The 288,358-nt window shown below is 43.6% G+C and overlaps 2 protein-coding genes across 2 annotated transcripts; both read right to left on the reverse strand.

Moving 5' to 3' along the window:
- Positions 1 to 13,636: 13,636 nt before the first annotated feature.
- On the reverse strand, positions 13,637 to 93,318 carry LOC124718846 (juvenile hormone epoxide hydrolase 1-like). Its single transcript, XM_047244470.1, has 6 exons — positions 93,261 to 93,318; positions 52,190 to 52,404; positions 41,907 to 42,451; positions 30,801 to 31,003; positions 21,558 to 21,792; positions 13,637 to 14,018 (listed from the first exon to the last, which is right to left on the reverse strand). Exons 2-6 carry the CDS (start codon positions 52,379 to 52,381, stop codon positions 13,823 to 13,825), a joined length of 1,371 nt encoding a protein of 456 aa, XP_047100426.1. The 5' UTR covers positions 52,382 to 52,404; positions 93,261 to 93,318; the 3' UTR covers positions 13,637 to 13,822.
- A 12,471-nt stretch (positions 93,319 to 105,789) lies between these two features.
- On the reverse strand, positions 105,790 to 201,213 carry LOC124718847 (juvenile hormone epoxide hydrolase 1-like). The gene is made up of 6 exons (XM_047244471.1): positions 201,144 to 201,213; positions 169,619 to 169,833; positions 136,481 to 137,025; positions 117,870 to 118,072; positions 113,662 to 113,896; positions 105,790 to 106,329 (listed from the first exon to the last, which is right to left on the reverse strand). The coding sequence occupies exons 2-6, from the start codon at positions 169,793 to 169,795 to the stop codon at positions 106,131 to 106,133; spliced, it is 1,359 nt and encodes a 452-aa protein (XP_047100427.1). The 5' UTR covers positions 169,796 to 169,833; positions 201,144 to 201,213; the 3' UTR covers positions 105,790 to 106,130.
- Positions 201,214 to 288,358: the final 87,145 nt, after the last annotated feature.

Below are 288,358 nucleotides of genomic sequence, written 5' to 3' on the forward strand. Positions count from 1 at the left end.
ACTAACCTTTTACTAAGCTCAACCAATAGCAAGTGTGACCGAGTGGAGTGCAATGTTCGACAGATTAATTGAATAAAGTCAAATACCGTGGCAAGTCTCGTAACTACGTCTTCGCAAGAAAGCAAAAAGTCGGCAGGGGTGGTTCCAAAACTCAAGTAAACTCTCGTAGTTCACAGAATTTTCGCAAGGCGAATTAGTGAAAACTTAAGCAGGTAATGCAAGTAGCTCTTGCATGATTAACGAAGAAATATTTCAGATATGTACTTCCTACGGACAACCAAATGACATGAATGATCTCACAAACAGCAGTTCAGTGATGGGCCACATTCAACACAAAAAGCACATGTCCCCCCCCCCCCCCCGACCCCCCGTAGCACACGCCAGAGCATGGTATTCGAAAGACAACGCCATGCCTGTTTTCCTGAGCGGGCAGCGCGTCATTGGCCAGGGTACCCGGAAATGCTAATTGCACTTCCCGTAAAAGTCTCAGAGAAAAGACTCCGAAGATTACCAGGGTTTTTACACGATCACCTGCAGTAACGCTACATTAACAACGGAGGGCGTTCGATAAGTGATGCAACACATTTATTTTCTCTGCCATTTTCAGTTGAAAAAAAGAGTGAATTTGTTTTTTTTTTTTTTATTTTGTTTTACACTTCTTCTTCCGTAGGAGCAAACTGAGGAGCAAATTTCCAAGGTCACGGAATGTATCAGTACATGAAATTACAACCTAAAAGTAGTAACAGATAAAATAAAATGTTTATCAAGTCAAAAAAAGACAAGCCATAAGTTTAAATAAACGCAGTCAACAATACAACGTAGGAGTCAGCTTAATTTTTCAAGGAACTCCGCGACAGAATACGAGTGACAAATGAGGACACTCTTCAGTCTCGATTTGAAAGCGCGTGGATAACTGCTAAGATTTTTGGATTCTTGTGGTAGCTTACTGAAAATGGACAGTATACTGCATACCTTTCTTCACAAGTCAAGGAAGTGCAATCTAAATGCGGATTGGATTTCCGCCTAATATTAACTGAGTGAAAACTGCTTATTCTTGGGAATAAGCTAATACTGTTAACCAGAAATGACAGTAAGGAATATATATATTGAGAGGCCAATGTCAAAATACCCAGACTCGTGAACAGGAGTCGACAAGAGGTTCGTTAACTTACAGCAATTACCCGAACCATCCGTTCCTGAGTCAAAAATATCCTTTTACAATGCGAAGAGTTACCCCAAAATATACCATACGGTATAAGCGAATGAAAAGAAGCGAAGTAGACTAATTTTCGTGTCGAACGATCACTCAAAAATGTGTGTGTACGTGAAATCTTATGGGACTTAACTGCTAAGGTCATCACTCCCTAAGCTCACACACTACTTAACCTAAATTATCCTAAAGACAAACACACACACACACACACACACACACACACACACACACACCCATGCCCGAGCGAGGACTTCGAACCTCCGCCGCGACGAGCCGCACGGTCCATGACTGCAGGGCCTGAGACCGCTCGGCTAATCCCGCGCGGCGAACGATTACTCACTTAGGACCCCCCTGCGGGTTCGGGGGTTAGAATAGGCCCGCGGTATTCCTGCCTGTCGTAAGAGGCGACTAAAAGGAGTCTCAAACGTTTTGGCCTTAATGTGATGGTCCCCATTAGGGTTTGACCTCCATTTTTCAAAATTCCACAGAAGTACGAGCCTTTTGGGGAAGGACACCTTACATGGTGTACCACTGGTCCTAAGTGCACTAAGACCTTGGCACTCAGCATTGCACTGGCGTTGTAACCATACCCACTATTCCTCAAATTGGGCCTCAACGAGTGATGGGTTGTCCAAGTTACGCCCATAGTGCGTCTCCATCTGCACCAGCGATCATGATGGACTTTCCATGGCACCAGAAATCCAGCACGGTAGCCAGCCCGTTGTGGTGGGGTCGTCATGTACCCTCTAGGTTGTAGCCCCCTGACAACACAGGGATCGTACTGCCGATACCTGAGCTGCACCCTCCCCACGTCGGCCAAGGAGTAGATGCCCGTCTCCTTGGGGCATCAGGACTCCCGGCAATGGTCATCCTGCCAGGTGGCCCTTGCTGCGGCTGGGTGGCGCCCGTGGGGAGATCCCCTGGTCGGAGTGGGTGGTATCGGGGCGGACGTTTCGCAGATGAAACGTCAACATGTATCAGGTTGCTCTGCGGCCGAGTCTTTCAAAAGAAAAGGTACCGTTTCTAGTCCTGGTTCTCCTGCCCTTTCCCCCTTGGCCACTCCCTGGGAGGAGGGACAGGCCCGCCGGCTTGGGGCGAAGTACTTCCCCCGCTATTTGGTCTGTTCTCGAACCGATGGGGGGACGTTCGCCACCTCCAAGCCCATGTTCTTTGTTCAGCACATTGAGGACGTCTTCGGGGAAATCGAGGCTCTCAGCAAGATGCGTTCAGGGTCCGTTCTTCTCAAGACCACCTCCGCCACACAGTCGGCGGCGCTCCAGGCGTGCGACCGCCTAGGGGACATCCCAGTATCCATTGTCCCACATCTGGCACTAAATAGGACGCAGGGGGTTATTTTTCATCGTGACCTCCTGCTACAATCTGATGAGGAGCTCAGGGCCAACCTGGAGCGCCGAGGCGTGCATTTCGTCCGGCGAATCCAGCGCGGCCCCAAAGACCGTCGCATCGACACCGGGGCCTTTACCCTTGCCTTCGAGGGGGACGTTCTCCCGGAGAAGGTAAAGGTGATGTGCTACCGGTGTGACGTGCGACCTTACGTCCCGCCTCCTATGCGCTGTTTTAGGTGTTTGCGCTTTGGGCACGTGTCGTCACGGTGTGAGGCTGAGCCCCTTTGTGGCGATTGTGGACGTCCTCTTCGTGAGGAACATACATGCACCCCACCACCTCGGTGCGTTAATTGTCCTGGCATCCACTCCCCTAGATCCTTAGACTGCCCCGCCTATCAGAAGGAGAAGAAGATACAAGAAATCAAAACTTTGGATCGGCTCTCTTATTCTGAGGCCCGGAAGAAGTACGACCGCCTCCATCCCGTGTCATTGACCACTTCGTTCGCCTCAGTTGTGTCCACTCCTTCCGCGGTATCTTCACCCCTCTCCTGTCCCCCCTCCGCCTCCTCTGCCCATCAGGGGACTCTGCCTCCGCCTCCCGAATCCCTCCCTTCCAAACACTCCTCCCCCGTGGCCCCCATCCCCTCTGCCCCAGGGGCCACCCTTCCTCCTCCTCCTCCTCCTCCCCCTCCCCCCACGCCACCTGAGAAGCGATCCTCTTCTCAGGCGTCCATCGGGGCAACGTTCCGGACCCCAGCTTCCGAGGTCCGGCGTTCCAAAACGGACCCCGCGCGTGAGGACCTTCTTCGGGTCCAGCCCACCATCCCTGTGCCTCCTCGGCCTTCCAAGAAGGCCTCCAAGCAGAAATCTCTATCCCCCTCTCCACCCCGGCGCGTTTCGTCTGACGCTCCATCCGTGAGTCGCTGCTCCCGGCCGTCCTCAGTTTCGCCGGGACGCTCTGCTGCCAGGCGCTCCGCCGGCCTTTCGTCGGCCAATGATGCGGCCCCTCCTACACAACCAGGGACAGCGGCCGCGGCTGGCGACGAGTCGATGGAACCGGATCCGCCTCCCGTCGGTTGTAGCGTTGTTCCCTCGCAACCTGGCCCTCCGCGGCCGTCGAGGTGACCAGCTCTTCCCCCGTCTCGTTCCCCCAACCTTTTGACTAGCGATGGCGTTGTTTCATTGGAACATAAGAGGTATTCGATCTAATCGGGAGGAATTACAACTGCTCCTCCGCCTGCACTGTCCGCTCGTCCTTGGTCTCCAGGAAACCAAGTTGCGCCCGACTGACCGTATCGCCTTTACCCACTATACCTCGGAGCGGTACGACCTCACCCCTGTGGACGGTATCCCAGCTCATGGTGGGGTCATGTTGCTCGTTCGGGACGATGTTTATTACCATCCCATCCCATTGACCACCCCACTCCAAGCAATAGCTGTCCGCATTACTCTTTCTGCTTTTACTTTTTCAGTTTGTACCATCTACACTCCACCGTCATCTGCTGTTAGTCGGGCTGACATGATGCACCTGATCGTTCAGCTTCCCCCGCCGTTCTTATTGTTTGGCGACTTCAATGCCCATCATCCCCTTTGGGGCTCTCCTGCATCCTGTCCAAGAGGCTCACTCTTGGCGGATGTCTTCAACCATCTCAATCTTGTCTGCCTCAATACCGGCGCTCCGACTTTCCTCTCGGACTCTACTCATACCTACTCCCACTTGGACCTCTCGATCTGTTCTACCACTCTTGCCCGTCGGTTCGAGTGGTATGTCCTTTCGGACACCTATTCGAGCGACCACTTCCCCTGTGTCGTTCGTCTCCTGCACCACACCCCATCCCCACGTCCTTCGAGCTGGAACATACTGAAAGCTGACTGGGGACTTTACTCCTCCCTGGCGACCTTTCCGGACCACGATTTTCTCAGTTGTGACAGTCAGGTCGAATACCTCACGGCTGTTATAATCAATGCTGCCGAACGTTCCATTCCTCGTACTACTTCTTCTTCACGTCGCGTTTCCGTCCCCTGGTGGAACGAGGCTTGTAGGGACGCTATCCGTGCTCGACGACGTGCTTTACGCACCTTTCGCCGCCATCCTACGTTGGCGAATTGTGTTGAATACAAACGACTCCGAGCGCAATGCCGTAGAGTCATCAAAGACAGCAAAAAAGCTTGTTGGGCCTCTTTCACCAGCTCCTTTAACAGTTTTACTCCCTCTTCCGTCGTTTGGGGTAGCCTGCGCCGGCTGTCGGGCATTAAGGCCCACTCCTCAGTACCTGGCCTGACGTCAGGTAATGAGGTCCTTGTTGATCCTGTGGCTGTCTCCAACGCCTTTGGCCGCTTTTTCGCCGAGGTTTCAAGCTCCGCCCATTACCATCCTGCCTTCCTTCCCAGGAAAGAGGCAGAAGAGGCTCGGCGACCTTCCTTCCACTCGCTGAATCTGGAAACTTATAATGCCCCCTTTACTATGCGGGAACTCGAACGTGCGCTTGCACTGTCCCGGTCCTCTGCTCCGGGGCCAGATGCCATTCACGTTCAGATGCTGGCACACCTTTCTCCGGCGGGCAAAAGCTTCCTTCTTCGTACCTACAACCGCGTCTGGACCGAAGGTCACGTCCCCAGGCGTTGGCGTGATGCCGTTGTTGTTCCTATACCCAAACCCGGGAAGGATAGACACCTTCCTTCTAGTTACCGCCCCATTTCTCTTACAAGCTGTGTCTGTAAGGTGATGGAGCGCATGGTTAATGCTCGGTTAGTCTGGATTCTTGAATCTCGACGACTACTTACTAATGTCCAATGCGGCTTTCGTCGCCGCCGCTCCGCTGTTGACCACCTTGTGATCTTGTCGACATTCATCATGAACAACTTTTTGCGAAGGCGCCAAACGGTAGCCGTGTTCTTCGACTTGGAGAAGGCTTATGATACCTGTTGGAGAGGAGGTATCCTCCGCACTATGCACAGGTGGGGCCTACGCGGTCGCCTGCCCCTTTTTATTGATTCCTTTTTAACGGATCGAAAGTTTAGGGTACGTGCGGGTTCCGTATTGTCCGACGTCTTCCTCCAGGAGAACGGCGTGCCTCAGGGCTCCGTCTTGAGTGTAGCCCTTTTTGCCATCGCGATCAATCCAATTATGGATTGCATTCCACCTAATGTCTCGGGCTCTCTCTTCGTCGATGACTTCGCGATCTACTGCAGTGCCCAGAGAACATGCCTCCTGGAGCGCTGCCTTCAGCGTTGTCTAGACAGCCTCTACTCATGGAGCGTGGCAAATGGCTTCCGGTTCTCTGAAGAGAAGACGGTTTGTATCAACTTTTGGCGATATAAAGCGTTCCTTCCGCCATCCTTACATCTCGGTCCCGTTGTTCTCCCATTCGTGGACACAACTAAGTTTCTAGGGCTCACGTTGGACAGGAAACTGTGTTGGTCTCCACATGTCTCTTATTTGGCGGCCCGTTGTACACGTTCCCTTAATGTCCTAAGAGTTCTTAGCGGTTCATCTTGGGGAGCGGATCGCACTGTCCTGCTTCGCTTGTATCGGTCCATAGTCCGATCGAAGCTGGATTATGGGAGCTTCGTCTACTCGTCAGCTCGGCCATCCCTCTTACGCCGGCTCAACTCCATCCACCATCGGAGGATACGTCTTGCGACCGGAGCCTTCTACACTAGTCCTGTCGAGAGTCTTTATGCTGAAGCTGCCGAGTTACCATGGACTTACCGGCGCGACGTACTGCTGTGTCGGTATGCCTGCCGGCTGTTGTCTATGCCCGACCACCCCTCTTACGAGTCCTTCTTCGCCGATTCTCTCGACCGTCAGTACGGGTTGTATGTGTCTGCCCTGCTGCCCCCCGGAGTCCGCTTCCGTCGCCTGCTTCGACAGTTGGATTTTGCCCTCCCTACCACCTTCAGATAGGGTAAGAGCCCGACACCACCTTGGCTCCAGGCTCCGGTCCCTATTTATCTCGACCTCAGCTCGCTCCCGAAGGAGGGTACTCCGGCTGCAGTGTATTGCTCACGGTTTGTCGAACTTCGTGCTCGACTTGCCGGTCACACCTTTATTTACACCGATGGCTCCAAAACTGACGACGGTGTCGGCTGTGCCTTTGTCGTCGGGGCCGCCGCCTTTAAATACCGGCTCCTCGACCAATGTTCCAGCTTTACGGCCGAGCTTTTTGCTCTCCATCAGGCCGTTCATTATGCCCGCCGCCACCGCCATTCATCGTATGTACTCTGCTCTGACTCACTCAGTGCTCTTCAGAGCCTTGTAGCTCCCTATCCGGTCCATTCCTTGATTCAACGGATACAGCAGTCCCTCCATTCTTTCGCTGATAACGGTGGTTCTGTCAGCTTTCTGTGGGTTCCCGGACATGTAGGAGTGCCTGAGAATGAGGCTGCGGATGCTGCAGCCAAGGCTGCAGTCCTCCTGCCTCGGCCAGCCTCCCATTGTGTCCCGTCATCTGACGTTCGTGGGGATGTATGTAAGAGGCTTGTGTCGTTGTGGTGGGATGCTTGGTCATCCCTCCAAGGAAACAAGCTCCGGGCAGTTAAACCGCTCCCAACTGCTTGGACAACATCCTCCCGATCATCTCGGCGCGAGGAGGTCCTTCTGACCAGGTTGCGGATTGGGCATTGCCGGTTTAGCCACCGCTACCTGCTCTCCGGTGACGCAGCCCCGCAGTGCCCTTGTGGTCAGGCATTAACAGTGCGCCATGTTTTATTGTCGTGTCCCCGTTTTAGTCAATTTCGTGTTATCCTGTCCCTGCCATCTACTTTACCGGATGTTTTAGCTGATGACGCTCGAGCAGCTGCTCGTATTCTGCGTTTTATAACTTTAACTAGCTTGTCCAAAGACATTTAACCTTTTTACTTATTTTATCCGCATCTTTGTCAGGTCCTTCTGATGTCCCCCCATCCCCTTGAGTTTTAGCAGATTCCATGTGCTCTAACACCAGTGACTGGGCGCTAATGACCTCAGCAGTTGAGCGCCCTTAAACCCTACCAAAAAAAAAAAAAATACTCACTTAGGATACCGTTCGAATAGTAAAAATAGCACCATTAAGTCTTTGGACGTACTCCTGAACATGAACTTCCCACGACAGTTTACTATCTAACTGAACACCTAGAAATTAGAACGGTTGAGTTTCACTAATCGTATGCCCATTCTGTGAGATTAAAACGTCGGGTTTTGTTGAATTGTGTGTTAGAACCTGTAAAAACTGAGTCTTACTGTGAATTATCGTTGGTTTATTTTCTACAAGTCACGTACGTCATGAACTGCACCAGTTGAAACAGAGCCGATGTTGCACACAACATCCTTACTACCAAGCTAGTGTCATCAGCAAACAGAAATATTTAAGAATTACCCGTAATAGTAGAGGACATATCACTAATATAAATAAGGATCAGGAGTAGCCCCAATACTGATTCGTGGGGGACCCCCATTTTTGTCGTGGGGCATCGTGGAATATTCCAGCTTCCGCTCCTACAGTTTCACGAATTCCGGTAAGCGTCGGCGCTATATGTAGCCTTGAAAATAGCGACTGTAACGGAGCTGTGTTCCAAGGAGAGAGCGGCCATTGAGTTCCTTTCGTAGGAAAATCCAGAGCATCGTAGATATTCGTAGGCACTTGCATAGCGTGTACGAAGGCCTGGCAATCAACAAAAGTACAGTGAGTTGTTTCGTCGAGGCGTCTGCCATCATGGCAACCAGGTCGCACAAACCTGCCTGATATGTGGCGCGCCTGCCAACCGCACACAGCTGCCACTCTTGCATTGTTGGAAACGTCCTCCCGAATGCGAGTCCATCGGAAAGGTTTAAAGCTATGCCATTTAAAAAAAGTACATTTTCTAAGTATTACTGCAATCTGTCTATTGGTCAACAATATGAGCTCCTGACTACCAGTCCATTCTGTGGAAACAGCACATGAATAGCACTTTCCATTTCCGCAACAGCTGCGGCGCAAAATATATATATTAAGGGCGGACGTTGATGAAAAACACATAGTATTTCAAAAATGCACCAAATCCACAGTTTTGGAGATATGGCAATGAAATTTTGGACCACGCTTTACATGAAAGTAACACATTTACATCTAAAATCATTTGATTATATATTTTCAACTTTTTTTGAATGAAATTTGAAGTTTTATTTTCAGAAAATAATGTATGTTATATTGTAACAAATAAGCCCTCGGTCACAAATATTAAGTCCAAATTGGCCTGGTTTCGACGCTACTATGAGCGTCGTCTTCAGAATTAGACTAACTGTACTAAAACATTGGGTATATAGTACATTAATAAAATTAAATCGAAAATTGACATTTTTGCTCAATTTCATCAACGTCCCCCGTACGTCAACATTTTTCTGACTGGTTTGATGCGGCCTGTCACAAATTGCTTGTTATATTGCTAGAGAAGGCCGAAATGCACTCGTTAAACTCACGCAGGCTGGCGTGAGGTCTGAAACAGGATACGTAATGAATGCTATAAAGAAAAGTACGTAGCTGCTGGAATACTTAACTTTAATCCATCATTTGTATACATCGTTCTTGACGGTACGTTATAAAGAATATAAACTGTTAATGGCGCCTTGCTAGGTCGTAGCCATTGACTTAGCTGAAGGCTATTCTATCTATTTCCTCTGCAAATGAGGGAGTCTTCGTCCGTGTAGTCGCTAGCAAAGTCGTCCGTACAACTGGGGCGAGTGCTAGTAAGTCTCTCGAGACCTGCCGTGTGGTGGCGCTCGGTCTGCAATCACTGACAGTGGCGACACGCGGGTCCGACATGTACTAATGGACCGCGGCCGATTTAAAGCTACCACCTAGCAAGTGTGGTGTCTGGCGGTGACACCACATTGCTTCCTCTGCTACACTCTTCATCTGAATATCAGTTGCAACCTACGTCATCAGTTATTTCCGTCACCCTCTACCAGTCCGTCTACCACGGAAGGTATTCCCTGATGTCCTACCATCCTGTCCCTTCTTCTTGACAATATTTTCCACATATTCCTTTCCTTGTCGATTGTACGGAGAACCTCCTCATTTCTCTCATCTTATCAGTCCACCTAATTTTCACATTCGTCTGTGGCACCACATCTCAAATGCTTCGATTCTCTTCTGTTCCGGTTTTCCCAGAGTACATGTTTCACTACCATACAATACTGCTCTTCAAGCGTACATTCTCAGAAATGTTTTCCTGAAATTTTAAGACTCGTGTTTGATACTAGTAGACTTCTCTTGGCCAGGAATGCACTTTTTGGGAGTGGTGGCCTGTTTTTTATGTCCTCCTTGCTCCATCCGTCATGAGTTATTTTGCTGCCTAGGTAGCACAATTCCTTCGTCTAAGCTTCTCGTTGTTCTCATTTCTGCTACTGCTCAGTACTTTCATTTTTCTTCGATTTATTCTCAGTCCATATTCTGTACTCTTTGGTGACATGAAAAGCAACGGTGGTAACATTAAGAGTGCAACGGGAATTCCACTGTTAAATGCAGAGGAGAGAGCAGATAGGTGGAAAGAATACATTGAAAGCCTCTATGAGGGTGAAGTTATGTCTCATGTGATAGAAGAAGAAACAGGAGTCGATTTAGAAGAGATAGGGGATCCAGTATTAGAATCGGAATTGAAAAGAGCTCTGGAGGACTTACGGTCAAATAAGTCAGAATTTCTAAAATCATTGGGGGAGTGGCAACAAAACGACTATTCACGTTGGTGTGTAGAATATATGAGTCTGGCGACATACCATCTGACTTTCGGAAAAGCATCATCCACACAATTCCGAAGACGGCAAGAGCTGACAAGTGCCAGAATTATCGCACAATCAGCTTAACAGCTCATGCATCGAAGCTGCTTACAAGAACAATATACAGAAGAATAGAAAAGAAAATTGAGAATGCGCTAGGTGACGATCAGTTTGGCTTTAGGAAAAGGGACGAGAGAGGCAATTCTGACGTTACGGCCAATAATGGAAGCAAGGCTAAAGAAAAATCAAGACACTTTCATAGGATTTGTCGACCTGGAAAAAGCGTTCGACAATATAAAATGGTGCAAGCCGTTCGAGATTCTGAAAGAAGTAGGGGTAAGCTATAGGGAGAGACGGGTCATATACAATATGTACAACAACCAAGAGGGAATAATAAGAGTGGACGATCAAGAACGAAGTGCTCGTATTAAGAAGGGTGTAAGACAAGGCTGTAGCCTTTCGCCCCTACTCTTCAATCTGTACATCGAGGAAGCAATGATGGAAATAAAAGAAAGGTTCAGGAGTGGAATTAAAATACAAGGTGAAAGGATATCAATGATACGATTCGCTGATGACATTGCTATCCTGAGTGAAAGTGAAGAAGAATTAAATGATCTGCTGAACGGAATGAACATTCTAATGAGTACACAGTATGGTTTGAGAGTAAATCGGAGAAAGACGAAGGTAATGAGAAGTAGTAGAAATGAGAAGATCGAGAGACTTAACATCAGGATTGATGGTCACGAAGTCAATGAAGTTAAGGAATTCTGCTACCTAGGCAGCAAAATAACCAATGACGGACGGAGCAAGGACGACATCAAAAGCAGACTCACTATGGCAAAAAAGGCATTTCTGGCCAAGAGAAGTCTACTAGTATCAAATACCGGCCTTAATTTGAGGAAGAAATTTCTGAGGATGTACGTCTGGAGTACAGCATTGTATGGTAGTGAAACATGTACTGTGGGAAAACCGGAACAGAAGAGAATCGAAGCATTTGAGATGTGGTGATATAGACGAATGTTGAAAATTAGGTGGACTGACAAGGTATGGAATGGGGAGGTTCTATGCAAAATTGGAGAGGACAGGAATATGTGGAAAACACTGATAAGTGGAAGGGACAGGATGATAGGACATCTGCTAAGACATGAGGGAATGACTTCCATGGTACTAGAGAGAGCTGTAGAGGGCAAAAACTGTAGAGGAAGACAGAGATTGGAATACGTCAAGCAAATAATTGAGGACGTAGGTTGCAAGTGCTACTCTGAGATGAAGAGGTTAGCACAGGAAAGGAATTCGTGGCGGGCCGCATCAAACCAGTCAGTAGACTGATGACCAAAAAATAAATAAATAAATAAATAAATTCTATACTCTTTAGACCATTTCACTCAGCGGGCCCAGTAATTCTTCTTCACTTTCACCGAGGACAGTAATGTCGTTAGCGAATCTTATCATTGCTATGTTTTCACCTTAATTTTTAATTCCACTGACCAACCTACCTAGTATTTCCACCTTTGTTTCTTCGATATATACACTCCTGGAAATGGAAAAAAGAACACATTGACACCGGTGTGTCAGACCCACCATACTTGCTCCGGACACTGCGAGAGGGCTGTACAAGCAATGATCACACGCACGGCACAGCGGACACACCAGGAACCGCGGTGTTGGCCGTCGAATGGCGCTAGTTGCGCAGCATTTGTGCACCGCCGCCGTCAGTGTCAGCCAGTTTGCCGTGGCATACGGAGCTCCATCGCAGTCTTTAACACTGGTAGCATGCCGCGACAGCGTGACGTGAACCGTATGTGCAGTTGACGGACTTTGAGCGAGGGCGTATAGTGGGCATGCGGGAGGCCGGGTGGACGTACCGCCGAATTGCTCAACACGTGGGGCGTGAGGTCTCCACAGTACATCGATGTTGTCGCCAGTGGTCGGCGGAAGGTGCACGTGCCCGTCGACCTGGGACCGGACCGCAGCGACGCACGGATGCACGCCAAGACCGTAGGATCCTACGCAGTGCCGTAGGGGACCGCACGGCCACTTCCCAGCAAATTAGGGACACTGTTGCTCCTGGGGTATCGGCGAGGACCATTCGCAACCGTCTCCATGAAGCTGGGCTACGGTCCCACACACCGTTAGGCCGTCTTCCGCTCACGCCCCAACATCGTGCAGCCCGCCTCCAGTGGTGTCGCGACAGGCGTGAATGGAGGGACGAATGGAGACGTGTCGTCTTCAGCGATGAGAGTCGCTTCTGCCTTGGTGCCAATGATGGTCGTATGCGTGTTTGGCGCCGTGCAGGTGAGCGCCACAATCAGGACTGCATACGACCGAGGCATACAGGGCCAACACCCGGCATCATGGTGTGGGGAGCGATCTCCTACACTGGCCGTACACCACTGGTGATCGTCGTGGGGACACTGAATAGTGCACGGTACATCCAAACCGTCATCGAACCCATCGTTCTACCATTCCTAGACCGGCAAGGGAACTTGCTGTTCCAACAGGACAATGCACGTCCGCATGTATCCCGTGCCACCCAACGTGCTCTAGAAGGTGTAAGTCAACTACGCTGGCCAGCAAGATCTCCGGATCTGTCCCCCATTGAGCATGTTTGGGACTGGATGAAGCGTCGTCTCACGCGGTCTGTACGTCCAGCACGAACGCTGGTCCAACTGAGGCGCCAGGTAGAAATGGCATGGCAAGCCGTTCCACAGGACTACATCCAGCATCTCTCCATGAGAGAATAGCAGCCTGCATTGCTGCGAAAGGTGGATATACACTGTACTAGTGCCGACATTGTGCATGCTTTGTTGCCTGTGTCTATGTGCCTGTGGTTCTGTCAGTGTGATCATGTGATGTATCTGACCCCAGGAATGTGTCAATAAAGTTTCCCCTTCGTGGGACAATGAATTCACGGTGTTCTTATTTCAATTTCCAGGAGTGTAGATTGAACAGTAGTGGTGAAGGACTACGTCCCCGTCTTACAAGTTTTCAATCCGAGAAGCTCCGTCTCGGTTCTTGTACAAATTGTACATTACCCATCTTTCCATACAGCTTACCCCTACTTTGTCTCAGAGCGTCGAACATCGTGCATCAACGATCAGTAGAAGCAGAAAACACTAGTACAAAATGGACACGTTAAGAGTTACGAGTACTTGTTTAGAAAAAGCGATGTGTTTTCACAGTAGCGAAAATGAACGAGCGCTTCTGAGGTGTGTATTTTGGACCCCACAATTATTAGATTCTTCTGCTTCGAATAACCGTTGCTGGCAAGTCCCTGAATGCTGACCAATCCTCCTGGGGCACCTTGTATGAGGGTAACAGGGATATAATAAGCAACGAACGCAATGTGGTTAAAAAAAGAAACTATTTTTACTACAATGATTACAATTAATTTTACAGTTTAAATTTGTCCTTAGTGCAACGCATACACTCTAACATTTAATTCTGATGAGTATGTGTACGATTCTCTCTCTCTTCTCTCTCTCTCTCTCTCTCTCTCTCTCTCTCTCTCTCTCTCTCTGACACACACATTTACGCTCGTATAGACTTGACGAAGTCCCAGACGTCGTCGGCCAGCGCTTTGGGCTCCTCGAAGGCCGCAAAGTGTCCCCCCCTGTAGACGCTGTAGCGCACCAGCCCCGGGTGTGCGTCGCGGGCCATGGACTCAGGGGTGAACACCAGGTCGTTCTCGAACTGCGCCACCGCTGTCGGCGGGTACTTCTCGATGCTGCAACACAACATGGACATGGTGTAGATTTTCTCAGCCCCGGACACGAGCTGCGTCGTTTACGGAGGTTATCGGTTATAGGTGAGTCAACTTCAACCTAGATAAATAACGTATCTTATTGCATGGGGAGGTAAATGAAAATCGTGTTCGTAAACATGAAATATTTTCAAAAATTATACATCTATTTATTTAAAAGTTAATTTTCATTACTTCCGCATTATATACCGGGTGATCAAAAGTATAAATTTGAAAACTGAATAAATCTCGGAACAATGTAGATAGAGAGGTACACATTGACACACATGCTTGGAATGACATGGGGTTTTATTAGAATCAAAAAAACACAAAGTTCAAAAAATGTCCGACTGATGGCGCTTTATCTGATCGGAATAGCAACAATTAGCATAACAAAGTAAGACAAAGCAAAGATGATGTTCTTTACAGGAAATGCTCAATATGTCCACCATCATTCCTCAACAATAGCTGTACTCGAGGAATAATGTTGTGAACAGCACTGTAAAGCATGCCCTGAGTTACGGTGAGGCATTGGCGTCGGATGTTGTCTTTCAGCATCCCTAGAGATGTCGGTCGCTCACGATACACTTGCGACTTTAGGTAACCCCAAAGCCAATAATCGCACGAACTGAAGTCTGGGGACCTGGGAGGCCAAGCATGACGAAAGTGGCGGCTGAGCACACGATCATCACCAAACGACGCGCGCAAGAGATCTTTCACGCATGTAGCAATTTTTTTTGGTTGTAATAAAACCCCATGTCATTCCAAGCATGCGTGTCAATTTTTACTTCTCTATCTACATTACTCCCTGGTTTATTAAGTTTTCAAATTTATACTGACTTTTTGATCACCCGGTATATCAATTTACGGTTGATCTTAAGAGTTTAATAACTTAAGTTTTAATTGTTTGGCGGCTCTATCAATAGCTTGCGTCATACTACGGGATTATTTTCCCGTAAATTGTATTTGTCGTCGTCAGTTATTTTTCTTCGGATCCCATCTCATATAGAGCTGAGTTGTTCCGGTCGACACGAACGTCAGGTAAGCTATATTTCCACTGCCTGCCTCTCGGATGACCGAATCCCAGAAGCAGCGCCAACGGTCCAGTAGCTATAAACGAACGTACTGGGCAAGAACTGCGGCAGATGATGACGAGTTGGAAAGCCGTCGAAAAGCTGCGGCAACATGATGCCGTGACCCGGCTGGTAATCCGAGAAGATCACATCAAAACATTAATCTGTTCTCTCGAAGCCACGTACTATGTTCCAGACTACCATAGCAGCGACCTCATTTGTATAACGTTCGACGCCTTCCGCATTAAGACTTGTCATTTTCATAGGGAACTATTTTTGCATCATCACTCACATTTAGTGTCAGATTATCGGCATGTATCAAGAAAACGTATAGAGCCAGAGTAGAACCCCTCGGCATCTCTGACTTTGCCCCCCCCCCCCCCCCCAGTCTGATTCTAACCTCTTCCCTCTTTGTTGACACTGAACACTGACGTCTGAAGTGAACCACTGCTGAAATTTGTCCTAATGCCACGACGTCTCAGTTTACGCAAAAGTATTTGATGATCCGCACTATTAAATGCTATTGTTAAATTACGGAAAATACCTACAGTTGTCAGCCTACCGTCTACTCCTCACAGTACGTCGTACAAAAGGATTTTTTTTTTTCCTGCTGGTACTCTTTTACTGAAGCTAAATTCCGTACCTGACAGCAGATTATCTGCTCCGAGATGCGGCACTTATTTCTTATAAACTGGTTTTTCAAAACTGTCGAACACACTGATAGCAAAGAAACTGGCCGGTAGTCGTCTGTTTCATCTGTCTCTCACATTTTGTAAAGTGAGTTTCACTAGCCAGTATTCCAGTCTGTCAGGAAACCGCCTACACATTCCAAACGTGACTGAGCACGGGACTAATTTGGTGTGCACTAATATCAAGTGTTATGCACCAACTGCACACTGCTCTGACAAACTTGCGGTCGAGGTAGACAGAGTAATGCGACACATTAACGACTCTGTAGTAATTGATATCAGTCCGGCAGTGTGTTACAGAGGGCTCCCAGTCGTCCCCAGAAATCTGAACGTCTCGTGGCGTGAGGTGAACATAGCGCCAAATGGGGCTACACTATGCAGTTGAAGAAAAGGAGTGAAATGAAATGATCGTGTGGCGTTGTTGCGCGGGAAATCCCGTCCGAGGCAGTTCGGCCGCCGGGTTGCAAGTCTTGTTTAAGTCGACGCCACGCTGGGCGACTTGCGCATCGGTCATGATGTGATGGTGATGGTGGTGATGGTGGTGATGGTGGTGGTGGTGGTGGTGGTGGTGGTGATGGTGATGGTGGTGATGATGGTGGCGGTGGCGGTGGTGGTGGTGGTGGTGGTGGTGGTGGTGGTGATGGTGATGGTGGTGACGGCATGATAGGCAACCGCGTAACCACTCAGCTAAGCAGGGCAGTTGAAGGAACTGGAAAAGACTGTGTGTGTCAGTCAGCTAGCGGTTGAGGTACCCTGCGGTGGTGGTGGCATTCATTACAACATGACCCAGAGACAACATTTGGATGAGTTCACATGGGGAAGAATCGCTGGCAAACTTGAAGAATGACGAGTGCAGCCCAGGAGTTTGCTGCTGCTCACAGCATTGCTTCACGTGTGTGGAGAGCGTTCCGAACCAAGGGAGCTGCTGTTCGGAGAGACGAGGTTGTCGACCAAGTGAACTGCAGCGGCAGATGGCCGCTACACAGTGCAACAGGGGAGAAGTAACGTTACACACCTCCACCTAATGGGTCACAATAGCTCGCTAAATTAAGTCACGCAAAATTGGACATACGCTATGTGATCAAAAGTATCCGGCCACCCCCAAAAACATATGTTTTTCATATTAGGTGCATTGTGCTGCCACCTGCTGCCAGTGACTCAGTAGTCATTAGACATTATGAGAAAGCATAATGGGGCTCTCCGCGGAAATCACGGACTTCGAACGTGGTCAGGTGATTGAGTGTCACTTGTGTCATACGTTTGTACGCGAGATTTCCACATTCCTAAACATCCCTAGGTCCTGTGGCTCCGATGTGATAGTGTAGTGGAAACGTGAAGAGACACATACAGCACAAAAGCGTACGGGCCGACCTCGTCTGTGGACTGACAGAGACCGACAACACTTGAAGAGGTTCGTAATGTGTAATAGGCAGACATCTATCCAGACCATCACACAGGAATTCCAAACTGCATCAGGATCCACTGCAAGTACTATGATAGTTAGGCGGAAAGTGAGAAAACTTGGATTTCATGGTCGAGCGGCTGCTCATAAGCCACGCATCGCGCCGGTAAATGCCAAACGCAGCCTCGCTTGGTGTAAGGAGCGTAAACATTGGACGATTGAACAGTGGAGAAACGTATGGAGTGACGAATCGCAATGTCAGGGTGTGTGTATGGTGAATGCCCGGTAAACGTCATCTGCAAGCGTGTGTAGTGCCAACAGTAAAATTCGGAGGCGGTGGTGTTATGGTGCGGTCATGTTTTTCGTGGAGGGGCTTGCACCCCTTGTTGTTTTGCGTGGAACTATCACAGCACAGGCGTACATTGATGTTTTAAGCACCTTCTTGCTTCCCACTGTTGATGAGCAATTCAGGGATGGCGACAGCATCTTTCAACACGATCGAGCACTTGTTCATAATGTACAGCCTGTGGCTGAGTGGTTACACGAAAATAACATCCCTGTAACGGCCTGCTCAGAGTCCTGACCTGAATTCTATAGAACACCTTTGGGATGCTTTGGAAGGCCGACTTGGTGCCAGGCCTCACCGACCGACATCGATACCTCTCCTCAGTGCAGCACTCCGTGAAGAATGGGCTGCCATTCCCCGAGATACCTTCCAGCACCTATTTGAACGTACGCCTGCGACAGTGGAAGCAGTCATCAAGGCTGAGGGTGAGCCAACGCCATACAGAATTCCAGCGTTAGCGATGGAGGCCGCCACGAACTTGTAAGTCATTTTCAGCCAAGTGTCCAGATACTTTTGATCACATAGTGCATACACACAAGAGGCATGTTGCTCACCCCTGTTTGTTCTCTGTTTTTCGTCTGTTTGTTCTCTGTCGCCTATGGATCCATGTATATATAACATGCTGTCTGTACATTAAGGTTACAATATATTGTTAATTCAAAGTATCTTATGTTTCCTTTCAAAAATGCTTCTGCCTTCAAGTGAAATTTATTTAAAGACAATGATAATATTGGTCCATCATATTGCGGGCTTGCAGCCGGATCACGTTGTCATCTTAGCACGATATTTCGGCTAACAAACATGCAGCCATCTTCAGGTGAGTGCGAGACTGAAGATTACTGGTGCGCGTCGTTCTATATATACCGAAAATTGGCTCACACACACAGATCTGTATTTGCAGGCGACCAGCTGCCACCACCCTGCACAAACCATGGGTTTGCTGCGTACTCTGGTGCACCGGGCACATGTGGTATCTGATAAGGACAACCTTCCTAAAGAATTAGAATATTTGCAATCCTTCTTCAGGGAGAATGGATATTCTACACGCCAAATCCGCACAGCTGTAACAAAGAAGAAATGTAAAGAGAAACAAGAAGAAGAAGACAAAGAGGTGGTCAGGTCCAGGGCGTTTCTTCCGTATGTGGGTAACCTCTCCTCTAAAATAGGAAGGATTTTAAAGAAGCAGTGTGTTAAAGTGATCTTCCGACCACCTACGAAAATATCGGCTTTGCTTGGCTCTGTGAAGGACGATCTGGGTCTGAGGAAGGCGGGTATTTATAAGATCCATTGTAAATGTGGCAGATCCTACATTGACCAAACTACTCGCACAGTACGGGAAAGATGCGTGGAGCATGAGCGCCACACACGTTTACCACAGCCCAACAAATCAGCCATAGCAGAACACTGTATTTCGACGGGACACTCCATGGATTACTGTGGAACAAAAATTTTAGCGACAACTAGATCTTTTTGGGAATCCATTATCAAGGAGTCCGTCGAGATACGATTGGCAAAAGATCGTATTAATCGAGACGGCGGCTTTCAGATGGATAAAGCTTGGGATCCTGTAATTTCTTTAATCGCTTCACAGAGACATGGGTCTGCTTCTAGTGCAACGGCTGATGAAAATTTATTTTATACTTTCGACTACTGCGCCTCAGCTGCGCGAAGGCGCTTTACGACGGATAGCGCAAATGTAGGTACACCACTACGCACGCGCGGCCCGCTTCTGCTGCAGAGCGCGCCAAGATGTCAACGTGATCCGGCTGCAAGCCCGAAATATGATGGACCAATCAATACGCCGGGAAAACTTCAAGATACACAATGATAATATTGCTGTCGATTGCAAATCTGGCTTCGACTGTTTCGGTGGCGCTGAGTCAGCCTTTACGTGTGCTAAAAAATATTTCAATGTTTGCGAGCTTCGCTCGCAAAGGAAAATAATTCTACGTGCTTTTATGAATTTTCAATATTAAAGTTAGTTAATATTTTTGGTTACGAAACTTATTCAGAGATTTAACTCGGCATGGCTTAGGTGAGGCTTCACTTGTGGTTTCAAATATTTTTATTTAATTCAAAGGATTAAAAGTTAACTCAATTCTTAAAGATATAAAGGTAAAGAAATTCTTTCCAATTATTTCAATAACACGCAGGTGTTTATACCATTATTTCTTTCTGTGCGACATTAGATTAATTTTCTGGGAAAAGAAATCATTTCATACTCTATATTATCGGTGGGTTAGTTGCAGGTTACGCTCGGTTGTCATTCATTGGAAGAGAGCGTAACATTTCCATTAATAATAAATAACTTTTTGCCTGTGTATTGAGATTAAATCACGCTACGTATATGTAAGATGCATTTACTCGCGCTCAAGATACACGTGGCGTTCCAAAAACAATATTTAGAATTCAAACTGCTACGTTATGTCAGCATCGTTGTAGGTTGCAACTGGCGCCTGCGTGCATATTTCAAACCACACGTAGCAGTCGCCACTGACTTACACGAAATAACTGCATTAATTCTACACCACAACAGTTACGCGGAAACCAGGTAATGGTAGACATCATATGGCAAGAGTTTGTATCACGGTATAAGGGTATATGCTGTGTATGTGGCCACTTATCACGGTTTTATTTTTATAATTATATATTTCATTATTTTGGTTGGGGTGGCTTTAAATATCGTGGGCTAGCATGAGACTTTTAATTAACTTATACCGCTATAACACTCGTACGGACATCGACAGCCCGGAAGTGCGTACGATATAATATTTTTTAAACACAACGCGCCACTCACCGCCTTCTAATAAATAATTTGCGTGAGCGCTGCTATTTAGAAAAGAAGATATGCGTATTCTTACGTAAACTTTAATTATTAACATGGGTCTCAGGGGCTACTGGTTATTTGTGTGCCAAATGTCACAAAGATTGAGATATTGCGGAATGCAATGATCTTCAGTATTTCTTGTTCATTATTTATAAGGCGAAACTGGAGAAAATCTCATCTGCCGTTAGGCGGCCAAAATGAAACGTACTGAAAAGAGAAATTATTAGTTCATCTACTCCTAAATATTCCACATGCATACCATTTTTATTTAAATTTGTTTTTCTGGAGCACACATAGAGCATGTCCTCACACCTCAGGAACCAGCGACAGAGTGCCGAAACGTGGCCTATCATCCGGTCATCCGCAGAAGTGGGGGGGGGGGGGGGGGCTGGGAGGACCTTGCCACCGTATTGGTCAGCCACATTCCAGGCCCTCTGGTGCTCTGGTATACTTCCCCTCTTTGGTTCGGCCAAAGGTGACGAGAGGACTGTCCAAAAGATGATTATAGAATCTACCTTCACTATCTGTGATCAGCAGACGACCAGCCATTCATTCAATTCACAATTACTGGATTCGGGGATCTATTTTAAGGAAGTGCACATCTGAATGATTAAACATACAAATTGGCCTCCTTTCCTATATTGGTATCAGGCTTTCTTGCTGGGATGTGTAACCTTTGGATAAAACATATACCACAGGAAGGAAATGTGGCCTTGCCAGGGTGGAGTGAGTCCATCAGAAATGTGCACTAGCTACTAGTCATATGCGTTATCCATTCCTTTGCATTAAAAAGTAAGGACGAGAATAAATTATAGCCTAACTGATGGGCACTAGGACTCATATTTCAAGTATAGTTGCAGTGGGTATGATAATCATGAAAATATTTCTGATGATAATTGCACTCGTTTGGCAAGCCACTCATCTAGTAGGCCTGTCTGTTAGGTGCCACAGAGTGGGGTAGGAACCTCCCACCTCAACGTCATAAACTATACTTCCAGACACTGTTACTAAAAGAGATGGAGCGTAGTAAGTTCATGTCAGATACCGTGTTCTTATAGCTATACTCGTAGACAGTTCATACACGGGAAATCCCAGTCGAGAGACCGAATGTTTACGTGCGCAACCCAGACAAATGATTTTCTACAGTAGGGTAGGTTACTGTACCCATAGATAACAGCAGTACTCACACTCTCTTGCGGCCGACTTTTGCTGCCTTGCTGAAAGCTTCAGAGTAGAGTCTGACGGAGGTGGTGATGGAGCCGGTGACCCAGTAGATCATGACGTTATCCAGGAGGTCCGCCAGTTCGTACTTTTTGGTTAGACCTCCGTCGGGCAGAGTCTTCCAAGACGGGTCGGTCCAGGTGGAGAACTTCTCCAGGATGTAGGCGGCCAAGCCAACAGGTGTAGTCTGCAGTGCAATCCCTGGACAAACCACGATTATTGAGTGCATACAGCAAAACACAAATAAAAATGTATAAAAAGAATTAACTGCCCTTGAGGAAGACGAAACAAGGATATGTTATTGAGTTTGAAGAGAGGGAGCGAAGGATAGAAAAGGTGAGCAACGGAAAGTCAAGACAGAGCACATAAAGAGACTGCGAAAAGAAAAAAATAAATTAAATAAGTACACTGCCTGACAAAGGATGTGAAGCACCAGGAAGATATGGTCAGACGTCTATGAGCGAGAGGCGCTCAATAACAAACCCAACACATTTTTTTCTCGTCCAGCTTCGGTCGAAAAAATGCGGAGCTCCTATAGTTTCATAAAGTTTAAATGGCTCTGAGCACTATGGGACTTAACATCTGAGGTCATCAGTCCCCTTGACCTGGAACTAATAAAACCTAACTAACCTAAGGACATCACACATCCATGCCCGAATCAGGGTTCGAAGCTGCGACCGTAGCGCGGTTCCGGATTGAAGCGCCCAGAACCGCTCGGCCACAACGGCCGGCAGTTTCATAAAGTCCCAGTTGGTGATGGCTCTATACGTAACCACCAAAATGGGCTGTGTAAAGGAGTTGCCTTCGGTGCAAAGCGAGAGCATCGCAGGTATTCACAGGAGCTTGCGGAATGTCTAAGGTGGTCTGGTAGTGAACAAAAGCACGGTGAGTCGTTGGACGAGGCGTCTGTCATCACCGCAGTCAGGTCTCGCAGAGCTGTCCGATCTTCAGCATACCGGCTGGTCCAGCACAGCTGTGACTCCTGCAATGTTCGAACATCTGTTCACTTTCATTCCAGGTGATCCACAGATCGTAATCAGACACCTCGCTGCACAACCGGACATTCCTGTCGGCCTCACACAAGTCTGCCCACTGGAGAGGAGCTCATAAAATTTCGTTGGACTGTTCTTCCTCATCCATCCTCCAGCCTGGATCTCACACCTCCCGACTTCCATCAGTTTTGCCCAGTGAATGATGCACCCCGCAGGAAGAAATATGTGGATGATTAGGAGGTCATTCATGTAGTAAGACGTTGGCTCTGAGGTCGATCAGTAGAGAGGAACCATCTGGACATACATGCCCTACCAGTAAGGTGGCGTAAGGGCCTCGCACAGAACGGAGATTATGTTGGAAAACAGGGTTTTGTAGACAAAAGAGTGGGAAATAATGTAGTGTAGCGGTTTCCTGTATAAAACCAACCTGCTTTTAAAAAAAATGTGTTGCATTGCTTACTGGACGCCCCTCTTACGATGTAAGATATATAGAACATAATGACATGAGGGGTAGGAAACCCCGGCAGTGCCGAACGTGGTCCAGAAACTAAATTGAATGACTATAATATAATGATAATTCACATCTTATGTTTAATAATTCTTTATTATAAATTTGGTAGCAGAAATAGTGGCAAACAGTTGAGATGTGGAAGCAAACGGAAACTATGGAGACACTCAAAATTTTGAGCATCTGAAAGTAGCAGCAGTGCCTTCTAATAAGTTACAATGTAATAAATGCCGTATTTCGGTAGCTTATCTCTGGAAGGAGCTAATATACTTACGCCGTTCAAAAAATTGAAGCCGCATTTAGAAGCAACAACATGTTACTATGAGAATTAAGAAACAGTTTAAAACTGGAGAAAGACAAATATGATAAATCTGGTATCTACAAAGTTCGGTGCAATAGCTGTAATGTGAACTACATCGCTCAAACTGTCAGGTCTTACAAGTTGAGGTACAAGGAACGCAGACAAGATTATGGGCTTAATACACAACTGGCCATTAAAATTGCTACACCACGAAGATCGTGCTACAGACGCGAAATTTAACCAGCAGGAAGAAGATGCTGTGATATGCTAGTGATTAGCTTTTCAGAGCATTCACACAAGGGTGGCGCCGGTGGCGACACCTACAACGTGCTAACATGAGGAAAGTTTCCAACCGATTTCTCATACACAAACAGCAGTTGACCGGCGTTGCCTGGTGAAACGCCAGTCACTCCTCTTGATGAACTGTGGTACCGTGTTGAAGCTGCATGGGTAGCTGTACCTGTACACGCCATCCAAGCTCTCTTTGACTCAATGCCCAGGCGTATCAAGGCCGTTATTACGGCCAGAGGTGGTTGTTCTGGGTACTGACTTCTCAGGATCTATGCACCCAAATTGCGTGAAAATGTAATCACATGTCAGTTCTAGTATAATATATTTGTCCAACGAATACCCGTTTATCATCTGTATTTCATCTTGGTGTAGCAATTTGAATGGCCAGTAGTGTAATTTCAAAAAGTCGGCCGCAGGCACGCACACCCATCAAAATCACCCTTCGTTGGTTACTGAAAAAGACCTTTTCCTACTATGCACATACAGGAAGGAAAATTGGAGCTAGTGGGACAGTCTGAGATTACGATACATAGCGGGACATTTTTTCATTTGTAGATAGTGAGTAGAGATGTAGGCGCTAGAAAATGGAGCGCCGAGTGCAGAAACCTGAACATTTCCCACATATTCTTCTGTTTGTGTTCAGTTAAGGGGTGATAGCAGCGGGGGGCATCCAGAAACATTACGGGGACGACACCGCTGGACACGGCATGGCAAGAAGATGTTTTTCTCCTTTTAAGAGGATCGCTTTGGCATTAGTGATTCCCCACGTTCAAGAAGACCTTCAGGGTTTGATGAAGTTCACGTAAATCCATTAATCCACAACTATCCACGTAGATATACTCGAGAAGTGGCAAATGTGATGAACTGTGATCATTCCACCATCGTGCGGCATTTGCATGCAGTGGGGAAAGTTCGGAAATCGTGTGTATGGGTACCTCATACTGTAAGCCAAAATCACAAGAAATCAGCGGTGTGCATCTCTCCCTGCTCAGCATCAATTGTCTCGTAAACAACACTCACCATTGTTATGCTGTATCGTTACTAGTGATGAGTAATGGTGTTTTTATGCTAACATAAGAAACAGAAAGGAACAGTCGAGCGCAAACAAATCAGCAGCTCCCCGTACAAAGACCTGCGCGCATCCACAAAAGATAACGCTATGCATCTGGTAGAACAGCGGCGGTGTGGTGTACTGCCAATTGCTTCTCCAAGGTGTCATCGTCACTGCCGACATTTACTGTCAAAAATTTAGACGTCCTGCAGACGCAGTCCAAGAACAACGACCGGGATGACTGCGTGAAGTGATGCTACTCCATGATAATGCCCACCAACATCCTGCTAGACTGGCGAATAACACTATTCATGAGTTGGGTTGGGAAGTCAACGCTGTACCTACCTTATTAACCTCATCTTGCGCCCTCAGATTTTCACCTTTTCCGCTCTCTACCGAACAATCTTCAAGGAACTTCCTTTACGGATGAAAACGCGCTCCGAACATGGATCGCCGAGTCCTTTGCCCCGGAACTACCCGATCTCTACAGTCGCGGAATCGAAAAGTCACCCCAGCGTTGGCAGACAAAACAGTGACGGAGAATACTTTATTGATGTCTAAAGTCTCTGTTACGTGTATCTGTTGTGTTTATTAAGCATATAGAAGAATGCTACGAATTTATGCACCAACCTAATACATCTAAAGCCTTGCATTATGACGATACTAGTTCGTTTTACATATTTTCTTCAAACCAAATACATCAAAATAAGTTCATGGATTTAAAGGCTCTCTGTAGTCTCATAACCCTTTCTTGTTGTATATGTCAAAATAACATCCCAAAATTGCATCCTTCCTTCTGGAATATGAACTAAACTTTTTTAATATAATACATTTTTAAGATATTTATAGATAGTCTGGCTTTGTAGGCAGATTACTAGGGAAGTTCTCCATCGACCTCACTGTTCCTTAAATAACGGGAGACCATTGATGTTTGTTGAAACTAAATTCACGATACATTGATATGGCAAAATAAATGTCTCTATTCCTTGTAACATCTTTTGCATAAGGACCACTTCTAAGTCAATATGTTTTTTTTTTTTTCGTCTCTCTTTCCGTGTAGTATTTTGAATACTATGTGCTGTAATCTGCAATGGAGGAAGCTAATTTTCTCGTTCTTCTGCGAAGGATTCATACAGGGTGCATTATCCCACTATCAGTGTGACACCATTCCTGTTTTCTCAGTTTTCTCGTGCAGATGCCAAAATCCCCGTACGGTTTACAGCGGAAAGGTTGCTTTTCGTTCAGTGAGCTGTAAAATGACCTGTTGCTAAAGGAGCTTTATTGACAGAAGACGAGTTCCATGTCTGCAATAAACTATACGCCTAGCCAGTTGAAGTTCTCTGGTGCAATAAAACGAATTTTGAAAGTTTTGGATATGTTCCCCTTGTGCAGTTAGCCATTCATATGTAAACTAGCTTCGCTCGCTTATATAGTATGATCTGCACAGACTCTTTTTTTTTCCCTTCAATCGAATTTTCATGTTCACAAATCGCAGCACCTTCTGAACCATTACACTCTAATTAAAGCCAAAGAAGCAATGTCTTTTTCCGAATATGTTCGTAACCAAAAAGTTATTCTGTTATCTAAAGTGCAAGGTTTGTGTTAATCATGCCTTTTGCGACCTTGTGGTGAGAGTTCCACATAAACTTTCCTCCCCTAATACATATTTCTTTACGTATAACCGTCCTCCCCCGGTAGCTGAGTGGCCAGCGCGACAGTCTGTCAGTCCTACGTACTCGCGTTCGATTCCCGCCTGCGTCGGAGATTTTCTCCGCTCAGGGACTGGGTATTGTGTTGTCCTAATCATCACTATTTCATCCCCATGGACGCGCAAGTCGACGAAGTGGCGTCAAATCGAAAGACTTGCAAACGGCGAACGGTCTACCCGACGGGAGGTCCTATTCACACGACATTTACATATAACTGAGAGGCGAAACACTAAAAATGTTTATCCTCTCTTTCACTTCCTTAGGTGCTGAATTTCGAAAAAAAGTTAATACAAATTTTTTATTATCTCTGATTGAGAAACCAGACACCAGTTTTAGTACTTCTGGCTAAAAAATTGTCCTGATAAGGACATATTTTCAAAAAGCTTTTCATCCCTCATTTCACGCGCTTAGGAGAGGAATTTCGAACAGTCGGTTCCTAAACTGTGTCTAAAGCGTCAGTTCCACATCCTCTCGGTCAATGAATTAGTCAGACCCGTTTCACCTCCTTAAGGATTGGATTTCCAAAAACGCCGAAACGGATAATATTTTATTTGTAACCGAGAAGTCAAAAACCAAGTGTCAATGACGTAGCTTTAAAAATACTGTATTTGTTCTTTAAAAATAATTTATTTTCAAAAGAAAGAAACACTGTTTCACGCCCGCATGGGTAAAACTTCCAAAAATGCTGGAACATATATATGTTTATTTCTGACGGAGAAACCAATACCAATTTATGTAGACCAAGCTTGAAAACTACCTTAATAACAACATACTTTCAAAAAATCTTTCATCCCTTATTTCACCCTCTCACGGGTGCAATCTTGAAAAATCTCTTCTTAAACGACGCCTGCGTTATAAGGTCAACACCCTCTCCAAATTTCAGGATTCTATCCGTAGCGGTTTGGGCTGGGCGATGGAGAGTCAGTCACTCACAAGGTGTTCAGAAATTCCTGCTCCAAATTCCTGGGTTCTGTAGAGCGGAGCGAGTAAATGATATTTTCAATAGGAACTCATGTCCGTAAACGTACCGTTTCTATTCTACGAAGGTTTCAGTTCAGATGTTTAACCCATCCACTTCTGTTTGAGGAATTGAATTAGGCGAGACACAACGCACTTATTAGGTAACAATTCGAAAGAAAACAACCATTTATCACTTAAGCAGATTTGTTTGTCTTAACACTGAAGCATTACGTATTTACATTATTCCAAAATAAAAAACAACCCAGCACACTGTACGCGTGCACAGAACAGATGCGTTACAACAGGGGCTCGATGAGGCGACCACGCACGTTGTTCCAGACACTGCGATCAACTTATGAGATGAGACCTATTCTTTGAAAGACATTTGTTTTACATAATTTACGTAACTGTAAAGATGCGCATCTGGCGCGGACGCTAATACATCGATTGCGCAGTCAAAGAAACATTTTAACAGAAGCTGAAATGAACGTTCCGCTTCGCTCTAAATAAAAGATGACAGTAAAAACCTTTGTAGGTCTTCAGATTTTATCGTACTTTTGCTTGTAATGTGAAAGCGTAAAGAAGGTCATTTTTAAGCCATAAAAGTGAGCGGTCTTGCCAGCGTGCAGACAACAGTTATTAATTTATAAAATTCAAATAATTTATGTTCGAGACTGTAAACCGGTAAGTTATTGTTATGAAGGTGTTGAACGGTGCAAGAATTGTCTCGAAGGAAGGAGAAAAGTAATGGCTGTAATTTGTGACAAAAACGTGAACCAAGAAGCTAGCACAGGACAGGCTGAAATCTGATCGCACCATACAGTTAGAAAATTACTTGTGTAAGTTATAATGTTTATAAATAAGCCCTAATTGTTTGTCAGAATTATTTGAATATATTTAGTATTCTTTTCCTTTATATTTTTTACCTCCATGTTATATTATTTTTATAAATGTCAAACAGCCTTCACTACAGCAGAGAATACTGCGGCATCCTGGTCGTAGACAGAAAGCCGCTCCTTGTCTTCTATACAACTCATAGCTGCCCCATTTCTACATCTACATCTACATTGATACTCTGCAAGCCACCCAACGGTGTGTGGCGGAGGGCACTTTACGTGCCGCTGTCATTACCTCCCTTTCCTGTTCCAGTCGCGTATGGTTCGCGGGAAGAACGACTGTCTGAAAGCCTCCGTGCGCGCTCGAATCTCTCTAATTTTACATTCGTGATCTCCTCGAGAGGTATAAGTAGGGGGAAGCAATATATTCGATACCTCATCCAGAAACGCACCCTCTCGAAACCTGGACAGCAAGCTACACCGCGATGCAGAGCGCCTCTCTTGCAGAGTCTGCCACTTGAGTTTATTAAACATCTCCGTAACGCTATCACGGTTAGCAAATAACCCTGTGACGAAACGCGCCACTCTTCTTTGGATCTTCTCTATCTCCTCCGTCAGACCGATCTGGTACGGATCCCACACTGATGACCAATACTCAAGTATAGGTCGAACGAGTGTTTTGTAAGCCACCTCCTTTGTTGATGGACTACATTTTCTAAGCACTCTCCCAATGAATCGCAACCTGGTACCCGCCTTACCAACAATTAATTTTATATGATCATTCCACTTCAAATCGTTCGGCACGCATACTCCCAGATATTTTACAGAAGTAACTGCTACCAGTGTTTGTTACGCTATCATATAATCATACAATAAAGGATCCTTCTTTCTACGTATTCGCAATACATTACATTTGTCTATGTTAAGGGTCAGTTGCCACTCCCTGCACCAAGTGCCTATCCGCTGCAGATCTTCCTGCATTTCGCTACAATTTTCTAATGCTGCAACTTCTCTGTATACTACAGCATCATCCGCGAAAAGCCGCATGGAACTTCCGACACTATCTACTAAGTCATTTATATATATTGTGAAAAGCAATGGTCCTATAACACTCCCCTGTGGCACGCCAGAGGTTACTTTAACGTCTGTAGACGTCTCTCCATTGATAACAACATGCTGTGTTCTGTTTGCTAAAAACTCTTCAATCCAGCCACACAGCTGGTCTGATATTCCGTAGGCTCTTACTTTGTTTATCAGGCGACAGTGCGGAACTGTATCAAACGCCTTCCGGAAGTCAAGAAAAATAGCATCCACCTGGGAGCCTGTATGTAATATTTTCTGGGTCTCATGAACAAATAAAGCGAGCTGGGTCTCACACGATCGCTGTTTCCGGAATCCATGTTGATTCCTACATAGTAGATTCTGGGTTTCCAGAAATCACATGATACGCGAGCAAAAAACATGTTCTAAAATTCTACAAGAGATCGACGTAAGAGATATAGGTCTATAGTTTTGCGCATCTGCTCGACGACCCTTCTTGAAGACTGGGACTACTTCTGCTCTTTTCCAATCATTTGGAACCTTCCGTTCCTCTAGAGACTTGTGGTACACACTTGTTAGAAGGGGGGCAAGTTCTTTCGCGTACTCTGTGTAGAATCGAATTGGTATCCCGTCAGGTCCAGTGGACTTTCCTCTATTGAGTGATTCCAGTTGCTTTTCTATTCCTTGGACACTTATTTCGATGTCAGTCATTTTTTCGTTTGTGCGAGGATTTATTAATGATTTCATTTGCAAATGCAATTTTTTTATTGTTCATTGTTAAAGGTTCCTTAGGTAATTATAAAATTCATACTGATTACGTAAAGAAATCCGGGTTGTTCTTTTGCAAATAATAGAAGCCTTTGCGTAATCAAAAAGCTAGTCTCCTTCTGACAACGATCAGGAGCCGACCAGAAGACGGACGTCTTAGACCGCTTTCGTGTTTCCTGTGCCAAAGCTGTGCCAAACTGGGAACACGACATTCTAGTACGAAACACAATATATATAGTATAATTATCAGATTGAAACTGAAAAACTTGAAATACGTTTTTCTCTTTTATCATACTAGAGAGTCTCGTAAAATAAACTTTGCATACGATCGCACAAGCAGTAGTCCAGACGAATTAAAATCGGCGATAGCTGCGGCCACGCGAGTGGACCCCCTCGGCCTAAAATATCTGCTGAGACGCCTCCGAACCGCACGGGAGAAGTGAGACGACGCACCACAAGGCTGAAAACCACACTTCCTGGTGGACAGCCAGAGGCCCAGTTTCCAAGAACGGAGCCAGTACGTTTTCTAGGAAGATCACGTATACAGGACCCGTTAGCTTGAGTGGAGAAGCAGACCTGGATTCGCTACACATCTGATTTCAAACCGTCGTAGTTTCCTGTTCAAAATATTATTCAGCCACTCCCCTGTACAAGTCCTAGAAATTTGTAATAGGAACTTTGGAACACCCTGTCTACAGACGTAGAGAAAGTAGCGAATACTTAGCTGATAGTTGGTAGACCAGTTTCCTTACCTATGGTGTCCGGTTTGGAAGCCTGCAGGTGCATGTAGCCCATCTCCTGCAGTACCAGGTTGAAGAAGTTCTTCCAGTAGGGGAAGGCCTTGCGCGCGTATCGGCGCTCCACGAACAGCGTCGGCCAGAAACCGCCGATGGTGGCCTTGACCCTGGCCTTCAGGCTGTCTGCAGAGCACATGTTCACGTGCAGTCCCAGTATGCTGCAACGCGCGCAGGCGAATCAGTAAATACCACCAAATACTGGCCAATACAAACGTTAGAAGCTATAAATACACGCCATATTTTTAAGACTAATTCTAATAATAACAGGTACAGAAGTTTCGAAAGAAAGCTGGTGTTGACAGGTGTCAATATTACCGAACATCAGTTTAATAAGTTCAAAAATGGTTCAAATGGCTCTGAGCACTATGGGACTTAACATCTGAGGTCAGGAAAAGCTGGTAGAAGCCGACCTGGGCGAAGATCCGTTCCGATTCCGAACACGCGACGCAGTACTAAATCTACGGCTTATCTTGAAAGACAGGTTAAGCAAAGACGAACCTGCTCGTATACCATTTATAGACTAAGAGAAAGCTTTTGACAATGTTGCCTGGAACACTCTCTTCGAAATTCTGAAGGTAGCAGGAGTAAAATCCCTGGAGCGAAAGGCTAACAGAAACCACACTATAGTTCTACGAGTCAAAGGGCATGAAACGGAAGCTGTGGGTGAAGAACGGTGTGAGACAGGGTTGCGACTGGTCCCCGATGTTATTCAATCAGTATTGAGCAAGCAATAAAGGAAACCAAAGAAGCCTTTGGAGTAGGGATTAAAGTTCAGGGAGAAGAAATAAAAACTTCGACGTTTGCAGATAACATGGTAATTCTATCAGACCGAGCGAGGTGGCACAGTGGTTAGACACTGGACTCGCATTCGGGAGGACGACGGTTCAATCCCGCGTCCGGCCATCCTGATTTAGGTTTTCCGTGATTTCCCCAAATCGCTCCAGGCAAATGCCGGGATGGTTCCTTTCAAAGGGCACGGCCGACTTCCTTCCCCGTCCTTCCCTAATCCGATGAGACCGATGACCTCGCTGTCTGGTCTCCTTCCCCGAAACAACCAACCAATTCTATCAGAGAGAGCAAAGGATCTGAAAGAGAAGTTGAACGGAATGGACAGTGCCTTGGAAGGAAGTTACGAGAAAAACATAAACAAAAACGAAATAGGGATAATCGAACGTAGTCGAATTAAATCAGGCGATGCTGAGGGAATTGTATTAAGAAAAGGGACATTTAAGGTAGTAGATGAGCTTTGCTATAGTGCCAGCAAAATAACTCATGATGGCTGAAGTAGGGAAGATATAAAAATGTAGACTGGCGATGGTAAGGAAAGCGATCCTGAAGAAAAGAAATTTTTTAACATAAAGTGCCGATATAAGTATTAGGACGTCTTCTCTTAAAGTATTTGTATGGAGCTTAGTCATGTATGGACGTGAAACATTGACTACACACATTAGAGACAAGATGAAAATAGACGGTTTTGAAATGTGGTGCTACAGAAGAATGCCAAAGATTACATGGGTAGATCATGCAATCAATGGGCAGGTACAGAATAGAATTTACGAAAAAAGAAGTTTGTAGTGCTATCTGGCCAGAAGACTGGATCAATTGGTAGGACACATTCTGAGACATCAAGGGAACGCACATGTACTTTTTAAGGGAAGTGTGTGTGGGGGGGGGCGGGGGGGAGGGGGCAATGGGGGTAAAACTTGTAGAAGGAGACGAAGAAATGAATACAGTAAGAAGATTCAAAATTATGTGTGTTGCCATAGTTATTCGAAGATCAAGAGACTTGCGCAGAATAAGTAGCATGGAGATCCGCATCAAATCAGTGCAAAAAGCTGGTGATTCGTCAAACTGGGGAACAATCAAGAATGGGGTGCCGCAAGGTTCAGTCTTGGGTCCTCTGCTGTTCTTAATATATATTAATGACTTGCCATTCTGTATTCACGAAGATGCAAAGCTGGTACTTTTTGCCGATGATACAAGTATAGCAATCAAACCCAACAGACAAGAATTAACTGGTGAAACTGTAAATGATGTTTTTCAGAAAATTATTAAGTGGTTCTCTGCAAATGGGCTCTTATTAAACTTAGACGAAACACAGTATATACAGTTCCACACAGTAAATGGAATGACACCGTTAATAAATACAGACTTCGATCAGAAATCGGTAGCTAAGGTAGACTATTTAAATTTTCTAGGTGTATGCATTGATGAGGGGTTGAACTGGAAAAAACACACTGAGGATCTGCTGAAACGTTTGAAACGTTAGGGTCATTGCAAATTTTGGAGATATACATCTCAGTAAATTAGCTTACCACGCCTGTTTTCAGTCTCTGCTTTCGTATGGCATCATACTCTGGGGTAAGTCGACATTGAGTAAAAGAGTGTTCACTGTGCAGAAGCGCATAATCAGAATAATTGCTGGAGCTTATCCAAGATCATCCTGCAGACACTTATTTAAAGAGCTAGAGATCTTCATTGTAGCCTCACAAAATAAACAAATATATATATATATATATATATATATATATATATATATATATATATATATTCACTTATGAAATTTGTTATTAACAATGCGAACGAATTCAAAAGCAATAGCAGTGTACATGGCTACAACACTAGGAGAAAGGATGATCTTCACTACTCATGGTTAAATCTAACTTTGGCTCAGAAGGGGGTAAATTATGCTGCCACAAAATTCTTTGGTCACTTACCTAATAGCATCAAAAGTTTGACAGCCTCCTACTCATTAAATGAATTTTTGGATATAGTAAGTGGGTAATTTCCCCAACCTGCACAAAAAAAATTAAAATTATTGCCACATAATATTTCGTGTAATGTAATATCTTGTATAGACACCTTTTATTAACCTGACACGTTCCACATCATTACGAAGTGTTGTATTCATGATCTATGGAACAAGTACTAATCTAATCCAATCGGACTGAAGACCACAGCAATAACAACAGTAATCTCATCTAGAAAATATTACTCGTATCCTTACAATAATACAGTGGTCTCTGTTGAGTCGTCTAGATGGTGCATAACTGGTAGGTCTTGGCTGTGAAGTGATGTGTCTTTATCCAACAGTTGTATCGAAGCAGCGAAGTAAAATGGATCGACATGACAGAATGGCAGAAAGGAGACAAGGCGTTAAGGTGTGCCTACGGCCACACTGTTGATGAACCCCTCAATCTGCTGGTGAACTGATGCGGGCGGTCCTACATGTCTACAAGGAGTGGTGTTCCGCTCGAATCCCATGTAAGAACAGCGCTCGCAAAAAGATCCTATACTCGACGGATTGGAAACGTTTGTCACGCTTTGTTAATGACTATCGGATGCAAACGTAACAGAAATTTCTGCCGTCGGTGAATACTGGTAAATCTCGAACAGTTTCGCAGCGAATATTGTGAAGGGAACTACATGCAATGAACACTGGGGTCGGATACCTACAAAAGGCCATTGTTCACATTGCGACACAAAACTGTACGCCCTGAATGGACAAAAAATGGACGTCAGCCCACTAAACCGTTTAACCCTTCGAGTGTGGAGGGGCAGTTCAAGCGAGGGGTAGTTTTGTGCTGTTTTGGGAGTGTTTTTTCGCATTGTCACCAGGAAACACTCACACTGGTTACAATGAACGCACACCACGATGTTTATTTCAAGGTTCTTGAGTATCTACTGTTATCATTTCGTGTACACGCTTGCGTGGCCGAAGGAGCATTACATCGTACTTCTTAATAACACTGGTACTGCTGTTTCGTATTTAGTCGCCGATACCAGGTCGTGACACATGCATGGCGACATACGGAAGTTCGGATCCGGCCGTGATTCGTGCGCGGTTAGCCAGCGTGGTCAAGCGGTCCTCTCACGTAAAGCGGGAACTCCAGGTTCGATTTCCGGTCAGGTTGTAAAGTCTATGTCATGAAACTGAACGGACTAAAAAGACAAAATACCATCACAAATAGTTGGGAAATCCATAGAGTAAAACAGAACTAAAAGTATATTGGACTGTGGGTCCTCATCTTACCTTACGAGGACCCACAGTCCAATATACTCTTAATTTTGTTTTACTCTATGGATTTCCCAATTATTTATCAGGGTATTTTGTCTTTTTAGTCCGTTCAATTTCATGACATAGCCTTTAAAACCTGATGATGAAAGCATTGTCTCTTGAAACGCGTTGTTAAAATATATGTATAAGAATCGCAGTTGAATGCTAACAGTGATGACCAGTATAACGACAACTGCTACCTCGACTCCATAATGGATTATATTAAAAGCTTACAGACATTGATAAATATCAACGGGGATAGTTGAAAGTATGTGTCCCGACCGGGACTCGAACCCCGTATCTCCTGCTTACATGGAAGATGCTCTATCCGACTGAGATATCGAGGACACAGGGACTTACGTCTGGCACTGCTAGCTGAGTGGTCAGCGTGACAGACTGTCAATCCTAAGGACCCGGGTTCGGTTCCCGGCTGGGTCGGAGATTTTCTCCGCCCAGGGACTGGGTGTTGTGTTGTCCTAATCATCATCATTTCATCCCCATCGACGCGCAGGTCGCCGAAGTGGCATCAAATCGACAGACCTGCACCAGGCGAACGGTCTACCCGACGAGAGGCCCTAGCCACACGACATTTCCACGTCTGGCACACTCTACATAAGACATACATTTCCGACTTACTGTCCACCTACTTTCGGACATGACCGAAAGAACAGATACCATCTTCATATAGGTAAGGCTTACCGGCCAATGATCTTTTTCAGTGTGGATGCACTCACCTTGTTCAAACTCTTACGGGAATCGGTAGATTAACTGCCCCCAGTAATGAGTATAGTGGCCAGGGCCCTACCCATGTAGTGTGTGGACAATAAGTTCGGAATGTGGGTCTCACGGGGAACGTGCCGGAGAAAAGTCCCTGCAGTCACACTATCCTCCGTGTCCTCAGTGGCTCAGTCAGAGAGAGGGTCTGACATGCAAGCAGGAGGCCCCGAGTTTGAGTCCTGGTCGGGGCACACATTTTCACCTGTCCCCGCTGATAATTATCAACGCCTGTGAGCAGCTAAAGGTCTGGATTTCATTGTAATTTCATTCACTGTCCAGAATTTACTTCAAACCAATCGCAAACAATTGTGGCTCGGTGACATGGCGCCATTAAAATGAAGTCCATGAATGGCTGCAAATAGTCTCCAAGTAGCCGGACACAAACATTTACCGTAAATGATCGGTTCATTTGGATCAGAGGACCAACTGTCTTCTACGTAAACACAGCCTACACCATTGTGGAGCTACCACCAGCTTGCAGAGTGCCTTGTTGGCAACCTGGGTCGATGGTTTCGTGGGATCTGCGCCACACTCGAACCCTGCCATCAACTCCTACCAACTGAAATCAGGACTCACGTGACCAGCCCACGGTTCCTCAGCCGATACGGTCACGAGTCCAGAGGCCGCTGTAGTGTTTGGTGGAGGTGGACACAGAGCATGACTTGGCTTTTCATCAGCTGATTTCGATGAAAGGAAATGCTCCACACAGCTTTTTTCATCTTCTCTAAATTGTCACAATTTTCTCTAATACCCTTCCCATAATATTCCTGTAATTCATCAATTTCTTTGCTGTTAGTCTTCCAGCATATTTGTCTTGTCATCAGACAGTTTTGTGTTACTCAGCTTGGTTTCCAGGCTACACAGACGTGTTCCCAACATTTTCTTGTAATGTGCTACACACTCAAGTTTTTGTATAGGAACATTATATGGCTTAATGTTTTGTACTTGCTATCTTCATCACCTAAGTAATTCACATATCTGACACCTCACTCCTTCTGCGAACGCTGGAAAATGTTAACTGCTCCTTTTACTTCCATTCCTCCACTTGTGCCATCATAACTTTTTATACACTGCTGGTTATGAAGTAATCTGTTCTTCTGGTTCACTGTACAACCTTGGCAGTACTTACTAGAACTTAAAAATCCAAAACTTTTCCAGTGTCAATACTTATTGCAGATGTAAAACCATTCTTAGAGCTAAACCCACACTTTTGCCAGGATCCATCCACAGCAATGCTGATGTCTGTGTCACCCTCATTTTGTTCAACAGCTTCTGATGTAGCAGTAACCATTGAATCTTCAGCCACAGCATTTACAGAGTCCCCAATTGCTGTTACATATTTCGTACACCTAGAAGGTGGTTTTGGCAAATTCAACAGAGTGCAAAGAACATTACCAGCCCTTGCACCTTTGTCAATGTATCTAAGGCCATAGAACAGTCTCACGTTAGTTTCATACAATTCATTACCTAAACACTTTGATGAAGCATCAAACGTTTTTTCGTTTTTACACTTCTGGCATTTAATAATTAATTTAGACACAACACCTATTCTAGCTCCAACATCCTATAAAAGTTTACTTCACCACCAAAACGACAGTAAGAGACAGTTTCAGGAAGAACTTGTGCAAGGATTTGTAGATCAATAATGACGTTGTCATTACTTTTACCACTGTCACCCGTTTCTAAAGTTACTTTACTTTTAGATGCACTAGGGGGCGTGGTCACTTCGGAAACACTATCGTGGTTTCCTTCACTGCTAGCACACATGTTCTCAAGTACTTCAGAAGAAAATGTAGGTCTCCCATATGTTACCCGCAAATTTGCATTTGTTGAAGTTACTTTTACGCTTAGTCATTTTATTTACTTATAAAAAGCAATAGAAGTTAGCTTACTACAAAAATAGCCGATAGTCACACTACTTTCAGCGAAAACTAGTATCAGAAACAAAGGACTCATTTGTTTATTCGTAATGTCAACTTCTGAGACGTAGCAGTAGGCACAAAACTAAGCAGTTCACAGCCTTCTAGATTGTGTAGCTCCCAAGATATGACTGCTCAACTGTGGCAGTATATGCGTAGCCGCGAAATTTGACAGCCACACGTCAACATTCAAAATGTTATTTGAAGGTTTCACAATTGTCTGATTTTAATGTATTATATACCATAATGTTCAGGAAAGTCCAAAGTACATTATGGAACAGAAAACAGAAAAATGTCAAACTCCAAAGATTTTCACGTACAATGTCCCCTTAAATCTGCATAGTTGCTTGGTACGATGTTGTTGTGTTTGTTTAAAGTGTGTTTGTGTGTTTGTGTGTTCCTTGCATGCGCTGCACCTTTCTTGTGAGTTAGGGTATGACGGTCCTAGCAGTAGGTCGTGAGTGGACGATGGGGTTTACCAATGCAGAAAAAGCCAACATGCTTATGGTGTATGGAGAGTGTAGGAAGAATGCAATTCGTTCTTGTACGATGTATGCGGAAAGCTATCCCAATAGACATCAGCTATCTAGGCAGTTATTTTTCAACCTCTTCAACCAGTTACCTGAAAGTGATTGTGTAACACATAGACACTGTAACAGAAGGAAACAAGTGGTGAGAGAAGAGGGGGAAATTAACGTTCTTGCTGCTGTTGCAGTTGATCCACATGTTAGCTGCCACACAACCACATGAGGAAGTGGTAAGAGTCAGGCAAGTGCCGTATGCGTTCTCCATTGATATAGGTTCTATCCCTACCACATCACTACAAGAAAATATGAAAATTGTGTTAACTTCCATGGCCATTAAGACAATATGCTTCAGATATATCATGTATCTTGTTTGGTGATGAAAACGCGTTTACCAGTAATGGCCACGTAAACAGCCAAAACATGCACTGTTGGTTTGCCAGCAATCCCTGTGGCTGCATCTGGTTGAATGTCAGCATCCACGGAGTGTAACGTGTGGTGTGGGCTAGTGAATCATCAACTCATGTCTGTGTTTCATGAATGGCACGCTGAACACATGTAAGTATCTCAGCCTCCTAACAGACCATTTTCCGTGGATGCTAGATGATGATCCTCTGCAAATTAGAAGGAACGTGTGGTACTAGCATGACGTCTGTCCAGTCCTTAGTTCACAAAGTACAACTGCATGTCTTCAGGAATTGTTTCCAAATCGTTGGTTTGGAAGCAGAGGACCTGTACCTTGGCAGGCCTGTTTCCCAGATGTGATGCTTGTAGACTTTTTCCTGCGGTGAAAGCTGACAGATGCTGTCTGGAAGAACATAGCAGCTGCACACGACGATATGCAATGACGCATTACTGCAGCCTGCTCACACTGCTGCCGGTGGCCATTTTGAATGCAACCTGTGATGGTCACTTGTCTGGTTCTTAGGATAAATACTGTATACACATGTGGTGTTCTTCAGTGTGTGCTACTACAGGTATGTACAACTCTTGGTATGAGAACTTTTCAAAATACGATATCTCATAAGCGACTCACAGTAGAATCCTACTATAAACACCACTTTCTGTTAAATTTACCCTACTTTTAGTCTGTTAATGTCAATAGCCATTGTTACATTTAAAAAAGTGTATGTTTGCTTTTAAAAATACACTGTCTAGTTATTATTACAATCTATTGTTTGGCTAACAATACGAGCCCCTGACTACCAAGCAATTCTGTGAAGACTGTACTTCAGTAGCACTTTCCATTCCGCAATATCTGCAGTGGACATTTCAAGTGATTCTTCTTGTATATTGATAGTGAACAGCACATTCAGCAGGCAATCGTTGTTGGAAATTACCGTCATCCGGATTCAATGACAACTACACTACCTGTAGCTCTGTGGACTGCATCCGGTCATGATGCCTCTGCAAGACAGCTGGTGTGTCCCGTCTGAGCCTATTGCTAACTGACATCAACAGACTCAGGGGGGACCTAGGTTTGCAGTCCACATTTGGGTACTTCTTGCACCTTGCACTGGAAGCCACTGGCCAGTCTCTACATTTGCACCTAAAGGAGCGACCGTCCTACAAAGCAGGGAGGTTGCCACCACTGCACACTCGGCGTCAGCAGTGCTGACACAGCCCGGCAGTGCTGACTCACTGACTCTGCCTGTGGGTGCTGAGCCGAGCAAGCACTGCCCCCCCCCCCCCCACACACACACACACACACACACACACACACAACGCCCGCTCTGCTGTGCCACTGACTCTCACTGCTAAATGAAACCTGTTATTATTTCCACTATCTTATGGTACCATGACGTCAAAGGAACTGGTTCTTCCTACCTGCTGCCCTGTATATTAACCTGCATCAACAGTGTGGCCTTTTTCAAGGTCAGTAACACTTGGGTTGTTCCTGACCCCACTAAACTATTATCAGCACCAGAGGTGATGTTGCATAGTGTTCGAGCAATGTCTTCTGTGAGGACTGACTTCTTGTCCTGTGTGTTTTTTTTTCTTATATGTGTGACACTTGGGGCGCAAGTTTTGTTTTTCCACAAGTTCAATAATCATGACAGATACACATAGTAGAAAATTTAGTCATCAACAATATATTCTTCTTCACTACTTACAACATTCTTCTAACGTCAGGGTAACTTTTCGTTCCCGCGACTGTAGAAATCGTGTGGTTTTGAGACGAAGAACACGTCAAGCCATGTTTGGTGTGCAATCCTGCATGGAAAGGATGGGCCTCGAATGTTGTTTGACAGAGAGCGGAAAGGTGAAACTCTGAGGTCGCAAGATCAGGTGAATGAAATTGGTATGGAAGGGACACCCCTGCTCAACTCCTGTATAGCCTAGCAGGATACAGTGGAGTCGCATCACTTCACACAGACTTCCTGGTCCTTCTTCTTGCACTGCATCTCTGACTGATTTCTCCCCCTAGATGTAACTATCACTCCTGACATTTATTGTCACCAACTGAGACGTCGAGTAAACACAACAACATCGTTGTTCCACCACATGCATGAGATTATTTTTTGTGTATGTGTGCAGGTTTTTGTATGAGGAGTTGCTGCTTTTGCCTCAGTCACTGTTCTTTTTCATTATCTTAACGTAAAGACACCATTTCTGGTCACCAGTAGCGATGAGAAATAGGAATGGTCGATGTTGTTCATGATCAAATTGAGGAAGAACAAGCAAAGGTACACACCTGGCCACCCACTGATTTTTGTGATTTTGGCTTGGAGCATGTATTACCTGCACACCTGACTTTTGAACGTTCCCCACTGGGTGCAAATGTTGTTATATGGAGGAATTATCACAGTTCATCATATCTGGTTGGTTGATTTGGAGGAAGGAACCAAACAGAGAGGTCATCAGTCCCATTGGATTATGGAAGGATGGGGAACGAAGTCGGCCGTACCCTTTCAAAGGAACTATCCCAGCATTTTCCTGAAGCGATTTATGGAAAGAATGGAAAACCTAAATTAGGGTGGGTAGAAGTGGGTTTGAACTGTTGTCCTCCTGAATGTGAGTTTAGTGTGCTAACCACTGCACCACCTCACTCGGTATAACATCTTCCAGCTCTCGAGTACACTGACGTGGATCATTGTAGATTAATCCTGAATGTTCAGAGTCACAACGAGCGATGTGGCACAGTGTTTAGCCTACTAGCCTCGCATTCGGGAGGACAATGGTTCAAACCTGAGTCCAGCCATCCTGATTTAACTTTTCTGTGATTTCCCTAAATCACTTCCGGCTAATTCTGGGATGGTTCCTTTGAACGGACATGGCCAATTTCCTTCTCCAGCCTTCCCAAACTCGAGCTGGTGCTCCCTCTCTAATGATCTCTTCGTAGATGGGATATTAAACACTAATCTTCTCCTCCCCCATTCAGGGTCGCTAAATTCAAAACGAACCTACTTAAAACGAGGAAAGCATTTTCTTGAGGTGGCCTGTCCAGTGGCATTATTCCCACACAGGGCGCAAATTGTTCTTATTGCATCTGTTTCTGTCTGAATTCAAACAGGAGAATATGTCGGCAGTGTTCCAATTTCTCTACTTGGTGGTGCATTTTCTAGCGACCACAGTTCCACTCACTATCTCCAGATGACAAAATGACAGTATTTAAACTCAGGCACCAACAGATGACAGTCGATAAATAAACCCATAGCAACTGTAAGACCAACATGTATAATATAAACACTCTGAACTTATGCTCAAACCTGAAACCTTGTACGAGAGAGGGATCGAGTTGCACATCTCTATGCATTGGTAAAATATTTGTGGCAGTACTCACTAGCTAGGGAAGTATTTTGCCAGAGCAGTCCCGACGGCAGACCCCCAGTCTCCACCCTGGACATAGAACTTGTTGTGGCCCAGTCGCTCCATGAGCTTCTTCATGACGGCCGCCATCTGCACGGTACCGAAACCGGGTTTGGCCGCCCCCTGCGAGAAGCCGTACCCGGGCAGGGAAGGGGCCACCACCTCGAAGACGAATCCCTCGCCCTTCCTGGGTGTGGTGAGCAGCGGCAACAGCGAGTAGAACTCCCTGACGGAGCCCGGCCAGCCGTGGAGCAGTAGCAGCGGCACCACCACTGTGCCCTGAGGGACCTCGGCTGGCTTCGCATGGATGAAGTGCAGCTCCAGGCCGCTAACCGTCGTCTTGAACTGCGGGAACTGGTTCAGGAACTTCTCGCGCTCCCTCCAGTCATACTGCGTGCGCCAGAACTCCACCACCTCCTTCAGGTACTCAGAGTTGAAGCCGTACTCGAAGCCGACCCCTTCCAATGGCGGTGTCAACTTCGGCGTGGATTTTAGTTTCTCGTGCAAGTCTTGAATCACCTACATACAGAAAGTTATATTATTACAGTAATGCAGCAATCTATACACGAATATCACTGTTACAATGTGTATGTGAAGAACCCAAGGTTTCCAGAATGAAATTTTCACTCTGCAGTGGAGTGCACGTTGTAATGAAACTTATTGGCAAATTAAAACTGTGTGGCGGACTGAGATTCGAAGGCCAGACCCAAGATCCCAAGGTTTGCAGACATTACACGTGCTCCAGAATCATACACTCTAGAATAACCATGCAGTGCATGGCAGCGGGTACATTGCGTCACTGTTACCTGTTGCCTTTCATGTTCCACTCAGAAATGGGGCGAGGGGAAAACGACTGTCTGTATGCTTCTATACAAGCCCCAGTATCTCTTTTCTTCTTTTTTCAGTCCTTGTATGATATGTATATAGATGGCAGTAGAATCTTTCTGCAGATTGTCGCAGTAGCTCGATCCCTAAACTTTCTCAGTAGCTTATGAAAAAGTGTTCCCAGTTCGCAAATCACTAGTAATGTACGAAAAGTTATGCTAGACAGAGACTCGATCCCGGATTTCCAGTTTTACCGCTTCGGCTGTCCGTGCAGGAATCACGGCCAGAGATTAACTTCCATATGTCACAACCTGCACTCATACATTATGTATATACCTGTCCAGGAGGGACATATGTACATTTGAGTCGAGGACCTGTTATCAGCGAATAAATACGAAAAGACAGTACCCGTGTTATTAAGAAGTGCGATGCAATGTTCGTTTGGACTCCCATGAGCGCATACGAAAGGACAACACTTGGCACCAAAGAATTTTTAAAGAAACGTCTTGGAGCGAGTTAATGGTGACCTGTGTGTTTCCTGGTCATGTTCTGATAAACACAAAACATCACAGAATCACCCCTCGCTCGAACCACCCCCGTCACACACTATGGCCACACGCTAACTTTCGTATGTCAGAGCATCCAGGGTATTTCGTTTCTCAGTGGTTTCCCAAAACGAACTTTGTCTTGCAACCAGGGATCCCCACTGGACTTCAACATTCTGGAACAGTATTGCAGGTTTAATCGTCATGTTGATAAAAATTATTCATTGTAAAAAAGAAATTAATTAGAACTAAGTGTGGTCTCCACATTTGTGCATCTTGCAGGTATCAGTTTAAACCATTAAACCACAACGTCAGAGTACATTTATTCACTGATGAAATTAGTTGTCAACAATCCATCGCATTTTGAGTGTAACACACAGCCAACAATATAATGCTAGAAGTAAAAAGATCTTTACAGTCCTCTAGTGAAACTATGGCGCAGAAATAAATGGGGAACAAACTTATAGAGGCTAAAAATTCCATTGCATTATACACAGCTGTATTACTTTATTTCTATTAAAGAGAATCGACTTCGGCCATGAATCTATGTTTGGGTCATCTCTACTAAAAGACAATAACCAGGTAATAGGTACATACAATTATTATACAAAGCACCTATGAACCATTGGTCATCATGTGTACAAACATTACATGCAAAGAGCCACATGTTCATACAAGATAATATTTACAAAAAGTATTTAGCTTTGCATTGCAAAATTGCAGTAAATAATGAAAGTCTCAAAATGTCCCATTCCTATACCAGCTGCCCGTCAGTAACAGTGGTACCTTACAAACATCTAACACGACTTACTCTCTAACTTTCAACTGTGTTCCCCAAAGAACTTCTGACACAGGCTCAAGATGTAAAGATTTATGGCTACAGATGTATTCAGCCTACTGCCATATCAAATATTTCATAATGCTCTAAAATTAGAGCTGTTTATTACTTGAACCACACTTTACATTGATTATTTTTTCGTTATTTAGCGGTAGTTACACAGTGGGATCATTCTAAAATATTCATTAAAACAATTAAACCTTAAAAGTTAAATTCGTACTATAATAATAACACATACAAATGTAGTAAAATTAACAAAAAGACAATGTGTACAAACACACCCTTCATCAAAGCTGTTCAGCAGCTCCTACACAAAATATACCTGGAATTCTCTTTGAGAAACTAAGTTATTTCTTGATAAAAGTCATTGTTGAATAATAATAGTCAGTAAAAAGCTGGAAAATAATCAGCATCCAGCGACAAAGAAAAGGTGTCCATAGTTGCCATACATTTTCCTAACCGGATCTACTATATATAATACAGCTTCTCTCTCTCTCTCTCTCTCTCTCTCTCTCTCTCTCTCTCTCTCTCTTTCTCTCTGTGTGTGTGTGTTGAGCTTCTCACTACACGTTTCTCCGTCTCATAACCCATCCAGTCTCCTTTTTCCTCCATTTTTACATTTACTGTAAGGGTTTCGTGGATGACAACCAAAGGTGTCCTGCTATGAAATGAAATGGTAACCCAGACCGTCACTCTTGCTTGTCGAGCTGAATGGTGGTCCACGGTCAGGTCGGTATCCCAGCGCTGTCTTGGGCGTCGCCAGACACTTGTACTTGTTTTTAACCCCATACCATCTATCTGATCCCCCCTCCCCAGATGAGTAAATACACTCTAAGACTAAAAAAAATGCTGAATGGGACGGAAATCAGTAGACGTACCAGCAAAAAAGTGATTACAGTTTCAGAAAAAACTGATTTATTCAAGAGAAAGTGCTTCACAAATTAAGCATGTCAATAAAGCGTTGGTCCACCTCTGGACCTCATAAGCAGTTATTCGACTTGGCATTGATTGACGGAGTTGTCGGATGTCTTCCTGAGCGACGTAGTGCCAAATTCTGTGCCAACTGGTGCATTGGATCGTCAAAATCACGAGCTAGTTGGACGGGCCTGTCCACAATACTATAAACGTTCTGAATTGGGGAGAGATCACCAAGGTAGGGCTTGGCAAACGCGAAGACAAGCAGTAGAAACTCCCGCTGTGTACGGGTGTGCATTATCTTACTGAAATGTAAGCCCAGGATGGCTTACTACAAAGGCCAACAAGACAGAGCGGACAACATGGTCGAGGAACCGCTCTGCTGTAAGGGTTTCGTGGATGACAACCAAAGGTGTCCTGCTATGAAATGAAATGGTACCCCAGACCGTCACTCTTGCCTGTCGAGCTGAATGGTGGTCTACGGTCAGGTTGGTATCCCAGCGCTGCCTTGGGCGTCGCCAGACACGTCCTGGCTGTTCATCATCAGGTCTCAGTTCCAAGCGCGACTTAAGACGATTGCAGACCGAACGTGGCCAACACCACGGCAAACGTGTTTGTGGGTGTACAGAGGTCAATGGTAATCCGAAAAATGGGCGCTGCGAGGCTCCTCTTAATGGTCGTTGTGGTCACTCAAGCACCAGTTACACGTCGGATCTATGGTAATGACGAATCTGGAGCTCTAAGTACCTGTCTGACGACTCCTCGGTTCTCCCGTCCTGTGGTGTCTCTAGGTCGACTGCTTTCTTCTTGACGCCGTGTTTGGCCGTGGTTCACTTGTCTTCCATGTTCGAGTCGATAACTTCTGATCACCATAAGGGAGGATCGCCGTACTGTGCGCCAAGCACACTGTAGTGCCTCTACATCTGTGCCTGCCACCTGAGACCAAGTAACACGTTCTGTGTCATCCTGAACCATTGGTTGGAGACTAGCAGCGGGCTATGGGATTACCGTCCCACACGTGGGTTGCCGGTGACACAGCACCAGATACGGCTGCGTTGGAAAGCTGTCGTGACCACTGCTGAGGAATGGGGTCACACTGTGTTCAGCGATGAGTCGTGGTTCTACGCCACTCCAAGAGTCGGCGAGTATTTCGGCCACCTGGGGAGAGGGCCCATGGTTACAACGCTTTGGAGAGGCCCAGTGGTGTTAGCAGACATCCTGTATCCTCATGTGCAGCCTCTCATGTGGCAGTACTATGATACCATTTTCCAACAGGACAATGCTCCTCCACACGTCGTACGTGTCTCTATGAAATGTCTGCGCAGTGTTTAGGTATTACTGCTATCAGGAAGGTCCCAGTATCTGTTCCCTGTTCGAGGTGTGTGGGACCGCCTTGGATGTGAACTGTCCCAGTGACATCGAGGACCAGTTACTACAGTTGTGGGGCACCTCGCCTCCGACAGGGATACAAAGGTTTTGTGACACCCTTACTAACCGAATTGGTGTGTGCCTCTGGATCACAGGGGTGGGATATCATGTTGATAAGTCGGCTCATGTTGCCAACTCGTTCTAAATTTGACTCGAGTCTGTAACCAGTGAAGTAGCATGACACTCCATCTCAATCTGTGAGTTTCATTTTGTGGTGTCACCGCCAGACACCACACTTGCTAGGTGGTAGCCTTTAAATAGGCCGCGGTCCGTTAAGTATACTTCGGACCCGCGTATCGCCACTATCAGTGATTGCAGACCGAGCGCCGCCACATGGCAGGTCTAGAGAGACTCCCTAGCACTCGCCCCAGTTGTACAGCCGACTTTGCTACCGATGGTTCACTGTCTACATACGCTCTCATTTGCAGAGACGACAGTTTAGCATAGCCTTCAGCTACGTCATTTGCTACGACCTAGCAAGGCGCCATATTCAGTTACTATGAATGTATTCTGAACAGATATTATTGTGAATCATGTACCGTCAAGAGCGACGTTCATCATTAATGGATTAAAGTTAAGTATCAAACTAATTACGTCCGCTTTCTGAATTCTCATTCCTTGTCATGTTCCAGACCTCACGTCAGTATAGTTCTTCCCTCCTCACGCCAGCCTGCGTGAGCTAAAACGCGTGCATTTCGGTCTCCATTCGTAACACAACACATTTGTTTTCCACCTCACTTTCCCTGTGCTTCACTATTTTTGTCCGGCAGTGTGTCTGCGACTTCATTCACATATGCTCTAATGCAACAAAATCAAATTCGCATTGTAAAATGAATAGTTGCATCCACGGATTAAAATGAAGGAGAGTTACTTTTCATGTTGTTGATACAATATTTCCACCGAGCGAGGCAGCGCAGTGGTTAGCACACGACTCACATTCGAGAGGACGACGGTTCATATCCGCATCTGGCCATCTTGATTTAGGTTTCCCGTGATTTACCTTAATCGCTTCACGCAAGTGCCCGGGATGGTTCCTTTGAAAGGGCACGGCCGACTTCCTTCCCCATCCTTCCCTAATCCGATGGTTTGGTCCGCTCCCGCCAACCAACCAACCAGCAAGCAAGTATATTTTCTTCCTGAATGGCTCAACGGAAGCGCCCGATTCCACCCGTCTGCTTTGACCCATGACGCAAGGGTGTGTGGTGTGTGACGTCAAAACGGAGCGGAGTTCGAGTTGTTTGTGTTTGTAGAAGTTCCCTTGTTGAGTTTCATGCCCCCCCCCCCCCCCTCTCACTCTCACTCTCTTTCTCTCTCTCTCTCTCTCTCTCTCTCTCTCTCTCTGTGTGTGTGTGTGTGTGTGTGTGTGTGTGTGTGTGTGTGTGTGTGTGTGAGGTGGCCGACCGCAGTTCAGCGCCGACATTTGTTGGTGGTAAGTGATTGTTTTTTTGGATCTATTTTTCTCGAGTTGTAATTTTTTGTGTATTGAATGTGTTTTAATTCATCTATGGATATTTAACTTTTGAAATTTTGAGGTGTTGTGGTTTTGGTTTTGTTTTTCTTAGTTGTAGGTGGTGGTTTTTTCGTATCAATAGTTATAGTTGACATATATAGGTCAAAGCATTGGCGGCCGAAGACTCCCGGCATAAGAAGTCAGCCTCATTCTGCCAACGGCCTTGTCAAAGAGGGCGGAGGAGCGGATGAGGTTCAGGGGTGGGAAATTGCCCCTAAAGGCGGAAGAATCAACAATGATCAACGACATGAGGATGCAGAAGGCAATGGAAACCACTGCATTAAAGACACGTAACGTGTATCCACAGGACATGTAGCCTGTAATTGAAGAAGTGTCGTGATGATCTCTCCATTGGTAAAAGATTCCGGAATAGTCCCCCATTCGGATCTCCGGGAGGGGACTGACAAGGGGGAGGTTACCATGAGAAAAAGATTGAATAATCAACGAAAGGATAACGTTCTACGAGTCGGGGCGTGGAATGTCAGAAGCTTGAACGTGGTAGGGAAACTAGAAAATCTGGAAAGGGAAATGCAAAGGCTCAATCTAGATATAGTAGGGGTCAGTGAAGTGAAGTGGAAGGAAGACAAGGATTTCTGGTCAGATGAGTATCGGGTAATATCAACAGCAGCAGAAAATGGTATAACAGATGTAGGATTCGTTATGAATAGGAAGGTAGGGCAGAGGGTGTGTTACTGTGAACAGTTCAGTGACCGGGTTGTTCTAATCAGAATCGACAGCAGATCAACACCGACAACGATAGTTCAGGTATACATGCCGACGTCGCAGGCTGAAGATGAACAGATAGAGAAAGTGTATGAGGATATTGAAAGGGTAATGCAGTATGTAAAGGGGGACGAAGATCTAATAGTCATGGGCGACTGGAATGCAGTTGTAGGGGAAGGAGTAGAAGAAAAGGTTACAGGAGAATATGGGCTTGGGAGTTCTGTAACAAGTTTCAGCTAGTAATAGCGAATACCCTGTTCAAGAATCACAAGAGGAGGAGGTATACTTGGAAAAGGCCGGGAGATACGGGAAGATTTCAATTAGATTACATCATGGTCAGACAGAGATTCCGAAATCAGACACTGGACTGTAAGGCGTACCCAGGAGCAGATATAGCCTCAGATCACAATATAGTAGTGATGAAGAGTAGGCTGAAGTTCAAGACATTAGTCAGGAAGAATCAATACGCAAAGAAGTGGGATACGGCAGTACTAAGGAATGACGAGATACGTTTGAAGTTCTCTAACGCTATAGATACAGCAATAAGGAATAGCGCAGTAAGCAGTACAGTTGAAGAGGAATGGACATCTCTAAAAAGGGCCATCACAAAAGTTGGGAAGGAAAACATAGGTACAAAGAAGGTAGCTGCGAAGAAATCATGGGTAACAGAAGAAATACTTCAGTTGATTGATGAAAGGAGGAAGTACAAACATGTTCCGGGAAAATCAGGAATACAGAAATACAAGTCGCTGAGAAATGAAATAAATAGGAAGTGCAGGGAAGCTAAGACGAAATGGCTGCAGGAAAAATGTGAAGACATCGAAAAAGATATGATTGTCGGAAGGACAGACTCAGCATACAGGAAAGTCAAAACAACCTTTGGTGACATTAAAACCAACGGTGGTAACATTAAGAGTGCAACGGGAATTCCACTGCTAAATGCAGAGGAGAGAGCAGATAGGTGGAAAGAATACATTGAAAGCCTCTATGAGGGTGAAATTTGTCTGATGTGATAGAAGAAGAAACAAGAGTCGATTTAGAAGAGATAGGGTATCCAATATTAGAATCGGAATTTAAAAGAGCTTTGGAGGACTTACGGTCAAATAAGGCAGAAGGGATAGATAACATTCCATCAGAATTTCTAAAATCATTGGGGGAAGTGGCAACAAAACGACTATTCACGTTGGTGTGTAGAATATGTGAGTCTGGCGACATACCATCTGACTTTCGGAAAAGCATCATCCACACAATTCCGAAGACGGCAAGAGCTGACAAGTGCGAGAATTATCGCACAATCAGCTTAACAGCTCATGCATCGAAGCTGCTTACAAGAATAATATACAGAAGAATGGAAAAGAAAATTGAGAATGCGCTAGGTGAAGATCAGTTTGGCTTTAGGAAAAGTAAAGGGACGAGAGAGGCAATTCTGACGTTACGGCTAATAATGGAAGCAAGGCTAAAGAAAAATCAAGACACTTTCATAGGATTTGTCGACCTGAAAAAGCATTCGACAATATAAAATGGTGCAAGCTGTTCGAGATTCTGAAAAAAGTAGGGGTAAGCTATAGGGAGAGACGGGTCATATACAATATGTACAACAACCAAGAGGGAATAATAAGAGTGGACGATCAAGAACGAAGTGCTCGTATTAAGAAGGGTGTAAGACAAGGCTGTAGCCTTTCGTCCCTACTCTTCAATCTGTACATCGAGGAAGCAATGATGGAAATAAAAGAAAGGTTCAGGAGTGGAATTAAAATACAAGGTGAAAGGATATCAATGATACGATTCGCTGATGACATTTCTATCCTGAGTGAAAGTAAAGAAGAAATAAATGATCTACTGAACGGAATGAACAGTCTAATGAGTACACAGTATGGTTTGAGAGTAAATCGGAGAAAGACGAAGGTAATGAGAAGTAGTAGAAATGAGAACAGCGAGACACTTAACATCAGGATTGATGGTCACGGAGTCAGTGAAGTTACGGAATTCTGGTACCTAGGCAGTAAAATAACCAATGACGGACGGTGCAAGGAGGACATCAAAAGCAGACTCGCTATGGCAAAAAAGGCATTTCTGTCCAAAGGAAGTCTACTAATATCAAATACCGGCGTTAATTTGAGGAAGAAATTTCTGAGGATGTACGTCTGGAGTTCAGCATTGTATGGTAGTGTAACATGGACTGTGGGAAAACCGGAACAGAAGAGAATAGAAGCATTTGAGATGTGGTGCTATAGACAAATGTTGAAAATTAGGTGGACTGATAAGGTAAGGAATGAGGGGGTTCTATGCAGAATCGGAGAGGAAAGGAATATGTGGAAAACACTGATAAGGAGAAGGGACAGGATGATAGGACATTGCTAAGACATGAGGGAATGACTTCCATGGTACTAGAGGGAGCTGTAGAGGGCAAAAACTGTAGAGGAAGACAGAGATTGGAATACGTCAAGCAAATAATTGAGGACGTAGGTTGCAAGTGCTACTCTGAGATGAAGAGGTTAGCACAGGAAAGGAATTCGTGGCGGGCCGCATCAAACCAGTCAGTAGACTGATAACCAAAAAAAAAATATATAGGTCAAAGGAAATGACCGATTCCAAGTTTTGTAGTTTTATATGTAGGTACTGGTGGTTTGGTATCGTGAGCTGTGGTCAAGAGTAATGTCTGATTCCAATTTTCGTAGATTTTGCTGTTGGTGTTGGTGTTTTTGTATCGTCAGCAGCAGTTGACCTATATAGGTCAAGGGAAGTGTCAGATTCCTGTAGATTTTGTAATTGTTTTTTTGTTCGTAATTTTGTGTGTTTTGTGATAGTGGTGTCTTTTTTTACTGTTGTCCCCTCCCTAAAACCCCCCAATTTCCCGCGGCTTCCCCATTAGTTCGATTGCATTTTTGGAGGGAGATGCTGTTGTCTTATTTATTCGTATTTTCGTGTTTGTTGCCATGTGTATATAGCGACATCATAGGCGCCATATTACAGACGCTTAGAATAGCCATTTCTCCCATACTGATGACGTCATGGATCAAAGCAGACGGGTGGAATCAGACAATTCCGTAATCCCTCCTGAATATCACCTTGGTGCTAGTACCAGCGGTATTCACTAAATTTTAATGCTCAATTCGAAAAAAAAAACAAGATGGGACCACCAGTCTTGATGGCGATATTGCTCCTTCTCTCCATATTCATCTCTCAGTGCGACGCGATACGTTTTTCCGAACGATACATTACTGACCGTTGACCTTGCTGGTACAAGTCTACATTTTCGCTGTTTGGTAAAACATCCACCTCGAATTAATTACGCAACTTTACCCTTTTCAAGTGATACGTCAAAGTTCATGACTACCCCCTTTTAACTGGATGTGTGACTGGGCAAAGAGTACGCCTTAAGTGCTATTCCTGTTGAAGTACGTGGCAGTTACTTCCAGAACTCCACTGAAACTTCTCCCCTTGCTGCTGACCACCCGCTGCTCGCCACTTACGCTGTCCGGGACGTCGATGGAGAAGGGCCGGACGGACTCATCCACCTCTCTGGGCTCCCCGGGCCCCCACCACGCGTCCTCCAGCTTCCGCTGACTGAACGGCTCCTCTTCTGGAGCCGTCAGCCTCTTCCAGACGAACACCGCCAGAATGGCGGCCAACACCAGCACCAGCACCATCTCGCAGCAGCACATGAGAGCGGGCAGCGGTCGCTCAGCTGCAACGAGTAACAAAGCAATCCACGCGTGAGAGACAGCCATTACATCTACAACTTCATTCGTACACTGCAAGCCAACTTCCTGTGTGCCGTGGAGGGTACTTCGTGTCTCAGTGCCACTCCACCCTATCATGTTCCAGACGCGAAAGGCACGCTATAAGAATGATGGTTGCTAAGGCTCTGGACAATTTGTCAAAGACATTTGATTGTCTGAACCGCAACATCCTTTTAAATAAATTAGAATTCTATGGTGTCACGGGCAGTGCTGCAAAATGGTTCAAGTCATACCTCGCTAACAGGAAAAAAAGGGTGTCAGTGCAAGGGACTAGTGAATTAAATCATCAGTCACCAACAGAATGGGAAGAAATTACATGTGGTGTCCCACAAGGATCCATCTTAGGCCTATTGCTTTTTCTTGTGTACATTAATGATCTCTCATCAGTTACATTGCCAGAAGCAGAGTTCGTTTTGTTTGCAGATGACACATGTATTGCAATAAATAGTATGTCGAGCGTAGCTCTAGAAAGATCTGCTAATGATATTTTCATGGATATTAATAAATGGTTTAAAGCCAACTCACTGACATTAAACTTCGAAAAGACTCACTATATGCAATTGAGAACCTGTAAGAGGTTTCCACCCAGTATATGCATAAAGTATGAAGAAGAGCAGATAGACGCGGTTGACAGTCTTAAATTCTTGGGATTACAACTTGATAATGAATTCAGTTGGGAGGAGCACACCACAGAACTGCAGAAACGCCTTAACAAATCTGTATTTGCAATTCGAGTGTTAGCAAACATAGGCGACATAAAAATGAAAAAGCTTGCATACTTTGCCTACTTCCATTCCATAATGTCATATGGTATAATATTTTGGGGTAACTCTTCAAGTCAAACAGAAGTTTTCAGAGTCAAAATGCGTGTAATACGTATTATTTGTGGAGTAAATTCAGGGAGGTCCTGTAGAAACCTCTTCAAAGAACTGGGCATATTAACTGCGGCCTCTCAGCATATTTACTCCTTAATGAAATTTGTCCTAAGTAATATATCTCTTTTTCCAACAAACAGCTCAGTTCATACATACAATACCAGGAACATAACTGATCTGGACGAGGACTTAAAAGCACTTTAGTTCAAAAAGGGGATCGCTACTCAGGAATACTCATCTTCAATAGTTTGCCAGCAAACAAACAAAAATTAGTTACAAATAAAGATCAGTTTAAAAGGAGCCTGAAAGACTTACTACTGGCCAACTCCTTCTACTCCATTGACGAATTTTTTAATAGAAACAAATGATGTATTTTATATACTCATAATATTAGTATTGTTACTTCAGCTTTAAAAAAATTGGCATGTTCCACATCCACGATGATCTCCTCAGCACGGATATATGGAACGAAAAACTTATCTAATCTAATCTCTAATCCCGATGTTACCTTCATGGTCTTTACGCGAGATAAAAGGTATCGGAAGGTATGTACTGGTTGACTCTCATAGGAACGTATGCTCTCAGAACTTTAACAATAAATCACACCGTGATGCCGAACGCCTCTCTTGCAGCGTTTGCCGCTGGACTTGGCAGAGCACCTCCGTCACGCTTTTCACGCTTACTAAATGACCCTGTAACGAAACGTGCTGCTCTTCTTTGGATGTTCCCTGTTTCTTCTATCAGTTCTATCTTCTCTTGTGTTCCTCCGAGACAAACACACACACACACACATCAGCATTATTATAAAAAACAATTATTATAAAAATAAAAAAGTTGTCAGTGCGGCAGAGAGAAAGTGGTAATGTGTTCTGATGCCGTTCCCGAGCATATTCACATTTCTGTATAAATGCACTAATACTGAAGAGCCAAAGAAACTGGTACACCTCCGTAATATGGTGTACGGCCCCTGTGACCACGCAGAAATGCCGCAAAACGACGTGGCGTGGACTCCACTATTGTCTGAAGCAGTGCTGCAGGGAACTGACAACATGAATCCTGCAGGGCTGTCCGTAAATCCCTAAGATTACGAGGGGGTGGAGATCTTTCCTGAACAGCACGTTGCAAGGCATCCCAGATATGCTCAATAACGTTCATATCTGGGGAGTTTGGTAGCCATCGGAAGTGTTTAAACTTAGAAGAGTTTCCTAGAGCCGCTCTGTAGAAATTCTGGACGTGTAGGGTGTCGCATTGTCCTGCTGGAATTGCCCAAGACCGTCGGAATGCACAATGGACATGAATGGATGCAGTTGATAAGACAGGATGCTTTCGTACGTGTCACCTGTCAGAGTCGTATCTAGATGTATCAGAGGTTCCATATCACTCCAACTGCACACTTCCCCCCCCCCCCCACCAAATTACTGAGCCTCCACCAGCTGGTGACACACGGGCCCATGGATTCATGAGGTTGTCTCCATACCCGTACACGTCCATCCGCTCGATACAATTTGAAACGAGACTCGTCCGACCAGGCAAAATGTTTCCAGTCATCAACAGTCCAATGTCGGTGTTGACAGGCCCAGGCTAGGCATAAAGCTTTGTGTCTTGCAGTCATCAAGGCTACAGGAATGGCCATTCGCCTTCTGAAAGCCCATATCGATGATGTTTAGTTGAATGGTTCACACAATGACACTTGTTGATGGCCCAGCATTGAAACCTGCAGCAATCTGCGGAATGGTTACACTTCTGTCACGATGAACAATTCTCTTCAGTCGTTCTTCGTCCCATTCTTGCAGGGTTTTTTTCCGGGCATAGTTATGTCGTAGATTTGATGTTTTACCTGATTCCCGATATTTACGGTACACACGTGAAATGGTCGTACGGGAAAATCCCCACCTCATCGCTACATCGAAGATGCTGTGTCCTATCGCTATTGCGCCGACTATAGCTCCACATTCAGTCTCACTTAAATCTTAATAACCTGTCATCTTAGCAGCAGTAATCGATCTAATAACTGCGCCAGACAATTGTGTTATATAGGCATTGCCAACCGCAACGCCGTATTCTACCTGTTTGCATCTCTCTGTATTTGAATACACATGCCTATACCAGTTTCTTTGGCGCTTCAGTGTATATTCATGGATATAAAGAGTGTTCCTTTTAACTGAAGACATTGAATCACAAAAAGTTTGTCTCGAGACCCCCAACCTCCACCCTGTGCGTGGGTGGTAGGCCACTTTGAAATCTTCAATGGGAACTCTCGTTTTTTGTTGTAGAATACGATTCTACGTCAAAATCTACAGAAGTTTTGTCTGAGACATTTTCTTCGTTTCACCACAGATGGCGCTGTAATTGGAGGAACAGAAATGCCTATACAATCGTTATTTACAATATACGTGCTGCGAGGGTAGGACAGGCCTGTATTTCATAACTTCTAATTTAAAACCTCATTCGCAACGTTGTATTCCTGTGACATATCCAACAGGAGACTATGGTAAGGAAAGACCTTGCAGCAGAAGAGATCTCTTTCATGGTATCGAAGATGAACAAGTGCTTACACCACTTAAGGTTTCCTTTAGCCCATTTTACTAGACGATTTTTATATATTTCTTGTTCTTCTTAACTACTACTTGCTGATTACTATTAACAATATTATTATTTTTATTATACCACCACTATTCTGATTATTAGTATTAGTGTTCCCACTTTTATACTGTGAAATACGTCTGTAATCAATCAAAACACATAACAGCTTCAAAAAATGTTAAAACATTACCTATTACACACACACATACACTTACACACACACACACACCCACACACACACACACACACACACACACACACACACACACACACACACAGAGAGAGAGAGAGAGAGAGAGAGAGAGAGAGAGAGAGAGAGAGAGAGAGAGAGAGAGAGACAGAGAGAGAGAGAGAGAGAGAGAGAGAGAGAGAGAGAGAACGTCTGACGGAAGCAATAAGTAAATACATACTGATATTCTCTGGTACTGACCGCGTACTGACAATCAGTATTCAAGCATCGGTCGAATGACGGTTGAGTAAGCTGCCTCCTTTGTGGTTGCCTCACACTTTTTGAGGATTCTTGCAATGAATTTTAGTTTGGCATCTGCCTTACCTGCGATTAGTTTTATCTGGCCATTCCAGTTCAGTTTTCTCCTTACGCCGACTACTAGATATTTTATGGACGTCACTGCTTCCAGTGTTCTGGAATCACGTAATCATGAAGTAACGGGCGTGTCCGCCCATTTCTGCGCGTAACACGTTGCATTTGTTCATGCTAAGACTGGACTGCGAATCCTTAGAGCAAGCGTCGAACTTGCACAGGTTGGCCTGCATTTCGCAACAGTTTCCTAGCGTTGCGACTAGTCTGTGTTTTTGGTCTCCAGAAATGTCATAATACGCGAGCAATAAACGTTTTCTAAAATCGTATACCAGACTGAGTTGAGCGATACAGGCCTATAGTGTTGTGCATCTGTGCAACAGGTATGATCTTCACATTTTTCCACCTACTGGAAATGCTTCGCTCCTCCAGCTACCTATGCTGCTAGAAGAGCAGCAAGCTCTTTTGCTTATTGTATGCAGAACATAATATATTTCAGTAAGTCGCGTGTTTCGGCTCTCAAATACTGAATAAAAGGCCTTTTTTTTAAATGGTTAACACCAAAGCTGCAGTGTATTTGCTGCTTTGTTAGTTAAGGGCTTTACTTATTTTAAGATTGCACTTGCTGTGAGTATATGTCTCGAATGCGGACAATAAAGGCATTGGGGTAATATCGTTCGTATGGTAAACACTTACGTACGGCATTTTGTACTTATTGTCCACATACGATACATATACTCATTAGAAATTTTTTTCTTTGCAGTAAGTGGCTTGTGAAAACAGCAAACCTCGAAATTAGTCAGCCAGCAAATAAACAGCAGCATAGGTTTTCAATCTTTAAAAATGCATTTTCTTCAGTCTATGAAGAGTGTAACTCGTATTCCCACCGTGCCACCTTTTCTCTGCTGAGCGATTTTAGTTGACTTCGTACCCCGCTGTAACCTGTTTCGATATCTGTCATGTTCGCGTTCATGCGACGACTACGAGGAGAAACCACAATCTGATCGTCTCTGGCGAAACAGGTTTTTTATAAATAAATTTTGAAACGGCAAAAGCTGGATGAGTTCTGTAAGCTCAGTAACCGTGTCCTCGGAGTCATTCGCGGAGGCGAGCGTGAATAAAATCTTCCGGCTTTACAAGTCGAGTCACTAAACATGAAACGCTCGAGATTTGAATAGGTGGCCAGCCCTGGCAGTCGGTACCTCATTACTCATGACAACGACGGCGGTAACAGATATCGGAAGGTCGAGTATTTTATTCGAAGCGACACGCCTTCTTCGTGTTATTCGTCCTACAGTGGGAAGAAAGTGAAATTTCTGACTAAAATTTTTTGTGTTGCTTTCGAAACATCATCCAGTAAACGTGTCCGCGGCAGTCACTTTCCACGTGACGTAATACGTGCGATTCATATTTGTCTGATTATTTTTGTTCACTTGTAGAATTTTAATAGCGTTACCAGATTCGCTGAGTTCGTACAGAGTGACAATTACTGAACTGTATGAAATAAACGTAAATTAGCCTTAAACTACGGCGTCCACACACTTCATTAAACATGTAATCGTCACTGCAGATATTTGGATTTAGGTTATGACATTTCGATATGCCTGCCATCATTGGCGATGGTGTGGCGCAGACGAATAGCAAAATTCTGCATGACCCGCTTAAGTACCGGAATATCAGTGGTGTCGATGACCTCATGAATGGTTGTTTTCAGTTCAGCAATGGTTTTGGGTTATTGCTGTACACCTTGTCTTTAATATACCTCCATAAAAAGGATTCGCATGTGAGTTTTCATGCTTACCCGACGGATCTGTTGCAAATACACGTCTCGGGTTTGCCACCGGATGGTATTGTGTAGCTCGCACAATATTTCATCAATGGAACTGCTCAACAACATCAGGTGGTGGTAACTGCTCCTTTCACTGCAGCAAGACTACGATGAAATATTGTGCAAGTTACACAATACGATCCGGCCGCAAACCCGAGAAGCGTATGTGCAGGAATTGCATGTTTATAGATCCGAAGAATATGGCGGTCAATGGAAGCCCAAGCCAGTGGCCTCTGGGTACCCCAGAGCCAGAATGTGGTCCCCAAAGTGCTCCTGCAGGACATCACTCTCCTGCTTTGATGCGGCCGATCTCCGTCTTGCACGAACGACATCTTGTCGAAATCAGGATCACTTCGCATAATGAGGATGAAACCATCTTCCAAAATCTTCACGTATCGTTCGGTAGTCACCATGCCATCAAGAAATATCGCACTGATTATTCCGTGCCTGGACATTGCACACCACACAGTCACCCGTTGAGGGTGAGTAGACTTCTTGATGGCGTAATGCGGATTCTCAGTGCCCCAAATGCGACAGTTTCGCTTATTGAGGAACCCATCCAAATGAAAGTGGTCTTCGTCGCTAAACCAAACCGTACAATTCCCATCGTGCCCCGCTGCTAACCATGCAGCTTGAACGCCCTAAATTTCGTTGTCACCCGGTATGCGGTGTGGGTTTCGGCTTCGCCTTCGATGACGCCAACCCGTAGCGCGCCGGTGCTTAGCGGGTTGTCGTCCGCTCGAGGCCTGTGTTGTTGGTTTCCGCGGTATCCGACTAAGCCTGCAGAGGGCCTCCCGGTAATCAGCCAGAGGGCGTAGAAGGTAGCAGCTGGGGTCGCTCCAGACACGAACCTGTCGCTGCATCCACCGCAACTTCGATAGCCGATACGAAAATTCCGTCGTGTTAGTTATTCTGCCCGCGCGGAGTCCGCAAGAGCCAGTTCCGTCTTATCCGACCAGCGGCTGATGTCCCATCACCATTCGGACACTGCCTCGGATCGGATGTCGCCTTCGCCACCTGGACAACTGCACTCCGGCTATCTGTGCTCCTAGTGGATAAGCCGTACTGCTCGTGAGATGATGATGTTGTTGTTGTGGTCTTTAGTTCAAAGGCTGGTTTGATGCAGCTCTCCATGCTACTCTGTCCTGTGCAAGCCTCTTCATCTCCGAGTAACTACTGAAACCTACATCCTTCTGAATCTGCTTGCTGTATTCATCTCTTGGTTACCCTCTACAATTTTTACCACCCATGCTTCCCTCCAGTACTAAATTGGTGATCCCTTGATGTCTCAGAATGTTCTCTACCACCAAATCCCTTCCTCTAGTCCGTTTGTACCACAAATTTCTTTTCTTCACAATTCTATTCAGTACCTAATCATTAGGTACATGATGTACTCACCTAATCTTCAGCACTCTTCTGTAGCACCACATTTCAAAAGCTTCTATTCTCTTCTTGCCTAAACTGTTTATCGTCCACGTTTCACTTCCATACATGGCTATACTGCGTACGAATATTTTATGAAAAGACCTCCTGACATTTTAATCTATACTCCATGTTAACAAATTTCTCTACTTCAGAAACGCTTTTCTTGCTATTTCCTCTGTACTTCGGCCATCATCAGTTGTTGGCTGCCCAAATACAGAAACTCTTTAATTGTCTCATGTTGTAATCTAATTTCCTCAGCATCACGTGATTTAATGCGATTACATTCAGTTATCTTTGTTTTGCTTTTGTTCATGTTCATCTTGTATTCTCCTTTCATGATACTCCCCATTCCGACCCACTGCTCTTGCAAGTGCTTTGCTGTCTCCGACAGAATTACAATGTCATCGTCAAACGTCAAACTTCTTCTCCATGGACTTCAGTTCTTTCTCCAAATTTTTCTTTTATTTTCTTTACAGCTTGCTTAGTGTGCAGACCGAATAACATACGCTACGACCCTGTCTACTCCTTCTCAACTCCTTCCCAACCACTGCTTCCCTTTCGTGCCTCTCGACTTTTATTTAACTATGGAGTAGAGCTCCATGCCCCCCCCCCCCCGCCCCCCTCCCCCTGCTTTCAACCGGTCGCAGTACCAGCGCAGCAAGGCCGTTTTGGTCAATGATACAAGGCCAGATCAGTCAATTATTCATACTGTTGCCCCTGCAACTACTGGAAAGGCTGCTGCCACTCTTCGGGAACCAACAGATACCCCTCCGTTGTGGTTGCATGTACGGTAGGCCTATCTGTATCGGTGAGGCACGCAAGCCTCCCCACCAGCGGCAAGGTCCATGGTTAACCGGGCTCTTGAGATAGTAGTTTGAATACGTACTTCGTTTTGAAGATAGACTTTGCATTAGTCAAGAGAATGTAATCTACGCTCTCAAGAATCTATTTTCGTTTCGTTAAAGGACAGTTGTTTGTGACGAACGTTTCCTTCACATTCACATTTAGTCGTACGTAAAAGCTATAAACGCTACAAATAATTCAACACCTCCTCTTGCTGACACTACGGGTCATGTAACGGATGGTGACAAACAGTAGGGCAAAATTCTAAACCTAGTTTTCAAAAACTCGTTTATGGTAGAGGACTGCAGCACCATTCCGCCTTTAATTATCAAACAAACGCCTTAGACGGCAGGAAGGCATCTGGCCCAGACAGTATCCCCGTAAGATTTTATGTTCACTGTGCTACAAATATAGCACCATTCTTATCCATCATCTACCGGAGATCATTGGAACAGCGGAAACTTCCACGGGACTCTAAGAAGGCCTAGGTCATAGCAATCTATAAAAAGGGTAGAAAATCGGATGCACATACTTACCGGCCAATTTCATTGATATCGATTTGTTGTAGAATCATCGAACATGTTATGTGTTCAGACATAATGACGTTTCTAGACTCTGAGAAGCTCATCTGCAGAAACCAGCACAGTTTTAGGAAACAGCGGTCACGCGAGACACAGCTGGCCCTCTTTGTGCATTATATGCAACAGTCTCTAGATACCGGCTCCCAGGTTCATGCTATATATCTCGACTTTCGATAAGCGTTCGACTCAGTTCCGCCCTGTCGCTTGCTCCAAAAAGTGCGCGCTTACGGCCTATGCGATGACATAAGAAGGGCTTATTTCAACAGTGGTACAATTCCATTACCTCCACTTTACTGATTATAATGCTTCTGATGATCCAAACAAACATAAAGAAAGGTTCATGTCTAGCAAGAAGCCATATGCTTGAATATTTATGGTATCTCAACTGAAGATTTTTCACCGTTCATTCAACTTTAGGAGCAAATATGGACTTGTACCACTATTGAAATAAGCCCTTGATATGCGGTTGGATAGAAAGTTTTCTAACAGACAGAGAGTAGTATGACGACCTGAATGGGGAGACTTCAACAGAAAGAAGCGTAACATCAGCTGTGCCCCAGGGCAGCGTAGTAGGTCCTCTGCTTTTTACGATTTACATAAACGATCTGGTTGATGCTATTGACAGCGGCATTAGACTGTTTGCCAATGATGCTGTAGTCTACAGGAAAGTAGTCTCACACGGAAGTTGTGAACAAATCAATGAGGATTTGCAGAAAATAAATGCGCGGTGTAATGACTGGCAGTCTACAGGAAAGTAGTCTCACACGGAAGTTGTGAACAAATCAATGAGGATTTGCAGAAAATAAATGCGCGGTGTAATGACTGGCAGTTATCTCTTCAAAAAAATGGCTCTTAGCACTATGGGAGTTAACGTCTGAGGTGATCAATCCCCTAGAACTTAGAACTACTTAAACCTAACTAAGGACATCACACACATCCATGTCCGAGGCAGAATTCGGACCTGCGACCGTAGCGGTCTCGCGGTTCTAGACTGCAGCACCTAGAACCGCTCGGTCACTCTGACCGGCCGGCAGTTATCTCTCATTATTAATAAGTGTAATCTACTTCGTATAACAAGGCGAAAATCCCCATTAATGTAAAAGTACAAAATAAATGCCCGGTCTTTGGAAGCGGTAACATCCGTGAAGTATCTGGGTGTGACTATTCGAAATAATCTCAAATGGAACGATCAGATTACACAAGTAAGGGGCAAGGCGAACTCTAGATTGCGGTTTACTGGTAGAGCCCTGAAGCAATGCAGTCCTTAAACAAAGGAAATTGCTTTGGTTCGTCCAGTCTTGGAATATTGTTCGTCTGTATGGCACCCTTACCACTTGGGTCCGATGCAAGAGATTCAGAAGGTCCAAAGAAGAGCGCAAGATTCGCAACTGGTACATTCAGCCATTGCGAGGACGTTACAAATCTCATAGAAATTTTGAAGTGGGACGCACTTGCAGATAGACGACGCGCTAAACGGATGGGGCTGCTTGCTAAGTTCCAGAATCCGATCTTCGCCAAGGATGTAGAGGATATATTATCACCACCAACTTCCAAATCGCGCAATGATCACCATTCAAAGATAAGGGAAATTAGAGCTGCAACTCAGGCGTTCAGACAGTCGTTTTTCCTTCGCGCGACCCACCACGAGTGGAACAGAGGGGGGAAATATGACTTTGGCACGAATAGTACCCTCCGCCAAACACTGCTTAGTGGCTAGCGGAGTATATATGTAGATGTAGATATCAATTCTGGAGAATTCTGCGTTTGAAGTTTACTTGCTCAAATAAACAAAGTTTAATTACATCAATTTGTGGTCTTGTTGAAGTATTCCGAGCGAGGAATACTTTAACATGAACAATTAAAAAACGCGAGGACAATGCTGCAGTATGCTTGAGAGACGGTGATCGTGCTGGGTGGCACGACTAAGAAGGGGAGGCAGCTTCCCATCGCCCCCCCCCCCCCCCCGCTCTCTAGGATTTAGTGGTAGGATGGCCCAATGGATGGCCCGTCGGAAACTGAACCAAATCAAGCAAGAGGACTTGAACGTAGTGTACTGAACTGTGAAGAAATGTAAACAGTAACGGCACCCTGGTTATGCGATCACGGTGTTGGACTGCGAAGAGTGAGAACCGTGTTCAAATCTCTGTCGTGCCCCATATTTTATGAACTGTCCGACCGATCACTGACGTGTCTGTTCGCTGCGTTCAAATTTGTGTCTGTGACTTGGTGTAACGTCCGGGCGGGGGGGTGTAAGGAAGGTGCCTCCAGAGGCATATACACCTTGATCGTTCTACACAAGTAGCACATATTACGATTCTTCGTTGTAACATACTTCACGGCCTTTTATTTGTTGCTAGCATTTTTTTTAAACGTGTGTGCGGCATCTCGTCTGATCTCACTATTCATCACATTGACGACGGTAATATTTTACCACGTGACTCATATTCTATAACCAATGCACAGTATGCCCGCCCGGTTGGCCGTGCGGCCTAACACACGGCTCTCCGGGTGGGAAGGAGCGCCTGGTCCCCGGCACGAATCCGCCCGGCGGATTTGTGCCGAGGTCCGGTGAACCGGTCAGTGTGGATGGCTTTTAGGCTGTTTTCCATCTGCCACGGCGAATGCGCGCTGGTTCCCCTTTTCCGCCTCAGTTACACTATGTCGGCGATTGCTGCGCAAACAAGTTCTCCACGTACGCGTACACCACCATTACTCTACCACGCAAACATAGGGGTTACGCTCGTCTGGTGTGAGACGTTCCCTGCGGGGGATCCACCGGGGGCCGAACCGCACAATAACCTTGGGTTCAGTGTGGGGCGGCGGAGGGGCGAAGGGGACTGCGGTAATCGTCGTGGGGTTGCGGACCACTGCGGCTGCGGCGGGGACGGAGCCTCTCCGTAGTTTCTAGGTCCCCGGTTAACATACAATACAATGTACAGTATGATAACTGCCAAGGCTACGGAAGGTGAACAGATACGTCAGTGACCTGATGGGAAGCTCATAATTTTGTGAAAAAAAAAATAACTGGAAACGACAGTGGTTTGAACACGGATCTTCCAATTCGTACCATGGCCACACAACCGCGACACCGTCATACTTCAACTTCGCTCAGTGTTGTACATCTTCAGCTTGGACAGTTCACTGTTTCTACTCTGCTTCCATTTTCACAGTTCAGTACACCTTCTTCCTTTTCATGCTTTATCTTTTAGTTTCTGACGAGCTATCCGAGGGGTTATTTTACCACTAAATCTGATGGGCGTGCGACGGGGAGTTTCCCTTGTAAGGCTGTGTCATTGACAGTGTTACCAACTGACAACGTACATTGGGGCCATTGAAATTGCAACTCCAAAAAAGATAGAAAATATTTTTATGCTTGTACGGCACAGAAAAGAGATGATTAGATTTGTAGTTCATTTGGGGGTGTACAGGGTGCGAAATTCAGTACGGAGAGCAGCCATTTCTGGGCAGTAACAGCAGAGTTTCGCAAGGCTGAGCATCGAGTAGAACTTAGCTTAAATGAGAGATACGACCACTTGATGCCACGTTGCACTTTAGTATAGTTCGTCAGTAGCAGTTCAAAAATGGTTCAAATGGCTCTGAGCACTATGGGACTTAACATATGAGGTCATCAGTCCCCTAGAACTTAGAACTACTTAAACCTAACTAACCTAAGGACAACACACATATCCATGCCCGAGGCAGGATTCGAACCTGCGACCGTAGCGGTCGCGCGGTTCCAGACGGAAGCGCCTAGAACCGCTCGGCCACCACGGCCGGCTCAGTAGCAGTGCCTGGGGAATGGTATCATGCCAGTCTCTCATCAAACCGCGACGAGATGTTTCCAGATCTGGGGGAAGAGTTGGTGAGGTGAACAGTCCAACAATCTCTGCATCGAGGTTCGAGTCCTCCTGCGGCGCGGCACGTTTCTTTTTTACCGCCCTGCCAATGTCCAGCAATGTTCGTTTGTCTAGCTAAAAGCTGTAGCAGAAAATACTAGAGCACTACTATTGCAGGTTGCAACATACATAGAATTGTGCGGTAAACGGGATGTGGCTAGTACTGAAATAAAAGTTTTAACTTGGCAATGTAAATTTTCAAGTGTATTTTTACGATAAAGATCACAGTTAATACTGCCAAGTCCGTACTAAGTGTCTACACAATGTAAAGCTCCAACGCACACCACAATTACACACGTGGCCAGTTTATGGTATTTACACCCGTTACCCAAGTTAATAGGGTTCACTAGATCGTTTAGTTATGAAAATGCTCGCTCAACTGTTGTGCACTCTGCTCTACACGTAATACCTGTTCCAGTCTTAGATCGCACAACACGCCACGCGGTTTTAACTAACAGTCAAAAGCAATAATTTTGATATTCCGTCCGAAATTCCACACGACTTCCACTATACCGTTCACTTAAATTCGCTTTGTACTACTTCGCGAACTCGTAATTAGCATTTTTCCGCGATTTTACAGTACTTTCGTCGGAGCTGCTTTCAATGAGATGTTACTAGTTCGAACCCTCAGCCCTGACTTACTTAGATCACATCAAAGGCTTTGTTCCCTGCATAGATTGGCGCGAGCCTGCATTTTTCTGATTGGCTGATATCACAAACAGCAAATCAGGTTGCAGCATTATCCGACGCTAACCCGCGCTTTACTTCAATGACCAATCATAGTAAAACATTTCTTTCTATGGCAATTGCCAAATAAATAAATTTAGAAAAGTATCAAATAAAAATTGCTCCTTCCGAAATTACCGATTAATTTGTGTTGTACCCACGATTTATTAGTACCGTAAACTGACTGCACATTTAATTATAGTAATTCCCCTGTATAGTTTAACTGGTACTTCGTGAATAAACAAAACAATTTTCATTTACTTCTGTTCTTCTTCGCTCATACAACACTGACACTGCTAGTTACTACACATATAAAACAATTATAATACATTTAATACATTAAATATTAATCAAACATAACTTTGCACCATTGTTTTGACTACGACTGCTGGCACTGTCCGTCAACTGCTGACCTCTGCCGCCTACTAGTACAACTACGTGCAGCTGTGTAACTCAGGTCCATGTCAGCTGGTGACATCTGTCGATGACTCATGCCTATAACGATATCGTCCTAACAAGTGACAGGAGCGATGCGAAGGCGCTACGCCTCACTCCTCGGGCATGGGTGTGTGTGTTTGTCGTTAGGATAGTTTACATTAAGTAGTGTGTAGGCTTAGGGACTGATGACCTTAGCAGATAAGTCACATAAGCTTTCACACACATTTGAACATTTTTTTTTTTCTGCATCGATGGAGTTCAGGGCAGTACGGGCAACATGTGGTCTCTCGTTATCTTGTTTAAAGTTGCAGTCATAGAGTCCTCGAAGATAGGGCATCGTTCAATCCGAGCTGTGCAACCCCTTCAGTCTCCGCTTAAAGACTGCAAACGAAAAACCTTTGGAACCTGCTTACTGTCTTCAAGTCTTGGCTTGCCTTTACAACTGTTAACCCTTGTCAGTTCCTTCCAGAATGAAATTTTCATTCTGCAGCGGAGTGTATGCTGATACGAAACTTCCTGGCAGTTTAAACCTGTGTGCCGGACCGACACTCCGGGCCTCTGTCTTTTGCCTACCGACTCAGCTACCCGAGCAGTCTTACTTCTGTCAGTGCCTCGTTTCCTACTTTCCAAACTTCACAGTTGCTCTCCTGCTTTCCTTGCGAAGTTTCGTATCAGCGCAAACTCCGCTGAAGAGTGAAAATTTCATTCTGGAAGGAACTGACAAGGGTTAACAGTTGTAAAGGCAAGCCAAGACTTGAAAACAGTAAGCAGGTTCCAAAGGTTTTTCGTTTGCAGTCTTTAAGCCGAGACTGAAGGCTGCGGCTAAGCCATATCTCCGCAGCATCCTTTCTTCCAAGAGTGCTAGCCTTGCAAGTGAGGTTTGGAAGATAGGAGACAAGATACTGGTGGAAGTAAGGCTGTGGGACCGATCCCAGGTCGTGCTTGGGTAGCTGAGTCGGCAGAGCACTCGCCTGCGAAAGGTAAGTCCCGAGTTCCAGACTCCGTCCAGCAGATAGATTTGATCTGCCAGGAAGTTTCGTATTCACGGTTCCTTGATGCCCCTCCAAGTGTTTTTAATCAGCCGAAACGTGCGAGGATGACAAGGAAGAGACGTTTCAGTACTTCCGGGAATCGAGGTCGAATCTGTAGATAACGGGTACTTTGTCCGTACTGATAGTGGTAAGTGTTTCTTCTTGTGCCCGTGTTGCACCAGATTTGCAAGTCACGGGCTGTACGACTCACGCCGATGAGTGATCAGCCGAGCTGAGAGCTGAGATGCGGGCTTGAGATAAGGCGGTGCCGCGTCCGCCGATATCTCGCCTCTGCACGGTACAGCGGCCGGGGCGGGCACGGCTTCTGATGCAATCTCTGCCGCCAGCGGACGGCTGTTGTGGATTTACATCTTCACGGATACTCCGTAATTCACAGGTTTCATACAAACAGGTTCAGACTATTTCCGACCGTCCCAATCTCGAAACGCATGTGATTCGTCGTACTTTATTACTAAGCGACGTTGTTCGGACATGGAGGAGATAGAGAGACAGGAACTGTCGGTGACATGCCAAGCTCAGGCCGCCCAAGGGCTACTACTGCAGTGGATGACCGCTACCTACAAACTATGATTCGGAGGAACCCTGACAGCAACGCCACCATGTTGAATATTGCTTTTCGTGCAGCCAGAGGATGTCGTGTTACCACTCAAACTGTGCGCAATAAGCTCTCACTCCCGACGTCCATAGGGAAGTCCACCTTTACAACCACGACACCCCTGCAGCGCGGTACAGATGGGCCCAACAACATGCCGAATGGACCGCTCAGTACTGGCATCAAGTTCTCTTCACCGATGAGTGTCGCATATGCCTTCAACCAGACATTCGTCGGTGACTTGTTTGGAGGCAACCCGGTCAGGCTGAACGCCTTAGACACACTGTCCAGTGAGTGCAGCAAGGTGGAGGTTCCCCGCTGTTTTGGGATGGCATTATGTGGGGCCGACGTACGCCGCTTGTGGTCACTAAAGCCACCGTAACGCCTGAACGATACGTGAATGCCATCTTCTGACCTATACTGCAACCATATCCGAAGCATATTGGCGAGGCATTCGTCTTCATAGACGACAATTCGCGCCCCCATCGTCCGCATCTTGTGAATGACTTCCTTCAGGATAAAGACATTGCTCGACTAGAGAGGCCAGCATGTTCTCAAGACCCCTATCGAACATGCCTGCGATAGATTCAGTAGGACTGTTTAGGGATGACGTGACCCACCAATCACTCTGAGGGATCTACGCCGAATCGCCGTTGAGGAGTGGGACAATCTGGACCAACAGTGCCTTGATGAACTTGTGGATAGTATGCCACGACGAATACAGGCATGCATCAATGCAAGAGGTATTGCTACTGGGTATTGGAGGGATTGGTGTGTACAGCAATTGGACCACGACATCTGAAGGTCTCGGTGTATGGCGGTACAACATACAATGTGTGGTTTTCATGAGCAATAAAAAGGGCGGAAATGATGTTTATGTTAACCTCTATACCGATTTTATGTACAGGTTCCGGAACTCTCGGAACCGAGGTGCTGCAAAACTTTTTTTGATGTGTGTATATGATTCTGTTCTGTACAGGAATATGTCCTCGTTGAGTGACCGTGCAAGGTGAATTAGACAAAATTTCTAGTTGGTCTGATGACTGGTAGGTAAGTTAATGCGGATGAGTAGGGGAAAAAAACCCGTAATGTTCGGATGCAGCATTAGCAGTGTCGTGCTTGACACAGTAACGTTGACAAGAAATGAAACGAGCATTTAAAGACTTAGTGGGAAAGACGAATGATCCACTATGGTTTATTGGGAAAATTTTGAGGAAAGTGTGGTTCATCTGGAAAGGAGGCTACATAGAGGACAATCTATTCTGGAGTAGTACTCGAATGTTTGGAATCCGCACCAGGTAGGATGAATGGAAGACGTCGAAGCAGTTCAGAGGTGGGCTGCTATATTTGTTGCAGGTAGATTCGAACAACTCGCAAGTATTACGGAGATGCTTCAGGGAACTCTGGTGGGAATCACTGGACGGAAGACGACATTCTTTTGGAGGAACACTGTTGAGAAAATTCAGAGAATCGGCATTTGAAGCTGACCGCAGAACGATTATACTACAGGCAATTTACATTTCGGATGAGGACCACCAAGATAAGATACGAGAAATTAGGGCTCTTACAGAGGCGTATGGACAGTCATTTTTTCCTCGTTCTATTTGCGAGTGGAACAGGACGAGAAATGACTAGAAGTAGTACAGGGTACCCTCAGCCACGTACCCCATGGTGCCTTGTGGAATATGCATGGAAACGTAGATGTAGAGTTCGATGTAGATGGAGAGATAGATGTAGTACATGAGGTCAACAGATGGTGATAGAAATTTCGCCCTGACTGCTACATCTATAGAGTTCATTCCCAGTTTTTCTTTGATTTCCTCATTGTGGACACCCTTCTGCCATTGTTCCCATCTACTAGTACCTGCAATCATCCTACCTATGGCAGGAGGGTGTCCACAATGAGGAAATCAAAGAAAAACTGGGAATGAACTCTATAGATGTAGCAGTCAGGGCGAACAGGCTTAGATGGTGGGGTCATGTTACACGCATGGGAGAAGCAAGGTTACCCAAGAGACTCATGGGTTCAGCAGTAGAGGGTAAGAGGAGTCGGGGCAGACCGAGGAGAAGGTACCTGGATTCGGTTAAGAATGATTTTGAAGTAATAGGTTTAACATCAGAAGAGGCACCAATGTTAGCACTGAATAGGGGATCATGGAGGAACTGTATAAGGGGGGCTATGCTCCAGACTGAACGCTGAAAGGCATAATCAGTCTTCGAATAACAGTCCCTATGTGATGAAATTAGTTTACGTTGTTAAAACTGTAATGTCTAAATATTTTAAAAAGCACTATATTGGTTACTTCCACAGGACTGATTTATTGAGTTGACCGGTTTTCGGCTTACAAGGTCATCATGAACTTTAACCGACTTTCGTCGCCAAAGAAGGCGCATTGCTTGTAAAAACCATCAAAGATTTTGCAGTCTAGACAGAGGCTCAAACGAACAGTAAATGTCATCATCGGCAGTGCCACGATGTTGCGAAGTTAAAGATTAAATAAATATAAAGGAAGGAAACAAGAAAAAATTTAGGCTCTGAACACAAAAACTGAGCTTACATGGTAGTCGACAGTAATAAAGAAACGCCTCCTGAACAGGAATATGAGGGCCCAGCCGTACCAACCGGCCGCCGTGTCATCCTCAGCCCACAAGAGTCACTGGATGCGGATGTGGAGGGACATGTGGTCAGCACACCGCTCTCCCGGCCGTATGTCAGTTTACGAGAGTGGAGCCTCTACTTCTCAGTCAAGTAGCTTCTCAACTTGCGTCATAAGGGCTGGGTGCACCGCTCTTCCCATCAGCACTCGGCAAATCCGACTGTGACTTATCCGAATGCTAGCCCAGCCCGACGGCGCTGGCCGATGTCGTAATAAACAAACCGGATAAAGTAAAATGCAATTCGTATTTGATAAGACTACCTCAAGAAATAGTCTGTATCACTTTCCATGTTCGGTATCCCCCTTAAACCTCACACGAACGTCAGCGCCAATTTTTTTTTTTTTTTTCGAGTGTGTCGACACTCTGCTCTCTGAAGCATCGCTGAACCGGACGTCGACGCCGCAGGGCACCTCGCTTTTGCAGCACTGGAGAGAAAGCTTGTAGGCACCTCTGAGCAAAATTTCAGACTTACCCATCACACAGAGAGACAATTGCGGGGATTGGAAAAAGTGATACTTTTTTGCACAGTGTGTAAAAGGAATTCTATATATCACTAAAGTTTTGATAGTTTGTTCATATGCTACGACATATTTATATTCTTTGGCACAAGAACGAGAAATAAATACGCATAATATAAGGTTCACACAATCCAACGCAAGTGTAATTTACACAAAAACCCACAATAATTTTAGGCTACTCCTAGAGTATACCAAAAAACGTACTATTTAATTTAAAAGTACAGAGAATTTCGTATGACAAAATTATTTTTTTCAAGGTGCTTACGCTGCCATGTGGCACCGTCGAACAATGACAGTATGTACAGGCGTGAAGTGACCATTTGTAAGTAGGCTGTTTAGGTTTTTATGTTGGTAACGCCAAGTATCGCTCTGTATGAAAATCGCTGACTGCGCCGTGTGCAGTCTGTGGCTGGTTGGACTCATTGTTGGAATACTCGCTAGTGTACTGCTGGGCAGCTGGATGTGAACAGCGCGTAGCGTTGGGCAGTTGGAGGTGAGCCGCCAGCAGTAGTGGATGTTGACGGAGAGATGCCAGAGTTTAGAGAGGTTAAGCGGGCGATCTGGAAGAGTATCCGCCAGAAAATGGAAATTTGTAAATATGGATGTCATTAATTGATGTATATGTATATATATAATTACTTTTGAACACTATTAAGGTAAATACATTGTTCTCTATCAAAATGTTTGATTTCCTAACTATGCATATCCGTAGTTAGTGCCTTCAGTAGTTAGAATCTTTTATTTAGCTGGCAGTATTGGCGCTCGTTGTATTGCAGTAGTTCGAGTAACGAAGATTTTTGTAATGTGAGTGATTCTTGAAATATAGATTATTGTTAGTCAGGGCCATTCTTTTGTAGGTATTATTGAAAGTCAGATTGCGTTGCGCTAAAAAATATTGTGTGTCAGTTTAGTGTTGATCAGGATAAGTAAAGAGAGAACTGTCTGACTACGTTCAGTTTTACTCAGCTGTCTTTGTATCAAATAACGTAGAAGTTTACTAGCACAGTCATTCACAGTTTTTCTAACGTGACGTTTCGCATTGTACAGAGGCAGCGTGGAATAAAGCTTTATTGTTGAAAAAAGTGGTAACTAAAACATAGCTTGGTTACCTCACAACTCTTTGGATGAGCCCAGAATCCTCGACATGTGTTCACAACGTCACTTAAAACGACATTTACGTCTCAGACCGGATATTACGTGAATATTTTGGGAGCAGAAGTACAGTAACTTTGAACCTCAGGGAAATGCGTACTGATACCGGTAAAAGCTGCAAGGTTCCCCAATCCTAAGAACCTACGCTAGAAGTTTCGAGTTTTTGCCATGAACAGAAATTACAGAAGTGGTCATCACACAACTGGTACTTTTCGTACCCGAAAACCGTAGCTTTTGGGGATTTTCTCAGGAACTGTAGAACAACAGATGGTGCTTTTACGAGCCATCTGAGGCCCAGTCTGGAGCACACCTAACATAAAACAACCAACCGATTGGCTCAATTTGCAAGGGCTCGAAGAAGTTTACATTTTGACCTTATACTGTAGGATAGATACTGTACGGCTGTTCTTGCGACAGGTATACAAATGGTCGCCAGGCGAAGGGCTATGGAAAACACTCGACCCCTCGGCTCTGTGATCAATACAGGCCGAGATATAACCCCCTGAAAAATCGCGTTTTCGTGTGCGGCTTTTTCGGAACATACCGTGCTGCGCACTGTCATCAAATGTCCGTGGTAGATTTGTTACTCAGGCGCTATCTAACGACCAGTCCACATTCGAAACCACTGAGGTCTCCTGAGCTGCTTCTGCTTCCCTGCTGACAGCACAACACTCTAAGCCTGCGTTACTGGCTTTATGATCTTCAGGCCAGAAGTGAAAATAAATAAGTAAATAAATGAAAGCCTGCTTTTTTTACTGGTGGGCCTGCCTCTTGCGACAGTCTATTGGTCAGTTGTGATTCACATATGAGTGTCCCGGTACTTCTGAACAGACAGTGTTTTAGTTTCACCCTACAGACGAGCATAGTTTTCAGATGTTCAGTGCCCTAACGGAAAAACGTTGAACGTTCAAGTTGAGCTCAACATCAGCTGTGGTGAGGGTGGTGCTGAGAGAAGCCCTCAGTTGGATGAGGAATTCAGACTTACGTAAGACACCTTTGGAGATTTGTTTTAACCACATATGTTTCATCACTTTTCTACTATCTTCAGTGGGTTACTTCATTTCCTTTCTCTAAAACTGTTATAACATATTAACGTTTAGAGAAAACATTTCGAACAAAATATTTGCATTTGTGAATGAAGTGACTATTGTCAAATACTACACATGGCTTACAGTTCACAAGTTCACAGATGAGAGAGATATTTACCGGGCTGATGCACTGTATGTTGTTTATTGCAGTGTGTCTAAAGTTCTAGTTCTATAGCTTATTTCGAAAAAGTGAGAATGTGTGCATTAGTTTACACACCTTACATGCAGGTATTGAATGTTTACGTTGGTAGCTGTGAGTCTTCTACACAATCTACAACTTGTCTTCTGCTACGTTTTGCTGTTTTGCAGGTGACAAGCTGTAGTTATCTTTTCTTTCAGGAGTGCTAGTTCCGCTTGGTTCGCAGAAGAGCTTCTGTGAAGTTTGGAAGTAGGAGACGAGGTACTGGCAGAAGTAAAGCTGTGAAGGCGGGTCGTGAGTCGTGCTTGGGTAGCTCAGACGGTGGAGCACTTGCCCGCGAAAGGCAAAGGTCCCGAGTTCGAGTCTCGGTCCAGCACACAGTTTTAATTTGCTAGAAAGTTTCATATCAGCGCACACTCCGCCGCAGAGTGAAAATCTCATTCTGGAAGTTGTAGATTATCCACCTCCTATGGTCCAGCTACGTCATCGCTTTGCGTCGTTTGTCCATTTCCTTTTCGGCGCTGCTCTAGTTGGCGCATTGGTTCGGGGCTGGACTTTTTAGGCATTTTGAATTCCTTTCGACGAGAGTTCTGCTCTTACTTGTGGTTTGTATCATTCATAGCACATTTACAAGTCATCTGAGATGACATCTTGCCATTATTTTGTAGTTTTCTATTTAATCCCGATTTTCACTTACATTCCGGGGCATATTTTTGCTGCCTGACACGGTGTGCTAGCAGTCTTCTCTTCAAAGTGCCATCCGAACCTGTAGCCTACACAATCGTGTTTCCGTGCTTCGGACGCAAAGAAGACTCATAATAAAGTAGTGCATGCGCCTACACTGGTACTATGACTTCACAGACAAAACAAATACTGCGCGACGAACAGGAACAGACATGATGTACCCGTTATTTGTGCTCAGCCATTGTTTACACATGATCAGTCTCGCAGTTTATCGATTCAAACGTGGCGGTATTTTGTCACACACAGAAGCTCAACCAACGAGCAAGTACAGTGGCGGAAATCAGTATAAAGGCGTGGATAGTTACCGCAAAATTAGCATTGTTGATTGGAATTGTTGTGCACGTTGTATATGCAATAGTGTACACTGACAGACGCAGTCAAATGGTATTGCATTTGATGTCAGTAGTACAGTACGTAACAAGGCATCATCGTCTCAGGTGGTGGAGGGTGGGCTTCTGTATAAAGGCAATGGGCTCTGTGCGGCTTACTGTTTGTGCGTTCGTGCCTTTACTGCAGACACCTTTAGTGACAGTGCGTGTTGTGTGCATAAACCACGATTGTGACAATGCCACGCGGAAAACAGTTATCACGTGACGAAAAAGCAAAAATCAGTGCGTACAAGGAAATGGGATTCTCTAACCATCAGATTGCTAAGAAGTTGAACCGTTCAAGTACAGTGATTGATAATTTCGTAAGATTAGGCTCACGATATGGGCAAAACGGAACATATGGGCAAATTAGAAAACTGTCTGAGCCATAGAACGGGTCAGTTTTGCGCAAAGCAAGGGCAATATGTTATTCGTCTCAACATGTTCCTGATTTCCAGTTGCCAATAACTGTCTGGCGTGTACGACAAATTTTGTCACACGACAAACGTCTTACATTCAAGAAATGACGGCAGAAACCCTCAGTAAAACCCAGGCACAAACAGGCTACACTCAAGCGCCAGAGTATTCACATACAGTGATACGTAAACTGGCAGAATACGGCGCTGCGGTCGACAATACCTGTATAATACAACAAGTGCCTGGCGCAGTTAGATCGGTTACTGCTGCTACAGTGGCAGGTTACCAAGTTTGAACGTAGCGTTAAAGTCGGTGCACGAGCGACGGGACACAGCGTCTCCGAGGAAACGATGAAGTGGGCATGTTCCCGTACGACCATTTCACAAGTACACCGTGATTATCAGGAATCTGGCGAAACATCAAATCTCCGACATCGCTGCGGCCGCAAAAAGATCCTGCAAGATCGGGACCAACGACGACTGAAGAGAACCGTTCAACGTGACAGAAGCGCAACCCTTCCGCAAATTGCAGCAGATTTCAGTGCTCGGCCATCAACAAGTGTCAACGTGTGAGCCATTCAATGAAACATCATCGATATGGGTTTCTTAGCCAAACCCCACTCGTGTACCCTTCATGACAGCACGACACAAAGCTTTACTCCTCGCCTGGAACCGTCAACACCGACATTGAACTGTTGATGACTGGAATCAGGTTGCATGGTCATACGAGGCTCCCTTCAAATTGTATCGAGCGGATGGACGTGTACGGGTATGGAGACTACCTCAAGAATCCATGTATCCATGGACCCTGCATGTCAGCAGGGGACTGTTCAAGCTGGTGGAGGCTGTGTAATGGTGTGGGGCGTGTGCAGTTGGAGTGATATGGGACCTGTATACGTCTAGATACGATTGACAGGTGACACGTACGTAAGCATCCTGTCTGATCACCTCCATCCGTCCACGTCCATTGTGCCTTCCGGCGGACTTGGGCAATTCCAGCAGGACGGTGCGACATCCCACACGTCCAGAATTGGTACAGAGTGGTCCCAGGAACATTCTTTTCAGTTTAAACTCTTCCGCTGCCCACCAAACACCTCAGACATGAACACTATTGAGCAACGTGCTATTCAGATGAGCTCTCCACCCCATCGTACTCTAGCGGATTTATGGTCAGCCATGAAGGATTCAGGGGGTCAGTTCCCTCCAGCCCTGCCTCAGACATTAGTCGAGTCCATGCCACGTCGTACTGAGGCACTTCTGCGTGCTCACGGGATCCTATGCTATACTAGGCAGGTGTACCAGTTTCTTTGGCTCTTTAGTGTACAAACTCTAACAAAACCACTACCGAAGAGAATTTTTGAGATAGTTAGCAAGAGCAGAGGTTGAACAAAGTACTAACAATGTAATAACGCAAGAGGACAATGAGTACCTTTGTACCAGTTTACAGCCAGAAAATGCAAACGCCTTATTTTGTTTCTGGAGTTATGAAAGAAACTACGTGATTTCGTCAAGATTGTTTATGTCTTATATGTATCCATTAGTATCGTAGTAAGTTCGGTACATGTATGAGGTGCCACAAAAAAGTAATGAGACTGAAGTGAAAAAAAAATGTTGCTTACTGTTTTAGTCAAGTGTAATGTTCTCTTCTTCAAAGTAGTTCCCTTATGATTGCACACACTTTTTCCAGCGCTTCTGCCATTGATGGTATCATTTCTGTAATCATCTTCTGTAATATCCTCCAAGACCCTCGTCAAAGCGTTTTGGACAACTTGTGTTGTTTGAAAATGGTGTCACTTGACCACCGTTTTGACTCTTGGAAATAGAAAAAAGTCGCGCGGAGCGATATCTGGTGAATAAGGTGGCTGTGGTAGTACTGAAATTTGATTTGAGGTTAAAAATTGCTGTCCTGACAGAGCAGTATGGAATGGCGCATTATCGTGATGTAGAATCCAATTATCAGCAATGTTGGCACGAACACGAAGAACTCTATTACGAAGTCTTTCTAAAACTTCTTTGTACTGGTATTGGTTAACTGTTCGTCCAGGAGCCACCCACGCTTTAGGAACAATTATGCCAGGTTCACATGCACACGTGAGGTTGATGGTCGTCCACTGAGGTCTTCATCTTCAATATTCGTTCTGCATTCACTAAACATTTTATGCCAATGAAAATCTTCAGCTCTTGGCATAACCTCCTCTCCAAAAGCCTTCTGAAGCTTACCCTAAGTTGTCGTCGCGTTTTCACCCAATTTAACGCAAAAAGAAATGCCACACCGTTGCGCAATATTATGCGGTTCTATTTCTGGGACGAGAGACACAAACAGGGTTTAACTTATTGCAGCACAACTCACGAATGACCAGTTGCATCGATGTGCCACTTGGACTAGAAGCAGCTTATAGACCAAGGTCAAAGATATTGTGCCTATGCAAGCCTGCAGGGTTGCCACATCTTGCAAAGATAATCAGTCTCATTACGAATCAAAGTTAGCGAGATGAATCTTAGGGTGGCGCTGATCTGCCTGTCCATTTATCAGTGGACCTGCATGACATTCCAGTTATCGCTCTACCGGCGTGAGTCACCTGCTGAGAAGAGTAGATTAAGTCGCACAATGGCCCCTCGAAACGACCTGCCGATGACGTCACTGAAGAACTTGTAGAGTCACCCGTAGACAAGTGGTCATCCGTATTTCCCACATTCCAAACCAAACAGCCTGCTCGGCGGAGGACGGACACGGATGACACCGTACAACTACCCTGTTCCAGCTTCGCAGCAGTTTACCTACAGCAAGTAGGTGAGTGCTGCGGCGGTTCCCGTGAAGAACTTGGGGCTCGTTCCATTCAGCATCGTCGTGCAACCGATATAGTGTCGTGTCTCTGACGACCTTTGAAGTCCAAGAGACGTGTTAAGTTTTCTTATCCTTCTTGTCCAAAACATCCGGTAACTCACTTCCAGTGCTGTTAATCAGGGCCGGCCGCGGTGGCCGTGCGGTTCTAGGCGCTACAGTCCAGAACCGCGGGACTGCTGCGGTCGCAGGTTCGAATCCTGCCTCGGGCATGGATGTGTGTGATGTTCTTAGGTTAGTTAGGTTTAAGTAGTTCTTGAAGTTCTAGGGGGCTGATGACCTCCGATGTTAAGTCCCATAGTGCTCAGAGCCATTTGAACCATTTCTTTGTTAATCAGGAATGATCGTCCTTTTAAGCTGCAGTATGACCTGCCTAAGGCTGATAAGTTTCGCAGATGACACTGTCAACCTCACCCAAACTGATGAAGTCTTCCGGGTCCTGTTGACTGAAATGGACATCTCTGTTTAACAAACGTCGTTATCAAGCTAGAAAAAAGACATCTTGCATTGTGCTGCTAATTTTTATCTGAAACGTCAACCATGAAGAGTTATTTAAAGAAATCAAGAATATTTATCGTCAAGGGACGTCAGCCTTGTTAGAGAGCAATTTTATTAGTATTGGTGTTTCTAAATCGATGTGTAAGCTTCTGATAAAATTTATAACACGAGTTTCTTTTATTTTTATTATTTGTACACATTTATAAAAAGTTTGGAATAGGAATTAAAGACCATGGAGAAGAAATAAAAACTTTGAGGTTTGCCGACGACGTTATAATTCTATCAGACTGCAAATGACCTGGAAGAGCAGCTGAATGGAATGGACAGAGTCTTGAAAGGAGGATATAAGATGAACATCAACAAAAACAAAACAAGGATGATGGAATGTAGACGAATTAACTCGGGTGATGCCGAGTGAATTAGATTAGGAAATGAGACAGTTAACGTAGTAGATGAGTTTTGCTATTTGGGGAGCAAAATAACTGATGATGGTCGAAGTAGAGAGAATACAAAATGCAGACTGGCAATGGCAAGGAAAGCGTTTCTGAAGAGCAGAAATTTGTTAACATCGAGTATAGATTTAAATGTCAGGAAGTCATTTCTGAAAGTATTTGTATGGAGTGTAGCCATGTATGGAAGTGAAACATGGACGATAAATAGTTTAGACAAGAAGGGAATAGATGCTTTCGGAATGTGGTGTTACAGAAGAACGCTGAAGATTATATGGGTAGATCACGTAACTCATGAGGACGTACTGAATAGAATTGCGGAGAAGAGGAGAGTTGCATCGCACCAGTCTCTGGACTGAAGACGACAACAAAACAACAACAACAACAACAACAACTGAAAAACTTATGGATTTCATGTATGTTGGGCATACTCAGAATAACTTTTTGTAAAGGTGTATGAGTGTGCTCCATACTTAAGTACTTAAAAGGTTGTTTGTTACAACTTAAAAGTGGAAAAGTGTGAAATTCTTGTAATCCGTATACATTGTTAAAATTGATATATATGTGTGTGTAAATGAATGTATCTATCTTCCATATCTCCTCATAAACCACTGGACCGATTTCAACCAAACTTGGTTCACATTTATTTATTTTTTGAATGATTTCTTGAAGCCTTCATCAGCCATTCTCTTTATTTCTAGTACGATTGTATAATTTCGGCCTTAGGCCATTTGCAAGTATTTTATGGATGATTTTTAGTAACAGATTATGTCATGTACGTAGTTGGTCCTATGACATCATGTTATGCTCATAAATTAGTTCGAGGTGTTTACGTTACTTTAGGAACACGTTACTTTCGAGAAGTTGTTACAACTGCATTGCAGCTGCCGACCCTATCGCATTGAAAATTAGTGGTTCACATATCATTTAGTGTCTGGACAGAATTAACAACCACCCACCCATCGAAGGGGTGGAGATGGGGGTGAAAAATTAGTGTAGCCTGCGACGGGTCGAATACCCATACTTCAATTTTTAAATGAACACACCGCCATTTGACTCTGTTGTTGTTTGTTTAATTACGACCCAAGTTTCCAAGTTTTATGCCATTTTCAAGTCATTGGGTTTCTCATACTTCAGATTTGAGAATAACAGCACTTAGAGGCTTGCAACATTTAGGAAATTTTTCTCGTTGACGACCCCAACAAAATGATGAAAGGAAAAAAGTTTGTTGCTTACCATACTTTCGCTGTTGATGAAGTAACACCACCACTTGAAATATGACGCTTTAATTTATTAGTTCTTTACTACTAACTGTACTCGTAACACTTTTCACAGACAGTATCCAAATGTGCCCGTGAACGTAGCTAGAAAAATATATCTCATTGTAAGACACACAGTTCAGGAAATATGATGTCGTAAACACTGAGATGGGTGAGAAACTGTCGCATCACACAGGACGTCTTAATTTGTTGCTTGTTTACTACCAACTGTAATGACAACACATTTCACAGACACAATAAAGACACACCACTGGGTCTACCTGCAGTACATAGTTAGAGAGAAACATCATCAAACATTCAACTGTAAGACAGTGAAACAGCAGAATGAAATTCGCTAGATATATATAGGTGAAATCTGTAGAATATGTGTGAAGTATATTTTGGTGGGCAAATGCGAGTAAAGCCACAAGTAAAAAACTCATCCTAAGCCCTGGAACGATTTCAAACAAATTTGATACAAACGTTAGTTACAATCTGGAGAGAAAAACTGTAGGGGTAAGAACCACCACCGGTCTATTGGGGTGAGTGTGATAATGTGGAAACAGAAGGGAGGACAACGAGATGGACAGACAGCGAGGGGGAAGGAGGAGATGGGAACAGATAGGAGGAGGACCAGCTGAACAGACGTAGGAAAGGAAGAGATGGACAGACAGAGGTGGAGGTGGAGGTGGACACAGAAAGGGATGGGGAGGAGATGGACCGAGAGGGGGATGGTGTAGATGAACAGAGAAGGGGAGCAGTGGAGTTGGACAGGGACGGGGGGAATGGATAGAGAGAGGAGCAGACGGAAAAAATAGAGGGGATGCGTAGAGAGGTGGGAGAAGGATGTGAATAGAGAGAGGAGGAAGGACGAGACAGCCATGGAGGGGGAAAAGAGGAGATGGACACACAGAGGGAGAATAAGCAGATGGAGTGAGGGAGACGAGGAAGAAGGAAATGGGGTAACAGAAAATTGGAACTAATAATTACCTGGGAAATCACATTGTCGCGAATAAAACAGTACCTACATATACATTAAGTTTCCTTTAAGTTACGACTACGGTCACAAACTTTTGTTAACAGATTACCACTTTCGGTCTATAATGACCATCATCAGCTCTGTTTTATAAAAATAAAGTCCTATGGCTGCAGTAGATTAGGACTTTATTTTTATAAAACAGAGCTGATGATGGTCATTATAGACCGAAACCGGTAATCTGTATAAAAAGTTTGTGACGATAGACATAAATTAAAGGAAACTTACCTGGGAAATGACGGGTTTCTTGGATAGCACGAAGTAAAGCAGCTAACATAAAATGTGTTATGTAAGTGACAAATGAGTCACTTACTGCTCTTGCCCCCTGTCTGGCCATCTCCTTCTTTCTCCTCTCTCCATCCACACTCTCCGCCCGCCTCTCTCTACACATCCCCCTCTGTTGCTTTTTTTCCATCTCCTGTCTATCCATTCTCCCTGTCCCTGTCCATCATCTCCACTGGTCCACCTTCTCTGTTCATCTACACCATCCACCTCTCGGTCCGTCTCCTCCCCTTTCTTTTCTGTGCCCATCCCCTCCCCCCCCCCCTCGCTGTCTGTCCATCTCTTCCTCTCCTACGTCTGTTCATCTCGTCCTCCTCCTATCTGCGGTTTTGGTTTCTTGGCGCCTACAGGATGAAAGTGCACAGGTTGAGCAGCTAAACATTTTTTTAAAGTAGAGTATTGATTTCGTCAAGGCAGTGTCCAGTTTATTATATTTGAGACAGAAAAGAAAATATGTTTTTAAGAGAAAAAAGATACAAAATAATGTGAACTATAGGCTGATAAAACTTAGCCGTATGAAGGCTTATGACAGAAGAAAAATCAGCGGAGATTAACAGAATGTATAATCAGTACTGACATCATGGAAGACTCCATCAGTACATCTACATCTACATTTATACCCCGCAAGCCACCCAGCGGTGTGTGGCGGAGGGCACTTTACGTGCCACTGTCATTACCTCCCTTTCCTGTTCCAGTCGCGTATGGTACGCAGGAAGAACGACTGCCGGAAAGCCTCCGTGCGCGCTCGAATCTCTCTAATTTTACATTCGTCATATCCTCGGGAGGTATAAGTATAGGAGGAACTAATATATTCGATACCTCATCCTGAAACGCACCCTCTCGAAACCTGGACAGCATGCTACACCGCGATGCAGAGCGCCTCTCTTGCAGAGTCTGCCACTTGAGTTTGCTAAACATCTCCGTAACGCTATCACGCTTACCAAACAACCCTCTGACGAAACGCGCCGCCCTTCTTTGGATCTTCTCTATCTCCTCCGTCAAACCAACCTGGTACGGATCCCACACTGATGAACAGTACTCAAGTATAGGACGCACGAGTGTTTTGTAAGCCACCTCCTTTGTTGATGGACTACATTTTCTAAGGACTCTCCCAATGAAACTCAACCTGGTACCCGCCTTACTAACAATTAATTTTATGTGATCATTCCACTTCAAATGGTTCCGCACACATACTCCACAAATATTTTACAGAAGTAACTTCTAACATTCTGCGTGTTTTCTGTTTGTTCTAAGTCGTGTCTCCCTACCACTTTCGCGCAACGACGCTCTGAGCGTGTTTTTTAGGGAATTGACTAATTTGAACCTGGAACCTGTTGCTGGTAAGGAGACGCCAGACCACACATGACATGTAGAGTTCAGAAGAGTTCAGTGAGACTAGAGATGATATAACCAAATACTTAATGATTTCAGCGTCAGCTCCACTGCACTCCCTGTAAAAGAATCTTAATACTAACTAAATTTAGTGGAAGGGGTTCAAGGCTTTCCTATTTTTAGTTAGTTGGTAAAATAACGTCGAAAAAGCAGTTAAGTTTACCATTGGAAATTTTATTCTACTCACAAAACATTGTTTATAAATTGCACTATTGATAAAAGGAAATGTTTTAATACAGGATGATAAAAACCAACTGCGTTCAACAAAAATGTGAACGAATATTCCCTGAATGAGTTTCCAAGTTCTACAATGGATCGAAGGATGACCTATGCCATATCACATCTATCATCTAGGTTTAAATTAAGTTTCACAAAAGAGAAAACTATCAAAATAGTGTACAGTGACCCTCAATTATCTTTAATTACTTATCTAAATTGTCGTAAATTACAGTGGCTGATGTGGCTTCTCAATAATTATATAACAGAAAAATCATCGCGTTTCAGATTTTAACTTACATAGCAAATGTGAATACCATGAGATTCAATTGACGATCGACACTAGTATTACACAAAACGGGGGTGTAACAGATGAGACTTCTGCAGTTCTGAGTGAAGCCTTATGTGCTCAAAAATTCGGCATCGCGTGCGTTCATTACCTTGTCGGTGTTCGTCAGGGGGCAGGGGCTGGCGCAGCTCCATGCATCTCGCCGTCTCGGAAGCAACTCCTCTCCTAACTTCTCCTTACTACCATTTACCGAAGTTGGTTTAAAAAAAAGTATGTGGCCGTGTTTTCATCTGACCAATCAGGGTCTCAATGTTAACCTTAAGCTCCACCTACAAAAATTCTGTCTATCCAATGAGAAACGTTATACTTTTCTTGGTGGGGCAATGTTTTTAACATTTGCAACGTAACAGAGAAGCGAAAAAGTCTCCCGCTAAAACTTGCGGCTGGTGTGGCCCTTTTAGTGTTACCGTAAGATCTATACTGTTCTTCTGGAGGGCTCTAGCCTTTAACATGGGCTGGGGGGTGGTCCTGGTGGTTAGCTGGAACGTGGGTGTCCGTCCCTTATCGTATGGCCTTCTAGCTTAACACGGTTCTGCTCTCAGCTTCTGTTCTCGTTTCTCCCCTCGGAGCTGCGTCTGTTTCACGGTGGGAAGGTATGACACGCATTTAGGCATTCTTGTGTTAGTCTGTGGTATTCCATTTGCTCACTCGTTACTCGTATTACTTTGGTTAATTTAATGTCACGATTTATTTGGAGCTATGTGACATACTACTGGATTTGCTTATCATGTCAGGCTTTTCATGGAAGGTGTTGGATTTGCCGGACACCTTACAAACTGCTACCAGTGTTTGTTCTGCAATCATATAATCGTACAATAAAGGATCCTTCTTTCTATGTATGTATTAGACAAGGAAAGGAAATTCGTTACATTTAATAACTGCGTCCTTCTGTTACTGAGCTGTGGTGGGACTGGCGCCAGTAGTATCTCTGACATGAGTGCGATCGACTTCGTAGTGCAGAGGCTTGGGCCGGCTCGAGATACGAGGGAGCGCCGACCGTGAGAACAGGGAGAGGACGCAACGCTTTGAGAACGTTACGCCGCGGTGCGCGAGTCGGCGATTGGCTGGCCGACAGAAGCGAAGACGGCGTGCCTGAGGCCGGGAGGCTGTTGTCACGTGGTTGTACTGGAGTCGGCGGGAGATGGCCGGCGCTGTGCGTTCTCCGGCAACCTCGTGGGCTGTGGATGTGCCCGCTTCCTTGGAGGAACACGCTGTTAGGGTCTTACGAAGCGATGGTTTGACATCTTCCCTTGGCTAGGAAGTGTCATCTTTGTGCCGACATTTTCGTGCAGTGTTTTACAGTGAGTGTTCTGTGTTGTGTGTCTTTTGGGAAGTGTTGCGAACAGACATCATACTGTCGCTGGGTGTGACAGAAACCAGACTGTCGCCATGGTTTTTTATTTTTTAATGTGTGTCTACTATGTTACTTGTCTGATTCCTGTGTATTTTAATAGCATTGCCAACCCCTTTGCTTTATATTTTAACTTTCGACAATTTTCCGCCGTTTTGCAGTTTAAATCACCGTTTTGTCGTCTGCTTTTATTGTTCTTTTCTTCTTACGTTTTTAAAAAAGTCTGTAGGCTGCAGAGCAGCGTACTAAGCTGCTGCCAGCCCGCCTCCTTCGGGGCGAATCGAAATTCAATAAAGGGAAAAATAAAAAAAAATTGACATCTTCACAAAATCGCCCCAGTATCAAGAAACCAAGTTAAGTACGCTATTTACTGAGAGCGCTTAGTTAACTGTCATTGTGCTCGCTCTTGGTACAGTAAGACGTTGCGAGACGTGTGATGTTACGTTTGTTTTATTTTATTTGAGGCCTCTTACTAATCGTATGCTCTGCTTCCGCATAACGTCGATGTATTTGCAGATGTGTGTCCTTAAGGTATAGTCAGTATCGGTTCTCGTGAGCCAGTTCATTTCCCACTCTTAGTGTTTATCAAGTACTGTTCCACTTGAAGGAGGAGGAGGAGGAGGAGATTAGTGTTTAACGTCCCGTCGACAACGACGTCATTAGAGACGGAGCGCAAGCTCGGGTGATGGAAGGATTGGGAAGGAAATCGGCCGTGCACTTTCAAAGGAACCATCCCGGCATTTGCCTGAAGCGATTTAGGGAAATCACGGAAAACCTAAATCATGATGGCCGGAGACGGGATTGAACCGTCGTCCTCCCGAATGCGAGTCCAGTGTGCTGACCGCTGCGCTCCACTTGAAGGACTTGCGAGTCGAATTAGTTGTTGATTAGCCTTGATTTTATAGGGTTAATTTACTGGTCTATCTAAGATATTGAAGTTAAGAGAAGTTTCCTGCCTCCTGTTGTCGGGTTTGGTCTGTGTTTCAGTGAGCCGAGGCAGCGGCCAACCGAAGCGTAGTTTGGCTTACGGGTGGTGGGCTTGGCCTGAGCTCGTGTGTTCCTCTTCGGTAGCGTTTGCTTGGTTCACATTTTGGTGTCCTACTCGACGTGGGGTTGCAAATGGAGCTACGTCTTGGTTCGAAGTTAAGTGTTACTTCTCTCAGTCAGTTCCACCGTTCGTGCTTAACTTCGCCCTTGGGCCTTGCTTCGATTAGTACACATTTTCTGTTCTGTCTTAACTAGAGTTGCTTTGTTAAAGTTATGGTCATATTTTGCCTGAGTGGCGGTTCTTAATGTTTGGCTAATGGTTTATTACACTACTGGCCACTAAAATTGCTAAACCACGAAGACGACGTGCTACAACGCGAACTTTAACCGACACGGATAAGATGCTGTGATATGCAAATGATTAGCTTTTCAGAGCATTCTCACAAGGGTGGCGCCGGTGGCGACACCTACAACGTGCTGACATCAGGAAAGTTTCCAACCGATTTCTCATACACAAACAGCAGTTAACCGGCGTTGCCTGGTGAAACGTTGTTGTGATGCCTCCTCTAAGGAGAAGAAATGCGTACCATCACGTTTCCGACTTTGATAAAGGTCGGATTGTAGCCTATCCCGATTGCAGTTTATCGTATAGCGACATCGCTGCTCGCGTTGGTCGAGATCCAATGACTATTAGCAGAACATGGAATCGGTGGGTTCAGGAGGGTAATACGGAACGTCGTGCTGGATCCCAACGGCCTCGTATCACTAGCAGTCGAGATGACAGGCATCTTATCCGCATGGATGTAACGGATCGTGCAGCTACGTCTCGATCCCTGAGTCAACAGATAGGCTCGTTTGCAAGACAGCAACCATCTGCACGAACAGTTCGACGACGTTTGCAGCAGCATGGACTATCAGCTTGGAGACCGTGGCTGCGGTTACCCTTGACGCTGCACCACAGACAGGAGCACCTGCGATGGTGTACTCAACAACGAACCTGGGTGCACGAATGGCAAAATGTCATTTTTTTCGGATGAATCCAGGTTCTGTTTGCATCATCATGATGGTCGCATCCGTGTTTGGCGACATCGCGATGAACGCACATTGGAAGCGTGTATTCGTTATCGCCATACTGGCGTGTCACCTGGCTTGATGGTATGGGGTGCCATTGGTTACACGTCTCGGTCACCTCTTGTTCGCATTGACGGCACTTTGAACAGTGGACGTTACATTTCAGATGTGTTACGACCCGTGGCTCTACCCTTCATTCGATTCCTGCGAAACCCTACATTTCAGCAGGGTAATGCACGACCACACGTTGCAGGTCCTGTACGGGCCTTACTGGATACAGAAAATGTTCGACTGCTGCCCTGGCCAGCACATTCTCCAGGTCTCTCACCAATTGCAAACGTCTGGTCAATGGTGGCCGTGCAACTGGCTCGTCTCAATACGCCAGTCACTACTGTTGATGAACTGTGGTATCGTGTTGAAGCGGTATGGGCAGCTGTACCTGTACACGCCATCCAAACTCTGTTTGACTCAATGCCCAGGCGTATCAAGGCCTTTATTACGGCCAGAGGTGGTGGTTCTAGGTACTGATTTCTCAGGATCTATACACCCAAATTGCTTGAAACTGTAATCACATGTCAGTTCTAGTATAATATATTTGTCCAATGAATACCCGTTCATCATCTGCATTTCTTCTTGGTGTAGCAATTTTAATGCCCAGTAGTGTAACTTCGTTATGATTTCATGTAATGTAAGTCTCTTAAAAATAATCTTGTCCGAGTGACGCCTGTCAAACTTTATGTGGTTGTTTTGGGTAGCTAATAAACCAATTGGAATTGAAATGCTCGCTTTATCGGGTCATCCCTCCACTCCCTTTGATTTAAAGATTAAACAAATAGGTGTGAAGTAAAATCCCGTACCAGTTACAGTTAGTCGAAAAACTAATCGATTGTAACGCTCATCACATCTATACAGTCCTTGATAATGGGTGTGTAGCTCCAAAACGCGTTGTACAGTAATTACAAAACAAAAGCTTGTCTATAAAAATATGGTTGTCTCATGCTACAGCCATATATGAATCGAAGAATAGAGAGAGAACGGCTGCTAGTGGAAATTGAAATAAATCAACGGAAAAAGTTGAAAACTTGTGCCGGACCTGGGTTCGAACACGGATTTAGCGCTTCTGACGAGCGGTTGTCTTAATCGCTTCGGGAATCAGGGAACTGCTGAACTACTGAGGCTTATGTGCCGGGGCCGTGTCCGAATGGCCGAAGCGGTTAAGGCAATCGTTCATGCGAAATGCTAAATCAGGGTTCAAACCCAGGTGCGGCAAAAGTCTTCAACTTTTTCCGTTGACTTATTTCAATGTCCACTACCAGCTGTTGTCTCTACTTCGATTCATAAAAAAATTGTTACTGAAGACAGAATATTATTAATTCACAATCCCTACCCTGAATTTTAATCTCACGATCAGTCCACGACTTAACATCTTTTAACAAAAAGCAAATTAAATTGGAACCATTACATAGAAAATGTTCTGCCGAAGGCGAACCAAACACTCCGTTTTATTGGCAGAAGTCTTGGAGGATGGAGTAGGTCGTCCTTGCTGTGCGACGTGAGATCCTCATCAGGTAGGATTGACGGAGGACATCAAAAGAGTTCAAAGAAGGGCAGCGCGTTTCGTATTTTCGCGAAATGGGGATATGATACATGAGATGAGGTGGCGATCAGTGAAACGATGACGTCTGTCGTAGCAGCGAGATCTTTTTACAAAATTTCGGTCACCAACTTCCCTCCTCCGAGAGCGAAAACATTTTGTTGTCGCCCACCAGCGTAGATAGAAATTATTGTTGTGGTCTTCAGTCCTGAGACTGGTTTGATGCAGCTTTCCATACTACTCTATCCTGTGCAAGCTTCTTCATCTCCCAGTGCCTACTGCAACCTACAGCCTTCTGAATCTGCTTAGTGTACTCATCCCTTGGTCTCCCTCTACGATTTTTACCCTCCACGCTGCCCTCCAATGCTAAATTTGTGATCCCTTGATGCCTCAGAACATGTCCTACCAACCGGTCCCTTCTTCTTGTCAAGTTGTGCCACAAACTCCTCTTCTCCCCAATTCTATTCAATACCTCCTCATTAGTTATGTTATCTACCAATCTAATCTTCAGCATTATTCTGTAGCACCACATTTCGAAAGCTTCTATTCTCTTCTTGTCTATACTATTTATCGTCCATGTTTCACTTCCATACATGGCTACACTCCATACAAATACTTTCAGAAACTACTTCCTGACAAATCTATACTCGATGTTAACAAATTTCTCTTCTTCCGAAACGCTTTCGTTGCCATTGCCAGTCTATATTTTATATCCTCTCTACTTCGACCATCATCAGTTATTTTGCTCCCCAAATAGCAAAACTCATTTACTACTTTAAGTGTCTCATTTCCTAATCTAATTCCCTCAGCATCACCCGACTTAATTCGACTACAAGAGAGAAATTATAATCATGATAATCTAAGAGAAACCAGAGCTCGCAATGATAGATTTGGGTGTTCAGTTTTACTCACGCGCTGTTGTACAGTGGACAGGCCGACAAATATTCTGAAAGCAGTTCCACGATACTTGCGCCAAGCACGTAAGTGCGGTTGACAGAGCAGTCATGTAGATGTATTAGGCTGGCGCATAAGTTAGTAGCGTTTCTGTTTTGCATGCTGGTATTTCCATTGCTATGGATTTATTTATCGAGTGTTATTGTTTGTACGTAAAAATGGTTCAAATGGCTCTGAGCACTATGGGACTTGACTTCTGAGGTCATCAGTCCCCTAGAACCTAGAACTACTTAAACCTAACAAACCTAAGAACACCACATACATCAATGCCCGAGGCAGGATTAGAACCTGCGACCATAGCAGTTGCGCGGTTCGAGACTGTAGCGCCTAGAACCGCTCGTCCACTCCGGCCGGCTTTTATACGTAGTTTACTATTGCTGTTTGACTTTGTATGTATCATTTTGACATTTGGAGATAGTGAGTTGACATGTGTAGGCTAGAAGATGAGGTGGAGAAATCGGAACATCATTTAGCTACAATATAGCAGGTCAGCAAGTGGAATCAGTTAATTCCATAAATTATGTGGGAGTAGGCATTAGGACTGATTTAAAATGGAGTGACCATATAAAATTAATCTTCGCTAAAGCAGATGCCAGACTGAGATACATTGGAAGAATCCTAAGGAAATGCAGTCCGAAAACGAAGTAGGTTACAGTACACTTGTTCGCCCACTGCTTCAGTACTGCTCACCGGTGTGGGATCCGTACCAGATAGGGTTGATAGAAGAGATAGAGAAGATCCAACGGAGAGCAGCGCGCTTCTTTACAGGATCGTTTAGTAATCGCGAGAGCGTGACGGAGATGATAGATAAACTCCAGTGGAGGACTCTGCAGGAGAGACGCTCAGTAGCTCGGTACGGGCTTTTGTTGAAGTTTCGAAATGGCTCTGAGCACTATGGGACTTAACATCTATGGTCATCAGTCCCCTAGAACTTAGAACTACTTAAACCTAACTAACCTAAGGACATCACACAACACCCAGCCATCACGAGGCAGAGAAAATCCCTGACCCCGCCGGGAATCGAACCCGGGAACCCGGGCGTGGGAAGCGAGGACGCTACCGCACGACCACGAGATGCGGGCTGAAGTTTCGAGAACATACCTTCACCGAGGAGTCAAGCAGTATATTGCTCCCTCCTACGTATATCTCGCGAAGAGACCACGAGGACAAAATTAGCCCTGACAGAGGCATACCGACAATCCTACTTTCCACGAACAATACGAGACTGGAATAGAAGGGAGAACCGGTAGAGGTACTCAAGGTACCCTCCGCCACACACCGTCAGGTGGCTTGCGGAGTATGGATGTAGCTGTATATGTAGATATTCTTCTGTTTTGAGTTCAACAGAGGGGCGAAAGTAGCGCAAGCAGGGAGTAACATTCGTGCCTTGTCTGGGCACAACGCCATCGGATAGAGCAACGCAAGAACGTAATTTTCTCGTTTTAAGGAAGATCGTTTTGACACTAGTGACTCTCAGCGTTCACGAAGATCTTCGGCGTTTGAAGAAAATCGTGTAAACCCATTAATTCACTATATGACACGTCAGTGTACTGGACAACTGACAGTTGTGATGTGGTGTAATCATTCCACTGCCATGCGACAATTTCGTGCAGTGGGTATGGTTCAAAAATCGGTTGTATGGGTACCGTATGCTCTGAGCCAAAAATCAGAAAAATCTGTGGGTGGTCACGTCAGCTTCTCTGCTTGTTCGTCATCAATTGCCTCGTGAACAGCGCCGGCTGTTTCTATCCTGTACCGTTACTGGTGACGAGAAGTGGTAACGTAAGGAAAACAATCGAATACTTGAGCGCAAATAAAGCAGCAACTCCCCGTACAAATAGCTGCGCGCATGCACAAAAGGTAATTTATGCATCTGGTGGGAGAGCGAGGATGCGGTGTACTACGAATCGCTTCCACGAGATGTAACCATCGCTGCTGACATTTATTGTCAACAGCTGAGACGTCTCACAGACACAGTCCAAGAACAGCGACCAGAGAGACTGCACGAAGCGTTGCTACTCTACGATAGCGCCCTCGCGCTTTCTGCTACACGGTCAAAAAAACCCATGCAGGAGTTCGGCTGGTAAGTGATTCCACACCCATCTTATTCTCCAGATTTTGCGTCCTCAGCTATTCACCTATTACGCTCTCTATCGAACAGCCAGCAGAAAACTTCCTTTCCGAATGAAAATGCCCTCCGAACGTGGCTCCACAAGTACTTCGTCTCAAAACTACGTGGTTTCTACAGTCGCGCAATCAGTGCTGTGGCAGACTGTTGTAAATAGTGAAGGGGAATGTATTGTTGATGACAAAAGTCTCGGTTATGTGTATCTGTTGTGTTCATTAAACTTATGGGAAAAACGCTACGAACGTATGCACTAAGCCAATAGATGCAGGTTGTGTTGGTGTAGCCGAAGTATGTACGGGGTGCTTAAAAAATGATCGGTATGTTTGAAACGGCAATAAAAACTAAACGAGCAGCGATAGAAATACACCGTTTGTTGCAATATGCTTGGGACAACAGTACATTTTCAGGCAGACAAACTTTCGAAATTACAGTAGTTACAATTTTCAACAACAGATGGCGCTGCAGTCTGGGAAACTCTATAGTACGATATTTTCCACATATCCACCATGCGTAGCAATAATATGGCGTAGTCTCTGAATGAAATTACCCGAAACCTTTGACAACGTGTCTGGCGGAATGGCTTCACATGCAGATGAGATGTACTGCTTCAGCTGTTCAATTGTTTCTGGATTCTGGCGGTACACCTGGTCTTTCACGTGTCCCCACAGAAAGAAGTCACAGGGGTTCATGTCTGGCGAATAGGGAGGCCAATCCACGCCGCCTCCTGTATGTTTCGGATAGCCCAAAGCAATCACACGATCATCGAAATATTCATTCAGGAAATTAAAGACGTCGGCCGTGCGATGTGGCCGGGCACCATCTTGCATAAACCACGAGGTGTTCGCAGTGTCGTCTAAGGCAGTTTGTGCCGCCACAAATTCACGAAGAATGTCCAGATAGCGTGATGCAGTAATCGTTTCGGATCTGAAAAATGGGCCAATGATTCCTTTGGAAGAAATGGCGGCCCAGACCAGTACTTTTTGAGGATGCAGGGACGATGGGACTGCAACATGGGGCTTTTCGGTTCCCCATATGCGCCAGTTCTGTTTATTGACGAAGCCGTCCAGGTAAAAATAAGCTTCGTCAGTAAGCCAAATGCTGCCCACATGCATATCGCCGTCATCAATCCTGTGCACTATATCATTAGCGAATGTCTCTCGTGGAGCAATGGTAGTGGCGCTGAGGGGTTGCCGCGTTTGAATTTTGTACGGATAGAGGTGTAAACTCTGGCGCATGAGACGATACGTGGACGTTGGCGTCATTTGGACCGCAGCTGCAACACGGCGAACGGAAACCCGAGGCCGCTGTCGGATCACCTGCTGAACTAGCTGCGCGTTGCCCTCTGTGGTTGTCGTACGCGGTCGCCCTACCTTTCCAGCACGTTCATCCGTCACGTTCCCAGTCCGTTGAAATTTTTCAAACAGATCCTTTATTGTATCGCTTTTCGGTCCTTTGGTTACATTAAACCTCCGTTGAAAACTTCGTCTTGTTGCAACAACACTGTGTTCTAGGCGGTGGAATTCCAACACCAGAAATATCCTCTGTTCTAAGGAATAAACCATGGTGTCTACAGCACACTTGCACGTTGTGAACAGCAGACGCTTACAGCAGAAAGACGACGTACAGAATGGCGCACCCACAGACTGCGTTGTCTTCTATATCTTTCACATCACTTGCAGCGCCATCTGTTGTTGAAAATTGTAACTACTGTAATTTCGAAAGTTTGTCCGCTTGAAAATGTACTGTTGTCCCAAGCATATTGCAACAAACGGTGTATTTATATCGTTGCTCGTTTAGTTTTTATTGCCGTTTCAAATATACCGGTCATTTTTGAAACACCCTGTATGTGGTATGCTGGTTGACAAGCAGATTCCCTGATAATCTTAGAGGCTAGTCACTAGATTGCCCACGAGGAAGTGAGCAACGCACTTACCCGTCAGCAGCAGACGTAGCGGCGTGGCTCTCCGACCTTGCACTGCGCGTGTGACTGTGGTAAGTAGCGGCTCTGTAAGTGCTCGCCCGTTATCGCCCGCTGAGATACGACACGGGACAGATAAAGCGGCCGCCCGCTCCTTGGCGTTCCTCCTGCCTTTGCCTACAACGCAGTCAAACACACACACAGCAGGGAGCTGCTTTATTCCGGAAGACACATGGGTCAGAAACAAGCTTCTGTAATACTTCGTGATCCGAGGACCAGCTCTCCTACGGAGAAGATGAAAGAAAAGACATTTTTATGTGACAGCTCGTTGTAATGACTGTCGAAGTAATGGCCTTCAGAATTCACAAAATACGCTGTCCGATCAAAAGTTCACGGACACCTGTTAGTCCACATTCACGTGCGTTCTATATATGCAGAATGAAGCGAAGAATAAAAATTTGCACCTAGACTGGGATTCGAACCCGGGTCTTCCGCTCAGTGGACAGATGCGCTAAGCAGTACGCGATCCTGGCGCACTGGTTTAGTAGAAATTCACATACCCTAGATGACCTCCCTGCTCAATTCACATTGCTATTCACACGGAGGCCCACTCGGTCGCTTCAGTCTGCACATACGCGTCATAAACGTGTGACACTTAAGAAAAGGTCTCTGGAACCATGTAGTTTGATTTTAAAATGGGTTCTGTCCATCCTTCGCCTGCATGGTGACCTCAAGTCTGCTGTAGACACTTTCAGTAGTGCGGCTGAATGTCTGTGGAGGAATGTCAGACCATATTTCCCGAAGGGGCTGGACCTCGAAAGGTAGTGATGGATGCTGGGGTCTGCAACTCATCTCAAATATACTCCGTTGGGTTCAGTTCAGGACTCTGAACACACCAGCCCACGGAGGAAGATGTGTTACGGTATGGACAAGTTCCTCGTGGTTAGATTGTGGTCCCCTTTTTGCAGTTAGGGAAGGCTAAGGGCAGCAGAATAGGAATACATGTTACAGCATTGCGTGCTAACTAGAGTAGAGGAACAGACCAGAAACGACGATTGTTCTTACCAGTACGGGTGTGCATCCTGTCACCCACTGAGGTGACTGAAGTCGTGGGACAGCGATACGCACGTATACAGATCACGCGAATTCTTTACAGACGAATGGAAAAAGTAGTAGAAGCCGACCTCACGGAAGATGTTTGGATTCCGTAGAAATGTTGGAACACGTGAGGCAATACTGACCCTACGACTTATAGTAGAAGAAAGATTAACGAAAGGCAAACCCACGTTTCCAGCATTTGTAGACTTAGAGAAAGCTTTTGACAATGTTGATTGGAATACTCTCTTTCAAATTCTGAAGGTGGCAGGGGTAAAATACAGGGAGCGAAAGGCTATTTACAATTTGTACAGAAACCAGATGGCAGTTATAAGAGTCGAGGGGGCATGAAAGGGAAGCAGTGGTTAGGAAGGGAGTGAGACAGGGTTGTAGCCTCTCCCCGATGTTATTCAATCTGTATATTGAGCAAGCAATAAAGGAAACAAAAGAAAAGTTCGGAGTGGAAATCCATGGAGAAGAAATAAAATCTTTGAGGTTCGCCGATGACACTGTAATTCGGTCAGAGACAGCAAAGGACTTGGAAGAGCAGTTGAACGGAATGGACAGTGTATTGAAAGGAGGATATAAGATGAACATCAACAAAAGCAAAACGACGATAATGGAATGTAGTCGAATTAAGTCGGGTGATGCTGAGGGAATTAGATTAGGAAATGAAACACTTGAAGTAGTAAAGGAGTTTTGCTATTTGGGGAGCAAAATAACTGATGATGGTCGAAGTAGAGAGGATATAAAATGTAGACTGGCAATGGCAAGGAAAGCGTTTCTGAAGAAGAGAAATTTGTTAACGTCGAGTATAGCTTTAAATGTCAGGAAGTCGTTTCTGAAAGTATTTGTATGGGGTGTAGCCATGAATGGAAGTGAAATGTGGACGATGAATAGTTTGGACAAGAAGAGAATAGAAGCTTTCGAAATGTGGTGCTACAGAAGAATGCTGAAGATTAGATGGGTAGATCACATAACTAATGAGGAGGTATGGAATAGAATTGGGGAAAAGAGGAGCTTGTGGCACAACTTGACTAGAAGAAGGGATCGGTTGGTAGGACACGTTCTGAGACATCGAGGGATCGCCTATTTAGTATTGGAGCGTAGCGTGGAGGGTAAAAATCGTAGAGGGAGACCAAGAGATGAATACACTAAACAGATCCAGAAGGATGTAGGCTGCAGTAGGTACTGGGAGATGAAGAAGCTTGCACAGGATAGAGTAGCATGGAGAGCTGAATCAAACCAGTCTCAGGACTGAAGACCACAACAACAACATATTTAATACATACTCGAGGCAATAGTGTATTTATTTCTGACTGCATATAATTGATTGTAAATATAATGAAAATATTGTGAATTGCTGGGTAATAGCCAAGGGAATTTTCTTTAAATGTATCGATAGCAACGACGAAATGAGAGTAGGTATGCCGTTGTTTATTTTTGCGTATGGAGTCTCTGTCGCGTTGCGAGGCAGGGCAGCTTGAGTTGTAAAAGAGTGCGGAAGTGCGGTGTGCAGCATGTCCCGTAGTTACCCCCGGCTCTGGGGACGACTCGGGGTTCCCACCTGGCAGCAGCAGCAGCTCAACATTGTCATTCCCACAGCTACAACACTGTAAGACTGTCAATAGAAAAATTATAAACTTACGTAGGCATTACTCACCGACATTTCTTCCACAAAGTATGACTAACTTTAATAACAACACGCAATAGTTAAAACTTGTTGGGCACCTCTGTTGACAGTCGTCAGACATTATTACCAGGCAAGGTCCCTTTCCTTTCCATGCAATCACCGAGTGTGGTAACAGTATGAAAACTGATTAACTGTTTACTGCCAGTGTTGTGTGTTTCCTAATGACCAGTTTCAGTCTAAATTTTCTGCCCCAGTAACTGCTCGTTCTTGTATTGTATAACAGAGGCTTAACTAACTTGCACTTTTAAGTATTAATTTCATTCACTTAAAGTAACGTAAAATATCACTGGCAACACTAATAACCACAGGTACAGCACAAATTAAGAGTGCACATTTCATTTATTCTGTATTTTGCTTAGCGAGTGACTTCTGCTGGCTTGGTATGAGTCTTGTTGTTGTTGTACTAAACGTAAAATCAGTTGCTCGTTTGCTTAAAGTAAACTTAATGCAATGTTTCAATAATCGAAAGTGAATTGCTTACCTCTTTCTAAATTTTGGATAAAGTTATACTGAGGTTACTGAAAGTAATTTTCTTTAATAACAAAGTTTTAGTTACCTTTATTTAACCGGTAAATCCAGTCAATTTTACTTCCAAAATTTAGTATCTCAGAATAAGTAACAGCAAACTCAGTGCTTTTTGATTACTTTCTCGTGAACTGGTGTGCTGTGAAAAAGCGTGACAACCTTCTGTTGCCACGCCAGTGATTACTGCCTAAATTTCTTTGCCATTACCTTTATTACGAGTCTGGAATTCATTGTCCTAGCGGCCTGGCGACCGTTTAATTATCCCCTTTTTAGCTAATCAGTGTTTTCTTTCTATTATCAGTAATTTTTTTAAGAAACATTACGTGGTATCCTTTTTCCCCCTGTGTGGTTCGTGAGAGATTGCAGTATATTCAACCCATTTCAAAATTATCATCAGTATTTAGATTCGGTACGGTCTGTTGTACACTATCCTCCAAATAACCGGTGTTATTTTCCTTCTATAACGATAGCCTTACTCACTGTATAATTTCATTAAGCATACGCGATCGCGGTCAGTTATATCGCAATCCAGTAAGCCGATTAGGAAGGGAGAGGTTACAAGTCGATGATGTCAATCGAGAGTGGATGAGGGGAAAGGGCATAGACGAGGAAACGTACAAAACAATTAATGCAAAGTGAGACAAGAGAGTCAGCTAAGGAGATAAAGAAGAGAGACAGCGGCAGTGATGAAATGGATCCGATATGCAGAGGCAGAGAAGAAATTTTTTCAGTATGTGTTCAGTGGTTTTTTAGTGTCTGCTTCACAATATTTACCTGGTCATTAACTAGCTGTGTATGGTATGTCTACTGGAGGATCAGATCGTCGCCCATTTGAGCGTGGGACGTAAGGAACACATTCTGCCACGACCACGCGGAGACAAATCCACCGTATGCTGACGTCTACGTATAGTTTGTTTCAAATGGCGATAATGCAGATTTCCACATCCACAACTCATGTGGTTGTTCGCAGTTGCAGGATCGAGCAACCACTTTCATATTAGGGAAGCAAAAACTTTGTGTAACATTTGTTTATTCGGCTCCTAAAATAACAACAACAGTAGTCAAATGTATCAACTATAGCAATGCATCATTGTTACTAATTTCTTACTGACCAAAAACAGTTCAACGCCATCTTGGAAATACAGGTTTATGAGGTACAAATGTAGATATTTTCTGTGTGGCACCTTAATATGTACACACATCCGTGTGTCGGTTGTTTTTTTTTTCCCTGTATCGAAGAGTCTTCCCACAAACACGTCACAAACTTTACTACGTGAGGTTTTCTGCACAGATGCAACAGCGCCACTAAGACTAACGGTTTGGCATCCACACGTCCACACTTCAACACCTGGGATGCTGCCCAGGGGAAAATAAACATTAATGATCGGCTCTTGCCACATGTACTTGTAGGTACTAATCAGCCTAAAAACATATGACTCGTAATAGATGTAGTAATTAGTCTGCAAACGATGTAAATACTGATGTAATATTGTTCATTACACTGTCCTCAGTCAGCAATAGAAATATCGGCCCTTATGCGCGTTGCGCCCTGTACACGCAGACGTCTAGCTGCCGGTAGCGTGCCAACATTCTCGAGACAAAAAGTGCCCCACACAACTGCCCAGGCGCTACCGCAACCCATAAGCTGACGCTGTTACTTTGATCCTAGTGCTTGGTATAGAGAGTGCCATCTAAAAATGCGTGTGTCATAATTACAATGTGTCTTACGAATCAAATTAAGCAGGACATAAATGTATGTTGATGGCCGTTTGAAAGGTGGTTCAATATATCCAAACGACATTGTGCAAATACTGTTTATAATTTCTTTTTTACTGAAACGGGTGGTAATGACTTCGAAAGGATTAAAATCATACAAAAATCAAAATTATTAGGAAAGTACCAGAACAAAAATCAAACAGAATGCTATTGTGATATACATCAAATTATTGTGTTCAGTCAGAGGATTAGGAAACTGAAATCGGCATCTGTTGAGGTAAAGCATTGCAAAACTCACTGATCTATATTTATCTGTGAGGGGCATTCAGTAACTAATGCAACACAATTCTCTTCTGAAACTAGGTTGGCTTATTCAGGATTCCAATGCACGACATCATTCCCCACTCTTTTCGCTGCAGAACCTACTTCTTCTGCATAATCTCTGGTCAGTGCGACGGACTTAAATCACCTTATTGGGAGGACCTGTATGCCCACGTGGTACCTTTCTACTGGTCGACGTCGGTCCCAGCGTCCTGCTGCACCAACCACCTCCACATCATCCACGTGGAGTGCACTCTTCGTTGGGCAAAACAGACGGAAGTCGGAAGGTGCGAGAGTCAGCCCTTAGGGTGCATAAGGGAGAACAGTCCAGTGGAGTTTTGTGGGCTCTTCTCGGATGTATGAGGCCTTGCGTTGCCATGGAAAAGGAGAAGATCACTAGCATTTTCGTAGTGACGAACAAGCTGCAGTCGTTCCTTCAGTTTCCTGAGGGCAGCACAGCACACCTCTGAGTTGACCGTTGCACCACCAAACACAATAACCCCTTCAGAGTCGCAGAAGGCCGTCGCCGTGACTACACCAGCTGAGGGTGCGACTCTGAACTTTTCCTTCACAGGTGAAATGGTGAGGCGTCACTGCATGGGTTGCCGTTCTGTTTCCGGTTCGAAGTGATGAACGCATCTCCCATCGCCTGTGACGATGTTCGACGAAAAATTCTCACTGTCACCCTCGCAACGACCGAGGAATTCCACACAGATGATTCTTCCTCGCTGTTTATGGTATTCTGTCAGGCAGTCATGTATCCAGTGGGCACACACATTTGAGTACCCCAACTGCTGGGCGAGTGTGTCAGTAGCAGCAACCAAGGTGTCCGAGTGTAATACGTCGATCAGCTCGAATGAGAGTGTCCTCATGTTCCAACACTGCAGGAGTCACAGCTGCTGCGTACTGCTGGGCGACACGTGGGACATCGGACAGGCTTTCGCGACCTTGTTGCGACGATGACAGACGCCTTGCCCAACGACTCGCCGTGCTTTTGTTCACTGCCAGGTCTCCGCAGACATTCTGCAAGCGCCTACGAATATCTGCGACGCTCTGGTTTCCCGCAAAAAGAATCTGTGTAAGCTCTCTGCTTGGAACACGCCTCCTTTACAGACGCCATTTTGAAGGCTACGTATAGAGCTGCCATCTATTGGAACTTCATGAAACTATAGGTGCTGAAGCGGGAATATTCCACGATGTCCCACAATACATTCCTCACTTTTTTAACCAAAATTGGCCGAGAAAAAAGTGTTGCATTACCCATTGAACGCCCTTCGTATGTTGAAATATATCAGCTGCTGTAAACGTCTTTTTTAAAAATAATTGCCAATATTAAGATGTGCAGCGTTATCATATCAGACTTTATAGGATGGATGCTGTCCCCGCCACAAAACCTATTACGTCACAGCGAATAAGGGATGGTTCTGAGTTCCTGTACATCTTGATAATCCTGCGGGTAATTTCTAAAACACAAACCGAATTTGAAAGCTTGAAACAAACGAGAAAAGCTGCAAAGAAAAGTAAGTAATAAGATCAATGTGGAAAGGGATGGATAATTCCAGGCAGTCATGTTACATCAGAACCAACTTTAATTACGCAAAATTAAGGTTATGACGAACAAAGCACTCTCCGTTCGTAATAATCTATTTGGAGCAGATTGATCGCTCACAATCGACCTCAGATTCTTGAAAATCAGGGCTAGTTGAAAGGAATTATTTGACAATACGCTTTAGCAGCCGACGATCGAACCGTATTGTAGTACCTTCCCAGAACTTTTGCCCACTCACTGTATGTGGCGATCCTACCTTGCTTTTTAGGCCCAAGGTTCTTGAACTACAGAGAAACTGTTGTAATTTGTACATAGAATTCTCATGCGTTTTAAGGACTTTTCATTATAACTGGGCAAAATATTTATGGCTGTATCGTATTTCTTCTTCTTCGCAGATGGATAACTTAGGACCACGCCTAATCCACATTTGTTGGTCTTCCTTTCCGCCCAGTATTCCTTCATAAATAACGAATGGGCTAGCTTTCGTTGCGTAGACCACGTATGTCGGTTAATTTTTCTCTCTTCTTCCTCAAAACCCCGGGTGTTTGTGATTTTTCTGATTTCATTTCTATCATGTAGATTTGGAGACCCTAATTCTCTCAGGTCTTTTTCCGTCTCTTTGTACCAGTTCGGTCTTGTAGTTTTGATCTTTAAAAATGTATGGATTTTGTGCGTTAACCTGTTTGACTCCATTCTTTCTAAGTGCCCCATGAATTGGATTCTTTTCATGCATATTGTGTCTGTTATTTTGGAGATATTTTTATATATTTCTGCATTGGGTTTTGGATAATGCACACAATCTTTAGTTCTTGGCCCTAGGATTTTCCTCATTATTTTACGTTCTTTCACATCTAATTCCTCTTTTAGTGTTCTGTGTTGAAGGTTTAGTGTCTCAGATGCGTAGAGAGCTTCGGGTTTAATTACTGTTGTGCAGTGTCGTATTTTGCAGTTCCACGAGACACTCTTTTTGTTGTAAACGTTTTTTGTTAACTGAAGCGCCATCTCCATTGTCTGGACTCTTGATCTGACAGATTTCTTTTCATTGCAATTTTCTGCAATCCATTCACCTAAATATTTAAATTATTTTGCTCGAGAGATGTAGTTATCACCAATTTTGAGATCAGAAGGTGCATCTTTTATGTCAGTCATAAATTTTGTTTTTTTCAAATGAAATTTGTAATCCTATTTTTGCTGCCTGCTCTTGTAATAATTCTAGCTATTTCTGTGCATCGGTAATGTCTTGTGCGATCAGTGCCATGTCATCAGCAAATGCTAAACAGTCTAATTCTATGCCCTTGTGTCTTGGTCCCAGTCTGTGTGCTGGTGCACCTGCTTTTCTCCATTCTCTAACAACTTTTTCAAGAGCACAATTGAAGAGCACTGGGGACAGTACATCCCCTTGTCGTAATCCTGTGTCTATTTCAAATTCTGTGCTCAATTCTCCCATTACTTTTACTTTGGCTTTGCTCTCCGTGAGTGTTTCTTTTATGATATTTGTTGTCTTTTGATCTACTCCAAATTCTGCTAATACTTCAAAAGGGGATTCTCGGTCTATACTGTCATATGCGTTTTTAAAGTCGACAAACGTGATGACATAACTTTTGTTTGAAGTACTATGTAAATATTTCATTGAGTTTTTCAAGTTAAGGCTTTGTTCTATGCATGATCGACCTTTTCTGAATCCACATTGGTATTCGCCTAGTTTTGAATCCAGCTGAGGTTCTGCGCGGTTTAGTAGGGCTTTAAACAGAATTTTGTATGTTATTGACAATAAAGAGATTCCACGATAGTTGTTGGGGTCTGTTTTACTTCCTTTTTTGTACAGAGGATGTATGATTGCTGTCTTCCAATCTGTGCGGATTTTTTCAGTTTTCCAGATTTCATGTATAACTTCTTTGAGTTTTGCAATAAGATTTTCTCCTGCATTTTTCCATAATTCTGCAATGATCTGGTCTTCTCCTGATGCTTTGTTACTTTTCAGTGACTGAATTATCTCTTTAATCTCCTGTAAACTTGGTGGCTTTGAGTCTGGGTTTCGTTGTGTGTGATGGAACTCAGATTTTTCTGCAGGCTTTTCACGGTTCAGTAATTTAGAAAAGTATTTCGCAAGAATTTCACCGTTTTCGGTGTATCTATGGGCAATTTCCCCATGTTCATTTTTGAATTGAAGTCATGGAGGAGAGTACTTTGTTAAATTTTTGTTTGAATACTCTGTAGAAATTTCGGGAATTGTTTTTCTTGAAATCGTTTTCTATGTCTTGCAATTTTTTTGTCTTCGTGTTGTTTACGGACTGTTCGTATTGCTTTTGTGACAGTTTTCCTGGTATCTTTGAGATCTTCCAGGGTCTTTTGATTTTTTTTGCACAACCAGTTTTTCCACGCCTGTTGTCTGAGATTTATCAGTTGGTCACACTCATCTGTCCACCATGGGTGTTTACGTGTTCTTGTTTGCGGTGTTACAGTTTCAGCTGCTTTTAAAAGTCCTGCTTGCAGTTGTTGCCAATTTTGTGGTTTTAAATTTTGTGTTTCTTTTGTAAATTGTTCATTACCATTTATCTTTTGTACATCATATTTACGGTGTGGAGATTTCTTAGTGAATTTTCTTTTTTCTGGAATGACATCTAGGGAGAATTTTGTTGGGTAATGGTCGGAATCTAGGTCTAGTCCATTAAGGACTTAAAGTTTCATGATTTCTACTGTATTTACGAGGGAGATCATTACATGATCCAACTGATATTCACCTAGTAATGGATTAGGTGCGATCCAAGTTTTCGTTTTCGAGGCTCTTTTCTTGAAAAATGTTTCGTAGTTTAATAATTTGGAATTTTTGCAGTGGGATCAGAAAACACCTCAGGTATACAACATGCAATTTTAGATGTTATATTTTGATTGTACATCGAAAACTGAAACTTCACAACTATGCGCTTCCTCAAAGGACATTTATATGTCCACTGTTGTAACGAATTCGTAGAAAATACATACATGTGCATCGTTTGAACAAAGTAAGTTAGGAATTGCTTTTCGTTGAAGCAACGCGTGGTATTATATTTTATTCATAATTAATTATGATACTGTGCATACTTTGAAAGTCGTTACTGGCTGGAGCTATAGTGAATCAATTTTTGGAAATGGGGATGACATGTGAGAGAGGAAGATAGACAGGTCGGAGATGTGGATATGAATGAATGTGAATGAGATGATAATGGTATCCAGGAAGCTACAGTGAGGGGACAAGTCAACCAGACGTGGCAGGACTCAGCCAGTCGTTGGAAGTCTCCTGCAGAAATATTGAGCCATTCTGCATCTGTAGCCGTCCATAATTGCGAAAGTATTGATGGTTCAGGATTTTATGCACGAACTGATCTCTCAGCTGTGTCCCATAGCTCTTCGATGAGATTCATGTTAGCGATCTGAGTAGGCAAATCATTCGCTCTGTTGTTGTTGTGGTCTTCAGTCTTGAGACTGGTTTGATGCAGCTGTCCATGCTACTCTATCCTGTGCAAGCTTATTCATCTCCTAGTACCTACTGCAGCCTACATCCTTCTGAATCATTCATCTCTTGGTCTCCCTCTACGATTTTTACCCTCCACGCTGTTCTCCAATATTAAATTGGTGATCCCTTGATGCCTCAGAACATGTCCTACCAACCGATCCCTTCGTCTAGTCAAGTTGTGCCACAAACTTCTCTTCTCCCCAATCTTCTAATTGTCACGAATGTTCTTCGAACCAATTGTGGTTCGGTGACCTGGGGCATTGTAATCATAAAAATTGCGTTGGTTGCGAACATGAAGTTCACGAATGGACGCTAATGGGATCGAACTAGCCGAACATCCAGATGACCCAAATCATCCCATGTAAAAACAGCCCACACCACTGGGGAGCCACCACCAGGTTGCACAGTGCCTTGTTGGCAACTCGAATCCAGCGCTTCGTGGGGTCTGCGCCACACTCGAACCCTACCATCAGCTCTTACCTATTGAAATCGGGACTCTGCTGACTAGGCCGCCGTTTCCCAATCGTCTAGGGCCGAGCCAAGATGGTCAGAGGTGCTGTATGTGGTGTCGCTGCCATAGCCCATTACCGCCAAATTTCGCCGCACTGTCCTAACAGATACTTTCGTTGTACGTCCCACATTTCACTCAATGTTGCTTGTCTATTAGCACTGACAACTCTAGGCGAACGCCGCTAGTCTCTGTCATTAAGTGAAATCCGTCAGCCACTGGATTGTCTGTGTGTGAGAGACAATGCCTGAAATTTGATATTCTCGGCACATTCTTGACATTGTGGATCTCGGAATACTCAATTCCCTAACGATTTCCGGTGTTACCTGCTCCCGCTCCAACTACCATTCCACATTCAGAGTCTGTTAATTTCAGTCAAGCAGCCATAATCACACGAAACATCTCAGTACTAATGACAGCGCCACCAATACACTGCCCTTTTACCACCGCCATCTGTATATGTGCATATATCTATACCACCGCCATCTGTATATGTGCATATATCTATACCACCGCCATCTGTATATGTGCATATATCTATACCACCGCCATCTGTATATGTGCATATATCTATACCACCGCCATCTGTATATGTGCATATATCTATACCACCGCCATCTGTATATGTGCATATATCTATACCACGCCATCTGTATATGTGCATATATCTATACCACCGCCATCTGTATATGTGCATATATCTATACCACCGCCATCTGTATATGTGCATATCTATATACCACGACTTTCATCACCTCACTGTATTACTCCTACGCTGTAACATAGAAGTGGAGGGATAACACATGGTATAGTACCGACTGATGTGTGGAAGCAGGCTTCAAGTAGTGTAATACGTGAAACTGTATGTGTTCAGCGTCACCTTAGACCACAGTTACAGACAAGGACGGATTGTCTCAGACTTCTTATCACGAATCACGTGCAGAGTGAAATAGTAATGCATACCAACAATCGTACAGATGAAGTAAAATCCTGCACCCATATTTTAAACGCTGGATTGAGCTTGACTCTACAGAACTACAGGCATTCTTCAAGCTACTAATAACAGCTGGTTTACACAAATCACAAGGGAAATCCTTCAGTGAATTTCTGTCACACGAGTGTAGCTTACCTGTTTTTCGAGCTAGAATGAGCCTTGCAATATTTGATGATATTTTGGTGTGCCTACGGCTCGATGGTAAACTTAAAAGAGAAGGAAAGCAGTTTCTGAATCAAAAACTGAACCTATAAGAGCTGTGTTTGAAATGTTCGTTAACACATGCATTCCCCTTGTATCCATGGGCCTTACATTGCACTTGATGAGCACTTATATACAACTCGGGTTGTACATTCCTTCAAAATAAGGAAAGTTCAGGATAAAAGTCTGCGCTGCTGTAGATTCTGAGACCAATCATCTCATAACTTCACAACTGTATACAGGTAAATCTGCTGAAAGATGGGAAATAAATCAAGGGCGACGGACGGGTAGTACATGATTTAGTTGATCACCAGCGGAAAGCGGTAGGAACATTACCACTGATAACTTTTTGTACAGTTTTACAACTTAATTATAGCATGTAGCAATGTAGTTGTAATTTCAACCACGTTCACGAGTATTACAATGAGGAGCTACTATTTTTGTGGAAATATTTTACACTTTATTGCCACTTAGTTGCTAGAATCACTTTGGGGTCAAAAAAGACCTCTTATACATGTTTTTTCCTAGCTGATATCATGCGAGGATTAAAGGAAAATTCATTAACCTAACTGCTGTGACAACTAAAACGCCAGAAAGTAGGCGACAAATGATAAATATAGGTCTGTATGGAAAACAGCAAATTTTAATGTCACTGAAAGAAATCGACCGTACGGTGTGACACTGGTAATTGCCGTGTACTTTGTATTTTACATGCAGCAGCAGGTGAGTTTCAGTCCTGGTAGCTGCCGGTGTAGTTCGCAGACGCTGGACACCCGAGTAGTCGCACACGCTACACGTGTACCGACTTGACAAACTCCCAGATGTCCTCGGCCAGCACTTTGGGTTCCTCGAAGGCGGCGAAGTGTCCTCCGTTGGGGAAGACGTTGTAGCGCACCAGGGTGGGGTGGACGTCCCGGGCCACCCACTCGGGAGTGAAGAAGATGTCGTGCTCGAACTGCGCCACGGCGGTCGGCGGGTACCTCTCGATGCTGCAACACACAAGTACAGCCGGTTACTGGGGGGCACACGCGTATTTGGCGTGACACCAGCCTATAGATGTTTCGTTCCTTGTACCACGGCGCTGACAAGTGTGAGTACTGTTGAACTATCAGTTTAAGAAGTCACGGTTACAAAATACTGACAAGAGTTCTATACAGAAGAATGGAGAAATGGTAGAAGCCGACCTCGCGGAATATCAGTTTGGATTCCAGAGAAATATAGGAGCACGTGATACAATACTGTCCCTGCGACTTCTTGTAGAAGATAGGTTAAGGAAAGGCAAACCTGCGTTTATAGCATTTGTAGACTTAGAGAAAGTTTTTGACAATGTTGACTGGAAAAATCTCTTTCAAATTCTAAAGGTGGCAGGGGTAAAATACAGTGAGCGAAAGGCTATTTACAATTTCTGCAGAAACCAGATGGCAGTTATAAGATTCGAGGGACACGAAAGCAAAGCAGTGGTTGAGAAGGGAATAAGACAAGGTTGCAGCCTATCCCAGATGTTATTCAATCTGTACACTGAACAAGTAGTAAAAGAAACCAAAGAAAAATTTGAATTGGAAATTAAAGTTCAGAGAGAAGTAGCAAAACCTTTGCGGTTTTCCGATGATATTGTGATCCTGTCGGAGACAGCAAAGGACTTGGAAGAGCAGTAGAACAGAATGGGCTGTGTCTCGAGGAAAGGATATAAAATGAAGATGAAGAAAAGCAAAATAAGGATAACGGAATGTAGTCGAATTAAATCAGCTCTTGCTGAGGGAATTACATTAGGCAAGGAGACACTTAAAGTAGTAGATGAGATTTGCTATTTCGGTAGCAAAATAACTGACGATGGGCGAATTATGAGGGACATAAAATGTAGATTGGCAGAGGCAAGACAAACGTTTATGAAGAAGAGAAATTCGTTAACACCGAATATAGATTTAGGTGTTAGGACGTCTTTTCTGAATGTACTTGTCTGGAGTGTAGCCATGAATGGATGATAAACAGTTTAGGCAAGAAGATAATTGTCGATTTTGAAATGTGGTGCTACAGAAGAATGCTGAAGATTCGACAGATATATCTCGTCGGTAATATGGAGGTACTGTATAGAAATTTCTGGCACAACTTGATTACAAGAGGTGATGGGTTGACAGGACACATTCTGGGACATCAAGAACTTGCTGTTTGGTATTGAAGTGTAGTGGAAGAAGGAGGGGGGGGGGGGGGCGTGGGAGGTGTAAAAACCGCAGGAGGAGACCACGAGGAAGAGGCTTGCATAGGATAGAGTAGCATGGACAGCTGCATCAAACCAGTCTTACGACTGAAGACAGCAGCAACAACAATACTGTGGTTCGAAAAATTATCGGCCTGATAGTGGAAATGAGAATTTACGTTTTGAAAAACCGTTTACTTTTCAAGGAACATGGGAACACAGCAATCAGTCGCAGTCACGCTGCTTTTTTAAATTATTCTTGCCTATACAGGTTTCAGCTATAAATAGCCATGTTCCGTGCATTTGGGAGAGTTACCATCTAACAAACTCGAAGCAGTACATGACAACATTTGACTTCACGTCATATGTTGTCATGTACTGCTCCGAGTTTGTTTGATGGTAACTCAGTCAAATTTCCTATCCTTCCTTAATTAAACTACAGTGGCTGTGCCTTATGGAATCAAAATTGGGTCTTAAATTGCAAAAAAATTTTGTTTATCATTAGCACACTTCATCCAGCTGTGTTCCAGTAACAAACATCCCACATGCATAGCGTTGCTCTGGAAGCACTGCAAAATACTCGTCTATAACTGTGATCGCTTCTCAGTTGGACGGAAAACGGGCTGGCAAGGTAGGCTTTGAGTTTTGGACAGATGTGCAGATCTGAGGAGCACACATGCGAGAACATACTGGATGTAGCAACGCGTCACTTTGCTCAGACACTTACGTGGGCAGGTGCCAATGTCTTGACGAATGATCAGTTTTTTTCAGATTGAGTCTGTAGCTGATGAACAAAGTGGCTGCGTTGTTCAAAAGGAGTCTACGGATACCAGTGATTGTATCCCGGCCCCTATTTCGATTGTACTAGAGGTGCGATTCTTCAGGGGGCCTGAAGATGGCGTAGTCTAACGCCGAAACTGGTAGTGAAAATAAAATTGGAAATATAGACGGCTGAAGGTGTTTTTGATTTGATACTTTATACTGAACATCATAGGTGTGAAACGATCCTGTATAAAGACGGCCTTAATGGCTTACAGTCTGTTCGCCCCTATTCTAACATCACATTTGTTTCTAGACATGCTGGAAAATTGGCTGACGTCACAATTGGAGACAGACAGTGTGGACTTCACCCACCACCAGGATGGTGCTCCACCCTACTTCTACAATGATGTCCGCGAATTCTTAACCAGGAAATTGAGAATCCAAATGGTTCAAATGGCTCTGAGTACTATGGGACTTAACATGTGAGGTTATCAGTCCCCTAGAACTTAGAACTACTTAAACCTAACTAACTTAAGGGCATCACACTCATTCATGCCCGAGGCAGGATTCGAACCTGCGACCCTAGCGGTCGCGCGGTACCAGACTGAAGCGCCTAGAACCGCTCGACCACAACGGCCGCCAATAGAGAAACCGATGGATCGTTCACGGTGAGTTCGATGACCCGCACTTCACGTCGTGGACCCCACATTCTGCCAACCTAACGCCAAGTGACTCTTTTTTTTTTCTTTTTTGTGCGATGTTATGTGAAAGATTGTGTTCACCCCTTCTCTGCAACAAACCTACGCGAACTACGACCTGGCATCAACAGTGCTGTGCCAAATGTGAGAAGAAATTAATTATCAGCTTGATATCTGCAGAATCAGTACTGGCGAGACACACATGGAGCATGTATAGTAGTATGTGAAAATGTGTGTGTGTGTGTGTGTGTGTGTGTGTGTGTGTGTGTGTGTGTGTGTGTGTGTGTGTGTGTCAAATAATATAGCAGCAGCAAATATTTGAAATCATTTATAGTAACCTTGTACTCTATTTCAGTGTACAAACATATCGTACAAATTAAATAGACCAACGAAACAAATATTTTCTCTATATTAGAACAACTAAGCCCTCGGTCACAAATATTAAGTCAAAATTGACCAGGTTTCGACGCGACTATGAACGTCGTCTTCAGAATTAAACTAACTGTTCTAAAACATAATAGATATATAAGACATTAATAAACTAAAGTGTGTACTCACTGGAAAGAGATGCAGTACTTGCAAGTCACATTCTAAAAAAAATCTAAGCCGGAAAGGCGACGTCATGAAAATTTGTAAATAAAATAAGATGGCGAGCCGCTAAGGGCTGCTTGTACCTGAGGGAACACGGGTTGCAACAAAACTGTTATTTACAACTTTTCATCACGTCGCCTTTCCGGACTTGTAAGTACTGCATCTCTTTCCAGTGAGTACACACTTTAGTTTATTAATGTCTTATATACCTATTACGTTTTAGAACAGTTACTTTAATTCTAAAGACGACGCTCATAGTAGCGTCGAAACCTGGTCAATTTTGACTTAATATTTGTGACCGAGGGCTTATTTGTTCTAATATAATTCTGACACGGTCACTGAACCTTAGCAGCTATGTCCAAAGTTTTAAATATTTTCTCTCTCTGTCTCTCTCTCTCTGTCATTAAGCACAATACAATATGGTTTAGATTTTAGCCTCTTCAAAGTTTCCACCCTTGGCCCTCAGAAGAGCTGCACATTCTGGAGGTACGATTGTGTAGTGTTTTTGCGGATATTGCTGTCCAACACTTCTCCAAATTGCTGTATAGACCGTCACCATTAGGCGACCTTAGTCTTCTGACCTCTCTGTTAAGTTCATTCCCTAAGATTTCAGTGGGTTTTAAGTCAAGTGACTGACTTGGCGAAACGATATTATTCAGTTCCCCTCATTTCTGTTTTCTGTAATTCTCTCAGAATTTAGGAGCACGTTTGGGATCATTAGCAATCTGCAGAACAAGCCCACAACCAGTAAGTCGACATATGTCATCAACTTCGATTCGAGTCAGGAACCGAAGAACAAATTCAGAACTGTGCTGGGGACGACGAGACTTCAGTTGCTGCACCGTGAGGATCTTGTACGGGTACCAGTGTAAAACATACCCAAAACTTCCCGTACTGTTGACCACGGGACGGGCAATCCTGGTGACACCGCACGACCGCTGTCAAGTGCTGTGTGGCCAGCTACAGCAGCAGCAGCCTCGTCAGTAACTTCCACCGGGACAGGAGACGCCTCCCTCCTACAGGCGCCACACCAAGCTCACCAATGTTTTCGAATTTCATCATCACCTTCTTGAAACCATTTAAAGACATCGGACTTCTCCTCAGACTTTTCAGTCGGCGATACCCTCTAGCCGGCCGCTGTGGCCGAGCGGTTCTAGGCGCTTCTGTCTGGAACCGCGCTGCTGCTACGGTCGCAGGATCGAATCCTGCCTCGGGCATGGATGAGTGTGATGTCCTTAGGTTAGCTAGGTTTAAGTAGTTCTAAGTCTAGGGGACTGATGACCTCAGGTGTTAAGTCCCATAGTGCTCAGAGCCATTTGAACCATTTGAATACGCTCTGAATGCAGCACTGTAATTGCTACTGTTCACGTGAAACAGTTTCACTAATAGTGCACGGTCTCTCCTCTTGTCCACTCACGTTATGGTTTATCAAATGACAGTGTGGATCACATACCGTCATACAAACGGTGTTCAGCGTCAGGTCTGCTCCTGGTGCCCAAAACTGAAACTAATTTGTTTTTTGGCCTTAAATCTGTTCTGCATTTACGCATTAGCATACCTACTATGTTTCACTGGCATACGATAATTGCAGCCCACACTGGACCTTGTAATGGTTCTCTATTTACGTGACTTACGGCACTCCAACCCCAGTTCTCGATACCAGTAATATCGTACTACTTTTCTGCGAAGTGACAGACATATTTTTGTGACAATATTCACATTTGGTTTTATTAATGTATAGGTACTCCGATGTATCGAAATACACTCCTGGAAATGGAAAAAAGAACACATTGACACCGGTGTGTCAGACCCACCATACTTGCTCCGGACACTGCGAGAGGGCTGTACAAGCAATGATCACACGCACGGCACAGCGGACACACCAGGAACCGCGGTGTTGGCCGTCGAATGGCGCTAGCTGCGCAGCATTTGTGCACCGCCGCCGTCAGTGTCAGCCAGTTTGCCGTGGCATACGGAGCTCCATCGCAGTCTTTAACACTGGTAGCATGCCGCGACAGCGTGGACGTGAACCGTATGTGCAGTTGACGGACTTTGAGCGAGGGCGTATAGTGGGCATGCGGGAGGCCAGGTGGACGTACCGCCGAATTGCTCAACACGTGGGGCGTGAGGTCTCCACAGTACATCGATGTTGTCGCCAGTGGTCGGCGGAAGGTGCACGTGCCCGTCGACCTGGGACCGGACCGCAGCGACGCACGGATGCACGCCAAGACCGTAGGATCCTACGCAGTGCCGTAGGGGACCGCACCGCCACTTCCCAGCAAATTAGGGACACTGTTGCTCCTGGGGTATCGGCGAGGACCATTCGCAACCGTCTCCATGAAGCTGGGCTACGGTCCCGCACACCGTTAGGCCGTCTTCCGCTCACGCCCCAACATCGTGCAGCCCGCCTCCAGTGGTGTCGCGACAGGCGTGAATGGAGGGACGAATGGAGACGTGTCGTCTTCAGCGATGAGAGTCGCTTCTGCCTTGGTGCCAATGATGGTCGTATGCGTGTTTGGCGCCGTGCAGGTGAGCGCCACAATCAGGACTGCATACGACCGAGGCACACAGGGCCAACACCCGGCATCATGGTGTGGGGAGCGATCTCCTACACTGGCCGTACACCACTGGTGATCGTCGAGGGGACACTGAATAGTGCACGGTACATCCAAACCGTCATCGAACCCATCGTTCTACCATTCCTAGACCGGCAAGGGAACTTGCTGTTCCAACAGGACAATGCACGTCCGCATGTATCCCGTGCCACCCAACGTGCTCTAGAAGGTGTAAGTCAACTACCCTGGCCAGCAAGATCTCCGGATCTGTCCGCCATTGAGCATGTTTGGGACTGGATGAAGCGTCGTCTCACGCGGTCTGCACGTCCAGCACGAACGCTGGTCCAACTGAGGCGCCAGGTGGAAATGGCATGGCAAGCCGTTCCACAGGACTACATCCAGCATCTCTACGATCGTCTCCATGGGAGAATAGCAGCCTGCATTGCTGCGAAAGGTGGATATACACTGTACTAGTGCCGACATTGTGCATGCTCTGTTGCCTGTGTCTATGTGCCTGTGGTTCTGTCAGTGTGATCATGTGATGTATCTGACCCCAGGAATGTGTCAATAAAGTTTCCCCTTCCTGGGACAATGAATTCACGGTGTTCTTATATCAATTTCCAGGAGTGTATTACAGTGATATGGTTCTTGTGTGTGTTCATTTCTGTGAGACTGTCATAAACTTTGACTTACTTGTAACCGTTTTGGCACGAATGTGCACAGAGCAGTCTTTGTTTCGCTTTGGCAGAAGAAGTTGTTATTTCGCTTTGTAAAAGAACAGTCAAGTCTTGTGTTTGGTGAAAGTGGAAATTAAATATATGAAGATTGATAAAAAACTGTTTTCTTGATGATGTGACAATTAAGAAGTATATGTGAATTTACAAGAAGTTTCATAAAAATGTGGATCGTGAACACCAAGCCAAAAATTATTTCTACCATACCATTGTTCTGACCTGGGATTGTTTGATCATTAAGAATTTCCTGAAAAACGGATTTGTTAGGTCTTCAAATATTGCTAAAGTACAGATCAGGACCTTCTAGCAGTCAAAGTGGAGTCACCCTAGAATCAGCAAGATGAGCCATAACAACTTCGACGAAATGTACGTGGGAATCCATTCAAGATAAGTGCCAAAATTAATGGCTTTTTTACAGTTACTTCATTATTTCCATTCTGACGATACCATCCACAGTCAATAACTTTGTTGTTGCCCGATAAAGCGAACATATGCTGCGTGAGCAACATTATTAACCTGATTCCTAACCTACTTTGCAAGTGGTGGTATTGTTAGAACCTCCACGAGTAGTTTGCACTTTAATTACAATCACCTGCTACGCCATTATAACTGTAATGATGCTTCACATGGTGCGTTATGAATGATGGGGAAAAAATAACGTGTACATCAATACAGGACGGCCATATTACATCTATGGCAAAACATCTTCAGTTGGAAATTACACACGTATGACATGTAAAAACTGTATTTCGTGAAGGTTTGGTAAGAGAAGGGAGCCAGAACTTACACTCGCTTCCGGCCGACCCTGGCCGCTTTGCTGAATTGCTCAGAGTAGAGCCTGACGGAGGTGGTGATGCAGCCGGTGAGCCAGTAGATCATGACATTGTCCAGCAGGTCTGTCATCTCGTACTTCTTGGTCAGACCTCCACACGGGAGGCACTTCCAGGAGGGGTTCGTCCAGGTGGAGAACTTCTCCAGGATGTACGCCGCCAGGCCCACAGGTGTCGTCTGCAGAGCCAGTCCTGCAAACGATGTGAACAGTGAATTGGCGAAAGAATATCGTGGGTGAAAACATCGACCTAGAAGCACACACTGAAAATGCTGGCTCACAGTCTGTGACAATTTCAGTTAACAAAAAAAGGAGCAATTTACAGTTCACATTTTTTACTTATATTCAATTATTAGTAAATAAAGTTGGAGGAAGAAAGAAATAAAACACAAAAAGGGAAGAAATTAGAACAGAGGGGCCTGGTGTGTGTTACATAAGGGATGGGATGACATACATAGAATAGGAAGAAAAGACAGAGACATGGAAGTTGAGAGAGAGAGAGAGAGAGAGAGAGAGAGAGAGAGAGACTGGCAGGGGAGGAAGTCGACGTCATTGTCGTCCTAATAAGTAGTGTCAACAAGAACATGGCACTGACATCAAGGAGGAGATGCATGTCAAACAGGACATGCTAGTGATGTGAAGGACATGTCAGTGACATCAAAGTGGCCATGCAAGCGATGTCAGGTGTACAAGCTGTTGGGGTCAAGGCTGACATGGCAGTGGTTTCAACGAGGACATGCCAGTGATGCTCGCGAGGACATGCCAGTGATGCTCGCGAGGACATGCCAGTGATGCTCGCGAGGACATGCCAGTGATGCTCGCGAGGACATGCCAGTGATGCTCGTGAGGACATGCCAGTGATGCTCGCGAGGACATGCCAGTGATGCTCGCGAGGACATGCCAGTGATGCTCGCGAGGACATGCCAGTGATGCTCGCGAGGACATGCCAGTGATGCTCGCGAGGACATGCCAGTGATGCTCGCGAGGACATGCCAGTGATGCTCGCGAGGACATGCCAGTGATGCTCGCGAGGACATGCCAGTGATGCTCGTGAGGACATGCCAGTGATGTCGGCGAGGACATGCCAGTGATGCTCGCGACGACATGCCAGTGATGCTCGCGAGAACATGCCAGTGATGCTCGGGAGAACATGCCAGTGATGCTCGGGAGAACATGCCAGTGATGCTCACGAGAACATGCCAGTGATGTCGGCGAGGACATGCCAGTGATGACACTATTATATATGTTTAAATGAAAATGTTATTACTAATTGCACAATCACCTAATAGTTACTCTAGTCTCATCCATTATCGATTACAGCTTGGCACCTTAGCTCTCTCATCCATATTTCCAACCTCTAAATATCGTTTCACTCACTTCGCAACGCATGTCTTTGACTTTCTAAGAAATTTAGCGGTAGCTCTATAAATTGCGCCAGCCGAGGTGGCCGAGCGGTTCTAGGCGCTACAGTCTGGAACCGCGCGACCACTACGGTCGCAGGTTCGAATCCTGCCTCGAGCATGGATGTGTGATGTCCTTAGGTTAGTTAGGTTTATGAAGTTCTAAGTTCTAGGGGACTGATGACCTTAGAAGTTAAGTCCCATAGTGCTCAGAGCCATTTGAACCATTTTTTCTATAAATTGCGGCAGCTGGTGATCACGTGCTAATTGGCAACAGCACACTGTAAATATTGCGCTAAAATTATGCTACTTCTCTGCAAATAGGAGCTGAAAATCGCAGTAAATTACGCCATTTCTCTTAGAGTGCGTGCTGATATACAAATAAAGCGGACAAAGACTGATTTGTAGCCAGCCGGTGTGGCCATGCGGTTCTACGCGCTACAGTCTGGTACCGCGCGGCCGCTGCGGTCGCAGGTTCGAATCCTGCCTCGGGCATCGATGTGTGTGATGTCCTTAGGTTAGTTAGGTTTAAGTAGTTCTAAGTTCTAGGGGACTGATGACCTAAGATGTTGAGTCCCATAGTGCTCAGAGCCATTTGAACCATTTGAACTGTTTTGTAGCGCTCTATCCACGATAACTCCAAACCAGTGTCGAGTGCCGAAACGAAGGTCGACCGCTCTGCGATAAGGCCAGCTGTGTTTCCTTCTGCACGTGCGATGCACGTGAACTGCTGGCACCGAGGGTGCTACGTTGCTCGCAGCACCTGGTCCTGATTTTCTTTGTAACTGCGTGTAAAGTACTGTGCACCCAACGTGGTAAATATTGTAGGCGATCTGCTGAAGAGGACCTTTTGCAAAAGATCTCTGGAGGAGAAAGTGAGGGTAGAAGAACTAGGCAGATCCACTCTAAATTTAAATCCAGCAGGAAGAAGGCGTCGGGCGTGCTCACAGATTTAAGAGGTAGGTAGACGCCCTTCCAAGCTACCAGAATACACTACTGGCCATTAAAATTGCTACAGCACGAAGATGACGTGCTACAGACGCGAAATTTAACCGACAGGAAGAATATGCTGTGATATGCAAACGATTAGCTTCTCAGAGCATTCACACAAGGTTGGCGCCGGTGGCGACACCTACAACGTGCTGACATGAGGAAAGTTTCCAACCGATTTCTCATACACAAACAGCAATTGCCCGGCGTTGCCTGGTGAAACGTTGTTGTGATGCCTCGTGTAAGGAGGAGAAATGCGTACCATAACGTTTCCGACTTTGATAAAGGTCGGATTGTAGCCCATCGCGATTGCGGTTTATCGCATCGCGAAATTGCTGCTCGCGTTGGTCGAGATCGAATGACTGTTAGCAGAATAAGGAATCGGTGGGTTCGGGAGGGTAATACAGAACGCCGTGCTGGATCCCAACGGCCTCGTAAAACTAGCAGTCGAGATGACAGGCATCTTTTCCGCATTGCTGTAACGGATCGTGCAGGCACGTCTCGATCCCTGAGTCAACAGATGGGGACGTTTGCAAGACAACAACCAACTGCACGAACAGTTCGACGACGTTTGCAGCAGCATGGACTATCAGCTCGGAGACCGTGGCTGCGGTTACCCTTGACGCTGCATCACAGACAGGAGCGCCTGCGATGTTGTACTCAACGACGAACCTGGGTGCACGAATGGCAAACCATAATTTTTTCGGATGAATCCAGGTTCCGTTTACATCCGCGTTTGGCCACATCGCGATGAACGCACATTGGAAGCGTGTATTCGTCATCGCCATACTGGCATACCCCCCTGCGTGATGGTATGGGGTCCCATTGGTTACACGTTTCGGTCACCTCTTGTTCGCCATTGACGGGACTTTGACCAGTGGAAGTTACATTTTAGATGTGCTGCGGCACGTGGGCTCTGCCCTTCATTCGATCCCTGCGAAACAATACATTTCAGCAGGATAATGCACGACCGCATGTTGAAGGTCCTGTACGGGCCTTTCTGGATACAGAAAATGTTCGACTGCTGCCCTGGCCAGCGCATTCTCCAGATCTCTCACCAATTGAAAACGTCTGGTTAATGGTGGCCGAGCAACTGGCTCGTCACAATACGCCACTCACTACTCTTGATGAACTGTGGTATCGTGTTGAAGCTGCATGAGCATCTTTACCTGTACACGCCATCCAAGCTCTGTTTGAGTCCATGCCTAGGCGTATCAAGGCCGCTATTACGGCCAGAGGTGGTTGTTGTGGGTACTGATTTCTCAGGATCTATGCACCCAAATTGCGTTAAAATGTAATCACATGTCATTTGTAGTATAATATATTTGTCCAATGAATACCCGTTTATCATTTGCATTTCTTCTTGGTGTAGCAACTTTAATGGCCAGTAGTGTAAAATAAGCAAGAATATGCCACAGCAGGTAAAAGTCAGAGAACGAACCTTGTGTAAAGGGTACGACCTACAACGACATATTAGTATCAAAAGTGGTACCCCTTACAAGGCTGACAGCTGTTTATTGAGAAATCACCTCCCGTTCGCTTCTGCTCTACTCATCGAACAATTCTTCATCGCCAGAGAGTTTGTCTTACATTCCTATCCACGTCAAAAAAAAAAAACTGTCGCACTGGTGTGGTGCCTGTTGCAATACATTTCACTGCACATTCTTCTGTTTCTCTAGAGCCTACATCGTGGTGCCCTATACATGAAATACATTTTCAAAATCTTAGGTGACTAGAACCTGACAGCTTATCCAGTCACAAGTACCACTTTCTTACCTATGGTATCCGGTTTCGAAGCCTGAAGGTGGAAGTACCCCATTTCGAGGAGAACGGTGTTGAGCCAGGGCTTCCAGAAAGGGAACGCTTTGTGGACGTAGCGGCGCTCCACGAACAGCGTCGGCCAGAGGGTGCCGATGAGGCCTTTGAGCATCGCCTTGGGCCCGCTGCCGTTGCACATGTTGACGTGGAGTCCCAGTACACTAGAAAGGAGACAGGGAAACAGGTGCAGCTCTTCCGTTAAAGTCACGTGTCTGCTTTACCTGGAACCTTAGCAACATTTTTAAGTCTTTTAAAGATACCACCCAATAAGTAATTCAGAATGTAATTGATTATACGCCGAAGAAACAGGTATAGGCATGCGTATTCAGATTCACAGATTCTAACATTCTGCGTGGTGTCTGTTTCTTCTAAGTCGTGTCTCCCTACCACTTTCGCGCAACGACGCTCTGAGCGTGTTTTTTAGGGAATTGACTAGTTTGAACCTGGGACCTGTTGCTGGTAAGGATACGCCAGACCACACATGACATGTAGAGTTCAGAAGAGTTCAGTGAGACTAGCGATGGTATAATCAAATACTTAATGATTTCAGCGTCAGCTGCACTCCCTGTAAAAGAATGTTAATACTAACTAAATTTAGTGCAAGGGGTTCAAGGCTTTCCTATTTTTAGTTAGCTGGTAAAATAACGTCGAGAAAGTATTTAAGTTTACCATTGGAATTTTTATTCTACTCACAAAACATTGTTTATAAATTGCGCGATTGATAAAAGAAATATATTAATACAGGATGATAAAAACCAACTGCGTTCAACAGAAATGTGAACGAATATTCCCTGAATGCGTTTCCAAGTTCTATAATGGATCGAAGGATGACCTATGCCATACCACATCTATAATCTAGGTTTAAGTTAAGTTTCATAAAGGAGAAAACTATCAAAGTGGTCTACAGTGACCCTCAATTATCTTTAATTACTTGTTTAACTTGTCGTAATTTACAGTGGCTGATGTGGCTTCTCAATACTTATATAACAGAAAAATCATCGCGTTTCAGATTTTAACTTCTCGTAGGAAATGTCAATTCCATGAGCTTTAATTGACGATCGACACTAGTATTACGCAAAAAGGGGATAAACAAATGAGACTTCTGCAGTTCTGAGTGAAGTCTTATGCGCTGTTATGCGGCATTGCGTGCGTTCATTACCTTGTAGGTGTTCGTCAGGGGGGCGGCGGGCAGCACAGCTCCGCTCACCTCGCCGTCTCGGAAGCAACAACTTCCTAACTTCTCCTTACTACAATTTATCGAAGTTGGTTGAAAAAAACTATCTGGCTGTGTTTTCATCTGACCAGTCAGACTCTCAATGCTAACCTTAAGCTCCGCCCACAAAAATTCTGTCTGTCCAATGAGAAACGTTATACTTTTCGTGGTGGGGCAATGTTTTTAAAGTTTGCAACGTAACAGAGACGCGTATAGTCTCACGCTAAAACTTTGAGCTGGTGTGGCCCTTTTAGTGTTATCGTAACATCTATACTGCTCTTATGGAGTGCTCTATCTTTTAACATGGGCTGTGGGTGGTCTTGGCGGTCGGCTGGCGACGTGAGTGTCCGTCCCTTATCGTAGGGCCTCCTAGCCTACACGATTCTGCTCTCGGCTTCTGTTCTCGTTTCTCCCCTCGGAACTGCGTCTGTCTCACGGTGGGAAGGTATGACATTCATTTAGGCATTCTTGTGTTAGTCTGTGGTATTCCATTTGCTCACTCGTTGATCGTATTACTTTGGTTTATTTAATGTGAGGATTTATTCGGAGCTATGTGACATACTGCCGGATTTGCTATAATGTCAGGGTTTTCATGAAAGGTGTTGGATTTGCCTGACACCTTACAAGATATATAAACAGGCTACCCCTATATAAGACAACAAGTATCTGGCGCAGTTATTAGATAGGTTACTGCTGCTACAGTGGCAGCTTACCAAGATTTAAGCGAGTTTGAACGTGGTGTAGGCGTACGAGCGATGGGACACAGCATCTCCGAGGTAGCAATGAAATGTGGATTTTCCCGTACGACCACTTCACAAGTGTACCGTGATTATCAGGAATACGGTAAAACATCAAATCTCAGACATCGCTGCGGCCGGAAAAAGATCCTACAAGAACAGGACCAACGACGAGTGAATAGAATCGTTCAGCGTGACACAAGTGTAATCCTTCTGCAAACAGCTGTAGATTTCAATGCTGGGGCGTCAACATGTGTCAGTGTGCGAACCATTCAACGAAAGATCATCGTTATGGACTTTCGAAGCTTAATGACTGCACGACACAGAGCTTTACGCCTCGCCTGGACCCGTCAACGCCGACATTGGACTGTTGACAACTGGAAATGTGTTGCCTGGTCGGACGAGACTCGTTTCAAATTATATCGAGCGGAAGGACGTGTAGGGGTATGGAGACAACCTCATGGATCCATGGACCCTGCATGTCAGCAGGGGACTGTTCAAGCTGGTGGAGGCTCTGTAATGGTGTGGGGCGTGTGCAGTTGTAGTGATGTGGGACCCCTGCTACGTCTGGATACGATTCTGACAGGTGACAGGTACGTAAGCATCCTGTCTGACCACCTGCATCCATTCGTGTCCATTGTGCATTGCGATGGGCTTGGGTAATTTCAGCAGGACAATGTGACACACCACACGTCCAGAATTGCTACAGGGTGGCTCCAGGAACACTCTTCTGAGTATAAACACTTCCACTGGCAACCAGAATCCCCAGACATGAACATTGGTCAGCATATCTGGGATGAATTGGAATGTGCTATTCACAAGAGATCTCCAACTCCTCACACTCTCGTTGATTTCTGGACAACCCTGCAAGATTCACGGTGTCAGTTCCCTCCAGCACTACTTCAGACATTTGTCTAGTCCATGCCATGTCGTGTTGCGGCACTTGCCGCTTGCTCGCGGGAGCCCTACGCTGTATTATGCAGGCGTACCAGTTACTTTGGCTCTTCAGTGTACGTAACTGTATTGTGTGAGATAGCTGATAATTCTGTGCCTGGACATTAATATACAAGTCCCAACATACTTTCCTGGGCCACATAAGAAGTTATTTCCACATCTTTCGATGACTCTCCACGCAAGATGACATGCTACATCCTCTCTTGAGGATGCTTCACTTGATAATCCATATTACAGTACTTCTGATAACAAGTACCAGTGTGATTTGAGTCAAATGCTTTTTGTAGGCTGAGAAATACTGCATCCACCTGAATGTTGTGATCCGTACCCTCAGTATGCCACGTGAGCTGTCTGCTTTAGTGTGACGCAACAATACAAGGAAATTGTGCACCAAAAAGAACATTTCAAGAGTGGTGGAACATATGGTAAGGTGGGGTAAATCGGATCGGGTGTGTAAACCCGAGCGCCCTCTTTTTGTGAGAAACGGCAAAGCGGAGCGATTTCGCATTAGTGTTACCACATAGAGCATTCGAAATAACGAAAATGATAGCTTGGCCACATTTGACATTTAGACTAACAAAAAACAACAACTGCGTTTTCGATTGTTTCAATTTAATTTTTGTGTAGATTGTATCACTAGATTTACCTTGTTAAATAAAACGATCGGATAACAAACGGTAAGTGATTTTTGTAGTGCATTTAGTGACCTATTCAGTGTATGTATCGTTTTTGTTGGAAATGTCGTATAAATGGTTTCTATGTGTGTCAAATGAAACATAGTATGGTGGGGTAAATCCGACCGCTAAATCATGGGGTAAATCCGATCGCATATTTTTATCGTTTATTTGTATGGAATTATTTATTTATGTAAACAAAGTGAATTTGTGTTTATTTTTAGGAAAATGTTAGGAAATTTCAAACGAAAAACGACAAAACACAGTCAAAACGGTATTCGCTGAGCAGTTGCTGCAATGCAAATGGGAATGTCTTTACGAGCTGTAGATCGTGATTTTAACATTCCAAGATCGACATTGCTGTTGCACCGCCGTGCAATGAAATCATCTTTTTTCAATTAAAATTTACATTCCTTTAACTTTCAGTACATTTAGTACTCTAAACATTGTTTTTTAATACATTTTGTTTATTTATGTAAAAACCATAATTGCTTATAATTATTTCCCAAAAAACCATTCATTTAGAACTATTTCTGTGCAAAATCAGCCAAACAAATAGGGAGTCTGATTTACCCCACCACTTTTGCAAATGGCAGAAATGGACATTTCTTAACATACGGATATCTCAAAAACTATTGATGGTGTAACAAAAATATTTTGCAAACAGTTGCTGTTTTACATTTGCCTATAATTTAACGTATATTACGTTCCGACCTCGGATAAGCTTTTTATAGCCACAAGAAATTACTAGGTCCGATTTACCCCACCTTACCTTATACCTCACTTCCGTTTTACTCGATGACTTTCCGTCAATTACTACGACCTGTGACCTCTCTGACAGGAAATCGCAAATCCAGTCACATAAATGTGACGCTATTACATAAGCATGCAATTTCATTACGAACCGCTTGTGTGGTACCGTGACAAAAGCCTTCCGGAAATCCAGAAATACGGAATCGATCTGAAATTCCTTGTCTATAGCACACAACTCTTCAATTGAATAAAGAGCTAGTTGTATTTAACAAGAACGGTGTGTTCTAAACCCATGTTGACTGTGTGTCAATAGACCGTTTTCTTCGAGGTAATTCATATTGTTCGAACACAATATATGTTCCAAAATCCTGCTGCATATCGGCTTTAACGATATGGGCCTGTAATTTAGTGGATTACTCGTACTACCTTTCTTGAATATTGGTGTGACCTGTGCAACTTTGCAGTTTTTGGGTACGGATCTTTCGTCGAGAGAACGCTTGTATATGATTGTTAAATATGGAGCTAATGCATCAGCATACTTTGAAAGAAACCTTCTTGGTATACAGTCTGGACCAGAAGACTTGCTTTTATAAAGTGATTTAAGTTGCTTCACTACTCCGGGAATATGTTACTCATGTTAGCAGCTGTCCTCGATTCGAATTGTGGAACATTTACTTCGTCCCCTTTTGTGAAGGCATTTCGGAACGCTGTGTTTAGTAACTCTGCTTCGGCAACGCTGTCTTCGATAGTATCCCCTTTGCTATCGCGCAGAGAAGGCATTGATTGTTTTTTACCACCAACATACTTCACATACGACAAGATTCTCTTCGGATTTTCTGCCAGGTTTCGACACAAAGTTTCATTCTGGAAACTGTTATAGGCATCTCGCATTGAAGTCCGCGCTAAATTTCCAGCTTCTGTAAAAGATCGCCAATCTTGAGGATTCTGCGCCTGCTTAAATTTGGCATTTTTGTTTCGTTGTTTCTGCTAGTGTTCTAACCCGTTTTGTGTACCAAGGAGGATCAGCTCCGCCGTTCGTTAATTTATTTAGCATAAATCTCTCAATTGCTACCGATACTGTTTCTTTGAATTCAGTCCACATCTGGTCTACACTTACATTATTAATTTGGAATGAGTGATCTGCTTTTTTGAATAGGTATAATTTTCGCTTATTTTTGAAGGATTTGGGGATTACAATGTTCAGTCTCACTACGACAACTCTGTGTTCACTAATCCCAGAGGTCAAGTGTGTTTTCACAACCGTTTACTATTCGCGTAGGCTCATTAACTAACTGCTCGAAATAATTTTCAGAAAATGCGTTTAGCACAATTTCGGAACTGACATGTATTGTCGCCAACATATCGAGGGTAAATTAAAGTCAACACCAACTATTATCGGGTACGTGTTTGGAATCTAACTCAAGTTTTCTTTGAACCTTTCAGCAACTGTATCATCTGAATTGGGAGGTCGCTAAAAGGATCCAATTGTTGTTGATTGGCAAGACAGCCAACCCACTATGAGGAAGCCGAAAGGCACGCGTTTAAGCTCACGCAGGCTGGCGTGAGGTCTGGTACAGAACAAGGTAATTATAATAGCCAATAAGTACGTAGCTGCTGGAATACTTAACTTTAATCCATAATTGGTGAACATCGCTCTTGACGGTACATGTTTTACAGCATCAATAGTAACTGGTAATGGCGCCTTGCTAGGTCGTAGCAAATGACGTAGCTGAAGGCTATGCTAACTATCGTCTCGACAAATGAGAGCGTAATTTGTCAGTGAACCATCGCTAGCTGTACAACTGGAGCGAGTGCTAGGAAGTCTCTCTAGACCTGCCGTGTGGCGGCGCTCGGTCTGCAATCACTGATAGTGGCGACACGCGGGTCCGACGTATACTAACGGACCGCGGCCGATTTAAAGGCTACCACCTAGCAAGTGTGGTGTCTGGCGGTGACACCACACCAATTATTATTTTATTCCGGTTGCCAACAATGACCTCTGCCCATACTAACTCACAGGAAGTATCTACTTCGCGACAAGTTAAACTACTTCTAACAGCAACAAACAGGCCACCGCCAACCGTGTTTAGCCTATCCTTTCGGAACACCGTTAGGTTCTTCGCAAAAATTTCGGCTGAGCTTATATCCGGCTTTAGCCAGCTTTCAGTGGCTATAACGATTTGAGCATCAGTGTTTTCTATTAGCGCTTGGAGCTCTGGTACTTTCCCAACACAGCTACGACATTTTACAACTGTTATACCAATGGTTCCTATATCTATGTTCTTCCTGTGTTCAGCCTGCACCCTCCTGAAGCCCTTCTTGGGTTTTCCCGAGCCCTCTAACCTAAAATCCGCCCAGTCCACGCCACACAGCCTCTGCTACCCGTGTAGCCGCCTCCTGCGTATAGTGGACACCTGACCTATTCAGCGGAACCCGAAACCCAACTGACCCTTGACGCAAGTCGAGGAATCTGCAGCCTACACCGTCTGAGCCTCTGATTCAGACCCTCCACTCGGCTCTGTACCAGAGGTCCGCAATCGGTCCTGTCGACTATGCTGCAAATGGTCAGCTCTGCTTTCATCTTGCAACCAAGACTGGCAGCCTTTTATCACTTCTGTTAGCCGATTGAAACCAGATAGAATCGCTTCTAATCCAAAGTGAGACACATCATTGGTACCGACATGATCAACGACCTGCAGTTGGCCGCACTCTGTGCTTCTCATGACATCCAGGAGGACCCTTTCCACATCTGGAATGACTCCACCTGATTTGCACACGGAGTGCACATTGGTTTTCTTTCCCTTCTTGTCAGCCATGTTCCCAAGGGGCCCCATAGCGTGCCTAACGTTGGAGCTCCAAACTACCAATAATCCCACCCTCTGCGATTGCCTGGATCTTGCAGGCTGAGTGGTTTCCTCTGAAACAGGACAGGCAACAGCATCCGGCTCAGTGACAGTGTCAGCCACAGGCAGCACCTGGAACCTGTTTGTCAGACAAACCGGGGAGGCCTTATGTGCGGCCACCTGGTAAGTCTTTCGCCGCCTGCTTCGCCTCGGGGCGACCTCCCACTTGACCACAGGTGAGGGGTCAGCCTCAGTGCAGCAGTAACTGTGTTGGCCACCGGTGATGACCGATCGGAGGACCCGGATGAACTGGACGTCCATTGGATCCCCACAGCCGTCCCACAACAGTGGTGCCCATCCACTGCAGCCTCAAGCCGTGTAACCGAGGTCATCACAGCCTGGAGCTGAGAGCGAAGTGTCACCAACTCGGCTCACATCCGCACACAACAATCGCAGTCCCTGTCCTAACTAAAGACCGTGGAAAACTAAGTTATGCAGATAAATGGATTATTGGCACGTCCTGTGCAACTCTGCTGTAGACCCTGAAGAAAATGTAGGAACTGTGTCTAATAATACGCAGATATTTAAAAACCTAAGTTCCAAAGCACTCAGGTGAAACTAAATAATTCGCCCCTGATTAGGAACTTGTGATATGTTACAAAATCGGTTTATTTTCCGACGCAAACGAATCCGCGGGAACTGTGGCTATTAGAGATTGAATTAACATACAGAAACTCAAGTAACTAAACTATTAAAATAGACAGATGATATAATAAAATTCGCTCATGGTTAGAAAGTCGTAAATTTCACAAAAGCAGTTACTTCTCTGTTGCTGCATCTGTCTCGGTCTGCAACTATAAGGAATTAGCAGTATAATGGTGTATATGCGTGCTCTGAATATATTGCGAAAGGTGTCGCAAAACCATTGTATCCTCTCCTGAGGCAAAGGGGCCCACAACTGTACCAACTAGTCATCGATATCCCAAGTATCAACAGTGGCAGTCCAATCTCGTCCCATACATGTTCTATCAGGACAGATGTGGAAGTCTTGCCAACCACAGGAGTAATTCAGCATCACACAGACAATTTCTAGAGATACATGCCAAGCCTGGGCTAGCATTGTCCTGTTGAAAAATGTCCCCAAAATTCGGTTGTATGAGAGTTAACGCATGAGGACACACGACGTCTGTGAGGTACCGTTGTGTCATCAGAATTTACTCAGTCTCTACCAGCCATGACCTGATGTCGTGGCTAATAGCTCCCCATACCGTGACGTCAGCTCTGCTGTGCCCCTCCAAAACAATGGAAGATTGGGACTTCATCCCAGGTCACCACCATCGTTGCTGATGATGGTCATCCAGTGTAGTGCACATCCACTAGACACAATGCGGCACCATTCATCGTCAGTCGCTGCTTCCAATTCGTAGCACCACTGTAACTGCAGTCACTTGGGTTGTGCAGCCTATGTATGGGATTTTAATTCCCTAGTCTGGCCTCCAGCCAATGGAGCAGGATGAGACAGAATCTTGCAGGCAGTGCGTTGTCTGTTCTCAGATGGCAGGTTCAGCTGTGAAGGTGACTGGCATGGTGAGAGTGTTCCATCCCTCCACTCATGTTCCTACACAGGGAACTTTGTCACACCCGAAAGCCCTACAGATGAGGATGTTGCACAACTCGAATGACCAAATGGACGGCCCCCCTCTCAAACTCTTTTCAGGTGCTGATAACGCTGTCTCACATTCATTGACGTGTCTTCCACAATGACCATTCATCTTCTGACGCTATTCACCCCACTTATTCCTCTACCATTTCTGGTAACAATCACAACATGAACAATACAATCTGATGGCTACTGTACCTCTCACAGAGAAGTGCAACTCTAATTGCTTATAAATCCGCCGATGACGTGTATGCTTCGCAAGTCAGTTCGACAGGTGACGATGTCTTCAGGGTGCTTCAGTCTGATGTCAGGCAGTGTACATAATTATTCCAACGTACAGGAGCTGGGCAAAATAATCTGAACACCTGTGCTTACTTGGGAATGCTTTATTAATAAGGGGTTGGACCCACAATTTCCTGTAATACAGCTGCGATTCTTCTTGGAATACTGGCATATAATGTCTACAGTCTCCAGTGAAATGTTATGCCACACGTCAATCAGAACCTCATCTAACTACTATAGCGACGAGGGACTCTGTGCTCCAATACGTCACACAAGAGTTCGATAACGTTCAAGTCCGTGGACTGTGCTGACCACAGAAGACGCTGCAGTTCAGTTGGATGCTCCTCCTACCAAGATGGTACTGTCCTGACTGTGAGAATGGGTGCGTTATCGTCCTGAAATATGGCATCATTGTTTTGGATCATCATTTGAATCGTGGCGTGCACCTGGTTACCTAAAATGTTCACATAATCGTTGGTTGTAACACGGTCTCTGAGGATAATGATGGGACCAGCAGAATACCACGATATGACTGCCCACACCATCACACTTCCACCTCCATGCATAACTTCTGGGAACAGTCTCAATCGCGTTTTTTATTTATTTAGTGCCGACCAGTTTCAGCCCATCGCAGGGGCCATCTTCAGGGCAAACATCCCACTGGTCGACTGCTGGTGGCGTAACGTCTACCGAGGTGTGGCAGGAGACTGACGTCACCAGCAGTCGACCAGTGGGATGTTTGCCCTGAAGATGGCCCCTGCGATGGGCTGAAACTGGTCGGCACTAAATAAATACAAAACGCGATTAAGACTGTTTTCTTAATAGTTAATTTATATTAATCGCTGTTAATCCATAACCATGTTGTTCAAACTTCTAACTGCTGGAATCAGGCAATCAGGATTGTAGGCTTATTTGGCGTTCTCCAAACACAAAGGTGGCCCAGTGTTGGAAATAACGAAAACGTTGACTCGTCGGACCGTATGACATGTTTCCACTGATCAGCAGACCAGCGTTTATGCTCCTGAAACCGTGTTTTACGCTTCTTTCCGTAGGTTCCGTCACTAATGGTATCGGTATAGCAGCTCGCCCACGAATATTCGCTTTACGGAGTTCTCGGGCGGACAGTGTCGATAGATACGGCGTCTCGAAGATGGCTATTGAGCTCTGAAACCACTTTAACCGCCGTAGTCTTCTCTCGTTTGGCGCAATTCGTGTTAGCATACGACGATCTCTGTCATTTAGTTTTGATGTGCATCCACTGTTACGTTTACACGATGATGTCTTTCCATGTTTTGTGTAGGCTGACTGTTGAAACAGTTGCTCTTGAAACGTAAGTTGGCGGTCTTGGTTACTGATGCTCCAACTAATCGGACCCCCACAATCTGCCCTCTCTGGAACTCTGTTATGTCTTTCATTGCACGTCGATCTCGGCCTCGGAATGCAGATACGAAGCGTGCGCTGCTCGTAAACAGCCTGCACTGATTCCCAGTCCATACTGAACTCGCACAGTCCAGCGCGACACAACCGTCCCATTGTCACAATTCTTCACATGAAAGACGTGCACTTCATTCATCATTCAGTGCTCGTATTTCATATTTCTAATCCCAGCATTCTGGTATTCCGTAAAATAATAATTCAGGCAATTATAAAAATTTCTATAGGTTGCCTGATTTATTTGACGATTTTTACAGCTTGTCTCACACTGATCTGTGAGAGGAATGCCGCTAAAGCGGAGTTATTGAACGCAGTTTTCCGAAATTCCTTCACCAGGGAACACGAATGGAATATTCCAGAATTTGAAACACGAATAGCTGCTAGCATGAGTTTCTTAGAAGTAGATACCTTAGGGGTTGCGAAGCAACTCAAATCGCTTGATACGGGCAAGTCTTCAGGTCCAGATTGTATACCGATTAGGTTCCTTTCAGATTACGCTGATACAATAGCTCCCTACTTAGCAATCATATACAGCGGCTTGCTCACCGATAGATCTGTACCTACAGATTGGAAAATTGCGCAGGTCCCAGCAGTGTTTAAGAAGGGTAGTAGGAGTAATCCATCGAACTACAGACCTATATCATTGACGTCGGTTTGCAGTAGGGTTTTGGAGCATATACTGTATTCAAACATTATGAATCACCTCGAAGGGAACGATCTATTGATACGTAATCAGCATGATTTCAGAAAACATCGTTCTTGTGCAACGCAGCTAGCTCTTTATTCGCACGAAGTAATGGCCGCTATCGACAGGGGATCTCAAGTTGATTCCGTATTTCTAAATTTCCGGAAAGCTTTTGACACCGTTCCACACAAGCGACTTCTAATCAAGCTACGGGCCTATGGGGTATCGTCTCAGTTGTGCGACTGGATTCGTGATTTCCTGTCAGGATGGTCGCAGTTCGTAGTAATAGACGGCAAATCATCGAGTAAAACTGAAGTGATATCAGGTGTTCCCCAGGGAAGCGTCCTGGGACCTCTGCTGTTCCTGATCTATATAAATGACCTGGGTGACAATCTGAGCAGTTCTCTCAGGTTGTTCGCAGATGATGCTTTAATTTACCGTCTAGTAAGGTCATCCGAAGACCAGTATCAGTTGCAAAGCGATTTAGAAAAGATTGCTGTATAGTGTGGCAGGTGGCAGTTGACGCTAAATAACGAAACGTGTGAGGTGATCCACATGAATTCCCAAACAAATCCGTTGGAATTCGATTACTCGACAAATAGTACAATTCTCGAGGCTGTCAATTCAACTAAGTACCTGGGTGTTAAAATTACGAACAACTTCACTCGGAAAGACCACATATATAATATCGTGGGGAAGGCGAGCCAAAGGTTGCGTTTCATTGGCAGGACACTTGGAAGATGCAACAAGTCCACTAAAGAGACAGCTTACACTACACTCGTTCGTCCTCTGTTAGAATATTGCTGCGTGGTGTGGGATCCTTACCAGGTGGGATTGACGGAGGACATCGAAAGGGTGCAAAAAAATGGCAGCTCGTTTTGTATTATCACGTAATAGGGGAGAGAGTGTGGCAGATATGATAGGCGAGTTGGGATGGAAGTCATTAAAGCAAAGACGTTTTTCGTCGCGGCGAGATCTATTTACGAAATTTCAGTCACCAACTTTCTCTTCCGAATGCGAAAATATTTTGTTGAGCCCAACCTACATAGGTAGGAATGATCATCAAAATAAAATAAATCAGAGGTCGAACAGAAAGGTTTAGGTGTTCGTTTTTCCCGCGCGCTGTTCGGGAGTGGAATGGTAGAGAGATAGTATGATTGTGGTTCGATGAACCCTCTGCCAAGCACTTAAATGTGAATTGCAGAGTAATCATGTAGATGTAGATGTAGGAGCTTAGCGCTAGAAATTTTCTTTATTTATGGCCGAGGGCAGCAGTTTTCCTAGCAGCGATGATGGCTTCCCGTTTCCTATCCCTTTTCCGATCGCCAGGGTAGCACGTGGTGTCGTTTGAACGTTCAGTAGTGGCCAAAGTTTCTCTTGTTCTCAGTTCTGCATTACCAACATTGTAACCGCTATTTCTGTTCGATTTTAACGTCGCGAGATCGCCTCCCTGTGAGATTCCGGCCCTCTGATTGGCCAGCTTAGGTGCGCGCCCGTTTTTAGCCGGCAGGCGCCAACCGCCTTCCGCAGGTGGATAGTGGACAAATGGTCAGTAGAAGCAGTTCCAGTGTGACCGTGCCGGAGACCGGAGGTGCCGCTTCCAGGAGATGAACTCCGGTAAGTATGAGCGCCGACGTGCACTGTAGATTCGCGCCCTACGGCCCAGAGGGAAACTTACAGGTCATTGTGAATAGTTTCGCGTCTGCCGGGTTTTATTCCTTTAGTACGGGAGGCTACCTAGCGATTCACGCACAGTAGCATCTTTCTTGGCCTTTGGCTGATTCATGGTGGTGGGCGTTGCATGCCTACAACTCCTTCCTTTACTAAATGGGATTCTATTTGGTAATACGGCGATCGTTACTAAAATTCCTTTTCTCCTGCTATCGTGGCTTGCTATGAACGTACGTTGGGGCAGGCTGCTGAACTCTAATCTTTCTTCCCCCACCCCTATTTGGTTGTATTATTGTTTAATTTTCAACTGTTTAATAAATGAGTCCTTTAATCTTGCATTCTGTCTCTTCCATTGCGTGAAATCACCTCTAGTGTCACAGAATAATGGAGAACTATAACGCTTGCTATAAGGTCGTGCAGATCTCGCGCCATTAACGATAGGATAAAGATTCAATATCGCGAGCCTGGCACGACCATTACACGCATGGCACCGATAATAGTAATAATCATTTTCCATTATTCCCCATTGATAAATTGGGAAGTGTTCACGGCTCAGTGTGAGTAAGTGAGCACTAAATCCACTTGATGTGGTGTTACCTGTTACATGAAATGCTCTTCAATGACACTGGCAAGAGGGAGATTGAGTTAATAATTAAAATCACTAAAGACCAAGAACTCTCATGGATATGACGGGGTATCTAGCAGAATACTGAAGTATTGTTCTATGTATGTTAGCCCAGTACTTAGCCATATCTGTAACTTTTCCTTTAGGAGTGGTCGGTTTCCTGACCAATTAAAGTACTCGGTAGTGAAGCCACTTTATAAAAAGGGAGACAGGGATAATGTTGACAACTATAGACCTATTTCTATGCCATCGGTGTCTGCTAAAGTTATCGAGAAGGTTGTATATACAAGGTTACTGGAACATTTAAATTCACATAATTTGCTGTCAAATGTACAGTTTGGTTTTAGAAATGGTTTAAGAACTGAAAATGCTATATTCTCTTTTCTCTGTGAGGTTTTGGACGGATTAAATAAAAGGTTGCGAACGCTAGGTGTTTTCTTTGATTTAACGAAGCTTTTGACTGTGTTGACCACAAGATATTACTGCGGAAGTTGGACCATTATGGAGTAAAGGGAGTAGTTTACAATTGGTTCGCCTCTTACTTTGAGAACAGAAAGCAGAAGTTAATTCTCTGCAATATTGAGAGTGGTAGTGATGTTCAGTCCCAATGGGACACTGTTAAGTGGGGCGTTCCCCAAGGGTCGGTGCTGGGGCCACTGCTGTTTCTTATTTATATAAACGATATGCCTTCTAGTATTACAGGTGATTCAAAAATATTTCTGTTTGCTGATGACACCAGCTTGGTTGTGAAGGATCTTGTGTGTAATATTGAAACATTATCAAATAATGTAGTTCATGAAATAAGTTCGTGGCTTCTGGAAAATAATTTGATGCTAAATCACAGTAAGACTCAGTTTTTACAGTTTCTAACTCACAATACAACAAGAACCGATATTTTGATCAGACAGAATGAGCATATTATAAGCGAGACGGAACAGTTCAAGTTCCTAGGCGTTCGGATAGACAGTAAACTGTTGTGGAAAGCCCATGTTCAGGATCTTGTTCGGAAACTAAATGCTGCTTTATTTACCATTAGAACAGTATCTGAAATAAGTGACAGTTCAACACGAAAAGTACTCTACTTCGCGTATTTTCATACGCTTATGTCATATGGTATTATTTTTTGGGGTAATTCTTCTGATTCAAAAAGGGTATTTTTGGCTCAAAAACGGGCTGTTCGAGCGATATGTGGTGTAAGTTTGAGAACCTCTTGTCGATCCCTATTCAATAGTCTGGGAATTCTGACATTGCCCTCACAGTATATATCTTCTTTAATGTCGTTTGTTGTTAGCAATATTAGCTTATCCCCAAGAGTTAGCAGCTTTCACTCAGTTAATACTAGGCAGAAATCAAATCTGCATGTGGAATGCACTTCCTTGACTCTTGCGCAGAAAGGAGTGCACTATTCTGCTGCATCCATTTTCAATAAGCTACCACAAGAACTCAAAAATCTTAGCAGTAGCCCAAACGCTTTTAAGTCTAAACTGAAGAGTTTCCTCATGGCTCAGTCTTTCTATTCTGTCGAGGAGCTCCTGGAAGAGCAGAATGATTAAGCAAATTCCAGTGTTACATTGTTGATTTTCTTTATTTAAACTTACAAATTGTCGCCTGTATACGTTTCTTGTATTTTATTTTATCTATTTCTACTATTCCTGTTATAATTTCATGTATTGACTCGTTCCATGACAATGGAGACTTCTCCTTAATTTGGTCCCACGGAATAATAAATAAATAAATACATCTACATGATTACTCTGCAATTCACACTTAAGTACTTGGCAGAGGTTTCATCGAACCACAATCATACTATCTCTCTACCATTCCACTCCCGAACAGCGCGCCGGCCGCGGTGGTCTCGCGGTTCTAGGCGCGCAGTCCGGAACCGCGCGACTGCTACGGTCGCAGGTTCGAATCCTGCCCGGGCATGGAGGTGTGTGATGTCCTTAGGTTAGTTAGGTTTAAGTAGTTCTAAGTTCTAGGGGACTGATGACCACAGCTGTTAAGTCCCATAGTGCTCAGAGCCATTTTTTGAACCGAACAGCGCGCGGGAGAAACGAACACCTAAACCTTTCTGTTAGAGCTCTGATTTCTCTTATTTTATTTTGATGATCAGTCCTACCTATGTAGGTTGGGCTCAACAAAATATTTTCGCATTCGGAAGAGAAAGTTGGTGACTGAAATTTCGTAAATAGATCTCGCCGCGACGAAACACGTCTTTGCTTTAATGACTTCCATCCCAACTCCCGTATCATATCTGCCACACTCTCTCCCCTATTACGTGATAATACAAAACGAGCTGCCCTTTTTTGCACCCTTTCGATGTCCTCCGTCAATCCCACCTGGTAAGGATCCCACACTGCGCAGCAATATTCTAACAGAGGACGAACGAGTGTAGTGTAAGGTGTCTATTTAGTGGACTTGTTGCATCTTCTAAGTGTCCTGCCAATGAAACGCAACCTTTGGCTCGCCTTCCCCACAATATTATTTTTGTGGTCTTTCCAACTGCGGTTGTTCGTAATTTTAACACCCAGGTACTTAGTTGAATTGACAGCCTTGAGAATTGTACTATTTATCGAGTAATCGAATTCCAACGGATTTCTTTTGTAACTCATGTGGATCACCTCACACTTATCGTTATTTAGCGTCAACTGCCACCTGCTACACCATACAACAATCTTTTCTAAATCGCTTTGCAACTGATACTGGTCATCGGATGACCTTACTAGACGGTAAATTACAACATCATCTGCGAACAACCTAAGAGAACTGCTCAGATTGTCACCCAGGTCATTTATATAGTTCAGGAACAGCAGAGGTCCCAGGACGCTTCCCTGGGGAACACCTGATATAACTTCAGTTTTACTCGATCATTTGCCGTCTATTACTACGAACTGCGACCATCCTCACAGGAAATCACGAATCCAGTCGCACAACTGAGACGATACCACATAGGCCCGCAGCTTGATTAGAAGTCACTTGTGAGGAACGGTGTCAAAAGCTTTCCGGAAATCCAGAAATACGGAATCAACTTGAGATCCCCTGTCGATAGCGGCCATTACTTCGTGCGAATAAAGAGCTAGCTGCGTTACACAAGAACGATGTTTTCTGAAACCATGCTGATTACGTATCAATAGATAAATAAAAAAATAAATAAATAAAGTAGTGGCCTCTGTTTTACTTTGCTGCTTCTACATCTACATCCATACTCCGCAAGCCACCAGACGGTGTGTGGCGGAGGGTACCTTGAGTACCTCTATCGGCTCTCCCTTCTATTCCAGTCTCGTATTGTTCGTGGAGAGAAGGATTGTCGGTATGCTTCTGTGTGGGCTCTAATCTCTCTGGTTTTATCCTCATGGTCTCTTCGCGAGATGTACGTAGGAGGGAGCAATATACTGCTTGACTATTCGGTGAAGGTATGTTCTCGAAACTTCAACAAAAGCCCGTACCGAGCTACTAAGCGTCTCTCCTGCAGAGTCTTCCACTGGAGTTTATCTATCATCTCCGTAACGGTTTCGCGATTACTAAATGATCCCGTAACGAAGCGCGCTGCTCTCCGTTGGATCTTCTCTATCTCTTCTATCGACCCTATCTGGTACGGATCCCACACTGCTGAGCGGTATTCAAGCAGAGGGCGAACAAGCGTACTGTAACCTACTTCCTTTGTTTTCGGATTGCATTTCCTTAGGATTCTTCCAGTGAATCTCAGTCTGGCATCTGCATTACCAGCGATCAACTTTATATGATCATTCCATTTAAAATCACTCCTAATGCGTACTCCCAGATAATTTATGGAATTAACTGCTTCCAGTTTCTGACCTCCTATATTGTAGCTAAATGATAAGGGGCCTATCTTTCTATGTATTCGCAGCACATTACACTTGTCTACATTGAGATTCAATTGCTATTCCCTGCACCATGCGTCAATTCGCTGCAGATGCTCCTGCATTTCAGTACAATTTTACATTGTTACAACCTCTCGATACACCGCAGCATCATCCGCAAAAACCCTCAGTGAACTTCCGATGTTATCCAAAAGGTCATTTATATATATTGTGAATAGCAACGGTCCTACGACACTCCCCTGCGGCAGACCTGAAATCACTCTTACTTCGGAAGACTTCTCTCCACTGAGAATGACATGCTGCATTCTGTTATCTAGGAACTCTTCAATCCAATCACACAATTGGTCTGATAGTCCATATGCTCTTACTTTGTTCATTAAACAACTGTGGGGAACTGTATCGAACGCCTTGCGGAAGTCAAGAAACACGGCATCTACCTGGGAACCCGTGTCTATGGCCCTCCGAGTCTCGTGGACGAATAGCGCGAGCTGGGTTACACACGACCGTCTTTTTCGAAACCCATGCTGATTCCTACAGAGTATATTTCTAGTCTCCAGGAAAGTCATTATACTCGAACATAATACGCGTTCCAAAATTCAACAACTGATCAACGTTAGAGATATAGGTCTATAGTTCTGCACATCTGTTCGACGTCCCTTCATGAAAACGGGGATGACCTGTGCCCTTTTCCAATCATTTGGAACGCTACGCTCTTCTAGAGATCTACAGTACACCGCTGCAAGAAGGGGGGGCAAGTTCCTTCGCGTACTCTGTGTAAAATCGAACTGGTATCCCATCAGGTCCAGCGGCCTTTCCTCTTTTGAGCGATTTTAATTGTTTCTGTATAGCTATGTCGTCTGTGTCGATATATACTATTTTGTCATCTGTGCGACAATCTAGAGAATGAACTGCAGTGCAGTCTTCCTCTGTGAAACAGCTTTGGAAAAAGACATTTAATATTTCGGCCTTTAGTCTGTCATCCTCTGTTCCAGTACCATTTTGGTCACAGAGCGTGGTTTAGACAAAATATCAAAAATCACAGCCTCTGCAGCAGGGAATAGTAACCTGAAAGGAACGAGCCACCGCTTTTACACATTATTTTCACTAGCCTCTTTACGAAATACCGTTCTCGCTTACGGCTATTGGGACTCTGTGGACGTACTGCACAACTAGAGATGGACTGAGAAACCGCTCACCAGCTGGGAAAGTACTGCGCGAAGGCGGTCCCGATGCCGGAGCCCCAGTCCCCGCCCTGGACGTAGAACTTGCTGTGGCCCAGTCTCTGCATGAGGTTCTTCATGACGGCCGCCATCTGGACGCAGGCGAGCCCAGGCTTGGCCGCGCCCTGCGAGAAGCCGTAACCAGGCAGAGAGGGGGCCACCACCTCGAAGACGAACCACTCGCCCTTCCTGGGTGTGGTGAGCAGCGGCAGCAGCGAGTAGAACTCCCTGACGGAGCCCGGCCAGCCGTGCAGCAGTAGCAGCGGCACCACCACTGTGCCCTGAGGGACCTCGGCCGGCTTCGCGTGGATGAAGTGCAGCTCGAGGCCGTTCACCGTCGTCTTGAACTGCGGGAACTGGTTCAGGAACTTCTCGCGCTCTCTCCAGTCGTACTGCGTCCTCCAGAACTCCACCAACGCCTGCAGGTACTCGGAGTTGAAGCCGTACTCGAAGCCGACCCCTTCCAACGGCGGCGTCAGCTTCGGAGTGGATTTCAGCCTTTCGTGCAAGTCTTGTATGACCTGCGTCAAAAAAATCGTGTGGATAAAAAAATCCTACGTCAAGATCGCAAATTTTCTTTACTAATTACTCGGCCATCTTAAGTCATAATTTTTTGAGCCAAGTCGCCCTAGTTAAATAAAAAAATTTAGAGTCAAGGTCTTAGCAGAGTATCGACAGACTTGAGGAAAAGCTGGAGGATTGGAGGAAGGCACTAGAAGAAAGAGGGATGAAAATTAGCAGGACAAAGTTAGAATATTTAGCACTGAAGGATGGGCAGATGAGGTCTTGCAAGATCCAGGATGATGAGCTGAAATCGGTCTGCAAGTTTAAATACCTGGGGTCGTACATACAGAGGGACGGAGGAATGGAAAGCGAGATACAACACAGAATAAATTGCGGTTGGAACAACTGGAGGAAAATGAGTGGAGTGTTGTGTGACAAGAAGGTGAGCACTGGGTTGAAAGGGGAAGTGTAAAAGTCGTTGGTAAGGCCTGCTATGATATACGAGGCAGAGACATGGCCAATCACAGTAGGCCAGGAAAGGAGAATGGAAGTGGAGGAAATGAGGATGGTGGGGTGGATGTGTGGGGTAACAAGGAAGGACAGGATTAGAAATGAATTTGTTAGAGGAGCTGTGAAAGTGGGACCCATGGGGAAAAAGATACAAGAGAACATACTAAGGTGGTACGGACACTTACAGAGAAAAGGGGAAGAGCATATCGGAAACAGAGTTGAAGATATAAAGATTTAAGGAGAGAGAAGGAGGGGAAGACCGAAGATGAGGTGGAAGGATAAGATATCCGGGGACCTAAGGGAGAAATCATGGAAGAAGGAAGAGGCAATGGATAGAGAAATATGGAGAAGCATTCCAGAAGAGCAACGCCGACCCTACGTGACGTGAGACAAGGAGACAGTAAAGAAGACAGAAGAAGAAAGTCTTAGTTGGTTCTGTAAATTGACAATATTAATCACTAATCAAATGTTGTTACAAGGAAAATAGTTTTATAAAGGACTCTGGTCACGGATACAAGATATTTCCAGGCAAACTTAGGTGCTCCAAGAACTACATCTTCGTTACATCAGTAATGGTTCCAAAAGACAGACAGTATGATGTGTTTTCTCTATCTGTATGGCATGAGAGGTGAAGACACTGTGAAAGCGCTTTTGCACCACACTCTCGACTGCGCTGCATCTGAAAAGGCAGGTCATTGACATTTTATTATAGTCTACTAAGTGAAATGGGTGATTTGAGTGAGTTGCTAACGTAAGTTTAGTATACTCCTGTAGAATATAGAGTTCCTAAACTTGAAAAAAACATAAGCTTGGATTATAGCTACTGTTGATTCTAGGATTAATAGGAGCATTTGTCCAATAATTAGTAATGAAATTAAATTTATTGCTATAGATGGTCCTGTGTTTCCTAATAAGATCAATAATAAGTGTCCAACAATTATATTTGCTGCTACTCATACTGCTGATGTACCTGGTCAAATGACATTTCTCATTGTTTCAATTAATCTATAAATGATATTAATGCAATTAATTAATTTAGTCTGCAACTGAAAGAAAATGTGGTGAGCGCTTTTTTGTGAATAATTTGGCATAATTTATTGTCTGTGGTGTTATATTCTTCTAAAAGTGAGATTTTGAAAGAAAATGTGGTGAGTGCTTTTTTGGAAAGAATATAATATAATTTATTGTTTATTGTGTCACATTCTTCTAAAAGTACCTTACAATAACTCTTGCTTAACCCTTTCTCCGTTAAAATTTGATTGAAAAACAAAAGTTCGAAAACAACCTTCCTCTGTAATAAATAACACACTTATACTACCAAAAAAATTTCATGCCGATGTGTTATGAAAATCAGTTGGAGTGGGACACAGGCATCCTACAAACCTAACTAGATCGATGTTTTCATGTAAGCCTAGGATCTTCAGAATTAATTTTTTAATTTACTATGATTTTGTCAGGATGTAAATTGTGGAAGAAAGTATAACAAATCATTACTGAAACATATTTACTCTCCTGGCAATCAAATCTGACGATGGCTTTGACATGAAGTCTTCTGGGGCATATACGCCCCATCACAAACGAATTATCTGGAAACTAACAGAATTATTTAGGTGTGTAGTAATGATTCAAAACAATGTGTATGATGTATATTAAAAAACAGTTAATTCACACAGTCTTGGAATGAAGAAGATGGGGATTCATTCTTATTTTCGTGGAACAAACGTACTGTACCACCTACAGACACATGCCACTCTGTTTCATTGCTCACAACTTTCTGCCTATCTATCACATGGTCTGTAGCACTTTCCAGAAAATCCTGAAAGCATCTCGCTACGTGTTAGAATTAGACAGATGTTAGGTACAGACATCCCAATGCTCAAAGCTATATATTGATTCACTGGGACATGTGTGTGCCATCAACCATGGTGGGGTTAAATCCTTTTAAAAATATTCGTTTTTCACTAAGAAAGACATTGAAGTTAACTCAGAATTTTTGTGGGAATTGTACATAAGAATATGGAGAAATGCAAATTCGATGTCACGTTTTAGTAGTATTTAATTAAATTAAGTTGCTTAGTTTCGCAAGATAAAAGCATATTCAACCAGATGATGACAATAATAATAATAGGTAAACTCTTTTTTTACTTTCAAAGGTTGTTAAACACTATTGTTTAAAAGACAAGACACTAAATGTATTTTGAGTTTCATCCTAATATTAAACATTAAAGTTGCATTTGTTCAAAGATAAATTCGTTAACAATTTAAACTTCATTAAACCGTAGTATTTTTAAAATTGGTCGCTTCAGGACTGTAAGCAGAATTATTTATGAAAGAAAAATACTGAAGGTCTGTTTGTACTGGTTTCCGTCCTATTTTTAAATACTAGCACTGTATTTTAGTCGTAGATTTTAGCTATCAGAACGATAGCTGAGGCAAGAGTGAATTGCGATGTCGAGAGAACGTTCCCCCCTTCCCCAACTAAAGGCGCCAGAAGAATTACGGCAGCTTTGACAATATCCAGAGAGGTTTACACGCGGATATTATTTGTAAAAGAGTTCAGTTTAATCAAAAACATTTCTCGAAATATAAATTTTATTGATCTTTGTGAGCTGTCAGTTACACAATATGGCAGCCACTCAGAGTCCTGCCGAGATCATGTAGTTCAGCAGGTGTGATCAGCCACTCATAACAAGAAACGACAAAAGTTCACGCATTTAGAAGCAGGGGAACAATACACAGAGGGACGTTCCAACTTTAACTCGTTCTAGTGTTGCGTAACATTTCTTTGATTCAGTTGAAAGCTATTGAATGAGATGCATGATGATTTTCAGCTTTTTTTTTTTTAATTATGGTACTTTCAACTGAGGAACGTGTGTTTCTTGTCGGTTATCTGTTTGGAAAAGGCAATAAAAAACCGAAACTAGTGCAGGAGCCATTTACTGAAAAATTCCCCGAAATAGCTGTGTCTTATCGTAAAGCGGTTCGTCGGCTTACGGAGAGATTTCGAGCGACAGGCTCAATGTTAGCTGCCGAATGAACTGGAAGACCGCCTGAGCTAAACGAACAGAAGCTGTGAGATGTTTGTGGCCCTAGGCAGCAGAGGCCAGCATAATCATTACGTAAGCTGGCACAAGAAAATGATATCGGGCTTACAACCGCGCATAAAGCGGGTAGGCAAACACTGCAGCTGTTGGCGTATAACGTGATAGCAGAGCAAGAATTGGAAGATACGGGTTCTCAAAAAGTGAGTGCAGTACCGCAAATAGTTCACATCTTTTATTGCGATTAGCTGCCATAGATATTGTTGCGCCGGCCGTTGTGGTCGAGCGGTTCTAGGCGCTTCAGTCTAGAACCACGCGATCGGTACGGTCGCAGGTTCGAGTCCTGCCTGGGGCATGGATGTGTGTGATGTCCTTAGGTTAGTTAGGTTTAAGTAGTTCTACGTTCTAGGGGACTGATGACCTCAGAAGTTAAGTCCCATAGTGCACAGAGCCATTTGAAACAGTTATTTGATATTGTTCTGTCAGCTACTATTCAGGTGATACCTGGTTCCACCTCCCTGGTCATGTATACACACGAAAAAAAAAGTGGAACGTTATGCTGTGCTTGAAACGCTATTGCATCATCAAAAAACTGGAGTGTGGCTGACAATAGCCAGACATCGCATTACTGCACCTTTATTTTTTGAAGAAAGCGTGAACAATTAACGTTATTGTTTAAGTATCAACGACTTCATTGGGCAGCTAAAGCAAGGTTACGAGAGTGTTTCTGCTAGACCGAGCAGATAAACCTTTATTAACGTCTCACTTAGACTGTGAATTGGCATCACTCACTTCGAGTAAGATGGATGTAGAGAAATTATGGGCAAAGTTTAAGCAGACCGAAAATCATGGTCTGGAGAGTTATATGAGTAGTAAGTGGAGAAAGGATAGAAAAGACCGACGGTTTAATAACGAGATTCGGCGGATGGTGAGGAAGCAGAGAATGTTGCTATCTCGGTACAAAAGAGAACGCATAAATGACGACAAGCGAAGGTTAGTAAAGATTCGCGTGTGTGTGAATAGATCTGCAAGCGGAGAATACACCTAGTATCACTGTCACACCTCAGCAAAAGATCTGGCAGAGAAACCGAGAAAATTCTGGCCGCACGTAAAATCGCTAAGCTTGTCTAAGGCTTCCATTCAGTCCGTTGTTGACCAATCTGGTATGGCAGTTCAAGATAGAAAAACGAAGGCTGAATTTTAAATTTAACGTTCAGAATATCGTTCACACAGGAGACTCGTACAAACATACCGTCATTTGACCACTGGACAGATTCCAGTGTGGACGACATACAAATGAGCATACTGGCATAGAGAAAAAACAGAACCAAATAAGTCACCAGGTCCGGATAGTAAAATCCCTGGACGATTTTACAAAGAGTACTCCACGGCACTGGCCTCTTATCCAGCTTGCGTTTATCGTGAATCTCTCGCCCACCGCAGACTCCCAGGCGACTGGAAAAAAGCGCAGGTGACTCCAGTATATAACAAAGGTAAAAGAACGGGCTCGCAAAATTACAGCCCAATATCCAAAATTTCTACTTGCTGCAGAATCCTTGAACATATTCTCATTTCGAATATCATAAACTTTCTCGAGACTCAGAAGCTTATGTCCACGTATCAGAAAGGTTTTGGAAAGCATCACTGGTGCGAGAATCAGCTTGCGCTTCTCTCACACGATATACTAAGAACTATGGGTATGGGGCAACAGACAGGTTCCATATTTCTACACTACTTACCATTAAAATTGCTACACCACGAAGATGACGTGCTACAGACGCGAAATTTAACCGACAGGAAGAAGATGCTGTGATATGCAAATGATTAGCTTTTCAGAGCATTCACAAAAGTTTGGCCCCGGTGGCGACACCTACAACGTGCTGACATGAGGAAAGTTTCCAACCGATTTCTCATACACAAACAGCACTTGACCGGCATTGCCTGGTGAAACGCTGTTGTGATGCCCCGTGTAAGGACGACTTCCGACTTTGATAAAGGTTTGATTGTAGCCTATCGCGATTGCGGTTTATCGTATCGCGACATTGCTGCTCGCGTTGGTCGAGATCCAATGACTGTTAGCAGAATATGGAATCGGTGGGTTCAGAAGGGTAATACGGAACGCCGTGCTGGATCCCAACGGCCTAGTATCACTAGCAGTCGAGATGACAGACATCTTATCCGCACGGATCGTGCAGCCACGTCTCGATCCCTGAGTCAACAGATGGGGACGTTTACAAGACGACAACCATCTTCAAGAACAGTTCGATGACGTTTGCAGCAGCATGGCCTAGCAGCTCGGAGACCGTGGCTGCGGTTACCCTTGACGCTGCATCACAGACAGGAGCGCCTGCGATGGTGTACTCAACGACGAACCTGGGTGCACGAATGGCAAAACGTCATTTTTTGGGTGAATCCAGGTTTTATTTACAGCATCATGATGGTCGCATCCGTGTTTGTCGACATCGCGGTGAACGCACATTGGAAGCGTGTATTCGTCGTCGCCATACTGGCGTATCACCTGGCGTGATGCTATGTGGTGTCATTGGTTACACGTCTCGGTCACCTCTTCTTCGCATTGACGGCACTTTGAACAGTGGACGTTACATTTCAGATGTGTTACGACCCGTGGCTCTACCCTTCATTCGATCCCTGCGAAACCCTACATTTCAGCAGGATAATGCACGACCGCATGTTGCAGGTCCTGTACGGGCCTTTCTGGATACAGAAAATGTTCGATTGCTGCCCTGGCCAGCACATTCTCCAGATCTCTCACCAATTGAAAACGTCTGGTCAATGGTGGCCGAGCAACTGGCTCGTCACAATACGCCAGTCACTACTCTTGATGAACTGTGGTATCGTGTTGAAGCTGCATGGGCAGCTGTACCTGTACACGCCATCCAAGCTCTGTTTGACTCAATGCCCATGCGTATCAAGGCCGTTCTTGGTACTGATTTCTCAGGATCTATGCACCCAAATTGCATGAAAATGCAATCACATGTCACTTCTAGTATAAGATATTTGCCCAATGAATACCAGTTTATCATCTGCATTTCTTCTTGGTGTAGCAATTTTAATGGCCAGTAGTGTTAGATTTCCGGAGAGCGTTTGACGCGGTTCCCCAATGCAGGCTGTTAACGAAGGTACGAGCACATGGAATACGTTTGCGGATATGTGAGTGGCTCTAACACTTCTTAAGTAACAGAACCCAGTATGTTCTCCTCGACGGCGAGTGTTCATCACAGACAAGGTTATCATCAGGAGTGCTCCAGGCAAGTGTGATGGGACCGCTGTGGTTTTCTATGTACATAACTGATTTCGTGGACACGGTGGGCAGTAATCTGCGGTTGTTTGCTGATGATGATGCTGTGGGGTACGGTAAGGTGTCGAAGTTTAGTGACTGCAGGAAGATACAAGGAGACTCGAACAACTCCAGTTGGTGTGATGAATGACAGATGGACCTAAATGTGGAAAAATGGTAGTTAATGAGGTTACTGGGCGTAAGGTAGTATGTGAGGACTGTGGTAGGTAAGGCTAATGGTCGGCTACGGTTTTTTATTGGGAGAAATTTAGGAAGGAGTGGATCACCTGTACAGGATGTAGGACGCTGGTGCGACCTGTTCTTGAGTACCGCTAGTGTGTTTGCGATCCGTACCAGGTCGCAATGAAGGAAGACATCGAAGCAATTCATGAGTGGGCTGCTAGATTTGTTACCGGTAGGTTGGAACAACACGCGAGTGTTACGGAGATGCTTCGGGAACTCAAATGTGAATCCCTAGAGAGAAGGCGACGTTTTCTTCGACAAACACTATTGAGAAAATTTAGAGAGCCGGCATATGAGGTCGACTGCCGAAAGATTCTACTGCCACCAACAAACATCGCGCGTAAGGACCACGAAGAAAAGATACGAGAAATTAGGGCTCATACGGAGGTATACAGACACTCGTTTATCCGTCGTTCTGTTTGCGAGTGGAACAGGAAAGGAAGTGACAAGTAGTGGTACAGAGTACCCTCCTCCACGCATCGTACGGTGGCTTGAGGAGTATCGATGTAGATGTAGAGGTAGATAAAATCAACTGCTCATGGTTTCAACAAACTAGCGTACTGTACACACAGCTCACGACAGGATGCATCTTGTGCCGCACCTTACACCGCCAGACATTCTTCTTTGGGACAGCAGCGAAATATGTAAGGCCGGCCTCGGTGGCCGTGCGGTTCTAGGCGCTTCAGTCCGGAACAGCGGGACTGGTACGGTCGCAGGTTGGAATCCTGCCTCGGGCATGGATGTGTGTGATGTCCATAGGTTAGTTAGGTTTAAGTAGTTCTAAGTTCTAGGGGACTGATGACCACAGATGTTAGGTCCCATAGTGCTCAGAGCCATTTGAACCATTTTGAAATATGTAGTGTTCAGCAGGGGAAGCAGTGGTTGGGAAAGGAGTGAGACAGGGCTGTAGCCTCTCCCCGATGCTATTCAATCTGTATATTGAGCAAGCAGTAAAGGAAACAAAAGAAAAATTCGGAGTAGGTATTAAAATTCATGGAGAAGAAGTAAAAACTTTGAGGTTCGCCGATGACGTTGTAATTCTGTCAGAGACAGCAAAGGACTTGGAAGAGCAGTTGAACGGAATGGACAGTGTCTTGAAAGGAGGATATAAGATGAACATCAACAAAAGCAAAACGAGGATAATGGAATGTAGTCGAATTAAGTCGAGTGATGTTTAGGGAATTAGATTAGGAAATGAGACGCTTAAAGTAGTAAAAGAGTTTTGCTATTTGGGGAGCAAAATAACTGATGATGGTCGAAGTAGAGAGGATATAAAACGTAGACTGGCAATGGCAAGGAAATCGTTTCTGAAGAAGAGAAATTTGTTAACATCGAGTACAGATTTAAGTGTCAGGAAGTCGTTTCTGAAAGTATTTGTATGGAGTGTAGCCATGTATGGAAGTGAAACATGGACGATAACTAGTTTGGACAAGAAGAGAATAGAAGCTTTCGAAATGTGGTGCTACAGAAGAATGCTGAAAATAAGGTGGGTAGATCACGTAACTAATGAGGAGGTATTGAATAGGATTGGGGAGGAGTTTGTGGCACAACTTGACTAGAAGAAGGGATCGGTTGGTAGGGCATGTTCTGAGGCATCAAGGGATCACCAATTTAGCATTGGAGGGCAGCGTGGAGGGTAAAAATCGTAGAGGGAGACCAAGAGATGAATACACTAAGCAGATTCAGAAGGATGTAGGTTGCAGTAGGTAGTGGGAGATGAAGAAGCTTGCACAGGATAGAGTAGCATGGAGAGCTGCATCAAACCAGTCTTAGGACTGAAGGCCACAACAACAACAACAACAACAGTGTTCAGCAATCGTTCACCCGCGCATAACTGTGTACGTAAAAAGCATATCACTATCAGATCTGCAGAAAGTGTTTTCCTACAATATTAAGCCGCTTGAGACTCGTGCAGCCGCCTGCGGACGTCACTTATAACATATGTGGTAATTGTACACCAACTTTTCAAACACCCTGTGTGCAAGACGTCCACCTATCAAACGTGACTTTTTGATATGATGGAATTACATTTTGCTGGAGACATATTGAGTCTCTACTTTACCTCCGACACGGATAGAAGCTGAAATAAAATTCAAATGGTTCAATTGGCTCTGAGCACTATGGCACTTAACATCTGAGGTCATCAATCCCCTAGAACTTAGAACTACGTAAACCTAACTAACCTAAGGACGTCACACACATCCATGCCCGAGGCAGGAATCGAACCTGCGACCGTAGCGGTCGCGCGGTTCCAGACTGTAGCGCCTAGAACCGTTCGTCCACAGCGGCCGGCTGCTGAAATAAAGAATTAAAATTTGTGCCAGTACCAGGGTTTCAACGTGAGTCTCCTGCTCAAAAGTCAGATGTGCTGATCACCACCCTGGCATTGCGGCTAACATACGGATTACCCTAGTCCTACGTCCTCCCTAACACAAACTTCAATTCATATCCCCTATCCATCTAGAATTTTCCCTTCCTAAATAGTCAGTGTTGCCGAAGCCTTCCAATATTGGAATAGCATCCCAACTTCGTACATAATGGGGAAATCCCGCCTGTACCTCAGACATAGGTGATCTATTGATGCTATGGACTTACATTTCCCTAGAGACCTACTGAGCTTCAAATGTATCTTCGACAAGGAGAGAAGCTGAAATAATGAGTTAAAACTTGTGCTAAGGTCAGGACTTGAACCAAGATCTCCTGCTAGCTAGAACGTTGGTCTAGTAGGCAGGGGGCTCACGTTCAAGTCTCAAATGTTAACTCATTACTTCAGCTTCTGTCCTTATGGAAGGTAACTTTTTGTGTTTAGTTAGTGCAAAACCATCATTCTACCTGGAGGATGTTCACTATATCACATCCTGTTAAAAACAACTAATTTAATCCCTCGTCCACTTCCCCCACATTTGTACTTGATGTTGACAGACAAAGTGGTAGACAGGGTAGGCAAGGAAGTCCCAGCTGTGTCTCGGGTTGATTATAACCATGTCTCTGAAGACTGAGATACTGCAGCATTAAATCATCTGCAATGTCTGTCCTCGCTTTTTTTTTCATCAATGTTTTGACTATTCTGATGCGGCCCGCCATCAATTCCTCCTATGCCAATCTTTTCATCTGAGATTAGCACTTGCAACCTACATCCTCAATTACTTGCTGGATGTATTCCAATCTCTGTCTTCTTCTACAGTATTTACCTCCTAAAGGTTCCTCCACTGTCATGAAAGTCATTCCCTGATGTCTTAAAAGATATCCTATCACTCTGTCGCTTCTTCTTGTCAGTGTTTTCCACACGTTCCTTTCCTCCCAAATTCTGCGTAGGATCATCACATTCCTTACTTTACCAGTCCACCTAATTTTCAGCATTTTTTTGGAGCAGCACATCTTGGATGCTTCGATTCTCTTCCGTTCCGATTTTCTCACACTCTGTGTTTCACTAACATACAATGCTGTACTCCATACGTACATTCTCATAAATTTCTTCCTCAAATTAAGGCCTACCTTTGATACTAGTAGACTTCTCTTGGCTTGGAATGCCCTTTTAGCCTTGTTGCTCCGTCCGTCATGGGTTATTTCGCTGCCTAAGTAGAATAATTCCTTAACTTTACCTACTTCGTTATCACCAATTTTGATGTTAAGTTTCTCGATGTTCTCAGTTCTGCTACTTAACATTGCCTCCGTCTTTCTTCGATATAGTCTCAGCCGATATTCTGTACTCATTAGACTGTTTATTTCAGATCAAAAATGGTTCAAATGGCTCTGAGCACTATGGGACTTAACTTCTGAGGTCATCAGTCCCCTACTACTTAAACCTAACTAACCTAAGGACATCACACACATCCATGTCCGAGGCAGGATTTGAACCTGCGACCGTAGCGGTCACGCGGTTCCAGACTGTAGCGCCTAGAACCGCTCGGCCACTCCGGCCGGCATGTTTAGTCGTTTCGTTGCCACTTCCCCCTAGGATTTTAGAAATTCCGATGGAATGTCATCCATCCCTTCTGCCTTATTTGATCTAAAGCCTTCCAAAGCTCTTTTAAATTGTTATATTCCTCATCCCTTGTCAATCGACTACTGTTTCTTCTTCTATCACGTCATCAGACAAGTCTTCCCCATCATAGAGGCGTTCAATGTAATGGTTTCACCTATTCGCTATCTCCTCTTATTTAAAAGTGGAATTCCCGTTGCATTTGTGGTCACCGTCACAGAAAATTCTATTAACAGCCGATAAGGTTATCTGTTGATACCTAAACACCTTCCACTGTGATAAGTTTCATAAGTGTTCCTCCCTGATAAAAGAGGCGGCGGTGTATTTAACTGATGCTTGATACGGGTACACACAGCAGTTACGTGTTGTATGATTTCTTCCAGAGGATGTGACACATCACACGTCCTTAGCAACTGGCATTTGACAAACTGGGGCCACAGCAGGTTCAGATACTGCGATGCAACTCTTGTGTGTGACTGGTACGTTGGAGGGAAGTTCTTGGTGAAGACTAAAGTTTGTACACCGGCGGAAAGTTAGCTGTACGCAGTTTGCAGCCGTTGTTCATTACATTTAGATATGGAAGCAGTCGAATTAGAAACTTGTGGCAGTAAGGACATTTTTCTGGTTTTCTTTAAGGGGGAGTGCAAGTCGGAGAGGCTATCACACTTCTGACGTTCGATGCGGCTCTCCACGAATTTTTCTGCTGCGCCAAGTCCTCCAACTCAACAAACTTTTTCAATTATTTGTTGGATACATTCCAGTCCCCGTCTTCACCATATTTATCGTTCTCTACGGCTCCCTCAGATGCAAGTTATTCTTAAATGTCCTAGTTATTCTTAATTGTCCTATTGCTCTCTCTCTTCTTGTTGTTGGCTTTTCGACAAGTTTCTCTCCTCGCTGATTCTGCAGGGAACTGTTCACTCCCTATCCTATGAGTGCATCTAGTTTTCAGCATCTCTCTGTAAAACCATATCTCAGACACATCGATTTATTTAGCTACTTTCTTACGTGCTTTTCAGGGTTCCGTACCTTAACCTGAAAAAACGGAGTCCTTAAAGGAACGCTTTGTTATCCGTCTCTCTGTCTCTTTCTATTCTACTGCTAAGAATCCTTTGTCTCAGGAACGGATTAACGTATCAAGTCCAAACTTACGTCACATATTAAGATCTATGGTCCCTTGGCGATGCAAAAGTTTGAAGCTTCTGAGTCACTCCAATCAAAAGATACATCCATTTATGTCACATATTCTGATACTCAAAAACTCACTCATCAAAACCTGTAGGGCACTTCTCGTTGACATAGATCATGAAATTTGACATGAAGCAATTTGTCACAGTACAAGTAGAGGAAAGAATTCGAAATTTGGTAACTTGTAATTATATCACACGAAAAAATACTTTTTGACATTGTTTTATCCATATGTCTGTCTTTTAAGACCTCTTTTTCTCTGGAAGAGGTTGGCGTATAACGTTCAAATTTATATCGACAACTGAAGTCTGAAGTTCCTTGGCGGTGTGAAAAATATAATCGGCCATTTATGTCTCATATTTTGATAGGCGCGAATTCAGTCACCAAAGCCTGTAGGGTATTTCCCGTTGAGCTAGAATCATGAAATACGGCAAGAAAGAAGGTTTCACACTACAAGTAAAGTAAAAAAAATCTGTAACTCGTTTAATTGTAATTAATCACATAAAAAATCTTTTGACATATGAACAGACATTCCATACATCATCCGTTAAAAGCATAGTAGGACAACACTGCTGCACGCAAGCATAAAAGATAAGTTGCCATGTTTTACTGAGGAAATAAAAATGTTCTGTTATTACACTACTGGCCATTAAAATTGCTACACCACGAAGATGGCATGCTATAGACGCGAAATTTAACCGACAGGAAGAACATGCTGTGATATGCAAATGATTAGCTTTTCAGAGCATTCACACAAGGTTGGCGCAGGTAGCGACACCTACAACGTGCTGACATGAGGAACGTTTCCAACCGATTTCTCATACACAGTTGACCAGCGTTGCCTGGTGAAACGTTGTTGTGATGCCTCGAGTAAGGAGGAGAAATGCGTACCATCACGTTTCCGACTTTGATAAAGGTCGGATTGTAGCGTATCGCGATTGCGGTTTATCGTATCGCGACATTGCTGCTCGCGTTGGTCGAGATCCAATGACTGTTAGCAGAATATGGAATCGGTGGGTTGCTACACCAAGAAGAAATGCAGATGATAAACGGATATTCATTGGACAAATAGTAACGCAATTTGGGTGCATAGATCCTGAGAAATCAGTACCCAGACCAACAACCTCTGGCAGTAATAACGGCCTTGATACGCCTGGGCAGTCAAACAAACAGAGCTTGGATGGCGTGTACAGGTACAGCTGCCCATGCAGCTTCAACACGATACCTCACTTCATCAAGAGCAGTGACTGGCGTATTGTGACGAGCCAGTTGCTCGGCCACCATTGACCAGACGTTTTCAATTGTTGAGAGATCTGGAGAATGTGCTGGCCAGGGCCTGCAGCATGCGGTCGTGCATCATCCTGCTGAAATGTAGGGTTTCGCAGGGATCAAATGAAGGGTAGAGTCACATCTGAAATGTAACGTCCACTGCTCAAAGTGCCGTCAATGCGAACAAGAGGTGACCCAGACGTGTAACAAATGGCACCCCATACCATGACGCCAGGTGATACGCCAGTATAGCGATGACGAATACACGCTTCCAATGTGCGATGTCGCCAAACACGACTGCGACCATCACTATGCTGTAAACAGAACCTGGATTAACCCAAGAAATGACGTTTTGTCATTCGTGCACCCAAGTTAGTCGTTGAGTACACAATCGCAGACGCTCCTTTCTGTATTTCAGCGTCAAGGGTAACCGCAGCCATGGTCTCCGAGCTGATAGTCCGTGCTGCTGCAAACGTCGTCGAACTGTTCGTGCAGATGGTTGTTGTGTTGCAAACGTCCCCATCTGTTGATTGAGGGATCGAGACGTGGCTGCACGATCCGTTACAGCCATGCGGATAAGATGCCTGTCATTTCGACTGCTAGTGATACGAGGCCGTTGCGGCGTTCCGTATTACCCTCCTGAACCCACCGATTCCATATTCTGCTAACAGTCATTGGATCTCGACAAACGCGTGCAGCAATGTCGCGATACGATAAACCGCAATCGCGATAGGCTACAATCCGACCTTTATCAAAGTCGGAAACGTGATGGTACGCATTTCTCCGCCTTACACGAGGCATCAGAACAACGTTTCAAAAGGCAACGCCGGTCAACTACTGTTTTTGTATGAAAATCGGTTGGAAACTTTCCTCATGTCAGCACTTGGAGGTGTAGCCACCTGCGCCAAAGTTGCGTGAATGCTGTGAAAAGCTAATCATTTGCATATGACAGCATCTTCTTCTTGTCGGTTAAATTTCGCGTCTGTAGCACGTCATCTCCGTGGTGCAGCAGTTTTAATGGCCAGTAGTGTACCACGTTAGTTCCGCCACAGTTCTCCGCCTGTCCTGTTTTACCTGCCTGCCCAGCCTACAACGTCCGTCATCTGTAATGAGGGGTGGCCGCTCAACCCCACGACGTCTGTATGTGTGTTCGCCTCTGTTTCGCCACGCGTTGAAGACACTCACCACAACACTCCTCGAACACCCTACAAGTCGTGCAGTTTCCGAAATTCCCGTGCCGAGCCTGCGAGCCATCACCCTCGGTTGAGCTCAGATAGATCGTGCGCCTCCCCGTTCTACACACGGACAGCACACTCACTGAAGCTACATGAACAGTGCGTGTATCTGACTAGCAGGCATTCCTCGCATACGCACAATTAAATTTGTACGGAACCCTCCGTGTGCCAGTCTTACATACGTCTCGCCAATGCCTTATTATTTGCGATCAATTATCACTTCCCTCACGGTTAGTGCGTCACTTAGATGAACAGGTAACATCCACATCTGACTACCGTATGATAAAACGTTTCTTTGAAAGATGGAAGTTACCTGATGGCAGTATTACTTTTTTTCAGTCCTCTGGCTGGTTTGACGCGCTCCATCTGTGCCAATCTTCAATTTGCACTAACCTCACAGTATAACTTGCATCCAAGGTCTTCACTTGTTTATTGGATGTATTCCAGTCTCTGTTAGAGTTATTACTACGTACAGTAGGCACTAGTACCATGGGAGCTATTAATTCTTAACACACATCCAGTCGTCCTGTCACTTCTCCTTGCCAATGTTTTCCATGTACTCGCCTCGTCGCCGATTTTGCAGAGAACTTCTTCACTTCTTATTCATTTAGTTTCTTGCAACACCACATTTCAGACGCTACAAGTCGCTTCTTTTCCGGCTTTCTAACAGTTCATGTTTCACCATCATAAAGGATCTGCTCCAAACGTACTTTCTCAGAAATTTCTTCCTCAATTTAAGAGCGATGTTTGATACTAGCTGATTTCCTTGGTTCAGGAACGCTTCTGTGCCTGTGCTAGTCGCTTTCTGTGTTCGTCCTGCTTCCTTTACGTCGCGTTATATTGCTTCCAAGGTAGCAGAAATTCTTTATTACGAGGGCAGTTCAATAAGTAATGCAACACATTTTTTTTCTCGGCCAATTTTGGTTGAAAAAACCGGAAATTTCTTGTGGAATATTTTCAAACATTCCCGCTTCGTCTCGTATAGTTTCATTGACTTCCGACAGGTGGCAGCGCTGTACGGAGCTGTTAAAATGGCGTCTATAACGGATGTGCGTTGCAAACAACGGGCAATGATCGAGTTTCTTTTGGCGGAAAACCAGGGCATCTCAGATATTCATAGGCGCTTGCAGAATGTCTACGGTGATCTGGCAGTGGACAAAAGCACGGTGAGTCGTTGGGCAAAGCGTGTGTCATCATCGCCGCAAGGTCAAGCAAGACTGTCTGATCTCCCGCGTGCGGACCGGCCGTGCACAGCTGTGACTCCTGCAATGGCGGAGCGTGCGAACACACTCGTTCGAGATGATCGACGGATCACCATCAAACAACTCATTGCTCAACTTGACATCTCTGTTGGCAGTGCTGTCACAATTGTTCACCAGTTGGGATATTCAAAGGTTTGTTCCCGCTGGGTCCCTCGTTGTCAAACCGAACACCATAAAGAGCAAAGGAAAAACCATCTGTGCGGAATTGCTCGTCATGTGGCTGAGGGTGACAATTTCTTGTCAAAGATTGTTACAGGCGATGAAACATGGGTTCATCACTTCGAACCTGAAACAAAACGGCAATCAATGGAGTGGCGCCACACCCACTCCCCTACCAAGAAAAAGTTTAAAGCCATACCCTCAGCCGGTAAAGTCATTGTTACAGTCTTCTGGGACGCTGAAGGGGTTATTCTGTTCGATGTCCTTCCCCATGGTCAAACGATCAACTCTGAAGTGTATTGTGCTACTCTTCAGAAATTGAAGAAACGACTTCAGCGTGTTCGTAGGCACAAAAATCTGAACGAACTTCTCCTTCTTCATGACAACGCAAGACCTCACACAAGTCTTCGCACCCGAGAGGAGCTCACAAAACTTCAGTGGACTGTTCTTCCTCATGCACCCTACAGCCCCGATCTCGCACAGTCGAATTTCCATATGTTTGGCCCAATGAAGGACGCAATCCGTGGGAGGCACTACGCGGATGATGAAGAAGTTATTGATGCAGTACGACGTTGGCTCCGACATCGACCAGTGGAATGGTACCGTGCAGGCATACAGGCCCTCATTTCAAGGTGGCGTAAGGCCGTAGCATTGAATGGAGATTACGTTGAAAAATAGTGTTGTGTAGCTAAAAGATTGGGGAATAACCTGGTGTATTTCAACGCTGAATAAAACAACCCCTGTTTCAGAAAAAAATGTGTTGCATTACTTATTGAACTGCCCTCGTATGTAGTACAATCCAGATTGCTGCTATAGTAGCTTAGTATTATTATTGTGATGGATTGCAATATGCGAGTTACATAATATTTTTTATGTTATTATAATGCTACATAATCTTATTTTTTTTAATCTGGTATTTACGTTCATATATCATCAGTGGTCGTTATCATTCTGTGTTCTATTACAACGTTGTGAAGGTGCACGAGTCTTACGCTGTAACCTGTTTCGTGCTTTGCTGCTGTTGCTAGTCGTCCTTCCTCGTAATTTTTATAATTTGACGTTTTGTCATCAGATCTCACAGACTGAATTAGATACGTTACGGTACAATATGTGATCAAAAGTATCCGGACACCTGGCTGAAAATGACGTACAATTTCGTGGCGCCCTCGATGTCGGTCGGTGAGGCCTGACACGAGGTCGGCGTTCCAAAACATCCCAAAGGTGTTCTGTAGGGCCGCGCGGGACCAGCCGAGCAGTCTAGGGCGCTGTAGTTATGGTCTGTGCGGCTGGTCCCGGCGGGGGTTCGAGTCCTCCCTCGGGTATTGGGGTGTGTGATTGTCCTTAGGATAATTTGGGTTAAGTAGTGTGTAAGCTTAGGGACTGATGACCTTAGCAGTTAAGTTCCTTAAGATTTCACACACATTTTAACACTTTTTTTGTTCTATAGGATTCCGGTCAGGACTCTGTGCAGGCCAGTCCATTACAGGGGTATTATTGTCGTGTAACCACTCCGCCACAGGCCGTGCATTATTAACAGGTGCTCGATCGTGTTAAAAGATGCTATCGCCACCCCAAATTGTTCTTCAATAGTGGGAAGCAAGAAGATGCTTAAAACATCAATGTAAGCCTGTGTTGTGATAGTGCCACGCCAAACAACAAGAGGTGCAAACCCCTTCCATGAAAAACACGACCACACCATAACACCACCGCCTCCGAATTTTACTGCTGGCACTACACACGTTGGCAGATGATGCTCACCGGGCATTCGCCATACCCACACCCTGCCATCGGATCGCCACATTGTGTACCGTGATTCGTCACTCCACGCAACGTTTTTCCACTTTTCAATCGTCCAATGTTTACGCTCCTTACACCAAGTGAGGCGTCGTTTGGCATTTACCTACATGATGTGTGGCTTATGAGCAGCCGCTCGACCATGAAATCCAAGTTTTCTCAGTCCTGCCTGTCATACTACTTGTAGCAGTTTGGAATTCCTGTGTGATGGTCTGGATAGATGTCTGCCTATTACACATTACGACCCTCTTCTACCGTCGGCAATCTCTGTCAGTCAACAGACGAGGTCTGCCTGTACGCTTTTGTACTGTACGTGTCCCATCACGTGTCCATTTCACTATCACAGCGGAAACAGTGGACGTAGGGATGTTTAGCAGTTTGGAAATTTTGCGTACACACGTATGGCACAAGTGACACCAAACAAGCTGACCTCGTTCGAACTCCGTGAGTTCCGCGGAGTGCCCCTTTCTGCTCTCTCACGATGTCTAATGAGTACTGAGGTCTCTGATATGGAGTACCTGGCAGTAGGTGACAGCACAATGCACCTAATATGAAAAACGTATTTTTTGGGGGATGTCCGGATACTTTTGATCACATAGTGAATATAGCACAACAAAACGACTTCAATCTAAAATAGTAATACTACTACACAAACGAAATGGCGCACCCGGCAACCAAAAATTCAGAAGGACATAAAGTACTCCAGACAAACACAAACAATCTAAAGCAACGTACACATCTGTAACATATTTAGGTAGAAAACCGAACAAATGAAACGCAGCAAGGAAGAACGCAAGTAACCAATCTGCACGTAAAACCAACAACAATATGCGCCTTACACTTCACTCAGCATAAACGAAATTACTGATACACACAAACCTACGCATATACAAAGTCTAACGTCAGGATTTCAATAAATTTTACATATGACAAAAAAAATGGCTCTGAGCACTATGGGACTTAACTTCTGAGGTCATCAGTCCCCTAGAACTTAAAACTACTTAAACCTAACTAACCTAAGGACGTCACACACATCCACGCCCGAAGCAGGATTCGAACCTGCGACCGTAGCGGTCGCGCCGTTCCAGACTGAAGCGCCTAGAACCGCTCGGCCACCTCGGCCGGCTGACATATGACAGACAAGGAGTAACTTCGGTAGTCGAGAGCACACGAGAATTAGCGAAACTACTCTATCTACATTCGTCAACCATTTAAACAATGATAACCACAACGCAGAACGAACCTAAAGGCTTAACAATGAACGTTCTTAAAGAGACAGAAATCTGCATACACACAATGCATGCCCTGATGAAATGTTAAATGAAAAAAAATCGATTTCAAACATAAACTTTTCATACCAAAATTTATTGAATTGCTAACGGAAGATAATGGATAAACACAAACAGCTAGCCACAGACGCATCGATTATAAAGAACATTCATACAGCACAGAATGATATTATCACCACATCTTTGCCCAACTGTACGACTGTCGATTCCTCCGTTCATCTGGTTTGTGGTTCCCAGTTTTGGTATAAGTTCATCGGTTATCTTATTCCTGCTACTTCTCATTACTCTCATCTTACTTCGGTTTACACTCAGTCGATACTGTCTGCTCATTTACTGTTCATTCCAATAGCATGAGCTACAATTCTTCCTCAGTTTCACTCAGGAATGCAACATTCTCAGTGAATCTTAACATTGATACATTTTCACCCTGAATTATTTTTCCGCTTGCTAACCTCTCTCGTAATTCCGTTACCGTTTCTTCAATGTATGGATTAAACGGCAGCTGCCTCATACTCTTTCTAATCTGAGCACTTTGTTCTTGGTCTTCTATTCATATTTTTTCCTCTTGCTTCTTGTACACATTATCATTATCCATCTTTCACTGTGATTTGCAGATATTTTCCTGAAAATTTCGAACATCTTGTTCCATTTTACGTTATCGAACGCTTTCTCTAGGTCGAAAAATCTTATAAAAGATAGATTTGCGGAAAACTGTCTCAGCCTGGAAGATTGTTTCCACTACGTATCATTCACTTTGCACTGGATTGACAGACTTCCCAGCAGATTAAAACTGTGTGCCGTGCAGAATCGGGACTGGAACCGAGAACATTCTCGAAAGTCTTGGAAACACTGGGACCGATATCTTACGAGTCTTAATGCCCATAATAGGCAAAAATCGTAGAGATTTTAGATTTTTGAAATGGGTGAACTGTCTACGGTGTGCGACGCTTAAATCCATACAAATTTCAATTTGAATTTCCGGCCACATCGAAGTTCCGCCGGAGGATTCGATTGGCGTTCTTGAAAGCCATAGGCATCCAGTACACTGTCAGAACCTCAAAATGGCCGAGATGTTACCGACAAGCGCGGAGTACAAACGAAGAGCCGCGATTATCGAATGTTTTCGCTCTGGGCGTTCGCCCACTGAAATAGTTCGATTCTTCGGGTACCCGAGATCAGCTGTTTACGATATAACGGCCAGGTATAATGCTTCGGAGAAGTGTGGGAAAGGTTCCGCTAATTCGGCGAGGGAACTTCTTTCGAGGAAACGCGTTACACGAACTGAGGCAGTCACCGAAAAGGCTCAGGCGCTGGTTTCGGAGGACCCGGGGCAATCGCTGAGGGAACTGGCGTCTGTGTTGAATGTCAGCGGGCGAACAATGCGTCGGATGGCAGGAGGAGGACCTCATGTGAGCCATTTAGTCCAAAACTGAGGAAACGTTAGCGACAGCCCCGGACATTTGCACAAGCCCCGCCCATTTACCCCCCTCCACACTTACCGCCCCGTCACACCAACCAAGAGCGCATCAAAATGATCTTTGGTATTCCCCATGTGGCATTTGCTTCTTCTAAGTGTTTCTCCGTGTTTGCGTTTTCCGAGTTTCACAGCGTTTTTAGTGATTTGCAGAGTGAGCGTTTGTTTATTCGCCCTTTCTCACAGTGTGTTCGCCGTTTCTCGCAGTGTGAGCGTTTGTTCGTCGCATTTTGTTGAGTGAGAATTTGCTTGTTCCCCGCTATTTGCAGTCCACGTGTTTTTGTTCGTCGTTTTTTGTCTTACCGCGATTGTTCATACTAGCAGTGTTGTGCTGTTAGTACTTCTTAGCAGTTTGTGTAATTAAAAGTATTTAAAATGAGTAGTTTTAAGTGTGAAATTTGTGGAAATGTAACTTTTATGAGGTAATCAGAAGCAAACCAAGACATCAACTTTAACTTGTTTATGAACAACATTGACTTGAGACAATCCAGATAATGGAGAGCATCCTTGGCGATACAACCAATTAATATTTCCCAGCAGAATTTCTTACACTACGCGAGGTGACGGAAATTTGCGCTCACTGCAGTTAACAAATATCAGATTTTTTGATATACTGCAGATGAAAGCTCATGAAATAAAAAAGACAGTGTGGATACCATTTTTATTTTTCTTTCTTATTGATGATTTTTCAACTCGCGTATTCAATGTACATATTTCTAATTCTTTTCACAATGGTACCGGAAAAACTGTATTTTGTACTAACTACTGATTTTCTCCCTTGTTATGAGTGGCATATCTGTGATACGAACCACTTTGATGTTGGAACATTGGCGGAGCTTAGAATATGGATTGAGGGGGGTGAATGGGCGGGACTTGTGCACCGTCCGGGGTGTCGCTAATTTTACGTCAAAATTGGCTCTCGGATAATGTTCACATGTTCTGGTCAAAGGAATTCCGGGTCCCGAATAGCCCGGATTTGAACCCCCTCCGCTACTGTGGTTGGAGCGTAGTCGAGAGAGTTATCAGTAAGGCGAGTCACTCTAATGTCGCATCTCTAAACACCGCTGTCGAAGCAGCAATAGCCAATATGGACAGCGCTGTTTTAAAGAGTGCGTGCGATCGCTTCAGGACAAGATTGGAAGCGGTCATTGCGGCTGTAGGAGATTACGTGGAATAATGCTACTCCTGAAAGGTACCGCTACTCATATGCAAAAGGATTTTCATTTGTATTTCATTTTAATAATTTGCTTTTTAAAAAAAGTTTCATTTGCCCGGAATTAAGCACCCCACCCTGTATACAGCGTGAACATGAATAAAACCGACAAACTGCAGGGATGGATTCCTGACTGAAAGTGGAGAAGAGGTCCCGTGATCACGTGTCCGAAAATGCGTCGTTACCACGCCACGGTAGATGACGCTGACGAATGACAGTTCCCCTGACCCCGTGCCGTGTGTTCGTCGTGTGTTGCAGGCTGTGTGACTGACGCAGCGTACTGTAGGCAGTGGAATGGCGCGGTATTCGTGTCGGGAACAAGACAAAGTGGTGTCTGTGTGCGGCCAAGTAGATGGAAACGGTCAAGGCAGCACGGCTATACCAAAAGAAGTACCCTCATACCCTCGCAGACACCTACGACGTCGCACATTATTTCAAGCCCTTTATGGGCGTCTGTATGCCGTACTGCTCAACAAATGATTCAAATGGCTCTAAGTACCATATGACCAAACATCTGAGGTCATCAGTCCCCTTGAACTTAGAACTACTTAAACCTAACTAACCTAAGGACATCACACACATCCATGCCCGAGGCAGGATTCGAACCTTCGACCGTAGCGGTCGCGCGGTTTCAGACTGTAGCGCCTAGAACCACTCGGCCACGAGGAACTTAGCAGGGAAGGCGTTGTTTTCCTGCTTCTCGGTAACGCCGTAAGGTAGCTGGAGAGAAGGGTATAGATGTGCTGCTGGGGTAATGAGACATCTCTTAAGGAGCAGACATGTACACCAACGATGAAAAGTTAGATATGCTTCTAGTGTACTGAGACGTGGTACTTATGGAAAGGCAGATTTCGGTGTCGATGTGACCTTGCTCAGTTACCGTTGCTTGCTCATATTAAAAAAAAAAAATCACGTACACTTCATTTGGAACCAACTGCATATAAGGTTGACAATAAGGAACCACTATCAAATTTGACTTTTAAGACAATAATTAAAAATTCTTTCGACAAATTACATTCACGGCTGACCAGAAATTCAAATTATTTGTCGGCTGAAGGCCCCAATAGTAATAACCCAAAAAACAAACTTCCTGGCAGATTCATATGAGGGCACACTCCGCTGTAGAGTGAAAATTTCATTCTAGAACCCAAAAAGCAATTTGACGGCTGAAGGCCTAGATAGCAAATTCTTACTAAAATATTATTTTAAAAAGGACAATCATATTAAGAGACAATATCTAATTAAAAATTCTTAAGACAAATTGCATTCACGGCTGAAAGCCTTACTGACATTCATCACAATCCGATCAAATCAAGAGAGAAGTGGGCCTCAGACAGTGCTCCAAGGATCGACCTGGTAAAGTCGCTCAACTTCGTAAACGATGAGACAGGCAGCCAAGAGTTGTATTCACTTAACCGGGTGGCAACTCAAAACTAGTGACAGTTTAAACGCCGGCCAACACTCTTGCAACATCTACCTAACATCTGATAACCCAGGCAAGGCGGAACCTGCGGACAGCACTGCGTCTTCTGAATCTGGAGTTCAGAACATCCAGAAGCAGAAGGAACCACTACGACCAAAGTAGTCCAAAAGAAACAAAATATCCGAACTACAATCAAGGAAGCTGTCGAACTACATGCCTTACCGCACAGCAGTGGCAATGCGAGGAAAGGTACATCGCCGCGAAAATACGCTAACCTCCAGGGCAGGTAACTGGGGCCTTAGCGGCCATTAGGCAGACAAATACCGCTGGTTGAACTTCACCAGTAATAACACAAGGAATTCAATGATTAATAATAAAAGGTGGAGGAAGGCTAATTAATTTCGCCAACTTCAAACACTCCACTCATTGTTCTTCGTCTCAGCGACGACAAACGGCGTGATCTCAAAATAGTGGAGGTTTCACTACCGGGTTCATGTTCACTCAACTCAAATGTCCTGGGTCTGGTGGAGAACGAGGTTGTCGCCTTCGCAACTACAGCCCCCTCCATCCGGCAGTGCCTGTGTGCCACCAGCGGTCCCAGCATGCCCTCCAACTGTCAGACCTCACTGCTGCTCCGTCCCAACTGAACTACCCAACACACTCCGACCCGGAAAACACTTGACGTCCCTCCAAAGATAGTACCACCGTACTAGGTATTGATAAACGCTGCTGCTGCCATTCGCGGACAGACAATGCTAGCAAAAGTCGTGGCGCCAGTAAACACAAGAAGAAAACGAGACGTCACTATCCCTATTACACGATGCCAACCTACCACCGGCACCAACGAGAGCCGCAACACAGCTCGTGATGACGGCAGAAGAAATGCTTTTAGAGCAATAAAACGATACGGAGAGCTGTATCCTGATCAGGAGCATCCTGCGCACCAGATTCTTGCAGATATTTGCAAGAAACTACTTGAACCGGGATCATGGAACACCATACACAGGACAAAGCAGAAAACTGCAACTAGCGAGGTACATGAAGAGGGCGTTCTAGCGTTGGCGCATAACGACCCTACTGTTTTGTTGCGACGTATCGCCTCGGAATGTGGTATAAGTCAGAGAAGTGTGCTACGCATATTGCACCGGCATAGATTTCACCCATTTCACCTCTCATTACATCAAGAACTCTCCGGTGCGGATTTCGAACGGCGCCAGGAATTTTGCCGGTTTGCTCTGCAGCGCCAACGATATGATCCAACGTTTTTTCAATGCGTGCTTTTTACTGATGAAGCGACTTTCACCAATGTGAATTTGCATAATATGCATTACTGGTCAATAGAGAACGCTCATTGGCATCAGCAACCGTTGAGTGTTAACGTGTGTGGTGCGGCATCGTCGGAAATGTCATTGTGGGGCCGTACGTCATTCCGGGTATACTAAACGGCAATAACTGTGCGCAGTTCCTGCGAAACGTTCTGCCCGTTTTTCTGGAAGAGGTACCACTAACTACGCGTCAGTGCATGTGGTTTCTACATGACGGCTGTTCAGCTCAGTCTTCTCGTGTGGCTACAGAGCTGTTAAATGAAAAGTTCCCGGGCTGTTGGATAGGACGACGTGCTGAAGTGAAGTGGCCAGCCCAGTCTCCTGATTTGACCCCTCTTGATTTTTTTTCTGTGGGGACCAATCAAACATAAAGTGTAAGCTCAAACTACGCCAGACGATATGAAGCAACGTATCATCGAAGCGTGCGGTGATATCTCACGCGATACCCTCGCAACCATTCACAAATCATTCGAATTGCGACTACAAATATGCATTGCAGCAGAGGGGAAGCATTTTGAGCACATGCTTCAGTAAAGATTTGTATCATGTACCGTATGTATTTTACATCTTGTGTGTATATGCTCCGTATTGTGATCAATATTAAATATTTTCAAATAAAAAACAAATATGTACGAAATAATTGTGACCAATAAGGGCCTCCTCATTTAAATTTGTATTTCTGTTACTTAAAATGTATTAACATCTTGTAGTCTTTTAATACCGTATGTTGCCTACTATTTTGGTGTCACAGTTGTCAAATAACTGAATAATATTTGCGGGACATCATCAGTTAATTTTTGCGCAAAATATCGCAGTATGTATGACTATTGTCGGGTAAATGGGCGTGTCTGTGTAAGGACGGACTTGCGACGTTTACCATGTGCTCTACACAACAGGCAAGGTCGCATTGGACAACGCCGCATCGAAGGACGAACACGATACGATAACATATCTGTGTCTCAAAAACTATTCGCCTAAATATTATGATATACACATATTTGAAACCGTCTTTTTAAGAACATCATGTTACGCTAAAATTTAACATAGGGTTCCATTTAAAAAAAACCAAAGATGGCCTCATATCTCTGTAATAAAAAAAAGTAGCACAAACATGAAATATGATGCATTCAAGTATCCCTTGTCCCTGCAATTCACTGTCCAAACGGCACCTTTGTATCTATTACGGTTGGGGAAATATATATACTGTTACTTGCACATGGCTAACGTATTTTTTTATTCGGAGAAATAAATGAATAAGTTAAGCATCGATGGTCCCTGGCGCAACAACTGATTTTGGTCGACTTCAGTGAAATTCTTCTCTGATGGCCTCGCGACAACGAACAAATTCTTCAGACCGACTGTTACTTGTTTCATCAGTTTTGTCAAAAGCTGAACGGAGTGATTATAATCACAGCTGTTGAATCAGGCCTCTGTGAAAACCACAATAAAAAAGTCAATCGACTACCTTCACATTTCCCTTCTCTTTCACAACACTGTTTCTACAAACGCTCACTGTAAACAAACCACTTTGCCAGTTTCTCAGCTGCCATTGTTTCAACACTAACAAATGAGAAATTGTGAAACAATAATACTTCCACACACCGTCCAATCGTGGTTCGTGGAAACTTCAATGATCGCCCACGTAGCGCTGGTTCCACGAGCTCTAGCACCATAGGCCGGCCGGGGTGGCCGAGCGGATCAAGGCGCTACAGTCTAGAACCGTGTGACCGCTACGGTCGCAGGTTCGAATCCTGCCTCGGGCATGGATGTCTGTGATGTCCTTAGGTTAGTTAGGTTTAAGTAGTTCTAAGTTGTAGGGGACTGATGACGTCAGCAGTTAAGTCCCATAATGCTCAAAGCCATTTCTGGCACCCTGTTGACCGCAGTACTGGAATATCTTCGTTAATGAATGTGTGCCGAATGATTTTCGAACCGGTTTGACAGCTTCTAAGCAAACGAAACACTAGAGCAGCTGGCAATCTTATCTCGTAAGTGCTCGGTGAAGGAAACCTACCATACTAGAGTACAACACAGGCTTTATCATGTTTACCGAGAGCACTGAAAAACGTCAGTAGATTTTGCTTTCTCCTGAACGTCAAAACAGAGGGCTTCCAGATGTATGTTCCTATTTATCTCAGTACGTACTTGTCCTCCCTATAGCCAATTATACATGGGGTAGCAGTAGAAGTTACTTAGTTCGTTAGTCCTTGTTCCATAGGTCATATTTGCAATAAACATAATGTTGTGAAACAGAGCAAACAAAACCACACACACGCGCACACACACACACACACACACACACACACACACACACACACACCAGACCTGTTTATCATCTACATATGCAGGGAGAACCAGTGCCCCACCGACAAGCTTTCAGAGGTGATAGTATGCACCATACAAGAAAAAAATGTCAGTAAACACAGCCTCTAAAATTCATACATTAAGATCTATGAGCACTTGTGTGAAACACGTCTTTTACTGCAAGCTCTTTGCTTTCGATATTTTGGGAGGAGGTAGTATGGAGCAAAGCAACAAGAAAATCCAGTGAACATGGGCTATAAAATGCTTACGTTGGGAGCTATGAGCACTTGTACGATAGAAGTGCTGTGTTTCGCAGTAGCGAACAAGAACAAATGTTCACAGCTCTTTAATGTATGCGTTTTAGAGTCGACGTTCAGAAGATATTTTTTCCCCTGTTTTGGTGGAAGTAACCGATGAGCAAAGTTCGTAAGAGTTTTCCTGAAACTCCCTATGAGTCATCGGCAGATATCTGCAATTCGCTTTTGCAAGGTGTAGCTGGAGTCAGCCCACACTCTCCACCTCTTTCACGCGACGCCAAGTCCCGACGGAAAGCGTCGGTTTCTTTCCACTTGCAAACAGAACTGGTTTTAAAATGGAATTCTGCTTGCGCATTCGGTAGAGCGGTAACAACTTAGTGTAGTGCGATAATCGTTTTACCGACGTGTGATAACAGGGACAGTAAAATAAGAAGAACAGCCAGTACTGCAGCAGCAACATCGCTGCTCACTCGTTGCTGCAGTCGCACTACACAAAGTTGCTACCACTCTACCGAACGCGCACGCAGAATTCCACATTCAAAGTCAATTCATTTGTAATGTGAATGAAAGTGATGCTTTGCATCGACACTAGACGTCCCGTGAAAGAGATGGCGACTCCAACTACACACACACTATATATATATATATATAAACTACTGGCCATTAAAACTGCTACACCAGGAAGATGACGTGTTACAGACGTGAAATTTAACAGACAGAAAAAAGATGCTGCGATATGCAAATGATTAGCTTTTCAGAGCATTCACACAAGGTTGGCGCCGGTGGCGACACCTACAAAGTGCTGACATGAGGAAAGTTTGCAACCGATTTCTCATACACAAACAGCAGTTGACCGGCGTTGCCTGATGAAACGTTGTTGTGATGCCTCGTTTACGGAAGAGAAATGCGTACCATCACGTTTCCGACTTTGTTAAAGGTCGGATTGAAGCCTACCGCGATTGCGGTTTATCGTATCGCGACATTGCTCCTCGCGTTGGTCGAGATCCAATGACTGTTAGCAGAATATGGAATCGGTGGGTTCTGGAGGGTAATACGGAACGCCGTGCTTGATCCCAACGGCCTCGCATCACTAGCAGTCGAGATGACAGGCATCTTATCCGCATGGGTGTAACGGATCGTGCAGCCACGACTCGATCCCTGAGTCAACACATGGGGACGTTTGCAAGACAACAACCATCTGCACGAACAGTTCGACGACGTTTGCAGCAGCGTGGACTATCAGCCTGGAGACCGTGGCTGCAGTTCCCCTTGACGCTGCATCACAGACAGGAGCGCCTGCGATGGTGTACTGAACTACGAAGCTGTGTGCAGGAATGACAAAACGTCATTTTTTCGGATGAATGCAGGTTCTGTTTACAGCATCATGATGGTCGCATACGTATTTGGCGACATAGCGGCGAACGGGCATTGGAACCGTGTATTCGTCATCGCCATACTGGCGTATCACCCGGCGTGATGGTGTGGGATGCCAATGGTTACACGTCTCGGTCACCTCTTGTTCGCATCGACGGCACTTTGAACAGTGGACGTTACATTTCAGATATGTTACGACCCGTGGCTCTACCCTTCATTCGATTCCTGCGAAACCCTACATTTCAGCAGGATAATGCACGACCACATGTTGCAGGTCCTGTATGGGCCTTTCTGGATACAGAAAATGTTCGACTGCTGTCCTGGCCAGCACAATCTCCAGATCTCTCTCCAATTGAAAACGACTGGTCAATCGTGGGCGAGCAACTGGATCGTCACAATACGCCAGTCACTACTCTTGATGAACTGTGGTATCGTGTAGAAGCTGCATGGGCAACTGTACCTGTACACGCCATCCAAGCTCTGTTTGACTCAACGCCGAGGCGTATCAAGGCCGTTATTACGGCCAGAGGTGGTCGGTCTGGGTATTGATTTCTCAGGATCTATGCACCCAAATTGCGGGAAATGTAATCACATGTCAGTTCTAGTATAATATATTTGTCCAATGAATACCCGTTTATCATCGGCATTTCTTCTTGGTGTAACAATTTTAATGGCCAATAGTATATATATATATATATATATATATATATATATATATATTGTAGAAAAATTCTTGAATAGCATGTAGCCAAACACACATACACATGCACGCACGCAAACACACACACATATATATCACTGTCCAAACGTCATCTTTGTGTCTTTTACGGTTGGGGAGGTATGATTATACATACACACTCTTACTCGCACATGGCGAACATATTTTTTTATTCGGAAAAATAAATGAATAAGTTAAGCATCGATGGTTCCTGGAGCAAGAACTGATTTAGGTCTACTTCATGGGAATTAGTATGTTTTGGTTTAGCGACGAATCCCGCTTTCATTTGGGTGGGTCCGTCGATACGCAAAACTGGCACATTTGGGGGGCTGAGACTCCGCATTTCGCGATCGAGGAGTCTCTTCAACCTCAACGGGTGACTGTGTGGTGTGCAGTGTCCAGTCACGGAATAATCGGTGCGATATTCCTTGACGGTACGATGGCTAACGGACGGTACGTGAATGTTTTGGACACTGATGTCGACAACATGTAGTTCATGCAAGGGGGAGCTTGAGCACATCGAAGTAGGAGAGTGTTTGATGTCCTGGAGGAGCACTCTGGGGACCGCATTCTGGTTCTGGGATGCTGAGAGGCCACTGGCATGGGCCTCGATTGGCCGCCATATTCTCCGGATCTGAACACATGCGACTCCTTTTTGTGGCGCTATATTAAAGTCAAGGTGTACATCAATAACCCCCAAAACCATTGTTCAGCTGGTAACAGCCATTCAGGAGGTCATGGACAGCATCGATGTTCCGACACTTTAGCGAGCGGGTTATGCAGAATTTCGCTACTCGTCAGCGCCACATTATCGCCAATGATGGCAGACGTGTCTAACACATCGTAACCAAAATCCGAGTGTCTGTAGAGACGTTTACATACTGAATGCACGCCTTAGTTCGTAAGTAATTTATGTTTTTTTCATATAGTTCAATAGTTGTCACCTTGTGTAACTTCGCCGAGCGTGGTAGCCGGGCAGTCTTGGCGCCTTGGTACGGTCCGCGCAGCTCGCCTTCTCGGAGGTTCGAGTCCTCCCTCGGGCATGGGTGTTTGTGTTGTTCGTAGCGTAATTTAGTTCAAGGTAGATTAAGTAGTATGTAAACCTAGGGACGTCAGCAGTTTGGTCTCATAGAACTTAACACAGATTTCCAATTTTGTATTGCTTCTGTGCACTTGACTGTACTCGCAATAAGTTTCGTAGACAGTATCCACACATGTCGCCAAATGCCCCTACGAGGTATTTCGTGGTACCACAAATATTTGCCGGCCGGAGTGGCCGAGCGGTTCTAGGCGCTACAGTTTGGAGCCGCGCGACTGCTACGGACGCAGGTTCGAATGCTGCCTCGGGCATGGGTGTGTGTGATGTCCTTAGGTTAGGTTTAAGTAGTTCTAAGTCTAGGGGACTGATGACCTCAGAAGTTGAGTCCCATAGTGCTCAGAGCCATTTGAACCATTGAGCCACAAATATTTCAAGAGGTAGGTCGTCATAAACTATGAGATGCAGATACAACTGCCGCAACGTTTAAAGTCGTTACTTCTTTTCTACTAACTCTGTTGTCAGCACATTTTGAAGACAGTATCCCCTGACTGTACCTAAAGAATTATATAACTGGTTCGAATCCTGCCTCGGGCATGGATGTTTGTGATGTCCTTAGGATAGTTAGGTTTAACTAGTTCTAAGTTCTAGGGGACTAATGACCTCAGCAGTTGAGTCCCATAGTGCTCAGAGCCATTTGAGCCAATTATATAACTGTATGACACATAGATTACGAGATACGACGTCATAAACATTGGGATGCCTGAAAAACTGCTACATCATGCTTGACGTTTACATTTATTACTCCTTCGCTACTAACTCTGCCCGGAACATATTTCGCAGGCACTATCCACACATTCCGCTGAATGAAATGGAGCACTGTATAATGCACAGTTCAAGAAATATAAGGTCATAAACACAGGCTCTAATGGCACTGACCACAATGGAACTTAACTTCTGAGGTCATCAGTTCCCTAGCACTTAGAACTACTTAAACCTAACGTAAGGACATCACACACATCCATGCCGAGACAGGATTCGAACCTGCGACCGTAGCGGTCCACTGGACTCGAATTCGGGGGGACGACGGTTCAATCCCACGTCCGGCCATCCTGATTTAGGTTTTCCGTGATTTCTCTAAATCGCTCCAGGCAAATGTCGGGATGGTTCCTTTCAAAGGGAACGGCCGACTTCCTTCTCCATCCTTCCCTAATCCGATGAGACCGATGACCTCGCTGTCTGGTCTCCTTCCCCAAACAACCCAACCCAACCCTTAGCGGTCGCGCGGTTTCAGACTGTAGCGCCTAGAACCGCTCGGCCACCTCGGTCGCCCATAAACACAGAGATGCGAAAAAAATTTCCGCATCATGAATGAAGTTTCAGTACATTTATTTTTTACTTGTAAGACATTCATACAGCCGAGTCAAATTAAGAAAATCCCTGACACTCGGCAGCGCTTTTGACAGCTGTGAACTGCGAAGTGCGAACCGCTGTAGGCGAAAACGGAAGCAAGATTTTAAACATGGCTGAAACAGCAACTGTTGAAATTCTTCACAGTAAATGATGACAGCCAAAACAGTTGCTGGATAAAGATTTGTTAAAATTCTTGACCACGGTTTCGGTATATCTAAATATACCTTCATTAGAAGTAAAATACACTAAAATTACATCCTGCAATGTAGATTAATAAAACTGACGACGCCTTTGGCACAATTGTTTTACTAATCTCCATTGCAGGACCTAATTTTAGTGTATTTTACTTCTGATGAAGGTATACTTAGATATACCGAAACCGTGGTCAAGAATTTAAATAAATCTTTATCTTGCAACTGTTTTGGCTGTCATAATTTACCGTGAAGAAAACGGAAGCCATCTTTAGAGTTACGAAGAGGCGTTGCCATAGAGACGTTGTAGACACGCGAAGCAGAAACTGTACGGGGTCGTGTTTCTTAATTTGGATACTGTGGTCGCAGATCTGTAAATTACATGTATTTCTTTGTACGACTGTTTCATAATTTCAAAAGTGTTTCCACGAATACATGGAAATGAAATTTTTTCGATGCTCCACTACAAAGACAGTCCATTTTTTCTTTGCGTTTCTAATACAAAATTGGTAAAATTAAATCCCAGGCGATGCCGGGTTTGTCAGCTAGTACACATACACACACACATTTTGTTTCCAGATCTGTCAATATGAGACAAGATGAGCAGCTTACGCTGTCTGGGATGTCGATGGTGAAGGGCCGGATGGACTCGTCCACCTGCTTGGGTTCTCCAGGTCCCCACCAGGCCTCTTCCAGCTTCCGCTGGTCGAACGACTCCTCTTCTGGAGCAGTTAGCCTCTTCCAGAAGTACACCGCCAGTATCACGGCCATCACCAACAGTAGCACCATCTTCAAAGGTCACGTGCACGGAAGCTTCTGGCGTGTACCTGCAACAAGTAGCAACAGCCGCTTGTACACTCTCCGTCTGAGAATTCAGCAGTTTCAACAGGCGCAACACTTCTACCGTGGCGTTATATTCTTTTAAAGAAAGAGCGAATAGAGCCAACTATAAAACAATGGTTAGACCATCCATCCTGGGAATCGAGAATTTGAACGGTTTTTGCTTGTTATCAATATTTCTGCTGGCAAGATATCAAAATATGTGAAACAAGTGGGTCTCTGAGACCGGGCGAAAAATTTTCAAGGTTAGTCATAGCGGAATGCTGCTATACTCCATCTGTTCTCCTTCAACTATCAACCTTGCAATGTTTTGCTGTCGGGTGCGTCATCACCTTCCTTGTTTGTTGTCGACACGTGTTACTGATAGGTGTTAGGGTCTCCTAGACCGTGCTTCGTTAAGGACGTTACTGTTTTCTTCAGTACGATACCGTTGTACAACACCCGTTCTCAGGAACATGTCAGTTTTAAAGTTCCCGAGTTTGATGAAATTTTTTATCGGTGTCCAGAGGAAGATGTCAGGGGTATAGATCAAGAAATAGACGGAAGAGACGACGATTTTACAATAGCTAGTGATCACAGTTCTGTATCGAACAAAAGCATCATTCCGGAGGAGAACAAAACAGTTGTGATGAGGCTCTGTCTGTTTCTGCAACAAAATACTTGGAAGTGTTAATTAAAATTAATCATTTTTGCAGACCTTTTTTGGGACAAGTTCAAACCCTGGAATTTAGTTTCACTTGGAAATTTTCTTGCTAAAGAGATAGTATAATTTTTCAGGATGTAAAATTCAATTCTCTAACAGTTCATTTATGTTAACCATTTAAAACAACCACAGAAAATTATGTGATTTTGTGTCATAAATAGCTGAATGCTGCAGGCTTTATTTAGTGCAATAAAATAAACAAGAAATATTTAAACAGTAATTAAACAATTGCGATAAAAATACGCCAGTTACATTGCTCTCTACATTGTTTTTATTGCGTATATCACAATGAGTTCATTCCGGCATGTTGCCATCGTCATGCGTTCTGTAAATACATTGTCAAAAAAATGGCTCTGAGCACTATGGGACTCAACTGCAGTGGTCATCAGTCCCCTACAACTTAGAACTACTTAAACCTAACTAACCTAAGGACATCACACACACCCATGCCCGAGGCAGGATTCGAACCTGCGACCGTAGCAGCAGCGCGGCTCCGGACTGGAGCGCCTACAACCGCACGGCCACCGCGGCCGGCTCATTGTCAATAGCCTTGATAATATGAACTATAGCTATGTTAGGAGAGGTATTACACATGACTGGTGTTTTTTCTTTACATGTAATATCGATGCCGGCAGATGCTGTCTTTGTTGGACTTCGTATTTACAAGTTGCTTGTATGTTCATTGTGGGCGTAATTCTACATCTGACATTTAGATATAAGATTAGTCAGTTTTTTGTCCTTTTTTTCCCTCTTGACAACTTGGATCAAAGGCATTACATATTTACATAGTTACCACCAGAAGTTGGTGATGTGTGAAAATTCGGTTATGTTTTGATTATTTTCTTAGGTTTATTCTAATTATGTTTTTTACATGACATGTCTTTTGATTGTTTTCGTGTAGAAGCGTACATTGTTTACACTGCCGAGGTACTTGATACATCACCTCGTTCCTGAGGGAAAAGAGTCTTAGCGGAGCGCAGACAGACAGTCAGATAACAAATAACAAAAAAAAGTATTTTTTCGTGTGGCACAATTACAGACCCCCCATGAACCATGGACCGTGCCGTTGGTGGGGAGGCTTGCGTGCCTCAGCGATACAGATAGCCGTACCGTAGGTGCAACCACAACGGAGGGGTATCTGTTGAGAGGCCAGACAAACGTGTGGTTCCTGAAGAGGGGCAGCAGCTTTTTCAGTAGTTGCAAGGGCAACAGTCTGGATGATTGACTGATCTGGCCTTGTAACAATAACCAAAACGGCCTTGCTGTGCTGGTACTGCTAACGGCTGAAAGCAAGGGGAAACTACAGCCGTAATTTTTCCCGAGGGCATGCAGCTTTACTGTATGATTAAATGATGATGGCGTCCTCTTGGGTAAAATATTCCGGAGGTAAAATAGTCCCCCATTCGGATCTCCGGGCGGGGACTACTCAAGAGGATGTCGTTATCAGGAGAAAGAAAACTGGCGTTCTACGGATCGGGGCGTGGAATGTCAGATCCCTTAATCGGGCAGGTAGGATAGAAAATTTAAAAAGGGAAATCGATAGGTTGAAGTTAGATATAGTGGGAATTAGTGAAGTTCGGTGGCAGGAGGAACAAGACTTTTGGTCAGGTGACTACAGAGTTATAAACACAAAATCAAATAGGGGTAATGCAGGAGTAGGTTTAATAATGAATAGGAAAATAGGAATGCGGGTAAGCTACTACAAACAGCATAGTGAACGCATTATTGTGGCCAAGATAGATACGAAGCCCACACCTACTACAGTAGTACAAGTTTATATGCCAACTGGCTCTGCAGATGACGAAGAAATTGAAGAAATGTATGATGAAATAAAAGAAATTATTCAGATTGTGAAGGGAGACGAAAATTTAATAGTCATGGGTGACTGGAATTCGAGTGTAGGAAAAGGGAGAGAAGGAAACATAGTAGGTGAATATGGATTGGGGCTAAGAAATGAAAGAGGAAGCCGCTTGGTAGAATTTTGCACAGAGCACAACATAATCATAACTAACACTTGGTTTAAGAATCATGAAAGAAGGTTGTATACATGGAAGAACCCTGGAGATACTAAAAGGTATCAGATAGATTATATAATGGTAAGACAGAGATTTAGGAACCAGGTTTTAAATTGTAAGACATTTCCAGGGGCAGATGTGGACTCTGACCATAATCTATTGGTTGTGACCTGTAGATTAAAACTGAAGAAACTGCAAAAAGGTGGTAATTTAAGGAGATGGGACCTGGATAAACTGAAAGAACCAGAGGTTGTACAGAGTTTCAGGGAGAGCATAAGGGAACAATTGACAGGAATGGGGGAAAGAAATACAGTAGAAGAAGAATGGGTAGCTTTGAGGGATGAAGTAGCGAAGGCAGCAGAGGATCAAGTAGGTAAAAAGACGAGGGTTAGTAGAAATCCTTGGGTAACAGAAGAAATATTGAATTTAATTGATGAAAGGAGAAAATATAAAAATGCAGTAAATGAAGCAGGCAAAAAGGAATACAAACGTCTAAAAAATGAGATCGACAGGAAGTGCAAAATGGCTAAGCAGGGATGGCTAGAGGACAAATGTAAGGATGTAGAGGCCTATCTCACTAGGGGTAAGATAGATACTGCCTACAGGAAAATTAACGAGACCTTTGGAGAGAAGAGAACCACTTGTATGAATATCAAGAGCTCAGATGGAAACCCAGTTCTAAGCAAAGAAGGGAAAGCAGAAAGGTGGAAGGAGTATATAGAGGGTCTATACAAGGGTGATGTACTTAAGGACAATATTATGGAAATGGAAGAGGATGTAGATGAAGATGAAATGGGAGATATGATACTGCGTGAAGAGTTTGACAGAGCACTGAAAGACCTGAGTCGAAACAAGGCCCCCGGAGTAGACAACATTCCATTGGAACTACTGACGGCCTTGGGAGAGCCAGTCCTGACAAAACTCTACCATCTGGTGAGCAAGATGTAAGAAACTGGCGAAATACCCTCAGACTTCAAAAAGAATATAATAATTCCAATCCCAAAGAAAGCAGGTGTTGACAGATGTGAAAATTACCGAACTATCAGTTTAATAAGTCACAGCTGCAAAATACTAACACGAATTCTTTACAGACGAATGGAAAAACTAGTAGAAGCCAACCTCGGGGAAGATCAGTTTGGATTCCGTAGAAACACTGGAACACGTGAGGCAATACTGACCTTACGACTTATCTTAGAAGAAAGATTAAGGAAAGGCAAACCTACGATTCTAGCATTTGTAGACTTAGAGAAAGCTTTTGACAATGTTGACTGGAATACTCTCTTTCAAATTCTAAAGGTGGCAGGTGTAAAATACAGGGAGCAAAAGGCTATTTATAATTTGTACAGAAACCAGATGGCAGTTATAAGAGTCGAGGGACATGAAAGGGAAGCAGTGGTTGGGAAGGGAGTAAGACAGGGTTGTAGCCTCTCCCCGATGTTGTTCAATCTGTATATTGAGCAAGCAGTAAAGGAAACAAAAGAAAAATTCGGAGTAGGTATTAAAATTCATGGAGAAGAAATAAAAACTTTGAGGTTCGCCGATGACATTGTAATTCTGTCAGAGACAGCAAAGGACTTGGAGGAGCAGTTGAATGGAATGGACAGTGTCTTGAAAGGAGGATATAAGATGAACATCAACAAAAGCAAAACGAGGATAATGGAATGTAGTCGAATTAAGTCGGGTGATGCTGAGGGAATTAGATTAGGAAATGAGGCACTTAAAGTAGTAAAGGAGTTTTGCTATTTGTGGAGCATAATAACTGATGATGGTCGAAGTAGAGAGGATATAAAATGTAGGCTGGCAATGGCAAGGAAAGCGTTTCTGAAGAAGAGAAATTTGTTAACATCGAGTATTGATTTAAGTGTCAGGAAGTCATTTCTGAAAGTATTCGTATGGAGTGTGGCCATGTATGGAAGTGAAACATGGACGATAAATAGTTTGGACAAGAAGAGAATAGAAGCTTTCGAAATGTGGTGCTACAGAAGGATGCTGAAGATTAGATGGGTAGATCACATAACTAATGAGGAAGTATTGAATAGGATTGGGGAGAAGAGAAGTTTGTGGCACAACTTGACCAGAAGAAGGGATCGGTTGGTAGGACATGTTCTGAGGCATCAAGGGATCACCAATTTAGTATTGGAGGGCAGCGTGGAGGGTAAAAATCGTAGAGGGAGACCAAGAGATGAATACACTAAGCAGATTCAGAAGGATGTAGGTTGCAGTAAGTACTGGGAGATGAAGAAGCTTGCACAGGATAGAGTAGCATGGAGAGCTGCATCAAACCAGTCTTAGGACTGAAGACCACAACAACAACAACAACAATTACAGATTCAGAAATTTCGGATTATTTCGTCTACTTGTACTCTGGAACCTTGCTTTTCGCCAAATTTCATTATTGTAGGTCAACGGGAAGTATACTGTAGGTTTTGATGAATGAGTTTGCGAGCATCAAAATATGTGACACAAATGGCTGTAACTTTTGATTACCTTGACTTGAAAGCTTGAAGTGTTTATAACACCAAGGAACCATAGACTTCAGCACGTAAGGCAAATTTCAACTTGATGGGCCATCAAGAAAAAGAGATCTTAACAGACGAACAGACAGACAGTCTGATGACAAATAAAAAAAAAAATGGGCAGATGCGAGAAGTTTCCATACAAATCTAATTATGTATACAGACAGTTCACACATCCTGGAAATAGCGGATATTGACCATGTTTGCCTGTTATCGGCATTAATAATGGCAAGAAACGGGCCCCAAAGATTCCAAGACTTACGAGAATGTTTCAATTTCCAGTTGTACACTGGATAACAAATAACATAAGAAATGTTTTTGTCGTGTGATATAGTTACAAATTAACTGTTTCGGATTTTTTCCGTTTACTTGTACTTGTAAGTGTACTGTCATATCGCTGGTTTAGTTGTGGAGTATCTTTGCAGGCAGTCGCGTCTATGTAGAGTCGAGCGCGGGACACGGAACTTTGATGTTGTGTAGTGGGTAGCTCTGCATGTAAGAGGCATTGTTACTATGGAAATTGAAGTGTTGCTACAACTGCTATTACAGTAAAGTGATGAAATATGGAAATGATTCAGAGGAAAGTGCGTCAAGTAGTATTTTAAAAATGAGGACTGCCGCCGATAACGTGTTTGTGTATCCTCTCGTTGCGTGTCATACCATACAGTATCAATCCTCCGCGCCGTGTTCGGTCTCTCAGAATGAACTGATGTGAATCAGCAAAAATTACCTTCCACAAAAGAGTACAAACAAGTGCGAGTGTCTGGCAGCGAGAGTGAGGACGTGCGTTCGATCATCGCGTTTCCGCATCATCAACAATCAGCCGCGCCGCGACGGTTACGCGCACGCTCGTACAACTGAGAACTGTGAACTGTAAATTTAACTTTGTGAACAGTGTTAAAATATCATTACTAGTGTCGAGGAGGACTGGTACCAAATTAAATCTGTGTATGCGTGACGAGCGTAAGAACTCTCGTGCGATCATTCGGCTTCCGCATCATCAAAAATCACCCGCGCTCGTCCGAATGATATTGTGGATTGTTAATCAACCATTAATTGGGATAACACTTCTGAATTAGAATGTAAACAGTGCAACCTGCGACTTTCTTTTATCGTCTCAAAATATAGTTGTTCATAGCAGACATCGAACTGTGTTGTGTCTTAACGTTGAGTGGCTCCCCTAAATCCGCTTGCATAATTCGATAGATAATTTCAGGCAAGCCAGCAGCAGTGTGGAGCAGAACAGCACGACCGCCGAGGGACTACCAGGTAAGTGGAGTGGATAGGGCGCGCGGTCCAGAGCGACAACCAGTTAAAAGGGTCCCCCACCCCCATTTGTACTCCCGGGCGTGTTACATTCTGAGAGACCGAACACGGCGCGGATGATTGATGCTGTACGGTACGACACGCAACGAGAGGATACACAAATACGTTATCGGCGGCACTGCTCAGTTTTAAAGTACTTCTTGACGCACTTTCCTCTGAATCATTTCCATATTTCATCACTGTACTGTAACAACACTTGTAGCAACACTTCAAATTCCATGCTAATAATGCCTCTCACATGTAGAGCTACACACTACACAACATAACAGTTCCGTGTCCCGCGCTCGACTCTACATAGACGCGGCTGCCTGCAAAGATACTCCACAACTAAACCAGCGATATGACAGTACACTTACATACTGTGAGACATTGCTTCTTGCCCAGCTAAGCGATTCTAGGTCAAAGGGAAGCGCTCTATAGGTATTATTTTCATGAGTGAGTTTTGTAGTATCAAAATATGTTACGTAAATGGCCGTATGTCCTGATTGCACTGAATAAAAAGCTTAAATTATTTACACCACAAAAGGAGTGTAGACTGCACTACATGGCATAAATTTCATGCTGATAACACTACGCTTTCTTACAAGGGAACCTCCCCATCGCATCCCCCTCAGATTTAGTTATAAATTGACGCAGTGGATAGGCCTTGAAAAACTGAACACAGATCAATCGAGAAAACAGGAAGAAGTTGTGTGAAACTATGAAAAAAATAAGCAAAATATACAAACTGAGTAGTCCATGTGTATGATAAGCAACATCAAGGATATTTTGAGCCGAGGTGCGCCGTGGTCCGGTGGTTAGAGTGAGCAGCTGCGGAGCGAGAGGTCCTTGGTTCGAGTCCTCCCTCGAGTGAAAATTTTACTTTTTTTATTTTCGCAAAGTTACAATCTGTCCGTTCATTCATTGACGTCTCTGTTCACTGTAATAAGTTTAGTGTCTGTGCTTTGCGACCGCACCGCAAAACCGTGCGATTAGTAGACGAAAGGACGTGCATCTCCAATAGGAACCGAAAACATTTGATCGCAAGGTCATAGGTCAACCGATTCCTCCACAGGAAAACACGTCTGATATATTCTATACGACACTGGTGACGGCATGTGCGTCACATGACAGGAATATGTTGTCGACCCACCTAACGTGCACACTTGGCGAATGGGTAAAAAGATTCTTCTACCTTGCCCGATTTTGGTTTTCTTGTGGATGTGATAATCACTCCCAAAAAAGTGATGAAAACATAAGAGTTTGTCACATAAACTGCTACAAATGAATGCAACAGTTTCACAGTCGCACAGTTTTCCCTGTGTTCTGTCAAAACATATGTTTTTTACGTTTTCAAATGTTTCCGTGTGTAGACCGTCAAATCCTGCATATGTCCAAGCAAATCAAAACATGTCCTGGAATTTTGGAGAGCGAAGTTGATTATGTGTCAGTGCCTGTACTTTAATAATTTTCTGAAAATAAAAAATTAAACTTTTCACTCGAGAGAGGATTTGAACCAAAGACCTCTCGTTCCGCAGTTGCTCACGCTAACCACGGGACCATGGCGCTCGCAAGCTCACACTCTCCTAGATGTTGCCAACGTTGCGCATGGCCTACTCAGTTTGTATATTTTCTTATTTCTTTCATAGTTCCACACAACTTCTTCCTGTTTTCTCGATCGATCTGTGTTCAGTTTTTCAAGGCCTATCCCTGTGCCAACTTATAACTAAATCTGAGGGGGGTGCGATGGGGAGGTTCCCTTGTTAGAAAAAGGATTATGAACAGTCGGACAGGCAGACCGACAGACTAACCAACCAACCGACAGACTAACCATCCAACCGACAGACTAACCATCCAACCGACAGACTAACCATCCAACCGACAGACTAACCATACAACCGACAGACTAACCAACCAACCGACAGACTAACCAACCAACCGACAGACTAACCAACCAACCGACAGACTAACCAACCAACCGACAGACTAACCAACCAACCGACAGACTAACCAACCAACCGACAGACTAACCAACCAACCGACAGACTAACCAACCAACCGACAGACCAACCAACCGGCCGACAGGCCGATGACAGACAACAAAATGGTCCCATGATGGTTCCGTTTGCTCCGACTGAAGTACGAACACCTAAAAAACAGCTACAGACAGCTTAGGAATAGCTTATATTACACCCCCCACTCCCCCTCCCATCCGAAGATGTTGCTCTCACTTATAACAATCGGTTATTATTACTAACTTAAAACAGAAACCCAACAGAAGAAAACGCACTTTTAACGGAATCTAAACGCACTGCTGCACGGTTTATACTGATAAGCCGAAACATTATAACGTTATGGTTCGCTTTGAGAACGCCTTACAACAGCGAATCTGCGTGTTACAGACTCGACAAGTGTTTGGTAGGCTTCAAGTGGTATGTGGTATCAGATGTCTACGTAAGGACCATGCGGTTCGCGTAAATTACGGACCGGTGCTTTGTGGGGGTGGACGTGGCGCCCGGTAGCGTCTCAGATGTGCGGCATTACATTCAGATCGGACGAATTCGGTGGCCGAGCCATCAACGTGGGTTAACTAACCTCCCCTTCGAACCATTATGGCAGGATTCTGGCGCTCTGACAGAGACAGTTATCCTGCTGGAAGATGTCATGGCAGTAGGGAAAGAGATCAGCGGAAAAATGCTCCTCCTATAGGAGCAAAAAAATGACAAGAGTCTCCCGTTTTCTTTAAAAGACTCTGACTTAAAAGTGGGATACCTCATATTACTTTCCTCAGTACCTTTAAAAATTTTCCCAAAAATTCTCTGAGCATTTCTTCAGTAGAGGAGATGTGTTTCACAGTAGCAAAGATAAGTAAATGTTCGTAGCTCCTCGCGTATGCATTTTAGAGCCCATATTAATTGAACTTTTTATCTTGTTTTGGTGCATACTACCACCCCTGAAAATTGCCTATTCCACAATCATAGCAACAACACTGGTACATATATTTCAGTGTCAGAGGCAACACAATGAGTTTCGCTTATAGCTTTCAACTCTTTCTTTCCCGGCGTACCTCACCTCAAATTGATACGTTCACCCTTCTCCATCATCTCTGTAAGTCCGTAATATTATCAAGGAATCGCTCTGTACACACACACACACACACACATACACACACATATATATATATATATATATATATATATATATATATATATATATAACATTTCCGAACCGGGGTTCGTATCCTCACTTTGAGCCTCAAGATGCCATCTACATCCCATCTAAGTGTGTCAGAGTAATTTTGAAACACCCTATATATTAAACTTCCTGGAAGATTAAAACTGTGTGCCCGACCGAGACTCGACCTCGGGACCTTTGCCTTTCGCGGGCAAGTGCTCTACCAACTGAGCTACCGAAGCACGACTCACGCCCGGTACTCACAGCTTTACTTCTGCCAGTACCTCGTCTCCTACCTTCCAAACTTTACAGAAGGTCTCCTGCGAACCTTGCAGAACTAGCACTCCTGAAAGAAAGGATATTGCGGAGACATGGCTTAGCCACAGCCTGGCGGATGTTTCCAGAATGAGATTTTCACTCTGCAGCGGAGTTTGGAAGGTAGGAGACGAGGTACTGGCAGAAGTAAAGCTGTGAGTACCGGGCGTGAGTCGTGCTTGGGTAGCTCAGATGGTAGAGCACTTGCCCGCGAAAGGCAAAGGTCCCGAGTTCGAGTCTCGGTCCGGCACACAGTTTTAATCTGCCAGGATGTTTCATATCAGCGCACATTCCGCTGCAGAGTGAAAATCTCATTCTGGACCCTATATATTGCTTCCTCCTACGTATACCCCGCGAACATACCACGAAGATAAAATTAGAGAGATACCAGCCGACAAGAAGGCTTACCGCAATCGTTCTTCCCGCTAACCATTCGCAACTGGAACAGGAAAGTGTAAGAAGTGACAATGGTAAACAAAGTTCCCTCCGCCACGCACCGCGGCACCCTTCAAGCACAGCGATTCGTCGACCATTTTCCAGGTCCTGATTTGTTGCCCTTCATGGCAAGCCATCCCGGGCCTACATTTCAGCAAGATGATCCCCTCCTACACACAGAGAGGACTGCCTCTCTTCGTGCTTGCGAAACCCTACCTCGACCTGCAAGGTCGCTGGGTGTCTCCCCAACTGGTAACGTTTGGAGCATTATGGGTAGAGTCCTCCAACCAGCTCGGAATTTTGGCGGCCTGACGCGCCAGTCGGTCAGAATTTGGCACGATTTGCTTCAGGAGAGCATCCAACAATTCTGTCAATCAGTGGCAAGCCAAATAACTGCTTGCATAAGGACAAGAGGTGGAGCAACGCGTTCTTGACTTACTCAATTTGTGAAGCTCTTTTTCTGGAATAGATCTTCCATTTTTTCTGAAATTGTAATCATTTATTCGTCTGTACATGTACATTGCACCCACCGATTTCCGTCTGATTTGGATAATTCCTTCGTTGTGCGTCGCTTCTTTTTTGTCTTAGATTGTATTTCCAGTGCAATGCCGATACAAACACAACTGCGCGTAAGAAATCATATGGAATGCTATTATTCGGTAACCACTCCGGAGACCAGAGATTCCTTGTACCAAAATACTCAGGAAGTGTTCCTGAACAAACCGCGAAATTTTGTAGGTGGCGTTTTTAGTTCGCCCTATTGATTGCAGCAGTAACAAATCGATTGAAGCCCACAGGAAGGGCCTGCGACTATGTCGTTACAAGACAGACAGGTAGGAAAATCCGACAATGGAATAAAGAGTCGAGGCACAAGTTCGGGCTAAAGGAGGAATGAAGGAGGAGTCGTAAGTGTCCCCTTCAATGGAACCGCCACGGCACGCACCTTAACTCTTTCGTGAGCAGCGGACATATTTGTCCCACATACAAGTTTATTTCCTTGAGTTCACAAGGGTATGAACGTCCTCACATCTGTTCCGTGTCGCGATCGAGTTTTGAGCGTATCAAGATTTGGAGCCAAAAAGCTCATTGTTTGGCACCTAGTGCACGAGATATCACTTGTTTCTGTTGTGCAACGTGTGCTTGTGTTTTGGCGGTTTTACGTAATTTTTTTCCGTCTGCAATTTATTTATTGTCTTTTTTGTATTGTTTGCTAGAAACACGCATATTTATGCTCATTTCTGTTGATAAAACTCTTGTAATTTCGTTTAATGGTTCTGTCTTACGCCAGTGTACGTGAGATTTTCTAAATGTGCCTTTTGTTGATAGTTGTGTATACATTTTTACATTTGGTTACTTTATTCGGTGGTGCAATTTTATTTCGTTTCCCTTGGTTTGATATGGAACGGAAACTCCGCAATCTCTCTCTCTCTCTCTCTCTCTCTCTCTCTATCTCTCTCTCTCTCTCTCTGTCTCTCTCTCTCCCTCTCCCAGTTGAAAGCTGCCTTACAAAGGCAAGGTGAAAAGAAAATTGGTCACATCTTTCTCGATTGTTACAGTTCCACGTGATAAAACTGTTCGCTATTGCAACGTCCAATAAAGAAGGACGATATCACCATTGGAGTGACCTAGGACCAATAACGTATCTTTCTCTCCGCTGACGAAAGCGTTCTGCAGCACCCATTGCAGCTGTTTGCTATAGACAGAGGGCAGGATATAGCTCAGGTTGCGCCCTCTCTATTTTCTTCCGGTGAGGAATCATACGTCTTGCGGGTGGTAAGCAGTGGACAAAACTGTAACTGGCTTATCATCTTGCCATCTTACTACACATACGCACCCTTTTGTACGGATGATGATGTGCGCTTGTAAGCAATAGGAAAACATTTTCCAACAAGAATCACAAGGAGACGATGCAGGCAATGCAGCAAACGGAAGCAGGAGGTAGGTACTAATTTCATATGTACCTACTGCAAAGTACCACTATGTGAGCCGTGCGTGGCCCGCGTTCAAGCCATATCTCTCTTTCACATTCTGTGTTACTGTATTGCCACCTCGTTTCGTTAATTCAATTACTGGTGTTACTGAGTTGCTGCCTTGTCTGCCCGTGAGCGGCAGCAGCAGCGCTTATCGATATAGGTCCTGCCGTATTATCTTTGCTGGACTGCTATTACTTCCCGGGTTGTCCCGTGTTGAGTGGAGAGTTCCTATCTGGCAGTGAGTTGGAACGCACCAGCAGTGCAGTTCGGACATGGCAGTCGGACAGTTGGGACGCGGCAGAAGCTGGGTCGGGCTGGAGCGGCAGTGGGGTTCGGATAGCCATGACTCGCCCGACCGTTGCCGGCACACATGGTTTCAACAGGGACGGTCTTGGTTGATAGCCGGTTGCTCGTCTTACTGGACGGCGTGATTGCTCGCCGATCGTTCATGGGTTGGAGACGTGTGTGTCTCAACTCGTGGTTCGTCCTCGGCACTGCACAGTCACTGCCGTCAGCATCTTCTAGTCCTCGTGCAGATGTTCGTGGGGCTGTGTGTAGTTTATGCGATTTTCACGGACAAGTTTATTAAAGTGTTGTCGGCGTACTGCTTCTCACTTAGTCGGTCGTTTGATTAAACGACGTGGGTTTTTGGGTCGTCCACCCCTTATGGGTTGTCTGGGATCCGTTCTTGTTTGGTTCCACAGTCTCTGCTGTCAGCATCTTTGGAATTTTGGCGCAAGTGCGGAGCGGAACCTTGGTGCAAGTGTGGAGCGTAAATCACCTTGAGCATTGGTCTGTTGACGATCTGTCGGTTGGGTTGCCGTCGGATTGAGGGTGGTTGGCCGACTGCCTGCCTCACCTAAGTGAACGTTAGTGTTTCAAGTGTTGGCCGACACCCGAAACTTCTGAGCGCCGCTAGCTGCACTGCCTTTTCTTATTTTCTGTTCAAATGTTCAAATGTGTGTGAAATCTTATGGGACTTAACTGCTAAGGTCATCAGTCCCTAAGCTTACACACTACTTAACCTGAATTATCCTAAGGACAAACACACACACACCCATGCCCGAGGGAGGACTCGAACCTCCGCCGGGACCAGCCGCACAGTCCATGACTGCAGCGCCTTAGACCGCTCGGGTAGCCCCGCGCTGTTATTTGTATGTTGTGTGTATTTGTACGGCTCATAGCCGATGGTTTGAATTAAAGTTGAATTGTTTTTAGTTGTGTTTTAAGTCATGGGCCTTCACCCACTTCAAAATTAAATTTCTTTACTTGTCAAGTCTTAGATCGTTTAGGCCTTCAGCCTGATTAAAGTATTGTTTAAAGATAAAGCCTTGCGCCTTCTGCCTTTAAAGGTTATTTTAGTTGCGTTTTAAGTCATGGGCCTTGAGCCGTTTTGAAATTAAAGTATCTTGCTTGTCAAGTGTTAGATGTTTTGGGGCCTTCAGCCTAATTTAAGATAAGGCTTTCTTGTTTAAATTTATTTTACTTTGAGTTTTAAGTCATGGGGTCTTCATCAGTTTTTAAATTAAAGTATTTATCTTTCAAGCATCAGACTGTTTGGGGCCTTCAGTCGAATTGAAAAATAAGGCTTTATGCTGTGTTTTTTTTAATTTAATTTTACCTTGAGTCTTAAATCATGGGCCTTCAGCCGTCTTTAAATTAAACTTGTTTGCTTTTCAAGTGTTAGATTTGTTCGGCCTTCAGCCAAGTTATAGAACTTACTTACGCAAGGCCTTTTGCCTGCTAAATATTCTGTTTTGGGTCTGAATCTTAACTCAATGACTTTTAGCCGTTTCTAAATGGTTCAAATGGCTCTGAGCACTATGGGACTTAACATCGATGGTCATCAGTCCCCTAGAACTTAGAACTAGTTAAACCTAACTAACCCAAGGACATCACACAACACCCAGTCATCACGAGGCGTTTCTAAATTTAAGTGGTTGTGCCCTTAAGGCATAAGATAGTGTGGCGTATTCAGCCGATTACTAAGTTCAAGAATTTGCATTGTAATGTTTGGTCAGATAAAGTTATATGTGTTAGAGTGTAACTGAGAGCAGCTCATTTTGGTCCCTTTCCACAATTCCAAATACCTGTCCTGTCCTGCGGATTTAGCAGAGCGTCTCACTATGTATTCAGCCATGTTTCGAAAAACTTCCTAAAAATGTTACGGAGTGAACAAATAAGTTTGTCTGACATGATAATGGTACTTACTTTCTTCTTTTTACAGATTCTATTCTATAGTAAAACATTTTAAGTGGAGTGTATTGTAAGGTGTCAGGCAAATCCAACACCTTCCATGAAAACCCTGACATGATAGCAAATCCGGCAGTATGTCACATAGCTCCGAATAAATCCTGACATTAAATTAACCAAAGTAATACGATCAACGAGTGAGCAAATGGAATACCACAGACTAACACAAGAATGCCTAAATGCATGTCATACCTTCCCACCGTGAAACAGACGCAGTTCCGAGGGGAGAAACGAGAACAGAAGCCGAGAGCAGAGTCATGTAAGCGAGAAGGCCCTACGATAAGGGACGGACACCCACGTCGCCACCTAACCGCTAGGACCACACCCCAACCGCAAGTTTTAGCGTGAGACTTTTTCGCGTCTGTTACGTCAGGACCACCCCCAGCCCATGTTAAAAGATAGAGCCCTCCAGAAGAACAGTATAGATCCTACGATAACACTAAAAGGGCCACACCAGCTGCAAGTTTTAGCGTGAGACTATACGCGTCTCTGTTACGTTGCAAACATTAAAAACATTGCCCCACCAGAAAAGTATAACGTTTCCCATTGGATAGACAGAATTTTTGTAGGCGGACCTTAAGGTTAACATTGAGTCCCTGATTGGTCAGATGAAAACACAGCCAGATAGTTTTTTTTAAACGAACTTCGGTAAATTGTAGTAAAGAGAACTTAGAAGAAGAGTTACTTCCGAGACGGCGAGGTGAGCGGAGCTGTGCTGCCCGCCGCCCCCCTTACGAACAGCGACAAGGTAATGAACGCACGCGATGCCGCATAACAGCGCATAAAGCTTCACTCAGAACTGCAGAAGTCTCACCTGTTACATCCCCTTTTTGCGTAGTACTAGTGTCGATCGTCAATTAAAGCTCATGGTATTCACATTTGCTACGTAAGTTAAAATCTGAAACGCGATGATTTTTCTGTTATATAATTATTGAGAAGCCACATCAGCCACTGTAATTTACGACAAGTTAAATAAGTAATTAAAGATAATTGAGGGTCACTGTACACCATTTTGATAGTTTTCCCCTTTGTGAAACTTAATTTAAACCTAACTATAGATGTGATATGGCATAGGTCATCCTTCGATCCATTATAGAACTTGAAAAACTTGGAAACCCATTCAGGGAATATTCGTTGACATTTTGTTGAACGCAGTTGGTTTTTATCATCCTGTATTAAAATATTTCCTTTTATCAATAGTGCAATTTATAAACAACGTTTTGTGAGTAGAATAAAATTTCCAATGGTAAAGTTAACTGCTTTTTCGCCGTTATTTTACCAGCTAACAAAAAATAGGATAGCCTTGAACCCCTTCCACTAAATTTAGTTAGTGTTAAGATTCTTTTACAGGGAGTGCAGTGGAGCTGACGCTGAAATCATTAAGTATTTGGTTATATCATCGCTAGTCTCACTAAACTCTTCTGAACTCTACATGTTGTGTGTGGCCTGGCGTCTCCTTACCAGCAACAGGTCCCAGGTTCAAACTAGTCAATTCCCTAAAAAACACGCTCAGAGCGTGTGGTAGGGAGACACGACTTAGAACAAACAGACACCACGCAGAATGCTAGAGTATACATTGACGGAAAAGAAATCGCATCACCAGGCAGTTGTGCCACATAAACGGAAGTTGGTAGGCGTGTTTCTAGATCTGAAAGATGACGTCTATTCTGATTTGGCGCCAGTAGTGTAAGAGCGGCACCAGTAGAGCCACTAAGAGGATGGAAATTAGGTTGGCTTCAAGTGCACACTGTACCGGTGCTGAGCTATGGCTGCCTTTGGGATTGGACGCTGTGAATTGATGTCAATCAAGATTTCGTTAAGTAGCAAAGACGCTATTATCGGCACCTCACTGAGTTAAAGCGAGGTCTGTTAGTAGGTCTGTGAGAAGCTGGATGTTCCTTCTGCGATACTGCACAAAGGGTTGACAGGAATGTAGCCACTATATATGACTGCTGGCAGCGGTGGTCACGGAAATCAACGATCACAAGAAGACCGGGCTCTGGATGGGCACTTAGGACTACCGAGAGGGAAGACCTCGTGTTCGCCGTATGGCTCTGCTACATCGTACCGCATCTCCAGCGGCAATCTGAGTAACAGTTGCCACTACAGTGGCAAACGAACTGTTAGAAACCGGTTCCTTCAACGACAGCTCCGAGCGAGACGCCCTGTAGCGTGCATTCCACGGACCCCAAACCACTGCCGTTTGCCACTTCAGTGATGTCAAGCAAGAGCTCACTCGAGGGCAGGTTGGAGGTCTTTTGCATTTTCTGATGGAAGTTGGTTCTGCCCTCGGTGCAGGCGACGGCCCTTCGTTGGTTAGGAGGAGGTCAGCTTTGGGCCCGCAACCAACCTGTCTGCATGCTGGACACGCTGGACCTACACCTGGAGTGATGGTCTGGCGTGCGGTTTCGTACGTCAGCAGGAGCACTCTGTTGGTTATGCCACGCACCCTGACTGCCAAACTGTACGTCAGTCTGTTGATTCTGCCTGTTGTGTTGCCATTCATAAACAGCATTCAGTGACTGTTTTCCAATAGGATAACACTCGACCATATACCGCAATTGTAACCCAACTTGCTGCACAGAGTGTTGACACGTTACCTTGGTCTTCCCTATCACTAGATCTGTCTCTAATAGAGCACACATGGGACAGCATCAGACGACAACTCTTGCGTCATCCACAGACAGCATAACCGGCTCTGTATTGACCGACCGAGTGCAACAAACCGATATCCAGCACCTGTACAACATAATGCACACACGTCCGCATGCTTGCTTTCAACATTCTGGCAGCTGCGCCGGTTATTAATATACCAGCGTTTCACATTTGCAATGGCTTACATAAGCCTGCGATCTCGCAATGTTAATCCCTTAAATATGTTATCTAAAGCACGAGTGGCCTACCGGGACCATCCGACCGCCGTGTCATCCTCAGTGGAGGATACGAACAGGAGGGGCGTGGGGTCAGCACACCGCTCTCCCGGTCGTAATGATGGTATTCTTGACCGAAGCCGCTACTATTCGGCCGAGTAGCTCCTCAATTGGCATCACGAGGCTGAGTGCACCGCGAAAAATGGCAACAGCGCATGGCGGCCTGGATGGTCACCCATCCAAGTGCCGACCACGCCCGACAGCGCTGAACTTCGGTGATCTCGCGGGAACAGGCGTATCCACTGCGGCAAGGCCGTTGTCTAAATATGTTATCTAGGCAAATGTATTACCGAAATGTCGTTACTCTACATTATTTTTCGGTGCTGCGATTTTTTCTGTCAGTGTATGTCCTGATGAGGAAGAATACATTTAAAGGGACCGTTTATTCCTCGGCGAGTCCAGCGAGACATACACGTCCGACTTAAAATAATTATGAAACTATAAACAACAATCGAAATTTAGAAACATGGCCTGACTTCGTACCCGTTCCAAAAGAAGGAAACAAGTTTTTACAGATACACGCAAAATTTTAATTCATTCAGTCACGAAAGATTTAAGCGCTTTCTGGAGATCACTGTGGAACCTAAATCTCGCCAGGCGGACGAGTATTTGAACCGTCGCCCTGTAGTTTGCGAGTTTGGTGCCTCAGCAAACCGCCTCTCAGCCAGCACGCTAGGTTGTAACTTCCACGAGACACGCAGGTTACGTGTTGGCGCTTAGCACTGACAGGGTGAGGTAAGGATTTGAGTAAGCAGTCCAATCAATTGTGCAAGTCATCTCCAACTTTATTTACAGCAGTGGCGAATGACCCAGATAGTGTTAAGCCACCGCTGGGTCTAGATAAGATAACGTTATGCAACTCATGCTCTTTGACACATATCAGAGAATCAGAGTTCATTCTAGATCATGGGAAAGCCGTTCCGATAAGGAATGTTTCGAAAGTCACCGTGTTAAAGCATATCTCTCGAGCAGCTGTAGCAATGACAACTCTCGCCCTTCATCCGAGCACTACTCGGCTTCCCGACTGCCAGCAAGCCTCCGGTTCGATTCCGCTCCGTCGCCTCGCAAACATATTACGTGAATGTGGAACATCCGTGTGCCAGTTTATTGGAGACCTCCTAGAAAATAAGACGGATAAAAATATTAAGACATATTATATCATGGCCTAGCGAATTTCTTGGAGAAAACTAGACCCCATCATCCACATGTGGGACATGCTTGATAGTCGTGTTCGTGATCGTCCTGTACCACCACAGAGTGTCCAAGAACTCTCGTGGGCTGTCATTAAAGAGCGGCACCGAATACCACAGGGTGATCTCTGTAGACCTATACGCCTATGGAGCAAGCTACATAGGTCTTAGGTGGTGATAAACGCTCATGGAGGGCATGAATGTTACTGAAGCTCTCAAAGTCCAGTGAAAATCCCCGTGGGTGACGGTGAATGATTGTTTCCACACTGTTTTCGACACCTGTTGGACATTTCAGTCCTTTTTATGTAAGCTATCAAAGATGTAATGACGATTTGCTCAGTGCTTATATTGTGAGAGGTAAAGGTATAGTTTGGTAACGTATACGGTCCTCAGTTACTGCTCAGAGGAGTATGGCAGACGCTAAAAATTAAGTTCCACTAATTTTTCTGAGCGGTGTATGTATACTGCGTCAATGAGACATTTGGAAAAGGAATTTAAGTTCAGAAATAAGAAATTGGAGGTTTGCCGATGACACTGTAGAGACGGCAAAGGAGATGGAAAAACAATTGCAGGGAAAGGATATTAACTTGAAAAGAGATTATAAGACGAACATCAACAAAAGTAAAACAAAGGTAAGTAGATGTAGTCTACATCTACACCAACATGGATACTCTGCAAATCACGTTTAAGTGCCTGGCAGAGGGTTCATCGAACCACCCTCACAATTCTCTGTTATTACATTCTCGTATAGCGCGCGGAAAGAATGAGCACCTATATCTTTCCTTACGAGCTCTGATTTCCCTTATTTTTTTCTTGGTGATCGTACCTCCCTATGTAAGTCGAAATGGTTCAAATGGCTTTGAGCACTATGGGATTTAACATCTACGGTCATCAGTCCCCTAGAACTTAGAACTACTTAAACCTAACTAACCTAAGGACATCACATAACATCCAGTCATCACGAGGCCTATGTAAGTCGGTGTCAGCAAAATATTTTCGCCTTCGGAGGAGAAAGTTGGTGATTGAAATTTCGTGAGAAGATTCCGTCGCAACGGAAAACGCCTTTCTTTTAATGACTTCCGAATCCTGTATCATTTCTGTGACACTGGCTCCCATATTTCTCGATAATACAAAACGTGCTGCACTTCTTTGAACTTTTTCGATGTACTACGTCAGTTCTATCTGGTAAGGATCCCATGCCGCGCAGCAGCACTCCAAAAGAGGACGGACAAGCGTAGTGCAGGCAGTCTCCTTAGTACGTCTGTTACATTTTCTAAGTGTCCAGCCAATAAAACGCAGTCTTTGGTTTGCCCTCCCTAGAACATTTTCTGTGTGTTCCTTCCAATTTAAGTAGTTCGCAATTGTAATACCTAGGTATTTAGTTGAATTTACGGCTTTTGGATTAGACTGATTTATTGTGTAACCGAAGTTTAACGAGTTCCTTTTAGCACTCATGTGGATGACCTCACACCTTTCGTTATTTAAGGTCAACTGCCACTTTTCGCACCATTCCGATATTACTTCCAAATAGTTTTGCAGTTTGTTTTGACCTTCTGATGACTTTATTATTTGATTAACGACAGCGTCATCTGCAAACAACTGAAGACGGCTGCTCAGATTGTCTCCCAAATCGTTTATATAGACAAGGAACAGCAAAGGCCCTATAACATTACCTTGTGGAACGCCTGAAATCACTTCTGCTCCACTCGATGACTTTCCGTCAATTACTACGAACTGTGACCTCCCTGACAGGAAATCACAAATCCAGTCACATAACTGGGACGGTATTACATAAGTACGCAATTTCATTACGAACTGCTTGTGTGGTACCGTGTCAAAAGCCTTCCGGAAATCCAGAAATACGGAATCGATCTGAAATCCCTTGTCAATAGCACTCAGCGCTTCATGTGAATGAATGGCTTGTTGTGTTTCACAAGAACGATGCTTTCCAAAACCATGTTGACTTTGTGTCAATAGACCGTTTTTTTCGAGGCAATTCATTATGTTCGATCACAATACATGTTCTAAAATTCTGCTGCATATCGACGTCAACTATATGGACCTGTAATTTAATGGATTACTCCTACTACCTTTCTTGAATATTGGTGTCACCTGTGCAATCTTCCAGTCCTTGGGTACGGATCTTTCGTCGATCGAACGGTTGTATATGATTGTTAAGTATGGAGCTAATGCATCAGCATATTCCGAAAGGAACCTAATTGGTATACAGTCTGGACCAGAAGACTTGCTTTTATTAACTGATTTAAGTTGCTTCACTACTCCGAGGATATTTACTTCTACGTTACTCATGTTGGCAGCTGTTCTCGACTCGAATTCTGGAATATTTACTTCGTCTTCTTTTGTGAAGGCAAGTCGAATTAAATCAGCTGATGCTGAGGGAATTAGATTAGGATATGAGATCCTAAAAGTACTAGATAAGTTTTGCTACTTGGGCAGACGGGCAATAGGAGGGAAAGCATTACTAGAAAAGAGAAATTGGGGAAGTGAAATGTGGACGATAAACATTTCAGACAAGAAGAGAATAGAAACTTCTGAAACGTGGTACTGTGGGAGAATGCTGAAGATTGGGCGGGAAGGTCTGGTAGCTAATGAAGAACTTCTAAATCTAACTCGGAAAGAAAGACATTTATAGCACAACCAGACTAAAATAAGACATCCGTTGACAGGACACATTATGAAGCATCGATAAATCGTCAGTTTTGTGATGGAGTAAAGGGTAGCAGCTAAAAATTGGAGGGGAAGGCCGACATTCGAATATAGCAAGTAGGTGCAGTAATTAAGCAGAGATGAAGGGGATTGCGCAGAGGTCTTTAGGATGGTGAAATGCAGCAGACCAGTCTTCGGACTGAAGACCATAACAGCATCTACCGTATATGAGCCGGCAGGTAAACCAGCGCTATGTAGCTGTTCCTAAGAGACTTACGGTCCTTAACCTTGAGGTATCCCTGCGGCTAACCTCAGGAACTGTTAATATTATGATGGTTTGACACGCCTGGAAAAAAGCAAGAAAATGTTTCTTTCGTAAACAACGCACCTTACTTCTCGACATAGTCTCTATTGAGGAAACACACTTGGCCCAGCGATCTTCCAAACTCCTCATTCCATCAGAAAAAATACGTTGTGTCAAACTCTGCTAAATAGCCCTTGACACCACTTCCTCATTTAATGACAGTTTCTTCCCAGCAACCCAAAGATTCAAGTTAGGCAACAGGAAGAAATTGTTTGGCCATTCCTTTAAGGGCTTTAGCTGATTTCTTATACACTACTGGCCATTAAAATTGCTACACCACGAAGATGACGCGCTACAGACGAGAAATTTAACCGACGGGAAGAAAATGCTTTGATATGCAAATGATTAGCTTTTCAGAGCATTCACACAAGGTTGGCGCCGGTGGCGACACATACAACGTGCTGACATGAGGAAAATTTCCAACAGATTTCTCATACACAAACAGCAGTTGCCCGACGTTGCCTGGTGAAACGTTGTTGTGTAAGGAGGAGAAATGCGTACCATCACGTTTCCGACGTTGATAAAGGTCAGATTGTAGCCTATCGCGATTACTGTTTATCGTATCGCGGCATTGCTGCTCGCGTTGGTCGCGATCCAACGACTGTTAGCAGAATATGGAATCGGTGGGTTCAGGAGCGTAATACGGAACGCCGTGCTGGATCCCAACGGCCTTGTATCATTAGCAGTCGAGATGACAGGCATCTTATCCGGATGGCTGTAACGGATCGTACAGCCACGTCTAGATCCCTGAGACAACAGATGGGGACGTTTGCAAGACAACAACCATCTGCACGAACAATTCGACAACGTTTGCAGCAGCATGGACTATCAGCTCGGAGACCGTGGCTGCAGTTACCCTTGACGCTGCATCACAGACAGGAGCGCCTGCGATGGTGTACTCAACGACGAACCTGGGTGCACGAATGGCAACAAGTCAGTTTTTCGGGTGAATCCAGGTTCTGTTTACAGCATCATGATGATCACATCCGTGTTTGGCGACATCGCGGTAAACGCACATTGGAAGCGTGTATTCGTCATCGTCATACTAGCGTATCACCTGGCGTGATGGTATGTGGTGCCATTGGTTATACGTCTCGGTCACCTCTTGTTCGCATTGACGGCACTTTGAACAGTGGACGTTACATTTCAGATTGCGACCCGTGGCTCTGCCCTTCATTCGATCCCTGCGAAACCCTACATATCAGCAGGATAATGCACGACCGCATGTTGCAGGTTCTGTACAGGCCTTTCTGGATACAGAAAATGTTCCACTGCTGCCCTGGCCAGCACATTCTCCAGATCTCTCACCAATTGAAAACGTCTGGTCAATGGTGGCCGAGCAACTGGCTCGTCACAATACGCCAGTCACTACTCTTGATGAACTGTGGTATCGTGTTGAAGCTGCATGGGCAGCTGTACCTGTACACGCCATGCAAGTTCTGTTTGACTCAATGCCCAGGCGTATCAAGGCCGTTATTACGGCCAGAGGTGGTTGCTTTTATCATGTGCATTTCTTCTTGGTGTAGCAATTTTAATGGCCAGTAGTGTATTTTGGTTATTTGTAGAGTAGGCTAATTGTATTTAATTTAACATTTATTATTAATTTAAAAAAACCGTAACTAATAATATGCTATTGGAAAGCACCTGACGGCCACATATGCAGTTTCGTCTTAACGTATTTATACATTCTTTATTCAGTGTCAACGTGACATTGACATCGAAACCTTGTAATCAATGAAGACGCGGATGTTATGCGAGTATATTAATGACAACAGTGATCCATTTTTTTATGACAGTGATGCAGGCCCTGACGGCACAGCAGGAGTTCATCAGATGTTAAAATTACCGCAAGCTGGCTTAACATTATATTCCCATCAGTCTGACCTCAAAATGTTTAGACACAGCATTTGTTAAAATTTTGCCGATTTCATGACTGGTAGCACCACACAGAGGTAATGAAATATACAGGGTTTATCACCTAATTGGTTGGCGTTTGTCACTCAGGCAGCAGCAGCCGGCCGAGACACAAGCAGCAGCTTGGGAGTGACTGATATTGTCACTTAAGAGTTCCTAAACACGAGAGAATTTTATATCATCGTCTATGTGCTTTAATGGTTTAGTTTCTTGAGTTTCTGTGTGTTAATTTAATCTCTAATAGCCACCGTTCTCGCGTTTTCGTTTGCGTCGGAAAGTAAACGGAGTTTGTGGCATATTACAAGTTTCTAATCAGAGGCGAATTATTTAGTTTCAACTGAGTGCTTCGGATCTGCGTAGTAATCTAATGTATTATAGTTCCTGCTCTAGGCGCGTCAGTCCGGAACCGCGCGACTGCTACGGTCGCAGGTTCGAATGCTGCCTCGGGCATGGATATGTGTGATGTCCTTAGGTTAGTTAGGTTTAAGTCGTTCTAAGTTCTAGGGGACTGATGTCCTCAGATGTTAAGTCCCATAGTGCTCAGAGTCAACCATAGTTCCTGCGTTTTCGTCAGTCTACTAGAGTTGCGCACGATGTGCCGATAGTCCGTTTATATGGTTTAGTTTCCGACGGTCTTTAGTATGGACAGGGACTGCGATTGTTGTGTGCAGATGCGAGCCGAGTCGGTGACACTTCGCTCTCAGCGTCAGGCTTTAATGGCTTCGTTTACACAGCTTGATGCTGCAGTGGATGGGCACCATTGTTGTGGGCCGGCCGTGGGGACCCAATGGACGTCCAGCGCGTCAGAGTCGTCCGATCGGTCCTCACCGGTGGCCAACACAGTTACTGCTCGCACCGAGGCTGACCCCTCACCTGCGGTAGGGTGGGAGGTCGCCCCGGGGCGAAGCAGGAGGCGAAAGACTTCCCAGGCGGCCGCACGTAAGGCCTCCCCGGTTTGTCTGACAAACAGGTTCCAGGTGCTGCCTGTGGCTGACACTGTCGCTGACCCAGATCTCTGAGCGGATGTCTGGTACATAGCAGAGTGGAAGGTCTAAATCAGACGCTCAAACGGTTCTCTGACCGTGAAGGCTGCAGATTCCTCGAGTTGCGGCAAAGGGTGGGTGGGTTTCGGGTTTCGCTGAATAGGTCAGGTGTCCATTATACGCAGGAGGCGGCTACATGGGTAGCACGGGCTGTGTGGCGTGGACTGGGCGGTTTTTTAGGCTAGAGGGTCTCTGGAAAACACAAGAAGGGCTTCAGTCACAAAGGGTGCCGGCCAACCACAGGAAGAACGTAGATACAGTAACAATCGGTATAACAGTTGTAAGTTGTCGTAGCTGTGTTGGGAAAGTACCAGAGCTCCAAGAGCTAATAGGAAGCACTGAAGCTCAAATCGTTATAGGCACTGAAAGCTGGCTGAAGCTGGATGTAAGCTCAGCCGCAATTTTTGCGAAGAACCTAACGGTATTCCGAAAGGACAGGCTAAACACGGTTGGCAATGGAGTTTTTGTTGCTGTTAGGAGTAGTTTAACTTGTCGCGAAATTGAAGTAGATACATCCTGTGAGTTAGTATGGGTAGAGGTCGTTCTTGGCAACCGGAATAAAATAATAACTGGATCCTTTGACCGACCTCCCAATTCAGTTGATACAGCTGCTGAAAGGTTCAAAGAAAACTTGAGTTTGATTTCAAAAACGCAGCCGGCTCATATGATTATTGTTGGTGATGACCTTAATTTACGCTCGATATGTTGGTGAAAATGCATGTTTAATTCTGGTGGTACGCTTAAAACAACATCCGAAATTGTGCTAAAAGCTGAGCCGTGCACGCCTCGTGTTCACGCTTTTTTTTTTTTTTTTTACAATCGTATTGACCAATTAGGATCACGTTAACAACTTCAGTTCCTCTTCTTCCTTTGTTGTTGTTTCCTATTTTTCCAGTATTCCCTCATTTTCTCCCCATGAAGTCTCTTCCTTTCTTCTGTCCATGTTGTTCCCGATTTTTTATTTGTTCTGCTTTGAAAGCCTTCCAAATTTAATACTTTGTTTTTAAAACGGTTTCTTTCTGCTATTTCTGATTCTTTGATGTTATTTCTTTCAAGATCTTTTCTTAGTTCTGTGATCCACGCTATTGTCGATTTCTTCTTCCAGAAATATAGGAGTATTTGTTTTGTTAGTCTATTTCCATCCATTCGGTAGAGATGTCCAAAAAAGGTTAATCTTCGTTTGGCCATTACTTCAGATATTTTCTCTATATTTTTGTAGATCTTCTCATTACTTCTTATTTTCCAACCATCTGCAGTTTTCATTGCACCCATTGTTTGTCATCTTCTATTACGGTACTGCCACCTTTTTCTTATTCCATGTACTGGCGTCACTAACTTCCTGCCTTACATGCCCGTGAGTGGCAGCAGCAGCACGTATCGATAAGAGCACCATCTCTGGAGTGGCCGATAGTATTTCCGGGTGGTAGTGTGTTGGAGACGGACAAGGAAGACGGTCGGGACACAGCACCAGTGCATTCGGGGACGGAGCCCTAGTGGGGTCCGCATAGACACTACCAGCGGGGACCACCGTTGGTTGTTCGTTCGGTCCGTCGCCTCATCGACGACGCGTTTTTGGGTATGATCCTTCCTGTGCAGACGTCCGGCCATCCTGATTTAGGTTTTCCGTGATTTCCCTAAATCACTCCAGGGAAATGGCAGGATGGTTCCTTTGAAAGGGCACGGCCGACTTCCTTCCCCGTCCTTTCGTAATCCGATGAGACCGATCACCTCGCTGTTTGGTCTCTTCCCCCAAACAATCCAAATCCGATCCTTCCTGTGCAGAGATGTCGGCTGTGTTCCCTCTGCATTGTTGGGTCCGAGCCAGTGTCTCCGGCACGTCGTCCGTCCGAAGGGAGTCAGTTCAGTTGGGAGCAGCAGTCGAGCACGGTGTTGGCAGTCGGCAGCAGGTGGGTCCGCACGGTGCACGAACGCGCCGGGACCGTGGTCGACGCCGACGCCGACGCCGACGGTAGACCTTCGGCCGGTCGGTCGCCTGATCGTCGGATGGCGACATGTGGTCTGCTGAGCTCTGACACCAGCAGCAGTCGGGAAAGAGTTGGCAGCCAGAAACAGTCGGGTCCGTTTGGTGTTAGTATTCGCCGGGAAGGTGGGCTGCCGTTGGTCATCTGCTCGGCTTGTCGTCTGAGTCGACGACGTTTTGCATCCTCAGAACGAACACCATTTTCCGACTCGGGACGTGGTTGGACCTGGTTGGTTCGTCGGAACTGAGCAGCGACGCAGTCTCCACAGCCCGAAGCCAGGCCGGGGCTTTTGGCGGCGGGCACTAGCTTTTCCATCTGTAGGCGCTGGCTGTGAGTGCGACTTTTCGCTTTCTTCCGAAGCAGGATCCGCAAGTTGGGTAATTAGTTACCTGTTCTTAAAACACAACTGTTACAATTTCTTTGTTATTTGTGGATTGTTGTTCCCTCAGCCCATGACGTGTGTGATAACAAGTCGTGTGTTTTGTTGCCTAGAATCTGCAGCCTCCAGTAGTGACTCAACAGTTGTGACTTGTGTTTTCGGATTCTTTTAAACTCGTCTTGGGTGTGTGTTTGATGCCTTGATCTTGGTGAGGTCCAGTTGAAGTTATTGGTATCTCGGTTTACTCTTCATCGGCCGATATTTTCCATTATCTGTGCAGTTGGATTTGACTGTTGGTCAGTCGGTCGGTCGTGAACCGTCCCTTGGTTGTGTTGCCTTCCGATTAAGAGGTTGTCGGTCGGGCTGCCTGTCTCACCTAAGCGTGCATTAGTGTTTCCTTCCCAGGCCGACCATTGGAACCTTATGAGCGCCGCTCCTTGTGTTCTGCATAGTCATTTCCTTTCATTTTCAAGTACCGTGTGTGGCCTTTAGCCGAGTTTAGCTTACTTAAACTGCAAGGCTGTTCTTTTAGACCTTAAGCCGCAAAATTGTTTCCTGCATGGTGCGTGTGGCCTTCAGCCGAGTTATAATCTCTTCTAAATTAGAAATTCAAAAACTTTGTCTTGCCCTTAAGTCATGACATTGTTATTCTTTAGTATGAGGCCTTCAGCCCAGTTTTACACGAAATATTTTAAGATAAGGCCTTCATCCTTTTTAAATTGGAAGCTCTTCTTCCTAGGCCTTAGCCGTTAAATTGTTTGTTGATACGCGGCCTTCAGCCGAGTTTTCAGCCTGTTTAGAATTAACATTTAAAAACTTTGTCTCTGCCTTAAGCCGTAACACTTTTCTTCCTTAATGTGTGGCCTTTTTAAAAGAAGCGAAACTCCCAGAACAACTCCTGTATCTCAATTCCTCGCTTAGGCCTTGGGCCATGGATTTTCGAATGTGGCTTTCAGCCGATTTAAATCAAATCAAAGGAGCTCCTTAGTTAAAACCTTGAGAGTTTTTAATTTTTGCTTATATTATTTTCTGTTTTAACTAGTAAAATTTATATGTTGAGTCTAACTACAGCAACTTATTTTGGCCCCTTTCCACAAATGTAACCTCACCCGCTCTGTCCTGCTGGTCCAGGGATTTCAAACGCATTCTCTGAAAATTATTTCGAGCAGTTAGTTCATGAGCCCACGCGAATCGTAAACGGTTGTGAAAACGCACCTGACCTCTTAGCAACGAATAATCCTGAGTTAATAACGAGCATCAAAACCGATTCAGGTATTAGTAAACACAGGGCTGTCGTAGCGAGACTGAATATTGTAACCCCCAAATCCTCCAAAAATAAACGAAAATACATATTCAAAAAATCAGATAAAAAAATCTCTTGACGCCATCCTAAGGGACAATCTCCACTCATTCCAAATTAATAACGGAAGTGTAGACCAGATGTGGCTTAAATTCAAACAAATAGTATCGGCAGTAATTGAGAGATTTATACCAAATAAATTAACGAACGACGGACCTGATCCTCCTTGGTGCACAAAACGGGTTAGAACACTGTTGCAGAAACAACGAAACAAACATGCCAAGTTTAAACAGATGCAAAATCTCCAAGATTGGCGATATTTTACAGAAGCTCAAAATTTAGCACAGACTTCAGTGCGAAATACTTATAACAGTTTCCACAATGAAATTTTGTCTCTAAACCTGGCAGAAAATCCAAGGAGAGTCTGGTCGTATGTGAATTATGTTAGCGGCAAGGAACAATCGATGCCTTCTATGCGCGGTAGTAATGGAGATACTATCGAAGACAGTGCTGCCAAAGCAGAGTTACTGAACACGGCCTTCGGAAATGCCCTCACAAAAAAAGATTCCAGAATTTGGTATTCCTTCCCTTTCGGAGTATGCTGATGCATTAGCTCCATACTTGACAAACATACACAACCGTTCGCTCGACGAAAGATCCGTACCCAGAGACTGGAAAGTAGCGCAGGTCACACCAATATTCAAGAAAGGTATTAGGAGTAATCCACTAAATTACAGGCCCATATAATTAACGCAGATATGCAGCAGGATTTTGGAACATATATTGTGTTCGAACAATATGAATTACCTCGAATAAAACGGCCTGTTGACACACAGTCACCATGGGTTTAGAAAACATCGTTCCTGTGAAACACAACTAGGTTTTTATTCACTTGAAGTGTTGAGCGCTATTAAGAAGGGATATCAGATCGATTCCGTATTTCTGGATTTCCGGAAGGCTCTTGACAGTGTACCACGTAAGCGGCTTGCAGTGAAATTGCGTGTTTATAAAATATCTAAGTTATGTGACTGGATTTGTGATTTCCTGTCAGAGAGGTCACAGTTCGTAGTTACTGACGGAAAGTCATCGAGTAAAACAGACTGGTATGATGGGAAGTAGCCTCTGCCGTACACTTCCAGTGGTTTCTAGGCCATCAATGAAGATGTAGACCTCCTTCTAACCCTGTATCCGCACCTCGTACACCCTGTCTGTTATGAATGAATGTACACCATGTGATCAAAAGTATCCGGACACCTGGCTAAAAATGAAGTTCGTGGAGCCCTCCATCGGTAACTCAGGAATTCAATATGGTGTTGACCCACCCTTAGCCTTAATGACAGCTTCCAATCCCGCAGGCATACGTTCAACCAGGTGCTGGAAGGTTTCTTGGGGAATGGCAGCACGGAGTGCTGCACTGAGGAGAGGTATCGATGTCGGTCGGTGAGGCCTGGCACGAAGTCAGCGTTCCAGAACATCCAAAAGGTTTTCTATAGGATTCAGGTCAGAACTGTGAGCAGGCCAGTCCATCACAGGGATGTTCTTGTCGTGTAACCACTCCGCCACAGGCCGTGCAAAAAAAATGGTTCAAATGTCTCTAAGCACTATGGGACTTAACATCTGAGATCAACAATCCCCTAGACTTACAACTACATAAACCTAACCAAGGACATCACACACATCCATGCCCGAGGCAGGATTCGAACCTGCGACCTTAGCAACAGCGCGGTTCCGGACTGAAGCGCCTAGAACCGCTCGGTCACAACGCCCAGCCAGGCCGTGCATTATAAACAGGTGCTCGATCATGTTGAAAGATGCAGTCGCCATCCCCGAATTGCTCTTCAACAGTGGGAAGCAAGAAGGTGCTCAAAACATCATGGTAGGCCTGTGCTAAGATAGTGCCACACAGAAGAACAAGGGGTGCAAGCCCCCTCCAAGAAAAACACGACCACACCATAAAACCACCGCCTACGAATTTTACTGTTGGCACTACACACGCAGGCAGATGACGCTCACCAAGCATTCACCATATCCCCAACCTGCCATCGAATCGCCACATGGTGTACCGTGATTCGTCACTCCACACAACGTTTTTCCACTGTTCAATCGTCCAATGTTTAGCTCCTTACACCAAGCGAGGCCTTGTTTGGTACTTACCGGCGTGATGTGTGGCTTATGACCAGCCGCTCGACCATGAAATCCCAGTTTTCTCACCTTCAGCCTAACTGTCATAGTACTTGCAGTGGATCCCAATGCAGTTTGAAACTCCTCTGTGATGATCTGGATAGATGTCAGCCTATTACACATTACGCCGCTCTTCAACTGTCGGCGGTCTCTGTCAGTCAACAGACGAGGTCGACCTGTACGCTTTTGTGCTGTACGTATCCCTTCACGTTTCCACTTCACTGTCACATCGGAAACAGTGGACCTAGGGATGTTTAGGAGTGTGGAAATCTCGCGTACGGACGTATGACACAAGTGGAACCCAATTATCTGATAACGTTCGAAGTCCGTGAGTTCCGCGGAGCGCACCATTCTGCTCTCTCACGATGTCTGATGAATACTGAGGTCACTGATATGGAGTACCTGGCAGCAGCAGCACAATGCACCTAATATGAAAAAGTATGTTTTTGGGGGTGTCTGGATACTTTCGATCACATAGTGTAGATTCCAGTACGATGCTTATGTCCACCATTTTGATGACGTCGCCGGTCAAAGCAGACCTGCAGGTTCAGCATCTCCCTATTTATTGGGCCAAAATACGGCATTCCAATAATTGAGAACCACTCCTCCTATTACAGAGGAAGACTTTTAGACAAACTGAAATGAGGAAAGTTCTTACCCGACTGCGAGAGTTGAGAAGTGCGTTGTAGTCGAGTCGCGAGTGAGCACAAGGCGGCGCAGTGCAGCCCATTTGCGGCGTTATCTCACGGCGAGATACGAGGAGCCGCGATAAACTACTGCCGGTTACGATACACGCAGCCAACAGTCCAAGTCTTAGGAATGTGCGCTCTGAGGCACGTCTTCCTACTCCTACTGCCACATTGTTTTTCTAAACTCTCTTTATTTTCTTCCTTTATTGTAATTTCATCCCCCCTCATCCCTTGTAGTAACTCCGCCTGGGGTCACTTGCCTTGCAACAGCCACTGCCGGTCCCAAATCCGGATTAAGGAGGGGGGTTGGGCACTGGGCTAACAACCCAGTCGTATAAAAAATTTGTTACGAAAAACGAACTTGCCTCGGACGTGGATGGATACAACGGAATACTAAAACTGCAAAGGACAAGCGGCATACGATTTAGAAATTTTAATTTTGGGTCTTGGAATGTTCAGAGCTTGAATAGAGCAGGAACCATCCAGAGTATGGCCTCAGAAATTAATCGATATAAACTGAACCTGGTGGCGGTACCAGAGACAAGATGGCTAGGAGAAGGAACTCACAAAGAGGATGGATACACACTATTCTACGGCGGGTGTGTAGATAAACACGAATTCGGCACTGGTTTTGTAATACATAACAAAGCAAATTCGGTGAAGGAATTCAAATCTGTTAATAAGAGAATATCCTACATAGTACTTGGAAACCAAGTGTCAGACATCACATTCATCAATGTTCATGCCCCAACTGGGGACAAAACAGATGAGGGAAAGGAAGAGTTCTGTGACCAACTAGAACAAACAATTGAGAGCACACCAACTAGAAATATCAGGATAGTGATGAGAGATTTTAATGGAAAAGCAGGAAAAGAAGAATTCTACATACCGGCTATAGGAAGGCACAGTTTGCATGATGAGACCAATAAGAATGGTCAGAGGATGAAATCAACTTAGCTATCTCAAAGAACACAAGAGAATACATGAGAGAACATGGTGTTCACCGGATGGAAGGACCACCAACCAAATAGGTCACATCTTGGTGGGCTAGCGTTATAGCCATAGAGTCATGGACGTCAGGTCGTATAGAGGAGCCGACTGTGCGTCAGGCCCCTTTCCTCATTGTGTGCAGGTTCAAAGTCATGTTCACCTACATGCATAAGATGAAGGGGACACTAGAACCTGCTTCGAATGTTGAGAAACTACGACAAAGTGCCATTAAAGAACACTATGCTATAGAAATCAAAAACCGTTTTGAGGCCCTAGAGACCCTGGAACCAAGAGAGAACGTGGAGGAAAGGTGGAAAGAAATAAAGTCCACGGTCTAAGTGTAGTGGAGGATATACTGGGAAGAAAAAAGGTAATGAAGAAGAGGAAATGGTTCAACGAGACATGCCAGAAGGCTACAGAAAAGAGAAGGAAGATCAAGGAGAATGAGCAGAAAAGGAAACATTTTTTCAACATCAGAAGGGAGACAGAGCGAATCCTAAGAGCACAGAAGAGAATATATCTAACCTGTTTGCTAGAAAAAGTTGAGGCAGAGAGCCAAAACAAGAACTCAAAGCAATTCTTCCAATACATAAAAAATTGGAAACGTGGATTTCAGAGCCCAACATTTTTCATTAGAGATAAGAAAGGCAACTTGATAAATGACAAGGAGAGAATTGTAGAAAGATGGAAGGAATACTTTTCAGAACTGCTGAATCGCCCAGACCAAGATAAGATATTACCTGCAAACACTAGAGAGAAAAGGAAAGATGAAAAAAATGGAAAGTTAGTGAAGAAGACATGAAGATCGCAATCAAAGGACTCAGAAGCAACAAAGCCCCAGGGAAGATCAGAATAACAACAGAATTAATCAAGGAGGGAGGGAGAGTTTAAACTTAGAGATATATAAACTGATCCAGTTTATATGGGGGGAAGGAGACACTGCCAGAAGAATGGAAATTGGCTACAATATGCCCAACATACAGAAAGGGAAGCAACATGGAATGCGGTAATTAGAGAGGAATCAGCTTGTTGAATGTAACGTATAAGGTGCTGTCCATCGTTATCCTCAGAAAATTGCAACCATTCATAGAGAACATCATGCAGGAGTACCCAGCTGGCTTTCGACCAAACAGATCCACAATAGACCACATTTTCACACTAAGACGTTTGAAAAACATTGGGAATATGATAAAGATATTTACAGCCTATTCGTAGATTTTCAACGTGCATATAACAGCATCCACAGGAATATCCTATACAGTGCAATGTGTGTATCCCCGAGGAGCTAGTGAGAATGGTGCAAGTTTGTATGGAAGGGTCAAAGGCAGCAGTACGTGTCTGAGGAGCCACATCAGAAACATTCGAGACTGAGACAGGCCTCAGACAAGGGTATGCTCTCTCTCATGTGTTCTGTTCAATGTCATCTTAGAGAAAGTAATAAAAGAGTGTAGGCAACAGGAGTGGGCTGGAGTAGAGATGGGAGGTAACTTCAATTGTCCCGCATATGCAGGTGACGTAGTACTATTAAGTGAATCAAAGCACGAGTTGAAAGGAATGTACCAGAAAATGGACAATTATGCACAGAAGGTAGGGCTCATAGTGAATCCAGACAAAACATAGTTCATGCAATTAGGAAGAAGAGAAGAGATAGATGGCGAGATGTTCAAGAGAGTACACCAGTTCAAATACTTGGGATCTTGGTTTACCACGAACAACAACATAAAAATGGACATCAAGGAAAGAATAGCAGTGGGAATGAAATGCATACATACTCTCAGAGGGACGCTTGGTTCTAAATCGATCTCAGTGAACACTAAGGTGAAAATCTACAACACAGTGATATGCCCAGCAGTAATGTACGGTTCAGAAACATGGAGCATGACTAAGCGAGAAAGGGAAAAACTATTAATATTTTGAAAGAAGAGTAATGAGGAAGCTACTGGGACCAGTTTTAGATAACGAAGAATGGACGAGAAGGAAAAACGAGGAAATCTACCTTCAGACGCGATAGTTATCCTACAGAAGATAAAGAGCAAAAGAATACAATGGGTGGGCCATGTAGCTCGTATGCCAGGCGAAGATGGCACTAGCGGGGAAGCCAAACACCAAACGCCCCCTAGGACGACCAAGACAGCACTGGATGGACGACCTGGCGAAGGACCTAGCAGCCCTGGGAACTGGAGACACCTGGAGGAGCCGGCCACAAGACAGGGAGGAATGGAGGCAGTTTGTGTGCGGAAGCAGCGCGTGGCCTGCAGGGCCAGTGACCGCTAGATATCTATCTCATCCCACGTCGTCGGCGGGGAAGGGGAGGGGGGAGAGGTAAGGGGGGGCAGGCAACGGTACTGTTAACGTCATACAAGACAACTTTGACAAAATTTCCAGTTGGTGTGATGAATGGATTCTAGCTCTAAATATGGAAAAATGTAGGTTAATGCGGATGTGAGGGAAAAATAAGTAGTTAATGTTCGAATACAGCATTAATAATGTCCTGCTTGACACAATCACGTCGACTAGAGTGGCCACACGAAAACAGGGCTTCAAGGTCATCTCGCCGTCTTACAGCATTGCCAGTTTTTTTTATAGTGATAACTTCAAATGTTTGTAAAAAAATCAACAAAAATAGGCAACTCTATTTTTAGTCTAGAATATGATGGAGTACCTTCCAAAAGAAAATTCTCAGAAGCTGCTAGGAAAAAAAAATGAAAACTTTGGAGGACAATAATTTTTTACTTCAACCTGTAGTAGTAACAGAATCACTAAGGTAACTGGACTGAAAAAAATGAACATCCTCAAAGTTTACAGATACATATGCTGCGTCTTTTATCTCAGAAACATAAAAGTATTCTGAGATAAAAAATAAATTATTATAAAAATTTTTTACAAAAGGGAAACTTAGGACAGAGCCATGGAGAGATCAATGCTGGGCTATACAAGAAAGGACAGGAAAAGGGCAGATGACATCCGGTCTGTGACGTAGGTTAATGACATCTTAGAGAGAGTAGGTTCCTTGAAATGGCAGTGGACTGGCCACGTCGCAAGAAGAAAAGACAACAGATGGACGAAGCTAGTACTGGAGTGGAGTCCGAGAGAGCAGCAGAGGCCTAGAGGAAGACCATCAGACAGATGGGACAAAGACATCAAGAAGATCGCTGGTAACACCTGGCAGAGAACTGCCCAAGACCGTCCCACTTGGAGAAGACTGCTGAAAGCCTGCCTGAATCCACGACTCGAAGAGGCCACATCATTTAATGATTGAATTGGCTGATGATGATGACGATGATGATGATGATGATGAAGAGGTGTGAAACTGTGCCTACTGCGCAGCGAAAAATGTAGTCGCTGATGAATTTTCGTTATGTAGGACTGCGAAGAAACTTCCCGCGAGAAAACTACCAAATTATTTTTGGTAACATTTCAGACATCATTATTGTATCGTATCACGTACAGAGGCCGTCGCCAAGAGTTTTGTTCCGACGGCTCGTTTTAATATGACCGAGAATATTCCCTCCTTCCCGAAAATATTTTACTCGCTGCTAATACATATCTTTCGTCATTGCATCCGTCACTCAAAACGCCAATATACGCTACGCAAAAGTAATTGTAGTTATTTTGAAGCCAATATTTTCACTGGAGTCGAGCGAAATATATCTTCGAAAGATTTTGTGAAACCCAAGTTTTATCTAAATTTGCTGTAAGCCTATTATTCTCAGCACTCAATACGTGCTTGGTACACAAAGACCTCGTTCTTATTTCTGCAATGTCCCTGTCTTGTGTTACAAATTTCGTCCATAATTACAGTTTCTGAACTATAAACCAAGTGGGCGCAGAAGACAATGCATTGAAGTGACTGGCCAGAATAATCAGTTTTATCACGGACACTACCCTGTATTTCTCCAGCCACCGCATACTATCCTCTGCCATACTAAAGTAATACATTTCTACGTTCTAGTTTTTTGTAAAAGTCGTCAAATATCACAGATTTATATGCTCTTCTCGAATGTAAAGACATTCGATACAGGTTTTTACGAAAAACTGTTGTTAATTAATGCAGAACTGACAATCTTATTTTAATTGACGGTTACTGTCGAGTAAACTAATCGCCACCACTTGTGATAAATTTATCAGACGTCTACTGTAAGGGAGAAACATTCGCAGTATGCCCTCTGTAACTGAAATGAATGGACAAACATTTAAATCAAGTCAGCTTTTAACATAGACGGCACTTACCTAAACTGGAGGATGTTCTGGCTCTGCGTCCTCAGATTCACTTGTGCTTGTTTCCGCCAGGTGTATCATCACAGATTCCACTACGATGTCTCTTAAACCCTGGTTCAAGAAATCAGTTTCTTGCAGTGCTTCTGCGTGTTTTACGCACCTCTCCCATTCCTGCTGAGTAGCATTGTCAAGAGCTTCGTGTGTTCACTTCTCGACATCAGCAAGTTTGAAAGTAGTATTTCTTTTCGCTACTTCTCGCTTTAATTGGGCCCATATTAATTCAGTGGGATTATACTGGCAGTGGTACGCTGGTCGACGAACCGCTTGGTGTCCCATTTCGTTTGTCAGTTGATCTAAGTCGTAAGTCTTTTTGGCACCTACGATTTCTTCCTTAGACAGGAGTTCAGCCTTCGCTTCATCGACTGAAAATGAAACATTCTCTCTCTTTAATCACACCATAACATCTACCTTGCACCAATTTGAACGTGGCAGCTTTTCTGTCTGAATGGAGAGATAGCTGGCGTTATGCATCACTATAATTGACCCTTCTTCCAGCGCAGACAACAGGCGATTAAACGAATTCTTAAAAACTTCTCCATTCATTTCTGAATAGTACTGGATTGGCAGGAACTTTTCCCCTCAAGGAAAAACAAGTTTGGCCTCTGGTATGAACCAGCGTGGGCGATGATTAATCGGCCACCTCTACCTTTCAAACCGCCGCTTCCTTTGGAGTCGTGCCATATATACTTATTGGTGTGGTTCTGTGGAACCCATGCTTCATCCAGTGACACTACAGGCCTGTTGTGTTCAGCACGCAAGAAGTGCGTTGTACGCAAAAACTTGGCTCTTGCTGCTGCAATGTCTCTGCGTTCCATTAAGAATTTCCGTCCGTCATTACACTTCTTGAATCGGAAACCAAGGGAGCAGAGAAGACGAAGAACAGAGGTCTCTGAGCCCGAGTAATTAATTTTTTCACGGAAGTCAGACTATTTTTTTAGCCGTTGGATACTCTCCTCTGTCGTAATATCGAAGTACAGTTCTACGCACGAGCTCTTTGTTAAAATCGTCAAAGACGGTTGATTTCCGTTCACGTTCGTATCCCTTTTTTGGAGGATCGAAACACTCATTCATGTCTGGAGATTCTGCCAATGACACGGATTTGTTTCAGTCCGGAACCACGCGGCTGCTACGGGCGCTGGTTCGAATCCTGCCTCGGGCATGGATGTGTGTGTCACCTGCATAACGCGCTGGCCGGCCTTCGTCCACCGTCTGCCGTGAGGCTGGCGCATCGCGCACTGAAACACACTAAATCACAATTTCGCACCGTATTTCCTAAAAATAGCCCCTCGTCCTCTACAATTCCTCCCCCATACGAAAAGAATTCGTCCCCAAATTCAACCAAAAAGTCAAAACAACTACAGTTCACTTCACAAACACAATGGGATTGATTCACTTTTACACTGTGTTCATTCACTTCTATCCCCAGTCTAATCTTTGTTCATAAACATTACTCAGTGTTCTGCTGCAGTGGCTCACAACTGTTCAGTGATTTTGTCTGGAGCCTTAGGTTAAAGGTTGGAAGGGGCGGGATTTCGGCTACCTACCTCTTGAGGCGATAGTACACTAATTCTACAACAAAGATAAAAATACAGGTGGTGGTGGTTTATGATCCAATAACTAGTAAGCGTTGCTTATGCTCACTACAGTACTCATGCACTCGCTGAAAAAGATGTTCCATAGTTATATATCCATTCTGAGCTGCTAGCATCCGGTCCAAAGAGGCGAGCAAAGTCGGGTTTCATGTGCTATTCAAAAGAGTGAGATTTTCTTTCATGACGAATCACACCGATTGGTCAGGTGCATGGACCAATGTGTGTGTTATGCTCATGATTGTAACTCTAGTAATCATTACTGGGAATACCCAATGTGGACCCACTTGCTGAAAGAACTGCACCGTGCCTGCTATAATTTCCTTAGGGCACTCCGCAACTGGTTCTTGAGAGGAGAATAGAGAATACACACAAGATTTGGGAACAGTGTGTAACAATTTCGCGGGGCAGATGGTAACTGGACCTGTTTGACAATGTAGCAAGTCATGTGCAATGAGGAATGCGTGAGCTTGTCTGCTACATGCCACTAACAGTATTTCCCGAACGGTTAATTGTACGAATTTCTGCAAAATTTCCCACTTCATTGGATATGTATGCAAGGCATAACATTCAAATTTGCAATCCTTACATGTTAATGGTATTATGATATGAATTCTCAGCAGGATACCCGTCCGTGTACGGGTAACAGTGGCCATTTTGGAGTACAGAGATAAGTGTTCGTCTGTTAATGTCGTCAGTACCTCCAGGGATGCGTGCAATTCCGACTGAACTTTCCGTAATCCTTCCCGAAGTTGTTCCGAAGGTAACAGAACCGGGGTTAGGTGCCCGCGCATTGCGTGCAACAAAGCCTCCTGTAGTTCTGTGGCTTCTATGCGTGCTTCCGTAATACTATCAGCAAGAAAACGAAGCAGCTTAGCGATTATCAGCTGTGAATAGATGTTATCCAACCGGTACCTGATTATACCCAAGTCGTGATTGGTTGTGTCGACTGTGGCCTTAATGTGGGACATCAAGGTCGCGGCCAAAGCTCGCAATTGGCGCGTATTATTAACTACATCTTTCTCCAAACTCTCTAATTGGGTTGTGTGAAGATCTAGCAGTCCCTGGTTGCTATTCACATTATCCTGTACCTGCTGTAGCGTCTCATTAATAATTTTTATATATCTTCCGCGTCAGCAGTCCCAAAAACAGTTTTTAGGATATGGCCACCTGCGCCTAACCATCCTCTTTTCCTGTGGACGTGCGGGATTAACCCTGCAGTTTGCCGCAACTGAGCTTGTAAGTGCGCAAAAGCTGTTCGTAGTAGCTGATATTCCCCCTGTGTGTCATTAAACCTTGACTGATTAGCCACCATGGAATAAAGTTCATTAAATGTATCCTCTAATTTACAGATTTTGTCTCCAACCGCCTAAATATTACGGTCCACCATTAAGGTCCATTGATGTCCGGACATAATTACATCCGCTTGTCGCGAGAACAAAACGCCACTTGATATAGGACGTGCCTTCAAGGCTTCAGCTAAGTCGCAACAGCAAAATAGAATAACTATGCTGAGAGAGAGAGTGCACACCTTCCCTCTTCAGCGCAACCCATGGCGCTGGAACTGCTGGTCTTGCCAGAACGTCACGCCTCCTGAGAAACAAAAGAAAAACAGCTCACATTAGCTCTTCCTTTTTACGTGTGGCCTAAGAGCATAATAGCATGTCTGATTGCTTCCACAATTAACTTGGTTCTCTTGTTTATCTACTCCTTTCTTATTCTTTTTCTTAGATTCATCTTTCTCTCCACAAGTTACTGCAGACAGTGAAGGAAGTTCCTCAAAATTCCTCTTGAAAGGCCTAATTCGGCTCACATGCACCATAGTAGGGCGAGTTGGAAGCCGTAATTTTATATTCACCGGCGATGTCATCTCGATCACCTAGAAAGGACCTTGATAACGGGATACAAATGTTTTGGTTTTGCCTTTTGGCACATATAGATTAGTCATCATCACCAATTGTCCTACATGATATTTTGGTAAAGCCGCCTTTCTAGTGTAAACTTTGTCCTGTCTCTCTAATGCTTTAGTGTTCATTTTTTTCACTTGCTGCCAGATTATTTTCAACTTTGTGTATAAATCCTTAACAGCAAAAATATCGGTTCCTGGTGGGGTCTTGAGCAGTTCAAACAGAGATGGCATCTTCCGAGTGAAGAGTTCTTCATACGGAGACAATCCTGTACTTTCATGCACTTTTGAGTTATACCCCGCAGTTACAAACGCCAATAGGGTATCCCAATTGTTGTGTTGCGAGTTTACACAATAACTTAACATCTTAGCTACTGTACGATGAACTCACTTGGTCTGACCATTAGCCTGCGGGTGTAACGCGCTCATTCTCAATGTCTTTACACGCAACAACTTGCATAACTGTTTCATCAAATCGGACATAAAGTTTGTCCCTTGATCTGTAATTACAGTTTCAGGTCTTCCGAATTTTAATATCCATTGATGTACCATGGCGTGAGCCACTGTTTCGGCTCGCTGGTCTGGAATAGCTGTCATAGACACATAGCGCGAAAAATGATCTATTATTTTTAAAACATAGCGATTACCCGCTGGTGTTTGCACAACGGTCCCAAGACGTCTAAGCCAAGTAATTGAAAAGGTCTATCCGCTTCTGGTAGTCGTTGCAACACAATTTTCTGATGACTCAATTCCGCCCGTTGAGCACACGAAATGCGATTCTTTACGTACTGATCGACATCTTGCCTAAGTGTTGACCACCAATAACTCTGTGCTACCCTCCTTTACATTGCTCTTCGACCCAAATGACCAGGAAACATTGAATCATGTGCTTGCCTTAAAATTTCGCTTTGCAATTTTTCTGGTACGAATATGCATTGACGGTGCCTAGTTTTACGGTACAATATCCCGTCTTCCACGACGACCTGTCGCTGCGAGGTAAATTGTTGACAATCTGTGTTGGCGGTTTGTGCCTACTCCCATTCGTTCTCATTTATTCCTGTGCATTCCATGGCGCATTCTTTATCTCAGATTATCCACATTTCCGTGCGATTTACCCAGTCGATGAATCACTTCAAAATCGTACTCACTAAGACGCAAAGCCCACTTAGTTAACCTACTCGTTGGGTCTTTAAGCCCTAACAACCACTTAAGTGGTGCATGGTCAGTAATCACCTTGAAACGTTTCCATACAAATAACACCGGAAATAGATTATTCCGAAAATTAATGCCAATAACTCCTTCTCGGTTGTTGAGTAATATTTTTCTGCATTGTTTAGCTGTCTGGAAGCATATGCTATCGGGTGTTCCTGCCCATCTATTTCCTGAGATAATACAATACCCAAAGCAAAATTGCTGGAGTCACAAGATAATATAAACTGTTTACTAAAATCTGGAAAGGCCAAAACCGGACTAGATGTTAACAAACTTTTTAACTTTTTAAAAGACTCTTCACATTCTACTGACCAGTGAAATTTTGCTCCCTTCTTCAACAACTGTGTGAGGGCCTTGCAATATCCGCAAATTTTGGAATATACCTCTTGTAAAAATTGGAGAGCCCTAAAGAAGACTGCAACTCTTTTACTTTTGTAGGTGCCAGAAATTTCATTACCACCTCTACATGTTTTGTATCCGTGGGGACACCCTCCTGTCCTATAATATGACCTAAATAACGGACTTCTTGCAACAAAAAATGACATTTTTCCATATGAAGAGTTAACCGCGCTGCTTTCAGTAGATCGAAAACTTCGCGCAGACGGTGCACATGTTCTTGCACGTCCTTTGAGAAAACAATTATGTCGTCCAACTATAGCATACACTGATTAGGTTTCAGCCCTCGTAACACGCTATCTAGTAACCGTTAGAAGGTTGCCGAAGCATTTTTGAGTCCGAAAGGTGTTCGCCAATATTGAAAATGACCTGTAGGTGTTGAAAAAGCTGTCTTCGGTCGGTCTTCCAGGGCGACCTCCAACTGGTGGTACCCGCTTCAAAGATCCAAGGTCGTGAAATACTGACACTGACTCAAATTATCCAGAGTTTCAGTGATATTAGGCATTGAGTATGCATCTGATACAGTTTTTTTATTCAGGAAACGATAATCACAACAAAAACGATATGCCTTGCCCCCATCAGGTGATTTTTTACCCACTGTTACGACAGGAGCGGACCAGGTACTACTAGTGGTTTCTATTATCACATCCCTAAGCTATTGATTAACAAATTCTTCCATGACAGGCTGTAAACTTTTCGGAACACAATATGGACATTTACACACTGGTGCTTCATTTCCAGTGGTGATGTAATGCTGAACTAACAGTGTGGTGTGCAGTGGACCATGAGAATTAAATAACTCTTTATATTCCATGAAAAGGTTCTACATGAATTCTCTGCCTTGCCGTTCTAAATGTGCTACTTTGCCCCTCAGCTGACAGACTCTCCCGGCATTGTGTAATCTGCTGCGAAATTCTTATCCACTTCATCTTCCCCTATTATCTCCAGATGCGCTATTACGATACCCTGTGCCAGCTGCACCTCTTCAAGGCCAAAATTATCAATACTGACAGTCACAACCTTTTTTCCTTCTATCTCCCGCACGTAGCACACGCTATGGCGTGTAAAACACTTCATTTTATCCAGCGGCTCATTCTCAGACAAAGGTTCAACGACACACAACGAATTTACTCCAACATCTGCCCAGATTATTTTCTCTGTACCCTTCGGTATAGTATCCCGCAAGTTAACCCTAAGGGACCTTGTACGCAGTTTAGGTGGCCCACGCGACGTCTGGGCGGTTCCTTGCGACAGTAATGGTTTTTCGGCTGCAGAACCTAGGCGAAATTGTATTCTGTCCAATTCTACTGTACACCGTTCCAGGTTAACTTTTGTGTGATGCGCAACCAGGAAATCCAATCCGAGTATGACATCATAGCTGCTGCCAACAACTGGAAGAGCTTCTACCATGGTTCTAGGCGCGCAGTCCGGAACCGCGGGACTGCTACGGTCGCAGGTTCGAATCCCGCCTCGGGCATGGATGTGTGTGATGTCTTTGGGTTAGTTAGGTTTAAGTAGTTCTAAGTTCTAGGGGACCGATGACCACAGAAGTTAAGTCCCATAGTGCTCAGAGCCATTTGAACCATTTTTGAACCAGCTTCTACCTTCACCTGCAAGTTCCTCATTTCCACTCGGAAGTTTAACACAGTTGACCCGAGTGACTTCACCTGTCTCCCCCCCCCCCCCCCCACCGCCACTTAACGCCCAGTGTGGTGGTTTTAATTCTACTTTACCGAGTGCATTTCTACTTACCACGCATACCTGAGACCCGGTATCCAATAAAAATTTGCACAGTCTGCCCCTCAACCAGTCAGTCAGAAAAAGTCTGCCACTGATTCTGCACTAGCATTAATCCTTACCAGGGGTGTTGCACAGTGGACACACCACCCCCTGCCCCATTTAACTGGGGGGGGGGGGGGTGAGGCCCACCTTGCGGTTTCCTGTCATGTTTCTGCCAGGACCCACTGCAATTGCGCTCCATATGACCCCAACGTCTGCATTTCCTGCTCTGCGCTTGTTTGTAATCGTGTCTAATGTGTCCCACCCGACCATTTTATTTCTGCATTAAACACTGCTTCCCTGTCCCTCATCTTTGTCACTGCTTCAACTTCCTCTAACGCCACAGCGATTCCGACTGCGTCATTGAGAGTCTTAGGGAACTTCCTCCTAATCTTGCAGGAGATTTCGGGTTGTATTCCCCGCAAAAATGCGTCTAGTGCCCTCTACTCAGCTTCCAACAGATTGGCTTCATTAACCCTATCGGAATCCGTTAGCTCATAGGTACTAACATTAATTTTTCGAATTCGATCTACAAAAGCTTCTATTGATTCCCCATTCCTTTGACACATTCTATTCAATTGTTCCCGATAACATCTAGATGTATTTTTCCTCTGATACCTTTCCAGTAACCCTTTTTTGAATACTTCAAATGTCTGAGCATCCCTTAATTCTTCATGGCATGCAACGTATGCTCTGGCGTCCCCAGTTACTTTCAACTTAGCCACATGCAAAAGTGTTTCTGCACCCCAATTTCCCAATTTAGTGGCCGTGCTGAGGTTCTCAAAAAAAATCATATCATCCTCCCCAGTTTTTCCCGAGAAAGGAGTGACCAAAGATGCAGCATTAGTCTCAAGAATTACTGCATTAACAGGAAACTGTTCCTTGCTCGCTTCTTTAGAATGAGTAACCTCTATCTCTAATTCCGAACAACCACTTCAGCTGACACAGACTGCTCCATCACTACCAGCTATCGAATCCAGGCTACAATAAGCCCAGAAAGAAGAACAGGAAGGGAAGACAGACTATGCTACAGGTTCAGACAAACTACCAAACGAGAAATTGGCACTTACTTGTCATATTGCAAAAGTTGCTGGTCCATTGTTGCCCTTCTCAGATGGCACATATCCTCGTCGATTACCAACCACAATTTCCTCCAAATCCAGGGAGAAGACCACTACTGTCACCAATTGTAACAGGAGTATGTGATGCGCGGGTTGCCTGACCGACACCACTTGTAACAGTATGACTGTTGCGGGTGACGTGGTCGGGTTTGTAGGGCGTGGCTGGGTAGAAGAAGGTGGTCGTTTTAGCAATTTTCGTCTTTATCGTTGGTTCTTCCAGTACATTTTCTGGTAGCTCAGCCCCACCGCTCGTGTCGTGGTGGAGACGTGCTGATGCACGCAGCCTGTGGAATGTGATGCCGTGCTCAGTCAGCGGCTGCGCAGGCGGTAGGAGGTTAGCGGCACGAGGCCTGGCCAGGCTCGCAGACGTGGCGGCTCGTGACGACGCCGGGAGTCGCCGGTGCAGCAGCGGACAACGCCCTCCGCCGGCCGGTCCTCGGGGACAGCGTCAGTGATGACGACGACGTAACAGCGACCGAACGCCCAATCGGTCGAACCGATGCCCTTAAATAGTGCAGACCGCTGCTGAATCCGCCGGTTACGCGGCGCCGTGTTTATTAGAGTGTTCTCGACGACTTGGCTAACGCAACCGCGCCACACGCGGCCCGCGCCTGCGTAATTCTGCTAATGCTGCGCTCTGATGGCTGCTGCGCACGTACACACATACCGACGCTCGTTGCAAAACTGTGTTACCTGCATAACGCGCCGGCCAGCCTTCGCCCGCCGTCTGCCGTGAGGCTGGCGCATCGCGCACTGAAACACACTAAATCACAATTTCGCACCGTATTTCCTAAAAATAACCCCTTGTCCTCTACAATTTTAGAGGCGTGTAACATTTCAGTAGGAATGCTGTCAGGACCGGTTGAATTATTCTTTCCAGATTTAGGATTTCTTTCGTTGACTCCTTTTCAGAAAATGGAAAATTCATCCTTCCCTACTTTTGTTGCGCAATTCTCCATGATCATAAAATTTGTCGTGAGCAGTGTTGCCCGAACGAAAGTGATTTCCCTAAATCGCTCCAGCAAATGCGGGATCGTTCCTCCGAAAGCGACACGACCTATTTCCTTTTCGCGCCCTTCCAAGATCCGATCTCGTGCCCGTCTCTGATGACCTCGCTTTGGACGGGACGTTTGATCTTCCTCAGTCTCTTCTGTATCTGCCCAGTCTGCGAGCTGTTTCTCCCGCAGTGCGGCGTTTCTGGTAGTGTCTTCTTGCCCTTCCGACTTTTGTTTCAGTGTTTGGAGACGCTCGTTTCACGGTACCAGTAAACTCCAGCCTGTTTGTCTTACGACTGGCGTTGCGCTTTTCGTTACCTCTTGTATTGTGGAGACTACTTCTTCAGCTTTTGTGTCCACTGTGTCATGTAGCTCCATTTGATCTGGACACACAGCTCCAATCGGCTTTCCTGTCTGTTCCCCGTGCTGCTCTGGTGGTATTGTCATCATTAACATCACCATCGTTATCGGTCACTGAACGCACTAATTGCGTCTCGTTGCTGGCATACTTAACGTACGAGCAGAGTCTCTTTAGATTTTCTGCCAGATTCCGAGACAGGATTCCGTTTTGGAAACTATTAAAAGCATGAAACTTCCTGGCAGACTAAAACTGTGTGCCGGACCGAGACTCGAACTCGGGACCTTTGCCTTTCGCGGGCAAGTGCTCTACCAAACACGACTAACGCCCCGTCCTCACAGCTTTACTTCTGCCAGTAAATCGTCTCCTACCTTCCAAACCTTACAGAAGCTCTCCTGCGAACCCTACAGAACTAGCACTCCTGAAAGAAAGGATATTGCGGAGGCATGGCTTAGCCACAGCCTGCGGAATGTTTCCAGAATGAGATTTTCGCTCTCCAGCGGAGTGTGCGCTGATATGAGCATCTCGCATTGAAGCTCGCACTAAATTCCGAACTTCCGTAAAACATCGCCAATGCTGACGATTATGTGTTCTTTTAAACTTGAAATACGTTTTCCGTTGCTTCTGCAACAGTGTTTTGGCCTGTTTTGTGTGCCAAGGGCATTCAGTACCACCTCTTACTAACTTTCGTAATATACAGGACGAATCACCTAAAACCTGCACCGCAAATGTTGCGGAAATGGATTCGATTGGTAATAAGGGACTCTTACTGTCAGCCAATCAACGGATTGTAATAATACTTACAAAGTGTATTTTTTGTGCAAACTCAGGCCTTTTTTAAGTGGAACAATGCCCGTTGACACTAAGAAACTAAAAGTGGGGTAAATTAGAACGCCAGTGGTGGTTGTTACAGGATTCTAGTGCGAGTCGTTTACGGGATATCGTATTTCGAAAAGTTGGCACACCGACGCTCGTACAATAACCGTGGCAGTACACTGAACCGTCAGTTAGGGCGGTTCACAAACAACAACTTAAGCACACATGTTATTGGTTCAAATGGCTCTGAGCACTACGGGACTTAACTTCTGAGGTCATCAGTCCCCTAGAACTTAGGACTACTTAAACCTAACTCACCTAATGATATCACACACATCCATGCCCGAGGCAGGTTTCGAACCTGCGACCGTAGCGGTCGCGCGGTTCCGGACTGTAGTGCCTAGAACCGCTCGGCCACTCCGACACATGTTACTCTAAAAACGTTATCGTGGAAGTAGGGACCAAGAGGTGCTGGTGAAAAAACACACATTGATAAGGTTATCTTTTATTTTAAAGGCTTACTCGGTAATAAATTTTTAAGTCTGGCATTTTTTTTTAAAAAAAAATACAATTTCCAATAGCTGACAAATTTTCTTTATGAAAAGGAGATTACCAGGTATGATATTAGCAACTTGCCAATAATGAGATTTTAACTTGATACACATATATATATATGACAACAGTTAAAAACTCTTTTAAGAATAGCTCTGTGTAAAGAATCTTGTAAGGTTTGACGTTAACAATAAGATGATTTTAAACTTGTTGTATCAATAAGGGAACTATTCCAAAAAAAACCTTAAGTAGCTAGCTTGTACTAAGCAAAAATAGTTGTCTCTCGCCAGTTACATAACTTATATTTGTTACAAGATAAATGTGAATAAGTCAGCACACAAACCTTCACATTAAAGGCAGTTCCCAAAAAAAAAAAATTTTTCCTTAGCTCGGTGAGGGAGTGACACGCGTAAAGGGGCCCAAACCACAATAGTCGGAACAGTTACTGGTGGTCTACAGGGCCACAGCAGATCAGCCCCAAAACTTCCATTACAAGCCGCCACCTCCCCGAGTTACCCGAAACCAGAAGATGTAGCGAGGGCGGCGCCCCCACAGACTCCGAACCACAGAGACCCGCGACACCGAACCTAAATCACCCAATAGACGTGTGAATGAAAACGGCCCGACCAAGAAGCAGTTAGCACATTCCCGCGGACAGGCAAACGAAAACTGTGGTGTGACGACCCCAACAAAACCACTGGTGAAGAAACTCATACACTTCACTAAAACTTGACACTCCACCGCAGCGCCGGGAACACGTCGCACTTCCAAATGCTCGTCAGAGCCAACCGCTGCCAGTGGTTTCACCGGCCGATAAGAAGACGTACGGTCCCACGCGCTGATCTCCCGCACCACGGCTTCTAAGCTTCATAAGCCACGTACTTGCGGGTGAGGCAGACTCACCCCTGACAGCCGAGAGGTCGGCCAAAGCACGTGGCGAGCAGCTGACGACCCCCAACAGCAGGGCCCCGCTCGCGCCACCACCTCTGTCGGTCACCCCCAGTACGTACCCCTCGATGGTCACGCGACCCTACACTTGCTCCACCTCCCGCCAGAGGGCGGTAGCGATCCAAACAGCGCGCCAAACCGAAAGCGCCACCGCAAACACTAGACGCGAAGCGAAAGCACTCCGCCTGGCGTGCTTTTCGAAGAGCCGGACACAACTACGGCTCACACACACTAAAGAACAACACAAGCGCATGCACAAGTTGTTTGAATTCTGACCAGTAACGAGAGAATTGACCATCACAGGTTGTGTTCAAATTTAGCAGCTGCAACACGCTTCCAGCCTGGTACTGAACGACTGCTGCACACGTGCAGACGTCAGAGCAGGCTGCAGTGATACGTCGTTGCAAATCATCGGGTGTAGTTGGTATGTCGTTGTAGACAGCGTCTTTCAGCTTCCCCCCACAGAGAAAAGTGTACAGGCGTCATATTCGGGATACGGGCTGGCCGACGTATATAGGTCGTCTGCGTGCAGTCCAACGATTTGGAAAGAACTCGTGAAGACATGCTGCAGTACTTGGTGCACTATGGGCTGGACAGCCGCCATGCTGGTACCACAGGGTCCTCCTAGTGTGGAGAGGAACACCTCCTAGCATCCGTGGAAGATGTTCTGTTCCGAGGCTGTGATACCTGTGCGCGTTCAGTGTTCCGTCTATGAAACACGGGCCTATGAGCTGACGGTTCACTATCCCACACTACCCATGGACGCTTATGTTCCACCTCTACAAGCCAACGGGGATTGTCAACAGACCAACAACGCACGTTTCGGCACGTTAACTGGCCATGATGGGTAAATGTAGCATCATCGCTAAACAAGAAACATGGTACATCTGAAGTACATCTACATCTACATCTACACCCATACTCCGCAAGCCACCTGACGGTGTATGGCGGAGGGTACCTTGAGTACCCCTATCGGTTCTCCCTTCTATTCCAGTCTCGTATTGTTCGTGGAAAGAAGGATTGTCGGTATGCCTCTGTGTGGGCTCTAATCTTTCTGATTTTATCCTCACGGTCTCTTCGCAAGTTATACGTAGGAGGGAGCAATACACTGCTTGACTCCTCGGTGAAGGTATGTTCTCGAAACTTCAGCAAAAACCTGTACCCAGCTACTGAGCGTCTCTCCTGCTGAGTCTTCCACTGGAGTTTATCTATCATCTCCGTAACGCTTTCGCGATTATGATCCTGTAACGAAGCGCGCTGCTCTCCGTTGGATCTTCCCTATCTCTTCTATCGACCCTATCTGGTACGGATCCCACACTGCTGAGCGGTATTCAAGCAGAGGGCGAACAAGCGTACTGTACCCTACTTCCCTTGTTTTTGGATTGCATTTCCTTAGGATTCTTCCAATTAATCTCAGTCTGGCATCTGCTTTACCGACGATCAATTTTACATGATCATTCCATTTTAAATCACTTCTAATGCGTACTCCCCGATAATTTATGGAATTAACTGCTTCCACGTGCTGACCTATATTGTAGCTAAATGGTAAGGGATCTTTCTTTCTATGTATTCGCAGCACATTACACTTGTCTACATTGAGATTCAATTGCCATTCCCTGCACTGTGCGTCAATTCGCTGCAGATCCTCCTGCATTTCAGTACTATTTTACATTGTTACAACCTCTCGACACACCACAGCATCATCCGCAAAAAGCCTCAGTGAACTTCCGATGTCATCCACAAGGTCATTTATGTATATTGTGAATAGCAACGGTCCTACGACACTCCCCTGCGGCACGCCTGAAATCACTCTTACTTCGGAAGACTTCTCTCCATTGAGAATGACGTGCTGCGTTCTGTTATCTAGGAACTCTTCAATCACATAATTGGTCTCATAGTCCATATGCTCGTACTTTGTTCATTAAACGACTGTGGGGAACTGTATCGAACGCCTTGCGGAAGTCAAGAAACACAGCATCTACCTGGGAACTCGTGTATGCCCCTCTGAGTCTCGTGGACGAATAGCGCGAGCTGGGTTTCACACGATCGTCTTTTTCGAAACCCATGCTGATTCCTACAGAGTAGATTTCTAGTCTCCAGAAAAGTCATTATACTCGAACATAATACGTGTTCCAAAATTCTACAACTGATAGACGTTAGAGATATCTTGTCTTAGTGTCCACGTACACAAGTTAACACAATTCTCGTAACCGTTTCCACGCAGTTCTTGAGAGATGTGATAGGGATGGAACCTGTGTCGATGGAGAATGCTTAGAACGCTTACCTGACTCGTGCCGCTTCCTCGTACGATTTTGGGGGAGTTAACGTGCGGATGAACTGCGATAGCAGCAAAAGCACTAATTTCCCCCTCTTCTGAAGTCACTTGTTTCCTTCTGTTGCGTTGTGTACGTATTACACCATCACTTTCACACAACTGGAAGGTTGATAAATGACTGTCGAGATGGTTGACGCCTATTATTGGGATATCTTGCCGTCTGCATCGTACAAGAGCGATCCGCATTCTTCCCACACTTTCCATACACAACGAGCATGTCGGTTTTTTCAGCATTGGTAAATCTCGTAGTCCACTCACGACCTACTGCTCGGACTGCCACACTCAAGGATCACCCAAGAACGCTGTAAGCAAGCTCGACAGCATTGTACCTGGCATATATGCGGCTTGAATGACACAAACAAGTGTCGGTGTGGAAACTTTGCGAAATACGATCTCTCGTAAACGTGTCGCAGTACAGTCCCACAACAAACCCCACAGCCAATCTGATTTACCCTACTTGTAGCCTGTTAATGTCAATAGGCACTGTTTCGTTTAAAAAGGGTAAGTTTGCACAAAAAATGCTCTTTCGTAGTGTTATTGCAAACTGTTCACTGACTGACCCCGTGAATAGCGACCCATTCTGTGTATCCCACTCACCAACAGCACTTTCCAATCTCTACGTTGCCGTCAATACTATTTCTTCGAATTTAAACCTCATGTGGTCCACCCAAACATAGTCAGTTTGGAAGGAATGGAGACTGTCTCTCAGGAAGCCATCAAGCGATTTTTAACTGCTTCGTTGAATATACATATTTTGCGTTCATTTTTGGTGGATTTGGATTTTATGGTATTCAGTTCAGCTACAAAGACATTGTGGTCTCTAATTCCTGTACATGTAATGGTTCTCCCTGTCTTTTCAAGATTATTTGTTCCTAAGAGGTCGAGTATTGCTCAAAATAATTTTCCGAGAAAGCACTCAGTACTATTTCGGATGACGTTTTATGCCCACCACAGACTTTAAACATGTATTTGCCCCGACAGATCGAGGGTAGATTGAAGTCACCACCACTCCGGCTCCTTGCCACGCTGAATCTTTCACCAGCCTAATGTGTAGATTTAGAATTTCGAAAGAAGCAATCTCAAACATCGTCCCAGAAATATGTGAAGGCGTAATTTCCTGGGCGAAAGGCTTTGTAGAGGTAAGAAATAATTTTATGTTTATTAACACTTTGTTTTATTTCTATAACATTTTCAAATAATAAATCTTCGTCAGTTACGTTTATGTATATTTTTTCAGATTTTTCTGGCAATATTTGTACAGTTTGGTTACGGGTGGTCTCTGTTTTTGGATGGGAGTTCAGCAACGTTGCGAAGGATGAGAGGAAGAGCCATAAGAGAAAGAGAGAGAGCTATTTGCGTTATAGGATGTTGAGGGCGAGTAGTGGATTGGAGGTATTATCACCACAGCATGTGTGGAACTCTGCACATCTATTCGATATCCTTGCATGATGTACAGTTTCTAACCTTAGAAGAGTTTCCCGCCGAGCTAATAAGACGTCTACACGGGTTCTGGCCACCTTCATCGCAGTCTGCGTGCGACTCGCCGTGTGTTCCGTACCTCGCACCAAAATTTGTGACTGGTGGTGTATGGTGACCAAACCAGTCTGACTTTATCGGTGAACCACATTTTTTTCCCTAGTACATCATTTTGTGTTCTCTCCTGCATTGTGATTTTAAATTGTGTATTTTTTCTCATTTTCGTGTAGTATTTTTTTTTTGAAAATGCTCCGTAACACCCCTTCGCTTGCTTCCTGTTGTTGTAGTATTGGGACGCCGCACCTCAGAAACATGTGACGGCATGAAATTCTTCAGTTATTTTCAATGTTGTCTCCACCACAGGCAACTAGGGACTGACTAGGCAAACTTTCAACTTACGAACAGTTGCGCAATGTTGTTACATGTTACCAATTTCGACATTTGTACCGTGGCGGTAGGCGAGTCAGCGTGACTGCCGAACCCAACTGATAACGTCACTCGCCATAGGACTTGTGCGTCATCATTCGTCGGCAGCGCCGAGTTCTCTGGACGCGAGGCGAGGTGTCTCCGTCGCACCCACTTACACCACTTAGTAACACTTGGTCACGGGGACAGCGTACGGCTACAGAATTCCCACGCGGATCCATGAACGGCAGTGCCTTTCGAACACGGATCAAAATTCATTTTTTTCTGCGTGGACCCCACAGTGTCAATAACTTTGGAGAGCGATACTTTCCCACCACACCGTGTATAATTTTATTTTTTTTATTTTTCGCAGTACCGGATTCAGATATTGCCCGTAACACAGAACGATACAAATTTCATTTGTTTCGTATTAAATGTATCCACCAGGGAGGCGGTTTTCTTACGAAATATACCAGTTTATGCTATGGTAAGGATTATTTCTTTTAACCGTCTCAGTTATTTACATCTACATGGATACTCTACAAATTACACTTGAGTGCATGGCAGAGGATTCATCCAGGCACCTTCACAATAATTCTCTATTATTCCACTCTCGAACAGCGCGTGGAAAAAACGAAATCCTATACCTTTCCGTGCGAGTTCTGATGTCCCTTATTTTATTACAATGATCTTTTCCTCCTATGTGGGTCGGCGTCAACAAAATGTTTTCGCGTTCGGAGGAGAAAGTTGGTGACTGAAATTTCGTGAGAAGATTCCGCCGCAACAAAACACGCTTTTGTTTTAATCGTGTCCACCCCCAATTGTGTATCATATCCGTGACACTGTGTCCCCTATTTCGCGATAGTACAAAACGTGCTGCTCTTCTTTGAACTTCGTCGATGTACTCCGTTTATCCTATCTGGTAAGGGTCCCAGACCGCACGGTAGTACTCCAAAAGAGGACGCACAAGCGTAGCGTGAGCATTCTCTTTAGTCGATTTGTAACATTTTCTAAGTGTTCTGCCAATAAAACGCAGTCTTTGGTTTGCATTCCCCGGTCGACCCTGCACAGCTGTCATCCCTAACTATGAAGAGCGTCTTGATCAACTCATCCGCGCTGATCGGCGGATAACGACCAGAGAATTGTGTGCAAAGCTGAGGTCCGCTGTAATGCGTTGAAAACAATGTTGGAACATCTTGGTTGAAGCAAAGTTTGTTCGAGATGGGTCCTGCAGATGCTTAAAGAAGAACAAAAAACTCATCGAACAGAAATTTGTCGGGACCTGTAGTATCAATATGAAAGTGAAGGTGACAATTTTCTGAATAGCATCGTCACTGCAGATGAGACATGGAGTCAGAATCCAAAAGACAGTCCACGGAATGGCGACATGCAAATTCTCGGTAAAAGAACAAATTCGAGCCTTCTGCAGGCCAAGTGATACGCACAGTCTTCTGGGATAGCCAGGGATGTCCAGGAGTCTGGAGAACAAACGCTATGCGGGAAAAGATATATTCCATGCACAACGTAATATACAGACTGGCATCTTAATATTATTTCTTTCCGCCTTACATCTAATGTTACTATTTTATCTTTATTATTCTCTATATGGGCACCTATAACGTTTGTTTTGCCCACAATTGATTGCTAACATCGTTTCTCCACGTTTGTCTCGCGCTGTAATTGTGAACACATTGTCGTACACTAAAGATGTGGATATATTTTCACATATGTTTCTATTTTACACTCTAAGATACTACACTTGACATTCCTCATTATATCACATCGATTAACGAAATTATGATGAATATAGACGATGTCAATCGTTTTAGTTCAGTCCATGAAATGTGTCTCGGCACATGTACTAACTATTCTGTAACGGCGCATATTTTCTACACCGATTTATTTATTATAACTCATTTTTCACGTAACTGTTGCTAGGAGACATATTTTTGAAATCATCTCGATAGTTGGAAGATCTTTGCATTTTTGTTCTCTGACTGACAGTTCAAAATTTTCCACGCAAATTGCACATGTGACAGTTCATTGAGTGAGTGTATACAGTGCGTTTCATGGGAAATATTGCAAGGTTTGTTTTCTTAGTGCTTCTGGCTGCTTGTGACATTTAAACAACGTGGTAATACATTTGTTCTCATAAGCACTTTCGTGTCATCCACCTTTCCACGTATGTTAACAGAAGCGGTGGTGGTCAGTGTTTAACGTCCCGTCGACAACGAGGTCATTAGAGACGGAGCGCAAGCTCGGGTTAGGGAAGGATTGGGAAGGAAATCGGCCGTGCCCTTTCAAAGGAACCATCCCGGCATTTGCCTTGAACGATTTAGGGAAATCACGGAAAACCTAAATCAGAATGGCTGGAGACGGGATTGAACCGTCGTCCTCCCGAATGCGAGTCCAGTGTTGTTAACAGAAGTAAATACTCTCTTGGTGTAATGATGCATCCAGTTAGTTACCCGGTTTGTGTTTAGCTGCTTTTTGCTACTCTTCGGTACCGTGTTTTAAGACACCCTTGAGAATGGACAATGCCCGAAATAGTGTGTAAAATAAAAAAGTTTATACACAGGGTGATGGGCAAATGTCGTTCTTCAAAACGGATCAAAACAATGACCGCGACAAAGATGAAGAAAGGCATGGTATCAGACTAGAACAGCTGAGCCTTTGCAGTGTTTCACGTCGTTTGTGCAGGGTGTGTCATAACTGAGGACGAAGTCTTTCGCCACAGCACTGTCGTATAAGGAATTCTCAGACTTGTTGCCACGTCAGTTTGGGGTAAAACCTCGAGCTGTCGACGATTACCTCCATCGCCTTCGTCAGGAGCGACTGACTATCAAAGCTGCTGCTGTGTTGGCCTTATACTGCCCATATAAGGCTTCTGATTGGTCAGTAATTACGTCCGCATTCAGTATACGGCTAGCCGACGCACACTAGTTTGTGACGGTCATTCCAAAAGTAATGCCTCCTGTTTTTTTTTTTCTTTTTCTTTTTTTTTTTTTGTGGCGACTTTGGACGTCCGCGCCAGGTGTCGTCGGTGTAGTGCTAACGCTTAAGCCTTCCTGTTTCGTTTGCACGTGGTTTCGTTGTTCAGCGGTAGTCGGCGCCAGCAAAGGGGTGTTTCAGAACGCAGTCTGATATAGACGCTTGTGTAAAACAGTGATGTGTGACTGAATGCTCAAAAAGTTCCGCCGATCGAAATTCATCGACGCTTGCTAATGGTGTATGGAGACAATACACGTGAGCAATGTGAGCCGATGGGTACGGCATTTTCAAGGTGGGGAACGGGTGTCCACCCGGCTCTGTACCAGAGGTCCGCAATCGGTCCTGTCGACTATGCTGCAAATGGTCAGCTCTGCTTTCATCTTGCAATCAAGACTAGCAACCTTTACCACTTCTATTAGCCGCTCGAAACCAGAGAGGATCTCTTCGCATCCAAACTGACACACATCATTGGTACCAACGTGAGCAACCACCTGTAGCTGGCTGCAACCTGTGCTCTTCATGGCATCTGGGAGGACACTTTCCACGTCTGGAATGATTCCACCCGGTATGCACACGGAGTGCACATTGGTTTCCTTACCCTTGTTGTCAGTCAAGTCCCTAAGGGGCACCATAATGTGCCCAACATTGGAGCTCCCAACTGCCAATAATCCCACCCTCTGTGATTGCCCGGATCTTGCAGGCTGAGTGGTTTCCTCTGAAACAGGAGAGGCGACAGCATCCGGCTCAGTGACAGTGTCAGCCACAGACAGCACCTGGAACCTGTTTGTCAGACAAACCGGGGAGGCCTTACGTGCGGCCGCCTGGGAAGTCTTTCGCCGCCTGCTTAGCCCTGGGGCGACCTCCCACCCTACCACAGGTGAGGGCTCAACCTCAGTGCGAGCGGTAACTGTGTTGGCCACCGGTGAGGACCGATCGGAGGACTCCGACGCCCTGGACGTCCGTTGGGTCCCCACGGCCGGCCCACAACAGTGGTGCCCATCCACTGCAGCCTCAAGCCATGTAAACGAAGCCATCACAGCCTGAAGCTGAGAGCGAAGTGTCACCGACTCGGCTAGCATCCGCACACAACAATCGCAGTGCCTGTTCATACTAAAGACCGTGGAAAACTAAACTACGCAGATAAAGGGACTATTGGCACGTGCTGTGCAACTCTGCTGTAGACCCTGACGAAAACGCACGAACTGTGTCTAGTAATATGCAGATATTCAAAAACCTATCTACCGAAGCACTGAGGTGAAATTAAATAATTTGCCCCTGATAAGGAACTTTTAATATGAAACTTCCTGGCAGATTAAAAATGTGTGTCGAACGGAGACTCGAGTCTCGGTCCGGCACACAGTTTTAATCTTCCAGGAAGTTTCATATCAGCGCACACTCCGCTACATAGTGAAAAATCTCATTCTGGGAACTTTTAATATGTCACAAAATCTGTTTGCTTTCTGACGCAAATGAAAACGCGAGAACTGTGGCTATTAGATTTTAAATTTACACGCGGAAACTCAAGCAACTAAACTATTAAAGCACACACATACGAGTATAATAAAATTCTCTCCTGGTTAGGAACTTTTAAATGTCACAAAAGCGGTTTAGTTATCTGTCGCTGCGTCTGTCACGGTCGGCTATTGCTGGCTGACAATCGACAATATAACATGAGAATCAGCTCAATTGTTCAAGGAAGTCCTCAACAGAATAGAACCAGTGACCCTAGACGAAACTCTTCAGTTTCGATTTGAAAGCGCATGGATTACTGCTAAGATTTTTGAATTCATGTGGTAGCTTATTAAAAATAGATACAGCAGTATAGTGCACACCTTTCTGCACAAGAGTTAAAGAAGTCCGATCCAAATGCAGGTAGGATTTCTGCCGAGCATTAACAGAGTGAAAGCTGCTTCTTCTTGGGAATAAGCTAATATTGTTAACAAGAAATGACAGTACGGAATATATATATTGAGAGACCAGTGACAAAATACCCAGACTCGTGAAAAGGGGTCGACAAAAGTTTCGTGAACTTACACCACTTATTGCCCGAAGCCCCGTTTCTGAGCTAAAAATACCCTTTTAGAACGGGAAACAGTTACGCCAAAACATAATACCATACTACATAAGCGAATGAAAATAACAAAGTAGTCTAATTTTTGTGTCAAACTGTGGTGTCACCGCCAGACACCACACTTGCTAGGTGGTAGCCTTTAAATCGGCCGCGGTCCGGTAGTATACGTCGGACCCGCGTGTCGCCACTGTCAGTGATTGCAGACCGAGCGCCGCCACACGGCAGGTCTAGAGAGACTTCCTAGCACTCGCCCCAGTTGTACAGCCGACTTTGCTAGCGATGGTTCACTGACAAATTACGCTCTCATTTGCCGAGACGATAGTTGGCATAGCCTTCAGCTACGTCATTTGCTACGACCTAGCAAGGCGCCATTATCATTTGCTATTTATCTTGTGATGCATGTACCGTCAGACCGATGTTCACCAATTATGGATTAAAGTTAAGTATTCCAGAAGCTACGTACCTTTTTTACTAGACTCAACTCCTTTACTGTTCCAGACCTCACGCCAGCCTGCGTGAGCTTAAACGCATGCCTTTCGGCTACCTCCTAGTGGCTTGGCTGTATTGCCAAGTCACAACACAAACGATCACTCACTTCAGATACCATTCGAATATTAAAAATGGTAGCATTATGTCTTTATACAAGATCCTGAACGTGGGCTTTCCACGACAGTTTACTATCTACCTGAACATCTAGAAATTTGAACTGTTCAGCTTTAGTAATCATATGCCCATTCTGTGAAATAAAAAGTCGGGTTTTGCTGAATCGTGTGTTAGGAACTGTACAAGCTGAGTATTACTGTGATTTAGCGTTAGTTTATTTTCTACAAGCCATGAACTTAGGTCATGAACTGCACTATTTGAAACAGAGCCAATGTTGCAAGAACATCCTTTAGTACCAGGCTATTGTCATCAGCAAACGAAATATTTTAGAGTTACCCGTAATACTAGGGGCATATCATTTATATAAATAAGGAACAGGAGTGGTCCCAAAGCTGAACCCTGGGGCACCACCCCATTTGACTCTCCCCTCTCAGACCCCACATCACAGCCATTCTCAACAGTGTGAATAACGACCCTCTGCTGTCATTTGTTAAAGTAGGAGGAGAACCAGTTCTGAGCTGCTCACTGTATTCCGTAATGGTCCAACTTCCGGAGCAAAATTTTGTGATCAACACAGTCAAACGCCTTAGTTAAATAAAAAAATATGCCTAGCGTTAGAAACCTTTTGTTTAATCCATCCAGTACCTCACGGTACATTTGATAGCAAATTATGTGATATAAAGTGATGCATTATCCTAATATACATAGCCTTTTCAATAAGTTTAGTATACACTGATGACACAGAAATAGGTCTAAAACTGTCTACATTATCCCTTTCTCCCTTTTAATTAAGCGGCTTTACTATTGTGTACTTTAATCGTTCTGGAAATTCACAATTCTTGAAGGAAAAATTACTAATATGACTCAGTACAGGGCTAACATATGCAGCGAAGTACTTTAATCTTCTACTAGGTACTCAATCATAACCATGAGAGTCCTCAGTCTTCAGTGATTTAGTTACTGACTCGCGACTATTCTTCCTCTGTTGGTGCTGCACGCGACAGTCTGCAACGGGAAAAGTTACGTGTTGTGAAATATTTAACTGTGCACTATTACATAAAGCCTGTACTATTTGCATCCAATGGCTACAGAGTACATGAAAAGGATAAAAAAATGAAGATGACTGATGATGCCTAGTATGAAGAGGAGAAACGTGTTTGAATAGAAACACACAAAACAGTTAGCTCTAAAATACATTGTATGTATCATCTACACCAGGGGTTCGCAGCAAAATTTTCTCGAGGACCCCTTCATCGAGCATGATTGGTACCTTGTCATATCACAGTATCAAGTACCTAAAAAAAGCCAAATTAAGAGTCTTTTTATACGTTTTCTATTTTTGATACTTTGAAAAAACATTGACATGTTCATTACTGAAAAAATATTGTAGCTTAAAACTTCTTCAATTTAGCCATCATTGTTATTGTCAAATTTTTGATTATTGCTCAAAATATTTGTCTTCAAATCTGGGTGTTTAGTATAACAAATTCCTTAAAAAAATAAAAATTGAGTATGAACTGAAAATGACAGGAAAAAATTAAAACTGAGTGTATTGGTCTTTCAAGTGTACTACACTTGAGATTGCATTGTGTAGAGGTGTGAAAAATAAGAAAACACAAATTTCATGCAAGGTATTATTTATTTGAAAAATACAGTTACAACAGAGTACTCCATCAGTATGTAGTTAGTTTTAATTTTCAGTTTTTAATGAGATGAGCTCAATCTGACCTTTGAGTCCATTATTTCTGAAATACTAGGTTCCAAATTTGAAACTTTCACTCTCAAATCCGACCGCATGTCGAGCCGATTTCTATATTTGTTTCTCATGAAACACATGGAAGAAAATGCTTGCTCACACCGATATGTGGTTGCAAATGGAAGGATCTTTTTATTCTAATAGCATCTTGCGGACCCCTCTGGCATAGCTCGCAGACCCCTGGGGGCCCACGGACCACCTGTTGGGAACCACTGATCTACACTGTCCGGACTAAGCTACCCGAATTGACCACCAGATGTCACTAGAGGCGTGGAAGGAACCGGCGAGCACTGAGTTGCCAGTGGAGAAGCAGTAACAGCAGAGGAGAGAGTTCAGTGACCAGGAGCGTCGACTAGCCTCTGCGTAACAATTCCACCAAACAGATTTCAGCCCTTTACGGCTGTCCAACTCGACTGTTGGTGATGTAACCGCGAACTGGAAACTTGAAGGAGAACCGCAGCTGAACCGCACCAGACAGACGTCGTCCACTGTCGGTCAGGGACTGTCGGGCATTCGGAAGTGTGCTCGTGCAAAGTCGCATGAAACTAACACAAGGGATCACTCGTCAGGTGCGAATTGCCACCAGCAGTACAGACAGCTCGTTGACAGTGTGTGGCGTAGCAAATTAGCCTCTCCTTCACAATCACAAGACTAAAGGTACACTGTACTACTGCTAATGGACACTCGTGCTCATAAATTAAGGATTGTTGAAGAATGTGCTGCCACACAAAACTGGCGCTAACAGCATAGGCACATAGGGAACACACGCGACACAGATCTGTAAGTCCACGGTATTGGTGATAAGTTGAGAAAACCGTCCCGAAACACATGTGCTAAAAAACGCCACTGTTTCCTGCGCATGTACTCTCACATCAGTATGGGATATGATCACCATGCACATGTAGACAGGCCGCATTACGGGTTGGCATACTCTGGATCAGATGGACGAGCAGCTGCAGGGGTATAGCCTCCCATGCTTGCACCAGTGCCTGTCGGAGCTCCTGAAGTATCGTTGGGGTTTGAAGACGTGCAACGATACGTCGACCGAGACCATCGCAGAAGTGCTCGATGGGGTTTAGGTCTGGAGAATAGGTAGGCCACTCCATTCGCCTGATATCTTCTCTTTCAAGGTACTCCACCAATGTGGCAGCACGGTGGGGCCGTGCGTTATCATCCATCAGCAGGAAGGTGGGACCCACTGCACCCCTGAAAAGCGGACATACTGGTGCAAAATGACCTCCCCATACACCTGACCTGTTACAGTTCCTCTGTCAAAGACATGCAGGGCTGTACATGCACCAATCATAATCCCACCCCACACCATCAAACCATAACCTCCATACCAGTCCCTTTCAAGGACATTAAGGGGTTCGTATCTGGTGCCTGGTTCACGCCAGTTGAGAACCCCCGCGAGAATCACTATACCTGGACTCGTTTGTGAACATAACGTGGGACCACTGTTCCAATGACCATGTACTGTGTTCTTGACGCCAGGCTTTACGAGCTCTCCTGTGACCAGCGGTCAGTGGAATGCACCTTGCAGGTCTCTGGGCGAATAAACCGTGTTTGTTCAGTCGTCTGTAGACCGTGTGTCTGGAGACAACTGTTCCAGTGGCTACGGTAAGGTCCTCAGCAAGGATACCTCCAGTACTCCGTGGCCATCTGCGGGCACTGATGGTGAGCTAATGGCCTTCTTGTGCTGGTGTACACTGTGGACGTCCCGTACTGTAGCGCCTGGACACGTTTCCTGTCTGCTGGAGTCATTGCTACGATCTTCAGCTCACACTTTGTAGCACACAGAGGGCCCGTGCTAAGACCTGCTGTGTTTGACCAGCTTCCAATCGCCCTAATACTCTACCCCTCATAAGGTCATCAATATGTGTTCTTTGAGCCATTTTCAACACGTCACCATTAGCACGTCTGAAAACATCTACACACTTACTCGCTGCTCTGTACTGCTGCCAGCGCCACCGTGCGACTACCGCAGGTCAAATGCAGCGCACGGTCATAACCCGAGGTGATTTAAACTCGCAAACCGCCCACCAGAGCATTGTTTCACCATGTATCAGCATTATCCGTAATTTATGAGCATGAATGGATATCATAGTTTAAGTAATTTCATCTTTCACTTTGTTAAATAATTGAGGCACGCAACGTCTCGTGCACTTCGCACTTCTTTGTTGCGCCTTGCCGTATGTACACGGTTACAATTATTGAACTATATGAAACAAAATTGTCATAACTTGTGAATGGTTTGCGTTAGGACTTTCCAACTGCACGGTTGGCCACGGGGCACGATGGGAATTAGTATGCGCATGTACGATTTGGGTTAGCGACGAAGGCCGCTTTCATTTGAATGAATTCGTCAATAAAGAAAACTGGCGCATTTGGGTGACTGAGAATCCGCATTTCGCGATCGAGAAGGCTCTTCGCCCTCACCAGGTGACTCTGTGGTGGGCAGCGTCCAGTCACAGAATGATCGGTGCGGTATTGCTTGGTGACACGGTGGCTCCAGAATAGTACGAGCTCTGATCCTACAGCCGAACCACCTGGCCCGCGAAACCAAGTTAGGCGCTACCCGAAGATCGCTGAAGTGCTCCGTCTATCTTTTCTTTTTACAGCTGTTTGTTACTCTGCTGGTTAATAACACTTGTTAAGTAATGGAATGGTAGCACGCTATTGAGAGATGTTTTAATCTGCTGTCCAAGTATATACGCTGTTCAATTTTTCAAATATTAGCCGGCCGGTGTGGCCGAGAGGTTCTAGGCGCTTCAGTCTGGAACCGCGCGACCGCCACGGTCGCAGGTTCGAATCCTGCCTCGGGCATGGATGTGTGTGATGTCTTTAGGTTAGTTAGGTTTAAGTAGTTCTAAGTTCTAGGGGACTGATGACCTCAGATGTTAAGTCCCATAGTGCTCAGAGCCATTTGAACCATTTTTTTTTTCAAATATTAATAATAGAAGATTACCATTTCGGCGCGCAGCAGCCAATCGCGGAGAAGGACCACAATTTAGGTTGCCTTTCTCACGATACCCATACCGAACAAACCATCTGTAATCGGTACCTCACACCACATTACGTCATCATCTCACAACTGCCTTCTCAACTGCTATAAGAAGAGCGTCTTGTAGCTGCAAAGCCAGAAATACTACACCAAATGGTATTCGGTCTGGCGTTTTGATTAAGCGGTGTATTTCCCCCGCCTGTGTTCACTTCAGTCACGCGTGGTGCCCTCGGTGTTAAGATTTCACAACCGCTCGAGCGACGCGTTAAGCTCCGGCTGCTCTTAATGGGGGCATCAAACAGCGGAAACCCTCTCCAGTGGATGCTCCTGTTGCTTCTGGGCCGAACGCCAATGGCCGTGCGTGAGTTGGCGGGCCGGGTAGGTGTGTTCACTCGTCGCGCAATATGACGCTAGGTGGACCGCCGCAACGAGCCATTTGGCTGCACTCGGCAATGAGGAAGCCGGCTCCGGCCCACTCTCTGCTTCATTGGCTGGATTACCGCGCAAGTCGTCACTGTTGCGTTCAAGTGCCCCAAACTCTGCGTCACGTCGTTTCTGAAAGACAGAACTCACATAGCGAGAAAAACACGCAAACGCAGAGCTGGTTTGATTCTGTCCCCAACGCTACTCTATCCTATGGCAGCCTCTTTGTCTCTAACTGCTGCAACCTAAATCCAGCTGAACCTGCGTACTGGATTAATGCCTTGGTCTCCCTCTACCATCGCTACCCCTCACGTTTCCCTCCGTTACCAAACTGACAGTTCTCTAATGCGTCACAATGTGTCCTATCAACTAATGTCTTCTTTTAATCAGCCTGTGCCATAAATATCTTTTTTTCTCCCCAATTCGATTCAGTAACTTCCCATTAGTTATCTGATTCACCTATCTAATCATCAGTATTCTTCTGCAGCACCAAATCTGAGTAGCTGTCTGAACTGTTCATCGTCCGCATTTCTTTTTTACACTGAAGCGCTAAACAGGTACACTTACCTAATATCGTGTAGGGCCCCCACGAACACGCAGAACTGCCGCAACACGACGTGGCATGTACTCGACTAATGTCTGAAGTAGTGCTGGAGGTAATTGACACCATGACTCCTCCAGCGCTGTCCATAAATCCGTAAGAGTACGAGTGGGTGGTGAGATATCTTCTGAACAGCACCTTGCAAGGCATCCCAGATATGCTCAATAATGTTCATGTCTGGGCAGTTTGATGACCAGCGGAAGTGTTTAAACTCAAAAGAGTGTTCTTGGAGCCACTCTGTAGCAATTCTGGACGAGTGGGGTGTCGTATTGTCCTACTGGATTTGCCCAAGTCCGTCGTAATGCACAATGGATGCAGGTGTTCACTTAAAACTTCCGGGCTGATAGGCCGTGGTCGAAGTATAAAACTCTCCCCTGACGTTTCGTCTCCGACTGCGGGATACATCCTCGGAGGTACAGCCGCTGTATCTCTGAGGATGTCTCCCGCAGTCGGAGACGAAACGTCAGGGGAGAGTTTTATACTTCGACCACGGGCTATCAGCCCGGAAGTTTCAAGTGAAGACAATATCGGCCGTGAAAGCTTACATTGTAGGATGCAGGTGGTCATACAGGATGCTTACGTACGTGTCACCTGTCAGAGTCATATCTAGACGTATCAGGGGTCCCATATCACTCCAACTGCACACGCTCCACAGCATTACAGACCCTTCACCAATCTGGACAGTCCCCTGATGACATGCAGGGTCCATGGATTCATGAGGTTGTCTCCATACCCGTACACGTCCATCCGCTCGATGCAGTTTAAAAGGAGACTCGTCCGACCAGGCAACATGTTTCCAGTAACCAACAGTCCAGTGTCGGTGTTGACGGACCCAGGCAGGGCGTAAAGCTTTGTGTCGTGCAGTAACCAAGAATACACAAGTGGTTCTTTGGCTCAGAAAGGCCATATCGATGATGTTTCGTTGAATGGTTCGCACGCTGACACTTGTTAATGGCCCAGCATTGAAATCTGCAGCAATATGCAGAAGAGTTGCACTTCTGTCGCGTTGAACGATTCTCTTCAGTCGTCGTTGGTCCCGTTCTTTCAAAATCTTTTTCTGGCCGCGGCGATGTCGGAGATTTGACGTTTTGCGAAATTCGTGATATTCACGGTGCACTCGTGAAGTGGTCGTACGAGAAAATGCTCTCGTTCAAATGGTTCAAATGGCTCTGAGCACTATGGGAGTTAATATCTGAGGTCATCAGTGCCCTAGAACTTAGAGCTACTTAAACCTAACTAACCTAACGACATCACACACATCCATGCCCGAGGCAGGATTCGAACCTGCGACCGTAGCGGTCGCGCGGTTCCAGACTGTAGCGCCTAAAACCGCTTGGCCAATCCGGCCGGCCAATCCTCACGTCATGGCTACCTCGGAGATGCTGTGTCCCATCGCTCGTGCGCCGACTGTAACACCACGTTCAATCTCACTTACATCTTGATAACCTGCCATTGTAGCAGCAGTAACCGATCTAATAACTGTGCCAGACACTTGTTATCTTGTATAGGCGTTGCAGACCGCAGTACCGTGTTCTGCCTGTTTACATATCTCTCTACTTGAATACGCATGCCTATACTAGTTTCTTTGCCGCTTCAGTGCATATAAGGCTCAGCCCAAATAAATCCTTTCCAAAAGACTTCCAGATACTTAATAATAAATTCAATGTTAATAAATTCCACTTTTAAGATTTTTTGTTGTTGTTATTATTGCCATTCTGTTGGGTTGGGTTGTTTGCGGGAAGAGACCAAAAAGTGGGGTCATCGGTCTCGTCGGATTAGGGAAGGACGGGGAAGGAAGCCGGCCGTGCCCATTCAAAGGAACCATCCCGACATTTATCTGCTTCGCCAATCGTCATTTATTTGGCTACCTAAACAGAAAAAATCTTCTACCACATGAAATCTTTCATTTCCTGATCTGCCTCAGCGTCGTGAAGCGTCTCCCCCTCTCCCCCCCTCCCCCCCCCCCCCCCCCCCCCTCCCCCCGCCATCCTCCCAGTCTCTAGACGAGAGCCAGACGAGGCGTTACTCAAAGGAGCGGCAAGAATTTAACAGTTTACAAATGGGGCAGTCTAGAACAACAGAACTGCCCCGGGAACCTTCATTGAGGACGGTGATTTTACCAACAGAGCACATGTGATGCGTCACAGGAAAGTTGCTTGCTTTAATATTACATACAGCCGAGACATGATCGGAATAATACACTGATGCCCAAAATTAAAGAAACAAACAGATATGTTGTGTCTAATTCATGGTATCATACAGACTGTCAACAGATGTCTGAAAGATCGTGTTCCGCACGGAAGATCGCATCCCAGTCAACGGACAATCACGCCAACAATGACATCAGGGAACCTATCAAATGGGGTAATGTTTGATGGGTAGTCCCCCATCCGCAATCGCTATGCACACAGTCACAGACGGTGCAGTATGGCACGGAGAAGAAGCCTACCTCTACGGTGGAGGGCCACAGGAAGAATGGACGCAGGACAGACGCAGACTGGTGCGATCCGATGGCTTAATGTGAATCGTTCAGTTTTTTCTCAGATGTAGCGACATTTTATAGAGACCGAAACTCTGCCCCGAAGAGCAGTGCTGGACCGAACACGTGTGACATCAGAAAGAGAGGACCGTCTTTTGGCTGCAAGGGCACCACAGTACCGCTTAATACTGCACGGCAGCTGGCCTGTTCATCGACTGGACGTGTTGTATCGAGGCAAACGGTGTACACAAGGCTTCGTCAAAGTGGTCTTGTCAGAGACTTGCTGTGTGTGTACCTCTGACGCTTCACAAAATGGAACATCTAGAGTGGAGTTGTCAACATGCCACCTAGACGGCCGAACAGTGGGACGGTGTACTTTTCACAGATGAGTCACGAATTGGTCTGGAGAGTGATTCTCGACGGATGCTCATCTGGAGCCAGCATGGAACACGCTTTCGGGACCCACACATTGGGAAAGAGACTGATACCGTGGAGGATGGATTATGTTGACCACTCGAGCACCTCTTCATGAAACTGTACAGGTGAAACGGCAAGTTTTAACTGCTGTCAGGTATCTTGACGAGATTTTGGGACCTCATGTGCAATTCTTGCGCGGTGCTGGGCGCCCAGACTTCGTATCGACGGGCGACAATGCCCGACCTCGTAGAGCACAGGTGGTTGACGTTCTCTTAGAAACAGTGAAGACACGGCACGCTGTTCGCTCTCCCGATTTGAATCCCAGAGAGCATATCTAGGTTGCACTAGCGAGGCAGGTTGCATCACATCAGCATCCAACAACAGCCCTCCAAGACACGGAGAAGCTCTGCAGGGAGATCGGGCGTTATTGCCTCAGCGTGAGACTCAGTTGCTATTTTAATAACAATGCCGACAGAGACGAGCAACAAGCACGTGGTATAAGACACGGTACAGCATTGCTAAGACTATAATGTCCCTGTTGGCGAGTGTTGTGGCTTAAGGCAGACATGTACGTGCAGTGTGGAGCGAGACTTGCCCCCACCTGGTCTATACGGTGGTTTCTTACTGTTGTCGCTGGACGTCCATGGTAATGCACAATGCCACCAACCCTAGAAATGTTGTTACGAAATGAAGTACAGTGCTTTATTTGCTTTTAAAGATTAAAGATTTGTCTGCCATTTCTATGAAATAATCAAAGACGAAGGAAATAGTGGTAACAGTAATAAATTAAAAGCTTAACAATTCGTTCACAATACACAACAAAAATAGAAAGTAGCTGATTTTCTGGCTGTGTCTATATAATATGCATTTTTATCTGCTTGTAGCCTTTCAAAACGTACAAACTAACACGAAAAACTGAGTTTGTCAGCCTCGTTTTCACCCTTCAGCACTAACTACTCGTAACGCCCAAATAGTGGTACGAGTTCTGATTAAACCATAATTTTTGAGTGGAGCTTCAAAAACTTAGAATCTGTAGGAGAATACAGGTGATGATTTGTAGTTTTCTACCACTAATCTACCATCACAGCCAATGGTGAGTGGAGTTCTCTTTTATCTGCCTGTTTAATTTAATATCTTGATTCTTTGTATCTTGAAAGTGAGAAGGTCAAACTGTTTCAAGCTTTGTTCGTTTTGTAGAGTTAGTACAGGAAATAACAGGGACAAAAAAACGAAAATCGGTTGTTCCAGGAAACGGTTATTTTGAGCTGTTTTAACAGTCAGGTTAAACTAGCGTGGAAGAAACTGAAATAACCAAAAACCGGTCGTTTCAGCGATAACTGCTATCCTCAAGTGGTACCTGACTCATAGATAATCCGGTTAGAATCCTGGTGGTGGATTAAATTTTCACTGCCAGTAATTGGCCGGGGAGAAGATGTGGTCGTGTAAAGTCACCAACGTCTGCGCTAGTGTCCTGGACTAAACTCGAAACCTCTCTGCAGTGTTTGGTGACATGAGGGCACGTGGCGCCGTTGAAGGCGAGGACGTTATGCTCGATGGCCCCCTTGCTGCTATTCCACAGGAGTTGGCTGTGTGTCTCGAACACTACACTACAACCCCCCCTCCCCACACACACACACACACACACACACACACACACACACACACACACACTATCCGACTTAAAACTCGTGTGCTAACCTCTGCCTAAGCAGAATCCAGTTTGAACTGAACTGTAACTGATCTGAATTCAGCTTGTCATTATATTAAATGCACAAGTGAAGTAAAACAATTATCTGATTGTTGCAAATTTCTCGAAAGCGCAACAGCAAACAGCGAGCGGGCAGTGGCTAAGATACATTTCTATTTCAAAACATATAATCAAACTGTTGCATACCACATAGTGCAATGAGGTAATGTGTGATGATAATCAGTAGAGAGGGGGGGGGGGGGGAAATAAAGTATGTATTCAAAAAGGACAGAGTAAAGCTCCATGTGACGATCACACACAACATTGGTCTGAACAATACTACACTTAACAAACTGAACAATGATTTTAAAAGGTTACTGTATTAACATGGATTTATATACAAATCAAACAGCTTAATCAGTTGAAATATTAATGCACGATTCAGGGTAGGTGGTGAAGGAGGGAGGGGGGGGGGGGGTTCTCTCAGCTCTGAGCGAATGAACACGGTGAACCAGCTGCCAATACTCATTTCTGCAAATTAGGGACGAAGTGCTACAGTCTTATCACAAACTTCTTCTCTTAAAAAAAAAGAAAGAAGTTATTCAAAACTTAAATTTCTACAGCACTGCATACCATTAATATGTCTCGCCACGTGTACAAAATTTCCAAAGGAACCCTTATAAACGGGACTCATGGTCGTCATAGTAAAACAAAATATGGTCAGCCATTTTCTAGTACTAAAGAACAATAGTATGTTTTTATTTGGAATTTCGAAAAGCTAATTTGTGATCGCGTTTTTTGTCCTTAAACTTTCTTTCAATGTTACTTTGAAATTAGTATTAAATTTCAATCGTACTGCGAGATTTATTTTTCAATTATTGATAAAGTTTCAGAATAATTAAAATCAACTTAGAGTAGTGCTTGCTCTCTACAACAGATTTGAAAGCACTACAATCTCCATCACCAAGATATCACATATCTAACTCCATGCCTTATTTCGCTCTGATGAAATATTAATTTCATTCCTGCTGGCTCCATGCCACAACTAGAACCATCACAATTCTTGCTGCAAATATTTGGACATCACCTGCAAATCCAAAACTTTTCCTGCGTCAACACTTATAACTGATGAAACACCACGTAGGGAGGTGTGGCCCCTTTTCACCCATGTGCTATCCTATGAAACACATAGATCTGTAGAAGGCAAAGGTTCATTTACTTCTGTCTGAATGTTTTTGTTAAATAAAACTGCCTCTTTCACTACTGCATTCTGTTTCCAAGGCGTTCAGAAGATGATTGTTTAGTGTTGAGTATGAGGCAGACGGAGATGGCATATACTTTATTGCACAGAACTAAATTGCTACCTTCCCTTCCAACACCAACACATCTCATCCCATAGCAGAATCTTATGTTGGCTTCATACACTCAATTCTTAGCAGCTGATGTTTTGAATTTGTCAGTTCGACAGCTATCACAAAACAGGTGCATATTACGCACAATACCATCTCTGTCATTGCTCTCATGTGATCTTAAAGATTTATTACCACAGTTACCACATGCATACAAATTTCTAATAATAGAAGACATAATTTCTAAATCAATTATCATAAAACCACTATTCACATAGTCTTTAGTGGACTGAAACTCTACACCAGATGCAAGGTTTTTTTCTGTGAACTGCTCATTGTCTTAGCTTCACAATTACCCTCTGCTGAATCATGTTGACTCACTTGTAGAAACTGTTAATTCACAAGTAATTGGAGAACTTTAACCACTTTCGTAAACACTTTATCACTACATCTTGGCATTTTAAACGGTAAATCATACAAAAAAAGCTTGAACACAGTCGTAATTCTCACACTAACAGCAGAACTGAGATGTTTTTACTTCTACACCGCAGACAATAACAGCTGGCAAAGATAGCTAGCGGAAGGCAAAGATAACAGGACATAAACGGGTCCACAACAGTAATAAAACATAGCAAACAGGAAGAGTGTCGTCTAGGAAAGTGGGCTTGGGGCTGCGCAGTGATTGAAAGAAGACCGCTTTTTTATCATTTGTAGTTCGAATTAATCTGTGAAAATTAGAGACAGTATTTCTAACATGCTACAGAACTATGTGGTGGCAATTTTTTTTCTCATTTTTGACCAATTTTGCCAACGTCCCCCTTTAATATTACTGTTTCTATGCTACTATTACTACCATTACCATGAGTGTGAAGCGAAACAAGCGCTGTATCAGTTAGTGAGATACAGGGGCGAGCAAATGTGCCGGGACTTACCCCAGTTCACTGCTAGTAGCGCCACGTCACGTTAATGCGTCTGCGTGTGGCATGCAAGGACTGCACCACAATTAAGTATGAAATTAAAAATCAAAATTTATGTTTATAACTTTGTTAAAATATAGTTTAGTGTTATAATGTTCCAAATACCAAGTCTTTATGTTCTAGACTTAACAGTTTACGTAGAAATGACGTTTTAAGAGAAAAATAAGTGGCGCTAAATAATGAAGCTAGAAAGCCAGAACTTGTTCATAATATACCAATGCATGTCAAAAATAAATGGTGCAAGTTTCAACAGGATAGAATAAAAATTATTGTCAGAATCAACATTTTTAAGAAAAATTGTAAGTGCTAAATATTAGAGTCAGAAATGTAAAAATTTGTATGATGCTTCAGTTCAACCTAAAAATAAAATCTAAGAGACCACGTTAAGCTACCTCTCGTAGTTTTCGAGTAATTTAATGAAAACCAATTCTCTAACTTAAACTTACCCATTTTGTAGTAGATTAAGTACCTATAATTTTAATGATAGAAAATTTTTGTTACAGCATATGATAAAACCTACTAAATAAGAGAGCTATTATAAATTTTAGAAACATAGTGTTAATAACCGCCAATACATGGTCTATTGAAGTTATAGTTCAGAAATAACCATCTACCGTTAATTCCACTATAAAAATTCTAGAAGGCAAAGTTTTTATTCCAGCAAGCTAAAACTTTTCTGTGATTTCAACCGACTTAGCTAAATGCATGTAAAAAAATTAAGAAGATTCTAAATTAATTCATAACTGTTATTAAAGATTGTGTGTCCGAGAAGGCGGTCATTCATGGACTGCTGCCGTGTTCATAAGGCAGATGACAGCAGATGTTCCCTTGGCCGTCCTCTGCGGCACATATATAAAAACAGCCCGAGACACAGGAAGATGGCTCACTTCGCACTCAGCCACTGTCAGATCCGCGTCTGTTAAACGCCAGATTCAGCTCTGCCTCGGATGACGTCAGAGACGGACTCTGACAAAACGCGTATTTTCTGTAATAACAGATAGTGAACTCGCGAAGACTGTACACCGTCCTGGAACGCTTAGATTTTGCTAAATTATCTGTTAGTGTGCCATCCCTGAATTCTTCAAATCCGCGTGGCAAATGGTGACAATTATTTCCGCATTTGAGGCGACCACTTATTTCGAACGTTTATTTGAGTATTAGCAGTCAGGACGAAAGACAATTTGGTAGGAATGTACCGTAGAAGTTGCCTCTGAACTGATAATAATGCTGTTTGCGATAAAAAGACTTAATGTCAATTAAACATAGTGACTTTCAAGTTGTTGTGCGTGAGATACTTTACTAAATAGATGTATGAACTAGAACTTTATACCTTCATTTATAATCATACTCCTGATCCCGCTAAGTAGAAAGAGAATAGATAAATTTCTTTCAGTGGGCTGGACCAGAATGTGAACGTGCAAACTGGAAACTATGGTCAGTATGTTCTCCATCGCTTTCTGGCTGACCACAAAAACAGTTGCCAGGCTCGCGTCAGAAAGACTGCGAACTGCGAACACTAACTAACTACATAAACTAACAACAAAAGTTATAAATACTTTTACCCGCCTGCCCACAAGTGTTAGTAGCACTGCATCGATATGCCATCTACCACTACTGTCCCGACTACTATTATTATGTAAAACATAACCACAGAAAAATTGCCCATCACTTTAACAGTTTTTGCACCAGAGATACCTCACACTCATTCAGGGACACGTAGATTCACTTTTACGTCCACAGTGTTGTACAAAAGAATAATTTTACTGTGCAGGTTTAAAATTTCGTACAAGTTCATTCAGGTGAGCATGGAACAGAATACGTTAGAACTGGTCCGCATTGCCAGTCATTATATCAACATGGCGTTCTGTCAACACAACAGAGCTCAGAAACGCAGGGGAGACAGAAACACAATTACCGGTATATTACTTAACAGGGTACTGTGTGGTTTCATTGTGACCGTTGGTCGCTTCCAAAGAATCCTATGATCCCCATGAATTTTACCTGCCTATCTTTTTCCAAACAATTCACATGAGTCTCCCACCCAAAGTTTCTGAAAAGAGAAATCATTCCAGAAGGAGATTTTCACTCTGCAGCGGAGTGCAGAGTAAAACTGTGTGCCGGACCGAGACTCGAACTCGGGACCTTTGCCTTTCGCAGGCATGTGCTCTACCAACTGAGCTACCCAAGCACGACTGACGGCCCGTCCTCACAGCTTTACTTCTGCCAGTATCTCGTCTCCTACCTTCCAAACTTTACAGAAGCTCTCCTGCGGTCCATGCAGAACTAGCACTCCTGAAACAAAGGATATTGCGGAGACATGGCTTAGCCACAGCCTGGGGGATGTTTCCAGAATGAGATTTTCACTCTCTGTAAAGTTTGGGAGGTAGAAGACGAGATACTGGCAGAAGTAAAGCTGTGAGGATGTGGTGTGAGTCGTGCTTGGGTAGCTCAGGTGGCAGAGCACTTGCCCGCGAAAGGCAAAGGTCCCGAGTTCGAGTCCCGGTACGGCACACAGTTTTAATCTGCCAGGAAGTTTCATATCAGCGCACACTCCGCTGCAGAATGAAAATCTGTCCATTTCATCTCACTTGGGTTGGGATGGTGGAGTAGGCAGTTCACTTAGGGTACAAAGCGATGGAGCTGATGGTGAATCGTTAAGTTGAAGATGTTGAGGTTGTGATGGAGACAAATGCAGATTTTTTGAATGTCGAATGAGTTTATGTCGGTTGGGTTGGTGGAGTAGACAGCGCGTTTTAGTTGACACTGAGGGAATCGTTGGCGGGGAGATGTGAAGTTTGTGTGTAATGCGAAGTCATAGGAGCCGTGGTGTATATGGCTGAGAATTGCCGGCCGGTGTGGCCGAGTGGTTCTAGACGCTTCAGTCTGGAACCGTGCGACCGCTACGGTGGTCGCAGGTTTGAATCCTGCCTCGGAAATAGATATGTGTGATGTCCTTAGGTTCGTCAGGTGTAAGTAGTTCTAAGTTCTCGGGGACTGATGACCTCAGATGTTAAGTCCCGTAGTGCTCAGAGCCATTTGAACCATTTGGCTGAGGATAGGTATGTGGTGGGGGATGGCGTGGCGTTGATTAGCTCTGTTGCTGGAACTCGGAAACGGATTGTGTAGTGTTATCCTGACAGCGAGAAGCTCTATTGTAAATGATTCCAACAACTTCCATTTCAAACTGAAGCCACTGATTACTATCAAAATTCTCTGTATGAGGTAACAGATAACAAAACATTGTGTACACTCATGAAGGATTAACTCACAGTGGGAAAAACAACTCGCGACGGTAGAAGAACCTCCGTGTGTATTAACGCTCACCTGATAATGTAGGCCACCACTAGGGCGATGACGATTGAGCTTCTGTCAGCACCGGTGGCAGCCGACGATAGCACACCTGCCGTCAACGGCATATGTAAAAGAAAGAATGCGGAATATAGCCACTAACATAATGACAACATGTGCAAAATTTGTTTCAACGATTTCTCATGCAGTGAAAGTTACATTAGAGTATATGTACCCCTGTATTTTCTCAAATGTCCCCCCTCAATAATTCCATTATTTTCTGCTGTTGGCTTTATTATTGTAAAATGAAACATTCTTCTAGGTGTTCTGTGTGACTTGGCTACTAAGCTGAAACACAGAATAACGGAAGACGGAAACCGTAAATTTAAAGTTGAATGGACCGAGACTTCGCGTCTATGTAGAACTCAAAAAGCCTTCTGACCAGTCTTATTTGGCCTGAAAAATTGGTTCATAACAAGAAATAAAACTTCCAGACGCCCTTTGCAGCTAAACACGATTTATTTACTGCTTAGTACCCTGTCGGCGATGCAAGGAAGAAGACAGCTGAGAAACTACAGAAGAGTCAAGGGCAATCAAGTTCTGTACTTAACTACTGGATGCAGTCTACCAACAGTGGTAATATTGCAAGTTTTCTGTTTAGTCAAGAGATTGCTAGAAGAAAAAAACTGCATACAGACGACAAATGCATAGGGTGTTCGGAAATTACAGGATTACCTTCCAGGATTTGTAGAAGGGAGTGAGTACATAATATTTTGAATAGGAACCCATGTCCGGAAACGCACTGTTTCCGTTCTACAGAGGTTTCTCATCCATGTAGCGGGACTTTGAATTTCGCCGCGCTACACTCGTTCCCTCAGATATAACTTAAACCGTCGCAGCTGTATGAGCGCTCGACGGCAGAGAAAATATATAAGAAAATGAAGGTACTAAAATTGTAGCTCTTTTTGTTTTTCTACCCGCTTTTGTCTTTGAGAGCGGAAGCTTAACTTACTTAGCTAGTCGTGGACGGATTAAGACGAAAAAACTCATTGATGTGCAGACGTATTGTGGAAGCTGGTACGAAATTCGGAGGATGGAAGTAGCTACGTAAAATAAATTTCATTCAAGACCAATATGGTAAATTAATGATTCCTGGACGATTGCAAAATTTCGGAGCAGCTACGACTTTTCACGCAGAAATGAAACAGGAAATTTTTGGAGAACAAGACCTGGACGCCGCACGAGAGAAGATATGTTAACATGGTAAAGAATGAACTTTTATCTACGCCATTTTCCCCTGTTAATCACATTTTGTTATTCTCTGTTCTCTTTCAAATAATTTTTGTAGTGGAAATTGGTTTGACTTTTGCTCAGAAACGCCACAAGGACCACCCCAACAATAGCTTTTCCTAGTCACGAAGTCCGATAACTTTTCTCTAATACGAAGTCCGACTTGCATTTCATTCTTTCCCTTTTTCACGGTGATTAACGATTTTAAAAACGCCTTTTTATTCACGATTTCTTCCCACATTTTTAGCCTTTCCTTTTCTTCTCTTTTTCTTTTTTATTAACCACTACATCCACTTCTGCTTGAAGACGTAACGTAGTACAATTTTTGGGTAATAATTCGAAAGGAAACACAGTGAAACATCCTTTAATCAATTAAGTACGTTTGTTTGTACTAACACTTAAACATTACGAGTTTGCGTTATTCCAAAACAAGAGAGAACGTAGCATACTGTAAGTACAGAACAGTACTGATGTGTTACAACAGCGGCTCGATGTGGCGAGCAGCAGCAACGGTGTTACAGACATTGCACCTGCGAAGCACGTTCTGCTGCACTGTCTCCATCTCACCTGCTGTCTCTTCAGCGGTCAAACCCGTGCCAGCAGTTCTTCTTCCTCTGTCTCTACAGGAGTCTCGTGAACTAAAATTTGCATATGACCGTATAAGTAGTAGTCCACAAGAGTTAAAGCAGGCGAAATCGGCGGCTGCGCGGTTGAACCACCTCGGCCTATCAATCTTTCGCCGGACCGTCGTGAGGAGAGGGGTGGAGCACCATCATTCTGAAACACATTTCCTGACGGATTCTGTGGCGCAACTAGCGAGAACGGTTCCAATACGTTTTGTAGGAAGAGTGGAAGTCGAGGGGAACGAGGTATGGCCCGATCACGCGACCACCCAGCATACCTGCCCACACACCAGTACCAAATCGCTGTTGAAATCATGGAACACGCGTGTGGCGAGGGTTCTCGCCTGCCCAGACGTGGCTGTTTCGCGGATTCAGAAGACAGTCCCTCCGAGGTAACATCCGTCTGTGAACAGAACTCGACGTGGAAACAGGAGTGTGTCGATGCAGTGGTGCAGGAATCACGTGTATTAGGCAACGTGTTGTGGACAATCGGCTGGACCCGTAGAGTGTAGTACCCTTTGAAGGTGGCACAGATAGAGTTGTTGTTTACGCAGAACGTCCCAGACGGTACTGTGGCTAACACCCATTGCTTACGCATTCGTCTGAGTAGCCGTTGACGGGTTCTCTTCAACGCTATGAGGTAATTGTGCAGGATTTTATGCACGAACTGACCTCCGAATTGTATCCCATAAATTGTCGATGGGATTCATGACGGGCGATCCGAGTGGCCAAATCATTCGCGCAAAATGTCTAGAATGTTCTTCAAACCGATCGAGAACGATGGTAGCCAGGTGACACGGCGCAACTTCATCCATTCCATCACTGTTTGGGAACAGGAAGTTCAGGGATGGCTGTAAGTGGTCTCCAAGTGGCCGAACATGAGCATGTCTGGACAATGATCGGTCCAGCTGGACCCTAGGTACCCACTCCATTCCATGTAAAAACAGTCCATGCCTTTATGAAACCACTGCATGCATGCACAGTGCTTTGTTGACATATACATCTACATCTACGTGACTACTCTGCAATTCACATTTAAGTGCTTCGCAGAGGGTTCATCGAACCACAATCATACTATCTCTCTACCATTCCACTCCCGAACAGCACGCGGGAAAAACGAACACCTAAACCTTTCTGTTCGAGCTCTGATTTCTCTTATTTTATTTTGATGATCATTCCTCCCTATGTAGGTTAACAAAATATTTTTTCCATTCGGAAGAGAAAGTTGCTGACTGAAATTTCGTAAATAGATCCCGCCGCGACGAAAAACATCTTTGCTTTAATGACTTCCATCCCAACTCGCGTATCATATCTGCCACACTCTTTCCCCTATTACGTGATAATACAAAACGAGCTGCCCTTTTTTGCACCCTTTCGATGTCCTCCGTCAATCCCACCTGGTAAGGATCCCACACCGCGCAGCAATATTCTAACAGAGGACGAACGAGTGTAGTGTAAGCTGTCTCTTTAGTGGACTTGTTGCAGCTTCTAAGTGTCCTGCCAATGAAACGCAACCTTTGGCTCGCCTTCCCCACAATATTATCTATGTGGTCTTTCCAACTGAAGTTGTTCGTAATTTTAATTCCCAGGTACTTAGTTGAATTGACAGTCTTGAGAATTGTACTATTTATCGAGTAATCGAATTCCAACGGATTTCTTTTGGAACTCATGTGGATCACCTCACACGTTTCGTTATTTAGCGTCAACTGCCACCTGCCACACCATACAGCAATCTTTTCTAAATCGCTTTGCAACTTATACTGGTCTTCGGATGACCTTACTAGACGGTAAATTACAGCATCATCTGCGAACAACCTAAGAGAACTGCTCAGATTGTCACCCAGGTCATTTATATAGATCACGAACAGCAGAGGTCCCAGGACGCTTCCCTGGGGAACACCTGACATCACTTCAGTTTCACTCGATCATTTGCCGTCTATTACTACGAACTGCGACCACCCTGACAGGAAATCAGGAATCCAGTCGCACAACTGAGACGATACCCCATAGGCCCGCAGCTTGATTAGAAGTCGCTTGTGAGGAACGGTGTCAAAAGCCTTCCGGAAATCTAGAAATACGGAATCAACTTGAGATCCCCTGTCGATAGCGGCCATTACTTCGTGCGAATAAAGAGATAGCTGCGTGGCACAAGAACGATGTTTTCTGAAACCATGCTGATTACGTATCAATAGATCGTTCCCTTAGAGGTGATTCATAATGTTTGAATACAGTATATGCTCTAAAACCCTACTGCAAACCGACGTCAATGATATAGGTCTGTAGTTAGATGGATTACTCCTACTACCCGTCTTAAACACTGGTGCGTCCTGCGCAATTTTCCAATCTGTAGGTACAGATGTATCTGTGAGCGAGCGGTTGTATATGATTGCTAACTGGGGAGTTATTGTATCAGCGTAATCTGAAAGGAACCTAATCGGTACACAATCTGGGCCTGAAGACTTGCCCGTATCAAGCGATTTGAGTTGCTTCGCAACCCCTAAGGTATCTACTTCTAAGAAACTCATGCTAGCAGCTGTTCGTGTTTCAAATTCTGGAATATTCCATTCGTCTTCCCTGGTGAAGGAATTTCGGAAAACTGCATTCAATAACTCCGCTTTAGCGGCGCAGTCGTCGGTAACAGTGCCATCGGCACTGCGCAGCGAAGGAATTTACTGCGTCTTGCCGCTTGTGTACTTTACATACGACCAGAATTTCTTCGGATATTCTACCAATTTTCGAGACAATGTTTCGTTGTGGAACCTATTAAAGGCATCTCGCATTGAAGTCCGTGCCAAATTACGCACGTCTGTAAATTTTAGCCAATCTTCGAGATTTCGCGTTCTTCTGAAGTTCGCATGATTTTTCCGCTGCCTCTGCAACAGCGTTCGGACCTGTTTTGTGTACCATGGGGGATCAGTTCCATCTCTTACCAGTTTATGAGGTATGAATCTGTCAATTGTTGTTGCTATTATATCTTTGAATTTGAGCCACATTTCGTCTACATTTGCATAGTCAGTTCGGAAGGAATGGAGATTGTCTCTTAGAAAGGCTTCTAGTGACACTTTATCCGCTTTTTTAAATAAAATTATTTTGCGTTTCTTTCTGGTGGATTTGGAAGAAACGGTATTGAGCCTAGCTACAACGACCTTGTGACCAGTAATCCCTGTATCAGTCATGATGCTCTCTATTAGCTCTGGATTGTTTGTGGCTAAGAGGTCAAGTGTGTTTTCGCAACCATTTACAATTCGCGTGGGTTTGTGGACTAACTGCTCGAAATAACACAGCTTGGGTCTATGACTTCATGGCGTCTGCGCCTGTCGAATCCTACCATCAGCTCTTACCAACTGAAGTCGGGACTCACCTGCCCACACCAAGGTTTCCCAGGCGTGTAGGGTGCAACGAGCCGAGCAGAGGCATTGCAGGCGATGTTGTGCTGTTAGCAAAAGGCACTCACGCTGGGTATCTGCTGCCATAGCCAATTAACGCCAGGTTCCGCCGCACTGTTCTAACAGATACGTTCAGCCAGTGGTGCTTGTCTGTCGGCACTGACAACTCTACACAAATGCCGCTGCCTTCGGTCGTTAAGTGAAGGCCGTCGGCCACTGCGTTTTCCGTGGAGAGAGACGATGTCTGAAATGTGCTGTACTCGCCACACTGTTGACGCTGTGGATTTCGGAATATTAAATTACGTAACAGTTCCAAGATAGAGTCTCTATACGTGTAGCTCCAACTAGCATTCCACGTTCCAGGTCTCGTAATTCCCGACGTGCAGCTATACTCCCGTCGGAAAACTTTTCATACGAATCACCGAAATTCCTTCACCAGGGAAGACGAATGGGATATTCCAGAATTTGAAACACGAACAGCTGCTAGTTTCTTAGAAGTAGATACCTTAGCGGTTGCGAAACAACTCAAATCGCTTGGTACGGGCAAGTCTTCAGGTCCAGATTGTATACCGATTAGGTTCCTTTCAGATTACGCTGATACAATAGCTCCCCAGTTAGCAATCATATACAACCGCTCGCTCACCGATATATCTGTACCTACAGATTGGAAAATTGCGCAGGACGCACCAGTGTTTAAGGAGGGTAGTAGGAGTAATCCTTCGAACTGCAGACCTGTATCATTGACGTCGGTTTGCAGTAGGGTTTTGAAGCATATACTGTAATCAAACATTATGAATCACCTCGAAGGGAACGATCAATTGATACGTAATCAGCATGGTTTCAGAAAACATCGTTCTTGTGCCACGCAGCTAGCTCTTTATTCGCACGAAGTAATGGCCGCTATCGACAGGGGATCTCAAGTTGATTCCGTATTTCTAGATTTCCGGAAAGCTTTTGAAACCGTTCCTCACAAGCGACTTCTAATCAAGCTGCGGGCCTATGGGGTATCGTCTCAGTTGTGCGACTGGATTAGTGATTTCCTGTCAGGAAGGTCGCAGTTCGTAGTAATAGACGGAAAATGATCGAGTAAAACTGAAGTGATGTCAGGTGTTCCCCAGGGAAGCGTCCTGGGACCTCTGCTGTTCCTGATCTATATAAATGACCTGGGTGACAATCTGAGCAGTTCTCTTAGGTAGTTCGCAGATGATGCTGTAATTTACCGTCTAGTAAGGTCAACCGAAGACCAGTATCAGTTGCAAAGTGATTTAGAAAAGATTGCTGTATGTGTGTGGCAGGTGGCAGTTGACGCTAAATAACGAAAAGTGTGAGGTGATCCACATGAGTTCCAAAAGAAATCCGTTGGAATTCGATTACTCGATAAATAGTACAATTCTCGAGGCTGTCAATTCAACTAAGTACCTGGGTGTTAAAATTACGAACAACTTCAGTTGGAAAGACCACATAGATAATATTGTGGGGAAGGCGAGACAAAGGTTGCGTTTCATTGGCAGGACACTTAGAAGATGCAACAAGTCCACTAAAAAGACAGCTTACACTACGCTCGTTCGTCCTCTGTTAGAATATTGCTGCGCGGTGTGGGATCCTTACCAAGTGGGATTGACGGAGGACAACGAAAGGGTGCAAAAAAGGGCAGCTCGTTTTGTATTATCACGTAATAGGGGAGAGAGTGTGGCAGATATGATACGCGAGTTGGGATGGAAGTCATTAAAGCAAAGACGTTTTTCGTCGCGGCGGGATCTATTTACGAAATTTCACTCATCAACTTTCTCTCCCGAATGGAAAAATATTTTGTTAACCTACTTAGGTAGGAATGATCATCAAAATAAAATAAGAGAAATCAGAGCTCGAACAGAAAGGTTTAGGTGTTCGTTTTCCCTGCGTGCTGTTCGGGAGTGGAATGGTAGAGAGATAGTATGATTGTGGTTCGTTGAACCCTCTGCCAAGCACTTAAATGTGAATTGCAGAGTAGTCATGTAGATGTAGATGTAGATGTGGATGCATAACGTTCAGTGTATAAATATCTGGTAATAAACATACTTCGTATGTTTGTACAGAATTGCATCAGTAAATACTATTACTTTTAAAATTAGTTTGAAAATGGCAATTTCACACTTACCTCAGTGTTATTGCTGTGGTGTATTGAGGTACCACACAAAAAGATCTTCCGACAGTTGGTACCAGTCCATCCGCAGCAGGAACATCGCTGCGCGAACCATCGCGCTGCCCGCGAGAACCTCGACACCTGGGGTGTCAGCGCCACCCGGAGGAGAGAACTGCGCTTCAGTAACCGTAAGTTGTCAGCTGCAAGTCGTAAGTCCCTGCAGGACGCTCGTCACGTCTTCAAGTCTTCGAGTCGTCGATTGAGATTAAAATAGTGGCCAACAGATAGACAGTGGTTAGTCTTCGTTAGAGCTCTGAATACACTGCTGGCCACCAAAATTGCTACACCAAGAAGAAATGCAGATGATAAACAGGCATTCGTTGGACAAATATATTATACTAGAACTGACATGTGATTACATTTTCGCGCAATTTGGGTGCATAGATCCTGAGAAATCAGTACCCAGAACAACCATCTCTGGCCGTAATAGCGGCCTTGATACGCCTGGGCATTGAGTCAGACAGAGTTTGGATGGCGTGCGCAGGTACAGCTGTCCATGCAGCTTCAACACGATACCACAGTTCAACAAGAGTAGTGACTGGCGTGTTGTGATGAGCCAGTTGCTCGGCCACCATTGACCAGACCTTTTCAGTTGGTGGAGAATGTGCTGGCCAGGGCAGCAATAGAGGACCGAGACGTGTAACCAATGGCACCCCATACCATCACGCCGGGTGATACGCCAGTATGGCGATGACGAATACATACTTCCAATGTGCATTCACCGCGATGTCGCCAAACACGGATGCGACCATCATACTGTAAACAGAACCTGGATTCAGCCGAGAAAATGACGTTTTGCCATCCGTGCACCCAGGTTCGTCGTTGAGTACAACATCGCAAGCGCTCCTGTCTGTGATGCAGCGTCAAGGGTAACTGCAGCCGTGGTCTCCGAGCTGATAGTCCGTGTTGCTGCAAACGTCATCGAACTGTTCGTGCAGATGGTTGTTGTCTTGCAAACGTCCCCACCTGTTGACTCAGGGATCGAGACGTCGCTGCACGATCCGTTACAACCATGCGGATAAGATGCCTGTCATCTCGACTGCTAGTGATATGAGGCCGTTGGGATCCAGCACGGCGTTCGGTTTTACCCTCCTGAACCCACCGATTCGATATTCTGCTAACAGTCATTGGATCTCGGCTAACGCGAGCAGCAATGTCGCGATACGATAAACCGCAATCGCGATAGGCTACTATCCGACCTTTATCAAAGTCGGAAACGTGATGGTAGGCATTTCTCCTCCTTACACGAGGCATGACAACAACATCACAACAACGTTTCACCAGGCAACGCCGGTAAACTGCTGTTTGTGTATGAGAAATCAGTTGGAAGCTATCCTCATGTCGGCACGTTATAGGCGTCGCCACAGGCGCCAACCTTGTGTGAATGCTCTGAAAAGTTAATCATTTGCTTATCACAGCATCTTCTTCCTGTCGGTTAAATTTCGCGTCTGTAGCACGTCATCTTCGTGTGTACCAATTTTAATGGCCAGTAGTGTGAAACTGTCGTGTACGTACAGAGGGCGCCTGCCTCGAGATTTAACTGTTAGTTTGCAAATGTTCTTCGAGTAGTACATCGAGACAGATCTGTTTCTTCTGACTTTATTTCAGAGAACGTTATTTAGTTTGTGTTCGTGGAACTGTAGTTAACCCAGGACAGATAGGTCGAACCAGCGTTCTACAATTGCTGTAACCAGCGTTACCACAGTTGGGTGATATATTTTACTGTTCACTATTCTCTGTCACTTTCACTGTGCGTTTGCTGCCCTGGAACCGACGCATCCGTCCTACGAGGACATCTTTATTATTATTTTTTCCAGTGGCAGCGAGATTTTCATCAAAGCGGACGTCGCCAGTCCACAACGATTGTCACAATTCTATATTTTGGCATTTTTGCGTCTGAATGATACGTATCGACCACCAGTGGAGTCTGTCGAGGGAAATCAGCGACATTCTGAAGTAACTGTAGAATTTCTTGTTATGTATGTAACTTATCGTGGATGAATAGAAAAAACAAACCCTTAACGTTCGGATACAGTGTCCTGCTTGACAGTCACATCGCCGGCCGAAGTGGCCGTGCGGTTAAAGGCGCTGCAGTCTGGAACCGCAAGACCGCTACGGTCGCAGGTTCGAATCCTGCCTCGGGCGTGGATGTTTGTGATGTCCTTAGGTTAGTTAGGTTTAACTAGTTCTAAGTTCTAGGGGACTAATGACCTCAGCAGTTGAGTCCCATAGTGCTCAGAGCCATTTGAACCATTTGAACAGTCACATCGTTCAGATGGCTGGGCGTATCGTTGCAAAGCGAGATTAAATGGAAGGAGCACGTGAGGACCATGGAAGGGAAGGCCAATTGGAGAATGGTCGAATTCGGTTTATCGGGAGAATTTTAGTGAATCTGTAACGGAGACCGCATACAGCATGCTGGTGCGTTCTATTCTGGGAATACTGCTCGAGTCTTCGAGATTCGTACGAGTCGGACTGAAGGACGACGTCGAAGTAATTCAGACAATGGCAACTCGATCTTTTACCCCTAGGTTAGAAAACACGTGTTACGGAGATCCTTTGGGAACTCGAATGGGAATCCTTGGACGTACGGCGATTTTCTTTATCGAGAAACGTTACTGAGAAAGAAATGATAATTAATCGAAATCCTCATCTGCCAACAGGTGTTGTTGATATACCTCAATGGGAACAGTTGAAAATGTGTGCCCCGACCGAGACTCGAACCTGGGATCTTCTTCTTACATGGCAGACGCTCTATCCATCGGAGCCACCGAGGGCACAGAGAATAGCGCGACTGCAGGGACTTATCCCTTGCACGCTTCCCGGGAGTCCCACATTCCCAACTGTCCACAACCTATATTCGTAATGTTCCTAAAGGATATTTGTCCATTCACTCATTACTCGCGCCAATGTGGGTCTCCCGGGAAGCGTGCAAGGGATAAGTCCCTGCAGTCGCACTATGCTCTGTGCCCTCGGTGGTTCAGATGGATAGAGCGTCTGCCATGTAAGCAGGAGATCCCAGGTTCGAACCCCGGTCGGGGCACACAGTTTCGGATGTCCCCATTGAGGTATATTAACAACACCTTTTGGCAGCTGAGGGTTTCGATTAATTATCATTTCTTTCTAGAGAAGCTGCATGGTCATCATTGGTATCTGTTCTATCGGAACAGTTACTATCCTCATTGCTGAGAAATTTAAGAGAACCAGCATTTGGAGCTGACTGCCGAATGGTTCTACTGCCGCCTGCGTGTAAGTGTCACGCAGATAAGATGCGAGAAATAAGCCGCCATACGGAGGCATATAGACAGTCATTTTTCCCTCGCTCTATTTGCGAGTGGAACAGGAAAGGAAATGACTAGTAGTTGTCGAGGGTACCCTCAACCACGCACCGTACGGTGGGTTGCGGAGTATCTGTCTAGATGTAGGCGTAGAGTCTGCCTCCGCTCTTCAGACAACGAGCAGAGAGCTCCAGTCTCCCACGCTCTTTCATTAACGGCATGAATCGAATTTAGTCGATTTTTTCCACTTCTATTCATTCGTCGACGTAACAACAATAGCTCTAGAATTCGCTCTCTGTTCGTTTCAAACAACGCTGTGCGCTCAAAACCAGTAAACAATTTAATATCACGTTAAAATTAAGTGAAGTTGTTTGATGACGAAAGGAAGCTGCCAATAATCGGATGGGTCGCATGACGGCGACGGAGATTTTACCGCCGTGTGTGCAAACGCTAAGACTTCTTTGAGCGGCGACAGTCCATTGACCGCCACTGTTGTAGCAGTAGATCAACCGAGGTGCAGAACACCTCTCTTGCAGTCTCTGTAGTTGACTGAGCATCTCCGTGACACTGTAGCGCTCACTAAATGAAACTGTGACGAAACGAGCTGCTCTTCGTTGTATCTTCTCTATTTCCTCTATCAACCCTATCTGGCAGCTAGAAAACTACCCGAAATGACTATGTAGTTAGTTATGACTGAGATTAAAGGCGCCTACACACGCTCCAATATATAGACAGACCAATTTCGTGGCAGCCTACACTTTAAAATGTAAACTTTAACGGCCGGAAATATCATGTCCATTATAATTATCCGGGCTGTTATGCCGTGGTCGGTTGATGAATTCTGAGGTGAACCTGAGTTGCTCGACGCTGAGATGGAACATCTCCACAATGCACTAATGAAGAACGGATATTCGTCCGCCGAAATAAAACGTGCGTTGAGGCAGCCACGCAGAAATCATACTGACGTACAGGCTACAGCAAAATCTAAGGTTTTCCTGCCGTTTGTTAAAAATGTAACGGAAAGAATAGGGAGGATCTTGACGAAGCGGAATATTACCGTAATTTACAAGCCCACCAGGAAGATACAGGAATACCTTAGGCCTGCCAAGGACGCTCGCAAACCATTGGAAAAATCTGGAGTGTATAGGATCCCATGCAGCTGTGGTGATGTTTATGTGGGTACCACCAAAAGAACTGTTTCTAAACGTTTGGAAGAGCACAAGGGAAATTGTAGAAGAGGAGAAACGGAACGATCAGCTGTTGCGGAGCATGCTTTCCAGTCAGGGAACCACAATATTCGTTTCGAGGAGACGCAAGTACTAGCGGCCACGAGCGGATACTACGAAAGGCTCTACAGGGAGGCAATCGAAATCGCTAAACACCCAAATAATTTCAACCGAAAGGAGGAGGGCGTCAAATTAAACGGTATATGGATGCCGGTGTTAAAGAAGATGTGTACCACTCGTCCACTACTGGGTGATGGCAACGGCGATCGACGGCGACGGACAGCGGCCAATTGCACTGACGTTTTCAAAACACGTGACGTCACGCCGCGGCGCGGGGGCGCGCGGACACGGAATTTAGCGGCAGTCAGTAGCGAGCCAGTGGGTGTGTTGGACCTACCATCAAGCTACGGGCCCCCTTGAAGATGTCTCCCGCAGACGGAGACGAAACGTTGTGAATCACCTCAGAATTCATCAACCGACCACGGCATAACAGCCCGGATAATTATAATGGACATGAGCCTACACTCTCCCCGACCTACCGCACCCGGCGATTAGTGCCGCCGTGTTATTTGTTCATATTAAGTGTGTTTGAGCTACGAGATACCGCTTCGTTTTATATTAAAAAAATTTGTCTTGGCTGTTTGAGGTAGCACGCCAAAAAAAAGCAGAAATCTGTGGGCAAACAAGGGTCTAACGCAAGGAAAGAAATCTAAATATCTGGGATTCGATGATTTTCGTAGCTACCGAGGAATGGATGAATCGTGCATTTTGGAGCTGCTAATCATCAAACCATTCTTAAAGTCCAGTGATAAGAGTGTGTGTTAGCTATAGTAGAATTTCCAGCCACTGACAGAATTTAAGAGGATCTCAAATTCTGCTATTGTATCCCCAGAGTTACTGGCTAAAACGACACCTAAAACCTGCAACGTGCCTCATAGTTGACTGAGGATGTACATCATTCTAAAAATCAAGACGACGTGTAAGTTTAAAAATTTCACATTCGAACAGGAAAGACTACAAATAGAGGTGGCACACAGCATATAATAAACACAAGAAATGAAGCACTTAGCAACTGTTAGGCCTGTAAAAGAATCAGACACTTTGCACTTCATAGCACGAATAAACTTCCATTGTTGTTGTTGTTGTTGTGGTCTTCAGTCCTGAGACTGGTTTGATACAGTTCTCCATGCTACTCTATCCTGCGCAAGCTTCTTCATCTCCCAGTACCTACTGCAACCTACATCCTTCTGAATCTGCTTAGTGTATTCATTTCTTGGTCTCCGTCTACGATTTTTACCCTCCACGCTGCCCTCCAATGCTAAATTTGTGATCCCTTGATGCCTCAAAACAAGTCCTACCAACCGATCCCTTCATCTAGTCAAGTTGTGCCACAAACTTCTCTTCTCCCCAATCCTATTCAATACCTCCTCATTAGTTACGTGATCTACCCACCTTATCTTCAGCATTCTTCTGTAGCACCACATTTCGAAAGCTTCTATTCTCTTCTTGTCCAAACTAGTTATCGTCCATGTTTCACTTCCATACATGGCTACACTCCACACAAATATTTTCAGAAACGACTTCCTGACACTTAAATCCATTGAATGTCGATATTTCGGGTTTTAGATAATTTCCGCTAAACGTCGGAAATAAAACCTAAAAACAGAAATACGAAAGGTCGACAGACTTTCTAAGTTCCACACGAAACGATTATGGATTCGTTAAAAAATTAAGGCTTCATTTCTTGCATTTATATCCCACAAACATCTGCAGTCTTCAGATGCCTCTAGAAAATGCCTTCAAAGTTGCGTCCGTGTCACGCCCTGCCATTTGTATTAGAACAGCATCTAATACCGCGCACAGTGACGAAAGACGAACTTCTGTCAGAAGGCTGATAGCAGAGTGCTACACACGGCACCGTTTGTTGGGTTGAGTGTTTGGGTGGGGTATAGGGTGGGGGGCGCAGTTCTCCTGTGGTCCTACCAGCCCGTTTTTCATTCTTAAATTGAGAAAATCATCGGCTCACAGCTCCTTAGCTAATGTCCGCCTGCTTAGCTAGGTAGTAACGTGCTTGCACTGGACCCAGGTTCGATTTGCGGCCGAACTGGACATTTTCTCCGCTCGGGGACTGGATGTTGTTGCCCTCATCATTTCCTCTTCCTCATCATCGGCCGCAAGTCGCCCAATGTGGCGCCGACTGAAATAAGACTTGCACTTGGCGACCAAACCCGAATGGGACCTCCCGGCCAACAATGCCATATGATCACTTCTCTTTCGCGGCTAATAGAGCTTGGGTGAATTTCTTCTTTTGCTTTCACCACTTCTTTGGTCACAGCTTTCTCTGGCCGTCAGGGCTAAAACAGCTAAAGCAAATCCCAGTTTGTCTCTTGATACCAAACGGAATCTCGTAGAACTTAACCTCAAAGGTCGTAATAGGAGAGTCTCAACCGTTGATAGGAACAAGACGGTTCTGTAATTGCAGGGTGCAGTCGTTCGGGACTTGCATAAGCCGCCACGACACTGGTAAGTAGGTCGTGTGAAAAGCCCTTAAGTTGGAAGGTTTACTATCGCCGTTGATTCTCGTCTCAATACATACCAACTGTTACTGTTCTGAAGCATACAAAACATCACACGTGACAAATGTAATCCACAGGCGCACGCTTTGGAGTCCAAGTTCTGTCATTTGGCCTTCATACACATGTACTTAAAGTGCAATTCATTAAATAACAGAAAATTATTCGATCATAAATTCATCTTTCTTGAACTGGGCAATTACAGTAAATCTGTAGAGCGAAATACACACAGGTCACCAGTTAAAAGACACTGAAGAGGATTTGGAATTGTCCTTTCCATTTATATAGAAAAAATTTTTAAATGGACAACAAAAAATGGAAAGCGAATGAATGGACAGCAATAAGAAAATAAATAAAATGTATTAGTTAACAAAGGTAACTTATATTAAAAATTATACACTGTGAATGCAACTAAATAAACCAAATGTATTGGTTAACAAGAGTAAATTATATTAAAAATTAAATGGACAACAATAAGTAAATTATATTAAAAATTATACATTGTGAACATAAGTAAATAAATAAAATGTATTGGTTAACAAAAGTAAATTATATTAAATATTAAATGGACAACAATAAGAAATAAATAAAATGTATTAGTTAACAACAGTAAATTATATTAAAAATTATACATTGTGAATGTAAGTAAATAAATCAAATGTATTGGTTAACAAAAGTAAATTATATTAAAAATTAAATGGACAACAATAAGTAAATAAATAAAATCTGTTAGTTAACAACAGTAAATTATATTAAAAATGTTACATTGCGAAATAAATAGAATGTATTAGTTAGCAAAAAATAATCTATAGAGGAAAATTTATTAAAAATTACATAGACTTGAACTTTAACCAACAGTTACATTTGCATCCAAGCACAATGGACAACAATGTAAGTAAATAAATAAATAAAATGTATTAGTTAACAAAAGGAAGTTATATTAAAATGTTTACATTGTGAACATAACTAAATAAATAAAATGTATTAGTTAACAAAAGTAAGTTACATTAAAAGTTATACATTGTGAAATTAAGAAAATTAATTAAAATGTATTAGTTAGCAAAAGTAAATTATATTAAAAATTTTACATTGTGAAGTAAATAAAAATTGAATCGAAAACAAAAAAAGACAACAGTCTATTATTTTCTATATGTATTAAATGGAGAACCTAGAGCAGAAGAAATATATTACTGAATATCACAGAAAGTTAGATAAGCCAAGATCGATTTCTAAAAAGTGTATAAAAAAGGATCAACTTAAAAGATATTATTCAAACAAAAAACTTAAGTACTCTAACATATTGAAGAGTACAGACAATATATAAAGGTGTACTAAATGTGACAAAGTAAAAATGTAACAGAATATGGAAAATATTAGGTAAACCTAGATCAATTTGTAAAAAATGTTTAAGTAATGATTGTATTAGCAGGTATTCTATTAAAATGACTAATGTGCAGAATAGTATGGAAGAAATGCAGGACAACAAACAACAAAATGTAGAAAATGGTATAAACAACAGTAGTTTAACAATATAAATTTTATGTACTATTAAAAAGAAATTAGACTGTTTTGCAAGAAATCAAGGAAAGATGCTATCAATTTGTAGCGACTGTAGAAAATTAAGAAGGTTACAAAATAAATAACTAAAATAGATTACTCAAATGTAGGTTATTTGTTGTGATATTATTCCCAAATGTCTAATAGATTACATACAAATACAAGATACAACTCCAATGTAAAGATATTAAAATGAAATTTTTTTAATTACGAGAAATTTGTTGTTGAAGTTTAAAAAAAGGGCATTATTAGGTATAATTTTACGAAATATAAAAAAACTATAAAAAATAATTTAATTATTAATACTTCTTTATTTTTAGGTTATATGTATAACAAATCAATTATTAATGTTATTCAAAATGGCTCTGAGCAGGATGCGACTTAACGTCTGAGGTCATCAGACGCCTAGAACTTAGAACTAATTAAACCTAACTAACCTAAGGATATCACACACATCCATACCCAAGGCAGGATTCGAACCTGCGACCGTATCGGTCATGTGATTCCAGTCTGAAGTGCCTAGAACCGCACGGCCACACTGGCCGGTTTATTAATGTTGTTATAAAATTAATATTGTAATAAAATTAATGATAAACAATTTTAAGTTATGAAGTTAATTAAATTTGTGTTAATTACAATAATGAAGATAAAGTAAAATATGAATATATTATTAAAAATCTGTAGTAGTAAATGGAAGAAGAGGACAGAAATGCTTAAACTATAGATCCGTTTTTCAAGAATAATACGCATTGCCAAGATACAAGAGAAAAATTAAATAGTTTGTTAGACGGAGAATACCAAGTAGAATGTTTGGATTTAGTTTTACTTAAAAATGCCAGCCAGGGTGGCCGAGTGGTTCTACGCACTACAGTCTGCAACCATGCGATTGCTACAGTCACAGGTTTGAATCCTGCCTCGGGCATGGATGTGTGTGATGTCCTTAGGTTAGTTAGGTTTAAGTAGTTCTAAGTTCTAGGAGACTGATGACCTCAGAAGTTAAGTCCCATAGCGCTCAGAGCCATTTGCACCATTTTTACTTAAAATGGTTATGTATAAATTACAGTTTATAACAAACCACAAAATTCTTTTATACAATTAAAAGATTTAAATAGACGAAGTAGAAGCAAATATATCAACAAAATTCTTAAGGCAACTAATAAATGTTACTTGGAAGAACAAGATTAGGATTCTAACAAAGGAAGCAAAGGAGATAGTGATAAATATTATAAAGAACCATTTCCACATGAAGAAGTTGTAAAAGAATACAATGGTGGACAAAGTTACAGAAGAAAGAATTAATTTTTATGTTTTTAGCTAGCATTTTTTATTTTTGTTTTATTTTTTCATTATTTGTTCTAATTTTTTATGTGTGTTTTATTTTTGTTTTAATTATTTGTTCTAATTATTTATCTATTTAAATGGCTGCTATGCGATAGCAACCTTTGTTCTAATAATTTTTTTATGATGTTGGAGGAAAACGAAGATAAATTAATTAAACTTGTAACAAAGACCAATTAAATTCGAAATTACAGTAAAACAAACAAACATTAAAGAAATGATAAAGAAACTTAAAAATTTAAGACAAATCAAATACAATTTTTAAAATCCTTAATAATTACAATCTTAAATATGTGTACATAAAGTAACTCCAATTTATTGTAGCTTCTTGGTTTAAAGATATATGGATTCCATTGTTTAAACAAAATTATGTTAATTACTAATAATATTTTAGTTTCCTATTGGAATTCCTTATGGTAAATCTTAAATATGTGGAAACGTTTGTTTAACGTAACATATGTTAAAATGCGTATGTTTAACATAACATATGTTACGTTCGTTTATGTTTAATATTTATATTTAGGAAATTAAACATAATCTCTCTTGTTTTGTTTTAAAGTTTCATCCGTCAAAGATTTACCATTTGGAATTTATAAAGGCACATTTGCATGCCGTGCGTGAGTTTCCTCGGAAACGCGAAATCTTAATTAAATAATTAATCTGTGAGAAATAAATAAAGCCTATGGCACAGAACTGCAGCGCTGTGTCGCTGATAAAACAAAAACACAATTACGATACTCTTATGTTTGATTAAGGAGAGAGAGGTCTTGGATAAGTGGTGCGGGAAGCACGTATATTTCATTGACTGGCACACCGCCATATTTAATGTTATATAAGATCACTGCGAGTTGCAATCTTACTAGGCACTCGAATCTGTAAAGAATTTATATTTATGAAAGTAAGTAGAATTATTTAACTGTAGGCTTATTCGTTGAATATATCTGATTTAACTAACTGTGTAAACTTTTTATGTTTAGTAGACAGTCACCTCTGTACGACGTATTGACATGGCTGGCAAATTATTCTAATATTGAGATTTAGATTTGAGTCCGCACCTACCGCAGCAGTCTTTGGAAACGATGTAAATACGAAGTCCGATTATTTGAGTCTTATTTCACGGTCAACTACGAATAACATTACATTTACGAAAAAGCCATTGTCAAGCGTCTGATACCGAATAATTAAACGTCACGCAAATATTAAGTACAACCAATCACTATCATACAATAATACATAATTAATATTTTATTTTATTTTATTTTATTTATTTTATATTGGCGACTGCGTGTCGGACTTGTTATTTTGTCATTTGTTACATTGTTCTCTTTGTTTCATATGAAAACCTGGACGTGAATGTATGAGAAATAACAAAGATCTGAAGATATTTGCCAATTATAAAATTTTGCGGGAAGACGCAATGAAGCTTCAAGCAAAATAAGGTAAGACGCAGCATCTTTGCATTGGCAGGCTTGACCAGACGCATAATTCAGTGTATTAGCTCTTCAGTAGATTCTGTAGTATTTCTTTCGCGCGTAGCAGTTTTCAGTGATAAATTTCATTCTCAGTACTTTTCCTTAAACAATAACTTCTGCAACAATACCAATACACGAGTGTACAATATGGCCGACTTCTGTACGATACGTTGTAACATGGACAGCAGCCATTAACAATAATCCCATATTCAGTTTACATTTTTAAATTAACAAACAGCCATTGTTGCTACGAGCGATTCATGCTCAACTGCATTTTATTTTAAAACCAGTGTCAAACATTAATTTCTTGAAATATATATCACGTGTGGCATGGTCATAACTAGAAAACAATACGCAAAGATGGAACAGCAAAGACATACTATTCAGACGCAATCCGACTCGGACGAGAGACAAGTGTTAGAAAATGACTTTACGACAGCAACCGGTAGTGACGATTCATCAAATATTGACGCAAGTGTTAACGGAAGTTTTGACAATAGGCCGTCCACCACAAAAGTTTCAAAGTCTCAGTCAGAGCCCATGTTAATACATGACGTCACGTCTAATGACGCGGCGGGGGCAGAGACCTTGCAAACAGTAAACATTGCCAACATGTTACAAGTGCTAATGAAACAGAACGCGGAAAACATGGCAACCTTAAAGACACAAAATGACGAAATTAAATCTGACCTCATAGCAATCAAGGCATGTAATGACACTTTGTGTAAACGTGTGGAACTTATAGACGCCACACTGACCAAACAGATGACTGAACTCAGTACGAAATTTTCCAAGCTTAATACGAGACAAGAAAAGACTACAAATGACGTAGCACTTTTACAGACACAATTAAAAAACCTTAATGTCACGTGTGAAGCTCTTACTGAACAAATTCAAACATATCCTTCAGTACACGACAACCTTGAAAAACGAATTACTGACGTGCAGAATAAATTTGACGATGTTGAACAACACCTGACTGACATCTTACAATCTGATGCCACAGCTCATTTTCAAAATATTAATAAAGAATTTCATGATTGGGTAGAGAACAAAGACAAACATTTTGATAGATGCATACGTGAAAATTTACCAACAATTGTGCACGACTCCGTAGCGGAATACATCACTAATAACAAACAGCTGATTAGTGATGCAGTACAATCCGTCACTGCACCCATGAGACAATTCACCGATCAACCACAGTCTGAATGTAACGAAAATATCAGTCAAAATGTACAGTTCAGAAACCAATATACATACGAATGAGCGAGAAGGACTGCATTATAGACTTCTCCAAAGGTAAATGTATTTTAAATGATAAAGGCAGTGTAATTATTATTGATTTGGACAGGAGAACTCTAAAGCATGACAAACACTGTACAGGGTACAAGGTTCAGTTAGTACTTGACAAAGACATTCAAGACATGCAAACACACTCATCTGACACAGAGCTAATGGACTTGAAAACATTGCTTGATCATAAGATAAGTGAAGCTACAGCTCTCAGTGTACATGAACGTATAAAACTACAGGAAGTGTTATCCAAATATTTACAAGTTTTTACCAAACGATTAGGTGTTATCAACACGTATGTGTACAAGATTGAAGTTAAGCCTCACAAGATCTTCTACCATAAGACATATAACGTACCGTTATCTCAACGACCTGCTGTGTGGCAAGAATTAAAACAAATGTTAGACTGGAAGGTCATTGAACCATCCACCTCACCTTATTGTAGTCCTCTATTTGTTGTCAAAAAATCAAATGGAAGCATTAGGTTAGTGTTAGACGCACGAGCTATTAATGAAATAATTTTACCGGTTCACACAAAACCTGAAAATTTAGAAGAGCAATTACAGAAATTTCTAGATGCAAAATATTTTTCCACAATAGATCTCGCTAATTCGTTTTGGCAGGTGGGTATCACTCCTGATTCTCGGAAATATACTGCATTTATGTTCGGGGGGCGAACCTATCAGTTTTGTGTTCTACCCTTCGGACTGAATGTCAGCTCTGGGGTATTCATTACAGCCCTGGATACCGTGCTTGGCGACGATTTAGTTGAGACAGTCACACACTATGTAGATGATATACTGATAGCTACACAATCTTGGAATGAACACGTTGACACTCTTCAAAGAATTTTAAAAAAATTTGCACAAGCTGGAGTCACAGCCAACCTAAGAAAATCAAAATTTGGTTGCAGTGAGATAAAGTATTTAGGACATATCATTAATTCACAGGGCATACGTCCGAATCCCAGTAAATTAGATGCTATCAGAAACTTTCCTAGCCCTCGAACTAAAAAGCAGTTAAAATCATTCCTTGGGCTATGTTCATTTTTCAGACGTTTTTTGCCACAACCACTTTTGAACAGTAAACATCTGCTAAATCTACTCAGAAAGAATCAAGTTTGGATCTGGTCGGAACAGTGCCAGAATGACTTTAATACAATTAAACATGCTTTAGTGAATGCTAACATATTGAGCCATCCAGATTTCAATTTAGATTTTTGTATGACTTGTGACGCTTCACGTGCTGGCTTGGGCTGTTGCTTATTTCAAGTTGTAAAGAATAAAGAGGAGGAACAGATAAGAATTATTGGGTTTGCGAGTCGCACTCTAACTGAATGTGAGCGTACATACTCCACTACTGAGTTAGAAACACTTTCCATAGTATGGGCATTCAAGAAATTCAATTATTATTTATTTGGGAAACATACGGTAATTTACACCGATCACCAGGCCTTGACATTTTTGTTAACTTGTAAACTTGTACATCCTAGACTATCACGATGGGCAGTTACACTTCAGAACTACTGTTTTGAAATTAAGTACATAAGAGGTAAGGACAACACCATTGCAGACACTTTGTCTAGACTTCCACAAGGTATGAATGATACCAACAGTGACTTAGAAAATATAAATGACTGCAGGATTCTCTTAATGCAAGACAAGCAGTATCACCAATATTATAGTGATATGTGCAGAAACATGGCTGAATTACAAAAATCTGATCCTCACTGGTATAAGATAATAACATTACTGGTAGAAAAACACAACCATCCTTTGACTAAGTATTACAAGTTACACAATGATGTGTTATTTTACCGCCGACATCCAAATGCTACTAACTGGTGTGTATGCATTCCCAAAGAGTCTGAACGTAATCTAATTTGGAACACACACTTAGTTTGGGGTCATTATGGAACGAAAAAGTGTTTGGCAAAGCTCAGTACATACTGTTATTTTAGCAATATGAGAAGAAAAATTTATAGGGAACTAAAAACATGTGTCATATGTCAAAAATCAAAACCTCAGAATTTATCCACAAAAACAGATTTACATTCTATTTTACCTAGTAAACCCCTGGAAATTCTGTGTACTGACATCAGTGGACCGCATCCAGCAAGCTCTGGAGGCGTCAAATATATCTTAGCTTTTTACGATATATTTTCTAAACATGTAAAACTTTATGCTTTAAAATCCGCCTCTGCAAATGCTATAATACGAAGATTCTCAAGTGATTACCTGACGCACGTGGGAAAACCTAAAGCAATTCTGTCAGATAATGCAGCATACTACTCTGGGTACAAATGGAGAAATTTCTTGAAGGACAATAACGTTAAAAGTATATTTATTTCAAAGTTTAGTCCACAATGTAACGCGACTGAGAGACTTTCCGAGAACTAAATCGATTCACGAGGACCTATATTTCATCAAAACATACTAATTGGGTGTCCTACCTAAGTCTTTTCGAAGACGTACACAATAACTTACGTATTTACGATACGAATTACACACCTAACGAGATCATGTTCAATTGCAAACAGAACGATCAGTGGATAGAACCATTACCTAAGTTGTCAGACAAGGAAATCACACCTGAACAGAAAATAAAAGAAGTATTGACTACATTGACACATCACGCACAGATACAAAACAAACATCACACAAACATAATAAAAAGAAAACAAAAATTCAAGGTAGGAATGCTTGTACTACTTCGTACTCATCATAAATCTGTAGCACTCAAACGACGCTACGCTAAGTGGCGTCTGCTATATGAAGGACCTTATATAGTTGTTAACATACCGCATCCTGGTGCGTATCTGTTACAACATCCTAGAACTAACAAAATTATTGGGCTATACGCACACCGAGATCTTAGAGCATTTCATGCCAAATAATGTCAAAGTCATACCCATGAAAACATTGCTAAGCAACTCGCAAAACTCTGTTTGCTACAACACAGATAATAAGCAGTATAGAAATTTTCATTTCAGCGGTTCCAGTGACGCAGTTGAAGACAGAAGAACTTTTCTTTCAACGCCGCGGCACCACCGAGAAGACTGAATATTAAAGTAAAATTTATGATTACGTAGCAGTGAATGATATATAAATTTTTCACGGAACATTTGTGACTGTAGGTACCACTGACTTGGTATGACACCTGACGAACCGACAGACGTCATCTGTGAAGCGATCTTTTACTTCGAGAAATAGATTAGACGCACATCTCTCAGCAAGAAAAGCATCTACCAGTAGCCAAGGCCACACAGACACTATACACACACGCACAAAACGCGAGGAATCTAACAGCTTTCCGTCTCTTATTATTTTGAATATTTATTGAGTAGTGAAAACGCCTGGTCTTGCCTACTGATGTAATGAATGTTGTGTCTAACCTATCTTAATTTCAGATGACATCACAAAAAACATCGATAAAATCCCAGCAAAACCGTTAAAGAGGACGTAAATATCTGCAATCCATGTAATCAAATGTGACACAATGTAATAATTTATAGCTATGTAATAATGATGAAAACATGTTTATGTGTAACTGTATTATGTTTATGCTAAGAAAATATGTGACGTGTATATGTATGATTACTTATGTTTTTTTTTTAACTGATGTATAATGTAACTGTTACTGTGTGAAAATTTGAACGATAACGAGTGCCAAAATGTGAAAAACTTTAAAAAAAAAAAAAAGTGCGTAGTGAACCACTGTTCACGGACATTAACGTACATTACTAAGTCTGCAACTACGCAGAAACCTATGTGAAAGAAACTGTTAATGACATTCATGATGCATCGTACCTTTGTAAACGCGATGAACGATTTCTTCGATGAGTAACTACGAACATTTAGGTGAGCTATATTTAAAAAAAAAAAAAAAAAACTGAATATGTGAAGTGCATAATTCGCGCATCGTCTAGTGACATTACTACAGTACCCAACTTCAAGATGTTAACTGGATTAAATGGACACAAAGTGCCTGTCCAGAAAACAACACGACGGGTGGAAGAATTCTGGTTGGAACTTCAGGGAATGAAATGTTCTCGAAATGTGATGGACACTCTTACCTGGACTGTCCAAGGATCAACGCCAGCTATGTGCCGTCCGAGGTTCTGCAACCAAGCTTCCACGGAATATCGAAAACGAACCACATATGGACTAATTACTCGACGGGTCACGTCTGATCTGTAATAAACAATGCTTTTTGTCACAACGAACTGCATCACAACGACTATAATGGAAATAGGAAATGGACATGCTTATGTATCAATCACGTTGTTATACAGCGATGTTACTGTGATCAAAAAACTTTACCACGACGACACTAACCTGTGAAACAGTACTGTGCAGTAGATGAATATAAACTGTAATAACGACACGATGTGTATAGGTCAACGCACCTGAAACAACAGAACATTTTTCGTTGAAGCATTTCATTGCAATGCTATGTAACTAAGAACATTCAACAATCTAAAGTTGTATTGTATTATAACAAATATTGTAATTTTAAAACTAAGTTACCTGTCATAGAATGTAGTCTTCATATGTAATCTTGGTGGAATATTTTCTTTGTGCAACGACTAAGAAATGCGCGCGCACACGAACAATATGAACTGCAATACTGTGCCGCGTGATCTAAATTTACGAAATAACGGCAGTGCCGTAGTTACACAGACGCTTCTGCGCATGCGCGCACTCTGTTTTGCCAACATAAGAACTTTTTCGGCGCACGCGCGTCATTCAAATTTTGTATATAATATACAGTATAATGTAAGTCATGTAAATAGTTGTAGATAACTTAGATTTTCTTGTGCCTTTAGGTGAATTGCTCGCCTGCAGGTGTGTCCTTTCGCCTCGCAATTCAGGGGGCAATATAAAGGCACATTTGCATGCCGTGCGTGAGTTTCCTCGGAAACGCGAAATCTTAATTAAATAATTAATCTGTGAGAAATAAATAAAGCCTATGGCACAGAACTGCAGCGCTGTGTCGCTGATAAAACAAAAACACAATTACGATACTCTTATGTTTGATTAAGGAGAGAGAGGTCTTGGATAAGTGGTGCGGGAAGCACGTATATTTCATTGACTGGCACACCGCCATATTTAATGTTATATAAGATCACTGCGAGTTGCAATCTTACTAGGCACTCGAATCTGTAAAGAATTTATATTTATGAAAGTAAGTAGAATTATTTAACTGTAGGCTTATTCGTTGAATATATCTGATTTAACTAACTGTGTAAACTTTTTATGTTTAGTAGACAGTCACCTCTGTACGACGTATTGACATGGCTGGCAAATTATTCTAATATTGAGATTTAGATTTGAGTCCGCACCTACCGCAGCAGTCTTTGGAAACGATGTAAATACGAAGTCCGATTATTTGAGTCTTATTTCACGGTCAACTACGAATAACATTACATTTACGAAAAAGCCATTGTCAAGCGTCTGATACCGAATAATTAAACGTCACGCAAATATTAAGTACAACCAATCACTATCATACAATAATACATAATTAATATTTTATTTTATTTTATTTTATTTATTTTATAAATTCCATATAAAAAACTAAAATATTATTAGTAAATAACATTTTTTGTTTAAACAATGGAATCCATATAACTTTAAACCAAGAACCAAAAATAATATGAAATTATTTTATTTCCACATATTTAAGATTGTAATTATTTAAAGATAGTATAAATTGTATTCGATTAGTCTTAAATTTTTAGTTTGCCAAACATTTGTTTAACGTTTCTTTGTTTCACTGTCAATTCGAATTTAATTGATCTATGTTACAAGTTAAATTAATTTATATTCGTTTTCCTCCTACATCATTAAAAAAATTTACTAGAACAGAGGTTGCCATTGCATAGCAGCCATTTAAATAGACAAATAATTAGAACAAAAATAACTAAATTAGAGGGAATAATTAAAAAATTATTACAAATATTTAAAACAAAACAAAAATCAAACAAAAATAAAAACATTTGAACAAACAATTAAAACAAAAAAATGCTAACTAAAAAATACATGAAAATTAAATCTACCTTCTGCAAATTCGTCCATCGTTCTCTTACAACTTCTTCATATGGAAATGGTTCTTTGTAATGTTTAGCACTATCTTCTTCGGTTTCTTCATTAGAATCCATATCTTGTTCTTCCAAGTAACATTTGCTGATTGCTTTAAGAATCTTGTTGATATATTTGTTTCTACTTTGTCTATTTAAATCTTTTATTTCTACAAAAGTATTTTGTTGTTAGTCATCAATTGTAATTTTTACACAACCATTTTTACTTAAAACTATATCTAATCATTCTACTTGTTTTTCTTAGTCTAACAAACTAATTAATTTTTCTTTTGTATCTTGGTAACGCATTTTCTTCTTAAAAAATGGATCTATAATTTTAGCGTTTCTGTCTTCTTCTTCCATTTACGACTACATATTTTTAATAATATATTCATATTTTACTTTATCTTTATTATTCTCTTTAATAACACAAGTAAAATTATCATCATAACTTAAAATTATTTATCATTAATTTTATAACAACTTTAATTTTATAGCAACATTAATAATTGATTTGTTTATATATCTTGTGGAATTATATCTAATATTGCTCTTTTTTATTTCAACAACAAATTTCTTGTAATTTAAACAAAATTTCATTTTAATATCTTTACATTGTACATGTATTGGATATGTATCTTGTTTTTGTATGTAATCCATTAGATAATTGGGAATAATACCACACAAAAAACCTAGATTTAAGTAATCTATTTTAGTTTTTATTATTTTGTAACCAACTTAACTTTCTACAGTCTCTACAAAATGGGAATATCTTTCCTTGATTTCTTGCAAAACAATCTAATTTTTTTTCAATAGTAAATAAATTGCATATTTTTAAACTATTGTTGTTGTTTATACCATTTTGTACATTTTGTTGCTTTGTCCTGCACATTAGTCATTTTAATAGAATATCTGCTAATACGATCATTACTTAAACATTTTTTACAAGTTGGTCTAGGTTTACCTAATTTTTTTCCATATTCAATTACATTTTTACTGTGTCACATTTAGTACACTTTTTATGTCGTCTGTACTGTTCAATATGTTACAGTACTTAATTTTTTTGTTTGAATAATATCTATTAAGTTGATCCTCATTTATACACTTTCTACAAATCGATCTTTGTTTATCAAAATGTTTAAATGTGTGTGAAATCTTATGGGACTTACACTAGTGGCCAATAAATTTGCTGCACCACGAGGATGACGTGTTACAGACGCAAAATTTAACCAACAGGAAGAAGATGCTGTGATATGCAAATGATTAGCTTTTCAGATCATTCACTCAAGGTTGGCGCCGGTGGCGACACCTACAACGTGCTGACATGAGGAAAGTTTCCAACCGATTTCTCATACACAAACAGCACTTGACTGGCGTTGCCTGGTGAAGCGTTGTTGTGATGCCTCGTGTAAGGAGGAGAAATGCGAACCATCACGTTTCCGACTTTGATAAAGGTCGGATTGTAGCCTATCGTGATTGTGGTTTATTGTATCGTGACATTGCTGCTCGCGTTGGTCGTGATCCAATGACTGTTAGCAGAATATGGAATTGGTGGGTTCAGGAGGGTGATATGGAATGCCATGCTGGATCCCAACGGCCTCATATCACTAGCAGTTGAGATGACATGCATCTTATCCGCACGCGCGGCTTGGTTTATCGAACTTTGTCTCATATTCAGGAATATCTTTCACTATATAACATTTAATACATTTCTTTTGCTATACATTCTACATTTAATACATAAAAAAAATAATAGACTGCTGTCCATTCAATTTTTATTTACTTCACAATGTAAAATTTTTAATATAATTTACTTTTGTTAACTAATATATTTTAATTAATTTACTTTTGTTAACTAATACATTTGATTTATTTACTTATGTTCACAATGTATAATTTTTAATACAATTTACCTTTGTTAACTAACACATTTTATTTATTTTCTTATTTTTGTCCATTTTTTGTTATCTATTTCTTCTTGTCCACTTAAAACTTTTTGCTATATAAATGTAAAATACTTTAGTCAAGAAGATAGATAATTTAAGTATTTCTAAGGAAATTAAAAAAGTAAATGAGCTAGAGATAGATGTTTTATATAATATTATGAACTGTGAATATTAAAATACTAGTTTTGGAGAACATCTTGGTCTAGAACTTAATAATGATTTTAAAGCTATTTTACCACATAGATTTTCTAAATTAAATGATGAATTAGATTTTTAAATAATTAAAAAAGGACAAATGAAATTGAAATATAAAGGAACTTAAAAATGTTGAAAATAGAAATAATAAGTTTCATGATATAGAGTTCACAATGTGATTTTTTAAATAATTTGCTCTTGTTAACTAATACATTTTAAAAATTTTAAAATAACTTAATTTTCTTAATGAATACATTTTAATTAATTTACTTATCTTCATAATGTGATTTTTTTAAATAGCTTACTTTTTTAACTAATACATGTTATCATGCTAGAAAATGTATTGTGTTTTAGATAAATCGCTTAGTTATTTTAATTAGTTGTATTACTGTAAGAAATAGGCATTTAGTTAACATTTTAGAATCGGTTTAGTTAATTAAATATACTGAATTTTTTTAAATTTTTAAATATCGGTAGTTAACATTTTAGAATCGGTTTAGTTAATTAAATATACTGAATTTTTTTAAATTTTTAAATATCGGTAGTTTTATATATAAAACACAGAATTTATTTTAACATTGAGTTAGTAAGCCAGAACCTACAAAATCATCCTTTTTTATGGAATATCGTCGCAGTTATGTGACTGGATCTGTGACTTTCTATCAGAGAGCTCACAGTTCGTAGTAACTGACAGAAAGTCATCGAGTAAACCAGAAGTGATTTCTGGCATTCTCCAAGGTAGTGTTATAGGCCCTTTGCTGTTCCTTATCAATTACACGATTTTGAAGACAATCTCAGGAGCCGTCTTGGGTTGTTTGGAGATGATGCTGTCGTTTTTTGGATAATAAAATCACCAGAAGATCGAAACAAATTGCAAAACAATTTAGAAAAGATATCTGTATGGTGTTAAAATTGGCAATTGACCCTAAATAACGAAAAGTGTGAAGTCATCCATGTGAGTACTAAAAAGGAATCAGTTAAACTTCATTCACCAGCATACGATAAATAAGTCAAATCTAAAGGCCGTAAACTCAGCTAAACACCTAGGAATTACAATTATGACCAACTTAAATTCGAAGGAAGACATAGAAAATGTTGTGGGGAAGGCTAATCAAAGACTGTTATTTATTGGCAGGACACTTAGAAAATGTAACAGATCTACTAAGGAGACTGCCTACAACGCACTTGTCGGTCATCTTTTAGAATACTGCTGTGCGGTATGGAATCCTTACCAGACAAGAGTGACGGAGTACATCTAGAAACCTCAAAGAAAGGCAGCACGTTTTGTATTATCGCGGAATAGGGGAGAGAGTGTCACTGAAACGATACAGGGTTTGGGGTGGACATCATTGTAACAATGGCATTTTTCGTTGCAGCAAAACCTTGTCACGAAATTTCAGTCACCAACTTTCTTCTCCAAATACAAAACTATTTTGGTAACGCTGACCTACATAGGGAGAAACGATGATCAAAATAAGGTAAGGGAGATCTGAGCTAGAATGGAAAGATATAGGCGTTCATTTTGCTTGTTCGAATGAGTATTTGTTTTCCTTTCTGAAGAAGGCTTTGGCTGCAAGCTCAACGTTGTCTTTGCTGTGGCTATCTGCAACTCTCTATGGTGAGTAGCAGTCTATCCTCTTCATAATATTGTTGATGTTCCAACACGGGTTTTGCATTGCTTAATTAATGCACTTCATACCTTTTTTAATAAAATCAGTCAGTCACTGTCGGCATCATTACATAAAAACAATTGTGTATATGTTCCCATTTAGTTAAACATTCCATACTTTTGTCCAGCGAATAAAATTACCATCTGTTATAATTTTTTATACAAATATATTATAATTTAAATATGTCATTGCCACATCTTTCAGAAAGACATTTGTTTATGCTGGCGTTCTGACATTCATTTCATTTGTGACTACTTAACTAATTTTGTCAGATAACTTTTTAATGTTACTGTAAGATGGTATTTTCATAGAAAATTTGTGAAATTATGCTACAGGAAACAATGGAGTGAGTCCTATGCAATACCAACATGTTTTGTGAAGCATAGATGGTGTACTGTGGGGTGATCAGTATGTTTCATAATGAATACACTTTGTATCCCGTGATCACAGTGTAGACACTTCTAAGGGGCTGGAAGGAGACCACAATTCATATTACGGATCATATAAAATACACAATATTTCGCATACCTTATGGAACTTGTAATAAAATTGCCATGTTACATTACATGAAGTCAAAGCATGAAAAGCACTGCCCATGTATATATGCCTCCATAAAAATCCAGTATACAAAATGCACACAGTAAATAAAATGTGCACAGATGTTAAAGTACACAGAGACAATAACATACACACAGCTGCCTATAGGCAACAATTTTTCCTGTTCTGCTTCTTAAGCAGACAGTTATTGCTGAATATTTTGTACCACCCAAGTAAAATCATTTCATATAATATTCACAGAAAGTCCAATTAAACATTATTCAATGTTTTTTTTTCCAGCACTCTTTCTGCCTTAATAGGTCAAAATGTTCTAACGTCAAGAATTTATATGTATTTGTTCAGTTATGTCATTGCCTATCTATTCCTTATGTCCACCAATCCATCTTGCAAATTGCTTTATTCATCCAGAAAATCTCTACAGAATATGGAATTTCATTTGCTCATGTGCATGAGCAAGTACACGCAACCCCCCCCCCCCCACTCCACTGCCACCAATGCCCCACGTCCTACCCTCCCCTCATACATATGTCACATATAACCATAAAACATACTGTACTAGTGCAATGAATTGTCTAGTAGATCTTGCTTTAGGAGCAGAAGCAGTTTTTGCGCATTCTTGTTTCAAGTCTGCTGTATTTCAAATGGTCTAAGATTTGTGCCACTGAATAGAAGTAGTGATCTAATTAGAATTCCCTTAGTGATTTGTAAGGCAGTGAAAATGAGGAAACTGCTTTAGTTGCAAAACAATAGTACTTCTGTGCAGCACTACCTCTAGCTGATGCTTTAAAGGTCGAGGTTCTCTCGTACTGGCCATGGGGTCTGTCTTTTTGCCCAGTACTGTAAAATGTTCATACATATTACATGTTTTTTTTATCTCTTTTGAAGTCCATCTCGCAGAAAAAAACAAACAAACAAACAAACAAACACCATTCGAGCAGGCCTTCCAGGCCCAATGGTACTATCTGGCCACCAGGTCTCCCTGAGACCTTAGGTGTCAGCACATGCAGATACAGAGGGGCATGGGATCAACACACCACGTTCCCAGCTATTTTGAGGTTTTGTGACCAGTGTCGTTAGTTCTCAATCAAGCAGCTTCTCAGTTGGCCTCACAAGGGTGGAGCGCATCCTGCTTGCCAACAGCACTCGGCAGACAAGGACGGTGACCCATCCAAGTGCTGGCAGAGTCTGACAGCGTTTAACTTCAGTGATCTGATGTGAAACTGGTGTTACCATGGTGGCAAGGCCGTTAGCAGAAAAAACATGTAGGGCAGTGGAAAGATGGAAGACTTTTGAAAGAGACACCAGCAGGATTCTTTTTGCTGTGCATGGTGCATTGCTGCTACAGCTCTTTTTTAGGTCAAGAAAATGAATGAGATAGGAGTTGTGCTACACTGGAATATAATCCCAAACTGTAGAATTCTGTGAAACTGGGCAAAGTTTGCCACTGAGACGGTGTGTAAGCTCGCTTTTCGTGCAATTAATAGTAGGGCAGCGTACTTTCTTTTGTGTCACGATTGTCTTTGTAATGTGTGCCTGCTCTTTAAAATAATGTTGAAGCCATATGCCTAAAGATTGCTTCCAGAGAGGTTGTAGTTCCATTGGAGTTTATTGTTATGTAGGTGTTGGGGCAGAAGCTTAGAAAAATTGTGTTGAATGTATTTGTTATTAGCTTATATCCATCAAACCCGTTATGTAGCTGGTCTATAACTTTATTTATGTTTGCGTGTAGTGGACATGGGATTTTCCCTGAAAGAGTGTCATCTGAAAACAAGGTTGTTTATGTAGAGAAAGGAAAGGACAGGTGCATGAATGGATCCTTGAGGGGTCCACTTTTTATTTTTCCTCTGAAAAATATGACCCAGTCATATAATTTAGTTTGTGTGTTATTACTACTTTCTGTTTTCGATTTGCTTGGTATGAGGAGAACCCTTTTAATGCATTGGCTCTAAGGAACGGCCGCCTCTATTCTATCGTACTTTTGAAGCTTTTCCAACATGATTTTGCCGTCCAAATGCCACAAGCTTAGCTTAGAGCTAAGAAATGTGTCTGTTTCCCTAGAGCCACCGTTCGTGAACAATGATTCGTTGCAAACTACATTACTGAGGACTAGTGATCATTTTCCTTTTGCTAATTTAGGAACATTCACGATTTCATTGCGATAGCTTTGTGCACTTATTTCTGCGATAACGGAATGCTATTTTAGTTTCTGTATCCAAAATTAATTTATAAATATTCTGCGTATTTGTTTAAAGCTGCATACACATTGCGAGTCTTGTAAAACCGATGTGAGTTTTTCCTGCCACTATCGTATTTGCTTTGTTTCCTACTTGGGGTATACTCTTTGAGGAGAGAATGGCGTATCAGGTCACGTGATGCTTTGTTTTTGTAAATTCGTATTATGGCGGTTTGCGGTTTGCGGTTTGTCTGTGTCACATGGATGTGTTACTGTGGGGTGGTATGGTAAGTCTCGTGGTATACTGTAAATACATTTAATCTTTTCTCACGTTCTGACCACTCATATGCTTCATCTTAGGGTTAAGAATACTCATGACATCGACTGGCAACCCTCCGTTACATTTCTTCTATCTGTTTTTGTCAATAGTGTAGAAACGCGGCCGAAGTTATGTGCTGGTACCTATAGAATGATGCTCTATATCGTAGAACAAATATATATACTGTTACCTCGTATTGCTCGCGTATAACGAAATATGTTGAACTGTAGCTCTGTTAGCTTATGAAATGAAGTAGACGAATTTAGCACGGGTTGTCAGAATTTTGAAGGAAATATATTTTCAGTATTCATGGTATCGTCTCATTAAACCCAGAAGTAACATTGGGCTGACTGAGGAGTGCGCACGATATTGCGACATTTCAGATAGGTTTACGCGAACGTCGAATGATTGCTCTTATATTTTTGTTCTCTGCAAAAGTTGTTTTTATGCTTTTTCGGACTCCTTGCAATTGCAAGGGCTACTGCGTGCTTTTGGGTTCTTGTGATTGTATAATAGAGTGTAGGCCTAAACCTAAAACACAGGAAGTAAATGCAGATTTTAAACTTTTTAGTCAAAGAGCTAAAAGTGAGTAGTTTCCTTTCTCGATTTTTATCCGTTACCATCCGGAAATTTCCGTTATTTTTGTGTTAGCAGATACAAACTAGGTAAGTACGTATAAGGACCAGATATTTTGTGAGAATTTAGAGTGGAGAAACTTAGTGTACCTGAAACATTCAGTTGCATTTGCTATAATAATTGCTAATTTCAGGGACGTGCAGATCAATGAGTTAATGTAATTGCCCCTAAATTGCTTCAGGCAAACACCGGGATGGTTCCTTTGATATAGCGAGGCCACTTTCCTGCCCCATCCTTCCCTAATCGGCACTTATGCAGTTTAGCAGGTACGGAAAAAATTTTTCATTTCAAATGTATCTGGCTTGGAGAGCTTTGTGGGTGAATATGTAAAGTTTGTTGGTGATTGTACTTTGTATTTTCATAAATAAAGTGATCTGTAGCGTAGCCCACTTGAGGTTAGGTTGGGAGTTTTTTTTTTTGGAATGCGGCCGCGGCAGCGGCCGTCTATGATTTGAAAATACTGATTAGTTAGATGAAAATGGATGTTATATTCGAAATCAGCGCATCAGAATTCACTATATCGACAAAATATTGAAAAATAAATAAATTTTTAAAAAATTTAAAACAATTTTTTTGATGTAAATAATTGACTGGGCGAAAATAAATATCGTATTCGTAATCAGCGTATCAAATTTGACTATAATCGATCAAATTTTGAAAAAAATTGATAAATTTTTTCCGTACCTGCTAAACTGCATAAGTGCCCCCTAATCTGTGCTTGTGCACAGACTCTAATGACCTCATTGCCGATGGAACGTTACTCATCTCCTCCTCCCAAACATGAATTTTTCTGTGTCGAATTAGTATAGTAAACATTGGTTCAAAGATGTACTCTGCTACACCACAAAGCTTACAGATGTATGATCGACAGTGGATAAATTGGCCAATGGTTCCATGATAAATGTGATTTATGTTTTAATGGAAGATAATGAGTAGCATCCTTCTTCTGTTAGGTTGCGACAAATTTTCTTTATTACCAATGTACTTGTGAATATTCCAGTGTGATGACTGCAACAGAGTGAATGTTGGAATGTGGAATGGAGTCCAGCTTATACTCTGTAGCCTTCTTCAGAATTTCTTTTAATAAACTCAAATTGCATAAAAGTAGCATCGGCGTACTAAGCTAACTGGAAACTAAGTTAACAAAAGAGATCCAGTTTTTCAGAAAAGACAGCCATTCCTCCTCATTGGATTAGCTAAACCTATCAATACCATGTGTCAATTTGGTCCTTGACATGATGGTGTTGTGGTGTATATCTTCATACATGCACAAACATACAAAACAGAACACTGGCTATAATTCTTTTGTTTCTGTGTTGTATCTAGAATGGCTTGTTGGAGGGTGACTGTTGGTGTAGTGTGAGTTGTAGATCAGGTTAGAAGATGGCAGTTTGGTTGAGAGTTGGTGAAAAGAAGAAACTCTTAGTTCTGGCACATGTTTAATCCATAAGTTTTTGTTGCACTCCTGCTGTGGTGGCTCATCAGGACCTCAGTTTTCATTTAAAAATTATGGGAATTAAACTATTACTAGAAACTTAATTGTTACTAATACTTCAAGGTGAACACACTTGACAAAGTGGATTGGCACTTTACAAAGAGATACATATGGCCTAATTTGGATCAAGATTTAATTTGTAGTTGCAGCAGAGCTCACTCTCTACTTTATCAAGGATTCATCGAATTTAAGGTCACTTATTTTCATTTAATTACAAGAAGGTACCCCCATTTAAATCTAAGATAGAAGAATATGCTTAATTTGTAAATGTATCTCCTAGTCGCTATGCTGGTGGCGGTCCCCGAAAGAAAGAAAAATTGGTCTATTGTCACACAAACTGTAAATACAGCCCCTCTGTTTAGTAGCTCAGAGCATATTCCCAGCAGGCCATTTTGTGCACACACGAAACACGCACAAGAAATTCACTCGAATGGTTTATTCATTCATCATGTTGCATAGATCTTAACTAGGTTTAGAACCTGCTGGGAAGAGGAGAGTCAACATACATGTTAACACGAGACAGAGAATAGTCTATCACTGTACTGTTTAATGTTAATTCACACTTACGCCATCTGAATTTAATCACGTATATTAGTGCAAAAGCTTCTGCTTTAAAGAAAACTACTGCCTTCTCTTTTTTTGGTGTATGGCTTCTGTTTACCTGGCAATATTGTTCCTACTAGTGTACATTTTTCTATAAAAGTGAGCAAAATTTTATATTCTTGCGGTATGGTGCCACCAAAAATATCTCTGCTAGATTGGGGACCAAATGCACCATACATAATTAGTGTCTAGGTGCAATTTCAGCTTCTTTTGAATGGTTTTTGCCATTTGCTCCATGACATTCAGATCTGGCAGCAATTTTCCTAATGTCAGGATAGGGCCTGGACAACTGCCAAATTTGATAGCAGTGGGGAAAATAGGATGGTTCCTATGTATGCGCATGCAGTGTACTAAAACTATTATACCATTTGATGTTTGATACTCCATTGTGAGAAATAGCATGTTTTATTTGTGAAATTTCTCTTTTAGGAAATTTACATTGTAACTGTTTTGAAAGAACTCAGCAGTAGGGAGAGTAGTTGAAAACTCAAAAACAGTGATTGTGGATAGAGTATACGTAATAGTGGAGAAATTATGAAGATAGTGTGGGCAACTTATAAACCATATTCATCTTGATGCTGGGGATTACAAAAGTGTCAGATTCCATCAATCTGCTTTGGTGCATGGCATCAACAATATGGCAGAAACGGCTACTTCCAGCATATATAAAATGACAGTGAAGTCACTGCAAACACTAACAAAAATAAAAATGTTGCAATAATGTCTCGCTGCAAGAATGCACTGAAACTAACAGGACAACTGCAGAAAATCAGGATTTTGGACGGGGAGAAGCTAAATATACAACAACGAAAAAACACTGCAACATCCCAAAACACCAACAAAAGCACTGGAATCGGTCTTTTTTTTCCTTGAGCTATGTGGCCCTAGCTACAGCTATCGCCACCAAAAAACCAGCACCAACAATTCCAAACACTGGAAGCAAAACCCCCAACAACTCAAAACCCAAATACCCCATATTCATACATCATTAAAAACAACCAGCCTATCATAAAAACACACACACACACACACACACACACACACACACACCACCCACAACAGTATTTCCTGGACACAAATATTTTGCCATGGTACAGTAGTAATATTCAGCTTCCAGTTCAGCCAGCCAGTGTATGGATTAGATTTAATGTACCTTTTGTTCAATAAATCCATAGTGTTACATAATTGTTAACTTCCTTGAGGATATCCACATTTATATCTAAATCTATACTATGCAAACAAGCATGAGGAACTTGGCAGAGAGTATGTTCCATTGTATCAGTTATTTGGGTTTCTTCCTGTCCCATTTACGTATGCAGTGTGGGAAGAATTATTCTTCGTATGCCTCTGTAAATGCAGTAATTAATCTAATCTTATCTTCACAATTCCTACGTGAGCAATGCATAGGAGGTTCTAGTATATTCTTAGAGTAACCTTTTAAAGACGGTTCTTGAAACTGTTAATAGACTTTCTTGCGATAATTTACGTCTGTCTTCAATAGTCTTCCAGTTCAGTTCCTTCAGTATCTCCGACGCTCCCCCACGGATTAAACAACCGTGGCCATTCGAGCTGCCCTTCTCTGTATATGCTCAATTTCCTCTGTTAGTCGTATCTCTTATCTGACACACGAGCAGTATTCTAGTACTGTTCACACGAGTGATTTGTAAGCAATCTTGATTGTAGACCGATAACACTTCTCCAGTATTCTACCAATAAACTGAAGTCTACCACCTGCTTCACCCACGACTGAACCCATGTGATCATTCCATTTCATATCCCTGTGAAGTGTTACAGCCAGGTATTTGTGTGAGCTGGCCAATTCCAATGATGAATCATTGTCATGGTTTAGTTACAGGATACCACATTGTTTCGTTTTTGTGAAGTGCAAAATTTTACATTTCTGAACATTTAGAGCAAGTTGCCAATCTCTGTACCATATTGAAATATTATCAAAAAGTGACTAAATATTTATACGCCTTTATTCAGATAGAACTTCATTATAGATAACTGCATCATCTACAAAATGCCGTGATCTTACTATTAATACTGTCTGCAAGATCATTAATATACAACATGAACAGAAAGGGTCTTACTTCTACATCTGATGATGAGACTCCATCCAAAATAACATGCTGCGTCTTCTCTACCAAAAAGTCCTCAATCCAGTCACAAATGTCACTTGGTACACCATGTGATCTTACTTTTGACAATAAGTGTAGGTTTGGTACTGAGTCAGATGCATTTTGGAAATAAAGATGTACTGAATTTACCTGGTTTCCGTGATCCAAAGCTTTCAGTGTCTCTCATGAGAAAAATGCAAGTTTGATTTCATGTGATCGATGTTTTCGAAATACGTGGTGGTGGCTCTGAAGAGGTCATTCTGTTAAAGATATCTCATTATGTTTGAGCTCAGAATATGTTCTAATATTCTACAACAAATTGATGTCAAGGATATTGGACAGTAGTTTTGGATCACTTCTACTATCCTACTTGTCGATGGATGTGACCTGTCCATTTTTCCGAGAGCTGGGCATGGGTTTTTGTTTGAGGGTTCTAGGATTGATTACAGTGAGAAGAGGGACTATCTCCGCTGCAAATTCAGTATAGAATCTGACAGATATTCCATTAGGCCCTTGGAGCTTTGTTCAGTTATGATTTCTGATGTTTCTCAACACCACTGACACTAATACTTATTTCATTCATCTTTTCAGTGGTACACAGATTAAAGAGGGGCAATTCTCCTGGGTTTTTCTTTGCAAATTAACATTTGGAAATGGAGTTAAGCATTTCAGCTTATACTCTGTCTTATTCCTTTGGGACTGGACACTAACTTCGGTGCCACTAACAACCTTAACATATGACTAGAATTTCTTTGGGTTTTGTGAAACATAATTTGACAATATTCTGCTACAGTAATCATAGAAGGCATCATGCATTGCTTTCTTGAGAGCCAAACCCGTTTTATTCTGCATCCATCTATCTATCTATAGCCCTACGCTTTGTTTTACAGCTATTATGCAGTAACCTCTGTTTCTTTACAGTGACTGTATACCATTGACGTTCCCTACCATTTTGAACTGTTCTTTTGGGTAAATATCTGTAGTCTTTTAAGCTTGAGACAGATTCATCTATGTGCTGCTGCCCTGTGCTGAAAGTTTCAGATTCCTCAGTTAGATATGACACTACTAAGTTTTTTTGTCTAGTCTACTGAATATATATATATATCTTTCTGCTTGTTGTGATTGTCTTTTGTACTTTCATAATCTTTGTTGCCACAAATTTGCCATGGTGACTGATACCAGTTTCAGTGTTGACATCCATCAGATTCAATATTTTTCCATCACAAGTGGGGTTCCCAGCTATCTATTCTAGGTAGTTTTCAGAGAAGGTGTTTAGTAAATTTTCACAGGCTGTCTTATCACACCCAGTAGTAACAAAACTGTAATTTTCTCAATTAATTGTTGGATGATTAAAAACTCTACTGACGAATACAGTGTGATTGGGTAACTTACATACAAGTGAACTGAGGTTTTCTTTTAAGTTTTCAGTTACATCAGGAGATGGGCCTGGTGGGTGATAGAAGGATCCAAGTATTATTTTATGCCCATCCCTGATACTGAGTCTTGTCCAGACAATCTCACATGCAGCTTAAATTTCAATCTCGGTGGATTTGAGTTTCTTGTCTACTGTAACAAATACACTACCTCCATTTCCTGTTTGCCTAGCCTTTAGATATACAGTTGAATTCCTCCCAAAATCCCACTGCTATAAATTTCAGGTTTCAACCGGCTTCCTGTACCTAGTATATGTGAGCTTTGCTGCTTTTCATGAGCATACTCTGGCACTTTGTTGCAGGTGCTTCGGCAGTTTACCATTAGGATTTTAATATTCTCACCTGTCTTTCAGTCTTACAGTGGTACTTCTGTATGTGCTACACTAATTGTTATCTGGATTGGATGGAGAGTCGCCTAAACTAAAAAGCTCTTGTGTGCACCCCACACACACACACACACACAGCGAGCTACCTGAGTAGCAGCCTCTGACATATAGTCCCTTGTATATGGCACACGGGATGAATGACTGTTTAAATGCCTCTGTGCGTGCTGTAATTGGACTAACCTTCTCCTTGGAGTCATTGCAGGAGCAGTACATAGGGCGTTGTAGAATTCCTGGATTCTTCGTTTAATGCTTGTTTTCAAGTCTTTCTAGGCCTAACCAGGCTTTCACAGATAGTTGTGATCTTCAGGCGTGTGCCAGATGAGGCTTTTCATAGTTTCCGTGACACTCTCGCATGACTCAAACGTGGGGAAAGTTTGTGCTGCTCTTTGTGGTATGCATTCAGTATTCCGTGTTAGTCTCATCTGATGTGGAACTTTTAACAGTAAACCACACCGTGATGCACAATGCCTCTTACGGTGTCTGGAACTGGATTTGGCTGATCATCTCCATGACACTTTCAAGCTTAGTAGATGAATTTGTCAAGAAACATTCTGCTGATTTTTTTGGATGTTCTGTATTTTCTCCATCAATCCTGTTTTGTACGGATCACATACCGAGGGGCGGTATTCAAGAATTGTTTGAATGAGGGTTTTTGTAAGCTACCTACTTAGTGGATGAACTCTACTTCAGAGGGTCCTTCCAAGACTCTCTATTGTTTGCCTTATCTGTGATTAGTTTTATGCGGTTGTCCCACTTTAAATCACTCTCTACCCATACTTCCAGATACATAAGGTTCTCAATCATACTGTAGTCATTGGTGGAGACTTCAGTCATCCTACAATTAATTGGGAGAATTAGTTTTGTTACTAGTGGGTGTGGTAAGACATCCTGTGAAACTTTACTAAACACCTTCACTGAAAACTGCCGAGAGCAGAGAGTTAGTAACCCCCACTCGTGATGGAAATATATTTGATCTAATGACAATGTATAGGTCTGACTTCTTTGAGGATGTGAGCATCGAAACAGGTATAGGTGACTGTGACACAGTTGTGCAACAATGATTACCAAAGTACAAAGGAAAACGAAAACAAGCAGATATATATATATATATAGTTGGAAACATTCCACGTAGGAAATATATATCTAAAAACAAAGATGATGTGACTTACCAAATGAAAGTGCTGGCAGGTCGACAGACACACAAACAAACACAAACATACACACAAAATTCAAGCTTTCGCAACAAACTGTTGCCTCATCAGGAAAGAGGGAAGGAGAGGGAAAGACGAAAGGATGTGGGTTTTAAGGGAGAGGGTAAGGAGTCATTCCAATCCCGGGAGCGGAAAGACTTACCTTAGGGTGATGGATATGTGTGTGTGTGCGAGTGTATACCCGTCCTTGTTTCACCCTAAGGTAAGTCTTTCCGCTCCCGGGATTGGAATGACTCCTTACCCTCTCCCTTAAAACCCACATCCTTTCGTCTTTCCCTCTCCTTCCCTCTTTCCTGATGAGGCAACAGTTTGTTGCGAAAGCTTGAATTTTGTGTGTATGTTTGTGTTTGTTTGTGTGTCTGTCGACCTGCCAGCACTTTCATTTGGTAAGTCACATCATCTTTGTTTTTTATATATATATATATATATATATATATATATATATATATATATATATATATATATATATATATATATATATAGACACACACACACACACCCAGTACAACAGTCGGTTATGTGAGGGAACTTCTATGGTATACAGTCACTGCTGTCAAGAAAGCAATGCATGGTGCCTTCAATGACTACTGCAACAAAATATTGTCAAATGATTTTTCACAAAACCAAAAAGAATTCTGGTAATACATTAATGCTGTTAGTGGTGCCAATGTTAGTGTCCATTCCCTAATGAATGAGACAGGAACTGAAATTGAGGGCGGCAAAGCAAAAGCTGAAATGCTTAACTCCATTTCCATATGTTCCTTTGCAGAGGAATACCCAGGAGAGTTGCCCCACTTTACTCTGTGTACCACTGAAAATATGAATGGAATAAGTATTAGTGTCGGTAGTGTTGTGAAACAGCTGAAATAAAGTTGAAGAAAGCTCCAGGGCCCAATGGAATCCCTGTCAGATTCTATACTGAGTTTGGGGCTGAGTTGGCCCCTTTCCTTGCTATAATCTATCATAGATCACTGGAACAAAAAACTGTACCCAGTTCTTGAAAAAAGGCACAGCTCACAACTGTTAACAAGAAGGGCAGTAGAAGTGAACCGCAAAACTGTCCAATATCCTTGACATCTATTTGTTGTAGAATCTTAGAACATATTGTGAGCTCAAACATAATGTGGTATCTTGAACAGAATTGATGTCCTCAGTGCCAACCAGCATGGATTTCGAGAACATCAATCGTATGAAATCAAACTCGCACTTTTCTCAAGTGACACACTAAGGGCTTTAGATCGAGGCAACCAGGTAGATTCTGTGTATCTTTATTTCCAGAATGCCTTTGACTCAGTACCCCACCTACACTTATTGTCAAAAGTATGATCATATGGTGTATCAAGTGAACTTTGTGGCTCGACTGAGGACATTTTGGTAGAGAGGATGCAGCATGTTGTCTTCAATGGAGAGTCACTGTCAGATGTAGAAATAAATTTGGGTATGCCCCACGGGAGTGTGTAAAGACCCTTGCTGTTCATGTTGTATATTAATGATCTTGCAGACAGTATTAATAGTAAAATCAGGTGTTTTGCAGATGATGCAGTTATCTATAATGTTCTATCTGAAAAAAGGCATATAAACATTTAGTCACTTCTTGATGATATTTCAACATGGTGCAGATTTTGCCAACTTGCTCTAAGTGTTCAGAAATGTAAAATTTTGTACTTTACAGTAGCAAAACAACATAGTATCCTATAACTAAAACATGACAGTGATTTATCATTCGAATTGGCCAGCTCATACAAATACTTGGCTGTAACACTTCACAGAGATATGAAATGGAATGATCACATGGGTTCAATCATGGGTGAAGCAGGTGGTAGACTTCAGTTTATTGGTAGAATACTGGAGAAGTGTAATCAGTCTACAAATGAGATTGCTTACAAATCACTCATGTGAACAGTACTAGAATACTGCTCGTGTGTCAGATAAGAGATACGACTAACAGAGGATATTGAGCATATACAGAGAAAGGCAGCTCGAATGGCCACGTTTGTTTAATCCGTGGGGGAGCGTTGGAGATACTGAACGAAATGAACTCAAAAGACGATTGAAGGTAGACGTAAACTATCCCGAGAAAGTCTATCAACAGTTTCAAGAACCATCTTTCAAAGGTTACTCTAGGAATATACTAAAACTTCCTGCATATTGCTTGCATAGGGATTGTGAAAATAATATTAGATTAATTACTGCATTTACAGAGGCATACAAAGAATCATTCTTCTCACACTGCATATGTAAATGGAACAGGAAGAAACCCAAATAACTGGTACAATGGGACGTACTCTCTGCCATGCTCCCCATGCTTGTTTGCATAGTATAGATTTAAATACAAATGTATATCCTCAAGGAACTTAACAATTACGTAACACTATGGATTTATTGAACAAAAGGTACATTGAATCTAATCCGTACACTGGCAGGTTGAACGAGAAGTGAATATTACAACTGTACTGCGGCAAAAGATTTGTGTCAAGGAATTACTCGTGTGTGTATATTGGTTACATTCTATAGTAATTGTGATGTTTTGTGTGTTGTATATTTATGGTAGGTGTGTTGAGCTTTAACTAATGTATGAATATGGAGTATTTTGGTTTTTGAGTTGTTGGGGTTTTGGCTCCAGTTTTTGGAGTTGTAGGTGCTGGTTTTTTTGGCAATGATAGGTGTGGCTCAGCTCAAGGGAAATGACCGATAGAAGTTTTTTATTTTATTTTTGGTGTGTTTTAATTTAATTTTTATTACATTATTTGTTTTGGGATGTTGCAGTGTTTTTTCCTTGTTGTATATTTAGCTTCTCTACGCTCTAAACCCTGAATTTTCTGCAGTTGACCTGTTAGTTTCATTGCATTCTTGCAGCGAGACATTATTGCATCATTTTTATTTTTGTTAGTGTTTGTAGTGACGTCACTGTCATTTTATATATGCTGGAAGTAGCCGTTTCTGCCAAATTGTTGATGCCGTGCATCAAAGCAGATAGATGGAATCTGACACTTCTGTAATCCCCAGCATCAAGATGAATATGATTTATAAGTTGCCAATACTATCTTCATAATTTCCCCACTATTACGCATACACTCTCCACAATCACTGTTTTCGAGTCTTCAACTAGCCTCCCTACTGCTGATTTCACGTTCATAAATCTAATGGGCATCTTTCGAAACAGATACAATATAAATTTCCTAAAAGAGAAATTTCACAAATAAAATATGCTATTTCTCGAAGTGGAGTATCAAACATCAAATGGTATACTAGTTTTAGTACACTGCATGCGCATACATAGGAACCATCCTATTTTCCCCACTGCTATCAAATTTGGCAGTTGTCCAGGTCCTAT

The sequence above is a fragment of the Schistocerca piceifrons genome, chromosome 10 (assembly GCF_021461385.2).
Source record: "Schistocerca piceifrons isolate TAMUIC-IGC-003096 chromosome 10, iqSchPice1.1, whole genome shotgun sequence".
Lineage (NCBI taxonomy): Eukaryota > Metazoa > Arthropoda > Insecta > Orthoptera > Acrididae > Schistocerca > Schistocerca piceifrons.

Coding starts and splice junctions, on each gene's coding strand:
- LOC124718847 (XM_047244471.1), bottom strand. CDS start 169,795: ATGGTGCTACTGTTGGTGATGGCCGTGATACTGGCGGTGTACTTCTGG. Junction 137,026..169,618: donor CCATCGACATCCCAGACAGC/GTAAGCTGCTCA, acceptor TTTTTGACGCAG/GTCATACAAGACTTGCACGA. Junction 113,897..117,869: donor TTCGAAACCGGATACCATAG/GTAAGAAAGTGG, acceptor CATCGTTTGCAG/GACTGGCTCTGCAGACGACA.
- LOC124718846 (XM_047244470.1), bottom strand. CDS start 52,381: ATGTGCTGCTGCGAGATGGTGCTGGTGCTGGTGTTGGCCGCCATTCTG. Junction 21,793..30,800: donor TTCCAAACCGGACACCATAG/GTAAGGAAACTG, acceptor TGGTTTGTCCAG/GGATTGCACTGCAGACTACA. Junction 14,019..21,557: donor AAAGTCGGCCGCAAGAGAGT/GTGAGTACTGCT, acceptor GTTGTGTTGCAG/CATCGAGAAGTACCCGCCGA.